The sequence below is a fragment of the Ranitomeya variabilis genome, chromosome 2, assembly GCF_051348905.1.
Source record: "Ranitomeya variabilis isolate aRanVar5 chromosome 2, aRanVar5.hap1, whole genome shotgun sequence".
Taxonomy (NCBI): Eukaryota; Metazoa; Chordata; class Amphibia; order Anura; family Dendrobatidae; genus Ranitomeya; species Ranitomeya variabilis.
This window is the reverse complement of record NC_135233.1, coordinates 1104343786-1104632143: the sequence shown is the minus strand read 5'-3', so window position 1 is coordinate 1104632143 and position 288358 is coordinate 1104343786. Positions and strand designations below refer to the sequence as shown.

Here is a 288358-nt window from a genome sequence, read left to right as displayed (position 1 = left end):
ACCTTTCAGGATGTCCCTTCTAATAATGTAAGGGTTATTTCTCAGGTTCCGCAACTCTTTGCTTACTTTCCTCCACAGGCAAGCATATTTTGACTGTAAGTCTCAGAAGAATGATGAGGAAGGGTACGAGTCCTTTCTCCTTTAGGAGAGGGATTTAGATAGACTACGACCTTGTGCACTTGGGCTGTTGCTTAGCTTTTATCTGAATCGCATTCGCACGTCTTCCCTGGCTGACTCCGTCCCTTCTCCTGCACTCCAATAACACCATACCTCTGGATCTTTAGACTATGCTCAGGCAGCGGGGCACTGCCTGAGTATTCACATATGCAGCAGCAGGGATGCTAAATCGGTGCAGTCACCTTTATTTTCTGCTGCCCTACTACATCCATCATGCCCATTACTCTGTTTTTTCACACTTTGCTTCATCAAGTTCTTCATCACTCCATTATTCAACACGGCTTCACCAATACAGCTTTACTCAACTCAGCAACATCCAAGTCTCCAATAGTCCACTTTCACTGTCCAGCTCTTATGCTACCAAGTCTCCGCTGCACTGGTTCCACCGCTCAGCTCTGCTATATTGAGGTCTCCTCTTTTCCAGTTCTGCTACTCAATGCAGCTGGATCTGTTCAACTTCACTAGACCGGTTCAGCTTCATCTCCGGTACCAATGCATTAATGACGTGGCCGATGTAACCATCAGCATTACCTTCCTTGGCTACTTTAAGATCTGCTCATTCAGACCGGAGGCATTGTGGATCCATCTCACCAGGTGAAACATAACATGGATATAGGATTCACAACCTCATCCGGTCCCAGAAGTAGAACTTGTATCTATCTATCCTTATTGCTTGTCCTATGGTTGTGCTATAATGGTCTAAGGTTCCTACCCTAAAGAAGCGTCCACATTCACTTACGGGAGGAGATGACAACATTGTAAACATAAGGTGCCGCTGAAGAAGGATTTGTCTTATTATACCAGCATGTCTATAAAGTCCAGAGGCCGTATATGTACAATGTCATACAGAATCGGACGGAGAAAAACATTATATAATGCTCCATCGGATGCCGTGTTATAGAGGAGCATTTATTCTACGGGGGAAGGCTGAATCTTAGTATATCACTTTCTTCACGAATTCTGGAAGTGAAATCCACCCCTGGCTACTATCACTTCTCCTATGACTACTCCTGCCACTCATCCTCGTGACGTGAGCGGTTTCTTGCCATACATTTCTACATCTTCCTGATTATTTTGGTTTTGAATTTGTGATGACTGTGAGGCTGAAGGTTTCATCACACGAGTCTCCATCGCGCCACCACTTCAGTTTCCATGGTGATCATGCAGGTCTCTGAAAAGAGAAAGCGTGCTCAGTATTAGGCCGATGGCGGAGATTATATGCGTGACAGAAGGTTTATATCACTTAGCTGCTTCCAGATTACTCAGTGTAACGGGGGAGGGGGTTTAATCCTGTCAGTGCCTCCTGGAGCAGTTAGACGGTGTCTACTGGCCACAGAGGACACCCGTCATCCATGTCCTGGGCACATGATGAATACTACACATGTACCACGTGGTGCTGCTCTCCTTGTGATATCACGCATCGCTGCATTGGACACTGTGTCACGCATTGATCTGATATATGGACCAGCAATACGTGTGAATATAAACAGCCTCCATGGTGATACTGAGGCACAGCGTCCAGTCTTCGTACCACTCTGTGCATACGGATGGGTAATCATGTCCTAACTGTTGGTGGACTACGCAGCCGGATGTTCTGTCAGTTTGCTGTCCATATATTTATGCAGACGAGCACACGGAGCCAAGATGGAGCCCGAACCACCAGCCGCAGGAATCAGAGCCTTTCTGTGCGATTGTGGTTAGGTATGGTTATACCGAGAGAGGTAACTGGTCTGCCTCCTCCCCACCCCACTTCAGTTGATTGACAGGTCTTTTCCTGCGTACACTTATTGGAGAAACTTGTCAATCAACTGGAGCGGCGCATGGAGCTGGACTGGTCAAGTCTTCCACTATAGTCCTCTGCCGGCTTATCAAATTATGGTGTGATTTGTACGGCCAGTGGGTCGGGGATCATCATGAATCTAGTGACAGGTTCCGTTTAACTCTGAACGTCGCCTAACATTGCACTCAAGGTATTCTAGAACAGAGATGTCAGGGACTTCTGTGACTATACCCTGAATGTGGGACAGGGATATGGAAAGCCTGGTATCTTGTTGTAGTCTCTGTTTTTTCCTCTTCTAGTCTGTGTCAGATATAAGTTTGTTCCTACAGCGTTAAAGAGGTTGTCCACTACTTTATCATTGATGTCCTATCCTTGGGATAGCTTATCAGTGTCTGATCGGTCAGGGTGTGTGGGCAGAGAATATGTGCGTGTGTCTGTCTGTGTGTCTGTACCCATGCAATGTGTGTACCCAGGCGTCGTTTATGGGACTACTACTCCCATCCGGCTACGTCTTTTGTCACATATAATGGAGACAGCATGAGCCGATGATGGGAGAATAGTCTCATCATCTGGCACCTGTGTTCAATTGTAAAAAAAAATCAAAACATTTAGATAATTACATATTCACATACAAAGTACATACTCACTGAACGCCTAATCCCTGGTGCCCGTGTCACCTGCAAACAATTAAAAATTATAAACCAACATATACTTACCTTTCCATCGTAGTCTATTTAATACCGAGTTTCCCACATTGATCTCAAGTGTAGAACAGTCACATCGGGAAATGTGACCGCTCTACCCGGCCTCCGGCAATACACTGGCAGGAGGTAATCGCTCCCGCAGTGTATCACTGAGCCGCCGTGAAAGTTCACTGGAGTTCATCAGCTGATCAGCTCCGGTGCTGTCCTTACAGCACCGCTGATTGGGAAAGATCTCACACATCGGTAGAAGTGACAGCACCGGAGCTGATAAAATCTGGTGAACTCTCTGATGGCAGCTCAGTGATACACTGCAGGAACGATTACCTCCTGTCAGTGTATTGGTGGAGGCCGGGTAGAGCGGTCACATCTCCCGATGTAACTGTTCTACACATGAGATCACCGTGGGACACTCGTTATTAAATGGACTATGTCAGACAGGATAGTATTATATGTTGGTTTATTATTTTCTGATTGTTTGCAAGAGACGAGGGCATTGGGGATTAGGCGTTCAGTAAGTATAGTAAATTTAGATTCAATAAAGGAGTTTGTGTGATTATTTCAAATAAAGGACTTTATTATGAGTGTGTTTAACGCAATATTACTATGGGGTTAGTAATCGATAGGTGTCTTTAAGATGCTTCTCCATTACTAACCTGTGGGCTTGATGTCACCTGTCAATACAAAGGTGACATCAACCCCACAAACATGAACCCCACTTGCCACCGCTACAGGGCAACTGGGAAGAGTAAGGCTAAGTGCCAGAATTGGCGCATCTATAAGACGCACCATTTCTGGGGCTGCTGAGAGCTGATGTTTTTAGCCTGGGAGGTGCCAATATCCATGGCCCCTTCCCAAGCTATTAATATCAGCCTGCAGCTGTCTGCCTTGTCTTTGCTGGTTGGATTTTATAGGGAGACCCCATGTCAATTTTTTTTCTGGGGTTTCCCTGTAAACTAGCCAGTAAAGGCTAAGCAAACAGCTGTGAGCTGATATTAATAGCCTGGGAACCTTTGGCTATTGGCTCCTTCCCAGAATATTAACATCTGTCCTCTGCTGTCAGCTTTCCCTCTGCTGGTTATGAAAATTAGGCGGGAGCCCAGGCAATTTAAAATTTTTTTTTTTAAAGAAAATAGATATTGCATTTCACGCAGATTTCTGACAGTTGCTGTTTTGTTACAGCATACAGTTATATGAAAAAGTTTGGGCACCCCTATTAATCTTAAGCTTAATGTTTTATAAAAATTGTTTTTTTTGCAACAGCTATTTCAGTTTCATATATCTAATAACTGTTGGACACAGTAATGTTTCTGCCTTGAAATGAGGTTTATTGTACTAACAGAAAATGTACAATCTGCATTCAAACAAAATTTGACAGGTGCATAAGTATGGGCACCCTTATCATTTTCTTGTTTTAAATACTCCTACCTACTTTTTACTGACTTACTAAAGCACTTTTTTTGGTTTTGTAACCTCATTGAGCTTTGAACTTCATAGCTAGGTGTATGCAATCATGAGAAAAACTACTTAAAGTGGCCACTTGCAAGTTGTTCTCCTGTTTGAATCTCCTCTGAAGAGTGGCATCATGGGCTCCTCAAAACAACTGTCAAATGATCTGAAAACAAAGATTATTCAACATAGTTGTTCAGGGGAAGGATACAAAAAGCTGTCTCAGAGATTTAACCTGTCAATTTCCACTGTGAGGAACATAGTAAGGAAATGGAAGAACACAGGTACAGTTCTTGTTAAGGCCAGAAGTGGCAGGCCAAGAAAAACATCAGAAAGGCAGAGAAGAAGAATGGTGAGATCAGTCAAGGACAATCCTCAGACCACCTCCAGAGAGCTGCAGCATCAACTTGCTGCAGATGGTGTCACTGTGCATCGGTCAACTATACAATGCACTTTGCACAAGGAGAAGCTGTATGGGAGAGTGATGCGAAAGAAGCCGTTTCTGCAAGCACGCCACAAACAGAGTCGGCTGAGGTATGCAAAAGCACATTTGGAGAAGCCAATTTCTTTTTGGAAGAAGGTCCTGTGGACTGATGAAACCAAGATTGAGTTGTTTGGTAATACAAAAATGTGTTATTCATGGCGGCAAAAAAACACAGTGCGTTGTATAGTTGACCGATGCACAGTGACACCATCTGCAGCAAGTTGATGCTGCAGCTCTCTGGAGATGGTCTGAGGATTGTCCTTGACTGATCTCACCATTCTTCTTCTCTGCCTTTCTGATGTTTTTCTTGGCCTGCCACTTCTGGCCTTAACAAGAACTGTGCCTGTGTTCTTCCATTTCCTTACTGTGTTCCTCACAGTGGAAATTGACATGTTAAATCTGTGAGAAAGCTTTTTTGTATCCTTCCCCTGAACAGCTATGTTGAATAATCTTTGTTTTCAGATCATTTGACAGTTGTTTTGAGGAGCCCATGATGCCACTCTTCAGAGGAGATTCAAACAGGAGAACAACTTGCAAGTGGCCACTTTAAGTAGCTTTTCTCATGATTGCATACACCTAGCTATGAAGTTCAAAGCTCAATGAGGTTACAAAACCAAAAAAAGGGCTTTAGTAAGTCAGTAAAAAGTAGGTAGGAGTATTTAAAACAAGAAAATGATAAGGGTGCCCATACTTATGCACCTGTCAAATTTTGTTTGAATGCAGATTGCACATTTTCTGTTAGTACAATAAACCTCATTTCAAGGCAGAAACATTACTGTGTCCAACAGTTATTAGATATATGAAACTGAAATACCTGTTGCAAAAAAAACAATTTTTATAAAACATTAAGCTTAAGATTAATAGGGGTGCCCAAACTTTTTCATATAACTGTATGTAGGTTAATTGTGTTAATGCTCCTACATAGGCTGCTGACTGTGTGTGTGTGTCTTTATTTAATATTAATGTGGGTATCTGGCTGAAGAGGTTGAGCAAGGAAATGACATCACAATTTTTTTCATTATTTAGCTCTATGGATTTACAAAAACACATGAAAAAAAAACTCATAAAAAACGTGCATACTTTCAGCTGTGTTTTTCCGCCAAGAGATGCAAAAATTTCTGCAAGCAAATACACAACGTGCGCACATAGCCTAAATGTGACTATGAGCAATGTTTCCATCCACAGATTGTGCAGATGATGGCAGCACTGTGGAAGTTTTGACGTTGTAAGGCAGGAGTGATGATGACTTTTGATGGGCAGGCACGGACGGGCCTTCCTGTTATGGAAGCGCTCTCTCTTGGGAGCTTTTTATTTATTCTATTTGGATGTATCCTATGACAATGGAGATTCTGCTCCACCTGCGGCATGTCACAAGGATCAGATTCTCCTGGTGGAAGATTCCGCTGTGTGTAACCTTAGAAGTTTCCACATGTAATCCAGCAGTCCCTACAGGGACAGGACAGCACTGCAGGCAATGTAGACACCTTCTACTGACTATTGCGAATGCAAACGGCGACATCTAGCGGCCACATCCCATGTCTTCACTCCAGGAGAACCATTAATGTTATTCCCGAATATCAGATTGTAGACTAGATAATATAGCATTTTAATGAACCATCAAAATCATTGGTAAGAAGGTTTACCAAGCAAGAAAAGATAAAGGCTTAGGGTATGTTCACACTGGGCATTTTTTCACCATCCCTTCAAGTCAATGGGTGAAAAATGCTGCAAAAACGCTGAAAGAAGTTTCATGCTCTATGTAAAAAAAAAAAAGAATGCTGATGAGGGTAGAGTTTATACCAGCTGAGGGCAAGGAGCCATACCTACTGGAGACACTATTACTAATGTAACTAGATGAGAGGACACTCAATTACTACGTCCCCACAGTCCTGAGACCACATTTAGGAGGGACAACTGGTCTAATTGTTCTGATTCAGATAATAATGTGTAATATTCAAAATGTTTGAGGGCACAATAACACTCATCTAATTCTATCCCAGTTGGTATAAATAGATATATTAAATTCCCCCAATCAGTGGCGTACACAGAGCATCAATAGTGGTCATCAGGCAGAGTTGTGGTCATCGCCATCGAGAGGATGTTTGGTTACGACGTCGGAGACCATAGTAAGTTCTAGTCTTCTGAGAAACATGGGACGTAGATAATGTTTAGTATTGTACGTCCTAATAAGGACAGTTGAGTAAGATCAGGGTCGGTTTTAGACAAAGTGGGGACCTGGGCAAAAGTTTATAGTGGGACCCCAAATGCTCATATATCACACATCACACAGAAACATTTCTGTTGTATTTGCAAGCGCTGAGTTCAGGCCGTAAAACGAGCGTGATGAACAATATTTAAGTTGTTCGACGCTTGTTTCCCGGCCTCCTTAGGGTAGTTGCACACATTCAGTAATTGGCAGCGCTTTGGACGAAGCACATGTCCACTACCGACTATTGAACGCAGGGGATTCCGCATGTGTTCATTGAACTGTGCGCAATCACCGCACCCAATACATTGTACGGGTGAATTTATCTTGCGGAGACAAAGATAAATTGACATGCTGCAGTCTGGAAAGACGCGCTGCATGTCTGTCTCCGCGGGTGAGCTGCAGGCATCTGTGCACATATAGTGGGCATGGGATTTCTTGAAATCCCATCCCCTGTGCTGTAACATCTGGACTCTGCCCAAGTACACAACATCCAACCCACATCGTTTACTGACCGTCTGCACCTACCCTTACTCCAACTGAGGAAGAATGATTGGTACAGATAGTCCTTGATACAATACAATGCAGGTCCTATGTAGTACATATAGTAAAATGCACTCTCCATGGTCCTTCGTAGAGCATAATGCAGCCCCCTCAGAGTATACTGCTGCCCCCTCAGAGTATACTGCAGCCACCTCAAACACACAGTATAGTGCAGCCCCCTTTACACACAGTGAAATGCACCCCCCCACACACAGTATAATGCAGGCCCCACCCCCACACAGTATAGTGCAGCCCCCACACATAGTATAATGCAGCCCCCAGAGTGTAAAGCAGCCCCCAAAAACACACAGTATAGTGCAGACCCTCCACACACACAGTATAGTGCAGTACCCCCACACAGTATAATGTAGCTCCCTAAGAGTATAATGCAGCCCCACTCACATACACAGTATAATGCAGCCCCCCAGAGTATAAAGTAGCCTCATCAGAGTATAATGCAGCTCCCACAAACACACAGTATAGTGCAGTCCCCCCACTCACACAGTATAGTGCAGCCCCCCACACACACAGTATAGCGCAGTCCCCACACACACAGTATAGTGCAGTCCCCCCACTCACACAGTATAGTGCAGTCCCCACACACACAGTATAGTGCAGTACCCCAACGTAAACTATCATGCAGCAGACACACTATAATGCAGACAGATACATACACACAATACTTATACAGTTATATGAAAAAGTTTGGGCACCCCTATTAATCTTAAGCTTAATGTTTTATAAAAATAGGTTTTTTTGCAACAGCTATTTCAGTTTCATATATCTAATAACTGTTGGACACAGTAATGTTTCTGCCTTGAAATGAGGTTTATTGTACTAAGAGAAAATGTGCAATCTACATTCAAACAAAATTTGACAGGTGCATAAGTATGGGCACCCTTATCATTTTCTTGTTTTAAATACTCCTACCTACTTTTTACTGACTTACTAAAGCACTTTTTTTGGTTTTGTAACCTCATTGAGCTTTGAACTTCATAGCCAGGTGTATGCAATCATGAGAAAAACTACTTAAAGTGGCCACTTGCAAGTTGTTCTCCTGTTTGAATCTCCTCTGAAGAGTGGCATCATGGGCTCCTCAAAACAACTGTCAAATGATCTGAAAACAAAGATTATTCAACATAGTTGTTCAGGGGAAGGATACAAAAAGCTGTCTCAGAGATTTAACCTGTCAATTTCCACTGTGAGGAACATAGTAAGGAAATGGAAGAACACAGGTACAGTTCTTGTTAAGGCCAAAAGTGGCAGGCCGAGAAAAACATCAGAAAGGCAGAGAAGAATGGTGAGATCAGTCAAGGACAATCCTCAGACCACCTCCAGAGAGCTGCAGCATCAACTTGCTTAGAGATCATAATATGCTCTTGGCCCATAAAAATATAACATGCTGTTCGATTTTTATATTTGCAAGAAGAGTAATTTCAGAACTTTTTCCACTTTTAATATCACCTAAAGCTTGTACTCTATACCATCAAAAGCCTATTGCTCTGTGGCATAATAGCCTTGAGCAGAGTGCCCGAATCCAGCCTCTTACCTACGAGGTATATTTTTAAGGGGAAAAAACATGAGAAGAGCAGTAAATAATGGACGTGGTCATGGTGCAACTGGTGGTGATGGTGTAGGTGCTGCAGGAAGAGGATGTGGTCGATCTTTGCCTAATATGTGTCCATCTGCAACACCTACCTCAGGTGCATGACAGGACGTTCGGCGTTATTTAATAGGCCCCAGTACCACAGAACGTATAGTGAGGCCAGAGTATGTGGAGGTCATGTTAGGCTACTTTCACACTAGCGTCGTGCACTGCACGTCGCTATGCGTCGTTTTGAAGAAAAAACGCATCCTGCAAAAGTGCTTGCAGGATGCGTTTTTTCTCCATAGACTTGCATTAGCGACGCACTGCGACGCATTGCCACACGTCGCAACCGTCATGCGACTGTTGCGTCGGTCCGTCGCCACCAAAAAACGTTGTATGTAACTTTTTTGGTGCATCGAGACCGTCTTTTCCGACCGCGCATGCACGGCCGGAACTCCGCCCCTGCCTCCCCGCACCTCACAATGGGGCAGTGGATGCGTTGAAAAACTGCATCCGCTGCCCCCGTTGTACGGCGCTTGCACAGTATGCATCGGTACGTCGCAACGTCGCATTGTGACGTGCGTCGTACGAAACTAGTGTGAAAGTAGCCTTAGATTGAATGGCTAACAGTGTGTTGTTATTATTATTATTATTATTATTTATTGTTATAGCGCCATTTATTCCATGGCGCTTTACATGTGAGGAGGGGTGTACATAATAAAAACAAGTACAATAATCTTAAACAATACAAGTCATAACTGGTACAGGAGGAGAGAGGACCCTGTCCGCGAAGGCTCACAATCTACAAGGGATGGTGAGGATACAGTAGGTGAGGATAGAGCTGGTCATGCAGCGGTTTGGTGTTCAGCTCCTTCTCATTTTCTTCCACCCATTCCCCTGCAGAAAGTGTTCAGTTGGCACCAGAGGATCTTAGTCATCGTTCTTCCACCTCACCTCCTTGCAAATCACCCAAGCAGTCTGACCCCAAGTCACGCAGCAGTCTCTTCTGCTCTGCTGTTTGATGAGGCCACTAGCCGGGGTTCCATGGCCCATCCTCCTGGCCCTGCCCCAGAAATGGAAGTGAGTGCACTGATGGCCAACCACTCATTCTGTCAGAGGATGAGTACGTAGAAGGGCCAGTGGACTTGTTCAATATACCACCGCAGCACATCTCTGGGGATGAGGAAACACAGGTGCCAACTGCTGTGACTTTCTGCAGTGTGCTGACCAATCAAGGCTGGCTGACTAGACAACTATACCAGCCGCATCCAGCCATGGTTAGACTCTGTCACGATAATGTAAAAATGTCATAATGTGAGATTAGTTCTAGAAGGTACATGGCACAGACACACACGCTGCAGCTTCGACCCCCCTTTCTACCCCTCTGCATTCGCTCATACAACAAACAAAGCCCTATGGTGGATATTCTGTGCAACTTGATACCAATGTGTATCCCATCTTCCCATCTAATACCAGCCAAAACTGGTGTGGAAGCCCTGAGTTTCTTTGTTCTATTAAAGTTATTTATAGCGGCACTGATTCAGGCTAGACAGATAAGAATAATATATTCCGGATGTCCATCAGTAGATCTATCACTCACTGAAAGCACAAGCAGCTAAACGTAACAAGTGCAAAGTGTGGATTTCGCAGTAAGCAGTTCAGGTAATTGCTCCGTATTTACACTTAACAGAACGCCCCTGATGTGGGGAACATCATGAGCATGGTGTCGTACTTATGCGAGGTTGACACAGCAAGTAATGCATACAAATATTTACCATAGCTGTAAGTTAAGAGGAGGTTTCAGCTTCTAAGTGATGTCACCACAGGGGGACTGCCTGGGTTTTGGGCTAATAATATCTTAGTGAGACAGCATTCCAGCAGCGTCTTGTGTCCGAGGTCCAGCTGCTCTCTACATATGTGCTATGCATCTAGATGTTTTTATTCTAAGCCACAGGCCAGCCAAGATGATACCATGACATAACGACCTGTAAGTGTTCTATTCAATTTTAATCCTTTCTTTTTGTTTGTAATTGCAATGTGCATATGAATTGTCTGCTCTATAATATCTTTTATACTTTGTAAACACTGCCTACCTTTTTATGGAGTAAAATATATAATTTACTAGCTTGTCCCTCCCTGCTCTATAAACAAATTGTCGCTTCCTCTGAAGTGAATTACGCTAATGATTTGGGTTGGCTCCGGACCTGTTAATCCTTAAGAAATCAGAGCTGATGGCAGCATACTTTCTTCTGTGCAATTGGGGAGGCTTTGTAGCGACGGCGGTGTTGATAATTATTGTTCCAACATGTGTGGGAGTTATATCGCCCTCGCTGCAGCGTGACCAATAGCCAGAACATAGCAGGCAGCCTTTCTGGTGACTAATTACCCTAGGTGCAGTACCTAATCTAACCTGAGGGTAAGCGGGCACCAGAGAGCTGCAAGTTCAAAACCGGAACTGGGATATAGATAAATCCCCTTCAGAAGGAACCAGGGGCAACCAAACAACCCCGGTTCGTGACAAATTGGTATGAGTAGTGGGGACGATAAAGATATCCTCCCCGGGATCCCTGACATATTGTTGGGACCCGTGACATATTGTTGGCAGCACGGTGTGAACCATGACATATTGGTGGCAGAGCGGTGGGATAATAGAGCATTGGTGATCTGTAGTGATGAGCCAATGTGCTCGCCACTACTTGTTACTCACCCGAGTATCAGTGCAGTCGGTGTACTCGCCCAGCACCAAGCATTTCCGGGATTATTCGGCGGTAACTGGTGTCTCCACCCAACATTTTTGGCGGACTTTAGAGACCCAATCACGCTGCAGGGATTGTCTGCCAGGCCATGAAACGCCGCAGCCATCTTTGTTGTGGTCATGCAGTGATTGGCTTGGCTGCAAAGCATCATCCCGAGTATAAGAGACCTGGCGCCGCCCTGCTCGCCACATTCAGCTCCGGATTCAGAGAGAGTAGGGAGAGCTGCTGCCGAGATAGGTTCAGAATCGTGGTTTTTATAGTTAGTGTAGGTCTGCAACTGTTAAATCCACAACTCCTGAGAAACCAACAGTCCTTTTTAGGGCTAATTCGTAAGTCCCGATATTGCAGCGCTAGGTAGGCAGGGCACAGCATAGTCACATCAGTGCAAGACCTGCAGGCACTGTATGTGCGTCCATTGCTCCCATTGCATCCCTCCCAAAGCTCCATAACTGTCTGCTGCTGCTGCAGCTTCTTTACTATATACAGTACAGACCAAAAGTTTGGACACACCTTCTCATTTAAAGATTTTTCTGTATTTTCATGACTATGAAGATTGTAAATTCACACTGAAGGCATCAAAACTATGAATTAACACATGTGGAATTATATACTTAACAAAAAAGTGTGAAACAACTGAAATTATGTCTTATATTCTAGGTTTTTCAAAGTAACCACCTTTTGCTTTTATGACTGCTTTGCACACTCTTGCCATTCTCTTGATGAGCTTCAAGAGGTAGTCACCGGAAATGGTCTTCCAACAATCTTGAAAGAGTTCCCAGAGATGCTTAGCACTTGTTGGCCCTTTTGCCTTCACTCTGCGGTCCAGCTCACCCCAAACCATCTCGATTGGGTTCATGTCTGGTGACTGTGGAGGCCAGGTCATCTGGCGTAGCACCCCACCACTCTCCTTCTTGGTCAAATAGCCCTTACACAGCCTGGAGGTGTGTTTGGGGTCATTTTCCTGTTGAAAAATAAATGGTCCAACTAAACGCAAACCGGATGGAATAGCATGCCGCTGCAAGATGCTGTGGTAGCCATGCTGGTTCAGTATGCCTTCAATTTTGAATAAATCCCCAACAGTGTCACCAGCAAAGCACCCCCACACCATCACACCTCCTCCTCCATGCTTCACGGTGGGAACCAGGCATGTAGAGTCCATCCATTCACCTTTTCTGCGTCGCAGAAAGACACGGTGGTTGGAACCAAAGTTCTCAAATTTGAACTCATCAGACCAAAGCACAGATTTCCACTGGTCTAATGTCCATTCCTTGTGTTCTTTAGCCCAAACAAGTCTCTTCTGCTTGTTGCCTGTCCTTAGCAGTGGTTTCCTAGCAGCTATTTTACCATGAAGGCCTGCTGCACAAAGTCTCCTCTTAACAGTTGTTGTAGAGATGTGTCGGCTGCTAGAACTCTGTGTGGCATTGACCTGGTCTCTAATCTGAGCTGCTGTTAACCTGCGATTTCTGAGGCTGGTGACTCAGATAAACTTATCCTCAGAAGCAGAGGTGACTCTTGGTCTTCCTTTCCTGGGGCGGTCCTCATGTGAGCCAGTTTCTTTGTAGCGCTTGATGGTTTTTGCCACTGCACTTGGGGACACTTTCAAAGTTTTCCCAATTTTTCGGGCTGACTGACTTTCATTTCTTAAAGTAATGATGGCCACTCGTTTTTCTTTACTTAGCTGTTTTTTTCTTGCCATAATACAAATTCTAACAGTGTATTCAGTAGGACTATCAGCTGTGTATCCACCAGACTTCTGCACAACACAACTGATGGTCCCAACCCCATTTATAAGGCAAGAAATCCCACTTATTAAACCTGACAGGGCACACCTGTGAAGTGAAAACCATTTCCGGTGACTACCTCCTGAAGCTCATCAAGAGAATGCCAAGAGTGCGCAAAGCAGTCTTCAAAGCAAAAGGTGGCTACTTTGAAGAACCTAGAATATAAGGCATATTTTCAGTTGTTTCACACTTTTTTGTTAAGTATATAATTCCACATGTGTTAATTCATAGTTTTGATGCCTTCAGTGTGAATGTACAATTTTCATAGTCATGAAAATACAGAAAAATCTTTAAATGAGAAGGTGTGTCTAAACTTTTTGTCTGTACTGTACATAGTTGCTTTTTTTTCCCAAAAATTCACCCTCCCCACCCCAAAGAAAAAATACAGTGTGTTATGTCAGACTGAGGCCTGTTTAAAAATCATAGTTTGTCAGGCAGGCATACGTAGCATTGTAGGACGGTTTTCCACTGTTTTTGCCGTCTGTTACGCTACTTATATACAGCACTATTTTGCATTCAGAAAATACAGGCCACATATTTGGCAGTGTGGCATTTCCGTGACAAGCCTCATATATCTGCGTGCTCCAAGTGTGGGCATTGTAGGCCGGTTTTCCACTTTTTTTTTCCTGTCTGTTACTCTACTTATATACAGCACTATTTTGCATTTAAAAAAAAACAGGTCACATTTTTGGCAGTGTGATATTTCCATGACAGGCCTCCTATATCTGCGTGCTCAAAGTTTTTGCATTTTAGGCCGTTTTGCCACTGTTTTTGCTGTCTGTTACTCTAATTATATACAGCACTATTTTGCATTTTAAAAAAAAAACAGGCGACATATTTGGCAGTGTGGTATTTCCGTGACAGGCCTCGTATATTATCTGCGTGCTCCCAAGTTTTTTGCATTGTAGGCCAGTTTCCCACTTTTTTTCCTGTCTGTTACTCTACTTTTATACAGCACTATTTTGCATTCAGAAAATACAGGCCACATATTTGGCAATGTGGTATTTCCGTTACAGGCCTCATATATCTGCGTTCTCCAAGTTTGGGCATTGTAGGCCAGTTTACCACTTTTTTTGCTGTCTGTTACTCTACTTATATACAGCACTATTTTGCATTCAGAAAATACAGGCCACATATTTGGCAGTGTGGTATTTCCGTGACAGGCCTCATATATCTGCGTGATCCAAGTTTTTGCATTTTAGTCCGTTTTGCCACAGTTTTTGCTGTCTGTTACTCTAATTATATACAGCACTATTTTGCATTCAGAAAATACAGGCCACATATTTGGCAGTGTGGTATTTCCGTGACAGGCCTCATATATCTGCGTGCTCCAAGTTTGGCCATTGTAGGCCGGTTTCTCACTTTTTTTCCTGTCTGTTACCCATATTATATACAGCACTATTTTGCATTTTAAAAAATATAGGCCACGTATTTGGCACTGTGGTATTTCTGTGACAGGTCTCATATATCTGCGTGCTCAAAGTTTGGGCATTGTAGGCCGTTTTGCCACTGTTTTTGCTGTATGTTACTCTACTTATATATAGCACTATTTTGCATAAATTAAATTCACAAAAAAGCCCAAAAAAAGAGAATACAGTCTGTTATGTCAGGCTGAGGCCTGCCTGGTGTCTGTGTTTGAAAAATCGTAGATTTGCAGGCATACTGATCAGATATTATTTTGCTCCTAATAAATATATTTGTGTTGAGCTTTTGAAATAGTGCAGTAGTCCATTTAAAATGGGCAAGGCAAGGGATGGGGAAGTGGACGTGATGCTGATGGTGGATCCAGAGGACGAGGCCGTGGCCAAGGTGAAAGTGGGCCACAACAGACCCACATCTTCTCGCTCGACCTTCCTGTCCCAGTTTCTAGGGGACTGCAGCACACCACTATTAAAGCCAGAGCAGTGTGAAATGGTTGTTGGTTGGATAGCGGATAATGCTTCCAGTCACTTAGCCACCACCACCACGTCTTCCACATGGTCAAGTGTGAGTAGCCGTGAGTGTGGCCCGGATATTCCTCACCCTGATCCTCCTTTCTCCCACCATGCCAAGTGCCCTGAGACAAATGATCCCACACTTGGACACTCTGAAGAGCTGTTCAGTTTTCCATTTAAAGATTCCGGACTCTCGGCGGTCAACTTGAAGTGGTGACAGCTGAGATCGCATGTAGAGTTGCCCAAAGCTTTGACCAGCCCCGGTCACATGAAGGCGATGGTGGGAAAGTGTCAGAAGAGGTGGACAATGATGAGACACAATTGCCTGAAAGTCAGGAACAGGATCAGTGTGCGGATGTGGAAGACGAGGTGGTGGATGACTATGTGACTGACCCAACCTGGCAGGAAGACATGCAGGGCGAGGGCAGCAGCACACATGGGGAAGGAGGCATATCACCCCAACAGGCAGGGAGAAGCAGTGTGGTGGCCACAGACAGAAGGCGTGCATCTGTTCCCCGTAATACCAACATGAGGGAAGTTGCCATTCCAACTGTTAGATCTTCCCGAGTCTGATTATTTTTTTAAAGACTCTGCTGATAACCCCAAACAGGCCATTTGCAGCAACTGCCATGCTCACATCAGCAGGGGTAGCAAAACAACCAGCCTGACCACCACCAGCATGATCAGGCACATGGCAGCAAAGCACCCGTCTTTGTGGGCCGAACCCCAGGCTCCAGGACCACCACTGTCTGCAGGTCACACCACTGCTTCTTCCACTGTTTTGCATAGAAGCAAATCCCCAGTACACCGTGCATGTGAAGATGCCTCTATTCCTGCACCTGTTGTTGCCCACACTCAAGCAGCACCATCATCAAGCCCGTCCACGTCCTTGTCCCAGCACAGCCTTCAGTTGTCTATACCCCAGTCTTTAGAACACAAGCGGAAATACCCAGCCAACGCCCCACAGTCCTAAATTCTAACATTTCTCTTCTGCTTGGGCTCAAAATGTTGCCTTTTAGGCTAGTTGAGACTGAAGCTTTCCGCAACCTGATGTTGGCGGCCGTACCAAGGTACTTGGTCTCCAGTCACCACTATTTCTCCCGGTGTGCCGTATCGGCAATACACCAGCATGTGTCCCACAACATTACCCGTGCCCTCAGCAATGCTGTTACAGGGAAAGTCCACCTAACCACGGACACGTGGACAAGTGCTTGTGGGCAGGGATGGCACATCTCACTGATGGCACACTGGGTTAACATAGTGGAAGCCGGGACCCAGTCAGACCTTGGGATGGAACACATCCTCCCCACGCCAAGGATTGCGGCCTTATGTCAATCAGGGTTGCCCCCACAGTCTACAGCTCCTGCACCTCCTCCTCCTCTTCATCCTCCATCTCTGAAATCAACACATCAGTCAGAAGCTGGAAGCACTGCAGCACTGCCTCAGGCTGTGCTGAAGCTAATCTGCATGGGTGACAAACCGCACAATGCAGAAGAGTTGTGGACAGCGCTGAAAGAGCAGTCAGATATTTGGATGATACTGCTGAACCTACAGCCAGGCATAGTTGTGTGTGACAATGGCCGTAACCTGGTGGCGGCTCTGAGGCAAGGTGAGCTCACACACGTGCCTTGCTTGGCCCATGTGCTTAACCTCGTGGTTCAATGTTTTCTGAAAAGCTACCCGGAGCTGCCGGATCTGCTAGAGAAAGTATGCCATCTGTCTGCCCATTTTAGAAAGTCAGCTACAGCTTCAGCCGCCCTTGCCGTACTTCAGCAGCGTTTGCAGCTTCCAGCTCACCGACTGGTGTGTGATGTCCCCACGCGCTGGAACTCTACGCTGCATATGTTGGAAAGGATTTGTGAGCAGAAGAGGGCAGTTGTTGACTACCAACGTCAACAATACTCAGTTCAGACTCCACACATAGGACCTCAGGAGTGGACATGGATGTCAGACATATGTACCATCCTCCAAAACTTTGAGGACTGGACCAAGATGGTGAGCGGCGATGACGCCATAATTAGCGTCACCATCCTCTGCTCAGCATTCTGAAAACCTCTCTGCTCACAATTAAAGAGGCATACTTTGTCTGCCCTGTTGAGGGCAGAGCAAATTACTGCAGTGCGCAGGCTCCGGGAAAGGTCAGAGAGGCTCGGCACCTGCGCACTGCAGTACTTTGCTCTGCCCCCAACAGGGCAGACAAAGTACGCCTGCACCGGAGCCACAGCGTGAAGACAAGAAGAGGATGTCATCGTAAGAAGATGGGAGGCCCTAGACCGGACCGCGACACCCATCGTACCGGGATCGCCCCTGGGTGAGTATAATCTAACCTCTTTTTCTCATCTTTCAGGATACATCGGGGGCTTATCAACAGCATTACAGAATTCTGTAGATAAGCCCCTGATGCTGGTGGGCTTAGCTCACTTTCGATTTTGGGGGTGACAGGTTCCCTTTAAAGTCGTATCTGAACCTTAGTGTTAAAAACATGGCCAAAATTGCCAAATTCTCCTGTAAAAAATTCTGCAAAGAGGGAACCATCATACCATTAAAAAATACAAGTGGATTTTCATGGGCCCATTCAGTATGTGGGTTTCAAGGCGTAATGGGGTGCATATGACTATGCAGCAGGGCTGGCCTTGCTGCCAATGTGTAAAAGGAGTACGGGAGTACAAAATGCATATTGTGAAGTGGATTTGCATGGGCCCATCCAGTATGTGGGTTCAAAGGCTTATTGGGATGCATATGAATTGGTAGCAGGGCTGGCCTTGCATTCAATGCAACATTTTTTCAGGAGGCCCTCCTGGACATCTAATGAAAGGGGTATTGTGGTGCGTCGTAATTCTTGGCAGCCCATCCACTCACAGCATAGGCTACAACAGTTTAGGAGACCCACTGTTTAATAATGGCCCTTTAAGAAGATTAATGCCACCTGAGGCACCAGTAAAAATAGGCTCTGTGACTTTAAGAGCCCCTCCTTCTTAAATGAAACAAGATGGGTCTGCGTATGTGTCACACACCACATGGCCAGCTAGGGGGGTTACATGTTACAATGACATTTCCCAGTGAATGCATTTGTAGTGGTTGAAAGCAATGTTAAAGTTGAAAAACGCTTCAAAAACGCTGCGTCTGAACTAAGCCTATGTGGGGGAGGAAATTTTCGGTCTGGGGTTAATTATTTGGCCTTACAGGCAAGTCATTAACCTGCAAATGATGTACCTTAACATATTTCCAAGCAAAATACGTTTTAGTTTTGTTTTAGTGTGTTTTTTTGTTGCATCGGGAAAAATGGCATGAATCTCGGAAAAAAATGTTCACAGCTGTGAACTAGGAGTCAGGAATGCTTCCAAGGGCGATCCCCATGATGTTCCTGTGTCATTTGAGCAGTGTTTCCATCATTTTCAGACGTTTTTAGACCTTAAAAGGACCCCCGGGGGGGGGGGGGGGATCGCGGTAAAAATACTCTGATCTCCCATAGACTTACATTGGGCTCGTTGTTCTAGCCGAGTACCCGAGTATTCCAATCTGCTGCACCCGAGCATTTAAGTGCTCGCTCATCACTAGTGATCTGGTTTGAGCAATCATTCCTTTCACTACAAACTTGCACAGTTCTGGAGAGGACTCTGCGCAAATAAGTTTGGAGAGCAAGTTCAGTGCTTACTAGTTCTGAGACGATACCGTGTGTACTTGTTATAACCCCTCGCCTTCTCTTTGTTTTTCTATCCTATCTTTTATTTGGCAATGATGGCCACAATAGGAGAAGGCTGGTATAAGCAGTATAACAAGGACATTCTTATTGCCCTCTGCGGGTTGATGCAGATTGATGCCACGGGCAAAAACAAAAGCCAACTGGTCGCGGCTCTTGTACAACGGGAAATCGCTCAGAGCCCAGAGGATGCAGAAGCCGGCGCAACCGAAAATAGGGCTGCAGCAGAGGTCCACACACTGAATGCCGGCCCTACTTGCAGCCAGGGCAAATTGGACCCCCACCTGCTTGCGGCCTTGGAACAACTCCCCGCCGACGACCGTGAGGGACGCCTGCAGCTGATCCAGCATTACCACGAGAAAGCGAGCGGAAAAGCGGGAGGCGAAGAGAGCCGAGCGGCAAGTGGATTGGGATCACCAGCTGGAGTCAGCCCGACTCCAGGTGCAGAGATCGAGCCCAACAGTGCTCACACCCCTAAATCCCGGCCAGAGCACTTTCCTGTGATGGAAAAGGACGGGGACTTGGACACTTTCCTGCAGGCTTATGAGAAAGCCTGCAGACAGTATGGACTGCCTGGGAACGAATGGGCCCGATACCTGACCCCAGGGCTAAGAGGCAAAGCTCTGGAGGCGTTTGCTGCTGTCCCTCAAGAACAAGATGGTGACTATGAGGCCATCAAGCAGGCCCTGATAACAAAGTACCAGCTTACACCGGAGGTTTACCGTAGAAAGTTCCGGAACCTCCAACGTTGCCCACACGACAGTTATAGTGATGTGGCGCATGGACTCGGGGACCAGGGGACTGTTAGTGACCACCTTTGCACAGCTGTGGGACCTGATGATCAAAGACTAGTTGTTACTTCTTTGCCCAGCTGAGGTGCAACAGTTCGTGATGGACAGAGAGCCCAAAGACGTGACTAAAGCAGTGCAGATTGCCGATGCCTATGAGGCAAACCGTAAATCGGAAGTGCGGAAGCCAGTCACCGCCATCTGGAGAGGGGGTAAGCCTGCAACCAGTGCCAGTACCCCTGCCAGCCAACACAACAGAGGCCCTGTCCTCGTGGCCAACAGCATTAGGCCTACCACCGACCCTCGCCAGTGTTTTTCCTGCAAACGGATTAGTCACATCAGCGCCCTGTGTCCAGAGAAGCAGAGGAACCCCCCAACCAAGGCCCCAGGGCCTAATGCAGCAGTTCTTTTGGTGGGTGGGGTGGTTGGGAGGGTGTGTGACAACGTGCAGCACGTCACCGTGGGGGCCATGTCGCTACAAGCCTCAAGGACACCGGGGCTGAACGAACCCTCATCCGACCCGAACTGGCGGCCCCTGAAGAGATCATTCTGGGGAAAACCCTGTCACCGGGATTGGGGTTATCAGCTGTCCCTTGCCAATGGCCTGGGTGTATGTAGATTGGGGTGCCGGGAGCGGGGTGAAGGAATTGGGGCTGTCCGATAACTTGCCCACTGATGTTTTATTGGGGACTGATTTGGGGAGAATGGTTGCATATTATGTCCCTGACTCCCCTCCCCTATGGAATGCTGATGATAGCGATGGGAAATTGCATGTGTTACCTGACACTGCTTTACCGATTAATGATGTACTTGATAATGATTTTTCAGAAAATGCCGAGAGTATTAGGCTATGTTCACACGCTGCGGATTCCATTGCAGAATTTTCCGCAGCGGATTTGATTAATCCGCAGTGAAAAACCGCTGCGGTTTTTACTGTGGATTTATCGCGGTTTCTTTTGCGGTTTCCTCTGCGGGTTTTCACCTGCAGATTTCTATTGGAGCAGATGCAAACCCGCAGCGGAATCCACACAAAGAATTGACATGCCGCGGAAAATAAATCGCTGCGTTTCCGCGCGTTTTTTTCCACAGCATGTGCACTGCGGATTTGGTTTCCCATAGGTTTAGATTGTACTGTAAACTCATGGGAAACCGCTGCGGAAACGCTGCGGATCCGCAGCAAAATCAGCAGTGTGTGAACATAGCCATACTGATGATGCGGATGATGAAAATATGCATGTTTTACCTGATAACCATTTGTTTTCCTAGGAATGATGCATTCACAGGTGCAGGAGTGCTCAGCCATGTCGCTCTGCAGGGTGGGATGGCTGAGGGACCCCTAACAGGAGCAAGCGATGGTGCTCAGGGAAATGGGGAGATGCATGGGAACCGTGAGGAAGGTGATGCCGTGCAACTTATCAGTGCCACAGAGGCAGGTAACTGCCCCCTAAGTAACACTGCTCCTGGAATGATGGGGGTGGATGGGGAAGTAGTACCCATAGCAGCGCCAGCTGATGGGTCTGTGGAAATCCTCGGGGAGAAAGCCTACGTAGCTGCTGTCACCCGCAGTCAGAGTGCCTGGAACGCAGATCTGCCTTCCGGACCCTCCTCAGTCACAGGCGTGACTGAACCAGAGATGGACCCAGAGCAAGTCCCAGAGGGTTCGCATGGGGAAGGGACCCTGACGTCACTTCTGGCTGCCCCTAGCCGGGAGTTACAGGCACTGCACTCAGATGCGAGCCTGGAGAATTTGAGACACCTTGCCGAGACTCCCACCTCCGTGACTGATAATGAGAGGGTGTTCTGGGAACAAGGGAGGTTGTATCGGGAGACAGTAACCAGAAAATCGCAAAAGGAGTGGTTGAGGGAAAGAGAGCTGATCGCACCGTACCAATTCAGGGGTGAGTTGTTGCCCATGAGATCCCGCTGGCTGGACACTTGGGGATCAGCAAAACTTAGGCCCGGCTGTCTCAACACTTCTATTGGCCCAAGATGGGGACAGATGTGACAAACTACTGCCACTCCTGTATAACCTGCCAAAGAGTGGGGAAGGCAGGGCCTGCTCTTAAGGCTCAACTGATCCCTTTGCCAGTGATAGAGGAGCCTTTCCAGGGGATCGTGTGTCATGATCTCCATGGCAAGAGAACATAGCATAAGCATATATAGGAACTAGCTCTTGGAAGATGGGAACTGAGCTGACCATGAACTAAACCTAACGCACAACTAGCAGTGGCCGGGTAGCATGCCTACGTTGATTCTAGATGCCCAGCACCAGCCGGAGGACTAAATAAAGCTAGCAGAGGAAAATATTAGTCCTAGCTCACCTCTAGAGAAATACCCCGAAAGGAGACAGAGGCCCCCCACATGTATTGGCGGTGAGTTGAGATGAAATAACAAACGTAGTATGAAAATAGGTTTAGCAAATTTGAGGTCCACTTACTACATAGCAGAAGACAGAAAGGACACTTTCATGGTCAGCTGAAAACCCTATCAAAAACACCATCCAGAAATTACTTTAAAACTCTGGCATTAACTCATAACACCAGAGTGGCAATTCCTGTTCACAAGAGCTTTCCAGACACAGTAACGAAACTACAGCTGTGAACTGGAACAAAATGCAAAAACAAACATGGACAAGAGTCCAACTTATCTAGTAGTTGTCTAGGAGCAGGAACAAGCACAGAGAGGCTTCTGATAACATTGTTGACCGGCAAGCAACTAACAGAGCAGCAAGGTTATATAGCGACTCCCACATCTTGATGGGAACAGGTGAACAGAGAAGATGAAGACACCAGTTCAATTCCACCAGTAGCCACCGGGGGAGCCCAGAATCCAAATTCACAACAGTACCCCCCCCTCAAGGAGGGGGCACCGAACCCTCACCAGAACCACCAGGGCGATCAGGATGGGCCCTATGAAAGGCACGAACCAGATCGGAGGCATGAACATCAGATGCATTCACCCAAGAATTATCCTCCTGGCCGTATCCCTTCCACTTGACCAGATACTGGAGTCTCCGTCTGGAAACACGAGAGTCCAAGATTTTCTCCACAACGTACTCCAACTCACCCTCAACCAACACCGGAGCAGGAGGCTCAACGGAAGGCACAACCGGTACCTCATACCTGCGCAATAATGACCGATGAAAAACGTTATGAATAGAAAAGGATGCAGGGAGGTCCAAACGGAAGGAAACAGGGTTAAGAATCTCCAATATCTTATACGGGCCGATAAACCGAGGCTTAAACTTAGGAGAAGAGACCCTCATAGGGACAAAACGAGAAGACAACCACACCAAATCCCCAACAGAAAGCCGAGGACCAACACGACGGTGGCGGTTGGCAAAAAGCTGAGTCTTCTCCTGGGACAACCTCAAATTGTCCACCACCTGCCCCCAGATCTGATGCAATCTCTCCACCACAGCATCCACTCCAGGACAATCCGAAGATTCCACCTGACCAGAGGAAAATCGAGGATGAAACCCCGAATTACAGAAAAACGGGGACACCAAAGTGGCAGAGCTGGCCCGATTATTGAGAGCGAACTCCGCCAATGGCAAAAAAGCAACCCAATCATCCTGGTCAGCAGACACAAAACACCTCAGATATGTCTCCAGGGTCTGATTAATCCGCTCGGTCTGGCCATTCGTCTGAGGATGGAAAGCGGACGAAAAAGATAAATCTATGCCCATCCTAGCACAGAATGCCCGCCAAAATCTAGACACGAATTGGGTCCCTCTGTCAGAAACGATATTCTCAGGAATACCATGCAAACGAACAACATTTTGAAAAAACAGAGGAACCAACTCGGAAGAAGAAGGTAACTTGGGCAGAGGAACCAAATGGACCATCTTAGAAAAACGGTCACACACCACCCAGATGACAGACATCTTCTGAGAAACAGGCAGATCTGAAATAAAATCCATCGAGATGTGCGTCCAAGGCCTCTTAGGAATAGGCAAGGGCAACAATAATCCACTAGCCCGAGAACAACAAGGCTTGGCCCGAGCACAAACGTCACAAGACTGCACAAAGCCTCGCACATCTCGTGACAGGGAAGGCCACCAGAAGGACCTTGCCACCAAATCCCTGGTACCAAAAATGCCAGGATGACCTGCCAACGCAGAAGAATGAACCTCAGAGATGACTCTACTGGTCCAATCATCAGGAACAAACAGTTTATCAGGTGGGCAACGATCAGGTCTCTCCGCCTGAAACTCCTGCAAGGCCCGCCGCAGGTCTGGAGAAACGGCTGACAATACCACTCCATCCTTAAGGATACCTGTGGGCTCAGAGTTACCAGGCGAGTCAGGCTCAAAACTCCTAGAAAGGGCATCCGCCTTAACATTCTTAGAACCCGGTAGGTATGACACCACAAAATTAAACCGAGAGAAAAATAATGACCAGCGCGCCTGTCTAGGATTCAGGCGCCTGGCGGTCTCAAGATAAATCAAATTTTTGTGGTCAGTCAATACCACCACCTGATGTCTGGCCCCCTCAAGCCAATGGCGCCACTCCTCAAAAGCCCACTTCATGGCCAAAAGCTCCCGATTCCCAACATCATAATTCCGCTCAGCGGGCGAAAATTTACGGGAAAAGAAGGCACAAGGCCTCATCACGGAGCAGTCAGAACTTTTCTGCGACAACACTGCCCCAGCTCCGATCTCAGAAGCGTCGACCTCAACCTGAAAAGGTAGAGCAACATCAGGCTGACGCAACACAGGGGCAGAGGAAAAACGGCGCTTAAGCTCCCGAAAGGCCTCCACAGCATCAGGGGACCAATCAGCAACATCAGCACCCTTCTTAGTCAAATCGGTCAATGGCTTAGCAATATCCGAAAAACCAGCAATAAATCGACGATAAAAGTTAGCAAAGCCCAAAAATTTCTGAAGACTCTTAAGAGAAGAGGGCTGCGTCCATTCACAAATAGCTTGAACCTTGACAGGATCCATTTCAATGGAAGAGGGGGAAAAAATATATCCCAAAAAGGAAATCCTCTGTACCCCAAAAACACACTTAGAACCCTTCACACACAAAGAATTAGACCGCAAAACCTGAAAAACCCTCCTGACTTGCTGGACATGAGAGTCCCAGTCATCCGAAAAAATCAGAATATCATCCAGATACACAATCATAAATTTATCCAAATAATCGCGAAAAATATCATGCATAAAGGACTGGAAAACTGACGGAGCACTAGAAAGACCAAAAGGCATCACTAAATACTCAAAGTGGCCCTCGGGCGTATTAAATGCGGTTTTCCACTCATCCCCCTGCCTGATTCGCACCAAATTATACGCCCCACGAAGGTCAATCTTAGAGAACCACTTGGCCCCCTTTATGCGAGCAAACAAATCAGTCAGCAACGGCAATGGGTATTGATATTTAACAGTGATTTTATTCAAAAGCCGATAATCAATACATGGTCTCAAAGAGCCGTCTTTTTTTGACACAAAGAAAAAACCGGCTCCTAAGGGAGATGACGATGGACGAATATGTCCCTTTTCCAAGGACTCCTTTATATATTCTCGCATAGCAGCATGTTCAGGCACAGACAGATTAAATAAACGACCCTTTGGGTATTTACTACCCGGGATTAAATCTATGGCACAATCGCACTCTCGGTGCGGAGGTAACGAACCAAGCTTGGATTCTTCAAAGACGTCACGATAGTCAGACAGGAACTCAGGAATTTCAGAGGGAATGGATGATGAAATGGAAACCACAGGTACATCCCCATGAGCCCCCTTACATCCCCAGCTCAACACAGACATAGCTCTCCAGTCGAGGACTGGGTTGTGAGATTGCAGCCAAGGCAATCCTAGCACCAAATCATCATGTAGATTATACAGCACCAGAAAGCGAATAATCTCCTGGTGATCCGGATTAATACGCATAGTTACTTGTGTCCAGTATTGTGGTTTATTATTAGCCAATGGGGTGGAGTCAATCCCCTTCAGAGGAATAGGAGTCTCCAAAGGCTCTAAATCATACCCACAGCGTTTGGCAAAGGACCAATCCATAAGACTCAAAGCGGCGCCAGAGTCGACATAGGCGTCCGTGGTAATAGATGACAAAGAGCAAATCAGGGTCACAGATAGAATAAATTTAGACGGTAAGGTGCAAATGGAAACAGATTTACCAAGCTTTTTAGTGCGCTTAGAGCATGCTGATATAACATGAGTAGAATCACCACAATAGAAACACAACCCATTTTTCCGTCTAAAATTCTGCCGCTCGCTTCGGGACAGAATTCTATCACACTGCATACTCTCTGGCGACTTCTCAGTGGACACCGCCAGATGGTGCACTGGTTTGCGCTCCCGCAAACGCCTATCGATCTGAATAGCCATTGTCATGGACTCATTCAGACCCGCAGGCACAGGGAACCCCACCATAACATCCTTAATGGCATCAGAGAGACCCTCTCTGAAAGTCGCCGCCAGGGCGCACTCATTCCACTGAGTAAGCACAGACCATTTACGGAATCTTTGGCAGTAAATTTCCGCTTCATCTTGCCCCTGAGATAGGGACATCAAAGTTTTTTCTGCCTGAAGCTCCAAATGAGGTTCGTCATAAAGCAACCCCAAGGCCAGAAAAAACGCATCCACATTGAGCAACGCAGGATCCCCTGGTGTCAATGAAAAAGCCCAGTCTTGAGGGTCGCCCCGGAGCAAGGAAATCACAATCCTGACCTGCTGTGCAGGGTCTCCGGCAGAGCGAGATTTCAGAGACAAAAATAATTTGCAATTATTTCGAAAATTCTGAAACCCGGATCTATTCCCCGAGAAAAATTCCGGCCAAGGAATTCTCGGCTCAGATACAGGTGCATGACAAACAAAATCTTGCAAATTTTGTACCTTCGTGGCGAGATTATTCAAACCTGCAGTTACACTCTGAAGATCCATTACAAACAGGTGGACACAGAGCCATTCAAGGGTTAAGAGGAGGTAAGAAGCAGCTAGACAGCAATTAAGGGCTAGGCAGCAAAACTCTGAGGGGAAAAAAAAAAAATTTCCCTTCAACACTTCTTTTTCTCCTGCTTCAGCCCAAACAATTAACACTTTGCGGGCCGGTCAAACTGTCATGATCTCCATGGCAAGAGAACATAGCATAAGCATATATAGGAACTAGCTCTTGGAAGATGGGAACTGAGCTGACCATGAACTAAACCTAACGCACAACTAGCAGTGGCCGGGTAGCATGCCTACGTTGATTCTAGATGCCCAGCACCAGCCGGAGGACTAAATAAAGCTAGCAGAGGAAAATATTAGTCCTAGCTCACCTCTAGAGAAATACCCCGAAAGGAGACAGAGGCCCCCCACATGTATTGGCGGTGAGTTGAGATGAAATAACAAACGTAGTATGAAAATAGGTTTAGCAAATTTGAGGTCCACTTACTACATAGCAGAAGACAGAAAGGACACTTTCATGGTCAGCTGAAAACCCTATCAAAAACACCATCCAGAAATTACTTTAAAACTCTGGCATTAACTCATAACACCAGAGTGGCAATTCCTGTTCACAAGAGCTTTCCAGACACAGTAACGAAACTACAGCTGTGAACTGGAACAAAATGCAAAAACAAACATGGACAAGAGTCCAACTTATCTAGTAGTTGTCTAGGAGCAGGAACAAGCACAGAGAGGCTTCTGATAACATTGTTGACCGGCAAGCAACTAACAGAGCAGCAAGGTTATATAGCGACTCCCACATCTTGATGGGAACAGGTGAACAGAGAAGATGAAGACACCAGTTCAATTCCACCAGTAGCCACCGGGGGAGCCCAGAATCCAAATTCACAACAATCGTGGTGGACATTGTGGGCCCGCTGGCCGTCCCCAGCAGCTCTGGAAAGCAATACATCCTCACTGTGGTAGACTATGCTACCCGGTACCCTGAGGCAGTGGCTCTGTCCTCAGCTAGGGCAGATAAGGTGGTGGATGCACTGTTGGCCATCTTTTCACGGGTTGGATTTCCCAGGGAGATGTTTACCGATCAAGGGACCCAATTCATGTCTCGCCTAATGGAGGCTCTCTGTAAGAAAATGCAGGTGAAGCGTCTGTTATTGAGTGCTTATCACCCACAGACCAATGGCTTCTGTGAGCGCTTCAATGGTACTCTCAAACAGATGCTACACATGCTGGTTGAGACCCAAGGACGCAACTGGGAGCGGTACCTCCCACACCTGCTATTCGCTTACAGAGAGGTTCCACAGGCCTTGACGGGGTTCTCCCTGTTCGAGCTCCTGTACAGCAGGTGAGTCCAGGGACCCCGTTGGTTGGTAAGGGAATCCTGGAAAGAGGAGCCGAACGCTTCTGAAGTGTCCATAGTGGAATATGTCATGCGCTTCCGTGACAAAATGCAGACGTTGACGCAGGTGGTGCATGACAACATGATACAGGCTGACCAGAAGCACTGGTATGACCAGAACGCCCGGGAGCGGACCTACCACGTGGGTCAAAAGGTGTGGGTGCTGGTCCCCGTACCAAAGTATAAGCTTCAGGGAGTCTGGGGAGGCCCGTACGTCATCCACCAACAGCTCAACCAAGTCACCTACGTGGTCACGCTTGACCACGCTCGGGGGTAGACGAAAGGCCTTTCACGTCAATATGATGAAGTCTCATCACGAACTTCAAGCCTACCTCTTACCGGTCTGCAGCCTGCCCGAAAATAGGGAGGAAAACCCCCTCCTGGACATGCTGGCCCAAGCCAAGGCTGGTGGGTCCATCGAGGATGTGGAGGTAAGCACTTTGCTAACCGAACCTCAGCGGTCGCAGTTGTGGACCATGCTGGAACCCTTCCGGGCCGTGTTCTCCAACGGACCTGGAAGGAATGAGTTAGCGGTCCATGAGGTGGACACCGGGAATCATGCCCCACTGCGGCCAAGACCCCGTCGGATCTCCAACGAGGTGCAGCAGGTTATGCACCAGGAGATCGATGAGATGTTAGAGCTGGGGGTGATTCAATGGTCAAAGAGCGCGTGGGCCTCACCTATAGTTCTGGAGCCAAAGAAGGACCACCCAGTTCTGCATGGAATACAGGGGGCTCAACACCATCACACCCTCTGACGTGCACCCAATACCACCCATCAAGAAGCTGCTTGAGCGGTTAGCTGGCGCAAAATATCTAACTATAATGGATTTAAGTCGAGGATATTGGCAGATTCCCCTGAGCCCCAAGGCACAGAAGTCCGCCTTTATCACACCCTTCAGACTGTACGAGTCCACGGTCAAGTCCTTCGGCATGAAGAATGCCCCTGCCACTTTCCAGTGGATGGTCAAACACCTGCTTCAGGGACTGGAGAAGTACGCGGTGGCATACTTGGATGACATTGCCATCTTCAGTTCATCCTGGGAATAACACCTGCAGCATCTTGAGGAGGTGCTCATGCGAACGCACCAAGCCGGTCTGACCATCAAGCTGGGAAGTTGCCAGATGGGCATGAGAGAGGTCCACTACCTGGGGTACCGGGTAGATGGGAATTCCATGAAGCCAGAGCATGTCAATGCAGATGAGTTGTCCTGCCAGGGTGATCCTGCTGAGGTGCGCATGGAGGAATACCGAGAGGTTCTGCCTCCATAGTGCAGTCCAAAAGGGGGAGGTGTCACGATAATGTAAAAATGTCATGTGAGATTAGTTCTAGAAGGTGCATGGCACAAACACACACGCTGCAGCTTCGACCCCCCCCCTTCTCCCCCTCAGCATTCGCTCATACAAAAAAACCCTATGGCAGATGCTCTGTGCAACTTGATACCAATGTGTGAGCAGTTTTATGGCCTAGCTGCAAACTACTCATTCCCTTCTCCCATCTAATACCAGCCAAAACTGGTGTGGAAGCCCTGAGTTTCTTTGTTCTGTTAAAGTTATATATAGTGGCACCGATTTGGGCTAGACAGAGAATTATATTTTCCGAATGTCTATCGGTAGATCTATCATCCACTGAAAGCGCGAGCAGCTAAACGCAACAAGTGCAAAGTGCGGATTTCGCAGTAAGTGGTTCAGGTAATTGCTTCGTATTTACACTTAAAAGAATGCCCCTGACGTGGGGAACATCATGAGCATGGTGTCATAGTTATGCAAGGTTCCCACAGCAAGTTATGCATAAAAATAGTTACCATAGCTGTAAGCAAAGAGGTTTCAGCTTCTAAGTGATGTCACCACAGTGGGACTGCCTGAGTTTCGGGCTAAGAATATCTTAGTGAGACAGCATTTTAGCAGCATCTTGTGTCCAGCTGCTCTCTACATATGTGCTATGCATCTAGATGTTTTTATCCTCCTAAGCCACAGGTCAGCCAAGATGATACCATGACATAATGACCTGTAAGTGTTCTATTCAACTTTAGTCCTTTTTTTATTTGTAATTGCAATGTACATATGAATTGTCTTCTTTATAATATCTTTTATACTTTGTAAACACTGCCTACCTTTTTATGGAGTAAAATATATAATTTACTAGCTTGTCTCTCCCGGCTCTATAAACAAACTGTCGCTTCCTCTGAAGTGAATTACGCTAATGATTTGGGTTGGCTCCGGACCTGTTAATCCTTAGGAAATCAGAGCTGATGGCATTATACTTTCTTCTGTGCGATTGGGCAGGCTTTGTAGTGATGGCGGCGTTGATAATTATTGTTCCTGCCTGTGTGGGAGTAGTTATATCACCCTCGCTGCAGCGTGCCCAATAGCCAGTACATAGCAGGCAGCCTTTCTGGCGACTAATTACCCTAGGTGCAGTACCTAATCTGACCTGAGGGTAAGGGGCGTGCCAGAGAGCTGCAAGTTCCAAACCGGAACTGGGTGTCAGGACTCTGAACATTTTTTACCTTTTGTGCATTACTGCCCTTTTCCAAGATGGCGTCTTTGGTCTCATGTGCACTGTGTCTTCCTGCTATAAAACTCCACCCCAGCCTTCAGTCTGTGCTAGAGTATTCTGCCTTGCATCCAGCTCCTGACCTCTGATTACTCCCTGGCTATATACCTGCTCCTGTGAACCTGTGTGGTCCTGCTACTCTGCTCTGAGTTCCTGCTGCATACACCAGTTTCCAGTAATCCTCCTTCATCTGCTGCTTGTGTTTACTTCCATCTGCATTTGCTGGACATGTAAGCTGTTTCTGCTCTGCAAAAACCTGAGACTATTAACAAGGCCTCCCTGGTTGAGCTAAGATATGATTTGAACTGCCTTATAAGCATATCTATCTGTGTTTGGACTAAGACAAGGATTTATTCGTGTCAAGTATCCTCAAGAATAACTGTGCTTCATAGACTTTCTGCTTGATTGCATTTTCCTCTGAAGTTTCCTATAGACTGCTAAGCTGCGTTTAATATTTACATCAAGTGTTGTGGACTTGAGTTTCTCTCTGCACCTGTTTGAATCACCGTGTGATAATATAGACTTTACCACTTATAAAACTGTGTCTTGTAGTTGTCTTGTTCCACGCAAAGAGTCTCCTGAGTTATCCTCTATAATTATTACAGGATACTCTAGCCATAAAAAAAAGGAGACTGCTGGAACAATGACTGCAGAAAGCAGATTAGAGCAGGTGTTTTCCATAATTAGATCACTGCAGAAAGATGTGGAAGGTCTGCAAAAGAAGTTTGGAAGCTTTGAACACAATCAACAAGTGTTTGGACAAACTTTGCAGGACTTAAGCAACCGCATGGCAGCCCAGGAAAACAAACTTGCTGGCATAGAGTCCCAGTATGGACGGGCTTTTCAGGACATAAGCACGCAAATAGCTGCACAAGTGACTTTACCCTCTGGGCAACCACCACCAGCTATCCCACCTAAGTTGCCCCCATTCAGATATAATGGTGAATGCGACAAATTTTGTGAATCAATGTATGCTATATTTTGATGTGCATGCTGACCGTTTTCCTACTGATAGATCCAAAGTATTGTGTGTAATAATGCTACTGACCTCACGAGCGCTCGCCTGGGCGAATCCGATGATTGAGTCTCGTGACCCACGGTTAAATAACTTGGATGATTTCTTGGCCGCTATGGCATTAATGTTTGATGACCCTAATCGCCATGCAACCGCTGAATCTGCTTTGTTGCCTTTACGCCAGGCTAAACGTTCTGTTATTGAGTATGCCACTGAATTCAGGAGATTAGCGGTAGATACCAATTGGGACAGTTATGCACAATTGCCTATTTTTAAAAGGGGTCTGTCTAGTATTATAAAAGATGAACTAGCTCGCTCTGAGACACCGCAAGAGCTAGAGACATTTATACAGCATTGTGTGCGCATAGACATTCGCCTTACTGAGCGTAGGCAGGAGAAATTTGCTGCATATAACCGTATTTCTAACTTTTCCCTTCCTTCCAAAGAGCCTGCAGGTAAAACATCTCAGGAGGTGGAGGAGGTGCCCATGCAAATTGATTCCGTTCAGAGGCGCGAGATCAATGAGCGCCGGGAGCATCGCCTTCGTGAAAGTCTATGTTTCTACTGTGGCCAGTCTGACCACTTCTTGATCAATTGTCCTAAGTGTCCTAAACGGCCTAACAAGGTGCTAGCAGCAGTAGGGGAGTATGACAACTGTGATGATGAATCTGACATCTCTGAATGTAGCCTGCCTTTAAACGCTGTATTCCATTCACTTTCTATGACTTCACCCCCCAAGGAGCTGAAGGAGAAGAACTCTCACTGTTCTCTCCCTATTAAGATTCTGTGTTCAGGACAGTGGATTTCCAGTGCAGCTATGATTGACTCAGGTGCAGGTGGCAATTTCATGGATATCGCATTTGCCAAGGAACATGGTATTGAAATTCAGCAAAGAGCCTCTCCAATTACCATGGAAACAGTGGATGGGTCACCTTTAATCTCTGGGCCTGTGGATCAGGAGACCGTACCCCTTGAAATTTTGTTGGAGCCTAATCATCAGGAGCAACTTTCTTTCTTGCTAATTTCATCTCCTCATTTTCCTGTGATTTTAGGCATTCCTTGGTTGCGTTCTCAGAACCCAATTATCAACTGAGAGACCAAGGAGATTATCTTTCCAACAAGGAGCAACTCAGCGTTAACAGAAGCTGTCCCTGAGTCCACGGCTACGGAACCACATGTACAGGTATTTTCTGTACCTCCAGCATATAAAGAGTTCTCTGACATCTGTGACAAGAATGCAGATCAGATTCCTCCACACAGGCATTATGACTGTCCCATTGAGCTGCTTCCTGGGGCAGCTATTCCTTTTGGTAACATATACCCTTTGGCGGCACCTGAGCTTCAAGCCTTAAAGGAGTATATTAATGAAAATCTGGCCAAAGGCTTCATACGTCCTTCTCCCTCACCAGCAGGGGCACCTATATTTTTTGTAAAAAAGAAGGATGGGACCCTGAGACCCTGTGTTGACTATCGGGAACGCAATAAGGTAACCGTACGAAACCGTTACCCTTTGCCTCTGATTTCCAAATTACTGGAAAGAGTCCGCCATGCTAAGGTGTTCTCTAAACTGGATCTTCCTGGGGCTTATAATTTGGTGCGTATTCGTCCAGGGGATGAGTGGAAGACAGCATTCCGATGCCGGTATGGACACTTTGAATATCTCGTGATGCCCTTCGGGCTTTGTAATGCCCCTGCAACGTTTCAACACCTTGCTAATTACATTTTCAGAGATTTGTTGGACCAGTTTGTGGTGATCTATTTGGACGATATTCTAATCTTTTCTGACTCTCTACAGGAACATGAAGAACATGTCAAAACTGTTTTAAGACGTCTGAAAGAGAACCATATGTATATCAAGCCGGAGAAATGCGAGTTCCATCGTTCTGAAATATAGTTCTTAGGTTATATCATCTCTCCCCAGGGACTGAACATGGAATCTGGTAAGATTCAGGCTATCCTTGACTGGCCGGTACCCAAGAACGTTAAGGTAGTCCAACGTTTTATTGGTTTTGCAAATTTCTACAGACGCTTCATTCGAACTTTTTCTGATATTGTCCGTCCCATTACTTCCTTGACAAAGAAGGAAAAGCCCTTTAAGTGGTCATCACAGGCTCAAGAAGCTTTTGATCGGCTTAAGATCTGTTTCACATCAGCACCGCTGTTGATACACCCAGATCAAACACTTTTATTCATTGTGGAGGTGGACACTTCTGATAATGCTTTGGGGGCTATTCTCTCTCAAAGAACTGGAGAGAAGGGTCTGCTACATCCTTGTGCTTTCTTTTCTCGTAGACTAACCTCAGCAGAGAAGAATTACGACGTGGGAGACAAGGAATTGCTAGCTATTATTGCGGCTTTCAAAGAATGGAGGCTGTTGTGAATTTGCTTTTTGCTCCCTCTAGTGGTTACTAGTTTTTTGACTCTGGTTTTTCTGTCATTCCTTTTATCCGCACCTGGGTCGTTAGTTAGGGGTGTTGCTATATAAGCTCCCTGGACCTTCAGTTCAATGCCTGGCAACGTAGTTATCAGAGCTAGTCTGCTGTGCTCTTGTCTACTGATCCTGGTTCCAGTTATATCAGCTAAGTCTGCCTTTTGCTTTTTGCTATTTGTTTTGGTTTTGTATTTTTGTCCAGCTTGTTCCTAATCTATATCCTGACCTTTGCTGGAAGCTCTAGGGGGCTGGTGTTCTCCCCCCGGACCGTTAGACGGTTCGGGGGTTCTTGAATTTCCAGTGTGGATTTTGATAGGGTTTTTGTTGACCATATAAGTTACCTTTCTTTATTCTGCTATCAGTAAGCGGGCCTCTCTGTGCTAAACCTGGTTCATTTCTGTGTTTGTCATTTCCTCTTACCTCACCGTCATTATTTGTGGGGGGCTTCTATCCAGCTTTGGGGTCCCCTTCTCTGGAGGCAAGAAAGGTCTTTGTTTTCCTCTACTAGGGGTAGCTAGATTCTCCGGCTGGCGCGTGTCATCTAGAATCAACGTAGGAATGATCCCCGGCTACTTCTAGTGTTGGCGTTAGGAGTAGATATATGGTCAACCCAGTTACCACTGCCCTATGAGCTGGATTTTTGTATTCTGCAGACTTCCACGTTCCTCTGAGACCCTCGCCATTGGGGTCATAACAGTTTGCCAGGCCAGTATTAAATGTTTAATGCATTGCAGAAGAGGGATTATTAGAAAGAAGATTCTGAGTTTTTTTTTTTCTCCTTCCCCTTTACCTCAGAGTGGCTATGCTTGCTGCAGACATGAATGTCCAGACCTTGATTACAAGTGTGGACCAGCTGGCTACTCGTGTGCAGGGCATACAAGACTATGTTATCAGAAATCCTAGGTCAGAACCTAAAATACCGATTCCTGAACTGTTTTCCGGAGACAGGTTTAAGTTTAGGAATTTCGTGAATAATTGTAAATTGTTTTTGTCCCTGAGACCCTGTTCATCAGGAGATTCTGCTCAGCAAGTAAAAATTGTTATTTCGTTCTTACGGGGCGACCCTCAGGATTGGGCTTTTTCGCTGGCGCCAGGAGATCCGGCATTGGCTGATCTTGATGCGTTTTTTCTGGCACTCGGTTTACTTTATGAGGAACCCAATCTTGAGATTCAGGCAGAAAAGGCCTTGCTGTCTATGTCTCAGGGGCAGGACGAGGCTGAAGTGTATTGCCAAAAATTTCGGAAATGGTCCGTACTGACACATTGGAACGAGTGTGCACTGGCCGCTAATTTTAGAAATGGCCTTTCTGAAGCCATTAAGAATGTTATGGTGGGTTTTCCCATTCCCACAGGTCTGAATGATACTATGGCACTGGCTATTCAAATTGACCGGCGGTTGCGGGAGCGCAAAACCGCAAATTCCCTCATGGTGTTGTCTGAACAGACACCTAATTCGGTGCAATGTGATAGAAAAACCGCAAATTCCCTCATGGTGTTGTCTGAACAGACACCTGATTTAATGCAATGTGATAGAATCCTGACTAGAAATGAGCGGAAAATTCATAGACGCCGGAATGGCTTGTGCTACTACTGTGGTGATTCTACACATGTTATCTCAGCATGCTCTAAACGTATAGCTAAGGTTGTTAGTCCTGTCACCGTTGGTAATTTGCAACCTAAATTTATTCTGTCTGTAACTTTGATTTGCTCACTGTCATCTTATCCTGTCATGGCGTTTGTAGATTCAGGTGCTGCCCTGAGTCTCATGGATCTTTCATTTGCTAAGCGCTGTGGATTTACTCTTGAACCATTAGAAAATCCTATTCCTCTTAGGGGTATTGATGCTACACCATTGGCAGCAAATAAACCGCAGTATTGGACACAGGTTACCATGTGCATGACTCCTGAACACCGCGAGGTGATACGTTTCCTGGTTTTACATAAAATGCATGATTTGGTTGTTTTAGGGCTGCCATGGTTACAGACCCATAATCCAGTCCTGGACTGGAAGGCTATGTCAGTCTCAAGTTGGGGCTGTCGTGGTATTCATGAGGATTCCCTGCCTGTGTCTATTGCTTCTTCTACGCCTTCGGAAGTTCCGGAGTATTTGTCTGATTATCAGGATGTCTTCAGTGAGTCTGAGTCCAGTGCACTGCCTCCTCATAGGGACTGTGACTGTGCTATAGATTTGATCCCAGGCAGTAAATTTCCTAAGGGAAGACTGTTTAATCTGTCGGTACCTGAACATACCGCTATGCGTTCATATATCAAGGAGTCTCTGGAAAAAGGACATATTCGTCCGTCTTCTTCCCCTCTTGGTGCGGGATTCTTTTTTGTGGCAAAAAAGGACGGATCTTTGAGACCTTGTATTGATTATCGGCTTTTAAATAAGATCACCGTCAAATTTCAGTATCCTTTACCGCTGTTGTCTGACTTGTTTGCCCGGATTAAGGGTGCCAAGTGGTTCACCAAGATAGACCTTCGTGGTGCGTACAACCTTGTGTGCATTAAGCAAGGTGATGAATGGAAAACCGCATTCAATACACCCGAAGGTCATTTTGAGTACTTGGTGATGCCTTTTGGGCTCTCCAATGCGCCTTCAGTTTTTCAGTCCTTTATGCATGACATTTTCCGGAAGTATCTGGATAAATTTTTGATTGTTTATCTGGATGATATTTTGGTTTTTTCTGATAATTGGGATTCGCATGTGGAGCAGGTCAGGTTGGTCTTTAAAATTTTGCGTGAAAATTCTTTGTTTGTCAAGGGCTCAAAGTGTCTCTTTGGTGTACAGAAGGTTCCCTTTTTGGGGTTCATTTTTTCCCCTTCTGCTGTGGAGATGGACCCAGTCAAGGTCCGAGCTATTCTTGATTGGACTCAGCCCTCGTCAGTTAAGAGTCTTCAGAAGTTCTTGGGCTTCGCTAACTTCTACCGTCGTTTTATCGCTAATTTTTCTAGCATTGTGAAACCTTTGACGGATATGACCAAGAAGGGCTCCGATGTAGCTAACTGGGCTCCTGCTGCCGTGGAGGCTTTCCAGGAGTTGAAACGCCGGTTTACTTCGGCGCCTGTTTTGTGCCAGCCTGACGTCTCACTTCCCTTTCAGGTTGAGGTGGATGCTTCGGAGATTGGGGCAGGGGCCGTTTTGTCGCAGAGAGGCCCTGGTTGCTCTGTTATGAAACCTTGTGCCTTTTTCTCTAGGAAGTTTTCGCCTGCCGAGCGAAATTATGATGTGGGCAATCGGGAGTTGTTGGCCATGAAATGGGCATTTGAGGAGTGGCGTCATTGGCTCGAGGGTGCTAAGCATCGTGTGGTGGTCTTGACTGATCACAAAAATCTGATGTATCTCGAGTCTGCTAAACGCCTTAATCCGAGACAGGCCCGCTGGTCATTGTTTTTCTCCCGCTTTGATTTTGTTGTCTCGTATTTACCAGGTTCAAAGAATGTGAAGGCCGATGCTCTTTCTAGGAGCTTTGTGCCTGATGCTCCTGGAGTCGCTGATCCTGTTGGTATTCTTAAAGATGGAGTTATCTTGTCAGCTATTTCTCCGGATCTGCGACGTGTGTTGCAGAGATTTCAGGCTGATAGGCCTGAGTCTTGTCCACCTGACAGACTGTTTGTCCCGGATAAGTGGACCAGCAGAGTCATTTCCGAGGTTCATTCCTCGGTGTTGGCAGGTCACCCGGGAATTTTTGGCACCAGAGATCTGGTGGCCAGGTCCTTTTGGTGGCCTTCCTTGTCAAGGGATGTGCGGTCATTTGTGCAGTCCTGTGGGACTTGTGCTTGAGCTAAGCCTTGCTGTTCTCGTGCCAGCGGTTTGCTCTTACCCTTGCCTGTCCCGAAGAGACCTTGGACACATATCTCCATGGATTTCATTTGTGATCTTCCGCTATCTCAGGGCATGTCCGTTATCTGGGTGATATGTGATCGCTTCTCCAAGATGGTCCATTTGGTTCCTTTGCCTAAGCTGCCTTCCTCTTCCGATCTGGTTCCTGTGTTTTTCCAGAACGTGGTTCGTTTGCACGGCATCCCTGAGAATATTGTGTCAGACAGAGGATCCCAGTTCGTTTCCAGGTTCTGGCGATCCTTTTGTAGTAGGATGGGCATTGATTTGTCGTTTTCGTCTGCTTTCCATCCTCAGACTAATGGACAGACGGAGCGAACCAATCAGACTTTGGAGGCTTATTTGAGGTGTTTTGTCTCTGCTGATCAGGACGATTGGGTGACATTCTTGCCGTTGGCTGAGTTTGCCCTTAATAATCGGGCTAGTTCCGCCACCTTGGTTTCGCCTTTTTTCTGCAACTCTGGTTTCCATCCTCGCTTTTCTTCGGGTCATGTGGAGCCTTCTGACTGTCCTGGGGTGGATTCTGTGGTGGATAAGTTGCAGCAGATCTGGAATCATGTGGTGGACAACTTGAAGTTGTCACAGGAGAAGGCTCAGCGCTTTGCCAACCGCCGCCGCGGTGTGGGTCCCCGACTACGCGTTGGGGATTTGGTGTGGCTTTCTTCCCGCTTTGTTCCTATGAAGGTCTCCTCTCCCAAATTTAAACCTCGTTTTATTGGGCCTTACAAGATATTGGAAATCCTTAATCCTGTATCTTTTCGTCTGGATCTTCCTGTGTCGTTTGCTATTCACAATGTATTTCATAGGTCCTTGTTGCGGCGGTACATTGTGCCTGTAGTTCCTTCTACTGAGCCTCCTGCTCCGGTGTTGGTTGAGGGCGAGTTGGAGTACGTGGTGGAGAAGATCTTGGATTCTCGCCTCTCCAGGCGGAGGCTTCAGTACCTGGTCAAGTGGAAGGGCTATGGTCAGGAGGATAATTCCTGGGTGGTCGCCTCTGATGTTCATGCGGCCGATTTAGTTCGTGCTTTTCATGCCGCTCATCCTGATCGCCCTGGTGGTCGTGGTGAGGGTTCGGTGACCCCTCACTAAGGGGGGGGTACTGTTGTGAATTTGCTTTTTGCTCCCTCTAGTGGTTACTAGTTTTTTGACTCTGGTTTTTCTGTCATTCCTTTTATCCGCACCTGGGTCGTTAGTTAGGGGTGTTGCTATATAAGCTCCCTGGACCTTCAGTTCAATGCCTGGCAACGTAGTTATCAGAGCTAGTCTGCTGTGCTCTTGTCTACTGATCCTGGTTCCAGTTATATCAGCTAAGTCTGCCTTTTGCCTTTTGCTATTTGTTTTGGTTTTGTATTTTTGTCCAGCTTGTTCCTAATCTATATCCTGACCTTTGCTGGAAGCTCTAGGGGGCTGGTGTTCTCCCCCCGGACCGTTAGACGGTTCGGGGGTTCTTGAATTTCCAGTGTGGATTTTGATAGGGTTTTTGTTGACCATATAAGTTACCTTTCTTTATTCTGCTATCAGTAAGCGGGCCTCTCTGTGCTAAACCTGGTTCATTTCTGTGTTTGTCATTTCCTCTTACCTCACCGTCATTATTTGTGGGGGGCTTCTATCCAGCTTTGGGGTCCCCTTCTCTGGAGGCAAGAAAGGTCTTTGTTTTCCTCTACTAGGGGTAGCTAGATTCTCCGGCTGGCGCGTGTCATCTAGAATCAACGTAGGAATGATCCCCGGCTACTTCTAGTGTTGGCGTTAGGAGTAGATATATGGTCAACCCAGTTACCACTGCCCTATGAGCTGGATTTTTGTATTCTGCAGACTTCCACGTTCCTCTGAGACCCTCGCCATTGGGGTCATAACAGGAGGCATCATCTGCAAGTAGCTGCACAACAGATCATAGTGCTAACTGACCATTGCAATTTAGAGTTCCTTAGATCCGCTAGATGTCTTTATCCTCGTCAGACTCGTTGGAACTTATTTTTAAATCAATTTAACTTTGTTATCTCGTACCGTCCAGGTTCTCGTAATGGGAAGGCCGATGCTTTATCCTGAATCCATGCTGCGGATTCTGTACCTGGAGCCCCATCCAAGACCATTCTATCTGATGCCAATTTCATCTGAGTTATCCACGATCAGGACTTGTGGAAGGAGTGCAGGGAGGCCTATGACGGTGATGAATCTCAGGCCAACCCACCTGTGGATATTAATCTTGTCTTTAAGGGTGGCATGTGGTTCAGAGATCGACGTATCTACGTCCCTGAGGTCATCCGTCTGCAGATCCTCAAGTTGGTACATGGCTCCAAGTTGGCTGGTCACAGGGGGGTACAGAAGCCACAAGAGTTCCTGAGCTGATTCTTCTGGTGGCCAGCTTGCCTGAAGTATACCAAGGACTATGTTCTCTCTTGCGAGGTATGTGCCCGTTACAAGACTCCTCATGTGGCACCTACAGGTCTTCTACAACCATTACCTGTTCCGTCCCGCCCTTGGGGGTCTATATCAATGGACTTTATTGTGGAGCTGCCTACATCGGGGGGCATGAATACAATCATGGTGGCAGTTGATCGCCTGACTAAAGCTGCTCATTTTGTTCCATGCACCGGCCTCCCCTCAGCTAAAGATACAGTGAACTTGGTTATACAGAATGTCTTTCGGTTGCATGGGGTTCCGGATGAGATCATCTCTGACCGTGGAGTACAGTTCACTTCAAGATTCTGGAAGGGGTTTTGCTCTGCACTCAATATTAATGTCTGTCTCTCTTCCGCTTACCATCCCCAGACAAATGGTCAGACTGAGCGTACCAACCAGACTCTGGAACAATATATAAGATGCTATGTCAGCCATCTCCAGGATGATTGGTTGGAGTTGCTGCCGTTAGCCGAATTTTCATATAATAATTCTCAGAGCGCCTCCTCTAAATTTACACCTTTCTTTGCCAATCTAGGTTATCATCCGTGTATTTTACCTAGGTCTCCAATTAATTCTCCGGTTCCGGCAGTGGAGGAAAGGCTGACTGCGATAAGACAAAATCTGGAGGTTCTGAAGGAATCCCTGACCACAGCTCAAGAACGTTATAAGAGATCGGCTGATAGATTCCGTAAACCTGCACCCATGTTCAAGGTAGGAGATTCCGTGTGGTTAGCAACTAAGAATCTGAAGTTAAACGTTCCTTCACAAAAACTTGGACAGAAATTCATTGGCCCTTTCAAGATCAATGGTATTGTGAGCTCTGTGGCCTGCCGGCTGAAGCTGCCTAGGACTATGAAGGTACACCCAGTTTTTCATGTATCTTTACTAAAGCCTGTATCTCCTAATACCTTCCAGGGACGTGTTGTGCCACCTCCGCAGCCTGTGGTGATTGATGGGCAAGAACAATTTGTGGTGGAGGAAATTATTGATTCCAGGAGTCGCAGGAATCGGCTCCAATATCTGATAAGATGGCAGAGATATTCCCCCTGAGGAAGACTCTTGGGAACCTGTGGAAAACATCAATGCCCAACAGAAGATTTCTCATTTTCATCAGAGATTCCATGAGAAACCAGGTCCAGGATCGTCCTGAGGCCGCTTCTAAGGAGGGAGTAATGTCAGGACTCTGAACATTTTTTACCTTTTGTGCATTACTGCCCATTTCCAAGATGGCGTCTTTGGTCTCATGTGCACTGTCTTCCTGCTATAAAACTCCACCCCAGCCTTCAGTCTGTGCTAGAGTATTCTGCCTTGCATCCAGCTCGTGACCTCTGATTACTCCCTGGCTATATACCTGCTCCTGTGAACCTGTGTGGTGATCCTGCTACTCTGCTCTGAGTTCCTGCTGCATACACCAGTTTCCAGTAATCCTCCTTCATCTGCTGCTCGTGTTTACTTCCATCTGCATTTGCTGGACATGTAAGCTGTTTCTGCTCTGCAAAAACCTGAGACTATTAACCAGGCCTCCCTGGTTGAGCTAAGATATGATTTGAACTGCCTTATAAGCTTATCTATCTGTGTTTGGACTAAGACAAGGATTTATTCATGTCAAGTATCCTCAAGAATAACTGTGCTTCATAGACTTTCTGCTTGATTGCATTTTCCTCTGAAGTTTCCTATAGACTGCTAAGCTGCATTTAATATTTACATCAAGTGTTGTGGAGTTGAGTTTCTCTCTGCACCTTTTTGAATCACCGTGTGATAATATACTTTACCACTTATAAAACTGTGTCCTGTAGTTGTCTTGTTCCACGCAAAGAGTCTCCTGAGTTATCCCCTATAATTATTACACTGGGATATAGATAAATCCCCTTCTGAAGAAACCAGAGGCAGTCAAACAACTCCGGTTCGTGACAAATTGGTGAAATTGGTGTGAGTAGTGGGGATGATAAAGACATCCTCCCCGAGATCCGTGACATATTGTTGGGATCCGTGACATATTGTTGGCAGCATGGTGTGAACCGTGACAGACTCTATTTGCCATTCTTTAATTTTGGAGCCTCCCCTTTTGGAGCCTTCCCCTTGGACCTCAGCCTCCTGGTTCAATTTTCATTAGTTCCCTTTAAAAATTAAATATATATATATATATATATATATATATATATATATATATATATATATATACTACCTAAAAAAAAGTGTTGGCTACTAGTGATGACCAAGTGTGCTTAGATAAGGTTTTATCCAAGCACGCTTGTGTGATAATCGAGTATCTTCAGCGTGCTCGAGGAAAAATGCTAGAGTCACTACTAGGGTTGAGCGACCTTTAGTTTTTTAGGGTCGAGTCGGGTTTTCTGAAACCCGACTGTCTTAAAAGTCGAGTCGACTGAAATCGGCCGACCACAGTGAATAGTCAGGTTTCGGCCGAAACCCCGTGAAGATAATTATTATTTATTTATTTTTTTTAATCTCTCTCTCTCTCTCCCCCTCCGTCCCAGAACAGAAAATTTCTACTACTACTGCGCACAAGCGATAACATGACGATAGGCGTTCACTCCCCTAACACCTATGTCATCACTCTGCCCACGCTCATTCATTGGCTGAAAAAATGGCGCTAATCGCGTCATACGAAACGCGACTTTGGCGCCAAGATCGCGTACCGCATGGCCGACCCCACACAGGGATCAGGTCGGGTTTCATGAGACGCCGACTTTGCCAAAAGTCGGCGACTTATGAAAATGAACGACCCGTTTCGCTCAACCCTAGTCACTACGGCTGCATGTCTCATGGCTGGTCAACAGCTGCAACGCATGCAGGGATTGACATTTTGTTAGGCAGTCCATGCATGTGTTGTAGATGTCGATCAGCCATGAGACATGCAGCCGTGGCGACCATAATTTTTTCTCGAGCATGCCGAAGATACTCACGCTGATGTCAGAAAGGTGAAGTGAGTTTATTGGCTGTGAACCCGCAGGACCTGTCTGACAGCACTGTGAGCAGGAAAATTGTCTTACGCTCGCTGCGCCCTCAGACAGGGAATAGAAGTTCACAGGGAGACACTGAGCACCTGGTGCTCATTGTCTGCTGGATGACAGGCTGTATGGTCACATCATGCAACCGTGCAGCCTGCCATCTAGATGTAGCAGAGCTAGACCCGTCTTGGGACAAATGGATTAGCAGCATCTCTGTGGAAAGGTGAGGAATATTGTTGTTTTTTATATTAAAACTCTTTGGCAGATGACAAGGGCGTCCAGGGTATGGGCGAGGTCGGAAGTATGGTTTAATTAAGATTTATTAACCCCTTCATGACCTTGGGATTTTTCATTTTTCTGTGTTCGTTTTTCACTCCCCTCATTCCCAGAGCCATAACTTTTTTATTTTTCTGTCAATTTGGCCATGTGAGGGCTTATTTTTTGCGGGACGAGTTGTACTTTTGAACGACATCATTGGTTTTAGCATGTCGTGTACTAGAAAATGGGAAAAAAATTCCAAGTGCAGTGAAATTGCAAAAAAAAGTGCAGTCCCACACTTGTTTTTTGTTTGGCTTTTTTGCTAGGTTCACTAAATGCTAAAACTGACCTGCCATTATGATTTTCCAGTTCACTACGAGTTCATAGACAGCTAACATGACTAGGTTATTTTTTACCTAAGTGGTGAAAAAAAATTCCAAACTTTGCTAAAAAAAATAAAAAATTGCGCCATTTTCCGATACTCGTAGCGTCTCCATTTTTCATGATCTGGGGTCGGTTGAGGGCTTATTTTTTGCGTGCCGAGCTGGTGTTTTTAATGATAGCATTTTGGTGCAGATACGTTCTTTTGATCGCCCATTATGGCATTTTAATACAATGTCGCGGCGACCAAAAAAATGTAATTCTGGCATTTTTAATTTTTTTCTCGATACGCTGTTTAGCGATCAGGTTAATGCTTTTTTTTGATAGATCGGGTGATTCTGAACGCGGCAATACCAAATATGTGTAGGTTTGATTTTTTTTTATTGATTTATTTTGATTGGGGGAAAGGGGGGTGATTTAAACTTTTTTACACTTTTAATTTTTTTTACTTTTGCCATGCTTCAATAGCCTCCATGGGAGGCTAGAAGCAGGCACAGCCCGATCGGCTCTGCTACATAGCAGCGATCTGCTGTTCGCTGCTATGTAGCAGAAAATCAGGTGTGCTGTGAGCGCCAACCACAGGGTGGCGCTCACAGCTGCCGGGGATCAGTAACCATAGAGGTCTCAAGGACCTCTATGGTTACAATACTGAAGCATCGCCGACCTCCGATCATGTGACGGGGTCGGCTAAGCCGTCATTTCCGGCCGGATGCGGTAGTTAAATGCCGCTGTCTGCGTTGGACAGCGGCATTTAACTAGTTAATAGGCGCGGGCAGATCAATTCTGCCCGCGCCTATTGGGGGCACATGTCAGCTGTTCAAAACAGCTGACATGTCCCGGCTTTGATGCGGGCTCACCGCCGGAGCCCGCATCAAAGAGGGGCTTCTGACCTCGGACGTACTATCCCGTCCGAGGTCAGAAAGGGGTTAAAGGAGTCTGTGTCATTCTTTCAATTAAAGGACTTTATTCTGTGTGTTTTCATACAATTTGACTATGGGGTTAGTAATGGGGGCGTCTTATTGATCCCTCTCCATTAGTAACCTTAGGGCTTGATGTCATCTGACAATACAAAGGTGATATCAACCCCCCTCAACTATCACCCCACTTGTCACCGCTAAAGGGCAAGAGGGAAGAGCGAGGCTAAGTGCCTCCTCCTGCCCGGAGTCTGCACACGGCTCGCAGATCCCCGGGCACTGTGCTCACACCCTCTTAAAGAGACAGCGAGCGCTGTCCTTAAGTATCCCCAGCTAATGGCTTATTAAAGGCACCTCCACCTGTTGGGAGGTGCCTGAGCAGCATTTATATTCTGCTTGTTGCATGCTTGCTAATTCTCAGGTCCCCTGTTCTAGTTGGTCTTCCAGTACCTGCCTATATACCAGCCATGCCTGCTGTGTCCAGTTGTATACCAGCCTGCACCTGCTGCGTTCACCTGTATATCAGCCATACCTGCCTGCACCTGTCAGTGCTTGCCTGTACTGTACCAGCTCAACATTCCCATTCTAGGCCATTCCAGCTCCATGTCCTTGAGGGTCAGATGCCGTGCGTCTGAGGTCTGTCCTGGTGTCCATCTGATGCCAAGTCTAACCCCACTATCAGGGGCGCTAGCGAAGAGCCAGGTGTTCATCTAGTTACATGCCACTCCAAGCTCTCCTCGGGCCACGGCACAGTGGTTCCACTTTAACCATTGCAACCACTAAGAAGTCTCCCTTACATCCAGCAGCTGAGCACCCGTCCTAGTACATCTCACAGCTGTGGGTTTGTCACAGTAAGACAAGGTTCACACAACAGTATAAAAGATCAGTCCCATTGTCATCCAGAAAAGTGGGACGATTTTTTTCTCATGTCATTCGTGTGCTGACATTTTTTTTTACTCGACAGCTATTATTGACAAGAGCACTTACAGTTTCCCATCTTATAGAATTGTAACGTATCTGTAAAAATTGGATTCCATATTGTGGCATCCGATTTCAAAGCAAATTCGTAACATGATACCATTTTTTTCACAAACTGCCAGTTAAAAGAAAAAAAAAACGCAGATCTGAGTGAGCAGCCCCATTGAATTTATACGGTGGAGTGAGCGAGTCCTGCTGACCAGTCCAGACAATCCTCTGTGAGCTACATACCCGGGGACGCCAGATACTGACACATTCTGAGAAACTAATTAGAGAGGACGATTGAGCTTCTGATGGTAGTGTGACACACTGTGACGAGTCATAATTGCATGTGAGGGGAGCTTTGGGACAAGTCCACCAGTGAGATATAGTCATATCGGGGTGCAACACAGGAACGAGATTTCTACAGTATACTAACGATTTGTTAATGGGAAGGAGTCCGACTGCAGCGCCCCGACTTACCCAAGGCCCATTGAGTAGAGGCACTGAGAGGAAAGGTCAGCGACGTGGTCACTGCTCTTGAACAGAGGCCTCCTCGTTCTAGTGATCAATGGAGATTTAGGAGGAGGTTCATTTGTGTAACTAATGGGGCAGAGCTTGTGGTCACAAATAAAAAGTATGGCAATATCAAAGAACAGCAGACAAGGAAAGTGTTTTCAAATGTTTTATTAATCTTTATTTTTCTGGGCACAAAAAAATAATAATGAGGTGAGGATACAGACTGGACCATCTGCGGCAGGCAGAGAGCCCTCATAGTTCATATACAGCCATGACACAAGCTTCAATTACATAGATACAACAGAATGTTGATAGAGGGCTCGTTTTTCTAAAACATACCCAATAATAAAAAACATCCCATCTGACTTCCTTCAGGTTCTCCTCTCTCCACCTGCGCTTCTCCTTCCATCAACCATTTGGAGTAATGTACATTATTACTGTCAATAAATAGTAAATCTCGAAAACAAAACAGTGGCGAACACCATTTCTATGACAAAGGTCTCCTCATCAGAGGACTAAAGCAGTGACACAAAGGATAGGACACAGGTTCCTCATCTACCGTTCATATGGGAAAAAGCTGAAAAACAACATCTTGGGTCAGGCCTTATATCTATGGCAAATTATCTAATAATACTAACATGGCCGTAATCAAGGACTCTTTGCAATGTCTTTTAGCAAGTTTACCAACAAAGATGGAAGGAGAACATCATCTCCACTACCTAAGATGTACTGATATAAATAAAAAAAATCATCCAATAGCCCTGGTTTGACCATATGTCTATTGAGTATTACTGAAGAAGAGTGCCAACATGGCAAAAACATGCTTTCCGCTCTACCATGTTTACTGACTAGTTTACCAGCAAATGGCGTGCCAACATAGATGTCAGGAGACCTACAGCACCACTAAGATTTGTAAAAAAAAAACAACTATCCCTGCTTGACATAAAACCAAGATGTTGACTTTTTGCTATGTTTATTGCCCAGTTGACCAGTAAAAGACAAGCCAGGAAACCATTTAAGATTTAGAAAACAAAAAGGTGCCATCTTGGATCTATGGAATGCAACCTTGGCTTAAAACAATGAGCAGGACGCCTTCCACCACAAATATAACTGGTTGAGAGGAATTCAGCTCCACTATCTGTAAAAACATGTAAAAGCTGACCAGAAGGACATCCATGAAAGCCACCTTAGATAGCAACTTTTACACCGTGGAGGTAGACCTGTGCCATACCCCTGCCAAATGCTTAGGCAAATGGAGCTGTAGCTTTTATCAACAGTAGACCAGAGATATAGATATATATATATATATATGGACTCTGACCGCCGGCACGTAAAAACGAACGTCAACATTCTAACTTCACGAACAACCTGCTCAGCAACACACAAGACAAGAATTATCGCCGGCCTCACTACTGCAACTCCGCTACTCTCATCTCTACCTACCTAGAACAGATGGTGGAGGAAGCACAAAGACACGCAGGACTCGAAAAGGGAGAATGTCGGGAGAGAAGGACTCTCACATTGGATGAAGGTAAATGAAGACGTGACTCCATAGCTTCCGGAGGGTAAGGAATGTGGGGGTATCAAAGAAAGCAAAGACAGAAGAGGCGTCTATGAAGGAAGATGGAACAGCTGTGGTTATGTAACAGTAAAAGTTATCCTCTACATAGTTTCATCTTCAGAATACATCATTGTCACAAAGAGTTAAAGCACCAACTAGTTCAATGTCTAGACTAAAACACGGAAAATCTCTTGCTTGCGTTTGTTTTTTCTGTATTTATTTCAAGTACAAAGTTAAAATGCCTTTTTTGTTTTCTTTTTGCTTCCGTAATAATAATATAGAAGAGTAAAATAACCGTGCCGTCCTATAGCACGAGAACCCTCCCGCCCCTCCCCCAATAATAAAAGAAAAAACAAGTAAAAGGTATAAAGGAAAAACAAAACAAAAAAACAGTCATTGACCAATAGATTTAATTTAACAATATATATTTCTCATAAAATGTTTAGCACCTTTTTTTTTTAAGTCACCATCCACCCTCTGCTTACTTAAGGAATCCAGGCATTTGATTTTTTTTTTTTTTTTAAGGTATTTATTTTCTAGTTTTTCCTTTTTTTTATCGTTTATATTTCGAGGGCTGTGCACAACAAAAAGAACAATGACTTATGGAAAATAAATAAGATTTTCTCATCACCTGTAGAGTCCATTTTTTGCCGACCTTAAGGCCATGGTTATCCTCAGATGTTATTTTGCAAATTGAGCAGGTAGCATTTGTGGAGTTGGGTTGGAGGTGTTGTACGGAGCTGTAATATGGCACCTAAAGTCTAATCTGACCCAAAAATAACCTAATATTTGATAGGATTCGCATTGTGGAGGTATAAGCATTGTTTCTAAGAGAGGATATTCCCGTAACAGAATATTGTTCCAAGGGTTCCTTAAAGTGAAACGTGCTTACTGCTCTCTTACACAACCATAGAAACTTTTTGCTAAGATATTTTTGTGTTACAGAAACTTTGCGCTACTGTTTTTGTCTTCTAAGCCCACTCAGAAATTCCAAAGAATTCAGAATAGAACTTTGAGTCCAGAGGAAGACAAAGTCTAACTCAGAGTTGGTACATCATATTTAGCTTGTCTACTTATTGGCGATGTCTGCGCTGTATGAATGGGACACATGGAATACATTTAGAGCCCTGGACAGACACGAGCAGTCAATTTTTAAACAACCAATCTCTGACTATTATGAATGTATTCACTTCCTACCAGATAACTAAACATAGAGATCGATATGCTGGCCTTGTTTCGAGATCGATGTTTCAGCCATAGACCTCTCTTCTACTTCATATAAAAGTAGAGGTGAACAACCACTGAAGCTAACATTTCAATGCTCTCACTGCATCCGTTGTTCTCCTTATTAACACAATGACAAGACCATGTGGAGTTGTTGGTCAAAGCCTAGAGGATCCAGCTGGACAAAGGGGAAGATTCTACAATTGGGGCAATGATCATTTCATATAGTAGTTGTAGATACTCATTACACCATTTTAACTGATCTGTCTTGTGTTTTTCTTAGTTGAGTGAGATGTTATGTAGAACAGATAAGAGACATCAATGGAAAGCTTAGACACAAGGGATCAAGAGGACACAAGAACATTGGACGTATCTACCAGCATCTTGAAGCCATAATTATCAAGTTGTGTGAAGATATTGTCCCTTGTACAAACGTTTATTTCCTGTTAATGTTCTATCAACATAAAGTGTAGAAAACAAGGTGTTTTATTTATGTGCTCTTCGGTGATGCAGTGAAGGGACTCCTCATGGCGGCAGTGTGACCTAATCTCTCGTCTGTCGGGTGTGGACATCTTCACATCTGTAAACTGCAGCTAGTTTTGGAATGTAAAGTATTAAAGGCCGGAACGTGAAAACATCTTCAGAAGAAAGACATATCAACCTGTTGTATAATTTCTCATAAAAAGTTTCATATCGGTGACCAACTTACACCCAGATTGTGTGTAGTAGTAGAAGTAGAGCAATTATCCATCAAAATTACTGTTTTGAGGCTGTTATGGATAATTCTTCTTATGGAAACTATTGGAGTCTTGTTATAATTGTAGAGCTGCTGGCTTAGTCTCCTGAAGAGGCCTTCTATGATTCAGGAGATCTTCTCAATTAAGAATCTAATATTGTAGTGTGGTCCACATGTGATGGGCAGGACTTGATGGACATATTCTGCTGCATTTTACGGAAGCTGCCTGTACGTGTTAATGTCGACAGAGGAAGGTGGAGGAACTATCACCAGAACCAAGTCTTAAACTTCTCATACACATACTAAAGATGAAAATGGACGATTTTAAGCAGAACAAACCTTTGTTAGGTGAAACACATAATTTTAGGCCATCAAAGACACATTATCCTGAAATGGCAAGTCAGTCGTGTTGTGAATTTTTTTTATCCAATAGTTTGAGGAAAGATCTTTTGCTGAATGTTCCCAGGAAGATTGTTAGTCCTTCACCCAGTGAAATTGAACCTGTAAAGCCACCTGTATAGTGGGTGGTGTTGAAGCAAATGGCCCTATAAATGATGATTAAGCAGGATTGACCTCTCATCAGAGAACGTAGGCCTGAGGTTGGCGATTCTTACATCGCCAGCCGATGCTCTATACATACGACAGGTTTAGTCCACCATTTTGACCTCAAAATAGACAAATATCCAGATCTCTCTAAAAGATTGCTGAATATCAGTCATCCCATTAACCCCGCAGACTTTGTAATGTGTTATTTCCCCAGCACCATGTAGGATCTCCATTATCTTGTGCTTTATCTTTTTATATGGCATTTTACTAAAACAGACTGGAATATGACCAAACCTGTTAAGAGCTTAGAGCCTTAGGATTCACCAAAACCCACCTTGAGCATTGGGTGATGGCAGAGTTAACCTATTCCATGTTTCCATGGTGTCACTCAATAATATAGGAAATAATAATACTTCTCTCAATGACTTCTACACTTGAATATGGCCGAATCTTGGGAACACAAGTTTTGTGTTGTTTTGTTACTACAGTATTCCTCAAAGTAGAACGCAGATTCAATTTTGCTTCGGAGGTGATAAGATAATGCCAATTCTCTGCCGCACCTCCAACTTTTTTTCGGTCAGTAGGTTCATGTCATTGACAGCGGCCTACATTCAGGATCCTATTATTAGTATTAAGTCAAAACTAGAGGAAACTTATGAGGTACTGGTGCTTCCCTCTAACTCCTTGTTTTTGGAACTTTCCAGTGCAATTTCAGAAATATTTTCTATGCGATTGCACCAATATGTTCAGCACAGTAGCACAGTATGAAGAAAAATCACTTTAATAAGAAAAATAGAAATAAAGTTGACAAATAATTTTCTTACCCACATAGAAGAACTGCACAATGTCAGCACTTTTGGCTAATGGCAAACAACAGACTGGAATATGATAGTGGATGCAAGATGTTATCATGTAGCCAAGTCATAAGACATAACATTTGTGCCAAGAACTCCACAGGGTTGATTGGTGGCAAGATGCTCAACTGTATGGTCGGCTAGGAGTCTACAGGTCCGAGATGCAGCAAACAGCCCCTGGCTGCTTGATCATTTAAAGCAAAATAACATCACGGTGATAAAATATAGACCAAGTGGAACATAAGATAATATGAAAACATGAAACATCACAACACAGCCCTGCCTTCATCAAGTACTTGGACACAAAATAAAAATAAAAATGTTCACATCATATACAAAGGAGAAGACTGAGGGTCAAAGTCGACCCTTCTTAACACAAAGAGACAAGATGAATGTAAGCAACGGCTATCAGAATGTTCCATCTGGTTACATGATATAAAATAGCAGAGGGGTGGTTGTGGACCCCACAACTGTACCACCAACCCCTGCAATCTAAAACCCTATTATCCCAGTATGACTGATATTCATACAACATAGTAACGATCATGTATCAACCTCTATGAGTTGAGGGGTATTAGAGCATGTATATCTTGAAGACCTTGTCTACAAACAGGAGTATAAAAAGTGGGTAGTTTTATTGTTTGATGTTGTGGGATGACTAAAAACATCTTCCTTCCGCTGGAGGTGCATGAGGCTGGTCTTGCCTGAGATGCTCCATTGGAAGCTCAGTATGATTTAGCACTCATTCGGGAGGAAGCTACCTCCCTGCAATACAGTAAATGTATGTAAAAACCTATACAGCAAGCACCAGTGTTGGTCCACGTTTGGGATTTTGCACAATCTCATTAAATGCAAACAGATTGGAACGTGCCTGAAGGAAGTAGCTGGTTTGGATAGAAAGGTAAAAACGACCCCGTTTCCAGATAGTAATGCTGTGATCTGCAGCCTTTGACACAACTTATGCTTCTGTTGCATAGCTCTGTTAGTATGAACAGGCCAGAGGATACAGACCTGCATTGTTGGCATATATGAAGCCATGGCGTTGGTTTGAACAGTTCACCAGAAATATCTGAAATCTCCTGACTTTGAGGAAAACATTAAAGCTGGTGCCGAGTTAATGAAAGCATATTGGCAATAAGGCACCGTTCACACCTGTCCGTACATGGGAGAAGATAACTAGTGCCAATTGCTGGGACCTGCCTATGGACTGGTTAATGCTGCTCTGCTTTTTTACACCATTAGGTAACTTTTCTAAAAAGTACCGCATCCGAACTGAAAAGATCGGAGCAAATGTTTAACAGCAACAGAAGATTTTATAGTCGCCCCGACCCCTCACTTTACTGTACAGAGAGGTCAAATGTGTCCAAAGTGGCTCACACCAACGAGTGATGTGTGTATATTAAATCCAACTATGAAATAAAACACAAGGCCGGCAAAACGCTTGGCTATAGGATGGTATAAGGCACTCCTTGCCAGTGTGAATGGAGTTGTGTAGAATATTAAAGGGAACCTGTCACCACGTTTTTGGAAGATGGGATAAAAATAGCGTTAAATAGGGGCAGAGGTGGGCGTTACATTAGTGTGTTTGTTATGCGTTTATTACCCACCTAAGTTGCCGAAATACCTTTGCAAAGTCTCCGTTTTCGCCTGTCAATCAGGCTGGTCTGGTCAAAAGGGCGTTGTCTTCCCCCAGATTTTGCGTAGTTTTCCGTTGGTGGCGTAGTGGTGTGTGCATGCCCAAGGTCCCGAATCCTCTGCCAGGGGATTTAAAAGAGCGCGCTGTTCGTTATTTCATTGGTGATCGGTGGGCGCGGCCATCTTCCTTTGGCCGCGCGTGCGCAGAAGCGGCGCTCTGCTGGCCGCGGCTTCAGGAAAATGGCCGCGGGATGTCGCGCGTGCGCAGATGGATATCGCGGCGGCCATTTTCCTGAAGCCGCGGCCAGCAGAGCGCCGCTTCTGCGCACGCGCGGCCAAAGGAAGATGGCCGCGCCCACCGATCACCAATGAAATAACGAACAGCGCGCTCTTTTAAATCCCCTGGCAGAGGATTCGGGACCTTGGGCATGCGCACACCACTACGCCACCAACGGAAAACTACGCAAAATCTGGGGGAAGACAACGCCCTTTTGACCAGACCAGCCTGATTGACAGGCGAAAACGGAGACTTTGCAAAGGTATTTCGGCAACTTAGGTGGGTAATAAACGCATAACAAACACACTAATGTAACGCCCACCTCTGCCCCTATTTAACGCTATTTTTATCCCATCTTCCAAAAACGTGGTGACAGGTTCCCTTTAAGATTATGATTAATTTTACCCCCATTTGGACGAGCGGTGCCAGGGAGTCGTGGGAAAACATTGTCCCGGTGATGTCGGTCAGATATTGGTATATTAGGCACATGTCTAGTATAGAAGCACCAGATCACATAGTCAGCACCGTGATTGTATACATGTCCAGGAAGCACCAAACATCCCCTGCGGTTCGAGGGTGACGAGGTCTCATAAGGCACCGTTGGAAGCCGATGTTTTTAATCATCCCGTTTATGGAAAGCACCAAGTATTGTATACAGTAGTAATAAGTTAGTACCATGAACTCTACATAATCTCTACAAGTGTGTGCACACAATAAAGGGATTAATAAGACAGATCGGCAGCTCACCACTCAGTGGCAGAGGACCTCCCTAGCACAGAAGCCCCGAGACAGGGCAACGGCAAACTAAGAAACAGATCGTCCGGCATCCAGATGGCGCTTCATGAAACAACTTTATTTAGACAATAGTAAGATCCATATGTAGCCAGTGTGTACGTACGGCCTAGCTGACAGGCTACAGGCCATTTGAGTCCCTAGTCATTGCGAAGGACTGCAGTCAGAATTATTTAGGCTAGACCGTACACATGGGGTCAATGTGGATTTTAATAAAATTGGATGTTTTTATGAAGAGCTCCCTGGATGCCGGACTGCCTGATTTTCACAATAAATGTTTTACAAAAGTACATGGATAAACATAGCTGAACAGTTACTGCCCCCGCTTTAAAGCTAAGAGGTAGTGCCCACGCTTAAAATCTAAGCGGTACTGCCGCTGCTTAAAATCTAAAAAGGAACTGCCCCTGCTTAAAAGCTAAGAGGTACTGCCCACGCTTAAAATCTAAGCGGTACTGCCCCTGCTTAAAATCTAAAAAGGAACTGCCCCTGCTTAAAAGCTAAGAGGTACTGCCCACGCTTAAAATCTAAGCGGTACTGCCCCAGCTTAAAATCTAAGCGGTACTGCCCCTGCTTAAAATCTAAAAGGAACTGCCCCAGCTTAATAGCTAAGAGGTACTGCCCTCGCTTAATTATCGGGAATTACTGCCTCTGACTAATCGGTGCTTACAGCCCCTGGTTAATCACTGAAAGTAGCAGTCTTCGATTAATCACCGACAGTCACCAACCCTGGTTAACTCACAAACGTGATTAAGGAGTTTTTGTCCTTGTCTAATCAATGCCAGTCACCTCTGTCCTCACCCCTGCTTAAGTACTGACAGCTGCTGCATTTTCCAAATTAATGAAAGGTACAGCCACTTGATTAAACAATAAAGGTGACTCTCTGAGCTAAATTTCAGAACATTACTGCCTATGGATCATTACTGACAATTACCTCCAGCGACCAGAAAGCGGCCATCCTTGGTTAATAACTGACAAGTGCAACTCCTGCATAATTATCCCTTGTTTAATTAATAGCAGTCACCTCTGTTACCACCCCTGCCCAAGTGCAGCCAGTTACTGCCTCTTAATCAAAAAAGGTATCACCCCTGCTTAATGATCATGTTCCTGCCTCAGCTTAATCAGTGACATTTACTGCCCCTGCACTCAACAGCAGTCTCCTCTAGTTACTGCCCCTGATAAACTGACAGCCACTGCCCCTGCTCAACCACCGCCAGCCACTGCCCCTGCTCAACCACCGCCAGCCACTGCTCCTACTCAACCACCGCCAGCCACTGGTCAACCACCGCCAGCCACTGCCCAACCACCGCCAGCCACTGCCCCTGCTCAACCACCGCCAGCCACTGCTCCTACTCAACCACTGCCAGCCACTGCTCAACCACCGCCAGCCACTGCCCCTGCTCACCCACCACCGGCCACTGCCCCTGCTCAACCGCCAGCCACTGCCCCTGCTCAACCACCGCCAGCCACTGCCCCTGCTCAACCACCGCCAGCCACTGACCCTGCTCAACCACCGACAACCATTGCCTCTGCTCAACCACCGACAGCCATTGCCTCTGCTCAACCACAGACAGTCACTGCCGCTGCTCAACTATCGACAGCCACAGACCCTGTTCAGCCATCGACAGCCACGGCCCCTGCTCAACCACCGACAGCCACGGCCCCTGCACAACCACTGACAGTCATTGATGCTGCTCAAACACCGACAGCCACTGCCCCTGCTCAGCCACTGCCCCTGCTCAACCACTGCCCCCTGCTCAACCACGCACCAGCCACTACCCCTGCTCAACCACCGACAGCCACTGCCCCTGCTCAACCACCGCCAGCCAGTGCCCCTGCTCAGCCACCGACAGCCACTGCCTCTGCTCAACCACAGCCAGCCACTGCCCCTGCTAAACCACCGACAGCCACTGCTCCTGCCTATCCGCCAGCCACTGCCCCTGCTCAACCAACAGCCACTGCCCCTACTCAACCACCGACAGCCACTGCCCCTGCTCAACCACTCCCCCCTGCTCCACCACCGCCAGCCACTGCTCCTGCCTAACCGCCAGCCACTGCCCCTGCTCAACCACTGCCCCTGCTCAACCACCGCCAGCCACTGCCCCTACTCAACCACCGACAGCCACTGCCCCTGCTCAGCCACCGACAGCCACTGCCCCTACTCAACTACCGACAGACACTGCCCCTGCTCAACCACCGACAGCCACTGCCCCTGCGTAAACACCAGCAGTTTCTTGATGATTAAGAGCAATTATCACAGTCACAAAAATACTTAAAGCTACAGTGTCTACCATCACCGACTGATCTCACCACCTCTTAATCACTGACAATGACACCATTAGTAGCAACACTTTGTGACCAACACGAATAAAGGTCACCAGATCCAATATGGACCACTGCAGCCAATCACAGGGAAAACTAAGGGCATACAGTAATGCCACTGTATAATATATAGAGCAGCATCAGGTACACAGGATAGAAGTCTTATATCTTTATATAGTCTACATATATGTATATATTTTGGGTCCTTTAATCTACAGGTGTCGAGCTGTGCCTATCTGGGCGTGGAGACAGTGAGGCCAGAAAGACAAGAAGGGAAAGATAGAAGCACCATTGTGAGAGTCTGCGGCCGTCTCCGGCCCGGCGGTGTGCAGGCGGCGGCGGGGCAGGCTCTCCGGCTGTGCACACACTTGTAGAGCGTCAGGTATTACACATACAGTATTAGAGCTGTAAACAGTGATCGAGGTCAGCGCTGTCTGTCTGAGCTGATGCGTTTTCCAGGCCTCTTGCTTGAGGCACCTGAAATACTGTAAAAAAAAATATATATATTTAAAATTGTTATTTTTTCAGCAACATTCTCGTGGTAACATGTAACATTGGGAATACTCATACATCTAGATATCCTCAATATTCCCAGTCATTACATTAAAAGGTGATCAGACCCAGACAATATGAGAGAGGTTTGGACAATGTGATGTACGCTGGGCACAGTCGGCCCAGAAGGCGATGACGGAACAGCACCGGTCAGCAGACGTGGGCGTCAGTGTGTGCTAAGAGGTGTGGAACGTACGTGGCAGACCACGTGTAGCCCCCTCCTTGTGCTGCTATGTCCGTGATTTCTCCGTCCACGACATGTAGATCATGGACCTTTTGCATTGTGTGTACGTATTGACTTATCCTTTTAATCTGCAGCCTAAAAAAATTAAAGTCCAGCACACTGGACCCAGTGGGGGGCGGCTGCCGATCACTTAAAAGACCCTTAAAACTAAAACCGGAAAAACCCGACTCTTAGCACCGGGATAAGAGGGGAGGGGGGAGAAACTATAATCTCTAAAATGGACTAAAAACCTGAAAGTGGCTGCACAAATTCAGGGACGACGTCTTTAAAGATCCGCAGCCGGCTACTGTACTAAAAACTGGAGAGGGATAAAAGGATCCCCCCTCCCCCTACAAAAACCTCAAAGGTAAAAACTTAAAAAAGTAAAATGAGACTTAAAGGAGAGTGTAACATGAAACAAAAAAGTTACATAGAAGTGTCTGCTCAGATCTCAGGCCGCCCGCTCGCTCCTCAGTGCTGCAGGCCCTCTCCCACAAGCTTTTGTTTCTTCTATCGAACATTTGTCTAAAATTATTCTTTCCTGGGTGGAGCTGAGAGAGGAGCCGAGAGACTTTTTTGGGGGGAGCTGGAAGGTTGGATATCGGCCTCAGGTCCTTTTTGCCTCAATTACTTAAACACAGGCAAAAAATTCCTTAAGAGGAGCAAAGAGGTGACGAATGACCGGAACACTCCAAGATCTTCCAAGAAGCCTTTGCCGGGCCAAACGGCTCATGTTGGAGACATCTGTATAGTGGACTGGGAAGCCGAAAACCCTGGAGCGAAAGACAACACAAATTGGGATTAAACACTCGGAAAAGTGTTCAGGAGCCCGAAAAACTACATTACACACAGAAAAATATACAAAGAACAATCCTGATTAAAATAAATGATGTAAAATACATAAAAATATAAACAATAAATGTAAATACTGATCAGGAGCTAAAAGAAATAAAGATGTGAAAAATAATGACATACAATAAACAAAATGATAAAAATAGCGATATAAAATAATCTAAAACTATACCGACAATAGGACCAAAGGAACTTGCACATCCCATTCCATCGGCACAACACCGGCCTGTAGCCACTGCACCGGGCAGGACTAGAGTCACACGTCACCGTGATATCGATGGCCAGGATGGCTAATCATAGTCATTGATGGAATGGGATGTGTCAATACAAAAAATAATCATGATATAATAAATAAAAATATACAGAATAATTGCGATATAAAGAAAATGATAAAAACTTATGAAATAAACAAAAATATATAAAAATAGAACGTGTAAAAAAATAATTATTTAACAATCTAAACATAATGTACAAAAGTTTTAGACAGGTGTGGAGAAAATACTGCAAAGTAAGAAGCTTCCAAAAATAGGAGTGTTGGAAAAAAATATCAATTTCCAAAATACAAAGTGAATGAACGAAAATAGAGGATTTTTGGCAGCCAATGTAAAATCATTGGAGGATTCAGGAAACCCGTGGGTATATGCTGCCACCTAGAGGCAGACATCTTAAGAAAATAAGAAAAACGTCGCCTCACGTAGACAGGCTACACCCGACACCAAGCTATTCAGTTAGTGCATAAAGCTGTAGGAGAAGCAAAACAAAGACCACCCAAACGAGGAAATGGAGGCTACAAGAAGTAAATGTTAGGCGAGTACCAAAAATCCTCTTTTCTAGGACAGTTCATCGGGGAACACTTGAAACCATGGGACGTCCAAAAGTGGTCCCTGGCCTGGGAAAACTAATATTGCAGAAATAGAAATAGCAAACCTTAAGATTACCACCTGAGAAACTAATACTTGCAGGATCCTTCTGGAAAGCTGTCTGCCGATGCAAAGGTAAGGCTACGTTCACATTTGCGTTGTGCGCCGCAGCGTCGGCGCCGCAGCGCACAACGCAAACAAAAACGCGGCAAAACGCACGCTAAAACGCTGCGTTTTGCGCCGCATGCGTCGTTTTTGCCCGCAAGTTGGACGCAAAAAAAATGCAACTTGAAGCGTTTCTTGCGTCCAACGCTTGCGGCCATGCGGCGCAAAACGCAGCACAACGCATGTCCATGCGCCCCCATGTTAAGTATAGGGGCGCATGACGCATGCGGCGCCGCTGCGGCGCCCGACGCTGCGGCGCTGACCGCAAATGTGAACGTAGCCTAAGACCTCGGCAAAGATAAGGACTGAAAACTACGGTAAGTAGCGGCCCTACAGAGTAGAAGATCAGATACCAGGATGCGTACAACTCAGGAAGCTTCCAGTGCTTGGGTGACGTGAGCAGTGCTTAGCTGGTGGTACCCTGGCTTACCCCAATCTTCAGCAATGGTAAATCTAAACCAGCGAGCAATGACAGCCTTAGAGGTAGTCCGACCTCTGCAAGGGCATACCAGGATAACTAGCAAGGCATCTGAACAGAGCCGTGAGAGACAAGTAGAGCTGCACAGTCTTGACCCCATCAGATTGTGTAAGAGTCTCTCGGGGAGAGGAAAACAGGGTTAGGGAGAAAAGAGGATGCTGGATGCGAGATAACTTTGTCCTAGATAAGGAGAGAAAAAGAGGCGAAAGACGCCCATCAAAGCCTCGCCTGATGGAAGAGCTCAAGAAGAGGAAAGAAATCATCTTGCAAGAAAGCCAGAACGGAGAGATGTCTCTGATCATCTCAAAAAGAGGGAACTAATGAGCATTTACTAATGCTAAAGTGTGATGTGTCAGGCCTTTGTGCCAGGATACCAGTCCGATCTAATCAGGAAGACTTAAAGCCTTCAGAACTGTGGTGTGAACAGTCGTGCCGGTAAATTAAACGACAGAGAATTTGGGTGGAAAAAAAAGACTCTGGGAAAGGTCTATCTGGATGCAATGGGTGCTACCATGGGGAATCTGCAGCGAAGAAGAGTTCAGGACCCAACCAGAAGAACACTGAGTTTACCAAGGACTCAGAGTTTTCAGTCTGAAATAAGGCAAGGAAGAACTTTGTCCTGATAGTAAAAGACCAAGATTTCCGCATTGACCGTCATCCTGAACCTGTCACCTGCCAAAGGAAACTCTAGTAGAGGAGCTTGGCATCCTAGGAGACCTTCGAGGGGCAAAAAAATCTCCAAACACCCTGATGGTCCAATCAACACAACCAAAGTGTCTTAAGCCTCAAATGAGACGGACATGGCCAGCACTCCCACAGGAGGTGAAAGCATAGAAACATTGCTAGTATACTCTAACCCCGCAATCCAGGACTGTAGGAAAAAAAGTTCTAGGATAAAGTGGAGACCGAGAACATGAGGGCTGAAGCACAGTACTGAATTAGCTGCATCAAGGGGAAGCTTCATCAGACACTCATGAGCGTAAAGTAGCGCCCTACCAAGGCAAAATGCATCCACCAGGGTATATGGAAATATGAGGAATTCGCCCAAAATTAAGCCCACTGGCAAAAAGATACGAGGTGGCCAAACCCCAAGGCTTCTGGGGCATCAATCCAAGGATATTTGATTTATGGTCTAAGGTACCATGAACCAAAAACTCCCATGGCTGAAGAAGCGTAAACCAGTGACTCGCCAGCATTCGTCACTGCAAAAAAAACAACAACTAGAGAGTCAGTCACCCCTGCCTCTAGAAGCAGAGGAAATGTCCCTGCTGAAGGCTGGAATCATGAACCCAAAGGGTGCTATCCTCCTCCAGCACAGAAAGTTGGAGCAAAGCTACCAGGACTGTGTGAAGTGATGCGCTAAGCTGAGAGATATCTTCCAGAGGAAAACATTAAGGCTGGACTTGGAGAAACGCACAAACCGAGAGGTCTCTGCTGATAGGTCTACTCATTTAAGAAAGTGATCAAGGACCTGTCTGGTTCACCGGTCAAACGCGCCCTACTGAGGGGTCTCAGCTGAACTGACTCATCTAAACAAATGCCAGGGAGTACTCAGGTCCGTGTATGCAAAATGACCTAGAAAGTGGAACCCAACAGAAGGTCTGACTCAATGGACAGTAGTCCGAGTGCAGACAGGATTTTCTGTGTGATCAGTCCAACAAAATGCCTCGCTTGTTGCATTGACTTGCTGAGAAACATAGTCGGAGTACTGTCTGCTTTACCTGTGCGATATGTAATACTCAGGATCTCCGCTGGCTTTACGGACTCACCTATGAAAAGACACTTGCTCTGGGAGGTGGTCAGACAAGCTACCTCTGGTTGAGGGAGACAAACAACCTACCTGGTCCTGGAGGGTGACTGCTCAGCTGAGGATGGCCAATGGAGGGGTAACAACATGAGGCGTGGCCACAAGGGGAGGCCAGATGGTGGGCTTGTGAGGTTGGATGGCTGTCTGATGAGGCGGCGTGTGGATGCCGAACCTTACAGTGAGGCTAATTTCACTAAGATGAGGGAAAAAATGGCAGCGCCCAGAAGAATAAAAAGGAGCGAAGCCTACACAACGGGCAGGAAGAAGCCAGCATAAACCAGATTTGCTGGTGGGAGGGGAAGTGGTGTGGCCTGATGGGAAACAACTAGGCGCAAATGAGGCAGGAGAGGAAAGGGGCAGGCAAATGGACCGGAACCACCGTTGGACTACTAAGGAGCGAGGACATCACCAGGAGTGGTCAAGGGAAGGATACAGCACAACGGACCAAAGCTAGAGACATAAAAGTGCTGAAGAGGGTGGATCCTGTGGTCTTGGAAGTCCCAGATCCATCTTCTGCTCCATGCAACGGGTTACGCTCTGGGGGTCGGCAGGTGTCACAAGGCAAAGGAGCGTCCACCCCAGGTACAGGATCATCGACTGTCACGGTACAATGGTCCGACCGCCCCGATGACAGCAGATACAGACTGACAGCTACTGGCTGGTTCCTCCATCGCTTAAGGGGGTGAAACAGAGTGACCCACGCTGCCCTGTTACCCAACCTAAAGGAGAAGGAGAGGGAGAGGAAGAAGTAGAGGGAGAAGGAGAGGGAGAAGGAAAGGGGTTCGTCTATCCAGCAAAGAATCAGAGACAAATCAGGCCTGAAACTCGGACCTGTGTCTGCCTCCTACGTGACACTAAGCTAAACTGAATAGCTGGGTGTCAGAACAGGTGTCACTTGTGGGGAAGGAGACATTTTTTTCTTAAGATGTCTTTTTAGTTACAGCCTCCAGATGGCAGCATATACCCATGATTTCTATATGCCCCAATGAAGCGTCCAAAAAAGAGAAATAAATCCCATCACTATCTAGTGACCGCCTGTCGCCTCTATCATCAGTATCTTTTGACCGCCAGTCGCCTCCATCATCAGTATCTGGTGACCGCCTGTCTTCTGTATCATCAGTATCTGGTGACCGCCCATCGCCTCCATCACTAGTATTTAGTGATCTCCCATCGCCTCCATCATCAGTATCTGGTGACCACCTGTCCCCTCCATCATCACTATCTGGTGATCACCTGTCCCCTCCATCATCAATATCTGGTGACCCCCCGTCGCCTCAATCATCAGTATCTGGTGGCCCCTCGTTACCTCCATCATCAGTATCTGGTGAACTCCCATCGCCTCCATCATCAGTATCTGGTGACCGCCTGTCCCCTCCATCATCACTATCTGGTGACCACCCGTCCCCTCCATCATCAGTATCTGGTGACCGCCCGTCACCTCCATCATCAGTATCTGCGGGTTACCAGATACCGATGATGAAGGTGATGGACAGTCACCAGATAGTGATGATGGAGGGGACAGGTGGTCACCAGATACTGATGATGGAGGCGACGGGCGGTCACCAGATACTGATGGGATTTTCGTTTCTCTTTGCATTTTAATGGATAAAAACAAACATCACTTCTGGGCAATAAAAATGAAAAAAGCATATACAGAATGGGAGGAATAGGGCTAAGCAACAGCACATGTGAAAAAGACTTTGGTATACTAATAGATCACAGACTACACATGAGTCAACAGTGTGATGCAGCAGCAAGAAAGGCAAATACAATTCTGGGACACACAGCTCTGACAAAAATTAAGAGCCCACTGTAAAATGTCCAGTTTGTCTGATGTTTCTCTTTCTAGGTATATTTTTGAGAAAAATGTAAATTGTTCTTTTATTCTAAACTACTGACAACATGTCTCCGAAGTTCTAAGCAATGAATTTTGTTTTTTTTTAATGAAAAGGGGAAATGGTCAAAATTAAAGAAAAAAAACAGTGCTTTCTGACCTCAAATAATGCAAAGAAAACAAGTTCATAATCATTTAGAAACAACAATACTAATGTTTTAACTCAGGAAGAGTTCAGGAATCAATATTTTGTGGAATAACCATGATTTTTAATCACAGCTTTCATACGTCTTGGCATGCTTTCCACCAGTCTCTAACACTGCACCTGGTACAATAATGTCAGCAGTTCTTCTGTATTTGATGGCTTGTGACTATTCATCATCCTCTTGATAACATTCCAGAGGTTTTCAATGAGGTTCAGGTCTGGAGATTGGGCTGCCCATGACAGTGTTTTGATGTGGTGGTTAATTTTTGCCACAGCTGTATTAACAGAAGCATACAGTCTAGATCACGTGATCACCTCTTTGGTCAGAACTCATCTGGAATACTGGGTCTAGTTTTGGGCACCACATTTTAATAAAGACATCAACAAACTGGAGCAAGTTCAGAGAAGAGCGACCAGAATGGTGACCGATCTGCAAACCATGTCCTATGAGGAACGGTTACAGGATTTTGGAATGTTTAGGTTGCAAAAAAGAAGACTGAGAGGAGACTTAATAGCTGTCTACAAATATCTCAAGGGTTGTCACATTGTAGAAGGATCATCTTTATTCTCATTTGCACAACGAAAGACTAGAAGCAATGGGATGAAACTGAAAGGGAGGAGACACAGATATTAGAAAAAACTTTTTGACAGTGAGGGTGATCAATGAGAGGAACAGGCGGCCACGAGAGGTGGTGAGTTCTCCTTCAATGGAAGGCTTCAAACAGAGGCTGGACAGACATCTGTCTGGGATCATTTAGTGAATCCTGCATTGAGCAGGGGGTTGGACCAGATGACTTGGAAGGTCCCTTCCAATTCTACCATTGTATGATTCTATTTTGGAAACATTTTTACTTTTCAGCCTAAAACTTTTGCACAGAACGGTACAAAGAAAAAATTCCTGAAATAAAGTATGAGGTTGTTAGAGTCGTCACCCACCGCTCCATCTCCGTGCACCACAGGATGTCCTCCTTCTCGTTCATGAACACCGGAAAGTGCTGGTCCTTCCCCTGCTTGATGGAGTTGGACCTAGTGGTGATGGTTCGGACTTTGCTAAACTGCAGGAAACAGGATGCAGAGGTGAGCGGGACAGCGGACCCCATATAGGAACCCAAGCCCGGCCCACCCCAGAGATTCCCGGAGACCCTGCACTCATGTTATTAAAACAGAACAGTCCGCTCCATGCCTAGGAGCCCCCCTTTAAGAGGCTTCACATCACTTACACCCTTTAACCCCTTCATTCCCCACACCTGTTCCTCACCAGGACAATTTTTAACATTCTGACCACTGTCCCTTTAGGAGGTCATAACTCTGGAGCTTCAGCAGATCCTGGTGATTCTGAGACTTTATTCCTGACATATTGCACTTCATGATGGTGGTAACATTTCATTGATACAACTTCTCTTTATTTGTAAAAATATCAGAAATTTGGTGAAAATTCAGCAATTTTAAAACTTTAGATTTTTATGTCCTTAAATCTATCTACAGATGTAGTGACAATTTGACTCCATGGGTGTTTTCTAGAAACAAGCAGCAACAAATGTTGCAGAGTTAAAATAGCAAATCTGCTGTTGTAGTGACCAGTACGCTGTAGTGACCAGTACGCTGTAGTGACCAGTACGCTGTAGTGACCAGTACGCTGTAGTGACCAGTACGCTGTAGTGACCAGTACCTTGTAGTGACCAGTACGCTGTAGTGACCAGTACGCTGTAGTAACCAGTACGTTGTAGTGACCAGTACGCTGTAGTAACCAGTACGCTGTAGTAACCAGTACGTTGTAGTGACCAGTACGCTGTAGTGACCAGTACGCTGTAGTGACCAGTACGTTGTAGTGACCAGTACGCTGTAGTGACCAGTACGCTGTAGTGACCAGTACATTGTAGTGACCAGTACGCTGTAGTGAGCAGTACGCTGTAGTGACCAGTACACTGTAGTGACCAGTACGTTGTAGTACCAGTACGTTGTAGTGCCCAGCTCATGCTTCTGAAGACACGCACTCGTAAATTAGGCGGGCTCTCTCTACTACAGAAATGCCAAACGTGGATGTTAAATGTGGCTTAGGCACACTGGGGCTCAGAAGGGAGGTGGCTTATTTGCACTAGAGAGAACAAAATTTGCTGGATTTCTTTTGGGGGGGGGGGGGGGGGGGTGAGGAGCCACAGCACTTTTTAGGAGCCTTTGTACTACCAGTAACGTAGAAGCCCCCTATATTTCTGCTAATAGATGATGGTCCTGAGTGGGGGCTTGCTTTTTTTGTGGATTAAGTTGAAGCTTTTATTGGAAACATTTTACATAACATTTTGGATCACATTTATCTGGCGTCCTACGCTGAGCGCATACATTGGGGTTTCCATCTAAATCTCTGAGTGACATGACAGATGAACCCCCCCCCCCCCCCCAAGGGATCCATTCACTATAATGAGGCAGCAGGGTTACTCTGGACTCTGTCTGGCCTCTATTCAGCGTTGTTCTTCTTTACAGAAGTGCACAAAGCTGTGGCTGATGGAACTTTTATGCATGCATAGAGAGACGGACACCACCGGATCACAGGTCTGATGGCATCCACAGTGTTGCCATCTGCCTCATTTTAGGGAAATTTTCCACAAGAGGTTCCGTCTGAATCACGTATTTCAGAGATTTACATGGAAACCAGGGCTGTGGAGTCGGTAAGCCACAGTTGCGACTCCGATTCCTGGATTTTATCAGGTTCCGGCTCCGGCTCCGACTCCTTCATAAATGGCCAATTCGTAACATTAAATTTACTGTTGTAAAATATTAACATCGTGCTTATTCAGTTTCTCACCATCATATAAGTAATCAGACCACTTAAACCATATTTATTAGAATACAATTAGAATATAGCAAATAACTTTTATAAACTTTTCTAAACTCTTGTAAGTAAATATGCAATAAACACTTATGCAGTTAATAAGAAGAAATCTATAAATTTGTCCTCAGAAAAAGTATTGCCTCTGTCAGATCCTCCTTCATGGATGCCCTCAAATCCGATCTAATTATTTTGAGAGCAGAGAACAACCTCTCTACACTAACTTGGGTTGGTGGCAAAGCAGTAACCACTCGGGCAACATCTCTGACAATGTCAGGATACAGAGGAATCGCTTGTTGCACTGTTATTTTTGATGAACAGTCAAATTTCTCAATTTCTTTTAGTGCACATGAAAAATTCTGCTGAAATGTACTGGCTGTGTTCTTTGATGGGGATGACTTTTCTTCTATGCGGGAACGCTTTGCACGGTCTTTGTGATCCAAGTATTTTTCGAAATTAAATTCTTCATCAGTTGATGAGGGTGAAGATGTGGCAGGAAGACCAAATTCTTCTTGTTCCTCCTGACTGTTCTGCAACCCTTTCATCCTTACTGCTATTTCAAACAGAGCTTCTTTTCCTTTAGTTAGCTGTTGATCATCTAGAAGAATCTGATGCATTGGGTCTACATAAACAGCTGCCAAAAGAATGTTATTTTGTAATAGTAGCTCCTCTCTCCGTTTCATTGATGTAGCAATGCCACTCGCAATTAACCCTCCTCTTTGGGATAGGCGAAACATCAGGTTCTTCCACTCCTTTAAGAAAATACCTGGAGTTAAGTCCTCTGCTTGTAATTTTTTAGTCACTGTAAATGGGTGCTCTAGCAATTTTTCCAGCTCAGTCACCGGATTCCACTGACTTTCATTTAGCGTCAGTTGAGGGTTAGCCATGTCTACAAGAAAGGTTTTCAGTTCAACCAAGCGCTGAATCATTAAGTAAGTACTGCCCCATCGTGTGGCTTGATCAATAATTGCCCCTTTTCCAGCACGTCTCTTCAAAATTGAGTCAACTTTAGGGGTTCTGGGAACGGTAGCCAATTTTCTCACCTTGCCAATCAGTGCAGCAGCATGTCCTTCTTGCAGACTGTCTCTTATAGCCAGCTGTAGCGTATGCACAACACAGCGCATGTGATGAATGAAAGAATGTATTGACACAGTTTCAACAAGAGCATCTAAACTATCATGCTGCTGTTCATCTGAAGCAACTTCAGTTTGCTCCTCCGTTACAATACTGTGTTCCTCTATTTCAAACATTTCTGTGTCTGTGGACCCAGAATGTTCTTCTAGCTGCTGGTCACCATCATTACTCTCATTCATTAGCTTAATAGTACTTATCATATTTGAAGCATTGTCAGTTACGACAGAAAGAACTTGCTCTTTTTTAAGTTCATCGTCTTGCAGAACCTTTTCCACCAAGACCTGGAGAAACTCACTGGTGTGATGAGCTTTGGTGTCTTTTACTGCCAATCTCTTGGTAACTATTTCATTTTTGTCACTTGATGGCAAAATAGTTCACTCTGTGACGTGTGCAGGCATCCATTTTAAGAAACAGAAAGCGTCCCTTGAGAGTTTTTTTAAGTTCTTCCTTTTGTTTAAAAGCTTCTTCGATTACTAATTTTCTAATACTCTCTCTCTCCAGAGAAACACCAAGCTTGCGGGCCATTTCCCCATTCAGACACATAAAAGCTGGTCGTGAAAATAATGAAATAGGCACACTATCCTTTACAACAAGCTCTATGATCTGTTTTTTAAATGTATCTATTGTCATTGTCACCGTAACTTTGTCACTGACAAAATATCTTGCAACTGATGGCTGCAAAGTTCTCTGCTCCTTTGTTTGGCTGGAAGAGCTGGGCACTGGTTAATTGGTTTGGATGCAGTCTTTCTCATCCACAGCTTTCAGTACTTCTGGATGAAAGCGCTGTAAATGTCTCTTTAGATTAGAAGCTCTGGTAGGAGCATTTTTATCTTTGCCTGAATATGCACTGATCTTGGCTTCACAGCATTTGTTTTCGTCTGGATCATTTGTCATACACTGACAGACATAATGTTTTCTATCTTGAGTGATGGTGAAATGTTCAAATACAGCTGATTTAATGTGACGCTTCTTTGACATTCTCAGGTTTTTAATTCTGCATTCACAATCCAAATGACAATTGTTTTTCCTAAAAACAATTGTACAAAATTACTGCCAGGTCATACAACTGATATAGTGGTCAGTAATACTGTTATTCCTCATGTACTCACAGTTAACTGATGCAAAGTTTGTTGAAAGGATAATACTTCTTACAGTCTTCCTCGTCTGAGTAGCAGCTGTGAGATGCTTGGAAGACGCACACCTAGTAAACATCTAGTCTAGAGGAGGAGCTTTACTACTAAGAATTTGCAACACATTTTCACTTTCAGTTTCATACATTGTAAGTAGGGGGGTTGGGGCACCATGAGGTTAACCAAGTATAAGATTGGATAAGGGCAGTGGAGAACAGTGACACACAAGAAGTAAGAAATGTCTCTATCTCCAGCAGAACTGCTTATCACTGTTGTTCATAGTTTGATAGAACATATATATTTGAGTAACATTTATAAAATTCATATGAAAGTTCAATTATGAAATATTAACACATTTTTTTTTAAAGCTGGAGTCGGTACATTTCTACCATTTCCGGCTCCAACCAAAACTAACTCCGACTCCAACTCCACGACTCCACAGCCCTGATGGAAACCCCGACGTAATCTTTGGGAGGCAGAATAACAAATCAACAGCAAGCCCTCACATGACTCTGTGGGCCAAAATATGGAAAAATTGTAGCTCTCAAAATGTGTTGTCTTTTAGTGTGTGACAGCAGACAAACATAAAAACCCAATATAAATCCGGTATCGCTGTAATTGCACCGACCCAAAGAATAACGTCGTCTAGTCACTTTTACCACTCGAGGAACGGCGTAAAAAATAAAACTAATTTTTCACATGTTTTTTTTGTGGGACGAGTTGACGTTTTTAATGGTATCATTTTCGGGCACATAACATTTTTTGATCGCTTTCTATTACTGATTTTTGGGAAACAGAATGAACAAAAACCAGAAATTCAGCAACTCGTTTTTTTATACCGTTCCGCGTGTGGTAATATTGATAAGGCAGTTTTATTCTTCGGGTCAGAGTATGATGACAGCGATACCTCATTTATATAGTTTTTTTTTATGTTTTGGCGCTTTTAAACAATAAAATCTCATTTCTAGAAAAAATTATTATTGCATCGCTTTATTCTGAGAGCTATAAATTTTTGTATTTTTCGCTGATGATGCTACATGGCGGCTTGTTTTTGCAGGACAAGATGACGTTTTCAGGGGTACCATGGTTATTCACGCTCGTCTTTTGATCGCATTTTGTTTGGTTGTATGATGATAAAGTATAAGTTGCCTTTTTTTTTTCTTAGTGTTCACTGAAGGGGTTAACTAGTGTGCCAGTTTTATAGGTCGGGTTGTTCCGGATGCGGCAATACCACATATCTGTACTTTTTAAGGGTACAATAAATTTTTTTGTTATTATTTTGTGGGAATTTCATAACTCTGATCAATGTTATCACCCTGCTATGCCGGAGACCGGCGCTCTGCACATGGTGTAACAAGCAGCGACAGCCGGGGGTCAGCTGTGGTGGATGCTGATCACCCGGTGGAGGTCGCCTGTGCACACCCCGCTATGAGTGGGCAATCGCCATGACGTATATCTACTGCAAATGCTGGGAAGGGGTTAATGGAGTTTCCCTTTGGGAAGCACTGAAGGATTGGGATAAACAGAAATGGGGGACATCACAGGTGGGGGACACCACAGGTGGGGGACACCACAGGTGGGGGACACCTCCTCCTCACCTTCGCTATCCTGCCGTGCTCCAGACAGTCCTGTAAGTCCAGGCGGTCATTGATTGTAGAGACCAGAGGCCTAAAAATGCAGGAAAACAGGCGGTCAGTACAGAAATGGCGCAGTGACATGGCCTCACACCGTGCGAGAGGAAGACGGCGACACATTGTAATAACCCAAACTGCCCACAAATGCAGTGGAAGCAGGGCCCCCCATACACACTGGCGGCAGGGGCTCCCATACACAATGCCGGCAAAACCCCCATAGACACTGGCACTGGCCCCCATACACACTGGCGGCAGGGCCCCCATACACAATGCCGGCAGGGCCCCCATAGACACTGGCAGCGGGGCCCCCCCATACACAATGCTGGCAGGGGCCCCCATACACAATGCCGGCAGGGCCGCCATACACAATGCAGGCAGGGCCCCCCATACACAATGCCGGCAGGGCCCCCATAGACACTGGCAGTAGGACCCCCATAGACACTGGCAGCAGGGCCCCCCATACACAATGCCGGCAGGGCCCCCATAAACAATGCCGGCAGGGCCCCCCATACACAATGCAGGCAGGGCCCCCCATACACAAGGCAGGCAGGGAACCCATACACAATGCAGGCAGGGCCCCCCATACACAAGGCAGGCAGGGCCCCCCCATACACAACGCAGGCAGGGCCCCCCATACACAACGCAGGCAGGGCCCCCCCATACACAATGCTGGCAGGGAACCCATACACAACGCAGGCAGGGAACCCATACACAACGCAGGCAGGGAACCCATACACAATGCAGGCAGGGCCCCCATACACAATGCCGGCAGAGCTGACGATGTGACAGGACCCCCACCATGACACCCACCTGTTCATGCCCGGCAGGTTGCCCCAGAAGTAGCGGGCCCTGTGCGCTGCAGACACCTCTCTGGCATCGATCATCACCGGGTTTGACTGAAAGGGAAAAAAGGAGAATGAGTAATCACAGACCCCGACACTGGAGCAAGACAGGACCGCCAAACACCAGCCCCCCACATCTTACCTCTAGAAAGCGGGATATGTCCCTTTTATCACTGATGCCCATGGCCACCACGTTCTCAAACAGCCAGAAGAACGGCCGATCATCTCCTTCCTTCGGCCGAGCTTCATGGAGCAGACGGTAAAACTCAAAGAAGAGGCGTCCTGTGCCCTCTGGGGTAAAGCAGGAGAGGTCGTCAGGGGCTGAGACCCCCCAATATACCCCATCATAGACAGGAGCATATGGGTCAGAGGCGGAGACCCCCATTATACACCATCATAGACAGGAACATACGGGTCAGAGGCGGAGACCCCCATTATACCCCATCATAGACAGGAACATACGGGTCAGAGGCGGAGACCCCCATTATACCGCATCAAAGACAGGAACATACGGGTCAGAGGCGGAGACCCCCATTATACCCCATCATAGACAGGAACATACGGGTCAGAGGCGAAGACCCCCATTATACTCATCATAGACAGGAACATACGGGTCAGAGGCAGAGACCCCCATTATACCCATCATAGACAGGAACATACGGGTCAGAGGCGGAGACCCCCATTATACCCATTATAGACAGGAACATAGGGGTCAGAGGCGGAGACCCCCATTATGATGGTGTGATATGCTATGTGGGTATCATTTTGTGTATATTTCTGTTTTGCTTGTTTTCATGGTGTTGAGTTATTTGCCATCTGATATTCTCCCCACATTCCTGTACTGTTATCTCTCATTCACAGGTCAGGAGGGGGAAGGTCTCAGGGGCTCATTGTCTCAACAAGCTAAAGGCCCCGTCTCACATAGCGAGATCGCTAGCGAGATCGCTGCTGAGTCACAAGTTTTGTGACGCAACAGCGACCTCAGTAGCGATCTCGCTATGTGTGACACGTACCAGCGATCAGGCCCCTGCTGTGAGATCGCTGGTCGTGTCGGAATGGCCTGGACCTTTTTTTGGTCGTTGAGGTCCCGCTGACAGCGCTGAGTCGGTGTGTGTGACACCGATCCAGCGATGTCTTCACTGGTAACCAGGGTAAACATCGGGTTACTAAGCGCAGGGCCGCGCTTAGTAACCCGATGTTTACCCTGGTTACCAGCGTAAATGTAAAAAATAACAAACAGTACATACTCGCCTTCTGATGTCCGTCAGGTCCCTTGCCGTCTGCTTCCTGCTCTGAGTGCCACCGTACAGTGAGAGCACAGCACAGCAGTGACGTCACCGCTGTGCTCTGCTCTCACTGTACGGCACTCAGAGCAGGAAGCAGACGGCAAGGGACCTGACGGACATCAGAAGGCGAGTATGTACTGTTTGTTATTTTTTACATTTACGCTGGTAACCAGGGTAAACATCGGGTTACTAAGCTCGGCCCTGCGCTTAGTAACCCGATGTTTACCCTGGTTACCCGGGTGCTGCAGGGGGACTTCGGCATCGTTGAAGACAGTTTCAACGATGCCGAAGTCGTTCCCCTGATCGTTGGTCGCTGGAGAGAGCTGTCTGTGTGACAGCTCCCCAGCGACCACACAGCGACTTACCAACGATCACGGCCAGGTCGTATCGCTGGTCGTGATCGTTGGTAAATCGCTATGTGAGACGGGGCTTTAAGTCAACATGTCATTAGCATATTAGCAAACAACATTATTCACACAGATCAGTCTTGTGTGGAACCTGGATGTGAAGAGCATATCAGAGAGAAAGAAGGGAATATGGACTGTTATCCTCTGTGCTGGATTGTTGGACATTTATTCTGTAACTGAACTGCATTTATGTTATGGAATATTTAATCCTTTGTGTGGTGGACCGTATATGGACCTTTCGTGTTTTGCCTAAATAAAGGTCTTGGAATTGTTGACTACTCTCTTGCTCTGTTGATTGTGTGGTACCGGAGAAGGAACCTGTGACAACTGGTGGCAGCAGCGGGATCAACAGAGCGTAACCTAATGGAGAACCACACACAGAGTGAGTACAGAAGTTGGACTGTATCCAGTTTACAGGAGAGAGCCAGAGACTTGGGCCTGAACTACCAGGGACTGACTAAAGAGACCTTACTTGACCTACTGGTGGGTGCTAGCCAGACCACCTACTCCCATATGTCTGAAAAACGAGCACTGGAGACGAGGACCCCAACCCCAGTGGGTGGTGTGGTACGAAGAGAGAGATGGCGGTTCTGGGCCCAGGCGTCTCTCAGGAGTACAAGGAGGAGGCTGCCCGCTGGGCACAGCGGAGACAAGAAGCAATGGAGCTTGAAATAGGGAGTAATGCAATGTGGAATGTAAACCCAACGATCCGGGAGCCTGTACGGATCACCCGGACAGAGTTTAAGCCATTTGATGAGGCTTCCGGAGATGTGGAGGGGTTCTTCAAGGACTTTGAGCAACAGTGTGCTGTGATGGAGGTGCCCCACTCTGGCTGGATGCGTTTGTTAGTGGGACTCCTGAACGGTAGCCTGGCGGAGGCTTACCGAACCATTGACTCACAGCGGAATCGGGATTATAGCATTGTAAAGCAGACTATCCTGGATTACCATGCTATCACCCCAGACTCATATAAAGCCAAATTCCGAGACCTCCCATGCACTACGGGGGGATCGTTTAGGATGTATGCACATAAGATCTCCCAGGCATGTCGGAGATGGCTGGAAGCAGAAAATGCCTTTACTCAGGAAGATGTTATGCAGGCGTTCCTTACAGAACAATTTCTTGCCAAATGCCCCGCAGAGGTACGGGAATGGGTCCGGGCGCGCACGCCGTGCACCGTGGATAGAGCTGCAGCCCTGGCCGATGATGCCCTTACTATCCGACCACAATGGAGGAGGCTTCTGGACAATGAACCACGGCCTTCTCCTGCGCCCCGTCCCCCTCCGATTATATCTGCCCCTCCACCCAGCCGCAGGCCGATGACAATCACAGCTCACAATCCTGGGCCCCAACAGTTCCGACCACGACCTGGGGGTATCACAGAGAGGAGATGTTACGGGTGTGGGCAACCTGGACATTTGCAGTCAGGCTGTCCCTCAAGGATTCGGAGGGAGCTCCACGTAGCCCCACCTCGTCCAGTGCATCTTGTGCACTCCATCCCACCTGAGGAAGAGCTACCATCACCCCCACCAGAGTGGACCACGGCACCATAGATACCCCTCCTAGAGTGTATGGACCCCGGCCTTTGTCCATCAGAAATACACAGCAACGGCATTGCCACCTGCAGGATGTCTTAATTGTTGGATACAAAGTGTCGGGATTTAGAGACACTGGGGCATTCCTGACTATTGCTGACCCCCGTGTGGTTCGACCCAAGGCAATTCACCAGGGCCCAGGAATTCCCATTGTCCTGGCGGGGGGTGTCCGCAAATATATACATAGAGCTTTGGTACGTTTGGATTTCGGTTTTGGAGAAAAACTGTGTTGGATTGGCGTTATGGGAGGACTTCCTGCAGATATCCTCCTTGGAAATGACATTGGGGAGTTGCAAAGTCATTTTGTGGGAGCAGAAGGTCCGTGGGCCTCACCTTTTTCTGAAAGAACAATTGAAGGGAGATAACGCAGATACCGTAACGCCCATCATTCCCTACGTTGTAGAGTTCAGAGACTGTCTCGCCCAGCTAGCTACCTTGGCTAATGAACATCAGCGAACGGCCCAGTCCAGTCAAAAAGCCTGGTATGACCATAAAGCCAGGACCCGGTAATTTATGGACAAGTGCTCATGATTATTGCAACCCCTGCCACTGTACAAGGAACTGTAAACAGTGGAGCAAAGTGGACTAAAGTGAGCAGGACAGAGGTCTGTGTAGACCTAATGGCGTGCTCACTTATTATGAGGGGGGACAGGTTGTGATGGTGTGATATGCTATGTGGGTATCATTTTGTGTATATTTCTGTTTTGCTTGTTTACATTTGTGTTGAGTTGTTATTTGCCATCTGATATTCTCCCCACATTCCTGTACTGTTATCTCTCCACAGGGTCAGTGAATAATGTTGTTTGCTAATATGCTAATGACATGTTGACCTAGCTTGTTGAAACAATGAGCCCCTGCTACCTTCCCCCTCCTGACCTGTGAATGAGGAGGGAGACTTAAAATATCAGGAAGGTGAGACACAGATCAGTCTTGTGTGGAACCTGGATGTGAAGAGCATATCAGAGAGAAAGAAGGGAATATGGACTTTTATCCTCTGTGCTGGATTGTTGGACGTTTATTCTGTAACTGAACTGCATTTGTGTTCTGGAATATTTAATCCTTTGTGTGATGGATCGTATATATGGACCTTTCATGTTTTGCCTAAATAAAGGTCTTGGAATTGTTTACTATTCTCTTGCGCTGTTGATTGTGTGATACCGGAGTAGGACCCCGTGACACCCATTATACCCCATAATAGACAGGAACATACTGTCAGAGGCGGAGACCCCCATTATACCCCATCATAGACAGGAACATACGGGTCAGAGGCGGAGACCCCCAATATATTCATCATAGACAGGAACATACGGGTCAGAGGCGGAGACCCCCATTATACCCCATCATAGACAGGAACATACGGGTCAGAGGCGGAGACCCCCATTATACCCATCATAGACAGGAACATACGGGTCAGAGGCGGAGACCCCCATTATACCCCATCATAGACAGCAACATACGGGTCAGAGGCGGAGACCCCCAATATACTCATCATAGACAGGAACATACGGGTCAGAGGCGGAGACCCCCATTATACCCATCATAGACAGGAACATACGGGTCAGAGGCGGAGACCCCCATTATACCCATCATAGACAGGAACATACGGGTCAGAGGCGGAGACCCCCATTATACCCATCATAGACAGGAACATACGGGTCAGAGGCGGAGACCCCCATTATACCCCATCATAGACAGGAACATACGGGTCAGAGGCGGAGACCCCCATTATACCCATCATAGACAGGAACATACAGGTCAGAGGCGGACCGTTGTATAAAGGCGTCATATCCGGACCTAGGGGGCAATGACTGGTCTGCACCGACACATTGTAACAAACCATCAGCACAGGAGATCTCCGCTACTGACTGATCCCTGCACTGACACACTGTAACAATCCATAAGTACAGGAGATCTCCCCTGCTGACTGATCCCTGCACTGACACACTGTAACAAACCATCAGGACAGGAGATCTCCATGGCTGCTGATAATTGTCTTCACGATACACTGTAACAAACCTACATCACACAGACATGAAGGAGATCAGAGATGTCCTGCGGTTTGAGAACTCGGCCACTAGGGGTCAGTGTGGTGCAGCGTCGTTATACCCGTATTACGGCACAGCCGGCTATGAGGGGCGCGAATACTTTATACCAGACCCCCGGCCTACGTCCACACACAGCCACATACCGAACAGACCTTTCCGTGCTGGGTTCACAATGGAAAGGTCGTTACACGGACTTCCCCCGATCACCAGGTCAAAGGGGCCCCATTCCTGAATCTGTGGAGCGATGGGAGAGGAGCATTAGTGGTGGGGCCCCAGGACTCAGTAGCAGCTTGGTGATGGTTTCCATGGGGCCCGTGTCTAGCGAGGACTCACATGTTTGCGGGTAATGTTCCTCACGTCACCGACGTACATGATCTTGCCCTGATGTCGAACCATTCCCACCGTGATGGAGTCTTCGCACACCTCGGAGGCAATGTACCGGTCTATCTGGATCCCAAGATCCTTTAGCACCAATAGACCTGGGGATGAGAGATCCGTTGTTAGGTGATCCGGTCATGGTGCTTGGACCTGTTAGATGGCATGAGAACTAGAAGATCACCTGTTGCAATGCCATCAAATAAGGAGAGTACTCGGACCGGCTTCCTCTTCTCGGCTGAGATAGGCGGATAAAGCTTTGGTGGCTCCTGGAAGACAGGAGGAAAGTGGTGAGAGTCATTCAGCGAGCTGCCCGCAGAACCGTTCCGGTGGGGTCTGCAGGGATCAGGGCTCCATACTCACAAATTCTTGGTCATGGTTGTTGGCGAAGAAGAGCTGTAAACGAGTCGGCCAGTCATCTCGTCTTCGAAGCAACCCGTAAATGCCCTTGTGTCCACACATGTAGCAGTTCCAGGGGTCTTCTTTTATAGCTGCCTGAGCTGCACCTGGTCCCACCAACAAGTCCACACACTCCACACAGAAGCACCTGGAGGAGAGGAAGACCAGGGCAAAATTAGACACCAAGCAAGTACCCTCCAGGAGCAGATGCTAGCCACATTCCCACCAGGACTAGACAGTAAACAAGTTCCCACCAGGACCAGAAGGTAAACAAGTTCCCACCAGGACCAGACGTTAGCCACATTCCCACCACAACCAAACGGTAAACAAGTTCCCATCAGGACCAGATGCTAGCCACATTCCCACAGCACCAGAAGCTAGCCACATACCAACCACAACCAAACAGTAAACAACTTCCCACCAGGACCAAACGCTAGCCACATTCCCATTAGGAACAGAAGGTAAACAAGTTTCCGCCAGGATCAGACACTAGCCACATTCCCACAGCACAAGACGGTAAGCAAGTTCCCACCAGGAAAAGACGCTAATCAAGTTCCCACCAGGACCAGATGCTAACCACATTCCCACTACGACCAGACGGTAAGCAAGTTCCTACCAGGGCATGATGCTAGCCACATTCCTACCAGGACCAGACGATAAACAAGTTCCCACCAGGACCAAATGCTAGCCACATTCCCACCACGACCAGACGGTAAACAAGCTCCCACCAGGACAAGACAGTAAACAATATCCCATCAGGACCAGACTGTAAACAAGGTTCCACAAGGACCAGATACAAGCTACATTCCCACCAGGACCAGACAGTAAACAAGTTCCCACCAGGATCAGACGCTAGCCACATTCCCACCAGGAAAAGACGGTAAGCAAGTTCCCACCAGAACCAGATGCTAACCACATTCCCACCACGACCAGATGGTAAACAAGCTCCCACCAGGACAAGACGGAAAACAAGATGCCATCAGGACCAGACAGTAAACAAGATCCCACCAGGACCAGACGGTAAACAAACTCCTACCAGGACAAGTCGGTAAACAAGTTCTCACCAGGACCAGACGGTAAACAAGCTCCCATCAGGACCAGACAGTAAACAATATCCCACCAGGACCAGACGGTAAACAAGCTCCCATCAGGACCAGACAGTAAACAATATCCCACCAGGACCAGACAGTAAACAAGGTTCCACAAGGACCAGATACAAGCCACATTCCCACCAGGACCAGACAGTAAACAAGTTCCCACCAGGAACTGATGCTTGCCACATTCCTAACAGGACCAGATGATAAACATGTTCCCACCAGGACCGAATGCTAGCCACATTCCCACAAAGATCAGACGGTAAACAAGCTCCCACCAGGACAAGACGGAAAACAAGTTCCCACCAGGACCACACGGTAAACAAGATACCACCAGGACCAGACAGTAAACAAGATCCCACCAGGACCAGACAGTAAACAAGTTCCCACAAGGACCAGATACAAGCCAAATTCCTACCAGGACCAGATGGTAAATAAGTTTCCACCAGGACCAGACACTAGCCACATACCCACCACAACCATACGGTAAACAAATTACCACCACGACCAGACAGTAAACAAGATCCCACCAGGACCAGTGCTAGCCACATTCCCACAGGACCAGACGGTAAACAAGTTCCCACCAGGACCAGATGCTAGCCACATTCCCACCAGGACCAGAAGCTATCCACATACCAACCACAACCAGATGGTAAACAAGTTCCCACCAGGACCAGACAGTAAACAAGTTCCCTCAAGGACCACATACTAGCCACATTCCTACCAGGACCAGACGATAAACAAGTTTCCACCAGGACCGGACGCTAGCCACATACCCACCAAAAAGACCAGACAGTAAACAAGATCCCACCAGGACCAGATGGTAAACAAGGTCCCACCAGGACCAGACAGTAAACAAGTTCCCACCAGGGCCAGACGGTAAACAAGTTCCCACCAGGACCAAACGGTAGACAAGTTCCCACAAGGACCAGATACAAGCCACATTCCTACCAGGACCAGACGGTAAACAAGTTTCCACCAGGACCAGACGCTAGCCACATACCCACCACAACTAGACGGTAAACAAATTACCACCACGACCAGACAGTAAACAAGATTACACCAGGACCAGACGGTAAACAAGTTCCCACCAGGACCAGACGGTAAACAAGTTCCCACCAGAACCAGACATTAAACAAGCTTCCACCAGGACCAGACGGTAAACAAGTTCCCACCAGGACCAGACACTAGCCACATACCCACCACAACCAGACGGTAAACAAACTACTACCACCACGACCAAACAGTATACAAGATCCCACCAGGGCCTGACGGTAAACAAGGTCCCACTAGGACCAGACGATAAACAAGTTCTCACCAGGACCAAACGGTAGACAAGTTCCCACAAGGACCAGAAACAAGCCACATTCCCACCACGACCAGACAGTAAGCAAGTTCCTACCAGGACCTGACACTAGCCACATTCCTACCAAGACCAGACAAACAAGTTCCCACCAGGACCAAATGCTAGCCACATTCCCACCATGACCAGACGATAAACAAGCTCCCATCAGGACAAGATGGCAAACAAGTTACCACCAGGACCAGACAGTAAACAAGATCCCACCAGTACCAGACGGTAAACAAGGTCCCACTAGGACCAGACGTTAAACAATTTCCCACCAGGACCAGACGGTAAACAAGTTCCCACCAGGACAAGACGGTAAACAAGTTCCCACCAGGACCAGATACAAGCCACATTCCCACCAGGACCAGACGGTAAACAAGTTTCCACCACAACCAGACAGTAAACAACATCCCACCAGGACCAGACGGTAAGAAAGTTTCCACCAGGACCAGACACTAGTCACATTCCCACCAGAACCAGATGGTAAGCAAGTTCCTACCAGTACTAGATGCTAGCCACATTCCCACCACAACCAAACGGTAAACAAGTTCTCACCAGGACCAAAGGCTAGCCACATTATCACCAGGACCAGATGGATGGTAAGCAAATTCCTACCAGGACCAGACACTAGCCACATTCTCACCAGGACCAGACGGTAAAAAAGTTCCTACCAGGACCAGATGGTAGCCACATTCCCACCACGACCAGACGGTAAGCAAGTTCCTACCAAGAACAGACACTAGTCACATTCTCACCAGGACCAGACGGTAAACAAGTTCTCACCAGGACCAGATGCTAGCCACAATACCACCAGGACCAGATGGTTCGCAAGTTCCTACGAGGACCAGACGGTAAACAAGGTCGCACCAGGACCAGACGCTAGCAACATTCCCACCACAACCAGATAGTAAGCAAGTTCCCACCAGGACCAGATGGTAAACAAGTTCCCATCAGGACAAGACGCTTGCTACTTTCCCGCCAGGACCAGATAGAAATCAAGTTCCCAGCAGGACAAGACGATAAACAAGTTTCCACCAGCACCTGACAGTAAACAAGTTCCCACCAGGACCAAACGGTAAACAAATGTCACAATACCCGGGTATTAATGCTGCAGGGGAAACTGGACCAGACACCGGGTAACTAACATGATCACCAACGGGACCTTACACATGAGACAGAGTGATCAGGTAAAGCAACGGGACTTTAGACCATGTGACAGAGTGGGAGGAAGTCAGGGGGCGGGGCTAGACGCTGGGGGAACAGAGCAGGGACAAGCATAAAAGAACAGTGAAACAAGCAGAGGTTGTAGCCAGGAGATTACAAGATACCAACAGGGAGTCAGGGAATAGTCAGAAGCCAAGCCAGTAATCCAGGAAAATGAATAGAGTAAAGCACAGCAAGCAAGACACTATGCAAGCCAGCACAAACTTCAGAGGTCAAGCATACAGACTGCAGAAAACCTATAGCTGACAAGGATACCAGGTTAGGAGCGAGTATAAATAGCCCTCCCATTTGAAAGAGAGGCTAACAACATTAACCCTGAGAGAACAGGACATTAACCTTGTCCTAACCATGAGACAAGTTCCCACAAGGACCAGATACAAGCCACATTTCCACCAGGACCAGACGCTAGCCACATTCCCACCACGACCAGATGCTAGCCACATTACCACCAGGACCAGATGGTAAGCAAGTTCCTACCAGGACCAGACGGTAAACAAGTTCAAACCAGGACCAGATGCTAGCCACATTCCCATCAGGACCAAACGGTAAACAAGCTTCCACCAGGACCAGGAGCTAGCAACATTCCCACCATGACCAGATAGTAAGCAAGTTCCCACCAGGACCAGACGCTTGCCACATTCCCACTAGGACCAGATAGTAAGCAAGTTCCCACCAGGACCAGACAGTAAACAACTTACCACCAGGACCAGCTGCTTGCCACATTCCCAGAAGGACCAGATAGTAAGCAAGTTCCCACCAGAACCAGACGGTAAACAAGTTTCCACCAGCACCTGACGCTAGCCACATTCCCACCAGGACCAGACGGTAAACAAGTTCCCACCAGGACCAGACACTTGCAACATTCCCATGATGACCAGATAGTAAGCAAGTTCCCATCAGCACCAGAAGGTCAACAAGTTTCCACGACCACCTGAAGCTAGCCACATTGCCAACAGGACCAGACAGTAAACAAGTTCCCAGAAGAACCAGACGCTAGCCACATTCCCACCATGACCAGACAGTAAACAAGTTCCTACCAGGGCCAGAAACTAGCCACATTCCCACCACGACAAGACGGTAAACAAGTTCCCAACAGGATCAGACGCTAGCCACATTCCCACCAGGACCAGACAGTAAACAAGTTCCCACCAGGACCAGACGCTAACCATGTTCCTACCACCACCAAACGCTAACCACATTTTCACCAGGACCAGACACTAACCACTTTTCCACGAGGACCAGAGACTAGCCACGTTCCCGCTAGGACTAGACACTAACCACGTTTCCACGGGGACCAAAGACTAACCACGTTCCCTCCAGGTCTAGACACGCAGATCAGTTTTGTAGGTCACCAGAGGTCATGTCCCATGAGGATGAGCTCCTGGGTGTGCTGCTCTCACCTGCAGCAGTTATTGTTGCCGCACATGAGCACCTCCCGTCCTCCACAGCAGATGGTGCAGTAGGACTGGTATCCGTCGTCGTCATACTGGTATGCGCACTCTAAAAAGCAGTTCTGAAAAGGCAGGAAAAGATCTCACAATTACACCAGCATAGCTCCTGCCACACACAGTGCCCTCTCCTCCCAAACTACTGACGGTTTCCTCCTCACACCAGAGACATTCCTGCTCCGCTCTTACTGACAGTTTTTTGTCCTTCCTTCTTACCTTGCAGTTTTGGCACATTCCCCCAATAAATAGTGGGTGCTCTAGACTAACGATCAAACTGCCGCAAGAGATGCAGATATCTGGAAACAAGCAGAAACAGCCCTCTGATCAGAGGCCGGGATCCTTCCATAACAGAGGCCAGGATCCCTACAAGACAGAGGCCGGGACATGGGGAGGCTGGGATCCCTACATAACAGAGGCTGGGACTTGTGGAGGCTGGGATCCTTATATAACTGAGGCCAGAACATGTGGAGGCTGGGATCCCTACATAACTGGGGTTGGGACAGGTGGAGGCTGGGATCCCTACATATCAGAGGCCGGGACCCTTCCATAAGAGGCCGGGATATGTGGAGGCCGAGATCCCTACATAAATGAGGCTGGGACATGTGGAGGATGAGATCCTTACATAACAGAGGCCGGGACATGTGGAGGATGAGATCCTTACATAACTGAGGCCGGACATGTGGAGGCCGAGATCCCTACATGACTGAGGCCGGACATGTGGAGGCCGAGATCCCTACATGACAGAGGCCGGGACATGTGGAGGCCGAGATCCCTACATGACAGAGGCCGGGACATGTGGAGGCCGAGATCCCTACATAACAGAGGCCAGGAGGTCTGACGAAGGCAGACGCTGAAACACGCGTTGGGGTAGGGCGCATCCAGAGGACGTCTTTCGCACAAGCAACAGGTAATTATCATGCGGCCTTATGTGTGACTTATTATGATAAGTCAGCAGCACATAACTGTATGTATTTAATTTTTGCCTGCTTATGAATTGGCTGCTCAGGCCTTTAGCATGTCTGCACCAGCACTTTATTTACCTATGTATCCTTACATTTACCGGTCACACCAGCTTTTCACCGATTCCTATTCCAGCTGTGGCATTTACATATGGAAATAATTAGTGGGCTATAAGAATTTGCCTTTAATTAAATACTTCAACCAGTCTATTTTCATGTGTTACCACGGTACATTGTAATCTTTGTCGTCGTCACCTGGTATAGCGCCCTTTTTGGTATTTTGTCCCCCCCACGTTGTTCTATATCCTCAATAAATACTACTATTTAGCAAAGTATTGGGCATCATTTCGGTTCTTTTGTTCTCGTTTTTTCAGAGGCCGGGAGGTGAAGAGTGATGACATGGTGGGTAAAATACGAGCTGATCACATGACCCCAGGAGATCTGTTACTGCACTTACCCTCGATGTGCCGACACTTCTGACGCACTTCATACACCAACCTTTCTGCAAAAGGCAAAGCACCGAAGAATCAGGAGTAAAAGAGATGAGATCTGATTTCCACAGACACTGACCCGGCGGGGGGTGGGGAGACACTGACCCGGAGGGGGGCGGGGAAACACCGAACCGGCGGGGGGCGGGGAGACACCGAAGCGGCGGGGGGCGGAGAGACACCGAAGCGGCGGGGGGCGGGGAGACACCGAAGCGGCAGGGGGCGGAGAGACACCGAAGCGGCAGGGGGCGGGGAGACACCGAAGCGGCAGGGGGCGGGGAGACACCGAAGCGGCAGGGGGCGGGGAGACACCGAAGCGGCAGGGGTCGGGGAGACACCGAAGCGGCAGGGGTCGGGGAGACACCGAACCGGCAGGGGTCGGGGAGACACCGAACCGGCAGGGGTCGGGGAGACACCGAACCGGCAGGGGTCGGGGAGACACCGAACCGGCCGGGGGCGGGGAGACACCGAACCGGCCGGGGGCGGGGAGACACCGAACCGGCCGGGGTCGGGGAGACACCGAACCGGCAGGGGTCGGGGAGACACCGAACCGGCAGGGGGCGGGGAGACACCGAACCGGCAGGGGGCGGGGAGACACCGAACCGGCAGGGGGCGGGGAGACACCGAACCGGCAGGGGGCGGGGAGACACCGAACCGGCAGGGGGCGGGGAGACACCGAACCGGCAGGGGGCGGGGAGACACCGAACCGGCAGGGGGCGGGGAGACACCGAACCGACAGGGGGCGGGGAGACACCGAACCGACAGGGGGCGGGGAGACACCGAACCGACAGGGGGCGGGGAGACACCGAACCGACAGGGGGCGGGGAGACACCGAACCGACAGGGGGCGGGGAGACACCGAACCGACAGGGGGCGGGGAGACACCGAACCGACAGGGGGCGGGGAGACACCGAACCGACAGGGGGCGGGGAGACACCGAACCGACAGGGGGCGGGGAGACACCGAACCGGCAGGGGGCGGGGAGACACCGAACCGGCAGGGGGCGGGGAGACACCGAACCGGCAGGGGGCGGGGAGACACTGAACTTGTGGGCGCTGCTCTTCTAGATCCACCTCTGCACGCGGCGCTGCCCCCGTCGTACCTCGAGTCCGCTCATCGATGATTTCTTTGACCTTGGGCTTCTCTGTGCTTTTTCGGGGTTTCTTCGCAGGAGGGGGAGGGGCATAAGCCGCGGCTTCGGGTTCCACCCAGATCTCAGTGTAGACCTCTTTGTAGGGGTTGCGTTCCTCTGCAGACAAAATGAAAGGGTAAACAGGATGAACAGTAGGGGGCGCATGCCCACCATCCCATGTCACCCGTCTTCCAGCAGACACCTGCCGTCTCTCACCCTCCGGGGGCTCCAGGCCCTTGGGCCCCGATGGCTGGAAGCCGCCCAGCGCCCACTCGATCATCTGCTTGTTCTGAATGTCTACAGACTTGGAGGTGTCGCTCTCGTCATTCTCGGGGCATGATGGGAAAGCCTTCCTGGCCCTTGTGCTGGCCACCTGCAGGGAAATGGGGCGAAGGTGAGACGCAGGAAGTGGTGGCAGGGAGCGCTAGAAGAGGGCCAGACGGGGTCACAGGCAGACGGGCGATTCCTGGGCGTGACCATGGAAAACAATATGGCTGACAGCCAAGAAAGTGTGAGGGGCACAGGCAGGGTCCTGTATTCAGCTGGAGGTGTGGGGGGCACAGGCGGGGTCCTATGTTCGGCTGGAGGTGTGGGGGGCACAGGCGGGGTCCTATATTCAGCTGGAGGTGTGGGGCACAGGCAGGGTCCTATATTCAGCTGGAGGTGTGGGGCACAGGCGGGGTTCTATGTTCGGCTGGAGATGTGGAGGACAAACGCGGGGTCCTATGTTCAGCTGGGGGTGAGGGGGGCACAGGCGGGGTCCTATGTTCAGCTGGAGGTGTGGGGGGCACAGGCGGGGTCCTGTATTCAGCAGGAGGTGTGGGGGCACAGGCGGGATCCTATGTTCGGCTGGAGGTGTGGGGGGCACAGGCGGGGTCCTATATTCAGCTGGAGGTGTGGGGGGCACAGGCAGGGTCCTATGTTCGGCTGGAGGTGTGGGGGGCACAGGCGGGGTCCTATGTTCGGCTGGAGGTGTGGGGGGCACAGGCGGGGTCCTATGTTCAGCTGGAGGTGAGGGGGGCACAGGCTGGGTCCTATCTTCAGCTGGAGGTGTGGGGGGCACAGGCGGGGTTCTATGTTCGGCTGGAGATGTGGAGGACAAAGGCGGAGTCCTATGTTCAGCTGGGGGTGAGGGGGGCACAGGCGGGGTCCTATGTTCGGCTGGAGGTGTGGGGGGCACAGGCGGGGTCCTATATTCAGCTGGAGGTGTGGGGCACAGGCAGGGTCCTATGTTCGGCTGGAGGTGTGGGGGGCACAGGCGGGGTCCTATGTTCGGCTGGAGGTGTGGGGGGCACAGGCGGGGTCCTATGTTCAGCTGGAGGTGAGGGGGGCACAGGCTGGGTCCTATGTTCAGCTGGAGGTGTGGGGGGCACAGGCGGGGTTCTATGTTCGGCTGGAGATGTGGAGGACAAAGGCGGGGTCCTATGTTCAGCTGGGGGTGAGGGGGGCACAGGCGGGGTCCTATGTTCGGCTGGAGGTGTGGGGGGCACAGGCGGGGTCCTATATTCAGCTGGAGGTGTGGGGCACAGGAAGGGTCCTATGTTCGGCTGGAGGTGTGGGGGGCACAGGCGGGGTCCTATGTTCGGCTGGAGGTGTGGGGGGCACAGGTGGGTCCTATGTTCAGCTGGAGGTGTGGGAGCACAGGCGAGGTCCTATGTTCGGCTGGAGGTGTGGGGGGCACAGGTGGGTCCTATGTTCAGCTGGAGGTGTGGGAGCACAGGCGGGGTCCTATGTTCGGCTGGAGGTGTGGGGGGCACAGGTGGGTCCTATGTTCAGCTGGAGGTGTGGGGGCACAGGTGAGGTCCTATGTTCGGCTGGAGGTGTGGGGGGCACATTCGGGGTCCTATGTTCGGCTGGAGGTGTGGGGGGCACAGGTGAGGTACTATGTTCAGCTGGAGATGTGGGGGGGCCACAGGCAGGGTCCTATTTTTGGCTGGGAGGTACTGCCGGTCCTGCTCACCTGTAGCACTTCGTAGATGGCCTTCCTGTACATGGGTTGCTTGCTATATGTTGCTTGGTGGAAGGTGTTGGCGAATGAGCTGAGGGCCATGAGCTTCTCCACGCAGACCTGTCGGAGATTATACCGTTATAAATCACTCTGGGTCACCTGCTCAGGGGTGTGGTCACCTGCTCAGGGGCGTGATCACCTCCTCAGGGGTGTGGTCACCTGCTCAGGGGCGTGGTCACCTGCTCAGGGGCGGTGTTACAACTTACCACAGAAAACTTGCCATCTCCAAACCACATGACCCAGCGAGTCCCCTCCGCCGCCCGGCTGCGTCCAGTCATCCACCATGACACAATGCGTCCCGGCCACCAGGAGAAGCCTCGGAGTTTCCCCCAGACCAGCTCCCCGATGCCGAAGCCTCGCCCGTCCTGCGAGATACAAGAGGGGCGCTAATCTCCTGTCACACCTACTACACGCCCTACTCCTCTCCTCATCCCCTGACCTCATACTCTACATCATCGTCCGCTGACTTGGAGGTGTTGTTATCCACGGCATCAGCCACCACGGGCTCAGGAGTGGTGGCCACAGTGGGGGAGGCCGGGTCTGTGGGCTGCTGGGAGGCCGGCGGGGAACTCTCCTCCTCCTTCTGGGGGTTACTGGACACCGTCTCCTCCATGGCGTTGATCACAGCGACCAGCTGCTGCTTCTTCTCAGCCTGCGGACAAATGGAAATGGGTTCAGTCAAGGACGACACTGGAGCGGAGGGCAACGGCGGACACCCACCACAGCAGACTGATCCCCCCGAGCGAGGAGCCCACCCATAAAAATCACCCCAGTAACATCAGCCGTGCAGACCCACCGATCCGCACTGAGAGGGGTAATGAGAATGAATTATTAACCAACCATTATAGCAAAGTGCGATGTATAATAACCAGCACACTATACAGAGCCTTGAAAAAGTCTTCATACCCCGTGAACATTTCCACATTTTTCACGTTACAGCCACAAATTTACATGTATTTTATTGGGATTTTGGGTGATACAACAAGTAATAAGGATTTGTGACGTGTAAAGGAAATGAGACGGGGTTTCTGGGAATTGTGAGGTGCATTAGTATTCAGCCCCCTGTAGTCTGATGCCCCCGAATAACATCCTGAGTGACCAACGCCTTCATAGATCCCATCATTAGTACATTGCGTCCTCCTGGGTGTGATTTCTTCTCGGTATAACTACAGATGTTCTGTGAAGGCCTCAGAGGTTTGTGTGAGAACATCAAGGATCTAACAACATCATGAAAACAAAGGAGCTCACCAGACAGGTTAGGGATAAAATTATGGAGAATAGGAAAGCAGGGATAAATGATAAAAAATAGCCCAAACTCTGAACATCTCACAAAGCATTAATCCATCATACAAGAATGGAAGGAAGGGGAGAATCTGACCACAGGACAACTATTAGTCGTATACTCCACATATCTGGCCTTTGTGAAAGTGTGGCAAGAAAGACATTTTTGAAAGTTATAAGAAATCCCATTTGTAGTTTGCAAAAATCCATGTATGGGACACAGCGAGCGTGTGGAAGAAGGTGCTCTGGTCAGAGGAGACGAAAGGAAACCGCTATGTATTAACACCATCCCCACCGTTACACATGGTGGCAGCATCCTGCTGTGGGGAGGCTTTTCTTCAGCAGGGGCAGGGAAACTGGTTAGAGGTGATGAGAAGATGGATGGAGGTAAATACAGAGCAATCCAGGAGGAAAACCTGCTGCAGGAGACTTAAAACTGGGGCATAGGTTCACCTTCCAGAAGGCGAACCCTAAATATCCTGGCCGAGCTACAATGGAGGGTTAGATCAGGCATATTCCTGTGTGTGAACGGCCCAGTCACCATGCAGACCCAAATTCCAGAGAATCTGTGACAAGACGCGGAAATTACTGAACACAGACGTCTCCATCCAATGTCACTGAGAGAGAGGGCAAAGAAGAAGGGGCAAAATGTCACCTACAGATGTTCAAAGCTGGAGAGACAGACCACAAGAGACTGCAGGGAAAGGGGGAGAGACAGACCCCAAAAGACTGCAGAGAAAGGAGGAGAGACAGACCCCAAAAGACTGCAGAGAAAGGTGGAGAGACAGACCCCAAAAGACTGCAGAGAAAGGTGGAGAGACAGACCCCAAAAGACTGCACAGAAAGGTGGAGAGACAGACCCCAAAAGACTGCAGAGAAAGGTGGAGAGACAGACCCCAAAAGACTGCAGGGAAAGGTGGAGAGACAGACCCCAAAGGACTGCAGAGAAAGGGGGAGAGACAGACCCCAAAAGACTGCAGAGAAAGGAGGAGAGACAGACCCCAAAAGACTGCAGGGAAAGGAGGAGACAGACCCCAAAAGACTGCAGGGAAAGGTGGAGAGACACCCCAAAAGACTGCAGGGAAAGCTGGAGAGACAGATCCCAAAAGACTGCAGAGAAAGGGGGAGAGACAGACCCCAAAAGACTGCAGAGAAAGGGGGAGAGACAGACCCCAAAAGACTGCAGAGAAAGGAGGAGAGACAGACCCCAAAAGACTGCAGAGAAAGGAGGAGACAGACCCCAAAAGACTGCAGAGAAAGGAGGAGACAGACCCCAAAAGACTGCAGAGAAAGGAGGAGACAGACCCCAAAAGACTGCAGGGAAAGGTGGAGAGACAGACCCCAAAAGACTGCAGGGAAAGGTGGAGAGACAGACCCCAAAAGACTGCAGAGAAAGGAGGAGAGACAGACCCCAAGAGAATGCAGGGAAAGGGGGAGAGACAGACCCCAAAAGACTGCACAGAAAGGTGGAGAGACAGACCCCAAAAGACTGCAGGGAAAGGTGGAGAGACAGGCCCCAAAAGACTGCAGAGAAAGGAGGAGAGACAGACCCCAAGAGACTGCAGGGAAAGGGGGAGAGACAGACCCCAAAAGACTGCAGAGAAAGGAGAGAGACAGACCCCAAAAGACTGCGGAGAAAGGAGGGAGAGACAGACCCCAAAAGACTGCAGAGAAAGGAGGACAGACCCCAAAAGACTGCAAAGAAAGGAGGAGAGACAGACCCCAAAAGACTGCAGAGAAAGGTGGAGAGACAGACCCCAAAAGACTGCAGAGAAAGGTGGATAGACAGACCCCAAACGACTGCAGGGAAAGGTGGAGAGACAAACCACAAAAGACTGCAGAGAAAGGGGGAAAGACAGACCCCAAAAGACTGCAGAGAAAGGAGGAGAGACAGACCCCAAAAGACTGCAGAGAAAGGTGGAAACAGACCCCAAAAGGCTGCAGGGAAAGGTGGAGAGACAGACCCCAAAAGACTGCAGAGAAAGGAGGGAGAGACAGACCCCAAAAGACTGCAGAGAAAGGAGGGAGAGACAGACCCCAAAAGACCGCAGGGAAAGGTGGAGAGACAGACCCCAAAAGACTGCAGAGAAAGAGACAGACCCCAAAAGACTGCAGAGAAAGGTGGAGACAGACCCCAAAAGACTGCAGGGAAAGCTGGAGAGACCGAGATAGACCTCAGGAACAACAGAGAGACCTCTTGTAGATTGTGTGGCCAGTATATGTGAGTGTACAGGAGAATTTGGTATGGAATAGACAATGTCAATGGTTGAGGGAGAGAACACAGAAGTGACAACCAACACTCCAGGTGTAACTCCTCACTGCCACAAACCACCAGGGGTGCCGACATTAACTTCTCATCTCCCCAAGTCACCATGGGTGTCAACATTAACTCCTCACCTCTCCAGACCACTATGGGTGCCGACAATAACTCCTCATCTCCCCAAGTCACCAGGGGTGCTGACATTAACTCCTCATCTCCCCAAGTCACCATGGGTGTCAACATTAACTCCTCACCTCTCCAGACCACTATGGGTGCCGACAATAACTCCTCATCTCCCCAAGTCACCAGGGGTGCCGACATTAACTCCTCATCTCCCCAAGTCATAAGGGGTGCTCACATTAACTCCTCATCTCCCCAAGTCATCAGGGGTGCCGACATTAACTCCTCACCTCTCCAGACCACTATGGGTGCCGACAATAACTCATCTCCCCAAGTCATCAGGGGTGCCGACATAAACTCCTCATCTCCCCAAGTCACCAGGGGTGCTGACATTAACTCCTCACCTCTCCAGACCACTATGAGTGCTCACATTAACTCCTCATCTCCCCAAGTCACCATGGGTGCAGACATTAACTCCCTTCTTCCCCAGACCACTAGGGGTGCCGACAATAACTCATCCCCCCCAAGTCATCAGGGAAGCCGACATTAACTCCTCATCTCCACAGGTCACCAGGGGTGACATTAACTCCTCATCTCCACAAGTCACCAGGGGTGCTGACATTAACTCCTCACTGCCACAAACCACCAGGGGTGCCGACATTAACTCCTCATCTCCCCAAGTCACCATGGGTGTCGACATAACTCCTCACCTCTCCAGACCACTAGGGGTGCTCACATTAACTCCTCATCTCCCCAAGTCACCATGGGTGCAGACATTAACTCCCTTCTTCCCCAGACCACTAAGGGTGCCGACATTAACTCCTCACCTCTCCAGACCACTATGGGTGCCGACAATAACTCATCTCCCCAAGTGATCAGGGGTGCCGACATAAACTCATCTCCCCAAGTCATCAGGGAAGCCGACATTAACTCCTCATCTCCCCAAGTCACCAGGGGTGACATTAACTCCTTTCTTCCCTACACCACCAGGGGTGCCGATATTAACTCTTCACTGCCCCAGGTCACCAAGGGTGCTGACAATCATTTCTTTTTGGCAGGGTGGCCTCGTGTAGCTGAATATTGCTGCAGACATCACACTGTTACTGCCCCTCACGTGACAGGTGGCACAGACCGCGGCCATCTGCCCGCTCCATCACTGGCAGATTACACATCACTCTGTCCTCACAGCTCCCCCCAGCGGTGCACACAGGGATGGCAGTACATAAGCACTGCGCGCTCCCCCTGGTGGCCGCAGGCGGGCGGTGCAGGGAGCAGACATGTGGCTGCTCGGCCATAACAACCTGTGACCAGTTACTACGGGGGATCCGGGTCCTTATATAAGGGGCCCCTGGGCACAAGGCAGCAGGGAGCCAGGGGCCACACAGCTGCTGCCCGCTCCCAGGTGTCACCTGAGCCCAGTGCAAGGCCGCCCCGCGCTGCAGCACATAGTGAGGGTCATACTGCACCTCTGCTGTGGCAGGCGCCATGCTCCTCCTGCCCATGGTCCTCGGTGCGGAGAGCTGTGCGCACAGAGCTGCGGCTGCTGCTAGAAAGGGCCCGAGCTCCAGAGCTGCACTCCTCCTCCAGAGCTGCGGGAAACTTCCAGCCAATCACAGGCCGGCCCCACACTGCCCCTCACACGAGGCCTGGGGGACCCCAACCCCTGAGAGGAGGAGGATGGGGGCTGTAGTCACCACAGGAGCGGGGGTTAGGAGGATGGGGGCTGTAATCACCACAGGACTGAGGAGGATGGGGCTGTAGTCACCACAGGGCTGAGGAGGATGGGGCTGTAGTCACCACAGGACTGAGGAGGATGGGGGCTGTAGTCACCACAGGGCTGAGGAGGATGGGGGCTGTAATCACCACAGGGCTGAGGAGGATGGGGGCTGTAATCACCACAGGACTGAGGAGGATGGGGGCTGTAGTCACCACAGGACTGAGGAGGATGGGGGCTGTAATCACCACAGGGCTGAGGAGGATGGGGGCTGTAATCACCACAGGACTGAGGAGGATGGGGCTGTAGTCACCACAGGGCTGAGGAGGATGGGGCTGTAGTCACCACAGGACTGAGGAGGATGGGGGCTGTAGTCACCACAGGGCTGAGGAGGATGGGGGCTGTAATCACCACAGGGCTGAGGAGGATGGGGGCTGTAATCACCACAGGACTGAGGAGGATGGGGGCTGTAGTCACCACAGGGCTGAGGAGGATGGGGCTGTAGTCACCACAGGACTGAGGAGGATGGGGGCTGTAGTCACCACAGGGCTGAGGAGGATGGGGGCTGTAATCACCACAGGGCTGAGGAGGATGGGGGCTGTAGTCACCACAGGAGGGGGGGTGAGGAGGATGGGGGCTGTAATCACCACAGGGCTGAGGAGGATGGGGGCTGTAGTCACCACAGGACTGAGGAGGATGGGGGCTGTAGTCACCACAGGGCTGAGGAGGATGGGGGCTGTAATCACCACAGGACTGAGGAGGATGGGGGCTGTAGTCACCACAGGGCTGAGGAGGATGGGGGCTGTAATCACCACAGGGCTGAGGAGGATGGGGGCTGTAGTCACCACAGGAGGGGGGGTGAGGAGGATGGGGGCTGTAATCACCACAGGGCTGAGGAGGATGGGGGCTGTAATCACCACAGGGCTGAGGAGGATGGGGCTGTAGTCACCACAGGACTGAGGAGGATGGGGGCTGTAATCACCACAGGACTGAGGAGGATGGGGGCTGTAGTCACCACAGGAGGGGGGGTGAGGAGGATGGGGGCTGTAATCACCACAGGGCTGAGGAGGATGGGGGCTGTAGTCACCACAGGACTGAGGAGGATGGGGGCTGTAGTCACCACAGGGCTGAGGAGGATGGGGCTGTAGTCACCACAGGACTGAGGAGGATGGGGGCTGTAGTCACCACAGGGCTGAGGAGGATGGGGGCTGTAATCACCACAGGGCTGAGGAGGATGGGGGCTGTAATCACCACAGGAGGGGGGGTGAGGAGGATGGGGGCTGTAATCACCACAGGGCTGAGGAGGATGGGGGCTGTAATCACCACAGGACTGAGGAGGATGGGGGCTGTAGTCACCACAGGACTGAGGAGGATGGGGGCTGTAGTCACCACAGGAGGGGGGGTGAGGAGGATGGGGGCTGTAATCACCACAGGGCTGAGGAGGATGGGGGCTGTAGTCACCACAGGAGCAGGGGTGAGGAGGATGGGGGCTGTAATCACCACAGGGCTGAGGAGGATGGGGGCTGTAATCACCACAGGGCTGAGGAGGATGGGGGCTGTAGTCACCACAGGACTGAGGAGGATGGGGGCTGTAGTCACCACAGGGCTGAGGAGGATGGGGGCTGTAATCACCACAGGGCTGAGGAGGATGGGGGCTGTAATCACCACAGGGCTGAGGAGGATGGGGGCTGTAGTCACCACAGGACTGAGGAGGATGGGGCTGTAGTCACCACAGGACTGAGGAGGATGGGGGCTGTAGTCACCACAGGACTGAGGAGGATGGGGGCTGTAGTCACCACAGGGCTGAGGAGGATGGGGGCTGTAATCACCACAGGGCTGAGGAGGATGGGGGCTGTAATCACCACAGGGCTGAGGAGGATGGGGCTGTAGTCACCACAGGACTGAGGAGGATGGGGGCTGTAGTCACCACAGGACTGAGGAGGATGGGGGCTGTAGTCACCACAGGGCTGAGGAGGATGGGGGCTGTAATCACCACAGGGCTGAGGAGGATGGGGGCTGTAATCACCACAGGGCTGAGGAGGATGGGGGCTGTAATCACCACAGGGCTGAGGAGGATGGGGGCTGTAATCACCACAGGGCTGAGGAGGATGGGGGCTGTAGTCACCACAGGAGCGGGGGTGAGGAGGATGGGGGCTGTAGTCACCACAGGAGCGGGGCTGAGGAGGATGGGGGCTGTAGTCACCACAGGAGCGGGGCTGAGGAGGATGGGGGCTGTAATCACCACAGGACTGAGGAGGATGGGGCTGTAGTCACCACAGGACTGAGGAGGATGGGGCTGTAGTCACCACAGGACTGAGGAGGATGGGGGCTGTAGTCACCACAGGACTGAGGAGGATGGGGGCTGTAATCACCACAGGAGGGGGGCCGATGAGGATGGGGGCTGTAGTCACCACAGGACTGAGGAGGATGGGGGCTGTAGTCACCACAGGAGCGGGGGTGAGGAGGATGGGGGCTGTAGTCACCACAGGGCTGGGAGGATGGGGGCTGTAGTCACCACAGGAGCGGGGCCGAGGAGGATGGGGGCTGTAGTCACCACAGGGCTGAGGAGGATGGGGGCTGTAGTCACCACAGGGCTGAGGAGGATGGGGGCTGTAGTCACCACAGGAGCGGGGCCGAGGAGGATGGGGGCTGTAATCACCACAGGGCTGAGGAGGATGGGGGCTGTAATCACCACAGGGCTGAGGAGGATGGGGGCTGTAGTCACCACAGGGCTGAGGAGGATGGGGGCTGTAATCACCACAGGAGCAGGGCTGAGGAGGATGGGGGCTGTAGTCACCACAGGGCTGAGGAGGATGGGGGCTGTAGTCACCACAGGGCTGAGGAGGATGGAGGCTGTAGTCACCACAGGAGCGGGGCCGAGGAGGATGGGGGCTGTAATCACCACAGGAGCGGGGCTGAGGAGGATGGGGGCTGTAGTCACCACAGGGCTGAGGAGGATGGGGGCTGTAGTCACCACAGGGCTGAGGAGGATGGGGGCTGTAGTCACCACAGGAGCGGGACTGAGGAGAATGGGGGCTGTAGTCACCACAGGAGCGGGGCCGAGGAGGATGGGGCTGTAGTCACCACAGGAGCGGGGCCGAGGAGGATGGGGGCTGTAGTCACCACAGGAGCGGGGCTGAGGAGGATGGGGGCTGTAATCACCATAGGGCTGAGGATGATGGGGGCTGTAGCCACCACAGGAACAGGACAGGAGGAGTGGTGCTGTGCAGTGTATATATACAGGAGGAGTGGTACTGTGCAGTGTATATATACAGGAGGAGTGGTACTGTGCAGTGTATATATACAGGAGGAGTGGTACTGTGCAGTGTATATACACTCACCGGCCACTTTATTAGGTACACCATGCTAGTAACGGGTTGGACCCCTTTTGCCTTCAGAACTGCCTCAATTCTTCGTGGCATAGATTCAACAAGGTGCTGGAAGCATTCCTCAGAGATTTTGGTCCATATTGACATGATGGCATCACACAGTTGCCGCAGATTTGTCGGCTGCACATCCCAAAGATGCTCCATACAAGGCAGGATGGATCCATGCTTTCATGTTGTTTACGCCAAATTCTGACCCTACCATCCGAATGTCGCAGCAGAAATCGAGACTCATCAGACCAAGCAACGTTTTTCCAATCTTCTACTGTCCAATTTCGATGAGCTTGTACAAATTGTAGCCTCAGTTTCCTGTTCTTAGATGAAAGGAGTGGTACCCGGTGTGGTCTTCTGCTGTTGTAGCCCATCTGCCTCAAAGTTCGACGCACTGTGCGTTCAGAGATGCTCTTAGGCCTACCTTGGTTGTAACGGGTGGCGATTTGAGTCACTGTTGCCTTTCTATCAGCTCGAACCAGTCTGCCCATTCTCCTCTGACCTCTGGCATCAACAAGGCATTTCCGCCCACAGAACTGCCGCTCACTGGATTTTTTTTCTTTTTCGGACCATTCTCTGTAAACCCTAGAGATGGTTGTGCGTGAAAATCCCAGTAGATCAGCAGTTTCTGAAATACTCAGACCAGCCCTTCTGGCACCAACAACCATGCCACGTTCAAAGGCACTCAAATCACCTTTCTTCCCCATACTGATGCTCGGTTTGAACTGCAGGAGATTGTCTTGACCATGTCTACATGCCTAAATGCACTGAGTTGCCGCCATGTGATTGGCTGATTAGAAATTAAGTGTTAACAAGAAGTTGGACAGGTGTACCTAATAAAGTGGCCAGTGAGTGTATACAGGAGGAGTGGTACTGTGCAGTGTATATATACAGAACAACACATTTACTGAAACAAACAGCTGACAACACAGCAAAGAATCTCGTTGCTGAACGTTATCAGTTAGGAGAAGATACGAAAAATGTTCAATGGAACAGATCTACTATGAAGCACTGTGAAGACGTCATCAAAAAATGGATTAAATATGGCACAAAAGTGATGTTATCTAGAACTGGATATCCTCCAAAAACTGACAGAAGACAAAAAGATTGATCCAGGAGGGGGCCAAGAGGCGGACAGTAACTTTAAAGGAGCTGCAGGAATTTCTGGCTGCTCCTGGTTGTGTTCTGCATGTGACAACATTATCCCATATTCTCCATATGTGGGGCAGGGCGGATGGAAGGTGGAAGCCTTTTCATGTTCTGCCGAAACCTCCATCCCATCTGCCACAAGTCTGGCTGCTCTCCAGGAACATTTCTATAACAGAAGGTTTCCTATACATCCACCTTTTCTGAGCTATAGGCTGGCGGCTCTCCGGGAACATTTCTATAACAGAAGGTTTCCTATACATCCACCTTTTCTGAGCTATAGGCTGGCTGCTCTCCGGGAACATTTCTATAACAGAAGGTTTCCTATACATCCACCTTTTCTGAGCTATAGGCTGGCGGCTCTCCGGGAACATTTCTATTACAGAAGGTTTCCTATACATCCACCATTTCTAAGCTATAGGCTGGTGGCTCTCTGTGGACATTTCTATAACAGACGGTTTCCTATACATCCACCTTTTCTGAGCTGTAGGCTGGCGGCTCTCTGGGGACATTTCTATAACAGAAGGTTTCCTATACATCCACCTTTTCTGAGCTATAGGCTGGTGGCTCTCCGGGAACATTTCTATAACAGAAGGTTTCCTATACATCCACCTTTTCTGAGCTATAGGCTGGCGGCTCTCCGGGAACATTTCTATAACAGAAGGTTTCCTATACATCCACCTTTTCTGAGCTATAGGCTGGCGGCTCTCCGGGAACATTTCTATAACAGAAGGTTTCCTATACATCCACCTTTTCTGAGCTATAGGCTGGCGGCTCTCCGGGAACATTTCTATAACAGAAGGTTTCCTATACATCCACCTTTTCTGAGCTATAGGCTGGCGGCTCTCCGGGAACATTTCTATAACAGAAGGTTTCCTATACATCCACCTTTTCTGAGCTATAGGCTGGAGGCTCTCCGGGAACATTTCTATAACAGAAGGTTTCCTATACATCCACCTTTTCTGAGCTATAGGCTGGCTGCTCTCCGGGAACGTTTCTATTACAGAAGGTTTCCTATACATCCACCTTTTCTGAGCTATAGGCTGGCGGCTCTCCGGGGACATTTCTATAACAGAAGGTTTCCTATACATCCACCATTTCTGAGCTATAGGCTGGCGGCTCTCCGGGAACATTTCTATTACAGAAGGTTTCCTACACATCCACCATTTGTGAGCTATAGGCTGGCGGCTCTCCAGGAACATTTCTGTAACAAGGTTTCCTATACATCCACCTTTTCTGAGCAATAGGCTGGCAGCTCTTCGGGAGCATTGCTATAAAAGAAGGTTTCCTATACATCCACCATTTCTGAGCTATAGGCTGGCGGCTCTCCGGGGACATTTCTATAACAGAAGGTTTCATACACATCCACCTTTTCTGGGCTATAGGCTGGTGGCTCTCCGGGAACATTTCTATAACAGAAGGTTTCCTATACATCCACCTTTTCTGAGCTATAGGCTGGCGGCTCTCCGGGAACATTTCTATAACAGAAGGTTTCCTATACATCCACCATTTCTGAGCTATAGGCTGGCGGCTCTCCGAGAACATTTCTATTACAGAAGGTTTCCTACACATCCACCATTTGTGAGCTATAGGCTGGTGGTTCTCCAGGAACATTTCTGTAACAAGGTTTCCTATACATCCACCTTTTCTGAGCAATAGGCTGGCAGCTCTTCGGGAGCATTTCTATAAAAGGTTTCCTATACATCCACCATTTCTGAGCTGTAGGCTGGCGGCTCTCCGGGGACATTTCTATAACAGAAGGTTTCATACACATCCACCTTTTCTGGGCTATAGGCTGGTGGCTCTCCGGGAAAATTTCTATAACAGAAGGTTTCCTATACATCCACCTTTTCTGAGCTATAGGCTGGCGGCTCTCCAGGAACATTTCTATAACAGAAGGTTTCCTATACATCCACCTTTTCTGAGCTATAGGCTGGCAGCTCTCCGGGGTTTCCTATACATCCATCTTTTTTGCCGCCCTCATGTAATACTAGATTACAGACATTGCCTTGCTATACGAGGGCGATTGTGATGGTGTGATATGTTATGTGGATATCATTTTGTGTATATTTATATTTTACTGATTTTAATAGTGTTCTCTTGTTGCCCTGTATCATTCCGTGTATTCCCCATATTGTCTAGAGTCTCAATTACCTTCCAAAAGGCTGATAATTGAATTGGGTCACTTACTGTCTGCAGCCTGACTGTATCTATGCCTTGATGAAATTTGTAGTGGTACAACACGGCACTCATACTATCATGCGAGTTACGTGCTCAAGTAAAGCATCCAGCCCAAAGCAATCCAGACAATAGAGAAATTTGGCACTCAAAAATATTTTAGCATGGATAGTTATTTATTCAATGTGCATCCATAGAGACAAAAGTTGAATGTCTTGATGACCCCCTGCTGTGCCTTAATCCCTGAGGCACCTTTGTCAGGTCTGGGAGGCCTGAAAACCACCCCAACCTGTCTGACTACCCCTGGACATAAGGAGGGGGCTGGGGAGGACAGGAGCTGGGAAGTCAGTTCCTGTGTGGTGAGGATGGTGTGAAGACAGCAAGTCAGAGAGAAAGGGAAGCGTATGGATTTTTTATCCTCTGCTGGATTATTGGACTCATCTCCTTGGACATTTTATCCTGTTACTGAACTGCATTCGTGTTCTGGACTATTGTATCCTCAGTGTGGTGGATTGTTTATGGACCTTTTAGTTTTGCCTATAATATAGGTCTTGGGATTGTTCACACTTCCCTTGCTCTGCTGATTGTGTGGTATCGAAGAAGGACCCCGTGACAACAATATATCTGGAGATGCTTGCATTCATTAGCAGCTGCAGTGACAGGGGGCACATGTGGATTATTTCTGTCTCCAACGCCCTTCTGTCTTGATTTTTGTACAACGTTATTGTCGGCATAGTTTCCGGACGACTCATTATATCCTTTCATTATAAGTCGGTCTTTGATGTGATTACTTTCTTTACAAAAGCTGGAATCATTGGAGCAAATCCGCCTGGTCCTTAAAAACTCCCCACAGGGAACACGTTTCATCATATGGGCCGGGTGGCAACTAAGTGCTTGTGAAATAACGGTGCCACTCACTGCTTGGTGGTATGTTGAGGTGGAAATAGTACCCAAGTCCAAATCTCCCTCCAAGTTCATTTCACTTGTAGAGAAGGATCTGGGGGTACTTGTAGATCACAGAGTGGATAATGTCAGTCTGCGGCTTCAAAAGATAGCAGGACATTGTCGTGTAATGAAATAGACATTTACCCAAGGCACAAGGATGTACAGCCTGCACAGTACAGCCTAGGTACAATGTGAACGTAAAAACAATATACAAAGAACAACCTGAACTGTACGACATAAGCATGATCTTATATCCAACAAAGATCAACCCAAGAACCTAATGGACACTAATGTCCAAATAAATAACAAAGTAATAAAACTTGCATGGTATAATCTAGTTATACCAAGAACAGTACAACATGTCCGATACACTCCAAGTACAATATGCACAGTAGAACCTGAACATTTCAACCTAAGTACAATAAGACATAAGTGAAACCTGCATGGTACAGGCTGCACACTACAACCTAAGTACAACCTGCACAGCACAACCTAAGTACACAGCATGCACACTACAACCTAAGTACAACCTGCACACTACAACCTAAGTACACAGCATGCACACTACAACCTAAGTACAACCTGCACAGCACAACCTAAGTACACAGCATGCACACTACAACCTAAGTACAACCTGCACACTACAACCTAAGTACACAGCATGCACACTACAACCTAAGTACAACCTGCACAGCACAACCTAAGTACACAGCATGCACACTACAACCTAAGTACAACCTGCACACTACAACCTGAACAATTCAACCTGAATACAAGACCTAAGTACAACCTGCTCACTACAACCCAAATACAACCTGCACAGCACAACCTAAGTACACAGCATGCACACTACAACCTAAGTACAACCTGCACACTACAACCTGAATACAAGACCTAAGTACAACCTGCTCACTACAACCCAAGTACAACCTGCACAGCACAACCTGAACAATTCAAACTAAATACAACAAGACCTAAGTAAAACCTGTGCACTACAACCTAAGTGCAACCTCCACACTACAAACCAAGTACAACCTGCACACTAAAAGGTAAGTACAGCCTGTATAGTACAACCTACACAGCACAACCTGCACACTACAACCTGAACAACTCAACCTAAATACAAGACGCAAGTACAACTTGCACAGCACAACCTAATTACAACCTGCACACTACAACCTGAACAATTCAACCTAAATGCAACAAGAACCAAGTACAACCTGCACACTACAAGCCAAGTACAACCTGCTCACTACAGCCTGCACACTACAAGCTAAGTGCAACCTGCACAGCACAACCCAAGTACAATCTTCACACCACAACCTATGTACAACCTGCACAATACAATCTACACAGTACAACCTACACAGTACAACTTAAATACAACATGCACAATACAATCTAAGTACAACCTACACAGTACAACCTACATACAAACTGCACACTACAACCTAAGAACAATCTGCACAGTACAACTGAAGTACAAACTGGATAGCAACATTTCAGTACAACCTGCACGGCACAATCAAAGCACAATCTTCAGGCCATGTGCACACGTTCAGGATTTTTAGCGTTTTTTTCGCGTTTTTTCGCTATAAAAACGTGATAAAAACGCGAAAAAAACGCTAACCTATGCCTCCTATTATTTACAAGGTATTCCGCATTTTTTGTGCAAATGTTGCGATTTTTTCCGCGAAAAAATCGCATAGCGGAAAAAAAAGCAACATGTTCAATAAAAATGCGGAATTGCGGGGATTCCGCACACCTAGGAGTCCATTGATCTGTATACTTTCCGCACGGGGCTGTGCACACCATGCGGGAAGTAAGCAGATTATGTGCGGTTGGTACCCAGGGTGGAGGAGAGGAGACTCTCCTCCACGCACTGGGCACCATATAAGTGGTCAAAAAATAAGAAATAAAATAAAAAATAGGCCTATACTCACCCTCGATGTCCCGCGCAGTGTTCCCGCCTCCACTGCACGCTGCCGTTCGGTTCCTGTAGCTGATGTGCGGCGAAGGACCTCGCCGATGACGTCACTGTCCTGTGATTGGTCGTGAGCGGTCGTGTGACCGCTCACGTGACCGTGACGTCACGGAAGGTCCTGCGCGCACACACCAGCTATAGGAAGACGAACGGATGCCGCTGATGAGATGTCTGGGTGAGTATAAGCATTTTTTTATTTTTTTTATTATTTTTAAACATTCTATCTTTTACTATAGATGCTGCATAAGCTGCATCTATAGTAAAAAGTTGGTCACACTTGTCAAACGCTATGTTTGACAAGTGTGACCAACTTGTCAGTCAGTTTTCCAAGCGATGGTACAGATCGCTTGGAAAACTTTAGCATTCTGCAAGCTAATTACGCTTGCAGAATGCTAAAAAAACGCGAAAAAAACGGAAAAAAAACGCAAAAAAAAAAATGCGGATTTCTTGCAGAAAATTTCCGGTTTTCTTCAGGAAATTTCTGCAAGAAATCCTGAACGTGTGCACATACCCTGAGGGTACAATCTAAGTACAAACTGCATAGTAAGTACTAACTGCACCCTAAGTACAACCTACAAAGTACAACCTGCATGGTCAAAAATAACTAAAACCTGCACAGTTCAACATAAGTACAACCTGCATAGCACAATCTAGGTATAACCAGCACAATATAACTCATAAATGTAACCTAAACGGTACAACCTAAGTACACCATGGACTGTACAAGCAAGTCCAACCTGCACAGAAAATGCACACACACTAAATGCAACATGTACAGCAGGACCAAAGCACAAAGTAAAATCTAAGTACACATGCACGGTACAACATAAGCACAACCTGCATCAGACAACATAAGCACAACTTGTACGGTGCAACATAAATACCACCTGCATGGTACAACATAAGCACAACCTGTACGTAACTGCAAATCTGCACATTACAATCCAAGTACAACATAACTACAATAAAGTGAACACTAAAAATACGGCATATCAATTCTCATTACTCCAGATAGATTAGATCAGTCACACAGCAAAATCTCGGTCAGTGTGTTGAGACCTGCATCTCTTAGGCCTCTTTCACACTTCAGTCTTTTGGCGTCAGTTTGAAACCGCCATTTTCGTCAAATAGCGGATCCGCCATTTTTTTTTCGGCGGATCCGCTATATTCCCATAGACATGCATTAGCGACGGATTGTGGCGGATGGTCGTCCGTTCCATCCGCCATGTGACGGATCTGTCGAGATTTGGCGGACGTCATCTAGACATTGACGGACATTATAAACGTTTTTTGTCTGCGCCGAAATGGCGGTTCACGACGGATCCGTCGCGTCCGCCATTCCATAGAATGGCCGCCTATGGGCGGCGGATCCGTCGCCCCAATCCGCTTTTTCAATTGCGCATGCTCCAAAAAGTAGATACTTTTCCCAGACAACCCCCAAGTAACGGATCCGTCAAAAAAACGGGTCCGTTAGAACCGTTTTCTCAACAATTGTGACAGATCCGTCACTATGTCGGAGCAGACTGACGCCAAACAACTGAAGTGTGAAAGTAGCCATAGCACAACAGTATCTCAATTTAAGGGAAGGTCTAAAACCTAAAGATGGTGCATGATATGGGTGTCCAGGAGACTCAGGACAACTTCCAAAACTCAGCTGGATCACATGGCAGCACTGCTGCCCCATCCATCATCAAACATAGCGGCACATAAACCTTTTCCGGGCCAATAGAAAAGATGACAATTCACAAGCCCATAGTAAGCACCCTGGGCCCCAACACACTGCACCATATCCCCTATTATCTCAGCTCCATCTGTTTCCTGACATCAGTCGCAAGTAAACGATAATTTCCAAAGCATCTGACCAACAAAGCAGCCCTATACCTGACTACCAAAGACCCCGACACACAAGCACGACAGGGCAACCACAGTCACGTCTAGAAATAATACATCACGTCATTGTGTATAGGAAGCAGTATTAATTATAGTAGTAATAACGTAGTCTTGTACACAGGGGCAGTATTATAGTAGTTATATTATTGTACATAGGGGCAGTATTGTAGTAGTTCTATTCTTGTACATAGGGGGCAGTATTATAGTAGTTATATTCTTGTACATAGGTGCAGTATTATAGTAGTTATATTCTTGTACATAGGGGCAGTATTATAGTAGTTATATTCCTGTACATAGGAGCAGTATTATAGTAGTTATATTCTTGTACATAGGGGCAGTATTATAGTAGTTATATTCTTGTACATATGAGCAGTATTATAGTAGTTATATTCTTGTACATAGGAGCAGTATTATAGTAGTTATAGTCTTGTACATAGGAGCAGTATTATAGTAGTTATATTCTTGTACATAGCAGCAGTATTATAGTAGTTATATTCTTGTACATAGGAGCAGTATTATAGTAGTTATATTCTTGTACATAGGGGCAGTATTATAGTAGTTATATTCTTGTACATAGGAGGCAGTATTATAGTAGTTATATTCTTGTACATAGGGGCAGTATTATAGTAGTTATATTCTTGTACATAGGAGCAGTATTATAGTAGTTATATTCTTGTACATAGGGGCAGTATTATAGTAGTTATATTCTTGTACATAGGTGCAGTATTATAGTATATTCTTGTACATAGGAGCAGTACTATAGTAGTTATATTCTTGTACAGAGGGACAGTATTATAGTAGTTATATTCTTGTACATAGGAGGCAGTATTATAGTAGTTATATTCTTGTACATAGGGACAGTATTATAGTAGTTATATTCTTGTACATAGCGACAGTATTGTAGTAGTTATATTATTGTACATAGGGGCAGTATTATAGTAGTTATATTCTTGTACATAGGGGGCAGTATTATAGTAGTTATATCCTTGTACATAGGGAACAGTATTATAGTAGTTACATTCTTGTACATAGGGGCAGTATTATAGTAGTTATATTCTTGTACATAGGGACAGTATTATAGTAGTTATATTCCTGTACATAGGAGGCAGTATTATAGTAGTTATATTCTTGTACACAGTGAGCAGTATTACAGTAGTTATATTCTTGTACATAGCAGTATTATAGTAGTTATATTCTTGTACATAGGAGCAGTATTATAGTAGTTATATCCTTGTTCATAGGGAACAGTATTATAGTAGTTATATTCTTGTACATAGGAGCAGTATTATAGTAGTTATATTCTTGTACATAGGGGCAGTATTATAGTAGTTATATTCTTGTACATAGGGGCAGTATTATAGTAGTTATATTCTTGTACATAGGAGCAGTATTATAGTAGTTATATTCTTGTACATAGGGGCAGTATTATAGTAGTTATATTCCTGTACATAGGAGCAGTATTATATTAGTTATATTCTTGTACATAGGAGCAGTATTATAGTAGTTATATTCTTGTACATAGGGGCAGTATTATAGTAGTTATATTCTTGTACATAGGGGCAGTATTATAGTAGTTATATTCTTGTACATAGGGGTCAGTATTACAGTAGTTATATTCTTGTACATAGGAGCAGTATTATAGTAGTTATATTCTTGTACATAGGGGCAGTATTATAGTAGTTATATTCTTGTAGATAGGGGCAGTATTATAGTAGTTATATTCTTGTACATAGGGGCAGTATTATAGTAGTTATATTCTTGTACATAGGGGCAGTTGTTGTGAATTCTGCTCTTGGGCTCCCTCCGGTGGTTATAAGTGGTAGCGCTGCTGTCTGTCTTTCACAGCAGTCATCAGGTGTGGCCACTTCGGACTGAGCTATTTAGTCTGGCTTCACCCTTTAGTCAGTGCCAGTTGTTCATTGTTTCTGGAGGATTCACATCCCTTCCTGGTCTCTCCTGCTTGCTGTTCTTTTCAACAAAGATAAGTTCTGCTTGTTTTTGCAGCCCACATTTTGTGGGCCTTATTGTTCTGTGCATTTCATGTTTTTTCTTGTCCAGCTTAATCTGTGTAAGGATTTATGCAGCCAAGCTGGAATCTCTGGAGAGGCAGATATACCCTCCATGTCTTTAGTTAGATGTGGAGTTTTTGTATTTTCTGTGGTGGATATTTTCTAGTATTTTAATACTGACCGCATAGTTCTCTGTCCTATCCTTCCTATTTAGCTAGATTGGCCTCCTTTGCTAAATCCTGTTTTCAGTCTGTGTATGTTTTTTCCTCTCCTCTCACAGTCAATATTTGTGGGGGGCTGTCTACCCTTTGGGGATTTTCTCTGAGGCAAGATAGTTTTCCCTATTCTATGTATAGGGTTAATTAGTCCTCCGGCTGTGTCGAGGTGTCTAGGATTGGTAGGTACATCCCACGGCTACTTCTAGTTGCGGTGTTAAGTTCAGGGTCTGCGGTCAGTACAGATACCACCTTCTCCTGAGTACGTCTCATGCTGCTCCTAGGCCACCAATTCATAACAGGCAGTATTATAGTATTTATATTCTTGTATAGGGGTCAGTATTACAGTAGTTATATTCTTGTACATAGGGGCAGTATTATAGTAGTTATATTCTTGTACATAGGAGCAGTATTATAGTAGTTATATTCATGTACATAGGGAGCAGTATTATAGTAGTTATATTCTTGTACATAGGAGCAGTATTCTAGTAGTTATATTCTTGTACATAGGAGCAGTATTCTAGTAGTTATATTCTTGTACATAGGGGCAGTATTATAGTAGTTATATTCTTGTACATGGGAGCAGTATTATAGTAGTTATATTCTTGTACATAGGAGCAGTATTATAGTAGTTATATTCTTGTACATAGGGGCAGTATTACAGTAGTTATATTCTTGTACATAGGGGCAGTATTATAGTAATTATATTCTTGTACATAGGGGCAGTATTATAGTAGTTATATTCTTGCATATTCATATATATATATATATATATATATATATATATATATATATATATATATATATATATATATATATATATACACACATACACCGGACGCCACTATGACATCACTGTACAGGTATACCGGACCCCTCTATGTCATCACTGTACAGGTTGTTGTGAATTCTGCTCTTGGGCTCCCTCCGGTGGTTGTTAGTGGTAGTGCAGTGGTCTCTGGATGGTAAGCAGGGCAGGTGTTTCTGCTTATTGCAGCTCTATTAGGTATTTAGGTGTGTGGGATCCATCAATCCCTGTTGTCCATTGTATCTTGGAGGGATTGCATCTCTGTCCACTTGCCCTGCAGTTATTTCAGCTAAGATAAGTGTCTAGTTTTTGTTCTCTGTAGCACGCATGCAATGTGCTTTTATGTGCAGTGCAATCTATTGTGTTTTTGTCCAGCTTAGACTTGTTTGGATTTTTCTGTCATGCTGGATTCTTTGGAGATGCAGATATACATCCTATGTCTTTAGTTAGATGTAGTGATAGTATATTCTGCTGTGGATTTTTCTAGAGTTTTAATACTGACCACTTAGTACTCTGTCCTATCCTTTTCTATTTAGCTAGAAGTGCCTCTTTTGCTAAACTCTGTCTTTTCTGCCTGTGTACGTATTTCCTCTTAATCTCACAGTCAATATTTGTGGGGGGCTGCCTATCCTTTTGGGGCTCTGCTCTGAGGCAAGATAGAATTCCCATTTCCATCTATAGGGGTATTTAGTCCTCCGGCTGTGTCGAGGTGTCTAGGCCATGTTAGGTACATCCCACGGCTACTTCTAGTTGCGGTGTCAGTATTAGGATTGCGGTCAGTACAGGTACCACTTACTCCAGAGATAGTCACATGCGGCTCCAGGGTCACCGGATCATAACAGTACAACTGGCCCACAATGAGTTAAATGCATCTCAGAAGAAGGGAAGAAAAGTGCTGAGCCATTTTTTTTTTCTGTAGTCTGTTTTGTCTTTCCTTCCCTCTTTTCCTCTGGGTGACTGAAGAGCTGTGTGCTAGCATGGATGTTCAGGGATTAGCTTCTCGTGTAGACCAACTGGCTGCTAGGGTACAGGGTATTTCCGATTATATTGTTCAGACTCCGGTTTTAGAGCATAGGATTCCTACTCCTGATTTATTTTTTGGGGACAGGTCTAAATTTTTGAGTTTTAAAAATAACTGTAAACTGTTTTTTGCTCTGAAACCTCGTTCTCCTGGTGATCCCATTCAGCAGGTTAAAATAGTAATCTCCCTGCTGCGTGGCGATCTCAGGATTGGGCATTTTCCCTGGAATCTGGGAATCCTGCCTTGCTTAATGTAGAAGCTTTTTTCCAGGCTCTAGGGTTATTGTATGATGAACCAAATTCTGTGGATCATGCTGAGAAGACCTTGTTGACCCTGTTTCAGGGTCAAGAAGCGGCAGAATTGTATTGTCAGAAATTTAGAAAATGGTCTGTGCTGACTAAGTGGAATGAGGATGCTTTGGCGGCAATTTTCAGAAAGGGTCTTTCTGAATCTGTTAAAGATGTTATGGTGGGGTTTCCCACGCCTATTGGTCTGAGCGATTCTATGTCCCTGGCCATTCAGATTGATCGGCGCCTGCGTGAGCGCAGAGCTGTGCGCGCTGTGGCGTTGTCCTCAGAGCAGATACCTGAGCCTATGCAGTGCGATAGGATTCTGTCTGGAGCGGAACAACGGAGATTCAGACGTCAGAATGGGTTGTGCTTTTACTGTGGTGATGCTTCTCATTTCATTTCGGTCTGCCCTAAGCGTACTAAGAGGATCGCTAGTTCAGTTACCATTGGTACCGTACAATCTAAATTTCTGTTATCTGTGACATTGATCTGCTCATTGTCGTCATTTTCTGTCATGGCGTTTGTAGATTCTGGCGCCGCTTTGAACTTAATGGACTTTGAATTTGCCAGACGTTGTGGTTTCCCCTTGCAGTCTTTGGAGAACCCTATTCCTTTAAGGGGCATTGATGCTACACCGTTGGCTAAAAATAAATCCCAGTTTTGGACACAGGTGACCATGTGCATGGCGCCAGCCCATCGGGAGGATTGTCGCTTTCTGGTGTTGCATAATTTGCATGATGCTATTCTGCTGGGTTTTCCATGGTTGCAGGTACATAATCCGGTGTTGGATTGGAAATCTATGTCTGTGACAAGTTGGGGTTGTCAGGGAGTTCATGGTGACGTTTCTTTGATGTCAATCTCCTCTTCCCCCTCTTCTGAAATTCCAGAGTTCTTGTCTGATTTTCAGGATGTGTTCGATGAGCCCAAGTCCAGTTCCCTTCCACCGCATAGGGACTGTGATTGTGCTATTGACTTGATTCCAGGTTGTAAGTTTCCTAAGGGCCGACTTTTCAACCTGTCTGTGCCTGAACATGCCGCCATGCGGAGTTATATTAAGGAGTCTTTGGAGAAAGGGCATATTCGGCCATCTTCTTCACCATTGGGGGCGGGATTTTTTTTTGTTGCCAAGAAGGATGGCTCGAGACCCTGTATTGATTATCACCTCTTGAATAAGATTACGGTCAAATTTCAATACCCTTTGCCTTTGCTTTCGGATTTGTTTGCTAGGATTAAGGGGGCTAGCTGGTTTACTAAGATTGACCTTCGAGGGGCATATAATCTTGTTCGTATTAAGCAGGGTGACGAATGGAAAACTGCGTTTAATACGCCCAAGGGCCATTTTGAATACCTTGTGATGCCTTTCGGGCTCTCTAATGCTCCATCTGTTTTTCAGTCCTTCATGCATGATATCTTCCGGAATTATCTTGATAAATTCATGATTGTATATTTGGATGACATTTTGATTTTTTCCGATGATTGGGAGTCTCATGTGAAACAGGTCAGGATGGTATTTCAGATCCTTCGTGATAATGCTTTATTTGTGAAGGGGTCTAAGTGTCTCTTTGGATTGCAGATGGTTTCTTTTTTGGGCTTTATTTTTTCTCCCTCATCTATAGAGATGGATCCGATTAAGGTTCAGGCCATTCATGATTGGATTCAGCCCACGTCCGTGAAGAGTCTTCAGAAATTTTTGGGCTTTGCTAATTTTTATCGCCGTTTCATTGCTAACTTCTCCAGTGTGGTTAAACCCCTGACCGATTTGACGAAAAAGGGCGCTGATGTGACAAATTGGTCATCTGCGGCTGTCTCTGCCTTTCAGGAGCTTAAACGCCGATTTACTTCTGCCCCGGTGTTGCGTCAACCAGATGTTTCTCTTCCTTTTCAGGTTGAGGTTGACGCTTCTGAGATTGGGGCAGGGGCCGTTTTGTCTCAGAGGAATTCTGATGGTTCCTTGATGAGGCCATGTGCCTTCTTTTCCCGAAAGTTTTCGCCTGCTGAACGTAATTATGATGTCGGCAATCGGGAATTGTTGGCTATGAAGTGGGCGTTCGAGGAATGGCGACATTGGCTTGAGGGAGCCAAGCACCGTATTGTGGTCTTGACCGATCATAAAAATCTGATTTACCTCGAGTCTGCCAAGCGGCTGAATCCTAGACAGGCTCGATGGTCTTTGTTTTTCTCCCGTTTTGATTTCGTGGTCTCGTATCTTCCGGGTACTAAGAATATTAAGGCTGATGCCCTCTCTAGGAGCTTTTTGCCTGATTCTCTGGAGGTCCTTGAACCGGTCGGTATTCTAAAGGAAGGGGTGGTCCTTTCTGCCATCTCCCCTGATTTGCGACGGGTTCTTCAGGAATTTCAGGCTGACAAACCTGACCGCTGTCCAGTGGGGAAACTGTTCGTTCCTGATAAATGGACTAGTAGAGTGATTTCGGAGGTTCATTGTTCTGTGTTGGCTGGTCATCCTGGTATTTTTGGTACCAGAGATTTGGTTGGTAGGTCTTTTTGGTGGCCTTCTTTGTCGCGGGATGTGCGTTCTTTTGTGCAGTCCTGTGGGACTAGTGCGCGGGCTAAGCCTTGTTGTTCCCGCGCTAGTGGGTTGCTTTTGCCTTTGCCGGTCCCTGAGAGGCCTTGGACGCATATTTCTATGGATTTTATTTCGGACCTTCCGGTTTCCCAGAGGATGTCGGTTATCTGGGTGGTTTGTGATCGGTTTTCTAAGATGGTTCATCTGGTGCCTTTGCCTAAGTTGCCTTCCTCTTCTGATTTGGTTCCATTGTTTTTTCAGCATGTGGTCCGTTTGCATGGTATTCCAGAGAATATTGTGTCCGACAGAGGTTCCCAGTTTGTTTCTAGGTTTTGGTGAGCCTTTTGTGCTAGGCTGGGCATTGATTTGTCTTTTTCTTCCGCATTTCATCCTCAGACAAATGGCCAAACCGAGCGAACTAATCAGACTTTGGAAACTTATTTGAGATGCTTCGTGTCTGCCGATCAGGATGATTGGGGTGGCCTTTTTGCCATTGGCCGAGTTTGCCCTTAATAATCGGGCTAGTTCGGCAACCTTGGTTTCACCCTTCTTTTGTAATTTTGGTTTTCATCCTCGTTTTTCTTCTGGGCAGGTTGAGCCTTCTGATTGTCCTGGTGTGGATTCTGTGGTTGACAGGTTGCAGCAAATTTGGGCTCATGTGGTGGACAATTTGGTGTTGTCTCAGGAGGAGGCGCAACGTTTTGCTAATCGTCGTCGGTGTGTTGGTTCCCGGCTGCGGGTTGGGGACTTGGTCTGGTTGTCTTCCCGTCATGTTCCTATGAAGGTTTCTTCCCCTAAGTTTAAGCCTCAGTTTATTGGTCCTTATAGGATTTGTAAGCGCTACATAGATAGGGGATCGGCCCGGTGGTGCAGCTATCCACATCGCTCAAAATACCGAGAAACATATGAAAGATAAGTAACCCTTTGGTATCTTGTTATACTCCTGATGAACCTCTTTAAAAAGAAGGAAGAGGGGAAACGCGTTGAGTTAAAAGGGATTCTTTTGAGTTAAAAGGGATTTTTCTGATTGAGCAAAAAGGGATTTACTTGATGTAAATATATCCAACTGTATCCATCAACTGGTTGGTTGATTTTGACACTGTAAAAAGCTCATCATGGTAATGTGTGGCTATATGAGGTATGATTGTGGAGCACAGTAGTTGTCTCCTTGTAATACTGTGACAGCATCTTGAGGGGTGTCCCCAATACATTAAATCAACCAAGAAGATATATGCAGATGTTTCTATGATGGATTTTTTATTGTAATTTTTAAAGTTTAGCACTGTAGCACTTTCTCCTACTTTAAGCTTATCTAGTCAGTAAAAGAACATTAGTTCAAGCTTATTTAGTTAGAAAAAGAACATTAGTTCTAGCTAGATAGTCGTATAGGTTCACCCAGACATTTTCATCGATTCAATCTATTTTGTGCACCCGTATGGATGACCTTTTCCATTCCCTTGTTCCGGATAGGGTTTTGCAGGGGTAGCAGGGTGAGCCGACGAGGAGCGGGGGCGCCATTGCGCAGGATAACAGGGTGCCAACCTCCGCAAATAGGTAGGGTGCATTCAGTGATTGTAGGGCTCGGCACTGCCCTGGCCTTTCCTGTGGTTTGATTGTGTTTTGGTGATGGTTTTTGCAAGTGCACATTTTTGGTCTTTTTAATAATTGATTTAATAAAGGTTAATTTTTAATCTTATACACATTTTTGGGGGATCCTTTCTGTGAGCCGACTTTCTGCAGGTTGGCAGCATCAGCTGGTTCGTTATCCTTGGTTGGTTTCCTATTTAGCTCACCTGGATACTCAGTTCCTTGCCTGCTCTCAATGTATTCAGTGCTCTTCAGATTCCTTGTGGCTACCTTGCTCCCAGTCTCTCCAAGACAAGCTAAGTTTTTGTTTGTTTATTTTTTGATTATCAGCATTCATCATGTTTCTTGTCCAGCTTGCTAAAATGTGATTTCCTCGCTTGCTGGTTGCTCTAGGGGACTGAGTTTCTCCCCCCACACCGTTAGTTGGTGCGGGGGTTCTTGAAATCTCAGTGTGGATATTTTGTAAGGGTTTTTTACTGACCGCACAGACCCCTTTTCTATTTTCTGCTATCTAGTAATAGTGGGCCTCATTTGCTGAATCTGCTTTCACCCCTGTGTATGTGCCTTCCTCTTACCTCACCGTTATTATTTGTTGGGGGCTTCTATCTTTGGGAATTATTTCTCTGGAGGCAAGAGAGGTCTTTCTTTCTCTCTAGGGGTAGTTAGTTCCTCAGGCTGGCTCGAGACGTCTAGGATTTTAGTCACGTTCACCGGCTACCTCTAGTGTGTTGGATAGGTTCAGATTTGCGGTCAGTCCAGTTTGCCACCTCCCTGGAGCTTGTCCTATGTTTTGTTACTTAGCTGGAGTATTTTGTGATCCTCAACCACTAAGGATCATAACAGACATCTCTGTACAGGTATACCGGACACCTCTATGACATCACTGTACAGTTATACCGGACGCCTCTATGACATCACTGTACAGGTATACCGGACACCTCTATGTCAGCACTGTACAGGTATACCGGACGCCTCTATGTAATCAATGTACAGGTATACCGTACACCTCTATGACATCACTGTACAGGTATACCGGACGCCTCTATATCACTGTACAGGTATACCGGACACATCTATGACATCACTGTACAGGTATACCGGACGCCTCTATGTCATCATCGTACAGGTATACCGGACACCTCTATGACATCACTGTATGGGTATACCGGACACCTCTATGTCATCAGTGTACAGGTATACCGGACACCGCTATGACATCACTGTACAGGTATACCGGACACCTGTATGTCATCATCGTACAGGTATACCGGACGCCTCTATGTCATCACTGTACAGGTATACCGGACACCGCTATATCATCACTGTACAGGTATACCAGACACCTCTATGACATCACTGTACAGATATACCGTACACCTCTATAACATCACTGTACAGGTATACCGGACACCTCTATGACAACACCGTACAGGTATACCGGACACTTCTATGACATCACTGTACAGGTATACCGGACACCTCTATGTCATCACTGTACAGGTATACCGGACACCGCTATATCATCACTGTACAGGTATACCGGACACCTCTATGTCATCACTGTACAGGTATACCGGACACCGCTATGTCATCACTGTACAAGTATACCGGACACCTCTATGACATCACTGTACAGGTATACCGGACACCTCTATGACATCACTGTACAGGTATACCGGACGCCTGTATGTCATCACTGTACAGGTATACCGGACACCGCTATGACATCACTGTACAGGTATACCGGACACCTCTATGACATCACTGTACAGGTATACCGGACGCCTGTATGTCATCACTGTACAGGTATACCGGACACCTCTATGACATCACTGTACAGGTATACCGGACACCTCTATGACATCACTGTACAGGTATACCGGACGCCTGTATGTCATCACTGTACAGGTATACCGGACACCGCTATGACATCACTGTACAGGTATACCGGACGCCTCTATATCATCACTGTACAGGTATACCGGACACCTCTATGTCATCACTGTACAGGTATACCGGACGCCTCTATGTCATCACCGTACAGGTATACCGGACGCCTCTATATCATCACTGTACAGGTATACCGGACACCTCTATGACAACACCGTACAGGTATACCGGACACTTCTATGACATCACTGTACAGGTATACCGGACACCTCTATGTCATCATCGTACAGGTATACCGGACACCTCTATGACATCACTGTACAGGTATACCGGACACCTCTATGACATCACTGTACAGGTATACCGGACACCTCTATGTCATCACTGTACAGGTATACCGGACACCGCTATATCATCACTGTACAGGTATACCGGACGCCTCTATGTCATCACTGTACAGGTATACCGGACACCGCTATGACATCACTGTACAAGTATACCGGACACCTCTATGACATCACTGTACAGGTATACCGGACACCTCTATGACATCACTGTACAGGTATACCGGACGCCTCAATGTCATCACTGTACAGGTATACCGGACACCTCTATGTCATCACTGTACAGGTATACCGGACGCCTCTATGACAAAACTGTACAGGTATACCGGACACCTCTATGACATCACTGTACAGGTATACCGGACACCTCTATGACATCACTGTACAGGTATACCGGACACCTCTATGTCATCACTGTACAGGTATACCGGACACCTCTATGTCATCATCGTACAGGTATACCGGACGCCTCTATGACATCACTGTACAGGTATACCGGACACCTCTATGACATCACTGTACAGGTATACCGGACACCTCTATGACATCACTGTACAGGTATACCGGACACCTCTATGTCATCACTGTACAGGTATACCGGACACCTCTATGTCATCACTGTACAGGTATACCGGACACCTCTATGACATCACTGTACAGGTATACCGGACACCTCTATGACATCACTGTACAGGTATACCGGACACCTCTATGTCATCACTGTACAGGTATACCGGACACCTCTATGACATCACTGTAGAGGTATACCGGACGCCTGTATGTCATCACTGTACAGGTATACCGGACACCGCTATGACATCACTGTACAGGTATACCGGACGCCTCTATATCATCACTGTACAGGTATACCGGACACCTCTATGACATCACTGTACAGGTATACCGGACACCTCTATATCATCACTGTACAGGTATACCGGATGCCTCAATGTCATCACTGTACAGGTATACCGGACGCCTCTATGTCATCACTGTACAGGTATACCGGACACCTCTATGACATCACTGTACAGGTATACCGGACACCTCTATGTCATCATCGTACAGGTATACCGGACACCTCTATGTCATCACCGTACAGGTATACCGGACGCCTCTATATCATCACTGTACAGGTATACCGGACACCGCTATGACATCACTGTACAGGTATACCGGACGCCTCTATATCATCACTGTACAGGTATACCGGACGCCTCTATATCATCACTGTACAGGTATACCGGACACCGCTATGACATCACTGTACAGGTATACCGGACACCTCTATGTCATCATCGTACAGGTATACCGGACACCTCTATGACATCACTGTACAGGTATACCGGACACCTCTATGACATCACTGTACAGGTATACCGGACACCGCTATGACATCACTTTACAGGTATACCGGACGCCTCTATATCATCACTGTACAGGTATACCGGACACCTCTATCATCACTGTACAGGTATACCGGACACGGCTATGACATCACTGTACAGGTATACCGGACACCTCTATGTCATCATCGTACAGGTATACCGGACACCTCTATGACATCACTGTACAGGTATACCGGACGCCTCTATGACATCACTGTACAGGTATACCGGACACCTCTATGTCATCACTGTACAGGTATACCGGACACCTCTATGTCATCACTGTACAGGTACACCGGACACCTCTATGTCATCACTGTACAGGTATACCGGACGCCTCTATGTCATCACTGTACAGGTATACCGGACACCTCTATATCATCACTGTACAGGTATACCGGACGCCTCTATATCATCACTGTACAGGTATACCGGACGCCTCTATATCATCACTGTACAGGTATACCGGACGCCTCTATATCATCACTGTACAGGTATACCGGACACCGATATGACATCACTGTACAGGTATACCGGACACCTCTATGTCATCACTGTACAGGTATACCGGACACCGATATGACATCACTGTACAGGTATACCGGACGCCTCTATCATCACTGTACAGGTATACCGGACACCTCTATCATCACTGTACAGGTATACCGGACACCGCTATGACATCACTGTACAGGTATACCGGACACCTCTATGTCATCATCGTACAGGTATACCGGACACCTCTATGACATCACTGTACAGGTATACCGGACACCTCTATGTCATCACTGTACAGGTATACCGGACGCCTCTATATCATCACTGTACAGGTATACCGGACACCGATATGACATCACTGTACAGGTATACCGGACACCGCTATGACATCACTGTACAGGTATACCGGACACCTCTATGTCATCATCGTACAGGTATACCGGACACCTCTATGACATCACTGTACAGGTATACCGGACACCTCTATGACATCACTGTACAGGTATACCGGACACCTCTATGTCATCATCGTACAGGTATACCGGACACCTCTATGACATCACTGTACAGGTATACCGGACACCTCTATGACATCACTGTACAGGTATACCGGACGCCTCTATATCATCACTGTACAGGTATACCGGACGCCTCGATATCATCACTGTACAGGTATACCGGACACCTCTATGACATCACCGTACAGGTATACCGGACACCGCTATGACATCACTGTACAGGTATACCGGACACCTCTATGTCATCACTGTAAAGGTATACCGGACACCTCTATGCCATCACTGTACAGGTATACCGGACACCTCTATGACATCACTGTACAGGTATACTGGACACCTCTATGTCATCATCGTACAGGTATACCGGACACCTCTATGACATCACCATACAGGTATACCGGACACCTCTATGTCATTACTGTACAGGTATACCGGACACCTCTATCATCACTGTACAGGTATACCGGACACCGCTATGACATCACTGTACAGGTATACCGGACACCTCTATGACATCACTGTACAGGTATACCGGACACCGCTATGACATCACTGTACAGGTATACCGGACACCTCTATATCATCACTGTACAGGTACACCGGACACCTCTATGTCATCACTGTACAGGTATACCGGACACCTCTATCATCACTGTACAGGTATACCGGACACCGCTATGACATCACTGTACAGGTATACCGGACACCTCTATGACATCACTGTACAGGTATACCGGACGCCTCTATGTCATCACTGTACAGGTATACCGGACACCTCTATATCATCACTGTACAGGTATACCGGACGCCTCTATATCATCACTGTACAGGTACACCGGACACCTCTATGTCATCACTGTACAGGTATACCGGACACCTCTATCATCACTGTACAGGTATACCGGACACCGCTATGACATCACTGTACAGGTATACCGGACACCTCTATGACATCACTGTACAGGTATACCGGACACCTCTATGTCATCACTGTACAGGTATACTGGACGCCTCTATATCATCACTGTACAGGTATACCGGACACCTCTATCATCACTGTACAGGTATACCGGACACCGCTATGACATCACTGTACAGGTATACCGGACACCTCTATGACATCACTGTACAGGTATACCGGACACCGCTATGACATCACTGTACAGGTATACCGGACACCTCTATATCATCACTGTACAGGTACACCGGACACCTCTATGTCATCACTGTACAGGTATACCGGACGCCTCTATGTCATCACTGTACAGGTATACTGGACGCCTCTATATCATCACTGTACAGGTACACCGGACACCTCTATGTCATCACTGTACAGGTATACCGGACGCCTCTATGTCATCACTGTACAGGTATACCGGACGCCTCTATATCATCACTGTACAGGTATACCGGACACCTCTATCATCACTGTACAGGTATACCGGACTCCGATATGACATCACTGTACAGGTATACCGGACACCGCTATGACATCACTGTACAAGTATACCGGACACCTCTATGTCATCACTGTACAGGTATACCGGACACCTCTATGTCATCACTGTACAGGTATACCGGACACCGCTATATCATCACTGTACAGGTATACCGGACACCGCTATATCATCACTGTACAGGTATACCGGACACCTCTATGACATCACTGTACAGGTATACCGGACACCTCTATGACATCACTGTACAGGTATACCGGACTCCGATATGACATCACTGTACAGGTATACCGGACACCTCTATGTCATCACTGTACAGGTATACCGGACACCTCTATGTCATCACTGTACAGGTATACCGGACACCTCTATGACATCACTGTACAGGTATACCGGACACCTCTATGACATCACTGTACAGGTATACCGGACGCCTCTATGTCATCACTGTACAGGTATACCGGACGCCTCTATGTCATCACTGTACAGGTATACCGGACACCTCTATGACATCACTGTACAGGTATACCGGACGCCTCTATATCATCACTGTACAGGTATACCGGACACCTCTATGTCATCACTGTACAGGTATACCGGACACCTCTATGTCATCACCGTACAGGTATACCGGACGCCTCTATATCATCACTGTACAGGTATACCGGACGCCTCTATGACATCACTGTACAGGTATACCGGACACCTCTATGTCATCACTGTACAGGTATACCGGACACCTCTATGACATCACTGTACAGGTATACCGGACACCTCTATGTCATCACTGTACAGTACAAGACTATATGTAACAGCTGCAGGTGTGAATGTTGCTAATACACACAGTCCTGTACTGTAACACACTCACATCTGGACTGTTAGTCACATTCACACCTGTAGCTCTTACACATAGTCCTGTACTGTAACACACTCACATCTGGACTGTTAGTCACATTCACACCTGTAGCTCTTACACACAGTCCTGCACTGTAACACACTCACATCTGGACTATTAGTCACATTCACACCTGTAGCTCTTACACACAGTCCTGTACTGTAACACTCACATCTGGAGTGTTAGTCACATTCACACCTGTAGCTCTTACACATAGTCCTGTACTGTAACACACTCACATCTGGACTGTTAGTCACATTCACAGCTGTAGCTCTTACACACAGTTCTGTACTGTAACACACTCACATCTGGACTGTTAGTCACATTCACACCTGTAGCTCTTACATAGTCCTGTACTGTAACACACTCACATCTGGACTGTTAGTCACATTCACACCTGTAGCTCTTACACAGTCCTGCACTGTAACACACTCACATCTGGACTATTAGTCACATTCACACCTGTAGCTCTTACACACAGTCCTGTACTGTAACACTCACATCTGGAGTGTTAGTCACATTCACACCTGTAGCTCTTACACATAGTCCTGTACTGTAACACACTCACATCTGGACTGTTAGTCACATTCACACCTGTAGCTCTTACACACAGTCCTGCACTGTAACACACTCACATCTGGACTATTAGTCACATTCACACCTGTAGCTCTTACACACAGTCCTGTACTGTAACACTCACATCTGGAGTGTTAGTCACATTCACACCTGTAGCTCTTACACATAGTCCTGTACTGTAACACACTCACATCTGGACTGTTAGTCACATTCACAGCTGTAGCTTACACACAGTTCTGTACTGTAACACACTCACATCTGGACTGTTAGTCACATTCACACCTGTAGCTCTTACACACAGTCCTGTACTGTAACACACTCACATCTGGACTATTTGTCACATTCACACCTGTAGCTCTTACACATAGTCCTGTACTGTAACACACTCACATCTGGACTGTTAGTCACATTCACACCTGTAGCTCTTACACAGTCCTGCACTGTAACACACTCACATCTGGACTATTAGTCACATTCACACCTGTAGCTCTTACACAGTCCTGTACTGTAACACACTCACATCTGGAGTGTTAGTCACATTCACACCTGTAGCTCTTACACACAATCCTGTACTGTAACACACTCACATCTGGACTGTTAGTCACATTCACACCTGTAGCTCTTACACACAGTCCTGTACTGTAACACACTCACATCTGGACTATTAGTCACATTCACACCTGTAGCTCTTACACACAGTCCTGTACTGTAACACACTCACATCTGGACTATTAGTCACATTCACACCTGTAGCTCTTACACACAGTCCTGTACTGTAACACACTCACATCTGGACTATTAGTCACATTCACACCTGTAGCTCTTACACACAGTCCTGCACTGTAACACACTCACATCTGGACTATTAGTCACATTCACACCTGTAGCTCTTACACACAGTCCTGTACTGTAACACTCACATCTGGAGTGTTAGTCACATTCACACCTGTAGCTCTTACACATAGTCCTGTACTGTAACACACTCACATCTGGACTGTTAGTCACATTCACAGCTGTAGCTCTTACACACAGTTCTGTACTGTAACACACTCACATCTGGGCTGTTAGTCACATTCACACCTGTAGCTCTTACACACAGTCCTGTACTGTAACACACTCACATCTGGACTATTAGTCACATTCACAGCTGTAGCTCTTACACACAGTTCTGTACTGTAACACACTCACATCTGGACTATTAGTCACATTCACACCTGTAGCTCTTACACACAGTTCTGTACTGTAACACACTCACATCTGGACTGTTAGTCACATTCACACCTGTAGCTCTTACATACAGTCCTGTACTGTAACACACTCACATCTGGACTATTAGTCACATTCACACCTGTAGCTCTTACATACAGTCCTGTACTGTAACACACTCACATCTGGACTGTTAGTCACATTCACACCTGTAGCTCTTACACACAGTTCTGTACTGTAACACACTCACATCTGGACTGTTAGTCACATTCACACCTGTAGCTCTTACACATAGTCCTGTACTGTAACACACTCACATCTGGACTATTGGTCACATTCACACCTGTAGCTCTTACACATAGTCCTGTACTGTAACACTCACATCTGGACTATTAGTCACATTCACACCTGTAGCTCTTACACACAGTTCTGTACTGTAACACACTCACATCTGGACTGTTAGTCACATTCACACCTGTAGCTCTTACACACAGTCCTGTACTGTAACACACTCACATCTGGACTGTTAGTCACATTCACACCTGTAGCTCTTACACATAGTCCTGTACTGTAACACTCACATCTGGACTATTAGTCACATTCACACCTGTAGCTCTTACACACAGTTCTGTACTGTAACACTCACATCTGGACTGTTAGTCACATTCACACTTGTAGCTCTTACACACAGTCCTGTACTGTAACACACTCACATCTGGACTGTTAGTCACATTCACACCTGTAGCTCTTACACATAGTCCTGTACTGTAACACACTCACATCTGGACTATTGGTCACATTCACACCTGTAGCTCTTACATACAGTCCTGTACTGTAACACACTCACATCTGGACTATTGGTCACATTCACACCTGTAGCTCTTACATACAGTCCTGTACTGTAACACACTCACATCTGGACTATTGGTCACATTCACACCTGTAGCTCTTACACACAGTCCTGTACTGTAACACACTCACGTCTGGACTATTAGTCACATTCACACCTGTAGCTCTTACACATAGTCCTGTACTGTAACACACTCACATCTGGACTGTTAGTCACATTCACACCTGTAGCTCTTACACACAGTCCTGTACTGTAACACACTCACATCTGGACTGTTAGTCACATTCACACCTGTAGCTCTTACACACAGTCCTGTACTGTAACACACTCACATCTGGACTGTTAGTCACATTCACACCTGTAGCTCTTACACATAGTCCTGTACTGTAACACACTCACATCTGGACTGTTAGTCACATTCACACCTGTAGCTCTTACACACAGTCCTGTACTGTAACACACTCACATCTGGACTGTTAGTCACATTCACACCTGTAGCTCTTACACATAGTCCTGTACTGTAACACACTCACATCTGGACTATTAGTCACATTCACACCTGTAGCTCTTACACACAGTTCTGTACTGTAACACACTCACATCTGAACTATTGGTCACATTCACACCTGTAGCTCTTACACACAGTCCTGTACTGTAACACACTCACATCTGGACTGTTAGTCACATTCACACCTGTAGCTCTTACACACAGTTCTGTACTGTAACACACTCACATCTGGACTATTAGTCACATTCACACCTGTAGCTCTTACACATAGTCCTGTACTGTAACACACTCACATCTGGACTGTTAGTCACATTCACACCTGTAGCTCTTACACAGTCCTGTACTGTAACACACTCACATCTGGACTATTAGTCACATTCACACCTGTAGCTCTTACACATAGTCCTGTACTGTAACACACTCACATCTGGACTGTTAGTCACATTCACACCTGTAGCTCTTACACACAGTCCTGTACTGTAACACACTCACATCTGGATTATTAGTCACATTCACACCTGTAGCCCTTACACACAGTCCTGTACTGTAACACACTCACATCTGGACTATTAGTCACATTCACACCTGTAGCTCTTACACATAGTCCTGTACTGTAACACACTCACATCTGGACTGTTAGTCACATTCACACCTGTAGCTCTTACACACAATCCTGTACTGTAACACACTCACATCTGGACTGTTAGTCACATTCACACCTGTAGCTCTTACACACAATCCTGTACTGTAACACACTCACATCTGGACTATTAGTCACATTCACACTTGTAGCTCTTACACACAGTCCTGTACTGTAACACACTCACGCCTGGACTGTTAGTCACATTCACACCTGTAGCTCTTACACACAGTCCTGTACTGTAACACACTCACATCTGGACTATTAGTCACATTCACACTTGTAGCTCTTACACATAGTCCTGTACTGTAACACACTCACATCTGGACTATTAGTCACATTCACACCTGTAGCTCTTACACACAGTCCTGTACTGTAACACACTCACATCTGGACTGTTAGTCACATTCACATCTGTAGCTCTTACACACAGTCCTGTACTGTAACACACTCACATCTGGACTATTAGTCACATTCACACCTGTAGCTCTTACACATAGTCCTGTACTGTAACACACTCACATCTGGACTAGTCGTCACATTCACACCTGTATCTCTTACACAGTCCTGTACTGTAACACACTCACATCTGGACTGTTAGTCACATTCACACCTGTAGCTCTTACACACAGTCCTGTACTGTAACACACTCACATCTGGACTATTAGTCACATTCACACCTGTAGCTCTTACACATAGTCCTGTACTGTAACACTCACATCTGGACTATTAGTCACATTCACACCTGTAGCTCTTACACACAGTCCTGTACTGTAACACACTCACATCTGGAGTATTAGTCACATTCACACCTGTAGCTCTTACACACAGTCCTGTACTGTAATACACTAACATCTGGAGTGTTAGTCACATTCACACCTGTAGCTCTTACACACAGTCCTGTACTGTAATACACTAACATCTGGACTATTAGTCACATTCACACCTGTAGCTCTTACACAGTCCTGTACTGTAACACACTCACATCTGGACTGTTAGTCACATTCACACCTGTATCTCTTACACAGTCCTGTACTGTAACACACTCACATCTGGACTATTAGTCACATTCACACCTGTAGCTCTTACACATAGTCCTGTACTGTAACACACTCACATCTGGACTATTAGTCACATTCACATCTGTAGCTCTTACACACAGTTCTGTACTGTAACACACTTACATCTGGACTGTTAGTCACATTCACACCTGTAGCTCTTAGACACAGTCCTGTACTGTAACACACTCACATCTGGACTGTTAGTCACATTCACACCTGTAGCTCTTAGACACAGTCCTGTACTGTAACACACTCACATCTGGACTATTAGTCACATTCACACCTGTAGCTCTTACACATAGTCCTGTACTGTAACACACTCACATCTGGACTGTTAGTCACATTCACACCTGTAGCTCTTAGACACAGTCCTGTACTGTAACACACTCACATCTGGACTATTAGTCACATTCACACCTGTAGCTCTTACACATAGTTCTGTACTGTAACACACTTACATCTGGACTATTAGTCACATTCACACCTGTAGCTCTTACACACAGTCCTGTACTGTAACACACTCACATCTGGACTGTTAGTCACATTCACACCTGTAGCTCTTACACAGTCCTGTACTGTAACACACTCACATCTGGACTATTAGTCACATTCACACCTGTAGCTCTTACACATAGTCCTGTACTGTAACACACTCACATCTGGACTATTAGTCACATTCACACCTGTAGCTCTTACATACAGTCCTGTACTGTAACACACTCACATCTGGACTGTTAGTCACATTCACACCTGTAGCTCTTACACACAGTCCTGTACTGTAAGACACTCACATCTGGACTATTCGTCACATTCACACCTGTAGCTCTTACACACAGTCCTGTACTGTAACACACTCACATCTGGACTGTTAGTCACATTCACACCTGTAGCTCTTACACATAGTCCTGTACTGTAACACACTCACATCTGGACTGTTAGTCACATTCACACCTGTAGCTCTTACACACAGTCCTGTACTGTAACACACTTACATCTGGACTGTTAGTCACATTCACACCTGTAGCTCTTACACACAGTCCTGTACTGTAACACACTCACATCTGGACTGTTAGTCACATTCACACCTGTAGCTCTTACACACAGTCCTGTACTGTAACACACTTACATCTGGACTGTTAGTCACATTCACACCTGTAGCTCTTACACACAGTCCTGTACTGTAACACACTCACATCTGGACTGTTAGTCACATTCACACCTGTAGCTCTTACACACAATCCTGTACTGTAACACACTCACATCTGGACTATTAGTCACATTCACACCTGTAGCTCTTACACATAGTCCTGTACTGTAACACACTCACATCTGGACTGTTAGTCACATTCACACTTGTAGCTCTTACACAGTCCTGTACTGTAACACACTCACATCTGGACTATTAGTCACATTCACACCTGTAGCTCTTACACATAGTCCTGTACTGTAACACACTCACATCTGGACTGTTAGTCACATTCACACTTGTAGCTCTTACACAGTCCTGTACTGTAACACACTCACATCTGGACTATTAGTCACATTCACACCTGTAGCTCTTACACATAGTCCTGTACTGTAACACACTCACATCTGGACTGTTAGTCACATTCACACTTGTAGCTCTTACACAGTCCTGTACTGTAACACACTCACATTTGGACTGTTAGTCACATTCACACCTGTAGCTCTTACACATAGTCCTGTACTGTAACACACTCACATCTGGACTGTTAGTCACATTCACACCTGTAGCTCTTACACAGTCCTGTACTGTAACACACTCACATCTGGACTAGTCGTCACATTCACACCTGTAGCTCTTACATACAGTCCTGTACTGTAACACACTCACATCTGGACTGTTAGTCACATTCACACCTGTAGCTCTTACATACAGTCCTGTACTGTAACACACTCACATCTGGACTAGTCGTCACATTCACACCTTTAGCTCTTACATACAGTCCTGTACTGTAACACACTCACATCTGGACTATTAGTCACATTCACACCTGTAGCTCTTACACATAGTCCTGTACTGTAACACACTCACATCTGGACTATTAGTCACATTCACACCTGTAGCTCTTACATACAGTCCTGTACTGTAACACACTCACATCTGGACTGTTAGTCACATTCACACCTGTAGCTCTTACACATAGTCCTGTACTGTAACACACTCACATCTGGACTGTTAGTCACATTCACACCTGTAGCTCTTACACACAGTCCTGTACTGTAACACACTCACATCTGGACTGTTAGTCACATTCACACCTGTAGCTCTTACACAGTCCTGTACTGTAACACACTCACATCTGGACTGTTAGTCACATTCACACCTGTAGCTCTTACACACAGTCCTGTACTGTAACACACTCACATCTGGACTATTGGTCACATTCACACCTGTAGCTCTTACACACAGTCCTGTACTGTAACACACTCACATCTGGACTATTGGTCACATTCACACCTGTAGCTCTTACACACAGTCCTGTACTGTAACACACTCACATCTGGACTATTGGTCACATTCACACCTGTAGCTCTTACACACAGTCCTGTACTGTAACACACTCACATCTGGACTATTAGTCACATTCACACCTGTAGCTCTTACACACAGTCCTGTACTGTAACACACTCACATCTGGACTATTAGTCACATTCACACCTGTAGCTCTTACACATAGTCCTGTACTGTAACACACTCACATCTGGAGTATTAGTCACATTCACACCTGTAGCTCTTACACACAGTCCTGTACTGTAACACACTTACATCTGGACTGTTAGTCACATTCACACCTGTAGCTCTTACACACAGTCCTGTACTGTAACACACTCACATCTGGACTGTTAGTCACATTCACACCTGTAGCTCTTACATACAGTCCTGTACTGTAACACACTCACATCTGGACTATTAGTCACATTCACACCTGTAGCTCTTACACATAGTCCTGTACTGTAACACACTCACATCTGGACTATTAGTCACATTCACACCTGTAGCTCTTACACACAGTCCTGTACTGTAACACACTCACATCTGGACTATTAGTCACATTCACACCTGTAGCTCTTACACATAGTCCTGTACTGTAACACACTCACATCTGGACTATTAGTCACATTCACACCTGTAGCTCTTACACACAGTTCTGTACTGTAACACACTCACATCTGAACTATTGGTCACATTCACACCTGTAGCTCTTACACACAGTCCTGTACTGTAACACACTCACATCTGGACTGTTAGTCACATTCACACCTGTAGCTCTTACACACAGTTCTGTACTGTAACACACTCACATCTGGACTATTAGTCACATTCACACCTGTAGCTCTTACACATAGTCCTGTACTGTAACACACTCACATCTGGACTGTTAGTCACATTCACACCTGTAGCTCTTACACAGTCCTGTACTGTAACACACTCACATCTGGACTATTAGTCACATTCACACCTGTAGCTCTTACACATAGTCCTGTACTGTAACACACTCACATCTGGACTGTTAGTCACATTCACACCTGTAGCTCTTACACACAGTCCTGTACTGTAACACACTCACATCTGGATTATTAGTCACATTCACACCTGTAGCCCTTACACACAGTCCTGTACTGTAACACACTCACATCTGGACTATTAGTCACATTCACACCTGTAGCTCTTACACATAGTCCTGTACTGTAACACACTCACATCTGGACTGTTAGTCACATTCACACCTGTAGCTCTTACACACAATCCTGTACTGTAACACACTCACATCTGGACTGTTAGTCACATTCACACCTGTAGCTCTTACACACAATCCTGTACTGTAACACACTCACATCTGGACTATTAGTCACATTCACACTTGTAGCTCTTACACACAGTCCTGTACTGTAACACACTCACGCCTGGACTGTTAGTCACATTCACACCTGTAGCTCTTACACACAGTCCTGTACTGTAACACACTCACATCTGGACTATTAGTCACATTCACACTTGTAGCTCTTACACATAGTCCTGTACTGTAACACACTCACATCTGGACTATTAGTCACATTCACACCTGTAGCTCTTACACACAGTCCTGTACTGTAACACACTCACATCTGGACTGTTAGTCACATTCACATCTGTAGCTCTTACACACAGTCCTGTACTGTAACACACTCACATCTGGACTATTAGTCACATTCACACCTGTAGCTCTTACACATAGTCCTGTACTGTAACACACTCACATCTGGACTAGTCGTCACATTCACACCTGTATCTCTTACACAGTCCTGTACTGTAACACACTCACATCTGGACTGTTAGTCACATTCACACCTGTAGCTCTTACACACAGTCCTGTACTGTAACACACTCACATCTGGACTATTAGTCACATTCACACCTGTAGCTCTTACACACAGTCCTGTACTGTAACACACTCACATCTGGAGTATTAGTCACATTCACACCTGTAGCTCTTACACACAGTCCTGTACTGTAATACACTAACATCTGGAGTGTTAGTCACATTCACACCTGTAGCTCTTACACACAGTCCTGTACTGTAATACACTAACATCTGGACTATTAGTCACATTCACACCTGTAGCTCTTACACAGTCCTGTACTGTAACACACTCACATCTGGACTGTTAGTCACATTCACACCTGTATCTCTTACACAGTCCTGTACTGTAACACACTCACATCTGGACTATTAGTCACATTCACACCTGTAGCTCTTACACATAGTCCTGTACTGTAACACACTCACATCTGGACTATTAGTCACATTCACATCTGTAGCTCTTACACACAGTTCTGTACTGTAACACACTTACATCTGGACTGTTAGTCACATTCACACCTGTAGCTCTTAGACACAGTCCTGTACTGTAACACACTCACATCTGGACTGTTAGTCACATTCACACCTGTAGCTCTTACACACAGTCCTGTACTGTAACACACTTACATCTGGACTGTTAGTCACATTCACACCTGTAGCTCTTACACACAGTCCTGTACTGTAACACACTCACATCTGGACTGTTAGTCACATTCACACCTGTAGCTCTTACACACAATCCTGTACTGTAACACACTCACATCTGGACTATTAGTCACATTCACACCTGTAGCTCTTACACATAGTCCTGTACTGTAACACACTCACATCTGGACTGTTAGTCACATTCACACTTGTAGCTCTTACACAGTCCTGTACTGTAACACACTCACATCTGGACTATTAGTCACATTCACACCTGTAGCTCTTACACATAGTCCTGTACTGTAACACACTCACATCTGGACTGTTAGTCACATTCACACTTGTAGCTCTTACACAGTCCTGTACTGTAACACACTCACATCTGGACTATTAGTCACATTCACACCTGTAGCTCTTACACATAGTCCTGTACTGTAACACACTCACATCTGGACTGTTAGTCACATTCACACTTGTAGCTCTTACACAGTCCTGTACTGTAACACACTCACATTTGGACTGTTAGTCACATTCACACCTGTAGCTCTTACACATAGTCCTGTACTGTAACACACTCACATCTGGACTGTTAGTCACATTCACACCTGTAGCTCTTACACAGTCCTGTACTGTAACACACTCACATCTGGACTAGTCGTCACATTCACACCTGTAGCTCTTACATACAGTCCTGTACTGTAACACACTCACATCTGGACTGTTAGTCACATTCACACCTGTAGCTCTTACATACAGTCCTGTACTGTAACACACTCACATCTGGACTAGTCGTCACATTCACACCTTTAGCTCTTACATACAGTCCTGTACTGTAACACACTCACATCTGGACTATTAGTCACATTCACACCTGTAGCTCTTACACATAGTCCTGTACTGTAACACACTCACATCTGGACTATTAGTCACATTCACACCTGTAGCTCTTACATACAGTCCTGTACTGTAACACACTCACATCTGGACTGTTAGTCACATTCACACCTGTAGCTCTTACACATAGTCCTGTACTGTAACACACTCACATCTGGACTGTTAGTCACATTCACACCTGTAGCTCTTACACACAGTCCTGTACTGTAACACACTCACATCTGGACTGTTAGTCACATTCACACCTGTAGCTCTTACACATAGTCCTGTACTGTAACACACTCACATCTGGACTGTTAGTCACATTCACACCTGTAGCTCTTACACACAGTCCTGTACTGTAACACACTCACATCTGGACTATTGGTCACATTCACACCTGTAGCTCTTACACACAGTCCTGTACTGTAACACACTCACATCTGGACTATTGGTCACATTCACACCTGTAGCTCTTACACACAGTCCTGTACTGTAACACACTCACATCTGGACTATTGGTCACATTCACACCTGTAGCTCTTACACACAGTCCTGTACTGTAACACACTCACATCTGGACTATTAGTCACATTCACACTTGTAGCTCTTACACACAGTCCTGTACTGTAACACACTCACATCTGGACTATTAGTCACATTCACACCTGTAGCTCTTACACATAGTCCTGTACTGTAACACACTCACATCTGGAGTATTAGTCACATTCACACCTGTAGCTCTTACACACAGTCCTGTACTGTAACACACTTACATCTGGACTGTTAGTCACATTCACACCTGTAGCTCTTACACACAGTCCTGTACTGTAACACACTCACATCTGGACTGTTAGTCACATTCACACCTGTAGCTCTTACACAGTCCTGTACTGTAACACACTCACATCTGGACTATTAGTCACATTCACACCTGTAGCTCTTACACACAGTCCTGTACTGTAACACACTCACATCTGGACTATTAGTCACATTCACACCTGTAGCTCTTACACACAGTCCTGTACTGTAACACACTCACATCTGGACTATTAGTCACATTCACACCTGTAGCTCTTACACATAGTCCTGTACTGTAACACACTCACATCTGGACTATTAGTCACATTCACACCTGTAGCTCTTACACAGTCCTGTACTGTAACACACTCACATCTGGACTGTTAGTCACATTCACACTTGTAGCTCTTACACATAGTCCTGTACTGTAACACACTCACATCTGGACTATTAGTCACATTCACACCTGTAGCTCTTACACACAGTCCTGTACTGTAACACACTCACATCTGGACTATTAGTCACATTCACACCTGTAGCTCTTACACATAGTCCTGTACTGTAACACACTCACATCTGGACTATTAGTCACATTCACACCTGTAGCTCTTACACATAGTCCTGTACTGTAACACACTCACATCTGGACTGTTAGTCACATTCACACCTGTAGCCCTTACACATAGTCCTGTACTGTAACACACTCACATCTGGACTATTAGTCACATTCACACCTGTAGCTCTTACACATAGTCCTGTACTGTAACACACTCACATCTGGACTAGTCGTCACATTCACACCTGTAGCTCTTACACACAGTCCTGTACTGTAACACACTCACATCTGGACTGTTAGTCACATTCACACCTGTAGCTCTTACACACAGTCCTGTACTGTAACACACTCACATCTGGACTATTAGTCACATTCACACCTGTAGCTCTTACACATAGTCCTGTACTGTAACACACTCACATCTGGACTATTGGTCACATTCACACCTGTAGCTCTTACACGCAGTCCTGTACTGTAACACACTCACATCTGGACTATTAGTCACATTCACACCTGTAGCTCTTACACATAGTCCTGTACTGTAACACACTCACATCTGGACTATTGGTCACATTCACACCTGTAGCTCTTACACGCAGTCCTGTACTGTAACACACTCACATCTGGACTATTGGTCACATTCACACCTGTAGCTCTTACACACAGTCCTGTACTGTAACACACTCACATCTGGACTATTGGTCACATTCACACCTGTAGCTCTTACACACAGTCCTGTACTGTAACACACTCACATCTGGACTATTAGTCACATTCACACCTGTAGCTCTTACACATAGTCCTGTACTGTAACACACTCACATCTGGACTATTGGTCACATTCACACCTGTAGCTCTTACACGCAGTCCTGTACTGTAACACACTCACATCTGGACTATTAGTCACATTCACACCTGTAGCTCTTACACATAGTCCTGTACTGTAACACACTCACATCTGGACTATTGGTCATATTCACACCTGTAGCTCTTACACATAGTCCTGTACTGTAACACACTCACATCTGGACTGTTAGTCACATTCACACCTGTAGCTCTTACACATAGTCCTGTACTGTAACACACTCACATCTGGACTATTAGTCACATTCACACCTGTAGCTCTTACACATAGTCCTGTACTGTAACACACTCACATCTGGACTATTGGTCACATTCACACCTGTAGCTCTTACACGCAGTCCTGTACTGTAACACACTCACATCTGGACTATTAGTCACATTCACACCTGTAGCTCTTACACATAGTCCTGTACTGTAACACACTCACATCTGGACTATTGGTCACATTCACACCTGTAGCTCTTACACGCAGTCCTGTACTGTAACACACTCACATCTGGACTAGTCGTCACATTCACACCTGTAGCTCTTACATACAGTCCTGTACTGTAACACACTCACATCTGGACTATTAGTCACATTCACACCTGTAGCTCTTACACATAGTCCTGTACTGTAACACACTCACATCTGGACTGTTAGTCACATTCACACTTGTAGCTCTTACACAGTCCTGTACTGTAACACACTCACATCTGGACTATTGGTCACATTCACACCTGTAGCTCTTACACACAGTCCTGTACTGTAACACACTCACATCTGGACTATTGGTCATATTCACACCTGTAGATCTTCCATACAGTGCCAGACTAACACACTCATGTCTGCCTGTTCCAGGCCCATTAATATGTAGTTCTTATATACAGTCACAAACTGTAACTTACATTTGGACTGTTAGTCATACAACTTGATGGTCAGTCATAATCTGGCCAATATAGCCTTACATATTGTCCTAGACTATAACTCACATCTGCAGCTGTTATATACTGTCTTAGATATTAAAACAATCACATCTGGATCGTCACACCTGTAGATCCTATATACAGTTCCATTTTGGTGTCCATTTTAGTGGAGTCGGTATAAAATGGACCGACTGACTCCTATCATATATAATATATTGGGTACAGTAGTACAATGCAGGATGTGAAGTAAATCTTTTCAGAAGAATTTGGGAAAATTATGAAATGTCCTATAAATGTCTGTTCTGTTCCTTATCTAAGGATTGTTGCTCTTAGTGGAGATTAATCTGCGGTGCACTTTATTTCCATGTTACGTAGTGGCCAGTGCTGTGGAGTCGGGAGTCGTGGATTCAGGGAAATCGAGGAGCGGGAGTCGGAGGTTTGGCTTACCGACTCCACAGCCCTGGAAACACATTCACATCTGGACTATTACAGGCACAATCACACCTTTATCTCCTACATACAGTCCTAGACTGTAACACAACGAGATAGTTATAGTCATACAACGTGATGGTCATAGTCATTATCTTGCTAATATAGCCTTACATATTGTGCTAGACTGTAACACATCCGCAGCTGTTATATACTGTTCTAGATACTAAAACACTCACATGTGGACTGTTAGTCACAATCACACCTGTAGCTTACATACAGTCCTAGACTGTAACACACTCACACCTGGATTGTTACAGTCACAATCACACCTGTAGCTCTTACATACAGTCCTACACTGTAACACACTCACACCTGGATTGTTACAGTCATATTCACACCTGTAGCTCTTACATACAGTCCTAGACTGTAACACACTCACACCTGGATTGTTACAGTCACAATCACACCTGTAGCTCTTACATACAGTCCTAGACTGTAACACACTCACATCTGGATTGTTACAGTCATATTCACACCTGTAGCTCTTACATGCAGTCTCTGAATGTAACACACTCACATCTGGATTGTTACAGTCATATTCACACCTGTAGCTCTTACATGCAGTCTCTGAATGTAACACACTCACACCTGGATTGTTACAGTCATATTCACACCTGTAGCTCTTACATGCAGTCTCTGAATGTAACACACTCACATCTGGATTGTTACAGTCATATTCACACCTGTAGCTCTTACATGCAGTCTCTGAATGTAACACACTCACACCTGGATTGTTACAGTCACAATCACACCTGTAGCTCTTACATACAGTCCTAGACTGTAACACACTCACACCTGGATTGTTACAGTCACAATCACACCTGTAACTCTTACATACAGTCCTAGACTGTAACACACTCACACCTGGACTGTTACAGTCACAATCACACCTGTAGCTTACATACAGTCCTACACTGTAACACACTCACACCTGGATTGTTACAGTCACAATCACACCTGTAGCTCTTACATACAGTCCTAGACTGTAACACATCTGGATTGTTACAGTCACAATCACACCTGTAGCTTACATACAGTCCTACACTGTAACACACTCACACCTGGATTGTTACAGTCACATTCACAGCTGTAGCTCTTACATACAGTCCTAGACTGTAACACACTCACACCTGGATTGTTACAGTCATATTCACACCTGTAGCTCTTACACACAGTCCTAGACTGTAACACACTCACATCTGGATTGTTACAGTCACATTCACAGCTGCAGCTTACATACAGTTCTCCCCTTGAGAAAGGAAGGCTATAGAGCGGCGAAACGTGCGTCGGGGTGCCTCAGTCTGGGTAAGATGACCCTTTTATTCAACTTAACCTAGGTTGATTTTTGTGACCATATGTATTAAGGGGGCAGTATGGGAGAGGAATCCCCAGAGAAGATTCTACAACAGCCACTGGGCTATAGTAATTAATATCTAATGTCCTCCCTCTATTAACCTTTGGGAGCAGGTGGATGGACATTGTAGGTGATGGGGTCCTTAATATATCATGTTGATTGAAGCCCTTTAGTATTACATTTAGTACTGCGTGCAGCCAGTGTTGGTGTCCTTTTTAATCACACCTTTTAAATCTTATTTGTTAATGTATGTTTGATGGTCTTTTTCAATAAAGGTTGTTATAGAAATTTTGCAAAAAACTCCAATGTTTCTCCTTTTTGAATAAAATTATCATGGAGTGGTATGTAAGGAGCTAGGCATTAATTGCTTGGCATACTGAACAATATGAGTCTGGGTAGTTTTGCATTAGTCCCAGAATGTAACACAATCACATCTGGATTATTTCAGTCACATTCACTCCTATAGCTCTTACATACAGTCCTAGACATTAACACACTCACATGTGGACTGTTACAGTCACACCTGTACCTTACATACAGTCCTACACTGTAACACACATCTGGATTGTTACAGTCACACCTATAGCTCTTACATACAGTCCTACACTGTAACACACATCTGGATTGTTACAGTCACACCTATAGCTCTTACATACAGTCCTACACTGTAACACATTCACATCTGGATTATTTTAGTCACATTCACACCTATAGCTCTTACATACAGTCCCAGACTGTAACACACACACACATTTGGATTGTTACAGCCACATTCACACATGTAGCTTACATACAGTCCTACACTGTAGCACTCACATCTGGATTGTTAGTCACATTCACACCTGTAGCTCTTACATACAGTCCCAGAATGTAACACTCACATCTGGATTATTTCAGTCACATTCACACCTGTAGCTCTTACATACATTCCCAGAATGTAACACACTCACATGTGGACTGTTACAATCACAGTCACACCTGTAGCTCTTACATACAGTCCTAGACAGTAACACACTCACACCTGGATTATTTCAGTCACATTCACACCTATAGCTCTTACATACAGTCATAGACTAACACACTCACATCTGGATTATTTCAGTCACATTCACACCTGTAGCTCTTACATACATTCCCAGAATGTAACACACTCACATGTGGACTGTTACAATCACAGTCACACCTGTAGCTCTTACATACAGTCCTAGACAGTAACACCCTCACATCTGGATTGTTAGTCACATTCACACCTGTAACTCTTACATACAGTCCCATAATGTAACACACTCACATCTGGACTGTTACAGTCACATTCACACCCGTAGCTCTTTTATATACAGTCAGTGACACAGTCACAGCCACAAGTTGATGGTTACAGCCATAATGCAGCTGGTATGGTCTTAGTTATGGGGGTAATATGAGGAGCCACATCTGGACTGCTAGAGTAACATCCACACGTGAGTCCATCCGGCTGAATTTTGGGAGAAATTTCCCCTATCACAGCTAGAGTCAGTGTTATGGTGTAGATATCGGTACAGTCCGTCGTTTCCCCTTCAACATGAAGCCCACAAGTCTGCTCCAACAAACCAGAAGAAGAACACCCGGCAACTCCTGGATTCCGGCCCAATATTTGCTGCTGTTTACAAACAGACCACAATCGTAAAATGTGACGCCTCGGAGGGGTATCCCTGCGGCGTATATATGTGCAGCTATATACAGCGGGATCCCGACACCCTGCTGACAACACAGGGGCCCCAGCCACAACACACTGCCATACATAAACCAGAGAAGCCGGTAGAACGCCTGCCAGCGCCGCGGGGCCGGTGAAGCACCACCGTCACACGGAATCCCCTTTCCTGGCACAGACCCGAGAGACGGCGCTCATCCTGGAGGAGGATGCGAGCTCCATCCTTCTGCCTCAATCCCAGGACTCGCAATGTGTGTCCTCATTCCCTCCAGTCTCCCTGTCTCTTCACTTCCCCTAGACATCCCAGCCAGAACCTCAGGAAAAAGGTGAAGGGACATACCCATGAGCCCCGCTGCTGCACGGCAATGGATGCAGTCAGGTGTTCTGTCCTCACGCCCCCCCAGCGGACCCCACTCCACCCCCACCCTCTTCCTGATATTGCAGTTTGAGTGGAGGGAGGGGGCTGGATGGTTGGGGGCCAAAGGGGGAAAGAACGGAGAATTCTCTTTGTCTAAAACAGAACCTCACGTGTTCACGGCGGCGTTTTGTGGTTGGCTGAGGAGGAGGGGGGGAGCAGGGGAGAGCGAGCGAGGGAGGGGGGAGCAGGGGAGAGCGAGGGAGGGGGGAGCAGAGGAGAGCGAGCAAGGGAGGGGGGAGCAGAGGAGAGCGAGCGAGGGAGGGGGGAGCAGAGGAGAGCGAGCGAGGGAGGGGGGAGCAGAGGAGAGCGAGCGAGGGAGGGGGGAGCAGGGGAGAGCGAGCGAGGGAGGGGGCAGCGCAGGCTGGAAGCAGCACCGTCTGCAGAGCTAATGTGCCAGGGACACACAGCAGAGCCACCCCCTCACCTATACAGGGGCCCCCAACTTTACAGAGGACAGGGGGCCCCTCACCTATACAGGGGCCACCAACTGTACAGGGGCTCCCCTCATCTATATGGACCCCCCAACTGTACAGGGCCCCCCTCACCTATACAGGGGCCCCCAACTGTACAGAGGACAGGGGGCCCCTCACCTATACAGGGGCCACCAACTGTACAGAGGCTCCCCTCACCTATATGGGGCCCCCAACTGTACAGGGCCCCCCTCTCCTATACAGGGGCCCCCAACTGTCCAGTGCTCACCTCACCTATATGGGGCCCCCAACTGTCCAGGGCCCCCTCACCTATATGGGGCCCCCCAACTGTACAGGGCCCCCCTCACCTATATGGGGCCCCCCAACTGTACAGGGCCCCCCCTCACCTATATGGTGCCCCCAACTGTACAGGGCCCCCCTCACCTATATGGGGCCCCCAACTGTACAGGGCCCCCCTCACCTATATGGGGCCCCCAACTGTACAGGGCCCCCCTCACCTATACAGGGGCCCCCAACTTTACAGAGGACAGGGGGCCCCCTCGCCTATACAGGGGCCACCAACTGTACAGGGGCTCCCCTCATCTATATGGACCCCCCAACTGTACAGGGCCCCCCTCACCTATACAGGGGCCCCCAACTGTACAGAGGCTCCCCTCACCTATATGGACCCCCCAACTGCACAGAGGCTCCCCTCACCTATATGGGGCCCCCAACTGTACAGGGCCCCCCTCTCCTATATGGGGCTCCCAACTGTACAGGGGCCCCCTCACCTATACAGGGGCCCCCAACTGTCCAGGGCCCCCTCACCTATATGGAGCCTCCAACTGTACAGGGGCTCCCCTCACCTATATGGGGCCCACAACTGTACAGGGCCCCCCTCACCTATATGGGGCCCCCAACTGTACAGAGGACAGGGGGCCCCCTCGCCTATACAGGGGCCACCAACTGTACAGGGGCTCCCCTCATCTATATGGACCCCCCAACTGTACAGGGCCCCCCTCACCTATACAGGGGCCCCCAACTGTACAGAGGCTCCCCTCACCTATATGGACCCCCCAACTGTACAGGGCCCCCCTCACCTATATGGGGCCCCCAACTGTACAGGGCCCCCCTCTCCTATATGGGGCTCCCAACTGTACAGGGGCCCCCTCACCTATACAGGGGCCCCCAACTGTCCAGGGCCCCCTCACCTATATGGAGCCTCCAACTGTACAGGGGCTCCCCTCACCTATATGGGGCCCACAACTGTACAGGGCCCCCCTCACCTATATGGGGCCCCCAACTGTACAGGGGCTTCCCTCACCTATATGGGGCCCCCAACTGTACAGCAGCTCCCCTCACCTATATTGGGCCCCCAACTGTACAGGGGCTCCCCTCACCTATATGGGGCCCCCAACTGTACAGGGCCCCCCTCACCTATAAAGGAGCCCCAACTGTAAAGGGGCTCCCCTCACATATATGGGGCCCCCCAACTGTACAGGGCCCCCAACTGTACAGGGGCTCCCCTCACCTATATGTGGCCCCCAACTGTATCAGGGCTCACCTCACCTGTAAGGGGCCCCCAACTCTACAGGGGCTCCCCTCACCTATACAGGGCCCCATAATTATACAAGACTCCACACCCTCGGTCACTACTGAGCATGTGCATAAAGTGCAGCACAGATTCATCTAATCTAAAAGCCGAGATCCTGAGATCAGGAACAGAACAGACATTTATAGGACATCCTGCACCGAACCACTGCCCCCAATGTGTTATAGATGACAGGAGTCCAACCATTTTATACCGACTCCGACTCTACAGCCCTGGCCTTCCCTCACCTACAGAGGGGCTCCACTTAATCAGCATTTCCCTCACCTACACAGGGGCCCATAATTACACAGGTAACCCTCAATTATACAGAGGCGCCACTAAATCTTTACAGGGCCCCACAATTATGAAGGTGCGCTCTATTACACCAAGACTCCCCTCATCTACACAGGAGCCTCCAATTATACACGGTTCCTCTCACCTAAACAACAGGGACCCCAATAATACAGGGGCTCCCTTTACCTACACAATGGTCCGTTAATTATGCTGAAGTCTCCCAATTATACAGAGACATTCCACATACAGGACACTCCCAAATTATACAGACACTCCTCGCCTGCACATGGGACCCCCATTATACAGAGGCACTCCTCACCAACACATGGGACCCCCATTATACAGACACTCCTCACCTACACATGGACCCCCCATTATACAGAGACACTCCTCGCCTACACATGGACCCCTCATTATACAGAGACGCTCCTCACCTACACATGGGACCCCCCATTATACAGACACTCCTCACCTACACATGAGACCCCCCATTATAGAGGCACTCCTCACCTACATATGGGCAACCCCACTATAGAGGCACTCCTCACCTACATATGGGATCCCTCATTATACAGAGGCACTCCTCACCTACATATGGGATCCCTAATTATACAGAGGCACTCCTCACCTACATATGGGCAACCCCACTATAGAGGCACTCCTCACCTACATATGGGATCCCTCATTATACAGAGGCACTCCTCACCTACATATGGGACCCCTGTGAAGAAACCAGATTATATCTTAATTACCCAGACAACTATGTTTTGCAAACCAAGAAGAATTAACTTTTTATCTGTATATTGGCTTGTGGATTTAAGTGTTTATGTCTGGTGGGTCAAGAAGACAGACTTGCAAACTGATATACTATTTAACATACTGTGTAAGTCTGTAATAGTGACTTGTACATAGTGTGTGTTTATCAAGCAGATAGGGAGAGGCTGTGAGGGTGGACTGAAGGACACTGGGTAATTCTAAAAAGAGCTTACATTCCTCGGGTATAAAAAGACTCAGAAATCTCATCACTAGAACTGACGCAACACAGAGCTACCAGCCGGACATTCTGAAAACCACCCAACGGACGAGAGACAGGACTGCAGCCAATTTATCATGGCCCCAGGGACACGGATCTATGATTCTATAGGAAATAACCTAAAGATTTTCAGCTTCGGTTGGAAGGATACAGATCTGATCCAGTGACCATCTCTGAACCATGGATATGTTTGGAGAAAGCCAGGTTTTGGGACCCACTGGTGGCCTGGTTCCATAGAGATGGTCAAATAAGTCAGGTGGTGACTCTCGTGTTAACTGGCTTTGGACCTTGTATGGACTCTATGGACTGTTCTCTGTCAACTCCTTATGCTTGTCGTTAACTCTTCTCTATGTGTTTATCACAGGTGGAATAGCGACCCTGGGAGCTCTGACGTTGTGTCCACTGTCTTTGGACCTGGTATGAACTCTATGGACTGCTCTAGGATATCTCCCTATGCTTGCTGTTACCTCCTCTCTGCGTGCATCTACTATTATCCCGGTGAGTCAGCGGAAGGGTGAGACCCTGTAATGTGCACCATTTGGGGGTAATTCCTTGGATTGTTCTGTTTGCTACTGGGTGTTGTGGTTCAATAAATTATTGCCACAGTTTTACCCTCACCCTGTGTTGTCTGTGTAGTGTATTACCCACGGGGAGATAGAGCGGGCGTTCAGTGGTATGAGCCCTGGTCCTTGCAGTCTTGCTAAAGGTAGCCGGGCCAGCGGACGAGAGCACCCACTGACCACGTTTCTCCACACCACCCACTATACAGAGGCACTCCTCACCTACACGTGGGACCCCCCATTATACAGAGGCACTCCTCACCTACACATGGCACCCCTCATTATACAGAGGCACTCCTCACCTACAAATGGGACCCCCATTATACAGAGGCACTCCTCACCTACACATGGGACCCCTCATTATACAGAGGCACTCCTCACCTACACATGGGACCCCTCATTATACAGAGGCACTCCTCACCTACACATGGACCCCCCACTATACAGAGGCACTCCTCACCTACACATGGGATCCCCCAATATACAGAGGCACTCCTCACCTACAAATGGGACCCCCATTATACAGAGGCACTCCTCACCTACACATGGCACCCCTCATTATACAGAGGCACTCCTCACCTACAAATGGGACCCCCATTATACAGAGGCACTCCTCACCTACACACGGGACCCCTCATTATACAGAGGCACTCCTCACCTACACATGGGACCCCTCATTATACAGAGGCACTCCTCACCTACACATGGGACCCCTCATTATACAGAGGCACTCCTCACCTACACATGGACCCCCCACTATACAGAGGCACTCCTCACCTACACATGGGATCCCCCAATATACAGAGGCACTCCTCACCTACATATGGGATCCCCCACTATACAGAGGCACTCCTCACCTACACATGGACCCTCCATTATGCAGAGGCACTCCTCACCTACACATGGGACCCCTCATTATACAGAGGCACTCCTCACCTACATATGGGATCCCCCACTATACAGAGGCACTCCTCACCTACACATGGGACCCCTCATTATACAGAGGCACTCCTCACCTACACATGGACCCCCCACTATACAGAGGCACTCCTCACCTACACATGGGATCCCCCAATATACAGAGGCACTCCTCACCTACATATGGGATCCCCCACTATACAGAGGCACTCCTCACCTACACATGGACCCTCCATTATGCAGAGGCACTCCTCACCTACACATGGGACCCCTCATTATACAGAGGCACTCCTCACCTACACATGGACCCTCCATTATGCAGAGGCACTCCTCACCTACACATGGGACCCCTCATTATACAGAGGCACTCCTCACCTACACATGGACCCTCATTATACAGAAGCACTCCTCGCCTACACATGGGCCCCCCATTATACAGAGGCACTCCTCGCCAACATATCGGATCCCCCACTATACAGAGCTGCGCTCCTCACTAATTTCCCCTATAAGGTGCAGAACTCACCCCATTAGTCTGGGACACCCCAGATTTTGCTTATTTGAGGACCCTTGCAATCACCTGTACTGTAGCGCCCCAATAATTGTGCCGTGGCACAGACCCCTCTATCTCCCCCGTGAATATTTATCGGTACTGAGCATGTGCGACCATCACTAAGAGAAAAGCGCAGTGATCAACACAGCTCTATTCATACCGGAGACCCCATTTGTCCATAATCGCTGTCACCTTTCCTGTCCTGCAGGGGGCGCAGTGACCTCACATCTGTATGTTCTGTCTATTGCATTATGTGCAAGAAATGGAACTACAAATCCTAGCATGCCAATCCGCACACTAACAGCTCTAATAACCATGCACACACAGAGTAAGCGCAGCGGCCATTGTGGCCCCTCCATGAGGACGCAGCGCCTCCCCACCTGGGTGATGTGTCACGTTTGCAGTCAGTGCAGGGTTAATACATGTACTGGGGAGAGATGAGGAGGATGAGGTCCAGACTCTTCCCATCCACCAATCACAGACTGTTACCAGGCAGAACATGCAATAATCCAGCACAACTGCAGAAGGAGGACACTACGAGCAGTGAAAAGAGCGACAACAGCCCGCATCAGCAGAGGGACAACAGCGTGCATCAGCAGAGCGACATCAGCGAGCATCAGCAGAGCGACATCAGCGCGCATCAGAAGAGCGACATCAGCGCACATCAGCAGAGCGACATCAGCGAGCATCAGCAGAGCGACATCAGCAGAGCGACATCAGCGCGCATCAGAAGAGCGACATCAGCAGAGCGACATCAGCGCACATCAGAAGAGCGACATCAGCAGAGCGACATCAGCGCACATCAGCAGAGCGACATCAGCGCGCATCAGAAGAGTGTCATCAGCAGAGCGACATCAGCGCACATCAGCAGAGCGACATCAGCGCACATCAGCAGAGCGACATCAGCGAGCATCAGCAGAGCGACATCAGCGCGCATCAGAAGAGCGTCATCAGCAGAGCGACATCAGCACGCATCAGAAGAGCGACATCAGCAGAGCGACATCAGCGCACATCAGAAGAGCGACATCAGCAGAGCGACATCAGCGCGCATCAGAAGAGCGACATCAGCAGAGCGACATCAGCGCACATCAGAAGAGCGACATCAGCACGCATCAGAAGAGCGTCATCAGCAGAGCGACATCAGCGCGCATCAGAAGAGCGTCATCAGCAGAGCGACATCAGCGCGCATCAGAAGAGCGACATCAGCAGAGCGACATCAGCGCACATCAGAAGAGCGACAGCAGCGCGCATCAGCAGAGCGACATCAGCGAGCATCAGCAGAGCGACATCAGCAGAGCGACATCAGCGCGCATCAGCAGAGCGACATCAGCGCGCATCAGAAGAGCGACATCAGCAGAGCGACATCAGCAGAGCGACATCAGCGCGCATCAGCAGAGCGACATCAGCGCGCATCAGAAGAGTGTCATCAGCAGAGCGACATCAGCGCACATCAGCAGAGCGACATCAGCGAGCATCAGCAGAGCGACATCAGCGAGCATCAGCAGAGCGACATCAGCGCGCATCAGAAGAGCGTCATCAGCAGAGCGACATCAGCGCACATCAGAAGAGTGTCATCAGCAGCGCGACATCAGCGCACATCAGAAGTGCGGCATCAGCAGAGCGACATCAGCGCGCATCAGAAGAGCGTCATCAGCAGAGCGACATCAGCGCACATCAGAAGAGCGACATCAGCGCGCATCAGCAGAGCGACATCAGCGCGCATCAGAAGAGTGTCATCAGCAGAGCGACATCAGCGCACATCAGCAGAGCGACATCAGCGCACATCAGCAGAGCGACATCAGCGAGCATCAGCAGAGCGACATCAGCGCGCATCAGAAGAGCGTCATCAGCAGAGCGACATCAGCACGCATCAGAAGAGCGACATCAGCAGAGCGACATCAGCGCACATCAGAAGAGCGACATCAGCAGAGCGACATCAGCGCGCATCAGAAGAGCGACATCAGCAGAGCGACATCAGCGCACATCAGAAGAGCGACATCAGCACGCATCAGAAGAGCGTCATCAGCAGAGCGACATCAGCGCGCATCAGAAGAGCGTCATCAGCAGAGCGACATCAGCGCGCATCAGAAGAGCGACATCAGCAGAGCGACATCAGCGCACATCAGAAGAGCGACATCAGCGCGCATCAGCAGAGCGACATCAGCGAGCATCAGCAGAGCGACATCAGCAGAGCGACATCAGCGCGCATCAGCAGAGCGACATCAGCGCGCATCAGCAGAGCGACATCAGCGCGCATCAGAAGAGTGTCATCAGCAGAGCGACATCAGCGCACATCAGCAGAGCGACATCAGCGAGCATCAGCAGAGCGACATCAGCGAGCATCAGCAGAGCGACATCAGCGCGCATCAGAAGAGCGTCATCAGCAGAGCGACATCAGCACGCATCAGAAGAGCGTCATCAGCAGAGCGACATCAGCGCACATCAGAAGAGTGTCATCAGCAGCGCGACATCAGCGCACATCAGAAGTGCGGCATCAGCAGAGCGACATCAGCGCGCATCAGAAGAGCGTCATCAGCAGAGCGACATCAGCGCACATCAGAAGTGCGGCATCAGCGCGCATCAGCAAAGTGACAACAGCGCACATCAGCAGAGCGACAACAGCGCGCATCAGAAGAGCGACATCAGCAGAGCGACATCAGCGCGATTCAGCAGAGCGACAACAGCGCGCATCAGAAGAGCGTCATCAGCAGAGCGACATCAGCGCACATCAGAAGTGCGGCATCAGCGCGCATCAGCAAAGTGACAACAGCGCACATCAGCAGAGCGACAACAGCGCGCATCAGAAGAGCGACATCAGCAGAGCGACATCAGCGCGATTCAGCAGAGCGACAACAGCGCGCATCAGAAGAGCGTCATCAGCAGAGCGACATCAGCGCGAATCAGAAGTGCGACATTAGCGCGCATCAGCAAAGTGACAACAGCGCACATCAGAAGAGCGACATCACCAGAGCGACAACAGCGCGCATTAGAAGAGCGACATCAGAAGAGCGATATTAGCAGAGCGACTGTAACGATTTCCACCATGACGGTCACCAAAATGTCACAGATCGGGGTGACCTTTTGCCAGCACCCGGCTATCACATGTGCAGGGGGGCTTATCTTAGTTATCCCTCCACTGCTACAATGTGACGAAAACACAAATAAAGACTATTGACCTATCAATTTACCGCAGGGGCTTATTTTAGTTATCCCACTGCTGCTACAATATCACGAACTGCAGGGATTTATGTATATCCCGCTTTTCCAATTCCGCTTTGGAACTTGCAGCTCTCCGGCGCCCCCCTTACCCTCAGGTCAGTCAGGGAACTGCACCTGGGATAATTATTCGCCGGACGGGCCGCTTCACTGTGGACTGGCTAGCAGGCGTGCTGCAGCGAGGGAATTATAAATACTCAGGCCGCAGCCAGACAATAGCTTATAAAACCCTGTTCGGTCACTGCCAGCTCACCTGCCTAGCCCCCAGAACACACTTCGCTGCCACCAGCTCAGATTTCTCACAGGGAGGGGTTCGAGCCAACCCAAATTAGTAGCGTAATTAACTTCAGAAGACATAGGGTACGTTTTAGAGCAGGAGAACAAAGCTAGTATTTTATATATTTTACTCCATAAAAAATTAGGCAGTGTTTATAAAAGGCATATACAGATGTTACAATATGAGACAAAGGATGTACAAAGCAATTATAAAATAAACGTGGATTAAAGAACGATAAACTCACATTTGCTTAGATCATTTCAGGCAAAACCATGCTGGTAGGCAGAGCCCCAAATGACCCAATGCATCAGGGAGGCTGTCTGTATTAAAGTCCCAGGCAAGAATGAAGGCCGAGTCGAGTGCAGCAACTTATAACTGCAGGCTTGTGACATCACTAAAGGGGTTTGAGTTACCATTGCCCTTCCCTCTCCTCAGATGTACAGTTTGTACCAACAATACTTGTAATTCTCATATCTTAGCTTGAGAACATGTCAGTATCACAGCACACCCATCATTCGTCTTATTTTAAAATTGGCTTTCTAATGATACCAAATTCGTCCTAGTTGTTCCACACGGTTCCGGAGAAATCCGCACTTTGTACTCGTTGTGTTTAGCTGCTCGCGCTTACAGTGTTTGACACATCTACCGATGGAAGTTAGCAATATATACTCATTATTTTTCTAGCCCAAATCGGTCGCCCAATATCTTATTATACAACCCCTGGCAAAAATTATGGAATCACTGGCCTTGGACGATGTTCATTCAGTAGTTTAATTTTGTTGAAAAAAAAGCAGATCACAGACATGGCACAAAACTAAAGTAATTTCAAATGGCAACTTTCTGGCTTTAAGAAACACTAAAAGAAATCAAGAACAAAAAATGTGGTAGTCAGTAATGGTTACTTTTTTTAACCAAGCATAGGGGAAAAAATATGGAATCACTCAATTCTGAGGAAAATATTATGGAATCACCCTGTAAATTGTCATAACCAAAACTAACACCTGCATCAAATTAGATCTGCTCGTTAGTCTGCATCTAAAAAGGAGCGATCACACCTTGGAGAGCTGTTGCACCAAGTGGACTGACATGAATCATGGTTCCAACAAAGTCAAATGTCAAATGAAACAAAGGAGAGGATTATCAAACTATTAAAAGAGGGTAAATCATCATGCAATGTTGCAAAAGATGTTGGTTGTTCAGTCAGCTGTGTCTAAAATCTGGACCAAATACAAACAACATGGGAAGGTTGTTAAAGGTAAACATACTGGTAGACGAAGAAAGACATCAAAGTGTTAAGACCGGAAACTTAAATCAATATGTTTCCAAAACAGGAAATGCACAACAAAACTAATGAAGAATGAATGGGTGGAAATTAGAGTCAACGTCTGTGACCGAACTGTAAGAAACCGCCAAAAGGAAATAGGATTTACATACAGAAAAGCTAAATGAAAGCCATCATTAACACCTAAACAGAAAAAAACAAGGTTACAATGGGCTAAGGAAAATAAATTGTGGACTGTGGAAGACTGGATGAAAGTCATATTCAGTGATGAATCGCGAATCTGCATTGGGCAAGGTGATCATGCTGGAACTTTTGTTTGGTGCCGCTCCAATGAGATTTATAAAGATGACTGTCTGAAGAGAACATGCAAATTTCCACAGTCATTGATGATATGGGGCTGCATGTCAGGTAAAGGCACTGGGGAGATGGCTGTTATTACATCTTCAATAAATGCACAAGTTTATGTTGATATTTTGGACACTTTTCTTATCCCATCAATTGAAAGGATGCTTGGGGATGATGAAATCATTTTTCAATATGATAATGCATCCTGCCATAGAGCAAAAACTGTGAGAACATTCCTTGAAAATAGACACATAAGGTCAATGTCATGGCCTGCAAATAGTCCGGATCTCAATCCAATTGAAAATCTTTGGTGGAAGTTGAAGAAAATGGTCCATGACAAGGCTCCAACCTGCAAAGCTGATCTGGCAACAGCAATCAGATAAATATGGAGACTAGACCAGTTTCAGCTGGTACTGGAGGGAGATTTGGCTGGTGTTGGAGGTGTTCCCGGGTATATGGTTGGTGTTGGGGGGTTCCAGGTATACGGTGGGTCTTGTGTGGTTTTCCCGGTATATAACTGCTGTTGTGGCTGTTCCCGGTATATGACTGATGTTGGGGGTGCTCCCGGTATAGGCAGGTGTTAGGGGTGTTCCCGTTATATGGCTGGTGTTGGGGGTGTTCTCTGTATACAGCGGATGTTGAGGGTGTTCCTGGTATACGGCTGGTGTTGAGGGTTTCCCGGTATATGGCTGCTGTTGGGGATGTTCCTGGTATATAGCAGGTGTTGGGGGTGTTCCCGGTATACGGCTGGTGTTAGGGGTGTTCCCAGTATATGGCTGGTGTTGGGGATATTACTGGTATATGGGGGATGTTCCCCGTAGACGGCTGGTGTTGGGGGTGTTCCCGGTATACGGCTGGTGTTGGGGGTGTTCCTGGTATACGGCGGGTGTTGGGGGTGTTCCTGGTATACGGCGGGTGTTGGGGGTGTTCCCGCTATACGGCGAGTGTTGTGGGTGTTCTCGGTATACGGCTGTTGTTGGGTGTGTTTCCGGTATACAGCAGGTGTAGGAGGTGTTCCTCGTATACGGTAGGTGTTGGAGGTGTTCCCGGTATATGGCTGGTGCTGGGGGTTGTCACGATAATGAAAAATACCATGATCTGATGGATTGTTGCACATGTCACCATGGTCCTAGACACACACTGCAGCTTCAACCCTCCTTCCCTTCCACCCCCATTGCATTCGCTGATATAGACACAAAGCCCTATGGCAGAAACACTGTGTAACTTGAAACTCCAGTGTTGGACTCTGACCCCCCTCTCCTTCGCAAAGGCAGGAAGATATGCAAATTCTTTTGTCTGAAACCCATGTGCTTGCTGTATGTGGGGGAGATATTAAAGAAGCCATAATGCAACGCCAGTGTATGATAGAAATATGATAGTTACATATTTGGAACGTGCTTTGACAGAGCTTCGCTACAGCACCTTTCGCTAAATTCTAGCACCAAAAGAACCCCAGAAATTGATTTCTCCTGAAGAGAGAGGAATAGCTAGTCCAAGTTTGGAATGATTAGAAAGCTAATTTCAGTATAAGATGAGTGATGTGCGTGCCGTTATTCTGCTAAGTTCTCAAGCTCAGTTAGGAGTATTATAAGTTTTCTTATCAAAATGTGCACCCTGGCAGCTAGGGGAGTATGCAGGCAAACCAGCCCCTTTAGTGATGTAACAAGCTCAGAAGTATAAGTTACTGCACTCAGCCTAGCATTCATTCTTGCCTGGGACTCTGCTGCAACAAAAACCCTCAATGCATTGTGACGTCTGGATCCTCCCACCAGCATGGTTAGCCTGGAATGATCTAAGGCTACGTTCACATTTGCGGCCAGCGCCGCAGCGTCGGGCGCCGCAGCGGCGCCGCATGCGTCATGCGCCCCTATATTTAACATGGGGGCGCATGGACATGCGGCGCACTTGCGTTTTGCGCCGCATGCGTCGCTGCGGCGCCCGCGTCGGGGCGCAGAGGACGCAGCAAGTTGCATTTTTGCTGCGTCCAAATTCAATGAAAAAAACGACGCATGCGGCGCAAAACGCAGCGTTGTGCATGCGTTTTGCTGCGTTTTTGTTTGCGTTGTGCGCTGCGGCGCCGACGCTGCGGCGCACAACGCAAATGTGAACGTAGCCTAAGCAACATGTGAGTGTTCATTTCTGTTTTAATCACCCCCAACATCAGCCGTATACCAGGAACACCACCAACACCAGCCGAATACCGAGAACACCCCAAACACCAGCCATATACCAGGACCACTCCCCAAAACCCGCTGTATACTGGGATCACCCCCAATACCAGCCATATACTGGGAACACCCCCAACACCTTCCGAATACCGGGAACACCCCCAACACCTGCCATATACCGGGATCACGGGGTTCCCGCCTGAGTCGGAGTAGTTATATCGCCCTTGCTGCAGTGTGCCCATTAGCCAGTACAAAATAAGGCAGCCTTTCTGGCGACTAATTATCATAGGTGCAGTACCCTGTCTGACCTGAGGGTAAGGGGGCGCCAAAGAGCTGCAAGTTCCAAACCTGAACTGGCAAGTGGGATATAGATAAATCCCCTTCAGAAAGGAACAAGGGGCAACCAAACAACCCCGGTTCGTGAATTGGTGTGAGTAGTGGGGACGATAAAGGTATCCTCCCCGGGATCCCTGACATATACGCTGGGATCTGTGCCATAGTGTTGGCAGCACGGTGTTAACTGTGACAGAGGTGTTCCCGGTATATGGCAGGTGTTGGGGGTGTTCCCGGTATATGGCTGGTATTGGCGGTGATCCCGGTATACAGCGCGTGTTGTGGGTGTTCCTGGTATATGGCTGGTGTTTGGGGTGTTCCCGGTATTCAGCAAGTGTTGGGGTGTTCCCGGTGTATGGCTGGTGTTGGGGGTGTTCCTGGTATATGGCTGATGTTGGGGGTGATTAAAACAGAAATGAACATTGACATGTTGCTTAGATCATTCCAGGCTAACCATGCTGGTGGGAGGAGCCAGACGTCACAATGCATTGAGAGTCTTTGTTTCTGTCACGATATTGTATGAAACATAATATAAGTTTTAGTCTCTCATTGCCAGCACCTATAGGGTGGGCGTTGACCCCCCTTCACTTCAGGATTTAGCTTTTCTTTTCAATAAGTGTAGAAGAGCTTTTATTGCTCTGGCTGTAAATTCCTGACTTTGAGCAACTCACTCTTCATGCCCCTCCCAAAATAATTTTTACGATCGCTTGTGTTGGCTCAAACTTTCCTCCAGCTAGAACTGGTATAGAAGTTTCCTAAAATCCATGAGGGTCTTTGTTCTAATATGATAAGATATTGGGCCAACGGTTTAAGCTAGGAAAATAAAACGTCCAGTTTGTGAATCTCCATCGGCGGATCTATCGGCCACGGTAATCGCGGGCTTCTAGTTCCAACAGGGACAGAGTATGGATTTCTCTGGAACTGGAATAGCACAAATTTGGTCTCATTAGAACGCCAATGTTAATACAAGATGAATGCTGGGTGTGTTATGATTCTGACATGTTCTGTAGCGGAGATACAGGCATTAGACAAACTTGTGTTAAATTTACTAAGACTAAAGAGATAGGAGGGTCTGAGGAAGCCAGCCCTGTTCGTGATGTCACAAGGCTGTGGTTATTTAAGTGACTCCACTTTATCCAGCCTCCAGAGTCTCCAGAGTCTGCCAGAGTCTGTCTGAGTTTTGCCTGAGGAGCTGAACTATGCACTGGGACATATGGGAGCTACCAGCATGGTTTTGCCTGAATAACTGAGAACATGTGAGTTTTACCTTTTCTCATTTAATCCCTTTATTTTATAATTACCTTGTACATATTTTCAATTGTCTCATATTGTAACATCTTATATGCCTTTTTATAAACACTGCCTTCTTTCGGAGTAAAACATATAAATTACTAGTTTTCGCTCTTCATGCCCTAAAACGTACCCTAAATCTTCTGAAGGGAATTACGCTACTGCTTTGGGTTAGCTTCGGACCCGTTTAATCGAAGCTGGTGGCAGAATACCGTGTGCTGTGCCTTTGGGAGTCGTTGTAGCTACTGCGGCGTTGATAATTATTGTTCCTGCCTGAGTGGCAGTAGTTATATCGCCTCGCTGCAGAGTGCCCAATAGCCAGTACATAGCAGGCAGCCTTTCTGGCGACTAATTACCCTAGGTGCAGTACCTAGTCTGACCTGGGAGTAAGGGGGGCTCCAGAGAGCTGCAAGTTTCAAGTGGAACTGTAAGCGGGATATACATAAATCCCTGCAGTTTGTGGTATATTGAAGAGCAGTGGGATAACTAAAATAAGCCCCTGCTGTAAACTAAGAGGTCAATAGCCTTGTGTGTTTTTTTTCATCACATTGTAGCAGTGGAGGGATAACTAAGATAAGCCCCCCTGCACATGTGATAGCCGTCTGTTGGCCTAAAGTCACCCCGATCCGTGACGTAGGGGTGACGGTCACGGTGTGAATCGTGACAGTTTCTTTGTTGCAGCAGAGTCCCAGGCAAGAATGAAGGCTGGGCTGAGTGCAGAAACTTACACTTCTGAGCTTGTGACATCACTAAAGAGGCTGGTTTGCCTGCATCCTCCCCTAGCTGCCAAGGTGCACATTTTGGTAAGAAAACTTATAATACTCCTAACTGAGCTTGAGAACTAGGCAGAATAACGGCACACACATCACTCATCTTATACTGAAATTAGCTTTCTAATGATTCCAAACTCGGACTAGCTATTCCACTCTTCAGGAGAAATCCATTCCTGGGGTTCTTTGGGTGCTAGAATTTGGCGAAAGGCGCTGTAGCGAAGCTCTGTCAAAGAACTTTCCAAATATGTAACTATCATATTTCTATCATACACTGGAATCGCATTATGGCTTCTTTAATATCTCCCCCACATACAGCAAGCACATGAGTTTCAGACAAAAGAATTTGCACACCTTCCTGCCTTTGCGATGGAGAGGGGGGCCAGAGCCCCACGCTGGAGTTTCAAGTTACACAGTGCTTCTGCCATAGGGCTTTGTGTCTATACCGGAGAATGCAATGGGGGTGGAAGGGAAGGGGGGGGTTGAAGCTGCAGTGTGTGTCTAGGACGATCGTCACATGTGCAAAAGTCCGTCAGATCATGGTATTTTTCATTATTGTGGCAACCCCCAACACCAGCCATATACCGAGAACACCCCCAACACCTTCCGTATATGAGGAACACCTCCAACACCTGCCGTATACAGGAAACACACCCAACACCAGCCGCATACCGAGAACACCCACAACACTCGCCATATACTGGGAACACCCCCAACACCCGCCGTATACCAGGAACACCCCAACACTCACCGTATACCAGGAACACCAGAACACCAGCCATATACCGGGATAACCCCCAACACCAGCCGTATACCGAAAACACCCCCAACACCAGCCGTATACCGGGAACACCCCCAACACCAGCTGTCTACGGGGAACATCCCCAATACTTGCCAAATACCGGGAACACCCCCAAAAACTGCCAAATAACGGGAACACCCCCAAAACCAGCCCTATACCAGTCACACCCCCAACACCCGCTGTACACCGGGAACACCCCCAACACCCGCTGTATACCGGGAACACCCGCCGTATACGAGGAACACCCCCCATATACCAGGAATATCCCCAACACCTGCCGTATACCGGGAACACCCCCAACACCCGCTATATACCAGGAACATCCCCAACACCAGCCATATACCGGGAAACCCTCAACACCAGCTATAAACCAGGAACACCCTCAACATCTGCTGTATACAGAGAACACCCCCAATACCAGCCATATAAGGGAACATCCCCAACACCAGCCATATAATGGGAACACCCCCAACACCAGTTATATACCGGGAACACCCACAACACCTACAGTATACTGTGAACACCTCCAACACCTGCCGTATACCGGGAACACCCCCAACACCAGCCGTATACCGGGAACACCCCTAACACCAGCCGTATACAGGGAACACCCCAAACACCAGCCATATACTGAGAACACCCCCAACATCAGCCATATACTGGGAACACCCCCAATACCTGCCTATACCGGGCACACCCCCAACACCAGCTATATACCGGGAACACCAACAACATCTGCCGTATACTGGGAACACCTCCAACACCCGCCGTATACCGGGAACACCCCCAACACCAGCCGTATACCGGGAACACCCCCAACACCAGCCGTATAATGGGAACACCCCCAACACCAGCCGTATACCAGGAACACCCCAACACCCGCAGTATACTGGGAACACCCGCCGTATACTGGCAACACCCCCAATACCTGCCTATACCGGGCACACCCCCAACACCAGTTATATACTGGGAACACCCACAACACCTGCTGTATACCGGGAATACCCCCAACACCAGCCGAATACTGGGAACACCCCCACAAGACCTGCCGTATACCGGAAACACCCCCAACACCAGCCGTATACCAGGAACACCTCCAACACCCACCGTATACTGGGAACACCCCCAACACCAGCCGTATACCAGGAACACCTCCTACACGAGCCGTATACCGGGATCACCCCCAACACCAGCAATATACTGGGAACACCCCCAACACCCGCCGTATACTGGGAACACCCCCAACACCAGCCATATACCGGGAACCCCCTCAACACCAGCCCTATACCGGGAACCCCCAACATCCATAGTATACCGGGAACACCCCACAAGACCCGCCGTATATCGGTAATACCCCAGATGCTGTTTGGAGGTCACACGGTCATCTAGACCCGGGTTCAGCTCTCGTCTTGGTCGCTCACTCCTTTACATTTCTGGTTATTCCTTTTTCAAACAGATCAACTTTAAGAACTGAGTGTTCACTAAACTCCCCCCAGAGAGCGATCCCCAGTCCGTGCACATCTGATCAGGGTCTCCTGGAGTCGCAGGCAGGCGAGGGTTAAGTGGCATGAATCCCCTCGCTCACCCCTGATTTATACGCGCGGGGCCCCCAGTGCAGGAAACGACCACAGCAAAATGTTCTATAAAAAGACACCTTGATTTCGGCAGTGTCGCTGCGCAGCGCTGGTTGCCACAGAGACGCCAGTGATGTGTCTGCAGCACAATGAATGTGCACTGGAGACTCCCAACTGGGCAAAGAGCGAGAGAGCGCCGCGATGTGCAGAGAGACTGCGGCCACCTGCAGAAGAGACCGCTGTGATGTGCAGAGACCGCTGCCACCTGCAGAAGAGACCGCCGAGATGTGCAGAGGGACCGCCGCCACCTGCAGAAGAGACCGCCACGATGTGCAGAGACCGCCACTACCTGCAGAAGAGACCGCCGCGATGTGCAGAGAGACCGCCGCCACCTGCAGAAGAGACCGCCGAGATGTGCAGAGACCGCTGCCACCTGCAGAAGAGACCGCCGAGATGTGCAGAGGGACCGCCGCCACCTGCAGAAGAGACCGCCGAGATGTGCAGAGACCGCTGCCACCTGCAGAAGAGACCGCCGAGATGTGCAGACAGACCGCTGCCACCTGCAGAAGAGACCGCTGCGATGTGCAGAGGGACCGCCGCCACCTGCAGAAGAGACCGCCGAGATGTGCAGAGGGACCGCCGCCACCTGCAGAAGAGACTGCCGAGATGTGCAGACAGACCGCCGCCACCTGCAGAAGAGACCGCCGAGATGTGCAGAGACCGCTGCCACCTGCAGAAGAGACCGCCGAGATGTGCAGAGGGACCGCCGCCACCTGCAGAAGAGACCGCCACGATGTGCAGAGACCGCCACTACCTGCAGAAGAGACCGCCGCGATGTGCAGAGAGACCGCCGCCACCTGCAGAAGAGACCGCCGAGATGTGCAGAGACCGCTGCCACCTGCAGAAGAGACCGCCGAGATGTGCAGAGGGACCGCCACCACCTGCAGAAGAGACCGCCGAGATGTGCATAGACCGCTGCCACCTGCAGAAGAGACCGCCGAGATGTGCAGAGGGACCGCCGCCACCTGCAGAAGAGACCGCCGAGATGTGCAGAGACCGCTGCCACCTGCAGAAGAGACCGCCGAGATGTGCAGAGAGACCGCTGCCACCTGCAGAAGAGACCGCTGCGATGTGCAGAGGGACCGCCGCCACCTGCAGAAGAGACCGCCGAGATGTGCAGAGGGACCGCCGCCACCTGAAGAAGAGACTGCAGAAATGTGCAGACAGACCGCCGCCACCTGCAGAAGAGACCGCCGAGATGTGCAGAGAGACCGCCGCCCCCTGGAAAAGAGACCGCCGAGATGTGCAGAGAGACCGCCGCCACCTGCAGAAGAGACCGCCGAGATGTGCAGAGACCGCTGCCACCTGAAGATACTGCCGAGATGTGCAGAGAGACCGCCGCCACCTGCAGAAGAGACCGCCGAGATGTGCAGAGACCGCTGCCACCTGCAGGAGAGACCGCTGTGATATGCAGAGAAACCGCCGCCACCTGAAGAGACTGCCGAGATGTGCAGACAGACCGCCGCCACCTGCAGAAGAGACCGCCGAGATGTGCAGAGACCGCCGCCACCTGCAGAAGAGACTGCAGAAATGTGCAGACAGACCGCCGCCACCTGCAGAAGAGACCGCCGAGATGTGCAGAGAGACCGCCGCCACCTGCAGAAGAGACCGCCGAGATGTGCAGACAGACCGCCGCCACCTGCAGAAGAGACCGCCGCCATGTGCAGAGACCGCCGCTACCTGCAGAGACTGCCGAGATGTGCAGAGACCGCCGCCACCTGCAGAAGAGACCGCCGCGATGTGCAGAGACGGCTGCCACCTGCAGAAGAGACCGCCGAGATGTGCAGAGACCGCTGCCACCTGCAGAAGAGACCACCACCACCTGCAGAAGATACTGCTGCGATGTGAAGAGACCACTGCCACCTGCAGAAGAGACCGAAGCGATGTGCAGACACCGCCACCACCTGCAGAAGAGACCGCCGAGATATGCAGAAGAGACCACTGCCACCTGCAGAAGAGACTGCTGCGATGTGCAGAGAGACCACCGACACCTGCAGAAGAGACCGCCGCCATCTGCAGACAGAAAGACGCGGCGATCTGCAGAGAGACCGCTGCGATGTGCAGAAGAGACTGCCACCATCATCTGCAGAGAGAGCGCCGCCATCTGCAGAAGAGACCACCACCTGCAGTAGAGGCAGCACACAGCAGAAGAGATCATAATCTGCAGAAGACACCGTGATCTGTACAAGAGATCGGGACCTGAAGATGAGACCGCGCGGATTTTAGAAGAGATCAAACAGATATCTACAAAGATAGCACTCAGCAGAAAAGACTGTGCCGACCGCTACAAAGGCATCAAAAAGCAAAAAAGACTGCAATGACCTCTACAGAGACAGCACAGACTGCTACAGAGACCACAATGACTGCAAGATAGTGCTGAAAGGCCGGGCTTAGCGCCACTGTGGTGGAGTGACGCGGATGTGCCGGCCGGTATTAGCCCGACGACATTACACAAGTCCGAGTGACCCGACAGCTTATATACAGTCATGCACCAGTAGTCACAGAATAGGGCCCCCTGCTACCACACCAGTGCCTTCTGGGAGAGAAGCACCTCCTCCGGGAGGAGCCGCCTGGGTGGGGACCGCCCTCACTACATAGTTACAACGTTATTAAGGTTGAAGGAAGACTGTAAGTCCATCTAGTTCAACCCATAGCCTAACCTAACATGCCCTAACACTATGAGCGCTGCTGTGAATCTGTGCCTCCGCGGGGGAGAGGCTACCCTCACTATGAGCGCTGCTGTGAATCTGTGCCTCCGCGGGGGAGAGGCCACCCTCACTATGAGCGCTGCTGTGAATCTGTGCCTCCGCGGGGGAGGGGCCGCCATCACTATGAGCGCTGCTGTGAATCTGTATCTCTGTGGGGGAGGGGCCACCATCACTATGAGCGCTGCTGTGAATCTGTGCCTCCGCGGGGGAGAGGCCACCCTCACTATGAGCGCTGCTGTGAATCTGTGCCTCCGCGGGGGAGAGGCCACCCTCACTATGAGCGCTGCTGTGAATCTGTGTCTCCGCGGGGGAGAGACGACCCTCACTATGAGCGCTGCTGTGAATCTGTGCCTCCGCGGGGGAGAGGCCACCCTCACTATGAGCGCTGCTGTGAATCTGTGCCTCCGCGGGGGAGAGGCCACCCTCACTATGAGCGCTGTGAATCTGTGCCTCCGCGGGGGAGGGGCCACCATCACTATGAGCGCTGCTGTGAATCCGTGCCTCCGCGGGGGAGAGGCCACCCTTACTATGAGCGCTGCTGTGAATCTGTGCCTCCGAGGGGGAGAGGCCACCCTCACTATGAGCGCTGTGAATCTGTGCCTCTGCGGGGGAGAGGCCACCCTCACTATGAGCGCTGTGAATCTGTGTCTCCGCGGGGGAGAGGCCACCCTCACTATGAGCGCTGCTGTGAATCTGTGCCTCCGAGGGGGAGAGGCCACCCTCACTATGAGCGCTGTGAATCTGTGCCTCTGCGGGGGAGAGGCCACCCTCACTATGAGCGCTGTGAATCTGTGCCTCCGCGGGGGAGAGGCCACCCTCACTATGAGCGCTGTGAATCTGTGCCTCCGCGGGGGAGAGGCCACCCTCACTATGAGCGCTGCTGTGAATCTGTGCCTCTGAGGGGAAAAGGCCACCCTCACTATGAGCGCTGCTGTGAATCTGTGCCTCCGCGGGGGAGAGGCCACCCTCACTATGAGCGCTGCTGTGAATCTGTGCCTCCGCGGGGGAGGGTCCGCCATCACTATGAGCACTGCTGTGAATCTGTGCCTCCGGGGCGGTGTCCCTACCTCTTTCTTCCAGCGGGCCAGCCACTCATCTCTCTTCCTCTTGCTGATGTAATAAGGGTCCCCAGCCTGGAACGGCAGCCGCGGCATCGGCCTCTGTCGCAGACTCGACTCCCGGCCTACCTTTCCACGGAGCCGGCGGCGGTAACCCTGCCCAAGAGAAAACAGCACCTGAGTTACAGGGTCCACGAAAGTCCACCCCGCCTCCCTGCACAACAGCGCCCCCCCGCTGTCACTTCTACACTGAGGAGGATACATGGTAGCAACACTGTTACTACTGTCTCCATGGCAACTACTGCCAGCCCCCTTATGTCATCATGTGGGCAGTCACGTGACCATTATGCTCCACCTACTAGGACTATACAGCAGGTAATGGCGCCCCTCACCTCTGACGTGAGGGAGTCGGGGTCCTCGTCTTCTTTCTCGTCTTTATCTGAAAGGACAAGAACAAAAGGAAAATCAAAAGATGGCACACTGTGACGACACCCTCAGCTCTGCACAGCAGCAATGTCTAATACAGCTCCACCATGCTTTACACAGCAGCTCTGCTCCAGTAGGTCACAGTTATGGAAGTAAGACACTCCCCCTACGATCGGCTGCTCTGTCCCCCATGCTTTACACCAGGGCTGCACAACACACGGGCTGGATGCGGAGTATATCGTGCTGCCCGCGAGAGGCCGCTCCATCCTCCATATTCCAGTTTGAAAAAAGAAAATACATTGGAAAATTGTGGGGTGGGGGCAGGGGCAGAGCAGCATGGGGGGCAGGGGCAGAGCAGCGCGGGGGCAGGGGCAGAGCAGCGCGGGGGCAGAGCAGCGCGGGGGCAGGGGCAGAGCAGCATGGGGGGCAGGGGCAGAGCAGCGCGGGGGCAGGGGCAGAGCAGCATGAGGGGCAGAGCAGCGCGGGGGCAGGGGCAGAGCAGCGCGGGGGCAGGGGCAGAGCAGCGCGGGGGCAGGGGCAGAGAAGCATGGGTGGCAGGGGCAGAGCAGCGCGGGGGCAGGGGCAGAGCAGCATGGGGGGCAGGGGCAGAGCAGCGCAGGGGCAGAGCAGCGCGGGGGCAGGGGCAGAGCAGCGCGAGGGCAGGGGCAGAGCATCGCAGGGAAGGGGCAGAGCATCGCGGGGAAGGGGCAGAGCATCGCGGGGAAGGGGCAGAGCATCGCGGGGGAAGGGGCAGAGCATCGCGGGGGAAGGGGCAGAGCATCGCGGGGGAAGGGGCAGAGCAGCGCGGGGGAAGGGGGGCAGAGCAGCATGGGGGCAGGGGCAGAGCAGCGTGGGGGCAGAGGCAGAGCAGCGCGGGGGAAGGGGCAGAGCAGCGCAGGGGAAGGGGCAGAGCAGCGCAGAGGCAGAGCAGCTCGGGGGAAGGGGCAGAGCAGCATGGGGCAGGGGCAGAGCAGCGCGGGGGCAGGGGCAGAGCAGCGCGGGGGAAGGGGCAGAGCAGCGCGGGGAAGGGGCAGAGCATCGCGAGGGCAGGGGCAGAGCATCACGGGGAAGGGGCAGAGCAGCATGGGGGCAGGGGCAGAGCAGCACGGGGGAAGGGGTAGAGCAGCATGGGGGCAGGGGCAGAGCAGCGCGGGGGCAGGGGCAGAGCAGCGCGGGGGCAGGGGCAGAGCAGCATGGGGGCAGGGGCAGAGCAGCGCGAGGGCAGGGGCAGAGCATCACGGGGAAGGGGCAGAGCAGCATGGGGGCAGGGGCAGAGCAGCGCGGGGGAAGGGGCAGAGCAGCGCGGGGGAAGGGGCAGAGCAGCGCGGGGGCAGGGGCAGGGGCAGAGCAGCGCGGGGGCAGGGGCAGAGCAGCGCGAGGGCAGGGGCAGAGCAGCGCGGGGAAGGGGCAGAGCAGCGCGGGGAAGGGGCAGAGCATCGCGAGGGCAGGGGCAGAGCATCACGGGGAAGGGGCAGAGCAGCATGGGGGCAGGGGCAGAGCAGCACGGGGGAAGGGGTAGAGCAGCATGGGGGCAGGGGCAGAGCAGCGCGGGGGCAGGGGCAGAGCAGCGTGGGGGCAGGGGCAGAGTAGCGCGAGGGCAGGCGAGGGCAGGGGCAGAGCATCACGGGGAAGGGGCAGAGCAGCATGGGGGCAGGGGCAGAGCAGCGCGGGGGAAGGGGCAGAGCAGCGCGGGGGCAGGGGCAGAGCAGCGCGGGGGCAGGGGCAGAGCAGCGCGAGGGCAGGGGCAGAGCATCACGGGGAAGGGGCAGAGCAGCATGGGGGCAGGGGCAGAGCAGCGCGAGGGCAGGGGCAGAGCAGCATAGGGGCAGGGGCAGAGCATCGCGGGGAAGGGGCAGAGCAGCATGGGGGCAGGGGCAGAGCATCGCGGGGAAGGGGCAGAGCAGAATGGGGGCAGAGCATCGCGGGGGAATGGGCAGAGCAGCGCGGGGGAAGGGGCAGAGCAGCATGAGGGCAGGGGCAGAGCAGCGCGGGGGCAGAGGCAGAGCAGCGCGGGGGAAGGGGCAGAGCAGCGCGGGGGCAGAGGCAGAGCAGTGCAGGGGAAGGGGCAGAGCAGCGCGGGGGAAGGGGCAGAGCAGCGCAGGGGCAGAGCAGCTCGGGGGAAGGGGCAGAGGAGCGCGGGGGAAGGGGCAGAGCAGCGCAGGGGCAGAGCAGCTCGGGGGAAGGGGCAGAGGAGCGCGGGGCAGGGGCAGAGCAGCATGGGGCAGGGGCAGAGCAGCGCGGGACAATGGGGGGCATTATGGGCAACATTATGGGACATTATGGGACAACAGGGGACATTATGGGCAACATTATGGGACAATAGGGGACATTATGGGACAATGGGGGACATTATGGGACAATAGGGGACATTATGGGACAATAGGGGACATTATGGGACAACAGGTGACATTATGGGCAACATTATGGGACAATAGGGGACATTATGGGACAATGGGGGACATTATGGGCAACATTATGGGACAATGGGGGACATTATGGGACAACAGGGGACATTATGGGCAACATTATGGGACATTATGGGACAATGGGGGACATTATGGGGGACATTATGGGACAACACGGGACATTATGGGACAATGGGGGACATTATGGGCAACATTATGGGACAATAAGGGACATTATGGGACAATGGGGACATCATGGGACAATTTGGAGAATTGTGAATGAGGTCTTCGCATAGTGTACGGTGGGGGACCTTATGGAGAGGGGTAGTATGGGGGGATACTATGGAGAAGGGCAGTGTGAGGGGGATATTTTGTGCAGGAAGCACAATGAGAGGAAAATATTTATTCATTGGCGCAGCATGGGAGACATTTATATTTATGGGGCTGTGTAGTGATACTCTTATTTCTAAGGCCACCATGTTAGAATGTGCTGGTGAAGAGGGGAGTCTGCAGAGACGAGCTCTGGGTGTAAAATTCTATGATAGTGTCTGTACTACACAGAGACAAAAGAGATGGAAACGACTTGAATCAGAGAAGATGTAACTCATAAGATACCATGATGCAAGCATTTATTTGTGATAGTAACTGCGTCTCTTCAGTACTGTGGATGCATTCATGTACTGACAGTGGTTATGGTGCTGCATTCATGTACTGACAGTGATTATGGTGCTGCATTCATGTACTGACAGTGGTTATGGCTTTGCATTTATGTACTGACTGATTATGGTGCTGCATTCATGTACTGACAGTGGTTCTGGTGTTGCATTTTTGTACCGACGGTTCTGGTGCTACATTCATGTACTGACCGTGGTTCTGGCGCTACATTCACATACTGACAGTGGTTCTGGGGCTGCATTAATGTACTGACAGTGGTTGTGGCGCTGCACTCATGTACTGACAGTGGTTGTGGCACTGCACTCATGTACTGACAGTGGTTCTGGCGCTGCACTCATGTACTGACTGGTTCTGGAGCCCCATACATATGCTGACTGTGGTTCTGATCTTGTACACGTAGCTAACCCATAATGTGTTTCATGGCAATGATGAAATTTAAAAATCCTCAAAACTTAGAGATTTAAGATTATAAGGAGTATTTGGCGAGTTTCTGATGCAAAAACTCAGTTTGTTATTGTGTATTCATACTGATTTTTTTGGCAGTAGAAACTCTCCAAATCCTCCTCAATTACTGAAAACTTGGTTCTGGTGATGTATTAATGTACTGATGGTGGTTTTAGTTATGTATTCATGTAAGTACCACTTTATATTTATTTCGACCCTCGGGATTTACTCAATATGGCAATATGGCCAAAATGTTGTTCATCCCTGCTTTACAATGACAGATAATTTCTCTTAAAGCCAGGACAAATGCTTGTCAGACTACTGAGGGGAGGAGCCTCAGTAAGAGGGAGTGGCTTTGTCACCTCCTCTTGCGTCACTGAAAGGAGCAGAAAGGGGGGTCAGGTACAATTGTGTCCAGGCAAACAGTTCTCATTGGTCACAGACCTCCAGGATTGTCATGTACAGGGGGAGGGGATGGACGGGGGCACTTACCTCTTTCAGAGCTCTCGTCTTGGCTCCTCCTCCCTCGCTTCCTATTGGCTGCGCACTCCTCCATGTCCTGAGGGTCGTTGTCATCGCTCAGCGAGCAGCGGCCATTCTCCAGCATGGACTCCACGTACATCTCGTCCTCATCCTCGTCCTCCTCTTCTTGGTGGACCTTCCTGTCCTTAAGGCTGGGCGCAGGGCCAGCTCTCTCCGATGTGGGCGTCTCTGGCGACTCCACTTCTCCGTTGGGCACAGGATCAGGGTGGCTGGCTTTTGGGGACGTGTGGCACTTAGGGACTGAGGCAATGTCTTTGGATGCACTGACTGTTTCCACCTATAAAGAGAAAGCGAGAGGATGAAGGAGGCGAAGACGGAGGCAGAATCACACATGTCCCCGGACACCATGGGAGCCATCCAAAATACAGGCTAACACCACTAGAGGGCAGTCACATGAGATACGATTATCTCGTCCTCCAGTCACCTCCAGAGCTGCAGTCACTATCCTGCTTTACATCGTGCCTTATCCTCCACTCACCTCCAGAGCTGCAGTCACTATTCTGCTGTTACATCAGGTGTAATCCTCCTATCACCTCCAGAGCTGCACTCACTATTCTGCTGTTACTTCATGTCTTATCCTCCAGTCACCTCCAGAGCTGCAATTACCATCCTGCTTTCCATTGTCTCATATCTAACAGTCACTTCCAGAGCTGCAGTCACTATTCTGCTGTTACATCGGGTCTTATGCTCCAGTCACTTCCAGTGCTGCAGTCACTATTCTGCAGTGACATCATGTCCTATGCTCCAGTCACCTCCAGAGCTGCAGTCACTATTCTGCTGTTACATCATGTCTTATCCTCCAGTTACCTCCAGAGCTGCACTCACTATTCTGCTGTTACATCATGTCTTATCCTCCAGAGCTGCACTCACTATTCTGCTGTTATATCATATATTATCCTCCAGTTACCTCCAGAGCTGCACTCACTATTCTGCTGTTACATCGGGTCTTATCCTCCAGTCACCTCCAGAGCTGCAGTCACTATTCTTTCGGTTTCCATCTGGTCTCATCTGTCAGGTAGCGGCTTCATATCTCACTGCTGTCCTCTGCTGGTTCAGTGTCTGCTGTATACACTGTGGGGGTTGTAGTTTTGATGACGGGCAGTATAATCTGTCACCAAAGTGCAGAGATGTGATGTGATCTTTGTTCTGCTTCAGGAAAAACTACAAGTAGGTAAACAGCAGAATTATGACTGCAGCTCTTGATGTGATTGGAGGATTACGCGTAAGCAACAAATTACATGCGTTAACTTGCAAAACCAAAATATTTTACTCTACCAATACAGATCTGAGTTATACAGAGTTATCCGAGTGCAGAACCTCACCCTCACCAACGCGGCACCAACACTGAGACAATGCGGACACAACACTGACAACGCGGAAACAACACCGAGACAACACCGAGACAACAATGGGACAATGTGGAGACAATACTGAGACAACGCGGAGACAATACTGAGACAACGCGGAGACAATACTGAGACAACAATGGGACAATGTGGAGACAATACCGAGACAACGAGGAGACAATACAGAGACAACGCAGAGACAATACTGAGACAACGAGGAGACAATACAGAGACAACGCGGAGACAATACTGAGACAACGAGGAGACAATACTGAGACAACGCAGAGACAATACTGAGACAACGCGGAGACAATACTGAGACAACAATGGGACAATGTGGAGACAATACCGAGACAACGAGGAGACAATACAGAGACAACGCAGAGACAATACTGAGACAACGAGGAGACAATACAGAGACAACGCGGAGACAATACTGAGACAACGAGGAGACAATACTGAGACAACGCGGAGACAATACTGAGACAACGCGGAGACAATACTGAGACAACAATGGGACAATGTGGAGACAATACCGAGACAACGAGGAGACAATACAGAGACAACGCAGAGACAATACAGAGACAACGCGGAGACAATACAGAGACAACGAGGAGACAATACTGAGACAACGCAGAGACAATACTGAGACAACGAGGAGACAATACTGAGACAACGAGGAGACAATACAGAGACAACGAGGAGACAATACAGAGACAACGCGGAGACAATACTGAGACAACGAGGAGACAATACAGAGACAACGCGGAGACAATACTGAGACAACGAGGAGACAATACTGAGACAACGCAGAGACAATACTGAGACAACGAGGAGACAATACTGAGACAACGAGGAGACAATACAGAGACAACGAGGAGACAATACAGAGACAACGCGGAGACAATACTGAGACAATGAGGAGACAATACTGAGACAACGCAGAGACAATACTGAGACGAGGAGACAATACAGAGACAACGAGGAGACAATACTGAGACAACGAGGAGACAATACAGAGACAACGCGGAGACAATACTGAGACAACGAGGAGACAATACTGAGGCAACGCAGAGACAATACTGAGACAACGCAGAGACAATACAGAGACAACGCGGAGACAATACTGAGACAACGCGGAGACAATACTGAGACAACGAGGAGACAATACTGAGACAACGCAGAGACAATACTGAGACAACGAGGAGACAATACAGAGACAACGAGGAGACAATACAGAGACAACGCGGAGACAATACTGAGACAACAATGGGACAATGTGAAGACAATACTGAGACAACGAGGAGAAAATACAGAGACAACGAGGAGACAATACAGAGACAACGAGGAGACAATACAGAGACAACGAGGAGACAATACAGAGACAACGCAGAAACAATACTGAGACAACAATGGGACAACGTGAAGACAATACAGAGACAACGCGGAGACAATACTGAGACAACGAGGAGACAATACAGAGACAACGCAGAGACAATACTGAGACAACGAGGAGAAAATACAGAGACAACGAGGAGAAAATACAGAGACAACGTGGAGACAATACTGAGACAACGCGGAGACAATACAGAGACAACGAGGAGACAATACAGAGACAACGCGGAGACAATACTGAGACAACGAGGAGACAATACTGAGACAACGCGGAGACAATACTGAGACAACGAGGAGACAATACTGAGACAACGCGGAGACAATACAGAGACAACGCGGAGACAATACTGAGACAACGAGGAGACAATACAGAGACAATGCGGAGACAATACAGAGACAACACGGAGACAATACTGAGACAAAGAGGAGACAATACTGAGACAACGCGGAGACAATACTGAGACAACGCGGAGACAATACTGAGAGAACACGGAGACAATACTGAGACAACGAGGAGACAATACTGAGACAACGCGGAGACAATACTGAGAGAACATGGAGACAATACTGAGACAACGAGGAGACAATACTGAGACAACGAGGAGACAATACTGAGAAAACCCTTTTTTATATTTTTCCACTTAATCTTTGGAGATTTCTAATACCCTTACTAGGAGCCCACATATCTCCATTATATATTGTTGTGGTTTCTTTTTATCCTTGGGTCCACAATCTGTAATATTGATTATATTTGCAATTTTCATTTTTTTACATTTTAAGCTTGTATAATTTGTCCCGATACATGCACACAATATATTTTAGTACAACTTTTGCCATTATTTTCTAAATAAAGACAAATATTTTAATTATATTATTTTGTCTGGACTTTCATGGTTTTTCCATAGTTTTAGTGGTTCGTTTCATCCCTCACTTTGAGTGGTCACCACTTCTTTTGATAAAACACCGGGGGACATTTTATTTTATATTATATAGAATTTAATTTCTTATTATATCTTGCTAATTGCTATATGAACATTGATCCCTGATGTTTTATTATGCTGTTCTATGATCTGTATCTGGTGGCTGCCCATCGCCTCCACCATCAGTATTTGGTGACTGCCCATCACCTCCATTATCAGTATCTGGTGACCGCCCATCACCTCCATTATCAGTATCTGGTGGCTGCCCATCGCCTCCACCATCAGTATCTGGAGGCTGCCCCTCGCCTCCATTATCAGTATCTGGTGGCTGCCCATCACCTCCATTATCAGTATCTGGTGACCGCCCATCACCTCCATTATCAATATCTAGTGGCTGCCCATCGCCTCCACCATCAGTATCTGGTGACTGCCAGTCGCCTTCTTGATCTGTATGTGGTGGCTGCCCATCGCCTCCATCATCAGTATCTGGTGGCTGCTCGTCACCTCCATCATCAGTATCTGGTGGCTGCTCGTCACCTCCATCATCAGTATCTGGTGGCTGCTCGTCGCCTCCATCATCAGTATCTGGTGGCTGCTCGTCGCCTCCATCATCAGTGTCTGGTGGCTGCTCGTCACCTCCATCATCAGTATCTGGTGGCTGCTCGTCGCCTTCTTGATCTGTATGTGGTGGCTGCCCGTCGCCTCCACAATCAGTATCTGGTGACTGCTCGTCACCTTCTTGATCTGTATGTTGTGGCTGCTCATTGCCTCCATCACTTCTCGTCACTTGTACACAGGTTAATCAGGATCTTGGCAGAAGGTTGTTCCAAACATCTTGGAGACCTGACCCCAGATCTTCTGTGTATGAATCTTGTGCGGATCCTTCTGTTTCTTCATGTGATCCGAGACAGACGGGATGATGTGAGTTCGGGGATCTGCGGGGCCGGACCATCACCCCCCAGGACTCCTCATTATTAAGGATATTGGTTGGATGTTGAGGGTTTTTATCCAGCTGCCAAGTAAATTTGGAGCCATCAGATGCCTCCCTGATGGTATTATATGATGGGTCAGTGTCTGCTGGGATTTCTCAACATTGAGGACACTATTAAAGGGATTGTCCATTACTAGGATAACCCCTCCTCAATCACCATAGTTCCCCAGTGTAAGATAATAACAGCTATAGTCACCGCCGGTGTGTCGCCATTCCAGCGAAGTCGTGCCTCATGTCCCAGGGCTAACGTCACATTGTTATGTGAGCCCTGCAGCTATTTAGCGGCTGCTTCCTTCAGACAAATTTCACACCCAGAACAGCTGAGAGCAGGTGAGAGCATGTCGTCCCCGCTGCTGCCTGCCCTTCTCCACATGTCAGATATGTCCGACAGAAAGGGCTTCATGGCTTGCGTGACATCGCTGGAGAGGCGACCATATAAAAACTTTGGCACTTTTACAGCAATTTCTCCATGAATACAACTTTTGGCCAGGCTTCTCCGAGAAGCAGATGGAAGTAGCTGGGTCCACTGGTTGCTGCCACTTCTGAGCTGATGGCACTGCCGAACAGCTTCCAATTCCAAATCTGAGCTGATGGCACTGCTGAACAGCTTCCAATTCCAAATCTGAGCTGATGGCACTGCCAAACAGCTTCCAATTCCGAATCTGAGCTGATGGCACTGCCGAACAGCTTCCAATTCCGAATCTGAGCTGATGGCACTGCTGAACAGCTTCCAATTCCGAATCTGAGCTGATGGCACTGCTGCACAGCTTCCAATTCCGCATCTGAGCTGATGGCACTGCCGAACAGCTTCCAATTCCGAATCTGAGCTGATGGCACTGCTGAACAGCTTCCAATTCCAAATCTGAGCTGATGGCACTGCTGCACAGCTTCCAATTCTGAATCTGAGCTGATGGCACTGCTGAACAGCTTCCAATTCTGAATCTGAGCTGATGGCACTGCCGAACAGCTTCCAATTCTGAATCTGAGCTGATGGCACTGCTGAACAGCTTCCAATTCCAAATCTGAGCTGATGGCACTGCTGAACAGCTTCCAATTCTGAATCTGAGCTGATGGCACTGTTGCACAGCTTCCAATTCTGAATCTGAGCTGATGGCACTGCTGAATAGGTTCCAATTCCGAATCTGAGCTGATGGCACTGCTGAATAGCTTCCAATTCTGAATCTGAGCTGATGGCACTGCTGAACAGCTTCCAATTCCGAATCTGAGCTGATGGCACTGCTGAACAGCTTCCAATTCCAAATCTGAGCTGATGGCACTGCTGCACAGCTTCCAATTCTGATTCTGAGCTGATGGCACTGCTGCACAGCTTCCAATTCTGATTCTGAGCTGATGGCACTGCTGAACAGCTTCCAATTCCAAATCTGAGCTGATGGCACTGCTGAACAGCTTCCAATTCCAAATCTGAGCTGATGGCACTGCTGCACAGCTTCCAATTCTGATTCTGAGCTGATGGCACTGCTGAACAGCTTCCAATTCCGAATCTGAGCTGATGGCACTGCTGAACAGCTTCCAATTCTGAATCTGAGCTGATGGCACTGCTGAACAGCTTCCAATTCCGAAGTTAAGTAACTCATTGTGTCTCATCTCCTGCACTAACTTTGCACCAATCTGCTGCGTCCCCCCCGCTCTTCGGTATTACCCATATCTTGGTGTTTATTCAAAAGAGTTTAAATATCACAGTGAAACCCCTCTGCTGTGAAATCTTTGCCTGGGAGAGACATTGCTGATGCTGTATAACTACCTTGTGTCTGGTTGTTGTGCTCAGTGTTGCCAAGGGGAAATCAACTGTGAAATGAACCTGTCTTCCACAACCTCACCATTGTTGCAGAGATTGTCTGTTCCTCACCCAGTTTTAAACCTTCTACTCAATTTTTTTTCTATTGCAGTTAATAACTGTGTTTCAAATGAACTATAAAAATGACAAGTATTATCATCAGTTTGGTAGAATTGGTTTCTTATACACCGGATTATAGTCCTACACCAACCTTCACTGTATGACAGTAACAAGTAGGCATAGAAGAAGCGATGAAGGCGACGGGCGGTCACCAAGTATTAATTGGATTTACATTTCTCTTTTGTTCATTGACAAAGCAATAAATGATAAAAAAAATTTTTAAACATTTTCAGCATTTCTTCTGCACCTGCCTAAAACTATTGCACAGCATGTGTGTAATTACATATATACTGTATGTATACATACACACACACACAATATACATTGCAGACAGATCAGCGCCGGCGGCTGCTGCTGAGCGAGATTAATAGATGGAGGCGAATCCTTAGAAATGACACCTGTAATAATAATCCGCATGAATGATTTATAGGGTGCGCTATAGGGGATTAGTCTGTAATGACAAGCTAGCCTCGTAAAATCTGATGTCACCTTACAGCGGAGCAATTCTGCTGGAATTTGACGCCTCCTCTTGTATATGTAGACCTCCTAAAATTAACTCCATCCTCACAGGGGCAAAGTGAGACCCAATCCATCGTAGATATGAACTGATACTATGGGCTACACACACAGTCCATATGTGATTTAGACAAACTGGGCCCGCATCCTCCACCAAATGTAAAACTTAAGAGAAACGCATGAGGTGATTTCCAGCTGATCACACGTCCTCATAGCCATGACGGCTTCTGGGCTCCAGTCCGGAAAGAAGGAATGGAACAATTTGGAACTTTCAATTCTGCGACGTACAAAGTCACCTCAGAGATGTCTTATTTACCCTCATCTCAGTTACAAACGTGATCAATGTCTGCAGATGTTAGGCTCCTCTATGTAAGGATCCGGAGCTGTCATCAGTCATCCCCCACTCCCCTCGCTGTAGGCTAGGCTTTGATGTGAAATCTGGAAGGTGGGATTATTAAATACGGCCTGTCATCCCTACAATCAGCGCAGGAGAAGCCTAGGGGGGTAAAGTCAGGACAAGTATTACCAAATCTGCACTGGAGACATAGGAGTGAATCCCGCAGATTGGGTGGAGAGGACACACAGGAGGGGACACACAGGAGCCCAGCAATATCCTGCCATTCATATCAGAACAGTCTGGTGAGGACAAGAACGGACTGAGAACCTAGAACATGGCTGCTGGCCGAGACTCCGAACGGGACTCAATTTTGACCCAACCACTTCATACGATTGTTTCAATGGGTTAAAGACATTAATCTCTTTGGGCCTAAGCTCAAATAGAGAACACCACAATAGGGAGGAATGCCATAGATTGGGGATCACTAACGACGAGAAGGAAAATGAGAGGGACAGAGGGAAGGGACATATACAGATCTTAAAAAGAAGAGTAAAAGAATGCCCCCACAAAATGATCCGATGAGGGTGGACATAGTTATCAACCTAGTGGAGGATGATCTGAAGAAAACTCCACACGATAATCACCCACAAGGATCCAATCTGATGAGGAACAGCGTGCTTTAGATAAATTGGAAAAAAATAAACAATTTTAAGACCTTCAGATAAATCAGGAAATCTTGTTCTTTCGGACCAATCCAGGTTTCTGTCCATGTGTTTTTCTATACTTACAGATGAGGATACATACGAGGCAATCACATGATATTACACGGATGACTACACCAGAGAAAACCATCTCACATGAAGCAAAAACAAATCTACTTATATCGACTAGTGAGTAAAGCTATCTTCTCCCCATCTTCCCTACGCTACCAACATTTTACTCTCTCTACCCAAGATAAACAAGGGCCTAGATCCAATGAAAGGCCACCCCATTGTGTTAGGCACTGGGTCACTAAGACAAAACAGTGGGATCTATATTGACCCCATACCACGGCCTTTTGTTACATCCCTACCATCATACCTAAGAGATGCTTAAAAAAACTAGAGGGTGTAACTGTGGTGAGAACATCATATTGGCCTCCATTGATGTTGAGGCCCTATGCCGTAGCATACCGCATGGTCCAGGTACAGGGGCAGTGAAGCATTTCTTAAAAACAAGGGCAGTGGAATGTTGGAGACATGATGCTTTAATTGAGGAACCTCTGCACTTTGATCTTCATCATAATTACTTCATATTTGATGGGAAGTACTTCCACCAGATCAGGGGCACTGGTGGGAGTTAACAACCGTCTTCAGGGAGGAAGATGCTTCACCGGCGCTTAGGCCAGATACATTGATGACCTCTTCATCTTGTGGTATGGCTTAGAGGCTGAATGTTTTGCGATCGTTAGTAATCTCAATGAAAATTAACATGGTCCTGGGTTCACTTCTGAACACAACATCAACAGTATTACGATCTTGGATTTAAACATCAGGTAAGATACGATTGGTTATCTTAACACTAACACCTACCATAAGCTCAAATCCATGAACAACCTGCTGAAATGGGATAGCCACCATCCCCTACCCCTGAAACCTGGGGAATACCAAAAGTGACAGTTTCATCGTATAAGGAGAAACTGTTCCAATATGGAGGACTTTAAGGCAAAAGCCTAGGACAAAAGGATGAGGATCTAGGAGAAGTGATACCCATCCCAGGTTCTTAGAGCATCCAATTCACATTCCTTAGGACAGGATAGACAAAGGTTATTGCAGGACACGAGATTTAGAAAGGGTGAAGGCTACAGGAGGATTATTGGTACATGTGACAATCGGGCTGATAGTATCTACACTACCCTTAAGGTACCGTCTCACAGTAGCACTTTGGTCGCTACGACGGCACGATCCGTGACGTTTCAGCGATATACTTACGATCTCGCTGTGTCTGACACGCTACTGCGATCAGGGACCCCGCTGAGAATCGTACGTCGTAGCAGATCGCTTGAAACTTTCTTTCGTCGTCAAGTGTCCCGCTGTGGCGGCATGATCGCATCGTGTAACAAAGGTGTGCACGATATTGTGACATGCCCGTATGACTTCTACATTGCAAATACGTCATGAAATTATCGCTCCAGCGCCGTGCATTGCGAAGTGTGACCGCAGTCTACGACGCTGGAGCGATAATGGAGCGACGCTGGAGCGTCACAGATCGTGCCGTCGTAGCGACCAAAGTGCCACTGTGAGACGTTACCCTTAGAGACACTGGGGAATCTTGTTGGCTGATCTTTATCTACAAGGGGTCATAGTGAAGTCTCCCAGTATTACTTTACAGAACAGAAAAGGGAAATCTACTCAAGACAAGTTGGTATGCAGCCTATGTGGAACAACACCTGCTAAGGGTGCCTGGTTGGATAGGAGGACTTGTGGTTTTTACAGATGTGGAGATTGTTGTATTTGGAAATGGACCATTCCTTGCAAGTCCTTCACCAGCTCCTCATCTGGAAAAACCGTTTACATCAGACACATCTACAATTGCAAAACGTCAGGAGTGATGTACAAGGCAACTTGTACCTGCCCAACAGACTACATAGGCAAATCCACCAAAGAGTTTAGACGTAAGGTAGAAGAACATCTGGGTGATATACGGCAACGAAGAGACATCTCTATTGCACGACATATAAATCTGATACATGGCGGAAGGATTAATGAGATCTCTTTTTGCGTTATAATGGAAATAAAATCTAAGATGGGGAAGTGTGACCTAAATAGACATACTATAGAGGGAATGTGAGTGGACCTTCAGGATGGACTCAGTGGCCCCAAAGGGCCTGAATGAAAATTGTGTCATTTTTATGCTTCTTGTAGGGAGTACTTGTTCGTGTCTTTCATGGTATATTTAGATCTGTCATGCATGAGGTCCCCTGTCACGCTGCTGTTATGCAGGGAGATGTAAGCTCCACTAGATGGCAATAGAGTGATGAGAGGACTGCACACTGTCAGAGCGGACGTGCAGCGCAGCCGCGAGGCTACCACCAGGTGGCAGCAGGACAGTCAAACAAGCCGGGCCGGAGTCAGAGATAAGCCAAAAAGGTCAATACCGGTCAGGAGCAGAAATACCAAAGACAAGAGACAAAAGCAGGTCAGGGTCCAAGCCGAATCAAGTACCAAGGAGTCCACACACGAAGGGGAAACACAGTGTCGGGACGGATAGAGGCGAGTAAAGAGATGCGGGCAAAGTCAGCAAAAGTAGCAGGACAAATCAGGGTTTAAGCAGGGTCAGCTACTCACGCCGTAGGCAGAAACTATAACTGACACCGCCTGCAGGATCCAGAGATAAATAGCAAACCTGATCCCAGAATGAAGCAGAGCAAAGTTAACCCCTGACATGACCAGACCGGGAAAGGGGTAGACAGGACTCAAAACCAGGTCTGAATCATGACAGTCCCCATGTTTATGGATCTCTTATAACATCTATACATCACTTCATTTTTCTTTTTCATCCACATTTCTCATTTACTAACCCGACCTAAGTATTCTCCATTTACAGAATTATCCCTTCACCCATCAGGGGAGAAACGGCAGAAAAAGTTCCTCACAACTGTATATCAAAATGTCCCCCCATTATACTGAGTGATGAGGATAACAGAGGAGTACTAAGGGACAATGGACACACTTCAGGGTGGAAACTAGGGAGGAGAGACAAATGGAGGATTGCACAGAGTGCTCCATTTCAATTTAGTCGGCGCACATCGTTAAGAGAAACGCTGAAAAAGAGATTCCTAGTATTAAGACATGCGTAATATGGATGGGTTCCAGCTTGGGACGCAAATAGACGGACGCTGGGCGCTCACGCAATAGACGGACGCTGGGTGCTCACGCAATGGACGGACGCTGGGCACTCACGCAATAGACGGACGCTGGGCACTCACGCAATAGACGGACGCTGGGCACTCACACAATAGACGGACACTGGGCGCTCACGCTATAGACGGACACTGGTTGCTCACACAATGGACGGACGCTGGGCGCTCACGCAATAGACGGACGCTGGGTGCTCACACAATGGACGGACGCTGGGCGTTCACGCTATAGACGGACACTGGGTGCTCACACAATAGACGGACACTGGGTGCTCACACAATAGACGGACACTGGGCGCTCACGCAATGGACGGACGCTGGGCGCTCACGCAATAGACGGACGCTGGGCGCTCACGCAATGGACGGACGCTGGGCGCTCACGCAATGGACGGACGCTGGGCGTTCACGCTATAGACGGACACTGGGTGCTCACACAATAGACGGACACTGGGTGCTCACACAATGGACGGACGCTGGGCGTTCACGCTATAGACGGACACTGGGTGCTCACACAATAGACGGACACTGGGTGCTCACACAATAGACGGACACTGGGCGCTCACGCAATGGACGGACGCTGGGCGCTCACGCAATAGACGGACGCTGGGTGCTCACGCAATGGACGGACGCTGGGCACTCACGCAATAGACGGACGCTGGGCACTCACGCAATAGACGGACGCTGGGCACTCACACAATAGACGGACACTGGGCGCTCACGCTATAGACGGACACTGGTTGCTCACACAATGGACGGACGCTGGGCGCTCACGCAATAGACGGACGCTGGGTGCTCACACAATGGACGGACGCTGGGCGTTCACGCTATAGACGGACACTGGGTGCTCACACAATAGACGGACACTGGGTGCTCACACAATAGACGGACACTGGGCGCTCACGCAATGGACGGACGCTGGGCGCTCACGCAATAGACGGACGCTGGGCGCTCACGCAATGGACGGACGCTGGGCGCTCACGCAATGGACGGACGCTGGGCGTTCACGCTATAGACGGACACTGGGTGCTCACACAATAGACGGACACTGGGTGCTCACACAATGGACGGACGCTGGGCGTTCACGCTATAGACGGACACTGGGTGCTCACACAATAGACGGACACTGGGTGCTCACACAATAGACGGACACTGGGCGCTCACGCAATGGACGGACGCTGGGCGCTCACGCAATGGACGGACGCTGGGCGCTCACGCAATGGACGGACGCTGGGCGCTCACACAATAGACGGACGCTGGGTGCTCACACAATAGACGGACGCTGGGTGCTCACACAATAGACGGACACTGGGCGCTCACGCAATGGACGGACGCTGGGCGCTCACGCAATGGACGGACGCTGGGCGCTCACACAATAGACGGACACTGGGCGCTCACACAATAGACGGACGCTGGGTGCTCACACAATAGACGGACACTGGGTGCTCATGCTATAGACGGACACTGGGTGCTCACACAATAGACGGACGCTGGGCGCTCACACAATAGACGGACACTGGGCGCTCACGCAATGGACGGACGCTGGGTGCTCACACAATAGACGGACACTGGGTGCTCATGCTATAGACGGACACTGGGTGCTCACACAATAGACGGACGCTGGGCGCTCACACAATAGACGGACACTGGGCGCTCACACAATAGACGGACGCTGGGTGCTCACACAATAGACGGACACTGGGTGCTCATGCTATAGACGGACACTGGGTGCTCACACAATAGACGGACGCTGGGCGCTCACACAATAGACGGACACTGGGCGCTCACGCAATGGACGGACGCTGGGTGCTCACACAATAGACAGACGCTGGGCGCTCACACAATAGACGGACGCTGGGCGCTCACGCAACAGATGGACGCTGGGCGCTCAAGCAATGGACGGATGGTGGGTGCTCATGCAACAGACGGACGCTGGGTGCTCAAGCAATGGACGGACCCTGGGCGCTCACGCTATAGACTGATGCTGGGCGCTCACGCAATGGACGGACTCTGGGCGCTCACGCTATAGACTGATGCTGGGTGCTCACATAATAGACAGATGCTGGGCACTCACGCAATAGACGGATGCTGGGTGCTCACGCAATAGACGGACGCTGGGCGCTCACGCAATGGACGGACGCTGGGCGCTCACGCAATGGACGGACGCTGGGCGCTCACGCAATGGACGGACACTGGGCGCTCACGCAATGGACGGACGCTGGGCGCTCACGCAATGGACGGACGCTGGGCACTCACGCAATGGACGGATGCTGGGTGCTAACGCAATGGACTGACGCTGAGCGCTCACGCAAGGGTCACTACTGAATGCTGAGGCTCATGCAATAGAAGATTACGTCCTGATACCAGCGTCAGGACGTACTCTGTAGGCAAAGATGGCGCACAATTTCCACGGGCCCCGAAGGATGGTATAAATATCCAAATGGCCCTTGGCTGAAAAAGGTTCCTCACCCCTAGATCATTCGCCCTAATGCTAGAGCTCTAAGGTTATTGTAGGTTCATTCACATAGTTATTCCCAGAAGGACTAGTAATCCCTACATATAGAGTACTGACATTACTGTCTGGGGTCCTCACACATACAGTGGCATGTAAAAGTCTGGGCACCCCTGCTGAAAATTACTGGTATTGTGAACTGTTAAGCAAGGAGAAAGATCTCTAAAAGGTCTAAAAAGTCACAGATGACATTTATTTTCTTTGTATTTTAGGCAAAAATATCTATTCTCATTTTTTACATTTTAAAAAGGAAAATGGGCCAATGCAAAAGATTGGGCACCCTGCATGGTTAGTACCTAGTAGCGCCCCCTTTTTGAAGGTAGTACAGACTTGTAAATGCTTTTTTCAGCCTGACAACAATCTTTCAGTTCTTGTGTGAGGGATTTTCCTCCATTCTACCTTGCAGAATTCCTCCAGTTCTGTGAGATTCCTGGGGCGTCTTCCATCCTCTGCTATTTTGAGGTCTAGACACAGATTTTCAATGATGCTCTGATCAGGGGACTGTGGGGGTCATTGTAAAACCTTCATCTTGCTCCTTTTGAGGTCGTCTATTGTGCATTGTGACGTGTGTTTAGGACCATTCTCCATTTGTAGCAGCCACCCTCTTCCTCTTTTCACCTTCAGCTTTGTTACAGATGGCATTTTGTTTGCATCAAGAATTTGTGAAATTTCATTGAATCCATTCTTCCCTCTACCCATGAAATGTTCCCCGTGCCATTAGCTGCAACACAATCCCAAATTCATGACTGATTCACACCCATGCTTAATGGTTGGCGACATGTTCTTTTCCTGAAATTCTGTGACCTTTTTTTCTCCACATTTGATAATTTTGATCACATAGGTCTATTTTACCCTCATCAGTCCACAGGACTTGTTTCCAAAATATATCAGGTTTATTTAGATGGTCTTTTGCATACTTCTGAAATTGAATTTTAGGTGAGGACGCAGGAGAGGTTTTCTTCTGGTGAAGACCATATTTATGCAGGTGTCTCTGAAACGCAGAACAATGAACCACACAGTCAGTTTCTGCCAAAATTTTCTGAAGGTCTTTTGCAGTCAACCAGGATTTCGTATTTGCCTCTCCAGCAATCTTATGAGCAGCTCTCATTGAAATTTAGCTTGGTCTTCCAGACCTTATCTTGACCTGTACAATTCCTGTTAACCGCCATATCTTAATTACATATCATACTGAGGAAAGGGAAACTTGAAAACGGAGATGTCTGTGATCAGTAATTTTCACGTCTTCTCACAAATTCTCGGGAATTTTGGTCTGGACGGTGACTGGGCTGTTCACACACAGAAATATGCCTGATCTGAACCCTCCATTGTAACTCTGGCAGGATGTTTGTGTCATGTCAGGCGCTGTTCAGACCAGGTCATCCGACAGACAGCGGTAATTCCGCTTTTGACCACTAATTACTCATTGGCGTCGGCTAGATTTTATCTAGCTGTTCCGGGGTTAATTTACCTGATCCTCGGATTGGAAGCTGGGCCATTCCCATTGCCTTTAAATAGTTCTCCTGATCATTGGGCGTCGCCGATTATAGCTTCTGTCTTGTGCGTTGTTATCTCGGTCTGGAGTGGAGAGCTGGTGGTTGGAGATTCGTTGCTGGTGGTGTATATTCCTTCGTCTTATTTACTCCTTCCTATATTTGTGTTTATTTTGCCCTGCACATTTATAGTGTATTCCTGAGTGTCTGCGGCGTGGTGTGTATTTTCCTTTATCCTTGTCTGTGCTAACTGTGGGTATTTAAGTATTACCTCTTCACTGGGTGGTGGGTGGAGGTTTCAGCCTAGGGCTGAGCTCAGGAGTTAGGGTGAGGTTCGAGGCCTGAACATGCACACCATCAGTGTAAACTTCAGGTAGAGGGTCAGTCAGGATTTCCCTAGTCTGAGGGAAATTGCAGGAGCCCGGGTTATTAGCTCTCGCTCACCAAGTCTCTCCCTGACAATTTGGGGTCGTTGTCCTGCTGGAAGGTGAACCTACACCCCAGTCTCAAGTCTTCAGCAGCCTCTAACAGATTTTCCTCCAGGATTCTCCTGTATTTACTTCAATCCATCTTCCCATCACCTATGCCCAGCTTAGCTGCCCAAGAAAAGCCTCCCCACAGCAGGATGCTGCCACCACGTGTGACGGTGGGGATGGTGTTTTCAGTGTAATGTGCGGTACCAGTTTTATGGCACATATAGCGCTTAGCATTTAGCCCAAAACATTCTCCATTGGTCTCACATGCCAGAGCCCCTTTCTTCTACAGTTGTATGAAAAAGTGGATTTATTTTTCCCTTAATAATAAAGAACCTTCATTTCTAAACTGCATTTTGTGATTACTTGTGTCATCTTTGTCTAAAATTTACATTTCTTTGGTGATCTGAAACATTACTTGTGACAAATATGTAAAAGTATAGGAAATCAGGAAGGGGGCAAACTCTTTTTCACACAACTTTACACGCTCGCTGTGTTCCCTACAATGATTTTTACACACTGCAAAAGGGATTTCTTAGGAATTTCAAAAGTGTCTCCTTCCTGCCACGCTTCCATAAAGGCCAGATTTGTGGAGGATATGACTAATAGTTGTCCTGTGGACAGATTCTCCCTCCTGAGCTGCGGAGCCCTGCAGATCCTCAGTGACCATGGGGCTCTTGGCTGCCTCTCTGATCAGTGCTCTCCTTGCTTGGGTTGTTACGTTAGGAGGTCGTCAATGTCTCAGTAGGTCTACAGTTATGACATACTCTTCCCATTTTTGGATGATGGATTGATGCTCTGTGAGATGTTCAGAGCTTGGACTATTTTTTATGACCTAACCCTGCTTTCCTATTCTCCACAATTTTATCCCTAACCTGTCTGGTGAGCTCCTTGGTTTTCATGAAGCTGTTTGATCCTCAATGTTCTCACACAAACCTCTGAGGCCTTCACAGAACAGCTGTAGTTATACTGAGAAAAAAAAAAATCACACCCAGGGGGAAGCAGTGTACTAATTGTGTGACTTTGGGGGGCAACTGGTCACTCAGGACTTTATATAGCAGTATCAGAAAGAAAACAACATATCACTCCCTTTATAAATCACAAACAGTTGTTACTTTCTGTTGTATCACAGAATATTCCAATAAAATACATTTAAATTTGTGGATGTTTTAACGGGAAAAATGTGGAAAAGTTCACAGGCTATGTATACTTTTTCAAGGCACGGTATATACTGTATACACACACAAGTTATATATACTATATAAATGCTCACTATACACTGTATACACACACTATAGATAAAGAGGAGAACAACTCTTACCAGGCTTCTTAATGGCATCTTCCTTGGAGCAGGCATGAAAGGAGCACGTGGTTCAGCGTCCTCTGCTCAACTCATCCACCGCTCACTTTCTATAGGTCTTCGTCACCGTACACAACTTTTACTACTTCACTCAATCTCCACCCTCTAACTTTCCCTTACTCTAAAGACGTCAACTTTCCTTTCAAGTGTATAAACTACAACTTCCGCTACTACAAACCAAAACCTGCGTCTGTAAACTATGAACGAGACAAAAATCACAACTGTAAAAGGGTGTTATATTCAGAATAACTACTATAATACTGCCCCTATGTACAAGAATATAACTAAAACAATACTGCCCCTATGTACAAGAATATAACTACTATAATACTGCCCCTATGTACAAGAATATAACTACTATAATACTGCTCCTATGTACAAGAATATAACTACTATAATACTGCCCCTATGTACAAGAATATAACTACTATAATACTGCTCCTATGTACAAGAATATAACTACTATAATACTGCTCCTATGTACAAGAATATAACTACTATAATACTGCCCCCTATGTACAATATAGCTACTATAATACTGCTCCTATGTACAAGACTACTGCTCCCTATGTACAAGAATATAACTACTATAACACTGCTCCTATGTACAAGAATATAACTACTATAATACTGCCCCTATGTACAAGAATATAACTACTATAACACTGCTCCTATGTACAAGAATATAACTACTATAATACTGCTTCTATGTACAAGAATATAACTACTATAATACTGCCCCTATGTACAAGAATATAACTACTACAATACTGTCCCTATGTACAAGAATATAACTACTATAATACTGCTCCTATGTACAAGAATATAACTACTATAATACTGCCCCTATATACAAGAATATAACTACTATAATACTCCCCCTATGTACAAGAATATAACTACTATAATACTGCTCCTATATACAAGAATCTAACTACTATAATACTGCTCCTATGTACAAGAATATAACTACTATAATACTGCTCCTATGTACAAGAATATAACTACTATAATACTGCTCCTATGTACAAGAATATAACTACTATAATACTGCCCCTATGTACAAGAATATAACTACTATAATACTGCCCCTATGTACAAGAATATAACTACTATAATACTGTCCCTATGTACAAGAATATAACTACAATACTGCCCCCTATGTACGATATTATAACTACTATAATACTGCCCCTATGTACAAGAATATAACTATTATAATACTGCCCCTATGTACAAGAATATAACTACTATAATACTGTCCCTATGTACAAGAATATAACTACAATACTGCCCCCTATGTACGATATTATAACTACTATAATACTGCCCCTATGTACAAGAATATAACTATTATAATACTGCCCCTATGTACAAGAATATAACTACTATAATACTGCTCCTATGTACAAGAATATAACTACTATAATACTGCTACTATGTACAAGAATATAACTACTATAATACTGCTCCTATGTACAAGAATATAACTACTATAATACTGCTCCTATGTACAAGAATATAACTACTATAATACTGCCCCTATATACAAGAATATAACTACTATAATACTGCTCCTATGTACAAGAATATAACTACTATAATACTGCCCCCTATGTACAAGAATATAGCTACTATAATACTGCCCCTATGTACAAGAATATAACTACTATAATACTGCCCCCTATGTACAAGAATATAACTACTATAATACTGCTCCTATGTACAAGAGTATAACTACTATAATACTGCCCCCTATGTACAAGAATATAACTACTATAATAATGCCCCTGTGTACAAGAATATTACTACTATAATACTGCCCCTATGTACAAGAATATAACTACTATAATACTGCTCCTATGTACAAGAATATAACTACTATAATACTGCTCCTATGTACAAGAATATAACTACTATAATACTGCTCCTATGTACAAGAATATAACTACTATAAAACTGCCCCTATATACAAGAATATAACTACTATAATACTGCTCCTATGTACAAGAATATAACTACTATAATACTGCTCCTATGTACAAGACTATAACTACTATAATACTGCCCCCTATGTACAAGAATATAGCTACTATAATACTGCCCCTATGTACAAGAATATAACTACTATAATACTGCCCCCTATGTACAAGAATATAACTACTATAATACTGCTCCTATGTACAAGAATATAACTACTATAATACTGCCCCCTATGTACAAGAATATAACTACTATAATACTGCCCCTGTGTACAAGAATATAACTACTATAATACTGTCCTATGTACAAGAATATAACTACTATAATACTGCCCCTATGTACAAGAATATTACTACTATAATACTGCCCCTATGTACAAGAATATAACTACTATAATACTGCCCCCTATGTACAAGAATATAACTACTATAATACTGCTCCTATGTACAAGAATATAACTACTATAATACTGCTCCTATGTACAAGAATATAACTACTATAATACTGCTCCTATGTACAAGAATATAACTACTATAATACTGCCCCTATGTACAAGAATATAACTACTATAATACTGCCCCTATGTACAAGAATATAACTACTATAATACTGTCCCTATGTACAAGAATATAACTACAATACTGCCCCCTATGTACGATATTATAACTACTATAATACTGCCCCTATGTACAAGAATATAACTATTATAATACTGCCCCTATGTACAAGAATATAACTACTATAATACTGTCCCTATGTACAAGAATATAACTACAATACTGCCCCCTATGTACGATATTATAACTACTATAATACTGCCCCTATGTACAAGAATATAACTATTATAATACTGCCCCTATGTACAAGAATATAACTACTATAATACTGCTCCTATGTACAAGAATATAACTACTATAATACTGCTACTATGTACAAGAATATAACTACTATAATACTGCTCCTATGTACAAGAATATAACTACTATAATACTGCTCCTATGTACAAGAATATAACTACTATAATACTGCCCCTATATACAAGAATATAACTACTATAATACTGCTCCTATGTACAAGAATATAACTACTATAATACTGCCCCCTATGTACAAGAATATAGCTACTATAATACTGCCCCTATGTACAAGAATATAACTACTATAATACTGCCCCCTATGTACAAGAATATAACTACTATAATACTGCTCCTATGTACAAGAGTATAACTACTATAATACTGCCCCCTATGTACAAGAATATAACTACTATAATAATGCCCCTGTGTACAAGAATATTACTACTATAATACTGCCCCTATGTACAAGAATATAACTACTATAATACTGCTCCTATGTACAAGAATATAACTACTATAATACTGCTCCTATGTACAAGAATATAACTACTATAATACTGCTACTATGTACAAGAATATAACTACTATAATACTGCTCCTATGTACAAGAATATAACTACTATAATACTGCTCCTATGTACAAGAATATAACTACTATAAAACTGCCCCTATATACAAGAATATAACTACTATAATACTGCTCCTATGTACAAGAATATAACTACTATAATACTGCTCCTATGTACAAGACTATAACTACTATAATACTGCCCCCTATGTACAAGAATATAGCTACTATAATACTGCCCCTATGTACAAGAATATAACTACTATAATACTGCCCCCTATGTACAAGAATATAACTACTATAATACTGCTCCTATGTACAAGAATATAACTACTATAATACTGCCCCCTATGTACAAGAATATAACTACTATAATACTGCCCCTGTGTACAAGAATATAACTACTATAATACTGTCCTATGTACAAGAATATAACTACTATAATACTGCCCCTATGTACAAGAATATTACTACTATAATACTGCCCCTATGTACAAGAATATAACTACTATAATACTGCCCCCTATGTACAAGAATATAACTACTATAATACTGCTCCTATGTACAAGAATATAACTACTATAATACTGCCCCCTATGTACAAGAATATAACTACTATAATAATGCCCCTGTGTACAAGAATATAACTACTATAATACTGCCCCTATGTACAAGAATATTACTACTGTAATACTGCCCCTATGTACAAGAATATTACTACTATAATACTGCTCCTATGTACAAGAATATAACTACTATAATACTGCCCCTATGTACAAGAATATAACTACTATAATACTGCTCCTATGTACAAGAATATAACTACTATAATACTGCCCCTATGTACAAGAATATAACTACTATAATACTGCTCCTATGTACAAGAATATAACTACTATAATACTGCCTCCTATGTACAAGAATATAACTACTATAATACTGCCCCTATGTACAAGAATATAACTACTATAATACTGCCCCTATGTACAAGAATATAACTACTATAATACTGCCCCCTATGTACAAGAATATAACTACTATAATACTGCTCCTATGTACAAGAATATAACTACTATAATACTGCCCCTATGTACAAGAATATAACTACTATAATACTGCTCCTATGTACAAGAATATAACTACTATAATACTGCTCCTATGTACAAGAATATAACTACTATAATACTGCCCCTATGTACAAGAATATAACTACTATAATACTGCTCCTATGTACAAGAATATAACTACTATAATACTGCTCCTATGTACAAGAATATAACTACTATAATACTGCCCCTATGTACAAGAATATAACTACTATAATACTGCTCCTATGTACAAGAATATAACTACTATAATACTGCCTTCTCTGTGGGAATAGGGAGCACAGTGATATAATTTTCACAGTAGTGTAGACATGTATTGGTGTAGTATATATTATGGTTTGTCTGTAGTGCTGACGCCATGCCTTGTACATAGGGCCAACGCTCTCTTGTGGCGGTATACACACTATGTGACCACACAGTGCAGACATGGAGGCCGCGCAGCGAAATGTGTGGATTAGAGATAAGCAGTCCACGTAGCTGTGGTCGGGGCACTGATAGTGGGCAGCAGTCTGCATCCTGCTCTGGGGGTAAAGGAAACAGCACATGTATATCATCACCCGGAGCCAACAGGGCTCTGCAGACAGTATCACACAGGAGAGGATTAGATACACGGCTCAGCAGTCAGTATCACACAGGATAGCATTAGATACACGGCTCAGCAGTCAGTATCACACAGGAGAGGATTAGATACTCGGCTCAGCAGACAGTATCACACAGGAGAGGATTAGATACACAACTCAGCAGACAGTATCACACAGAATAGGTTTAGATACACAGCTCAGCAGTCAGTATCACACAGGATAGGATTAGATACACGGCTCAGCAGTTAGTATCACAGGATAGGATTAGATACACGGCTCAGCAGTCAGTATCACACAGGAGAGGATTAGATACACAGCTCAGCAGTCAGTATCACACAGGATAGGATTAGATACACGGCTCAGCAGTCAGTATCACACAGGAGAGGATTAGATACTCGGCTCAGCAGACAGTATCACACAGGAGAGGATTAGATACACAACTCAGCAGACAGTATCACACAGAATAGGTTTAGATACACAGCTCAGCAGTCAGTATCACACAGGAGAGGATTAGATACACGGCTCAGCAGTCAGTATTACACAGGAGAGGATTAGATACACGGCTCAGCAGTCAGTATCACACAGGATAGGATTAGATACACGGCTCAGCAGACAGTATCACACAGAATAGGATTAGATACACGGCTCAGCAGTCAGTATCACACAGGAGAGGATTAGATACACAGCTCAGCAGTCAGTATCACACAGGATAGGATTAGATATACAGCTCAGCAGACAGTATCACACAGGATAGGATTATATACACAGCTCAGCAGTCAGTATCACACAGGATAGGATTAGATACACGGCTCAGCAGACAGTATCACACAGGATAGGATTAGATACACAGCTCAGCAGACAGTATCACACAGGAGAAGATTAGATACACGGCTCAGCGGTCCTCATGTGAGCCAGTTTCTTTGTAGCGCTTGATGTTTTTTGCCACTGCCCTTGGGGACACTTACAAAGTTTTCCCAACTTTTCTGACTGACTGACGTTCATTTCTTAAAGTAATGACGGTCACTCGTTTTTCTTTACTTAGCTGCTTTTTTCTTGCCATAATACAAATTCTAACAGTCTATTCAGTAGGACTATCAGCTGTGTATCCACCAGACTTCTGCTCAACACAACTGATGGTCCTAACCCCATTTATAAGGCAAGAAATCCCACTTATTAAACCTGACAGGGCACACCTGTGAAGTGAAAACCATTCTCGGTGACTACCTCTTGAAGCTCATCAAGAGAATGCCAAGAGTGTACAAAGCAGTGATCAAAGCAAAAGGTGGGGTGAGGCAGTGACCCCTGTTCCAGCTAGGGGGCGCTGTATGTGCTCTCCAGAATGTGCATGGAAGCGTGTGAGGCCATGAGGGCGTACTGCAGACACAGGTGTGGCTGTAATTAGAATGGTGAAGCAGTGACTGATTAAAAGCCCTGTAGTAGTGGGAGAGATGTGTCAGTGTTGGTTTGGAGGAACTGACACCCTGCTGTCTTGTGTTTACCCGGGTGCAATCCGGAGGATAAAGAGTGCAGTGCACTGAGTGAGTACAGAGACTTGGTACCGGTGTGCGGTAACCCAGGGAAACTGGACAGATGGAAGTTCGGCCTGTGTATTGACTGCATCATATAGCCATGCATTATTAATGGACTGTATGAAGAAGCCGTATACTATATTGACTGTGTGAAGTAACACAATAAAAGAATGTTTTGTTTGAACTTGTTTGGGTCACTGCCGTTTCACTGTGTATGGTCCTACCGCTGCATTACATATGGTGGAAACAATGCGGGCCATGTGAACTGAGGCATACCCAAAGCGTGCTGCATGTCAGTGATTAAGCCTGCAAAGCTACAGTTTAAGCCAGCTGATATAATGGAGGAGCTTTTGAAGCAGTTTGCCCGCTCACAGCAGCAAGAAGAGCTGCAGTTGCAGCGACAACAGTTGGAGCTACAAAAGCAGCAACAGCAGCAGACTACTGAATTGTTGATGCAGCAGATCGCGGCCATGCGAGAGGCAGGTCCACCAGGGACAGCATTCCGGTCTGAGGCTCGGTACAAGGTCCGGTCAGCACTGAGGAAGATGGAGCCTGAGGACGACATGGAGGCTTTTCTTACCATCTTCGAACGTACTGAGGAGCGAGAGAGCTTGCCGGCGACTCAGTGGGCTGAGGTGGTGTCCAATTTCCTGAAGGGAAATGACCAGAAAGCCTTCATAGACCTCAGTCGGGACGATGCCCTGGACTATGGGAAGCTGAAAGGTGAGATCCTTGCTAGACTGGGGGTTAATACATATGTGCGGGCCCAACGGGTGTTCCAGTGGTCCTTTTACGAGACTCGCCCTGCCCGATCTCAGGCGCATGACTTGCTGCAACTGGTTAAAAAATGTCTTCAGCCTGAGACATTAACCCCGTTCCAGATGGTAGAGAGGGTGGTGGTTGACCGCCTGGTAAGGGCTCTGCCAGCAGCCATACAGCGTTGGGTGGGACAAAGGGACCCAGGCACTCTGGATGAAGTGGTGGGACTGGTAGAGCGATATACAGCCACTCAGGACTTTATACGGGACACTGCTCCATTTCGGCTGTCACGTAAGGTTTCCCCAGCCCAGGAGCCAGGAAAAACTAAAACAGCTACTGGGCACAGTCATGCCGCAGCGATCAGGTGTTGGCGCTGCCAAGGACCTGGCCATGTGGCTGCTAACTGCCCGTTGGTGTCTGAACCCATGGACTGCAGGTATGGTAGCCGCATTTCTATGTATGCTCAGCCAGTTGGTACCACCACTACATGCACCACCGACAGCGAACCCCAGCTGTGCCAGGTACTTGTGAAAGGGTACTAAACAGAGGTCCTCCTGGACTCGGGGAGCATAGTGACCTTGGTTCATGGGTCCCTTGTTGCCGGTGACAACCCCAAAGGACCGAAAGTGGAGGTGATGGGTATCCACGGGGAAATCCGGGAGTACCCGATCGTGGAGGTTAATTTTTCCACACCATGTGGGGACATTAAACATGTAGTGGGAGTGGTGAAGGCGCTTCCATATGGGGCTGTGTTGGAGAGAGATTTGCCCCTGTTTTGGTCCCTGTGGGAGACCAGGGTCAACCCTCTCAAGGAAAGTGTTGTACCTGGTGCAGAACCCAAAGATATTGAGATACCTGCCATAGGAGTCGCCAACCTAGGGACATAGTGTAATCCCGATAAGCTCCCCCTAGAGGTAATGGCAGTAGAAACTAAAGATGTTGTTTCGGGCGTAGAACCCGAAGATCCCAAGATGTCAGCCACAGGGGTCGCCAATTTAGGGTTAGAGTGTAATCCCGATAGGCTCCCTCTAGAGATTGTGGCAGTAGAGGTCGTGGGGACCCCATTGAACCCCAAGCTGGAGGTGTTCTCTGGTAAGGACGGGAGAACCCAGATCCAGGGTCCCACACAGAGACCCAGATATAAAAGACACAGGTGTGAGAAGAGCCGGGAGTGTATGGTCGCAGAGGCGACTGGGGACGTGCGCACGAGGAACCCTCTGGCACTGGTCAAGGATGGGGCAGGAGGTCAGGGTAAATTAGATAGAGCGCTCGCTAGACAGCAGTGTCGGGAGGCTCAGGTTCGGGTGTGGCGTAGTACAGATATATGCTCGGAAGTCACTGACGCACGGGTAAGAGTACAAAGGAAACGGTACCAGGGGCCCAAAAGCAGATACTTAGATGACAGGATGACCTGTGGGGTTAGCGTGCAAAAAAAAAAAAAAAATCGAGACCACCCAAAACTGGCCGAAATCTACGGTTAAACAGAAAAGAAAGCTTGGCTTCTGTAATGGAGAACGGGGTAAGTGGTCCCGTAATGAAGTGTCGAGAAGAAACGCAAAGGGGAGGGATGCATGCGCCGATCGATGGTTCCAGTCCCTACTTTGGTTTCTTAGTGTAGTGTCGAGCGGGGATGTCACAGGGGCATATCGATGCCCTGTCTCACGCCCTTACGGGGTAACAAATGTTCAACCCCACAGGTATGAACAGCGGGGGAGGATATGTGAGGCAGGGACCCCTGTTAAAGCTAGGGGGCGCTGTATGTGCTCCCCAGAATGTGCATGGAAGCGTGTGAGGCCATGAGGGCGTACCGCAGACACAGGTGTAGCTGTAATTAGAATAGTGAAGCAGTGACGGATTAAAAGCCCTGTAGTAGAGGGGGAGGTGTGTCAGTGTTGGTTTGGAGGTAGACAGAGCAGTTGTCTGCAGAGCTCTTTCTGGCAAAAGGAACTGACACCCTGCGTCCCGGGCTGTCTTGTGTTTACCTTGCTGCAATCCAGAGGATAAAGAATGCAGTGCACTGAGTGAGTACAGAGACTTGATACCAGCGGGTGGTCACCCAGGGAAACTGGACAGATGGAAGTTCGGCCTGTTTATTGACTGCATCATATAGCGATATATTACTAATGGACTGTATGAAGAAGCCGTATAATGTATAGACTGAGTGAAGTAACACAATAAAGGAACATTTTGTTTGAACTTGTTTGGGTCACTGCCGTTTCACTGTGTATGGTCCTACCGCTGCATCACACTGGCTACTGTGAAGAACCTAGAATATAAGACATATTTTCAGTTGTTTCACACTTTTTTGTTAAGTATATAATTCCACATGTGTTAATCCATAGTTTTGATGCCTTCAGTGTGAATGTACAATTTTCATAGTCATGAAAATACAGAAAAGTCTTTAAATGAGAAGGTGTGTCCAAACTCTTGGTCTGTACTGTATAAGGTGCAGCATCTTAGTGATGGTGGGGATTGTAGTATATACGGTGCAGCATCTTAGTGATGGTGGGGGTTGTAGTATATAAGGTGCAGAGTCTTAGTGATGGTGGGGGTTGTAGTATATACGGTGCAGAGTCTTAGTGATGGTGGGGGTTGTAGTATATACGGTGCAGAGTCTTAGTGATGGTGGAGGCTGTAGTATATACGGTGTAGAGTCTTAGTGATGGTGGGGGTTGTAGTATATACGGTGCAGAGTCTTAGTGATGGTGGGGGTTGTAGTATATACGGTGCAGCATCTTAGTGATGGTGGGGGTTGTAGTATATAAGGTGCAGCATCTTAGTGATGGTGGGGGTTGTAGTATATACAGTGTAGAGTCTTAGTGATGGTGGGGTTGTAGTATATACGGTGCAGCATCTTAGTGATGGTGGGGGTTGTAGTATATACAGTGTAGAGTCTTAGTGATGGTGGGGTTGTAGTATATACGGTGCAGCATCTTAGTGATGGTGGGGGTTGTAGTATATAAGGTGCAGAGTCTTAGTGATGGTGGGGGTTGTAGTATATATGGTGCAGCATCTTAGTGATGGTGGGATTGTAGTATATACGGTGCAGAGTCTTAGTGATGGTGGGGGTTGTAGTATATACGGTGCAGAGTCTTAGTGATGGTGGGGGTTGTAGTATATACGGTGCAGAGTCTTAGTGATGGTGGGGGTTGTAGTATATAAGGTGCAGCATCTTAGTGATGGTGGGGGTTGTAGTATATACAGTGTAGAGTCTTAGTGATGGTGGGGTTGTAGTATATACGGTGCAGCATCTTAGTGATGGTGGGGGTTGTAGTATATACAGTGTAGAGTCTTAGTGATGGTGGGGTTGTAGTATATACGGTGCAGCATCTTAGTGATGGTGGGGGTTGTAGTATATAAGGTGCAGAGTCTTAGTGATGGTGGGGGTTGTAGTATATACGGTGCAGAGTCTTAGTGATGGTGGGGGTTGTAGTATATACAGTGCAGAGTCTTAGTGATGGTGGGGGTTGTAGTATATAAGGTGCAGAGTCTTAGTGATGGTGGGGGTTGTAGTATATACGGTGCAGAGTCTTAGTGATGGTGGGGGTTGTAGTATATACGGTGCAGAGTCTTAGTGATGGTGGGGGTTGTAGTATATACGGTGCAGAGTCTTAGTGATGGTGGGGTTGTAGTATATACGGTGCAGCGTCTTAGTGATGGTGGGGGTTGTAGTATATAAGGTGCAGAGTCTTAGTGATGGTGGGGGTTGTAGTATATACGGTGCAGAGTCTTAGTGATGGTGGGGGTTGTAGTATATAAGGTGCAGGGTCTTAGTGATGGTGGAGGTTGTAGTATATACGGTGCAGAGTCTTAGTGATGGTGGGGGTTGTAGTATATACGGTGCAGCGTCTTAGTGATGGTGGGGGTTGTAGTATATACGGTGCAGGGTCTTAGTGATGGTGGGGGTTGTAGTATATACGGTGCAGAGTCTTAGTGATGGTGGGGGTTGTAGTATATACGGTGCAGGGTCTTAGTGATGGTGGGGGTTGTAGTATATACGGTGCAGAGTCTTAGTGATGGTGGGGGTTGTAGTATATAAGGTGCAGGGTCTTAGTGATGGTGGAGGTTGTAGTATATACGGTGCAGAGTCTTAGTGATGGTGGGGGTTGTAGTATATACGGTGCAGAGTCTTAGTGATGGTGGGGGTTGTAGTATATACGGTGCAGAGTCTTAGTGATGGTGGGGGTTGTAGTATATACGGTGCAGAGTCTTAGTGATGGTGGGGGTTGTAGTATATAAGGTGCAGGGTCTTAGTGATGGTGGAGGTTGTAGTATATACGGTGCAGAGTCTTAGTGATGGTGGGGGTTGTAGTATATACGGTGCAGAGTCTTAGTGATGGTGGGGGTTGTAGTATATACGGTGCAGAGTCTTAGTGATGGTGGGGGTTGTAGTATATACGGTGCAGAGTCTTAGTGATGGTGGGGGTTGTAGTATATAAGGTGCAGGGTCTTAGTGATGGTGGAGGTTGTAGTATATACGGTGCAGAGTCTTAGTGATGGTGGGGGTTGTAGTATATACGGTGCAGAGTCTTAGTGATGGTGGGGGTTGTAGTATATAAGGTGCAGGGTCTTAGTGATGGTGGAGGTTGTAGTATATACGGTGCAGAGTCTTAGTGATGGTGGGGGTTGTAGTATATACGGTGCAGAGTCTTAGTGATGGTGGGGGTTGTAGTATATACGGTGCAGAGTCTTAGTGATGGTGGGGGTTGTAGTATATACGGTGCAGCGTTTTAGTGATGGTGGGGGTTGTAGTATATAAAGTGCAGGGTCTTAGTGATGGTGGAGGTTGTAGTATATACGGTGCAGAGTCTTAGTGATGGTGGGGGTTGTAGTATATAAGGTGCAGAGTCTTAGTGATGGTGGGGGTTGTAGTATATACGGTGCAGAGTCTTAGTGATGGTGGGGGTTGTAGTATATAAGGTGCAGGGTCTTAGTGATGGTGGAGGTTGTAGTATATACGGTGCAGAGTCTTAGTGATGGTGGGGGTTGTAGTATATACGGTGCAGAGTCTTAGTGATGGTGGGGGTTGTAGTATATACGGTGCAGAGTCTTAGTGATGGTGGGGGTTGTAGTATATACGGTGCAGCGTCTTAGTGATGGTGGGGGTTGTAGTATATAAAGTGCAGGGTCTTAGTGATGGTGGAGGTTGTAGTATATACGGTGCAGAGTCTTAGTGATGGTGGGGGTTGTAGTATATACGGTGCAGAGTCTTAGTGATGGTGGGGGTTGTAGTATATACGGTGCAGGGTCTTAGTGATGGTGGGGGTTGTAGTATATACGGTGCAGAGTCTTAGTGATGGTGGGGGTTGTAGTATATACGGTGCAGAGTTTTAGTGATGGTGGGGGTTGTAGTATATACGGTGCAGAGTCTTAGTGATGGTGGGGGTTGTAGTATATACGGTGCAGAGTCTTAGTGATGGTGGGGGTTGTAGTACATAAGGTGCAGGGTCTTAGTGATGGTGGGGGTTGTAGTATATACGGTGCAGAGTCTTAGTGATGGTGGGGGTTGTAGTATATACGGTGCAGCGTCTTAGTGATGGTGGGGGTTGTAGTATATACGGTGCAGAGTCTTAGTGATGGTGGGGGTTGTAGTACATAAGGTGCAGGGTCTTAGTGATGGTGGGGGTTGTAGTATATACGGTGCAGAGTCTTAGTGATGGTGGGGGTTGTAGTATATACGGTGCAGCGTCTTAGTGATGGTGGGGGTTGTAGTATATATGGTGCAGAGTTTTAGTGATGGTGGGGGTTGTAGTATATACGGTGCAGGGTCTTAGTGATGGTGGGGGTTGTAGTATATACGGTGCAGAGTCTTAGTGATGGTGGGGGTTGTAGTATATACGGTGCAGAGTTTTAGTGATGGTGGGGGTTGTAGTATATACGGTGCAGAGTCTTAGTGATGGTGGGGGTTGTAGTATATACGGTGCAGAGTTTTAGTGATGGTGGGGGTTGTAGCATATACGGTGCAGAGTCTTAGTGATGGTGGGGGTTGTAGTATATACTGTGCAGAGTCTTAGTGATGGTGGGGGTTGTAGTATATACGGTGCAGTGTCTTAGTGATGCTGGGGGTTGTAGTACATACGGTGCGACGTCGTAGTGATGCTGGGGGTTGTAGTACTTGTACACCTTTGTATTAGTGGCGGTGGAGTACAGACAGGATGGAGGCCGCGGAGACGAGGAATCAGTACCAGAGACATTTCCGATCTGATATTTTTAGCCGCGTCCACACGTGACAGAGTTGTTGATCCGCCGCACAGTGACAGCGCACACCGCCTGTCACCGCCATCACCGGATTCCCGGCTTCACTTCTGTCTTTGTGGTGTAAGGTTTATAATTAGAGGCGAGGCAGCGAGGTCGGGGCGGAGGCCACGGATCTGCACCGCGAGGATTTCTGAGCACTGTACCGTATTTTTCTGCTGCACAAACCAAACTGTTCACAGGAAAAAAGCTGCAGGAAATTCACGTTTACCCAGATCTTTACACGTTTTTTCCATTCATGTTAATGGGTGGAAGACGCTGATGGAGATAACGCTGCAGATTGTATAAAATGCTGACGGATCAAATCCACAAGGAAACAACAATCATCGCGTCCCGGAGCGATCACCAATCGCCAACACTTTGCTGCTGCTATCATCACTTTCCTATTATCCACACAACTAAAACGTACAACAAAAAAAGCATCAAATGCAGCATGTGAACAAGCCCTAATACTAACAGATACAGCTATAAACTGCAAGTAACAGAAGAAATGAGTCAGGTGTGTGCACAGCAGTCGGATAATACCAGGTAGCACTGCACCCGCACAGGTAATACCAGGTAACACAGCACAGGGCACAGGTAATACCAGGTAAAACTGCACCCGCACAGGTAATACCAGGTAACACAGCACAGGTAATACCAGGTAACATGGCACAGGTAATACCAGGTAACACAGCACAGGTAATACCAGGTAACACAGCACAGGTAATACCAGGTAAAACTGCACCCGCACAGGTAATACCAGGTAACACAGCACAGGGCACAGGTAATACCAGGTAACACAGCACAGGACACAGGTAATACCAGGAAACACAGCAAAGGTAATACCAGGTAACACAGCACAGGGCACAGGTAATACCAGGTAACACAGCACAGGGCACAGGTAATACCAGGTAACACAGCAAAGGTAATACCAGGTAACACAGCACAGGGCACAGGTAATACCAGGTAACACAGCACAGGTAATACCAGGTAACACAGCACAGGTAATACCAGGTAACATAGCACAGGTAATACCAGGTAACACAGCACAGGGCACAGGTAATACCAGGTAACACAGCACAGGTAATACCAGGTAACACAGCACAGGTAATACCAGGTAACATAGCACAGGTAATACCAGGTAACACCAGGTAACACAGCACAGGTAATACCAGGTAAAACTGCACCCGCACAGGTAATACCAGGAAAGACAGAACAGGGCACAGGTAATACCAGGTAACATAGCACAGGGCACAGGTAATACCAGGTAACATAGTACCCGGCACAGGTAATACCAGGTAAGGGCACAGGTAATACAAGGTAACACAGCAAAGGACACAGGTAATACCAGGTAACACCACACAGGGCATAGGCAACAGCACAGGTAATACCAGGTAACAGGTAATACCAGGTAACATGGCACAGGACACAGGTAATACCAGGAAACATAGCACAGGTAATAGCAGGTAACATGGCACAGGTAATACCAGGTAACATAGCACAGGGCACAAGTAATACCAGGTAACATGGCACAGGTAATACCAGGTAACACTGCACCCAGCACAGGTAAAACAAGGTAACACAGCACAGGTCAAAGGTAATACCAGGTAACATAGCACAGGGCACAGGTAATCCCAGGTAACAACAGCACAGGGCACAGGTAATACCAGGTAACACAGCACAGGGCCCAGGTAATACCAGGTAACACCAGGTAACAGGGCACAGGTAATACCCGGCAACACAGCACAGGGCACAGATAATACCAGGTAACATAGAACCCGGCACAGGTAATACCAGGTAACATGGCACGGGGCACAGGTAATACCAGGAAACACAGAACAGGGCACGGGTAATACCAGGTAACACAGCACAGGGCACAGGTAATACCAGGTAACACCAGATAACAGGGCACAGGTAATACCAGGCAACACAGCACAGGGCACAGGTAATAACAGGTAACATAGAACCCGGCACAGGTAATACCAGGTAACACTGCACCCGCACAGGTAATACAGCACAGGGCACAGGTAATACAAAGTAAAATGGCACAGGGCACAGGTAATACCAGGTAACATAGCACAGGTAATACCAGGTAACATGGCACAGGTAATACCAGGTAACACTGCACCCGGCACAGGTAATACAAGGTAACAGCACAGGACATAGGTAATACCAGGTAACAGGGTACGGGTAATACCAGGTAAAACAGCACAGGACACAGGTAGTACCAGGTAACATAGCACAGGTAATACAAGGAAACATGGCAGGGGGCACAGGTAATACAAGGTAACATGGCACAGGTAATACCAGGTAACATGGCACAGGGCACAGGTAATACCAGGTAACACAGCACAGGGCACAGGTAATACCAGGTAACACTGCACCCGCACAGATAATACCAGGTAAAATGGCACAGGGCACAGGTAATACCAGGAAACACAGAAAAGGGCACAGGTAATACCAGGTAACACTGCACCTGGCACAGGTAATACCAGGTAACACAGCACAGGACACAAGTAGTACCAGGTAACATAGCACAGGGCACAGGTAATACCAGATAAAAATGCACCCAGCACAGGTAATACAAGGTAACACAGCACAGGACACAGGTAATACCAGGTAACATGGCTGGGGGCACAGGTAATACCAGGTAACATAGCACAGGTAATATCAGGTAACATGGCACAGGTAATACCAGGTAACATAGCACAGGGCACAGGTAATACCAGGTAACATGGCACAGGTAATACCAGGTAATAGCAAAGGGCACAGGTAATACCAGGTAACACTGCACCTGGCACAGGTAATACAAGGTAACACAGCACAGGACACAGGTAATACCAGGTAACATAGCACAGGGCACAGGTAATACCAGGTAATAGCAAAGGGTACAGGTAATACCAGGTAACACTGCACCCGGCACAGGTAATACCAGGTAACACAGCACAGGACACAGATAATACCAGGTAACTGGGCACAGGTAATACAAGGTAACACAGCACAGGACACAGGTAATACCAGGTAACATAGCACAGGGCACAGGTAATACCAGGTAATAGCAAAGGGTACAGGTAATACCAGGTAACACTGCACCCGGCACAGGTAATACCAGGTAACACAGCACAGGACACAGATAATACCAGGTAACTGGGTACAGGTAATATCAGGTAAAACAGCACAGGACACAGGTAGTACCAGGTAACATACCACAGGCAATACCAGGTAACATGGCAGGGGGCACAGGTAATACCAGGTAACATAACACAGGTAATACCAGGTAACATGGCACAGGTAACACCAGGTAACACAGCACAGGGCACAGGTAATAGCACAGGTAATACCAGGTAACACTGCACCTGCACAGGTAATACCAGGTAACACAGCACAGGCCACAGGTAATACCAGGTAACAGCACAGGGCACACGTAATACCAGGTAACACAGCACAGGGGACAGGTAATACCAGGTAACAGGGCACAGGTAATACAAGATAACAGTACAGGGCACAGGTAATACCAGTTAACACCACACAGGGCACAGGTAATACCAGGCAACAGCACAGGGCACAGGTAATACCAGGTAACAGGGCACAGGTAATACCAGGTAACACCACACAGGGCACAGGTAATACCAGGCAACAGCACAGGGGACAGGTAATACCAGGTAACAGGGCACAGGTAATACAAGGTAACAGTACAGGGCTCAGGTAATACCAGGTAACACCACACAGGGCACAGGTAATACCTGGCAACAGCACAGGGCACAGGTAATACCAGGTAACATGGCACAGGACACAGGTAATACCAGGTAACATGGCACAGGGCACAGGTAATACCAGGTAACACAGCAACCGCACAGGTAATACTAGGTAAAATGGCACAGGACACAGGTAATACCAGGAAACACAGAACAGGGCACAGGTAATACCAGGTAACATGGCACAGGGCACACGTAATACTAGGAAACAGCACAGAGAATACCAGGTAACACAGCACAGGGCACAGGTAACATAGCACAGGGCACAGGTAATACCAGGTAAAATAGCAAAGGGCACAGGTAATACCAGGTAACACTGCACCTGGCACAGGTAATACCAGGTAACACAGCACAGGACACAGATAATACCAGGTAACAGGGTACAGTAATACCAGGTAAAACAGCACAGGTAGTACCAGGTAACATAGCACAGGTAATACCAGGTAACATGGCAGGGAGCACAGGTAATACCAGGTAACACAGCACAGGGCACAGGTAATACCAGGAAACACAGAACAGGGCACAGGTAATACCAGGTAACATAGCACAGGGCACAGGTAATACCAGGTAAAAACGCAACCGGCACAGGTAATACAAAGTAACACAGCACAGGACACAGGTAATACCAGGTAACATGGCACGGGTCACAGGTAATACCAGGCAACATAGCACAGGTAATAGCAGGTAACATGGCACAGGTAATACCAGGTAACACTGCACCCAGCACAGGAAATACAAGGTAACACAGCACAGGACAAAGGTAATACCAGGTAACATAGCACAGGGCACAGGTAATACCAGGTAACACAGCACAGGGCACAGGTAATACCAGGTAATAGCAAAGGGCACAGGTAACACCAGGTAACATTGCACCCGGCACAGGTAATACCAGGTAACACTGCACCTGGCACAGGTAATACCAGGTAACACAGCACAGGACACAGATAATACCAGGTAACAGGGTACAGGTAATACCAGGTAAAACAGCACAGGACACAGGTAGTACCAGGTAACACAGCACAGGTAATAACAGGTAACATGGCAGGGGGCACAGGTAATACCAGGTAACATGGCACAGGTAATACCAGGTAACATGGCACAGGGCACAGGTAATACCAGATACCGCAGCACAGGGCACAGGTAATACCAGGTAACATGGCACGGGGCACAGGTAATACCAGGTAACATGGCACTGGTAATACCAGGTTACAGCACAGGGCACAGGTAATACCAGGTAACAGCACAGGGCACAAGTAATACCAGGTAACAGCACAGGGGACAGGTATTAACAGGTAACAGGGCACAGGTAATACAAGGTAACATAGTACAGGGCACAGGTTATACCAGGTAACATGGCACAGGTAATACCAGGTAACATGGCACAGGACACAGGTAACACCAGGTAACATGGCACAGGGCACAGGTTATACCAGGTAACAGCACAGGGCACAGGTAATACCAGGTAACACACCACAGGGCACAGGTAATACCAGGTAACAGCACAGGGCACAGGTAATACCAGGTAACATAGTATACGGCACAGGTAATACCAGGTAACAAAGCACAGGGCACAGGTAATACCAGGCAACACAGCACAGGTAATACCAGGTAACATGGCAGGGGGCACGGGTAATACCAGGTAACATGGCACAGATAATACCAGGTAACACAGCACAGGGCACAGGTAATACCAAGTAACACAGTACAGGACACAGGTAATACCAAGTAACAGTACAGGACACAGGTAATACCAGGTAACACTGCACAGGGCACATGTAATACCAGGTAACACAGCACAGGACACAGGTAATACCAGGTAACACAGCACAGGGCACAGGTAATACCAGGTAACAGCACAGGGCACAGGTAATACCAGGTAACACAGTACAGGGCACAGGTAATACAAGGTAACACAGCACAGGGCACAGGTAATACCAGGCAACAGCACAGGGCACAGGTAATACCAGGTAACACAGCACAGGACACAGGTAATACCAGGTAACACAGCACAGGGCACAGGTAATACCAGGTAACACAGCACAGGTAATACCAGGTAACATAGCACAGGGCACAGGTAATACCAGGTAACACAGCACAGGGCACAGGTAATACCAGGTAACAGCACAGGGCACAGGTAATACCAGGTAACACAGTACAGGGCACAGGTAATACAAGGTAACACAGCACAGGGCACAGGTAATACCAGGCAACAGCACAGGGCACAGGTAATACCAGTTAACATAGTACACGGCACAGGTAATACCAGGTAACAGCACAGGGCACAGGTAATACCAGGTAACACAGCACAGGGCACAGGTAATACCAGGCAACAGCACAGGGCACAGGTAATACCAGGTAACATAGTACACGGCACAGGTAATACCAGGTAACACAGCACAGGGCACAGGTAATACCAGGTAACACAGCACAGGGCACAGGTAATACCAGGCAACAGCACAGGGCACAGGTAATACCAGGTAACACAGCACAGGACACAGGTAATACCAGGTAACACAGCACAGGGCACAGGTAATACCAGGTAACATGGCACAGGGCACAGGTAATACCAGGTAACAGCACAGGGCACAGGTAATACCAGGTAACACAGTACAGGGCACAGGTAATACAAGGTAACACAGCACAGGGCACAGAAAATACCAGGTAACACAGCACAGGGCACAGGTAATACCAGGTAACATGGCACAGGTAATACCAGGTAACATAGCACAGGGCACAGGTAATACCAGGTAACATGGCACAGGTAATACCAGGTAACATAGCACAGGGCACAGGTAATACCAGGTAATGGCACAAGGCAGAGGTAATACCAGGTAATGGCACAGGTAGCACAAAATTCATCCACTACAAGTTCATGCTCAAAGCCTATAACTCTGCCCTTCATCTGGCCAAACAATCGTACTTCACCACCCTCATCACCTCACTATCCAACAACCCAAAACAACTTTTTGAAACCTTAAACTCCCTCCTGAAACCTAAAGTACAGGCCCCCATCACTAACCTCAGCGGTGAGGATCTGGCCACTTTTTTCTTAGAAAAAAATCAACCACATCCATCAGGATATCTCAGCGCATTCTCCTCAGTGCCTGAATCCCCTTCCCTGCCGCACCTCAAGCTCACTAGACATCTTTGAGCCTGTCTCAGAAGAAGAAGTCTCCAAGCTCCTCGCTTCTGCTCGGCCTACAACCTGCAACAGTGACCCCATTCCTTCACCTCTCCTGCAGTCTCTCTCACCAGTGGTCACCACTCACCTGACTAAAATATTTAACCTCTCTCTTTCTTCAGGTATCTTTCCCTCCTCATTTAAACATGCCATCATAACCCCTTTACTTAAAAAGCCATCCCTGGACCAGAACTGCACTGCTAACTACAGACCTGTCTCTAACCTTTCCTTCATCTCTAAACTCCTGGAACGCTTGGTCCACTCCCGTCTAATCCGCTATCTCTCGGATAACTCTCTTCTCGACCCCTTACAATCTGGCTTCCGCTCTTTACACTCCACTGAAACTGCCCTCACTAAAGTCTCTAATGACCTAATAAAAGCTAAATCCAAAGGTCATTGCTCTCTGCTGATTCTCCTGGATCTCTCTGCCGCATTTGACACTGTGGATCACCAGCTCCTCCTCACTATGCTCCGCTCCATAGGCCTCAAGGACACAGCCCTCTCCTGGTTCTCCTCCTACCTCTCTGACCGCTCCTTCACTGTATTTTTTGCCGGCTCCTCTTCCTCTCCTCGTCCCCTTACTATCGGGGTTCCGCAAGGCTCAGTCCTAGGCCCCCTCCTCTTCTCTCTATACATGGCCCCTATTGGACAAACAATCAGCAGATTTGGGTTCCAGTATCATCTCTGCTGATGACACCCAATTATACACTTCTTCCCCTGTCATCACCCCTACCCTAATACAAAATACCAAGGATTGTCTGTCTGCTGCCTCTAACATCATGTCCTCCCTCTACCTGAAACTAAATCTCTCCAAAACGGAACTTCTTGTGTTTCTCCCTTCCACTAACCTCACTCTACCCAACATCGAAATTACCCTGGAGGGTTCAACCATAACTCCCAAACAGCATGCCCACTGTCTTGGGGTCATATTCGACACCGAACTTTCCTTTACTCCCTATATCCGATCACTCACTCGCTCTTGTCACCTGCATCTTAAAAACATCTCCAGAATCCGACCTTTTCTCACCATTGAAACTGCTAAGACTCTTACTGTCGCTCTCATTCATTCTCGTCTGGACTACTGCAACTCTCTTCAGATCGGTCTCCCTCTTACCAAACTTTCTCCTCTCCAATCCATCTTGAATGTTGCAGCCAGAGTCATATTTCTGTCCAGTCACTTCACCGATGCCTCCATCTTGTGCCAGTCATTACACTGGCTACCCATTCGCTACAGGGTCCAGTATAAACTCATCTCTCTCACCCACAAAGCCCTCCACAGTTCTGCACCGCCTTATATCTCCTCTCTCATCTCCGTCTATCGTCCTACACGTGCCCTCTGTTCTACAAATGACCTAAGACTAACATCCCCCGTAATCCGAACCTCACACCTCCGTCTACAAGACTTCTCTCGTGCTGCGCCAGCTCTCTGGAATGCACTTCCCCAGACGATCAGACTGATACCTAGCCCCGACCTACTCAAGCGCGCTCTAAAAACCCATCTCCTCAAACAAGCCCACCACAACAACTACTCAGTAAACTAACTCTGCCCTGTTCCCTCCCTCCAAATATTATTCTGAATCTGCCCCCTACTATTCATCTGTCTCCACACCCTCCATGCACATGATAACTGCACTTGATACTTGACTATTGCACTTAAACACACGGGCTGATGACCGGATCATGCAGCTATATATGAATATCCCTATGTATTATAATTGCCAGACCTGAAATAACGAGCACTTTGCACCTATTGTGTCCCCCCCTCTTCCTTGTAGATTGTAAGCTTGCGAGCAGGGACCTCACTCCTAATGTCACTGTTTAAATTGTCTTAACTCGTACCGAATTTATTGTTTGTACATGTCCCCGCTAATTGTAAAGCGCTGCGGAATATGTTGGTGCTATATAAATAAAGATTATTATTATTATTATTATTATTATTATTAAGGAGCACAGGTAGCACCAGGTCACAACTCACATGAGTACAGGGCTGGACAGACATGTGTCTGAGATGGTTTAGTGACTCCTGCATTGATCAGGGGGTTGGACACGAGGACCCTGGAGGTCCCTTCCAACTCTGACATTCTTGGATTCTATGATTCTTAAGTACAGATGTCCACACAACACAGTGCGGCTGCTCAGGTTACGCCACCTCTCACAGGTGACACCTAAAAGAGCAGCTGATACCAGGTCACAAACCCCAAAACAAAAGAACTCAGCACAGGAGTGCACAGGAGTGCAGGGAGCAGGTGTAAAGATGGCGCACAGAACAGCACAGGAGGGCAGGTAGTACATGGCACAGGAGGGCAGGTGATGGACAGCATGGCAGGTGATGGACAGCTTGGCACAGGAGGGCAGGTGATGGACAGCTTGGCACAGGAGGGCAGGTGATGGACAGCATGGCACAGGAGGGCAGGTGATGGACAGCATGGCACAGGAGGGCAGGTGATGGACAGCATGGCACAGGAGGGCAGGTGATGGACAGCTTGGCACAGGAGGGCAGGTGATGGACAGCATGGCACAGGAGGGCAGGTGATGGACAGCATGGCAAAAGAGGGCAGGTGATGGACAGCATGGCACAGGAGGGCAGGTGATGGACAGCATGGCACAGGAGGGCAGGTGATGGACAGCATGGCACAGGAGGGCAGGTGATGGACAGCTTGGCACAGGAGGGCAGGTGATGGACAGCATGGCACAGGAGGGCAGGTGATGGACAGCATGGCACAGGAGGGCAAGTGATGGACAGCATGGCACAGGAGGGCAGGTGATGGACAGCTTGGCACAGGAGGGCAGGTGATGGACAGCATGGCACAGGAGGGCAGGTGATGGACAGCATGGCACAGGAGGGCAGGTGATGGACAGCATGGCACAGGAGGGCAGGTGATGGACAGCATGGCACAGGAGGGCAGGTGATGGACAGCATGGCACAGGAGGGCAGGTGATGGACAGCATGGCACAGGAGGGCAGGTGATGGACAGCATGGCACAGGAGGGCAAGTGATGGACAGCATGGCACAGGAGGACAGGTGATGGACAGCATGGCACAGGAGGGCAGGTGATAGACAGAATGGCTCAGGAGAGCAGGTGATGGACAGTATGGCAAAAGAGGGCAGGTGATGGACAGCATGGCACAGGAGGGCAGGTGATGGACAGCATGGCACAGGAGAGCAGGTGATGGACAGCATGGCACAGGAGGGCAGGTGATGTACAGCATGGCACAGGAGGGCAGGTGATGGACAGCATGGCACAGGAGGGCAGGTGGTACATGGCTCTGGAGGGCAGATCACGCATGGCACAGGAGGGCAGGTGATGGACAGCATGGCACAGGTGTGCAGATCACACATGACACAGGAGGGCAGGTGATGGACAGCATGGCACAGGAGGGCAGGTGATGGACAGTATGGCACAGGAGGGCAGGTGATGGACAGCATGGCACAGGTGTGCAGATCACACATGACACAGGAGGGCAGGCGACGCACGGCAGTGGAGTTAAGGTAACACCTGGTAGTAGCACAGGTAACTGTGTGCAGGTAATACCGCATAGCACAGAGCCGGTGCGCAGGCAACAAAGGTAACACCAGGTAAGCAGCCAGGAGTGGATGGAATAGCGGATGCACTGCATAAATCATGAGCACAGCGCTGCTGGAAAGTTCATAACCTTCTTCTTGGAACAGAAACTATGTCAGTGCAGCCGAGGCGCGGACATGACTCCGCTACGATTAATAATGCATCCAGCGTCATCTCCTGCACAGAAGGACGGCACTATAATACAGCAACATGGTGCACACAGGACATGGCCAGACACAGGTGGTGACAAATACATACAGATGTAACGACTGTGCTGAAAAAAACTGCAGCTCAACGGTCAGGTCTGACTCTGAACATACCGACACTGAAAAACCATAAAAAGACTAAAAATAAACAAAGTTTATAGTTCTTATACCCTGTACAGGTAATGAGGGAACTCGGACTTCTTACTTACCGCTTCCTGTTTACGCCTTCTGCCTGGACGCCCGATCTTCTTCATGGACCCCCCAAGATCTTGCCTGTCCTCTTTGCTCTTCTGTTCCTTGACATCATCTTCTGCCTAGAGGAAAAAATAAAAGCATCAACTAAAATCCAGAGGAGGACACTCACTGGGGAGCAGTATTATAGTAGTTATATTCTTGTACATAGGGAGCAGTATTATAGTAGTTATATTCTTGTACATAGGAGCAGTATTATAGTAGTTATATTCTTGTACATAGGAGCAGTATTATAGTAGTTATATTCTTGTACATAGGGGCAGTATTATAGTAGTTATATTCTTGTACATAGGGGCAGTATTATAGTAGTTATATTCTTGTACATAGGGGCAGTATTATAGTAGTTATATTCTTGTACATAGGGGGCTGTATTATAGTAGTTATATTCTTGTACATAGGGGCAGTATTATAGTAGTGATATTCTTGTATATAGGGAGCAGTATTATAGTAGTTATATTCTTGTACATAGGTGCAGTATTATAGTAGTTATATTCTTGTACATAGGGGGCTGTATTATAGTAGTTATATTCTTGTACATAGGAGCAGTATTATAGTAGTTATATTCTTGTACATAGGAGCAGTATTATAGTAGTTATATTCTTGTATATAGGAGCAGTATTATAGTAGTGATATTCTTGTATATAGGGAGCAGTATTATAGTAGTTATATTCTTGTACATAGGTGCAGTATTATAGTAGTTATATTCTTGTACATTGAGACAGTATTATAGTAGTTATATTCTTGTACATAGGAGCAGTATTATAGTAGTTATATTCTTGTATATAGGAGCAGTATTATAGTAGTGATATTCTTGTATATAGGGAGCAGTATTATAGTAGTTATATTCTTGTACATAGGTGCAGTATTATAGTAGTTATATTCTTGTACATTGAGGCAGTATTATAGTAGTTATATTCTTGTACGTAGGAGCAGTATTATAGTAGTTATGTTCTTGTACATAGGGGCAGCATTATAGTAGTTATATTCTTGTACATAGGAGCAGTATTATAGTAGTTATATTCTTGTACATAGGAGCAGTATTATAGTAGTTATATTCTTGTACATAGGAGCAGTATTATAGTAGTTATATTCTTGTACATAGGAGCAGTATTATAGTAGTTATATTCTTGTACATAGGAGCAGTATTATAGTAGATATATTCTTGTACATAGGAGGCAGTATTATAGTAGTTATATTCTTATATATAGGAGGCAGTATTATAGTAGTTATATTCTTGTACATAGGAGCAGTATTATAGTAGTTATATTCTTGTACATAGGGGCAGTATTATAGTAGTTATATTCTTGTACATAGGGGGCAGTATTATAGTAGTTATATTCTTGTACATAGGGAGCAGTATTATAGTAGTTATATTCTTGTACATAGGAGCAGTATTATAGTAGTTATATTCTTATACATAGGGACAGTATTATAGTAGTTATATTCTTGTACATAGGGGCAGTATTATAGTAGTTATATTCTTGTACATAGGAGCAGTATTATAGTAGTTATATTCTTGTACATAGGGGCAGTATTATAGTAGTTATATTCTTGTACATAGGGGGCAGTATTATAGTAGTTATATTCTTGTACATAGGAGCAGTATTATAGTAGTTATATTCTTGTATATAGGAGCAGTATTATAGTAGTTATATTCTTGTACATAGGGGGCAGTATTATAGTAGTTATATTCTTGTACATAGGAGCAGTATTATAGTAGTTATATTCTTGTACATGGGGCAGTATTATAGTAGTTATATTCTTGTACATAGGAGCAGTATTATAGTAGTTATATTCTTGTACATAGGGGCAGTATTATAGTAGTTATATTCTTGTACATAGGAGCAGTATTATAGTAGTTATATTCTTGTACATCGGGGCAGTATTATAGTAGTTATATTCTTGTACATAGGGGGCAGTATTATAGTAGTTATATTCTTGTACATAGGAGCAGTATTATAGTAGTTATATTCTTGTACATAGGAGCAGTATTATAGTAGTTATATTCTTGTACATAGGGGGCAGTATTATAGTAGTTATATTCTTGCACATAGGAGCAGTATTATAGTAGGTATATTCTTGTACATAGGGGCAGTAATATAGTAGTTATATTCTTGTACATAGGGGCAGTATTATAGTAGTTATATTCTTGTACATAGGGGCAGTATTATAGTAGTTATATTCTTGTATATAGGAGCAGTATTATAGTAGTTATATTCTTGTATATAGGAGCAGTATTAAAGTAGTTATATTCTTGTATATAGGAGCAGTATTATAGTAGTTATATTCTTGTACATAGGAGCAGTATTATAGTAGTTATATTCTTCTACATAGGAGGCAGTATTATCGTAGTTATATTCTTGTACATGGGGGCAGTATTATAGTAGTTATATTCTTGTACATGGGGGCAGTATTATAGTAGTTATATTCTTGTACATAGGAGCAGTATTATAGTAATTATATTCTTGTATATAGGAGGCAGTATATAGTAGTTATATTCTTGTACATAGGGGCAGTATTATAGTAGTTATTTTCTTGTACATAGGAGCAGTATTATAGTAGTTATATTCTTGTATATAGGAGCAGTATTATAGTAGTTATATTCTTGTATATAGGAGCAGTATTATAGTAGCTATATTCTTGTACATAGGAGCAGTATTATAGTAGTTATATTCATGTACATAGGGGGCAGTATTATAGTAGTTATATTCTTGTACATAGGAGCAGTATTATAGTAGTTATATTCTTGTATATAGGAGCAGTATTATAGTAGTTATATTCTTGTATATAGGAGCAGTATTATAGTAGTTATATTCTTGTATATAGGAGCAGTATTATAGTAGTTATACTCTTGTACATAGGAGCAGTATTATAGTAGTTATATTCTTGTACATAGGGGCAGTATTATAGTAGTTATATTCTTGTACATAGGAGGCAGTATTATAGTAGTTATATTCTTGTACATAGGAGCAGTATTATAGTAGTTATATTCTTGTACATAGAAGCAGTATTATAGCAGTTATATTCTTGTACATAGGGACAGTATTATAGTAGTTATATTCTTGTACATAGGAGCAGTATTATAGTAGTTATATTCTTGTACATAGGGAGCAGTATTATAGTAGTTATATTCTTGTACATAGAGGCAGAATTATAGTAGTTATATTCTTGTACATAGGGGCAGTATTATAGTAGTTATATTCTTGTACATAGGGGCAGTATTATAGTAGTTATATTCTTGTACATAGGAGCAGTATTATAGTAGTTATATTCTTGTACATAGGAGCAGTATTATAGTAGTTATATTCTTGTACATAGGAGCAGTATTATAGTAGTTATATTCTTGTACATAGGAGCAGTATTATAGTAGTTATATTCTTGTACATTGGAGTAGTATTATAGTAGTTATATTCTTGCACATAGGGGACAGTATTATAGTAGTTATATTCTTGTACATAGGAGCAGTATTATAGTAGTTATATTCTTGTACATAGGGGCAGTATTATAGTAGTTATATTCTTGTACATAGGAGCAGTATTATAGTAGTTATATTCTTGTACATAGGAGCAGTATTATAGTAGTTATATTCTTGTACATTGGAGTAGTATTATAGTAGTTATATTCTTGCACATAGGGGACAGTATTATAGTAGTTATATTCTTGTACATAGGAGCAGTATTATAGTAGTTATATTCTTGTACATTGGAGTAGTATTATAGTAGTTATATTCTTGTACATAGGGGCAGTATTATAGTAGTTATATTCTTGTACATAGGGGCAGTATTATAGTAGTTATATTCTTGTACATAGGAGCAGTATTATAGTAGTTATATTCTTGTACATAGGAGCAGTGTTATAGTAGTTATATTCTTGTACATAGGAGCAGTATTATAGTAGTTATATTCTTGTACATTGGAGTAGTATTATAGTAGTTATATTCTTGCACATAGGGGACAGTATTATAGTAGTTATATTCTTGTACATAGGAGCAGTATTATAGTAGTTATATTCTTGTACATAGGAGCAGTATTATAGTAGTTATATTCTTGTACATAGGAGCAGTATTATAGTAGTTATATTCTTGTACATAGGAGCAGTATTATAGTAGTTATATTCTTGTACATAGGAGCAGTATTATAGTAGTTATATTCTTGTACATAGGAGCAGTATTATAGTAGTTATATTCTTGTACATAGGAGCAGTATTATAGTAGTTATATTCTTGTACATTGGAGTAGTATTATAGTAGTTATATTCTTGCACATAGGGGACAGTATTATAGTAGTTATATTCTTGTACATAGGAGCAGTATTATAGTAGTTATATTCTTGTACATTGGAGTAGTATTATAGTAGTTATATTCTTGTACATAGGGGCAGTATTATAGTAGTTATATTCTTGTACATAGGGGCAGTATTATAGTAGTTATATTCTTGTACATAGGAGCAGTATTATAGTAGTTATATTCTTGTACATAGGAGCAGTGTTATAGTAGTTATATTCTTGTACATAGGAGCAGTATTATAGTAGTTATATTCTTGTACATAGGAGGCAGTATTATAGTAGTTATATTCTTGTACATAGGAGCAGTATTATAGTAGTTATATTCTTGTACATAGGAGGCAGTATTATAGTAGTTATATTCTTGTACATAGGAGCAGTATTATAGTAGTTATATTCTTGTACATAGGAGCAGTATTATAGTAGTTATATTCTTGTACATAGGAGCAGTATTATAGTAGTTATATTCTTGTACATAGGAGCAGTATTATAGTAGTTATATTGCTGTACATAGGGGCAGTATTATAGTAGTTACAGTTATATGAAAAAGTTTGGGCACCCCTATTAATCTTAAGCTTAATGTTTTATAAAAATTGTTTTTTTTGCAGCAGCTATTTCAGTTTCATATATCTAATAACTGTTGGACACAGTAATGTTTCTGCCTTGAAATGAGGCTTATTGTACTAACAGAAAATGTGCAATCTGCATTCAAACAAAATTTGACAGGTGCATAAGTATGGGCACCTCACCAGAAAAGTGACATTAATATTTAGTAGATCCTCCTTTTGCAAAAATAACAGCCTCTAGTTGCTTCCTGTAGCTTTTAATGAGTTCCTGGATCCTGGATGAAGGTATTTTTGACCATTCCTCTTTACAAAACAATTCCAGTTCAGTTAAGTTTGATGGTCGCCGAGCATGGACAGCCCTCTTCAAATGATCCCACAGATGTTCAATGATATTCAGGTCTGGGGACTGGGATGGCCATTCCAGAACAGTGTAATTGTTCCTCTGCATGAATGCCTGAGTAGATTTGGTGCGGTGTTTTGGATCATTGTCTTGCTGAAAGATCCATCCCCTGCGTAACTTCAACTTTGTCACTGATTCATGAACATTATTGTCAAGAATCTGCTGATACTGAGAGGAATCCATGCGTCCCTCAACTTTAACAAGATTCCCGGTGCTGGCATTGGCCACACAGCCCCAAAGCATGATGGAACCTCCACCAAATGTTACTGTGGGTAGCAAGTGTTTTTCTTGGAATGCTGTGTTTTTTTGCCGCCATGCATAACACCTTTTTGTATGACCAAACAACTCAATCTTGGTTTCATCAGTCCACAGGACCTTCTTCCAAAAAGAAATTGGCTTCTCCAAATGTGCTTTTGCATACCTCAGCCGACTCTGTTTGTGGCGTGCTTGCAGAAACGGCTTCTTTCGCATCACTCTCCCATACAGCTTCTCCTTGTGCAAAGTGCGTTGTATAGTTGACCGATGCACAGTGACACCATCTGCAGCAAGTTGATGCTGCAGATCTCTGGAGGTGGTCTGAGGATTGTCCTTGACTGATCTCACCATTCTTCTTCTCTGCCTTTCTGATGTTTTTCTTGGCCTGCCACTTCTGGCCTTAACAAGAACTGTACCTGTGTTCTTCCATTTCCTTACTATGTTCCTCACAGTGGAAATTGACAGGTTAAATCTCTGAGACAGCTTTTTGTATCCTTCCCCTGAACAACTATGTTGAATAATCTTTGTTTTCAGATCATTTGACAGTTGGTTTGAGGAGCCCATGATGCCACTCTTCAGAGGAGATTCAAACAGGAGAACAACTTGCAAGTGGCCACTTTAAGTAGCTTTTCTCATGATTGCATACACCCGGCTATGAAGTTCAAAGCTCAATGAGGTTACAAAACCAAAAAAAGTGCTTTAGTAAGTCAGTAAAAAGTAGGTAGGAGTATTTAAAACAAGAAAATGATAAGGGTGCCCATACTTATGCACCTGTCAGATTTTGTATATCAGATTGCACATTTTCTGTTAGTACAATAAACCTCATTTCAAGGCAGAAACATTACTGTGTCCAACAGTTATTAGATATATGAAACTGAAATAGCTGTTGCAAAAAAAAACAATTTTTATAAAACATTAAGCTTAAGATTAATAGGGGTGCCCAAACTTTTTCATATCACTGTATATTCCTGTACATAGGAGCAGTATTATAGTAGTTATATTTTTGCACGTAGGGGCTTCCAGTCACATTTCTATCAGGCCTGAAGTCACATTCAGAGCTGCTTTCACAATTCTCGACTCTGCCCTCAGTTTTGCAGGGACGGTGGACTGTGCAGCTCCCGCTTTTCCTCTGTAGCACTCAGCGGCTCCTCTCCTGTCCCAATACTTCGTGCTCAGATTCCTGGCTCTCCTCTCTTCCTCTCTCACACACCATCTGCTCTCCGACCACCGTATCTTCTCACCTACTTCTTAGAATTGATCTGCACTGTCGTCAATCTTTGTATAAATCAGCAGTACAAGAAGTCTGCATTGTGTCTTATCGGACACGTTGGCCTCTTCCCCACTTATAAGACACTTCTTCCTACTGATTTCTCTAACCACTCTGTTATGGCTGGCACCGGGCACGGAGATGGAGAACACCATCTAACCAGGGCAATATGATGATGCCGGCCCCCAAAGGTCCCGTAATAGTCAGGGCGCTGATGGTGTCCATCGTGCGCACCAATCCACACTTCCCTCTGATCCCACTTACCACCTTTAAATCCTCCCCGCACACCTCTACGCTCCCCCATTACTCGCTGCTCCTCTTCGGTTTCGTTCTGTACTTAGCGGGATGTGAGCAGATTGTGATGCTCTCTACACTTCACCAGTGACCTGGCCAAACCAGCGCCCTACATGCCCACACCATAACCGAGACTCTGCCGTAGTGCAGGTCATCAGCCCATACTTTTCTTCATACATCTCCCCTGCCATCACAAGGGTGCATGAGAAACGAATCAGAAAGCAAAAACCCAGTGAGCGGACAAATGAACCATCTTGTCCGATGTGACGAAGAAGGAAACTATTGGTGAGCACTACAACAGGAAAAAGGCTCGGGGGCGCGGATGATGACATCTGAACCATCCACCCCATGGAACCGGTTACACACAGTCTGGGGGAGCTTGGTGTATGAAAGTTGGCCAAGCACGCTGACTTTGGCAGCACCTGAAGACCATCTGGAGGAATCTGGAGCACGTTCAGCGCGTGCACCACCACTCCACTCATTGGCTATTAGTTGGAGAGAGAGGCTCTCGTAAACAACATGGCTATTGGTGTGCGTCTCTGGAGTCAAAGTCCTAGCAGTCGGACCACCACATGGAACCAGTCACAAACAGTCTGGGAGAGCCGGGTGTATGAAAGCTGGCCAAGCTGACTTTGGGGAGACCTGCCAACCATCTGGAGGCCTCTGGAGCAATGGTTCAACGCATGCACCACCACTCCACTCATTGGTTATTGGATGGAGAGAGAAGCTCTTGTAAACTTGGCTATTGGTGGGCATCTTATCACTGATCCTATGGTGGGCCATCTCCCTTAATGCAATATTTTGTAAAACGCCCTTGAATTAAAGCTGCAGTCACATCTCCGTTACTTTGAGTTATACAGTAAGATGTCCATCCTGCAGCCTCTCTTGCTCAGTCTTCTTCCCCATGTGGGAGGCAAGCAGGGTGTTTCGCACTCGTACACAATCACTTCCAGCTATCGTCCATGTCTGGCCTCCACCCTCACACATTTCCCATTTCCACGGAGGCCTCTCTGTTCTCTCACACTCCACTTCTACTTTTGGCTCTTCACCAGATAAATCTCTGCGGCACTGTGGAGTCAAATCAGGTAACAAAAGCCCCTGAGAGGCCAAAGGAAACCAGCGTGCAGCTCGTATAACAACCAACTCCAAGAGCAGCGCTCATGTATCAGGAAGAAAAGCGCCAGCTGCAATCCGTACCGTGTACAGAAAAGCATGCAGAGACTGACAGAAGAGTGCAGAGAATGCAGAGGACAGAAGCGGCAACTCCAGAGAAAAGCAGATTTACCACCTAATAGTGCACGTGTGCATGGAGACTTCTGAGCCGCTGGAATAAGGTGGAACCAATCACTGTCTTTGTTATTATTCTAACGTTTCACGATCCAGAACTATAGTAGAGAACAGAAGGAACAGAGACAGAACCTTAGAGAAACCGGGAGAGAACAGAAGGAAGGTAGACAGAACCCTAGAGAAACCTGGAGAGAACAGAAGGAACAGAGACAGAACCATAGAGAAACCAGGAGAGAACAGAAGGTAGACAGAACCATAGAGAAACCTGGAGAGAACAGAAGGAACAGAGACAGAACCATAGAGAAACCAGGAGAGAACAGAAGGTAGACAACCATTGAGAAACCTGGAGAGAACAGAAGGAACAGAGACAGAACCATAGAGAAACCAGGAGAGAACAGAAGGTAGACAGAACCATAGAGAAACCTGGAGAGAACAGAAGGAACAGAGACAGAACCATAGAGAAACCAGGAGAGAACAGAAGGTAGACAACCATTGAGAAACCTGGAGAGAACAGAAGGAACAGAAATAGAACCATAGAGAAACAAGGTCAGAACAGAAGGAAGAGAGAGAGAAACCAGGAGAGAACAGAAGGAAGATAGACGAAGATAGACAAGAACCATAGAGAAACCTGGAGGGAACAGAAGGAACAGAAATAGAACCATAGAGAAACAAGGTCAGAACAGAAGGAAGAGAGAGAGAAACCAGGAGAGAACAGAAGGAAGATAGACAAGAACCATAGAGAAACCTGGAGAGAACAGAAGGAACAGAGACAGAACCCATAGAGAAACCAGAATAAAAAAGAAAGGAACAGAGACAGGACCATAGAGAAACCAGGAGAAAATGGAAAGAATAGAGACAGAACCATAGAGAAACTAGGAGAGAACAGATGGAATAGAGACAGCACCATAGAGAAACCAGGAGAGAACAGAAGGAAGAGAGACAGAACCATAGAGAAACCAGGAGAGAACGGAAGGAAGGGAGACAGGTCCATAGAGAAACCAGGAGAGAACAGAAGGAATGGAGACAGGACCATAGAGAAAACCAGGAGAGAACAGAAGGAACAGAGACAGAACCATAGAGAAACCAGAAGAGAACAGAAGGAACAGAGACAGAACCAGAGAGAAACCAGGAGAGAACGGAAGGAAGGGAGACAGGTCCATAGAGAAACCAGGAGAGAACAGAAGGAATGGAGACAGGACCATAGAGAAACCAGGAGAGAACAGAAGGAAGAGAGACAGAACCATAGAGAAACCAGGAGAGAACGGAAGGAAGGGAGACAGGTCCATAGAGAAACCAGGAGAGAACAGAAGGAATGGAGACAGGACCATAGAGAAAACCAGGAGAGAACAGAAGGAACAGAGACAGAACCATAGAGAAACCAGAAGAGAACAGAAGGAACAGAGACAGAACCAGAGAGAAACCAGGAGAGAACGGAAGGAAGGGAGACAGGTCCATAGAGAAACCAGGAGAGAACAGAAGGAATGGAGACAGGACCATAGAGAAAACCAGGAGAGAACAGAAGGAACAGAGACAGAACCATAGAGAAACCAGGAGAGAACAGAAGGAACAGAGACAGAACCAGAGAGAAACCAGGAGAGAACAGAAGGAATTGAGACAGTACCATAGAGAAACCAGGAGAGGACAGAAGACACAGTGACAGAACCCATAGAGAAACCGAGAGAGAACAGAAGGAACAGAGACAGGACCACTGAGAAACTGGGAGAGAACAGAAGGAACAGAGACAGAAACCAGGAGAGGACAGAAGACACAGTGACAGAACCCATAGAGAAACCGGGAGAGAACAGAAGGAACAGAGACAGAACCATAGAGAAACCAGAATTAAAAAAGGAAAGGAACAGAGACAGAACCATAGAGAACCCAGGAGAGAACAGAAGGAATGGAGACAGGACCATAGAGAAACCAAGAGAGAACAGAAGGAATGGAGACAGGACCATAGAGAAAACCAGGAGAGAACAGAAGGAACAGAGAAAGTACATAGAGAAACCAGGAGAGGACAGAAGAAACAGAGACAGAACCATAGTGAAACCGGGAGAGAACAGAAGGAACAGAGACAAAACCCATAGAGAAACCGGGAGAGAACAGAAGGAACAGAGACAGAACCATAGAGAAACCAGCAGAAGGAAGAGAGACAGAACCATAGAGAAACCAGGAGAGATCAGAAGAATTGGAGACAGGACCATAGAGAAACCAGGAGAAAACAGAAAGAATGGAGACAGGACCACAGAATATCCAGGAGAGAACAGAAGGAATGGAGACAGGACCATAGAGAAAACAGGAGAGAACAGAAGGAAGAGAGACAGAACCATAGAGAAACCGGGAGAGAAAAGAAGGAACAGAGACAGAACCATAGAGAAACCTGGAGAGAACAGAAGGAACAGAGACAGAACCCATAGAGAAACCAGGAGAGAACAGAAGCAACAGAGACAGAACCATAGAGAAACCAGGAGAGGAAAGAAGGAACAGAGACAGAACCATAGAGAAACCAGCAGAAGGAAGAGAGACAGAACCATAGAGAAACCAGGAGAGAACAGAAGAATTGGAGACAGGACCATAGAGAAACCAGGAGAGAACAGAAGGAATGGAGACAGGACCACAGAGCAACCAGGAGAGAACAGAAGGAATGGAGACAGGACCATAGAGAAAACCAGGAGAGAACAGAAGGAACAGAGACAGAACATAGAGAAACCAGGAGGGGACAGAAGGACCAGAGACAGGACCATAGAGCGTAGACAGATGCGAGTACACAGAGAATGGTGTAGTCTAAGGACAGTAATAAGAGGAGCTCCCACTAGATTACTTTTCCCCCAGTTAGAAGACCCCTTACACTGAGGAGTGATTCTTGCTGCGAGTGTGTAAGACGGGCCGGCGGTATAAAATAACTGTGGACCAAGGTGACCCGCTCAGTGCACAAGCCACCTTTATTCTCCAGCTTATAGCAGCATTGGCTGGTGACGAGTAGATATCTGGATAATGGAAAACACATGTGATGGTTAAAGGAACGGGTGTACGGGACTGGTGAGCCCCGCGGTGAGTCTGGCAGCGGTGTCACACATCTGGCTGTCTCCTCCACCCGCCGCCGCCTCTTACACTTGTATTTACATTTTTTCCTTTACTGTAACTGCTCGAGGGCCAGGAGAAAGCCTGATGGCACAAACTAGGACGCCATTAATAGGAGGGAACAAGTGAGCGGTGTCTGTGCCACCCTGACATTGAGCACACGAGCATGGCTTCCATATGATTTGTAAATTAGGGCTATGGAAGAAGAGCTAATACTCTACTGCACACCTTTGCTGTAGACCCCCCACTGTGAAGTGGTCAGCACGAATAGTAAACAGCAGCGTCATACGGTGACACTTCTCTGTCCCTCTGTAAATAGGTCCATCCACGTCAAAGAACCGCACAGAGCGATGGCTTAGACGGGACGGTGCCGGATACCAGACATGAATATTGGGCTTTTAGTGAGCGGTATAGACTCTATAGTTATGGAAGACAGATTTTCGGCATAGTGGCGCAGTGCTGATCACGACACATTCGCTTGCGTTGCTGTGTGGGTTGTCCATTAGCCAAGAATTAATATCGGCCTTGTGAATAAGGTTGTATATGCCATGTCTCATATGTACAGAAAGCTAAACTAGTGATAGCAAACATCTCCCATCTGCAACCTCCAGGAGGCAGATGACCTCAAGATGGGGGATCTCACAGTTTTCGGTACCAGAGCCACATCTCAACTATCAGCCCCATCTGAGGTCACCAGGGGGGTAATTGGGAGCAACTGGTACCTGGTAAAAGCAGGTTCTGACCTAGACCCCATGTCCAGTGCTGGAGATATGGCGTGCTGTAGGGACTGAGCGATTCTCTAAACATAGTGCTGACCTTCCCAAGATCTGCGCCATTCCTATGACAACAGGTCTAGTAACTTTCTTTTGTTTATCCCTTTTATTTTTATGAGACTGTATATACAGTATTGTATAATCCCCTTTGTAACATCTCTTGTACATTTTTACAAGCACCGTCTAATTGTTGGATTAAATGTATAAAATGTAATAGCTTTGTTCTTCTTGCTTTATAAACCGCTCCCCTGAAGGTTCATGAAGCTCAACGTTACCAGTATCAAGCGCTCAGTCGTGCCCAGCTCTAGAGAGGTGGTCCAACGCTAGAGAGTCGGCCCGCCACACACTCAGCTCTAGAGAGGTGGCCCAATGCTAGAGAGTCGGCCCGCTACACGCTCAGCTCTAGAGAGGAGGCCCAATGCTAGAGAGGCGGTCAAGCACAGAGAAATGGCCCAGCGCGTGCCCAGGTCTAGAGAAGTGGCCCAGCGCGTGCCCAGGTCTAGAAAGGTTGCTCAGCACGTGCCCAGCTCTAGAGAGGTGGCCCAGCGCGTGCCCAGGTCTAGAAAGGTGGCCCAGCGCATGCCCAGCTCTAGAGAGGTGGCCCGGCGCGTGCCCAGCTCTAGAAAGGTTGCCCGGCGCGTGCCCAGCTCTAGAGAGGTGGCCCAACACATGCCCAGCTCTAGAGAGATGGTCCAACGCTAGAGAGGTGGCCCAGGACATGCCCAGCTCTAAAGAGGATGGGCCAACGCTAGAGAGGTGGCCCAACACGTGGCCAGCTCTGGAGAGGTGGTCCAACGCTAGAGAGGTGGCCAAGCACGTGCCCAGTGCTAGAGAGGTGGCCCAATGCAAGAGAGGTGGCCAAGCACGTGCCCAGTGCTAGAGAGGTGGCCAAGCACACGCCCAGCTCTAGAGAGGTGGTCCAACGCTAGAGAGGTGGCCAAGCACGTGCCCAGTGCTAGAGAGGTGGCCCAATGCAAGAGAGGTGGCCAAGCACGTGCCCAGTGCTAGAGAGGTGGCCAAGCACACGCCCAGCTTTAGAGAAGTGGCCCAACGCCAGAGAGGTAGTTTTCCTATATGCTAATTATACTGGGTACCATTACTTATTCCCATTATCTGGTAAGCAGTATTTCATTTAATTTCATTTAATTCATTTTTCCCAGTTTCCTTTTTTATTTTTTATTTTATTTAAAAAATCCCCCCCCCCTTTTTTTCTACAAGAATTTCCTTTTTAAATAACAATTTTTTTCCATTTTAAAGGGTTTTTTTTTTACTTTTCACTTTTTCGAAAAAAAATGTTTTTCCTTTTTTTACCTTGTCAAATTGTACTATACACTAAGACCAAGACATCTGTGATCGAGATATATATACTGTATATATACACACACACACACATATCAATTTAATTCAAACTGTTTTTCATACCCTACTCTAATACAGTATATACAGCAGTGGAAATTAAGTTATTGTATAGCATTGTAAGTTGTCCAGTGTCATTCATTACAATATTTAGCCCATTATTTAATTTCTGTATTAATTGCCATCAGATTATCAGTGATATGTTATAACTGATTGTATATTTCTTTTGTTTTGTTTCATTTCCTGTATCCCAGTATGAAGGTCTTATTTTGGACCGAAACGTTACATATTTTCAGGACAATTTTATTTTCAATAAATACCCTTTTTTGATGCATTAAAGGAGTGCCAGATTTTTCTTCGAATTCAGCTCTAGAGAGGTGGCCCGGCACGTGCCCAGCTCTAGAGAGGTGGCACGGCGCATGCCCAGCTCTAGAGAGGTGGCCCGGCGCGTGCCCAGCTCTAGAGAAGTGGCCTGATGCGTGCCCAGCTCTAGTGGTGGCATGACCTGTGTCCAGCTCTAGAGACGCAACCCGACGCGTTCCCAGCTTTAGTGAGGTGGCCTAGCACGTGTCTACATCTAGTGATATCACAACAATGTTGGTGATGTAACTACATGCAACGCCTGGTGTCAGATTAGGTTCTCTGCTTGGAGACGCCATTATAATTTCCTGTCATTTGTCCTAGATGAATAAGTACAGAGATTTTTCCCATTAACATGACAGACAACCAAGGAACCCCATTATCCTTATTAGGGTCCGTCAAAGAACTGATCCGTTTCTTGAAGGAATTCTATAAAAATAATAATACTAGCTAACTGCTAATGTGAAGCCGGCTTAAATAGGACTGCAGGTAATCTGAACGAACTAAACTAATATTTATTAAACAATACAGCCCAAAAAATAATTAATCTATTCAGCACCAATGCATCATCCAGATTTCACCACAGACACAGTATGATGGTTTAGTGAATCCTGCATTGAGCATTGGGTTGGACACGAAAACCCCGGAGGTCCCTTCCAACTCTGACATTCTAGGATTCTATGACTTTCCTGTATACTTTACTAACACAAACATGGAGAAAATAATAGTTTGTAACCATCACCAGACATCATCAAGACCTCCTAACCATTACCAGACATCACTGAGACATCCTAACCAACACCAGACAACACCATGACCCATAACCATCACCCAACATCATCATGACCCCATAACTATTACCAGTCATTACTGTAACCTCATAAACATGACCAGTCATCAGCGTGACCTCATAACCATCAGTCGATATCACCATGACCCCATAACCATCAGCCGACATCACCATGCCCCCATAACAATCACTCAACATCACCGAGATCTCTTAATCATCATGCAACATCAATGAGACTTCCTAACCATCACCTGACATCACCAAGACCCCATAACCATAACTCAACGTCACACTGACCTCATAACCATCAAGCAACATGAGTGACCTCATAACCGTCACTCTACATCACCATGAGATTCCATAACCGTCACCCACCATGATCCCATAACCAGTCATAAATACCGTGACTTCAAACATCACCCAACCTCACAGACTCCATACCCATCACCCAACTCACCATGACCTCATAACTATCACCCAACATCACCATGATCTCATAACCGTCAAGCTTCACCAAGACCCCATAACCATCAACCGACATCACATGACCCTATATTCGTCACTCTACATCATCATGAGATCACCATGAGATCCCATAACCGTCACCCAACATAACCATTATAACATAACCAGTCATTACTGTGACCTCATAAACATCACCCAACTTCACCATGATCTCATAACCGTCAGACATCGAGACCCCATATCATCAGCCAATATCACAGTGACCCCATAACCATCACTCATCACTGAGACCTCCTAACCATCAACCGACATCACTGAGACCTCATAACCATCACCTGACATCACCAAGATCTCATAACCATCACCCGACATTACAGAGATCTCATAACCATCACCCGACATCACTGAGATCTCCTAACCATCAACCGACATAACTGAGATCTCCTAACCATCAACCGACATCACGGAGACCTCCTAACCATCACCCGAAATTACCGAGATCTCACAACCATCACCCGACATCATCGAGACCCCATAAGCATCACCCGACATCACCTTGACCTCATAACCATCACCCAACATCACCATGACCACACAACTTTCACCCAAAATCACTATGAAATCATAACCATCACTGTGACCACACAAACATGACAAAACATCAGTGACCCAATAACCATCACGAAACATCACCGTGGTAGCATTCCTAGACATACTGTGAGCTGAGTCACTAGAATTAGGGACCATCTATATCCGTGTTCCCAAGTCCGGTCCTCAAGAGCCACCAACAGGTCATGTTTTCAGGATTTCCTTAGTATTGCACAGGTGATGCAATTATCACCTGTGCACGTGATGCAATTATCACCTGTGCAATACTACGGAAATACTGAAAACATGACCAGTTAGTGGCTCTTGAGGACCGGACTTGGGGAACACTGATCTATATGAAGTTACCTATTCGTTTTTGGATCAAAAAACATTCCCTAAGTAGCTCATTAATTTTACGTGCTGGCAACAGCGGGGTTCATGTACTCACTAGTTTCAGCTGACAGTCTATTCATGTGTTTGTAGATTGGCCACAGCATATTGGTGGACCTCCATATTATAATGCAAGAGGTGTGCGCCCCTTCTGATCTCCTACCATCACCAAACAGGACCGTGATCTTATATCCTTTACTAGATGTGATCATGACTTCAAAGGGTTGCGATTATCTCTGGCCCTTCAGTGATATAGTCATGTCATGTCTGCCGTGTTAGTTATGGGGTCACAGTGTTGTCTGGCGATGGTTATGGGGTCACAGTGTTGTCTGGTGATGGTTATGGGGTCACAGTGATGTCTGCTGATGGTTATGGGGTCACAGTGTTGTCTAGTGTTGGCTATGGGGTCACAGTGTTGTCTGCTGATGATTATGAGGTTATGTTGACAACTGCTGATGGTTATGGGGCCACAGTGTTGTCTGCTGAGAATTATGGAGCCACAGCGTTGTCTGCTGATGGTTATGGGGCCACAGCGTTGTCTGCTGATGGTTATGGGGCCACAGCGTTCTCTGCTGATGGTTATGAGGTTGTTGACATCTGCTGATGGTTATGGGGCCACAGTGTTGTCTGCTGATGATTATGAGGTTATGTTGACAACTGCTGATGGTTATGGGGCCACAGTGTTGTCTGCTGAGAATTATGGAGCCACAGCGTTGTCTGCTGATGGTTATGGGGCCACAGCGTTGTCTGCTGATGGTTATGGGGCCACAGCGTTCTCTGCTGATGGTTATGAGGTTGTTGACATCTGCTGATGGTTATGGGGCCACAGTGTTGTCTGCTGATGGTTATGGGGTCATAGTGTTAGTTATGGGGTCACAGTATTGTCTGCTGATGATTATGAGGTTATGTTAACATCTGCTAATGGTTATGGGGCCACAGTGTTGTCTGCTGATGATTATGAGGTTATGTTGACATCTGCTGATAGTTATGGGGTCACAGTGTTGTCTGCTGATGATTATGAGGTTATGTTGACAACTGCTGATGGTTATGGGGCCACAGTGTTGTCTGCTGATGGTTAAGGGGCCACAGTGTTGTCTGCTGATGGTTATGGGGCCACAGTGTTGTCTGCTGATGGTTATGAGGTTATGTTGACAACTGCTGATGGTTATGGGGCCACAGTGTTGTCTGCTGAGAGTTATGGAGCCACAGCGTTGTCTGCTGATGGTTATGGAGCAACAGTGTTGTCTGCTGATGGTTATGGGGCCACAGTGTTGTCTGCTGATGGTAATGGGGCCACATTGTTGTCTGCTGATGGTAATGGGGCCACGGTTTTGTCTGCTGATGGTTATGGGGCCACAGTGTTGTCTGCTGATGGATATGGGGCCACAGTGTTGTCTGCTGATGGTTATGGAGCAACAGTGTTGTCTGCTGATGGTTATGGGGCCACAGTGTTGTCTGCTGATGGTAATGGGGCCACATTGTTGTCTGCTGATGGTAATGGGGCCACGGTTTTGTCTGCTGATGGTTATGGGGCCACAGTGTTGTCTGCTGATGGATATGGGGCCACAGTGTTGTCTGCTTATGGTTATGGGGCCACAGTGTTGTCTGCTGATGGTTATGGGACCACAGTGTTGTCTACTGATGATTATGAGGTTATGTTGACATCTGCTGATGGTTATCGGGCCACAGTTTTGTCTGCTGATGATTATGAGGTTATGTTGACAACTGCTGATGGTTATGGGGCCACAGTGTTGTCTGCTGATGATTATGAGGTTATGTTGACAACTGCTGATGGTTATGGGGCCACAGCGTTGTCTGCTGAGTTATGGAGCCACAGCGTTGTCTGCTGATGGTCATGGGGCCACAGTGTTGTCTGCTGATGGTTAAGGGGCCACAGTGTTGTCTGCTGATGGTTAAGGGGCCACAGTGTTGTCTGCTGATGGTTATGGGGCCACAGTGTTGTCTGCTGATGATTATGAGGTTATGTTGACAACTGCTGATGGTTATGGGGCCACAGTGTGTTCTGCTGAGAGTTATGGAGCCACAGCGTTGTCTGCTGATGGTTATGGGGCCACAGCGTTGTCTGCTGATGGTTATGGGGCCACAGCGTTCTCTGCTGATGGTTATGAGGTTGTTGACATCTGCTGATGGTTATGGGGCCACGGTGTTGTCTGCTGATGGTTATGGGGCCACAGTGTTGTCTGCTGATGGTTATGGGGTCATATTGTTGGTTATGGGGTCACAGTATTGTCTGCTGATGATTATGAGGTTATGTTAACATCTGCTAATGGTTATGGGGCCACAGTGTTGTCTGCTGATGATTATGAGGTTATGTTGACATCTGCTGAGAGTTATGGGGTCACAGTGTTGTCTGCTGATGATTATGAGGTTATGTGGACAACTGCTGATGGTTATGGGGCTACAGTGTTGTCTGCTGAGAGTTATGGAGCTACAGCGTTGTCTGCTGATGGTTATGAAGCAACAGTGTTGTCTGCTGATGGTTATGGAGCCACAGCGTTGTCTGCTGATGGTTATGGAGCCACAGCGTTGTCTGCTGATGGTTATGGAGCCACAGCGTTGTCTGCTGATGGTTATGGGGCCACAGTGTTGTCTGCTGATGGTTAAGGGGCCACAGTGTTGTCTGCTGATGGTTAAGGGGCCACAGTGTTGTCTGCTGATGATTATGAGGTTATGTTGACAACTGCTGATGGTTATGGGGCCACAGCGTTGTCTGCTGATTGTTATGGGGCCACAGCGTTGTCTGCTGATGGTTATGAGGCCACAGTGTTGTCTGCTGATGATTATGGGGCCACAGTGTTGTCTGCTGATGGTTATGGGGCCACAGTGTTGTCTGCTGATGGTTATGGGGCCACAGTGTTGTCTGCTGATGATTATGAGGTTATGTTGACAACTGCTGATGGTTATGGGGCCACAGCGTTGTCTGCTGATTGTTATGGGGCCACAGCATTGTCTGCTGATGGTTATGAGGCCACAGTGTTGTCTGCTGATGGTTATGAGGCCACAGTGTTGTTTGCTGATGGTTATGGGGCCATGGTGTTGTCTGCTGATGGTTATGGGACCACAGTGTTGTCTGCTGATGGTTATGAGGTTATGTTGACAGCTGCTGATGGTTATGAGGCCAGTTTTGTCTGCTGATGGTTATGGGGTCATAGTGTTAGTTATGGGGTCACAGTGGTGCCAGGTGATGATTATGAGGTTATGTTGACATCTGCTAATGGTTATGGCGCCACAGTGTTGTCTGCTGATGGTTATGGGGCCACAGTGTTGTCTGCTGATGGTTATGGGGCCACAACATTGTCTGCTGATGTTATGGGGCCACAGTGTTGTCTACTGATGGTTATGAGGCCACAGTGTTGTCTGGTGATGTTATAGAGCCACAGTGTTGGCTGCTGATGGTTATGAGGCCACAGTGTTGTCTGGTGATGTTATAGAGCCACAGTGTTGTCTGCTGATGCTTATGAGGCCACAGTGTTGTCTAGTGATGTTATAGAGCCACAGTGTTCTCTGCTGATGGTTATGAGGCCACAATGTTGTCTACTGATGGTCATGAGGCCACAGTGTTGTCTGCTGATGGTTATGGGGCCACAGTGTTGTCTGGTGATGTTTATGGGGCCACAGTGTTGTCTGCTGATGGTTATGAGGTTATGTTGACATCTGGTGATGGTTATGTGGTCACAGTAATGTTTGGTGATGGATATTTAGTCACAGTGATGCCTTTAGATGGTTATGGGGTCACATTGATGTCTGGTGATCGTTATGAGGCCACAGTGAAGACTAAATGTTTGATCAGTTGTCTGTTCGGCCTCTGTGTTCCTCTGTTTCTCTGTTCCTGCACCAATTGGTCTTCCGTTACTTTGAAAAGTCAGGTAAGTCATTGATTCTTTTTCAAGAGAACCAGCCAGGTAATTTTGCCATACTAAACTTCCACTAATGCTGCAGAGGTCAGGTATTCAGAGGCTTAGTGCTTTCTGCGACTGCGCAGAGTTGTGTGAGTGATGGGGACGGAGCGAGACTCCTGGCCGGTGGGGGAAGCTAGACTACTGGCCGGTGGGGGAAGCTAGACTACTGGCCGGTGGGGGAAGCTAGACTACTGGCCGGTGGGGGAAGCTAGACTACTGGCCGGTGGGGGAAGCGAGACTAATGGCCGGTGGGGGAAGCGAGACTAATGGCCGGTGGGGGAAGCGAGACTAATGGCCGGTGGGGGAAGCGAGACTACTGGCCAGTGGGGGAAGCGAGACTACTGGCTGGTGAGGGAAGTGAGACTACTGGCCGGTGGGGGAAGCGAGACTACTGGCCAGTGGCTAAAGCGAGGCTACCGGCCAGTAGCGAAAACGAGACTACCGGCCGGTGGCGGAATCAAGACTACTGGCCGGTGCGGGAAGTGAGAGTACTTGTCGGTGAGGGAAGCGAGTGTTACGTGTTACGGAACCACTCAGCACCCAGAATATGTTGTGCAGTTATATGTATGGATAATAGGTTCCATGTGAGATGCATCAGCCCACAGGCTGCGCCCCTGGGCAGAGGGGACAAGATATCCCTGTTCTGTCCTCCCCCACCTTTGTAATTCCCACAGTAAAAATCGGCAGGCTCCGGCCCCCTGCGGCTATTGTAATGTATGTATTGTAATGTATGTATTGTAATGTACGCCCGGTGCCTCGGGGTGATCCTCGACTCTGCCCTCTCTTTCAAGCCACATATCCAAGCCCTTGCCTCCTCCTGCCGCCTCAAACTCAAAAACATTTCCCGGATCCGCGCATTCCTTGACCGTGACACCACAAAAACACTAGTGCATGCCCTTATCATCTCCCGCCTCGACTACTGCAACCTCCTACTCTCTGGACTCCCCTCTAGCACTCTGGCACCACTCCAATCCATCCTACACTCTGCTGCTCGACTAATCTACCTGTCTCCCCGCTATTCCCCAGCTTCTCCCCTATGCCAAGCCCTTCACTGGCTTCCTATTGCCCAGAGACTCCAGTTCAAAACCCTCACAATGACCTACAAAGCCATCCACAACCTATCTCCTCCATACATCTGTGACATGATCTCCCGGTACCTACCAACACGCAACCTCCGATCCTCTCAAGACCTCCTTCTCTACTCCCCTCTCATCTCTTCTTCCCACAACCGCATCCAAGACTTCTCCCGTGCTTCCCCCATACTCTGGAACTCTCTACCCCAGCACATCAGACTCTCGCCTACCATAGAAACTTTCAAAAAGAACCTGAAGACTCACCTCTTCCGACAAGCCTACAGCCTGCAGTGATCCTGAACCTACTGAACCGCCGCACAACCAGCTCTGCCCTCTCCTAGTGTATCATCACCCATCCCCTGCAGATTGTGAGCCCTCGCGGGCAGGGTCCTCCCTCCTTATGTACCCGTGTGCCTTGTTTTTTTTTTTGCTCATGTCTAATGTATTTGTCTATATTTGCCCCGTATTTCACATGTAAAGCGCCATGGAATAAATGGCGCTATAAAAATGAATAATAATAATAATAATAATGTCTGGCCTGCTGCTTTTCTATTGGCCTGCCCTCTGTATCTGTGTAATATATTTTGTGTCCTGTGAATAAAGTGTGTGAGACTGGAAATACGTGGAGAAGCAGTCAGCTTTTATATGCTCTCATGTAATTAAGGAATTCCAGCCAGCGTCCTTCATTCAGACTCCAGCCAAAGCAAAGTGGATCTCCTGAAACACGGGGTGGTACTGAAAGAGGTACCCCAGCTTGGTAGACCCCGTTACAGCGAGACTACTGGCCGGCGGGGGAAGCGAGACTACTGGCCGGTGGGGGAAGCGAGACTACTGGCCGGTGGGGGAAGCAAGACTAATGTTCAGTGGGGGAAGCGAGACTACTGTCCTGGGCGGTGGAGAGCGGGACTAAAGCGAGATCTAGCACCACCCACATGACTGACAGCCAGGAACTTACAAAGAAGATAACTAAAAAGAGTGTTTTTTACTCCTATACTGGGGTGTTCAGCTTCACCGCCATGTTAGTGGTGCACTTTGCACGACCTGTATGCCACTGGATGCAAAGTAGTATCCAGGTAGGCACATAGGTGGGTTATAGATCTACATTGTCATTTTCTGTGCATTGTGCGGCCCCTCGTCCTCACCCGTCATGTACAGGCCTCATTATCTGCAGCTGCTTTATGTTACAGGGAAAATCCAAAGTTCGTTTTTTTTGAAGCCCCGAGGGAATAAAGGAGATAACGATTCCAGCCAAGAGTCAGACAGAAAGGTGTCTGCACCGCGGATGGGAGGCAGACTCCAGAGTGATGCAGTACCAGAGGTGGAGGATGGGCGTATGTATTTATATATAGCCATGGTCGCAAGTGTTGGCACCCTTGAAATTGTTCCAGTAAATGAAGTATTTCATCCAGAACATTATCACAGTTCCCCATGTTTTGTTATACACGGGTTTATTTCCTTTGTGTGTTTTTGAACAACACAAAAAACTGTGAAAAAAAAGGCAAATTGGACATAATTTCACACAAAACCCCCAAAATGGGACGGTCAAAAGTGTCCACCCTCAACTTTTAATATTTGGTTGCCCCCTTTAGAATAAATAACTGCAATCCATCGCTTCCTATAACCATCCACAAGCTTCTTCCTCCTCTCAGCCGGGATCTTGGACGTCTCTTCTTACAATCTGCTCCCGGTCTCATATTTCAACTTCTCCCAACAGCGATTGTAAGATCTCTCCACAGGTGATCAATGGGATTTAGATCCGCACTCATTGCTGCCACTTCAGAACTCTTCAGCGCTTTGTTTTCATCCATTTCTTGAAGGATGTTTGGGGTCATTGTCCTGCTGGAAGACCCATGATCTAGGACACAAACCCAGCATTCTCACACTGGGTACTACATTGCCACCCAAAATCATTTGGTAGTCTTCAGATTTCATAATGCCTTGCACACAGTCAAGGCCCCCAGTGCCAGAGGCAGCAACACAACCTCGAAACATCTTTGAACCTCCACCATATCAGACTGTAGGTACTGTGTTCTTTTCTTTGTAGACCTCAGTCCATTTTCGGGAAACCGTAGAATGATGTGCTTCACCAAAAAGCTCTATCTTGGTCTCATCTGTCCACAAGACACTTTCCAAGAAGGATTTTTGTTATGTACATTTTGGCAAACTGCAGTCTAGCTTTTTATGCATGTGTCAGCAGTGGGGTTCTACTAGGTCTCCTGCCATATGGTTTCATTTTATTCACACGTTGACAGATAGTTCACACTGACACTGATGCCCCCTGAGCCTGCAGGACAGTTTGAATTTCTTTGGACCTTGATTGGGGCTTATCCACCATCTGGACCATCCTGCATTACAACCTTTCATCAATGCTTCTTTGTCGTCCATGTCCAGGGAGATTAGCTACAGCGCCATGGGTTTTAAACTTCTTGATTATGTTGTGTACCGTGACCAAAGGAACATCAAGGTCTCTAGAGATGAACTTGTAACCTTGAGATTGTTGATATTTTTTTCCATTTGTAGTTCTCAAGTCTTCAGACAGTTCTCTTCTCCTCTTTCTGTTTTCCATGTTTAGTGTGGCACACACGGGCACACAATACAAAGATTGTCAACTTCTCCCCTTTTTATCTGGTTTCAGGTGTGATGTTCACATTGCCCACACCTGTTACTTGCCACAGGCTAGCGTGAACGAGCATCATATGCTTGAAACACTTGTTTACTCACAACTTTCGAATGGTGCCAAAAAATTTGTCCTGCGCATTTTGGGGGTTTTGTGGGAAATTTTGCTCAATTTGCCTTTTTTTCTGATTTTTTGTGTTGCCACAATACACACAAAGGAAATAAACATGTGTATAACAAAACATGTGGAATTGTGATAATTTACTTCATTTTCTAGAACATCATAATCGCGCTGCGTTGTTCAGATCTATGGCTGAACACCTTAATGTGACAGGGATGAATGACAGCTTTGTGATTCCTGTTATGATCTGGTAACCCTGGAGCCGCATGAGAGACTTTCTCAGGAGAGGTGGTACCTATACTGACCGCAAACCCTAAACTAACACCGCAACTAGAAGTAGCCGTGGGATGTACCTAACACGTCCTAGACACCTCGACACAGCCGGAGGACTAAATACCCCTATAGATGGAATTGGGAATTCTATCTTGCCTCAGAGCAGAACCCCAAAGGATAGGCAGTCCCCCACAAATATTGACTGTGAGTATAAGAGGAAAGACACACGCAGGCAGAAAAACAGGATTTAGCAAAAGAGGCACTTCTAGCTAAATAGGAAAGGATAGGACAGAATTCTAAGCGGTCAGTATTAAAATCCTAAAAATATCCACAGCAGATAATACAAATACTCCACATCTAACTAAAGACATAGAAAGTATATCTGCATCTCCTGAGAATCCAGCATGACTGAAAAATCCAAACAAAGTCTAAGCTGGACAAAAACACAATAAATTGCACTGAATTGCAAAGCACACTGCATGTGTGCACAGAGACAAAAAACCAAACACTTATCTTAGCTGAATTTGGCAGCAAGGCATGAGGAGCCAGAGAGAGATGCAATCCCTCCAAGTACAATGGACAACTGGCACAGACTCATGGATCCTGCACACCTAAATACCTAATAGAGCTGCAATCAGTAGAAACACCTGCCCGGATTACAACCCCAAGACAACTGCACTACCACCAACAACCACCGGAGGGAGCCCAAGAGCAGAATTCACAACAAATTCCACCGCTGGGACCCCTATCATCCCATGATGAAGGAAGCGAAGGGCTCACACGTGCAGCTTCACTATAGTCCCTGTCGTCATCAACAATTAAAGAAAAACTGTACGTAAGATCAACCACCCAAACCGCACACATAGGGGCATACAGAACTTTGAGGTTTAAATCCATCTACACCTTTATCGTTTCTCGATGTTGCTGCATTTCTGAGTAATTAGTGGTTTCATTCCTATGAACCGTTAAGTGCTCTAGAAGTGAGAGAGCACTTCCCGAGTTTCTGCCTCCACAGCTTCTTTCTCACACCTAGCACCAGCCTCTTCAGATTGATTGATGGCTAGCTTTCTTTGTTTATGTTAGGCAAGAAAATCAAACACTGAGGGAGAAACAAACTCAGAAGATGAAGGCTCGGGAAGTGCTCTGTCGCTCCCAGAGCACTTAACGCCTCATTTGCACATTAAAGATAAAGCCAATTTCTCAGTAATGCAGCAACAGATCAAAGTGTAAATCCATTGACACCTTTATATCTTCTAAGATCTGCAGGCCCCTATGTGCGGTTTAGGTGGTTGAGCCGATTGACAGTTTCACATTCAGGCCACTTTTCAGAATAAGCTCCTGTGTGTACATGAAGAATAACACTATTTCTGGCCATTTTGTGACTTGTATTCTGCATTTTCACTGGTTTTCCACTTTGAAGGCTCTCTCCAATTTCCAGTTAGCTCTGAGCTAGTGGGAGGAGACGAGCTGCTACAATGTCTTCTGTGAAAACAGCACACACAGACATGAAGGATTCCTGCTTTCCTGTCTCTATAGCACAAATGTTCAAAAGTAGAAGCATGAAGAACGTTATACAGCAGTACTGAGCAATGTAGTTGTGAATCCATCTCCGCGATTAGATAAAAGCTCACTAGAAAGTATCAGTATGGATAATATTATTCAGCGGTACTGAGCAGTGTAGTTGTGAATCCAGCTCTGTGATGAGATAAAAGCTTACTAGAAAGCATCAGTATGGAGAATATTATTCAGTGGTACTGAGCAGTGTAGTTGTGTATCCAGAACTGTGGTGAGAATACTTAAAAGAAAGAATCAGCATGGAGAACACTGTACAGTAGTACTAAAAAGCATAGCTGTGTGTCTCGCTGTGGGGTGAGATAACATTTAAAAGAAAGAAGCAGCATGGTGGACATTATACAGGAGTACGAAGTGTCGTTGTGAAGTTGGCATTGGAGTGAGATAAAACACTTAGTAGAAACCAGAATCATGGAGGACATTATACAGCAGTACGTAGTTGAGTAGCTGTGAACCCAGTTCTGGGTGAGATAAAAGAATTACTATAAAGTAGCAGCACAGACAACTTTGTACAGCAGCGCTGAGCAGCATATCTGTGAATCCAGCACTGAGCAGACTTAAAAAAACTAGAAGCTCCAGCAGCATGGAAGACATTATAAAGCAGTAGTAAGCTGTAAATTCTTGAAACGTGCTCCGTGGCGAGATAAAAACTTACTAGAAAGTATTAAAATGGAGAAAATGTATACAGCACTGAGCAGGGCAGTTGCTATTCCAGCTCTGGAATGAGATAAACACTTACTAAAAAACATCAGCAAAGATAATATTATGCAACAGTTGTTATTCCTCCTTTGGGGGTGAAATAAAACACGAGTAAGTGTCAGCACCGAGAACTTTATACAGTAGTACTAAGTCCAGCACTAGAGTGAGATAAAACACTCACTAGAAAGCACTGTCTGTGTGTCTCTGCATCTCTCACTCAGCTTCTCCCTTCACCTCCTCTTCCCCACTTCTCCTTCCGTTGACTTAAATAAGCAGCTGTGATCTGATCAGTGACCGGGCCATCTGTAATTTCAAGGATTTTTGCATTTTTTCCCGGCTTGACCAACGAATTCAGGAGATGGAGGCAGAAAAAAAATGGCTCATAAACGGAGATAGAGGCAAATTGGATAAGGATGTCGCCCAAGCCCTTGAGCTCTAGGGATATGCCATGCTTGATGTGATTAGAAAGGCAGCAGTGTTACAGGAGAATTACGCAGAGTGTGGCGGCTTTGGCAGGATGGTGGATGAATTTTCCGTGCAGCAGGTGTCACCTTCATTCCATAACTCGTTGTCAAAGCAGATACAAAAGCCAATACTCAAAAGGCAACAGACCACCCCCCTACCAGGAGGAGACCGACCGCCCGCTACCAGGAGGTGACCGACCGCCCCCTACCAGGAGGTGACCGACCGCCCCCTACCAGGAGATGACCGACCGCCCCCTACCAGGAGGTGACCGACCGCCCCCTACCAGGAGGTGACCGACCGCCCCCTACCAGGAGGTGACCGACCGCCCCCTACCAGGAGGTGACCGACCGCCCGCTACCAGGAGGTGACCGACCGCCCCCTACCGGGAGGTGACCGACCGCCCCCTACCAGGAGGAGACCGACCGCCCCCTACCAGGAGACCGACCGCCCCCTGCCAGGAGAAGACCGACCGCCCCCCTACCAGGAGGAGACCGACCGCCCCCCTGCCAGGAGGAGACCGACCGCCCCCTACCAGGAGGAGACCGACCGCCCCCTACCAGGAGGAGACCGACCGCCCCCTACCAGGAGGAGACCGACCGCCCCCTACCAGGAGACCGACCGCCCCCTACCAGGAGGAGACCGACCGCCCCCTACCAGGAGGAGACCGACTGCTCCCACCAAGAGGTGACCGATCGCCCCCTACCAGGAGGAGACCGACCGCCCCCTACCAGGAGGAGACCGACCGCCCCCTACCAGGAGGAGACGGACCGCCCCCTACCAGGAGGAGACCGACCGCCCCCTACCAGGAGGAGACGGACCGCCCCCTACCAGGAGGAGACCGACCGCCCCCTACCAGGAGGAGACCGGCCGCCCCCTACCAGGAGGAGACCGACTGCTCCCACCAAGAGGTGACCGATCGCCCCCTACCAGGAGGAGACCGACCGCCCCCTACCAGGAGGAGACCGACCGCCCCCTACCAGGAGGAGACGGACCGCCCCCTACCAGGAGGAGACCGACCGCCCCCTACCAGGAGGAGACGGACCGCCCCCTACCAGGAGGAGACCGACCGCCCCCTACCAGGAGGAGACCGGCCGCCCCCTACCAGGAGGAGACCGACCGCCCCCTACCAGGAGACCGACCGCCCCCTACCAGGAGGAGACCGACCGCCCCCTACCAGGAGACCGACCGCCCCCTACCAGGAGGAGACCGACCGCCCCCTACCAGGAGGAGACCGACTGCTCCCACCAAGAGGTGACCGATCGCCCCCTACCAGGAGGAGACCGACCGCCCCCTACCAGGAGGAGACCGACCGCCCCCTACCAGGAGGAGACGGACCGCCCCCTACCAGGAGGAGACCGACCGCCCCCTACCAGGAGGAGACGGACCGCCCCCTACCAGGAGGAGACCGACCGCCCCCTACCAGGAGGAGACCGGCCGCCCCCTACCAGGAGGAGACCGACCGCCCCCTACCAGGAGGAGACCGACCGCCCCCTACCAGGAGGAGACCGACCGCCCCCTACCAGGAGACCGACCGCCCCCTACCAGGAGGAGACCGACCGCCCCCTACCAGGAGGAGACCGACCGCCCCCTACCAGGAGGAGACCGACCGCCCCCTACCAGGAGGAGACCGACCGCCCCCTACCAGGAGGAGACCGACCGCCCCCTACCAGGAGGAGACCGACTGCTCCCACCAAGAGGTGACCGATCGCCCCCTACCAGGAGGAGACGGACCGCCCCCTACCAGGAGGAGACGGACCGCCCCCTACCAGGAGGAGACGGACCGCCCCCTACCAGGAGGAGCAGAACATGAAATCTGCATAATACATGATGCTGGAGGTAAGACGTCACTCACCTTGTGCGACTGGACAGTGTCGGTGTCTGGCTCGGAGTTGCTGGTGTTGAGAATAGTACCATTGGACAGCATTATTGGGAATCGTTTCCTGTAAATCGGGGAGGATGACACGGAGGAGTCCACAGGACGACACGGTAAAAATCCACAAGTAAAAAACAAAGTAAAGGATTCAATTCATCAAAAAAGTAAAATAAAAGCACCAAGTGGAGATTTGTCAGTGAGATACGTCCGCGTGCCTGCGAGTTACATCCGGCGGTCTGTGCCTTACGTCCCTGCAGATCTTCCTCCTTTGTCCTACAAGGAAGCAGAATAAACAAAGTATCAGAAAGTCGCCATCACCTGAACCAACACCAGATCATTCACCTCCTATAATAACAGTGTATGGATCAGGTTACAACGTCAATGAATATCAGCTCCGGGGAAAACCACCAAAGTGTTTGGACGAACGCCACAAAGTCACCGCAGTCGCTGCACAAAGAGGAGAGATCATTCAGATATGCTGTGTCCTCACATAACACCATGAACCCTGGATAGTCTCCGAGCCATACTCCGCAGGAGCACTGTCGGCTGGTGACCGCTATACACCACAGTAACATCACCGCCCGGTGACCAGTAGACACCACAGGAGTACAAACGTCCGGTGACCGGTATACACCGTAGAAGTACTGTCTGGTAACGGTATACATCACAGGAGTACTGTCCAGTAACTGGTATACACCACAAGAGTACTGTCTGGTAACCGGTACACACCACAGGAGTACTGCCGCCTGGTAACCGGTACACACCACAGGAGTACTGCCGCCTGGTAGCCGGTACACACCACAGGAGTACTACCGCCCAGTAAATGGTATACACCGCAGGAACTCCACCGCCCGGTAACCGGTATACACCACAGGAGTACTGCCGCCTGGTAACCGGTACACACCACAGGAGTATTGCTGCCTGGTAACCGGTATACACCGCAAGAGCATTGCCGCCTGGTGACCGGTATACACCACAAGAGTACTGTCCGGTAACCGGTACACACCACAGGAGTACTGCTGTCCGGTAACCGGTACACACAGGAGTACTGCTGCCCGGTAAATGGTATACACCGCAGAAACACCACCGCCCGGTAACCGGTATACACCACAGGAGTACTGCCACCCGGTAACCGGTACACACCACAGGAGTACTGCTGCCCGGTAACTGGTACACACCACAGGAGTACTACCGCCCGGTAACCGGTACACACAGGAGTACTGCTGCCCGGTAACTGGTACACACCACAGGAGTACTACCACCCGGTAACCGCTATACACCACACGAGCAGCACCGCCCAGTAACTGGTACACACCACACAAGCAATGCAAGTTACAGTTGTGAACTACATAAAGAGACCTTTGCTTCTGGTCTGTGTGACTCTACAGATCAGCTTAGGGGACTATGGCACAGGACTGCTTCATTCACCATCACTGAATACCCAAAGACATCTTAAAGAATCCAGATTGGGACAATCAGGTCACCTGGCCACATACCTCACTGCTCTCGGTTAGTTTCCTAAGCTTGTCGTTACCTCCTTGTTGTGTGGGGGCCCGCCAAAATTGGGGAGCCACTGGTGGGGGTAAGCAGCACAGAAAGTACCTCTTATCCCAGCGAGACAGCAGTAGGGTGAGACTCTGTAATTTGCACCATCTTGGGTATTTGCTGGGACTGTTCTGTATGCTATTGTGTGTTGGTGGTTCAGTAAATTATTGCCACACTATTTTACCCTTACCCTGTGTTGTCTAAGTAGTGTTCTGCCCACGGGGAGAGAGCACAGGCATTCAGTGGTATGAGACCTGGTCCATGCAGTCTTTCTAAAGACAGCCAGGCCAGCGGATGAGAGCCCCCACTGACCGCCGTGTCTTCACACTTTGTGGCAGCAAGTGGGATACTACTCAGCCCGGTGGAACTGGGGAGCTGCAGGGGACTGCTGTTTGTAGACACTGTCCAGGGCTCCACAACCAGGGAGGCATACAGACAGACCCTTAGACCATTGATGAGATATACAGAGTAGGATTAGGACACCACCATGTCCAACTCCATGAACTCGGCCATGGCAAGAGGACAAGATTGGATGTATAGCCGCAACAAGAAACAACAACTACAGGAGCTGTGCCAGCTTCGACGGATTGAATACAGGACCACCGACACTCGGTCGGATGTGATCAAGGAATTGGTTCGCTGGGATGCCAGGAATGTTGTGGAGGATGATGAAAACTCTGCTGAGATGGACCCAGAAGAATTGCCAGAGCAAGGACCCAGTGCCGGTCTGGAATCAACCCAGTCACCCGCAGCCCGAATCTAGGAGTTGTTGGTTGCATTGGGACCTGGAGCCTCAAGTGTGTGTAATGGAATCAGTTTTGGGAGTTCCAGTTCCCCTACAGCCAGCACTGGACCCTACCCCCATGAAAATCCCCCATCAAGGAACCCAGCTCCACTACAGAGATGTGCCAGTATTTAATGAGTCCAACACCGAAGTCAATGAACATCTGCAAGATTTTGAGACTCTAATGCTGATGCACCAGGTGCCCAGAGCTGATTGGGCTAAATACCTGTGGACTAGTTTGACTGGTTGGGCACAGGATGCTGCCCGGTCACCTGGGCCTCAATACCGCCTTACCGCCTGGACTATGGAACTATTAAAGAAACCTTGCTGGCACTTTTTACCATCACCCCCGAGAGATATCGCACCAAGTTCCGGACATTGTATAGCCATGGGGTCTCCTATGTCGAATTTGGCAGTCAACGCCGGTGACACTGCAACCACTAGCTCGACGGTAGGGCTGCCCACTCTGCTGCTGCCCTTCGGGGAGTGAACATGCTTGAGCAACTTATGTAGAAAATGGCCCCAGAAATTCGAGAATGGGTAGCCGACCGGAAGCCTGACACTCCAGAGCAAGCAGCCTGATTGGCAGATGAGTTTACAGCCAACCGACCCCGCTGAAGACCAGATATCCCCACCGATCCAAGAAGACCCTTCAACCAAAGACTTGACCGACCACCAGTTACTCAAGCTGGATTTTCCCGCTACCCAGCAGAAAACACACAAGGAAAAAAGGGATACCAACAGTACCAGTGATTTGCCCAACCCACGGCCCTGTGATAAACGCACCTTGGACACGTTGCCAAAGATTGTTCCCAGGGCTGGGGCCCCATGCCTGGAGCACGTCTGCCAGCTCAGCCAGTCAACATCTGGCATAACGAGCCAACAGGGTCTGAGGGATGCTATTCTCAGGATACACCAGCAGCAGTGATATAGCTTGTCCATACTCTACGGCGGGTTGGCCACCCCACACGAGCCAACCTCCTAAGCCACATCCAGCCGGTCAAGGTGGGTGATATCCAGGCCCAGTGACTTCGAGACACTGGGTATTCCATCACCCTGGTCAGCCCAGATATTGTCCCACCTTAACACTATTTACCAGGCCACCAAGTGACCATCTTCCTGGCTGGAGGTCAGTGCTCAGACATCCCTCTAGCCCGTGTGCAACTGGACTGGGGTACTGACCAGGGAGAGGCCGAAGCGGGACTCATGGGCGGCCTCCCCACACCTGTTATTTTTTGGAAATTACCTAGAACAAGGACTGTCCAGCCAATTTGTCACTGTCATCACCTGCAACCAAACCAAGCAACACCCTGATGTGGATCCTTCTGCCACCCATCCTGAGGATATCCGACACTCCAAGCCTCCATCAACCTCTTCTGAGCCGACGGCGGTGAGTACACCTGACCAGACGTTTGCCATTGACTGGGGGGAGACAGATCTCAAGGAGTTTAGGGTAGCTCAACTCATGGACCCCACCCTAGAGTTTGCCCACAGTACGGCCGCTCGATCTGGGGAAAGAAATCAGGGGGAGGTATATAGATGGGAGAATGGTCTGCTATATTGGGAAAAGCCCGCATCCTGCCCAGAGAAACCTTGGACTCGTGTCCATCAGCTTGTGGTGCCCCTGCAATATCAACCCCAACTCCTATGCTTGGCACGAGGTCCCTACAGCCGGGCACATGGAGGTCAGAAAGACCCGGGCTCTACTGCTGCCTAGTTCCTTTTGGCCAAAGAGGTGCGGAAATACCGAGCCTCTTGTCCAGTTTGTCAACGCATGGGGGAGCACACTGTTGTGCCCTGCTCCAATCCAAGCTTTGAAAAGTGAACCATTTCAGAGGGTTGCCATCAATTTAGTGGGCCCTTTAGCTATCCCCAGCCGCAGCGGAAAGAGGTTCATCCTCAACTTTGTTACCAGCTATCCGGAGGCCGTTGCCCTGTCATCCATAGATGCAGAGCACGTGGTTCAATTGATATTTTTAGTCGAGTACGGTTTCCACAGAGGTATTGACCGACCATGGGACTCAGTTCCAAAGCGAGCAGATTCAGACCCTCTGGGAGAAACATGGTTCCCGCCCCATGCGTACCACCCAATACCACACTGAAACTAACGGGTTGTGTGAACATTTCAATGCAACGCTCAATAAGCAGATTAGTCGGCATGTGGAGTCTGAGGGGGGGAGACTGGGAGAAAAACCTGCAGCAGCTCCTGTTCTCCTACCGGGAGGTGCCGCAGGATTCTTGAATTGCTGTACGGTTGAAAAGTACGAGGGCTGTTGGAGCTAGTAAGAGAGAGATGGGAGGGCACTTTTCCCACAGAAGAGGTTCCCATTCTAGAGTATGTCCAATATTTTAAGGAGAAGATGAGGTACCTCATGGCCTTAGCCCAGGGGAATTTAGAAGTAGCTCAGGAAAAGCAACAACGGTGTTACAATCGTATTGCCAGATTGTGAGAATTTACCTGTTGACAGAAGGCTCTAGTGGGGAGTCTGACTACAAAATGGCTTTGGATCGAGCAGATGTTCGTGAACGGACATATCATGTTAACAGGCTGAAAGCTAATGAGGAAAGGGAGGTTACCAACCTAGCAGTTTGTTGTCCCCCTTTAGATGACCCAGATCAGGACCAGATCCCGGACGGATAGGTGGAATCCAATTGGGGTAATGGATGTCCCACTGGGGGAGCGGCTTGGTCCATCACTGAAGCAGCAATTAACAAAACTACTTGGAACATATGGCTCCCTGTTCACGAGTCGGCCTGGTCAAACCCCATTGGTGCAGCTGGTCCAACACAGGGGTAGCCACTCCACTCAGACAACCTTCCTCCTGGGTGACACCTCCAGTGTTGGCAGTGATGAAGGACGAAGTGGATGACATGTCGAATATGGGGGTCATAGTTCCTTCCCATAGCCCATGGGCAACCAGTGCAGTGTTGGTGCCCAAGACAGACAAGAGTACTTGCTTCTGTGTGGACTATAGGCAACTCAATGAGGTTCCCATTACAGACGTGTACCCCATGCCTCGGGTGGATGAACTACTAGACAGATTAGGCGGATCTCGGTTCATATCAACCATCGATTTGAGCAAGGGATACTGGCAGATCCCACTCACAAAAGAAGCTCAAGAGAAATCTGCATTCCTCATGCTTTTTGGCCTGTATGAATTTACCAGCATGCCATTTGGGATGAAGAACGCCCCGGCTACCTTCCAAAGTGTGGTGGACCAGTTATTAGAGAGATGTCAGGGGTTTGCCCAGGCCTACCTGGATGACATCGCTATCTTCAACTATTCCTGTGAAGAGCATCTTCATCATTTGTTCCAGGTGCTGCAGAGGGTAGAAAAAGCCCAGCTAACCATCTGACCAGACAAGTGCCAAATGGGGATGACCGAGGTACTATACCTTGGACATCAGGTAGGAAGAAGTGGGTGCATTCGTCCCGAACTTGCAAAAGTAGAAGCCATAACCCAGTAGCCTCGCCCAGCCAACTAAAAACAGGTACGCGCTTTCCTAGGGACTGCAAACTATATCGCAAGTTAATCCCCAATTACAGTACAGTAGCAAAGCCCCTCACTGACCTTACCACCAAACAATATGCCCACAATCTCATCTGACCCCCAGAGTGCGGGTCCGAATTCCTTCAGTTGAAAACCCAGCCAGCCCAAAGCCCAGTCCTGACTGCTCCTGACTTCCGCCGTCGGTTCATTGTCCAAACAGACGCATAGGACACCAGATTGGGAGTTGTTCTCAGCCAAGTGGGGGACGACGGTCTGGACCACACGGTAGCTTACGTTTCCTGAAGCTGTTGGACCGGGAGAGGGCATATGCCACAACAGAAAAAGAATGCTTGGCCGTAGTCTGGGCCCTAAAGAAATTGCAACCTTACCTCTACGGCAAGGAATTCACGGTCATAAAGGATTATGGTTGGTTAAGTTGGCTAAATAGGACTGCTGGGGGCAACGGACGTTTACTCAGATGGAGCCTGGCCTTACAGTCCTATATTTTTTTTTATCTCCCAGAAAAAGGGCAAAGATCATGAATATGCTAATGAACTGTCCCGACAAGTAGAGAAGGATGACGGGAAGTCTATCACATCTGGAAGCCCCGTCAACAGTGATCCACTACAGGATCCAGCAGTCTTCAGGGCTAATGAAGAATGGGGAAGAATGTGACGAAACAGCATTTCTATTCAATTATGCCAGACATAAATTGTGTAGGTCCAGAATCAAACTATTGTCTAAAGTATTCACTCTTTTTGTAGGAGGAATATTTACTTCTAATATTATCTCCTACAGTTTATTTTCTGTTATCTTTGCAAAAAAATGCATGGCCACTGAAAACAATGATGTGTGCTGATATGTTGATTACATACATTGTCCAAGCCAGACAGTTTGTTGACATTCCTAAACAGAGGAGGAAAAACTATGCAAATAGATTACATAAACAAGGCAGTTTAGCCTCATTCACATCTCTCTCTGACCTCTAGATGCTGCTCCAAGGTCAGTTGTGAACTATATGAAGATACTTTTTCTTCTGGTCTGTGTGACTATACAGGACATGAGCTTAGGGAACTACAGCCCTGGCTGGAAGAACACAGGACTGCTACATTGACCATCACTGAATCCTCAGAGACGTCTTAAAGAAACCAGATTGGGACAATCGGGTCACCTGGCCACATACCTCACTGCTCTCGGTTAGCTTCCTAAGCTTGTCGTTATCTCCGAGCTGGGGGGACCCGCCAAAAGCGGGGAGCCACTGATGGGGTATTAGGCACTGGAAGTAGCTCTAATCCCAGCGAACCAGCGGAAGGGTGAGCCTCGGTAATTTGCACCATCTTGGGTATTTGCTGGGAGTGTTCTGTATGCTATTGTTTGTTGGTGGTTCAATAAATTATTGTCACACTGTTTTACCCTCACCCTGTGTTGTCTGAGTAGTGTCTTGCCCACAGGGACAGAGAGAGGGCATTCAGTGTATGAGCCCTGGTCCATGCGGTCTTTCTAAAGACAGCCGGGCCACCGGACGAGAGCCCCTACTGACCCCTGTGTCTCCACAGGAGTACTGCCCAGTATACACCACAGGAGTACTACCTGGTAACCGGTATACACCACAGGACTACTGCCCGGTATACACCACAGGACTACTGCCTGATAACCGGTATAGCCCAGTAGCCGGGGAACAGAAGATAGTAATACAGAGAAGCATACGGGGAACAGGAGATAGTAATACAGAGGAGTATATGCGGAACAGGAGATAGTAATACAGAGGAGTACATGGGGAACAGGGGATAGTAACACAGATGAGTATACGGGGAACAGGAGTAAGTAATACAGAGCAACATACGGGGAACATTAGATAGTAATACAGAGGAGTACACAGGGGAACAGGAGATAGTAATACAGAGGAGTATATGGGGAAAAGGAGATAGTAATACAGAGGAGTATACAGGGGAACAGGAGATAGTAATACAGAGGAGTATACGAGGGAACAGGAGATAGTAATACAGAGGAGTATACGAGGGAACAGGAGATAGTAATACAGAGGAGTATAGGGGGAACAGGAGATAGTAATACAGAGGAGTATAGGGGGCACAGGAGATAGTAATACAGAGGAGTATGCAGAGGAACAGGAGATAGTAATACAGAGGAGTATACGGGGAACAGGAGATAGTAATACAGAGGAGTATACAGGGCACAGGAGATAGTAATAAAGAGGAGTATACGGGGCACAGGAGATAGTAATACAGAGGAGTATACGAGGGAACAGGAGATAGTAATACAGAGGAGTATACGAGGGAACAGGAGATAGTAATACAGAGGAGTATACGGGGGAACAGGAGATAGTAATACAGAGGAGTATACGGGGGAACAGGAGATAGTAATACAGAGGAGTATACGGGGCACAGGAGATAGTAATACAGAGGAGTATACGGGGGAACAGGAGATAGTAATACAGAGGAGTATACGGGGCACAGGAGATAGTAATACAGAGGAGTATACGAGGGAACAGGAGATAGTAATACAGAGGAGTATACGAGGGAACAGGAGATAGTAATACAGAGGAGTATGCGGAGGAACAGGAGATAGTAATACAGAGGAGTATGCAGAGGAACAGGAGATAGTAATACAGAGGAGTATGCAGAGGAACAGGAGATTGTAACAGAGGAGTATACGGGGGAGCAGGAGACGGCAGTATACAGGGGTGCAGTATATACTCAGCTCAGAGATCCTGTCCACACCTCGTCCTCTGTCTGCTCCCTGGTTGTTCTCGGCTCCCTGAGTCTCCCTTATATAAGCCCCCATATCCAGGAGGGACGGTGGGCGCCATCCTACTCTCCCTCACGATGCCGGCCTGCAGACACTGTTGGGCAGCGGGGACATACTGAGGCATCGCCAGCTCATCGCCTCCTCCTACCTCCATGCTGCAAATGTATTTACTCCATGTAATGAAGCAAACGATGTGTCCCAGAGCGACCACCAACACCGAGCACCCTCCCCAGGGGCCACACTGACCCGGCATCCCCACCCCAGGGGCCACACCGACCCAGCATTCCCACCCCAGGGGCCACACCGACCCGGCATCCCCACCCCAGGGGCCACACTGACCCGGCATCCCCACCCCAGGGGCCACACTGACCCGGCATCCCCACCCCAGGGGCCACACCGACCCGGCATCCCCACCCTGCAGGGGCCACACTGACCCGGCATCCCCACCCCAGGGGCCACACTGACCCAGCATTCCCACCCTGCAGGGGCCACACTGACCCGGCATCCCCACCCCAGGGGCCACACTGACCCGGCATCCCCACCCCAGGGGCCACACCGACCCGGCATCCCCACCCCAGGGGCCACACCGACCCGGCATCCCCACCCTGCAGGGGCCACGTGTATCCGTTGCCAGACAAACGTCATAATCTGGCTACTGCCAGTCCACCTGCAGTCCTATGTAACACCACAGATAGCACAGTGATATCTCTGAGTACAGATAATGTAGTAGATGTCACCTGCAGTCCCATGTAACACCACAGATAACACACTGATAACTCTCTCAGTACAGATAATGCAGTAGATGTTACCTGCAGTCCTATGTAAGTGCAGTCATTGTGCTACATAATGAAATGCTGGCAGACTGCAGTCACCACTGGGGGGGTTCTGTAGCTTCTGTGCAGGGACCTCACAGCCCCCTCTAGTGGGGGGATCACATGCCTGCAGGGGTCCCTGTCACTGTCCTGGGCACAGAAGCTGATGTCAGGGAGGCTCCGGCTCTGCCATTAACCCCTCACCCTCCAGCTATGAGCACCCGGCTGTGCAACCTGTCTGCTGAGCTGGGTATCTAATCTTTTCACTTGTGATGCAACTTGCTGGTGTATCTCATCTCAGCTTGTGCTGCACCACCTAGTGTACCTCAGTCTGCCATGTGCGATGCCATCTGGTGCATCTCAGCCTGTTTTATGTGATACCACCTTGCGTATCTCAGCCTGCGATACCGCTCATTACTGTACCCACAGGTGAGGCAGCTTCCTCAGGAATGTGTGGCCTCGGAAACCTCATTCGCCTTAGGTTGGGCCCCGGCGTCCCCTCCTGAGGTGAGGAATGCAGGTGTGAGACGCAGCCACAAAGGGTTAATAGCTGCATGCAGGCCCAGGAGCCGACACACTGCGACGAACCCTGCACCGAGATAACGGAGCAATGTCGCCACAGCGCCATAGCATATAATGCAGCAGGTGTCAGGGACGCAGGCCGGATTGCCAGGATGCATGATGGGCGGTAGAAACGTGACAAGTGTCGGGGGACGCAGGACAAGTGGCGGGGACGCAGGACGGGTAGCGGGGACGCAGGACAGGGTGCAGGGACGCAGGACAAGTGGCGGGGGACGCAGGACAAGTGGCGGGGACGCAGGACAAGTGGAGGGGACGCAGGACAAGAGACGGGGACGCAGGACAAGAGACGGGGACGCAGGACAAGTGACGGGGACGCAGGACAAGTGGCGGGGACGCAGGACAAGAGACGGGGACGCAGGACAAGTGACGGGGACGCAGGACAAGTGGCGGGGACGCAGGACAAGTGGCGGGGACGCAGGACAAGTGGAGGGGACGCAGGACAAGTGGCGGGGATGCAGGACAAGAGGCGGGGACGCAGGACAAGTGGCGGGGACGCAGGACAAATGGCGGGGACGCAGGACAAGAGGCGGGGACGCAGGACAAGAGGCGGGGACGCAGGACAAGAGGCGGGGACGCAGGACAAGTGGCGGGGACGCAGGACAAGAGGCGGGGACGCAGGACAAGAGGCGGGGACGCAGGACAAGAGGCGGGGACGCAGGACAAGTGGCGGGGACGCAGGACAAGAGGCTGGGACGCAGGACAAGAGGCGGGGAAGCAGGACAAGAGGCGGGGACGCAGGACAAGAGGCGGGGACGCAGGACAAGAGGCGGGGACGCAGGACAAGTGGCGGGGACGCAGGACAAGTGGCGGGGACGCAGGACAAGTGGCGGGGACGCAGGACAAGTGGCGGGGACGCAGGACAAGAGGCGGGGACGCAGGACAAGAGGCGGGGACGCAGGACAAGTGGCGGGGACGCAGGACAAGAGGCAGGGACGCAGGACAACAGGCGGGGAAGCAGGACAAGAGGCGGGGACGCAGGACAAGAGGCGGGGACGCAGGACAAGTGGCGGGGACGCAGGACAAGTGGCGGGGACGCAGGACGGGGCGCAGGGACGGACAGACGCAGGTCGGCGCCACCCAGGCTCTGACAGAAACATGCAGAATGTCACGTACTGTACCTTTAAGGGGAGACTGGGCTGGAGGAGATTCATGTCCTGCAAGATGAAGCCAGCTACGGAAATTCCGGCACCAACGAGGCACACAAGGGGTTAAACTACAAGTCCGTCCACCTGTCCCGACCCCTCACAGCGTGACTCCAACTACACGTAATGGGGCGGACCCCCCATACCCTGGTGTGTGATTAATGTCCCCCGCCTGCTGAAACAGAGGGACCCCAACATTCACTATACACCCCAAATACAGGGCCGAAAACACCTCAGAATCATGGCGGCGGATAAATGTGTCATGTGACCGCTGTTGCATCACTTTGGAGACAGGTCTGCAGATAAACATGTCACATGACCCTTTTCACCTCTTCTGATTGGTTTGGTGGGTTTGGGGGTTGTTACTTTCGCCTAGGCAACGAGGTCACGACCTACCTTGCCTCAGATGATTGGATGGGAGGACATTCCCTGAGTAGCACTGGTCACATGTCCTCAGTCACCTCTGCTGATTGGATGAGAGTCGAGGTGTGACCTTTGTACATATGAGGCAGTGCTGCAGGTGTCATGTGACCCGTTCCTCCACTTCCAATTGGCTGGGAGATCTCTACCTGTTGCCTAGGAGTCAGGCTTTGTTGGTCATTAGGTCGTGTGACTCATAACCTCTGCTGATTGGCTGGCCAGGACTCTTCCCATTGGCTAGGAGGGTCATGTGACTCTTCCTTTCACTTCTAATTGGCTGACAGGTCTCTTCATGTCTCTTAAAGGTAATGTGAAGTCACAAAAATGGCATTTTATTTGACTCAAGTCCATGAAGCTGCTGTAAAGTGAATCCCTGCGCAGCAGAGGCAAGATGTCCGCCCCTAACCACATACCGAAAATAGCATAAAAAATAAAAACGAATGCCACTGTGTGGGTGTAATTAGGGGCCCTCACACATTGTGCACAAGGCGGCCATGATGGACACAATGATGAGAGGAGTGATCCGCACCTGCACATGTCGCCACACACTCATTACAGTCATGGTGCACGGCGACTGATCCTTCCACATAACCCCTGATGTGCCGGCGTCTGCGTGCTGCACTCCCCTAGAGTCCATGTCAGGAACTTACAGTCCTCAGCTAACCCCACATTATACTCCTTATACCACAGTATTTATTAATAAAGCTCATCAGCAAGTGGCAGAGCGAGGGCACCAGTGCCAGCTCCACAGAGGACGGAGGGAGAGGCAGCTCCACAACACAGAGGACGGAGGGAGCGCCAGCTCCACAGAGGACGGAGGGAGCGCCAGCTCCACAGAGGACGGAGGGAGCGCCAGCTCCTCAACACAGAGGACGGAGGGAGCGCCAGCTCCACAGAGGACGGAGGGAGCGCCAGCTCCACAGAGGACGAAGGGAGCGCCAGCTCCACAGAGGACGGAGGGAGCGCCAGCTCCACAACACAGAGGACGGAGGGAGCGCCAGCTCCACAACACAGAGGATGGAGGGAGCGCCAGCTCCACAGAGGACGGAGGGAGAGGCAGCTCCACAGAGGACGGAGGGAGCGCCAGCTCCACAGAGGACGGAGGGAGCGCCAGCTCCACAGAGGACGGAGGGAGCGCCAGCTCCACAGAGGACGGAGGGAGCACCAGCTCCACAGAGGACGGAGGGAGAGGCAGCTCCACAACACAGAGGACGGAGGGAGCGCCAGCTCCACAGAGGACGGAGGGAGAGGCAGCTCCACAACACAGAGGACGGAGGGAGCGCCAGCTCCACAGAGGACGGAGGGAGCGCCAGCTCCACAACACAGAGGACGGAGGGAGCGCCAGCTCCACAGAGGACGGAGGGAGCGCCAGCTCCACAGAGGACGGAGGGAGCGCCAGCTCCACAGAGGACGGAGGGAGCGCCAGCTCCACAGAGGACGGAGGGAGCGCCAGCTCCACAACACAGAGGACGGAGGGAGCGCCAGCTCCACAGAGGACGGAGGGAGAGGCAGCTCCACAGAGGACGGAGGGAGCGCCAGCTCCACAACACAGAGGACGGAGGGAGAGGCAGCTCCACAGAGGACGGAGGGAGCGCCAGCTCCACAACACAGAGGACGGAGGGAGCGCCAGCTCCACAGAGGACGGAGGGAGCGCCAGCTCCACAGAGGACGGAGGGAGCGCCAGCTCCACAGAGGACGGAGGGAGCGCCAGCTCCACAGAGGACGGAGGGAGCGCCAGCTCCACAGAGGACGGAGGGAGCGCCAGCTCCACAGAGGACGGAGGGAGCGCCAGCTCCACAGAGGACGGAGGGAGCGCCAGCTCCACAGAGGACGGAGGGAGCGCCAGCTCCACAGAGGACGGAGGGAGCGCCAGCTCCACAGAGGACGGAGGGAGCGCCAGCTCCACAGAGGACGGAGGGAGCGCCAGCTCCACAGAGGACGGAGGGAGAGGCAGCTCCACAGAGGACGGAGGGAGCGCCAGCTCCACAGAGGACGGAGGGAGCGCCAGCTCCACAGAGGACGGAGGGAGAGGCAGCTCCACAGAGGACGGAGGGAGCGCCAGCTCCACAGAGGACGGAGGGAGCGCCAGCTCCACAGAGGACGGAGGGAGCGCCAGCTCCACAGAGGACGGAGGGAGCGCCAGCTCCACAGAGGACGGAGGGAGAGGCAGCTCCACAGAGGATGGAGGGAGAGGCAGCTCCACAGAGGACGGAGGGAGAGGCAGCTCCACAGAGGACGGAGGGAGCGCCAGCTCCACAGAGGACGGAGGGAGCGCCAGCTCCACAGAGGACGGAGGGAGAGGCAGCTCCACAACACAGAGAACGGAGGGAGCGCCAGCTCCACAGAGGACGGAGGGAGCGCCAGCTCCACAGAGGACGGAGGGAGCGCCAGCTCCACAGAGGACGGAGGGAGAGGCAGCTCCACAACACAGAGGACGGAGGGAGCGCCAGCTCCACAGAGGACGGAGGGAGAGGCAGCTCCACAGAGGACGGAGGGAGCGCCAGCTCCACAGAGGACGGAGGGAGAGGCAGCTCCACAGAGGACGGAGGGAGAGGCAGCTCCACAACACAGAGGACGGAGGAAGCACCAGCTCCACAGAGGACGGAGGGAGCGGCAGCTCCACAGAGGACGGAGGGAGCGGCAGCTCCACAGAGGACGGAGGGAGCGCCAGCTCCACAGAGGACGGAGGGAGCGGCAGCTCCACAGAGGACGGAGGGAGCGGCAGCTCCACAGAGGACGGAGGGAGCGGCAGCTCCACAGAGGACGGAGGGAGCGCCAGCTCCACAGAGGACGGAGGGAGCGCCAGCTCCACAGAGGACGGAGGGAGCGCCAGCTCCACAGAGGACGGAGGGAGCGCCAGCTCCACAGAGGATGGAGGAAGCGCCAGCTCCACAGAGGACGGAGGGAGCACCAGCTCCACAGAGGACGGAGGGAGCGCCAGCTCCACAACACAGAGGACGGAGGGAGCGCCAGCTCCACAGAGGACGGAGGGAGCGCCAGCTCCACAGAGGACGAAGAGAGCGCCAGCTCCACAGAGGACGGAGGGAGAGGCAGCTCCACAGAGGACGGAGGGAGAGGCAGCTCCACAGAGGACGGAGGGAGCGCCAGCTCCACAGAGGACGGAGGGAGCGCCAGCTCCACAGAGGACGGAGGGAACGCCAGCTCCACAGAGGACGGAGGGAACGCCAGCTCCACAGAGGACGGAGAGAACGCCAGCTCCACAGAGAACGGAGGGAGCGCCAGCTCCACAGAGGACGGAGGGAGCGCCAGCTCCACAGAGGACGGAGGGAGCGCCAGCTCCACAGAGGACGGAGGGAGCGCCAACTCCACAGAGGACGAAGGGAGCCCCAGCTCCACAGAGGACGGAGGGAGCGCCAGCTCCACAGAGGACGGAGGGAGTGCCAGCTCCACAGAGGAAAAAGGGAGCGCCAGCTCCACAGAGGACGGAGGGAGCGCCAGCTCCACAGAGGACGGAGGGAGCGCCAGCTCCACAGAGGACGGAGGGAGCGCCAGCTCCACAGAGGACGGAGGGAGCGCCAGCTCCACAGAGGACGGAGGGAGCGCCAGCTCCACAGAGGACGGAGGGAGCTCCAGCTCCAGAGGACGAAGGGAGCGCCAGCTCCACAGAGGACGGAGGGAGCGCCAGCTCCACAGAGGACGGAGGGAGAGGCAGCTCCACAGAGGACGGAGGGAGAGGCAGCTCCACAGAGGACGGAGGGAGCGCCAGCTCCACAACACAGAGGACGGAGGGAGCGCCAGCTCCACAGAGGACGGAGGGAGCGCCAGCTCCACAGAGGACGGAGGGAGCGCCAGCTCCAGAGGACGAAGGGAGCGCCAGCTCCACAGAAGACGGAGGGAGCGCCAGCTCCACAGAGGACGGAGGGAGAGGCAGCTCCACAGAGGACGGAGGGAGCGCCAGCTCCACAGAGGACGGAGGGAGCGCCAGCTCCACAACACAGAGGACGGAGGGAGCGCCAGCTCCACAGAGGACGAAGGGAGCGCCAGCTCCACAGAGGACGGAGGGAGCGCCAGCTCCACAGAGGACGGAGGGAGCGCCAGCTCCACAGAGGACGGAGGGAGCGCCAGCTCCACAGAGGACGGAGGGAGCGCCAGCTCCACAGAGGACGGAGGGAGCGCCAGCTCCACAGAGGACGGAGGGAGCGCCAGCTCCACAGAGGACGGAGGGAGCGCCAGCTCCACAGAGGACGGAGGGAGCGCCAGCTCCACAGAGGACGGAGGGAGCGCCAGCTCCACAGAGGACGGAGGGAGCGCCAGCTCCACAGAGGACGGAGGGAGCGCCAGCTCCACAGAGGACGGAGGGAGCGCCAGCTCCACAGAGGACGGAGGGAGCGCCAGCTCCACAGAGGACGGAGGGAGCGCCAGCTCCACAGAGGACGGAGGGAGCGCCAGCTCCACAGAGGACGGAGGGAGCGCCAGCTCCACAGAGGACGGAGGGAGCGCCAGCTCCACAACACAGAGGACGGAGGGAGCGGTGGCTCCACAACACAGAGGACAGGGCCACTATCCACTTCCAGGGTGAATAAATCCCAGGACAAGCATCCTACATGTTGTGCACCGTCCATCCTGTCACCGGGCAGTTATACACCACGAACCATAGATGTGGATAGAAACCTCCTTTTCACTTATTACACTAGGACCCCGCCAGCTGCCAAGAGTCCTGATACAAAACTGCACCATTGTGCCACTGGCCACTGGGAAGTTCTGCATCCTGTCCAATAATCCAGAAATGCAGAATGTCTGTTATCTAGAATCTCACAAGCAGTCCCCTCCTCTTAAAGGGATAGTAACATTGTTTGTTTTGATCAAGTCTCCTCCTGACCTGAACTCAATAGCCATGATAGACGAGGTTGCAAAATTCAGGTCAGGTCACCTGCGGGCCGTCAGTGCATTGCGGTCCATACTCGGACCACGACATTGGATGTGGACCCTCACATAATCCAGAATATCTGGCTGTCGCTCAGGGTCCACCTGCGCAGTACTGTCACGTGCCTTAGTGCCGCCATCGTAGCCAACTACAGCCGCTCTGTCTGTGCCAGTGTGGAGCAGCACTCCGCAACCTGAGACCCACCAGCTGTTGTGGGAGTATAACTCTCACCCTCAAGCTGACAAGACATGCTGGGGGTCGTAGTTGTACACAGATCCTGCAGTTTGGATCCACACACATATACAGTGCAGGCCTCCTGTATCAGGCAGATGACCACACCGAGGAGGAAGGGTCCGGCCAGGCCCCGCTCATACACTACAGTGTTTAGGCCTGAACACAGGCCTCAGACCACGCATTAACCCACTCTGAGTTGCCATGCAAGGGTTAAACCTCGCTTTTCCCACAGCTGGAATACAAAGCCGTTTCTGATTATGGCGGTGAACTGAGGGGTAAATGAGGACGAAGAGAAGACGGATGAGATTATCTGCAGATTACATCCCTGTCCCCCATATAGAGGCAGCAGCGCACACCCTGCCCCCTCATCCACCACCACCAATGTGCTTCCTTCTCGTGCTATACCCCTTGGGCAAGGTAAATAGCAGACATCAGCAGCTCCCCCGGCACCACGAGACGATTCACATTAATGTCAAACATGTACGAAACACGTATCTGCAGCCACCAACGTGTCCACAAAATGTATGAGCCCTGACAGACACATGCGAGAGACGTGTATGAGCCCCCAACAGAAGTGGGCAACAGACGTGTATGAGCCCTGACAAACGTACGCGAGAGACGTGTATGAGCCCTGACAGACGCGCGAGAGACGTGTATGAGCCCCCAACAGAAGTGGGCAACAGACGTGTATGAGCCCTGACAGACGTACGCGAGAGACGTGTATGAGCCCTGACAGACGCGCGAGAGACGTGTATGAGCCCCCAACAGAAGTGGGCAACAGACGTGTATGAGCCCTGACAAACGTACGCGAGAGACGTGTATGAGCCCTGACAGACGCGCGAGAGACGTGTATGAGCCCTGACAGAAGTGGGCAACAGACGTGTATGAGCCCTGACAGACGCGCGAGAGACGTGTATGAGCCCTGACAGACGCGCGAGAGACGTGTATGTGCCCCCAACAGAAGTGGGCAACAGACGTGTATGAGCCCCGACAGAGGTACGTGAAAAACGTGTATGGGCCCGGACAGACGTGCGCGATAGATGTGTATGAGCCCTCGATAGAAGGGAGCAACAGACATGTATGAGCCCTGACAGACGCGCGAGAGACGTGTATGAGCCCTGACAGAAGTGGGCAACAGACGTGTATGAACCCCGACAGACGTACGCAAGAAACGTGTATGAACCCCGACAGACATGCGCGAGAGACGTGTATGAGCCCTGACAGAAGTGGGCAACAGACGTGTATGTGCGTTGACGGACGTACGCAAGAAACGTGTATGAGCCCCGACAAATGTACGCAAGAAACGTGTTTGAGCCCAGACAGATGTGCACAAGAGACGTGTATGTGCCCTGACAGACGTGCGCGAGAGACGTGCATGAGCCCCAAGAGACGTGCGCGAGAGACATGTATGAGCCCTGACAGAGGTACACAAGAGACATGTATGAGACCTGACAGACGTGCGCAAAAGATGTGTATGAGCCCCCGATAGAAGGGAGCAACAGATGTGTATGAGGCCAGACAGACGTGCGCAAGAAACGTGTATGAGCCCTGACAGACGTGCGTGAGAGACGTGTATGAGCCCTGACAGAAGTGGGCAACAGACGTGTATGAACCCTGACAGACGTACGCAAGAAACGTGTATGAGCCCTGACAGATGTGCACAAGAGACGTGTATGTGCCCTGACAGACGTGCGCGAAAGATGTGTATGAGCCCTGACAGAGATACACAAGAGACATGTATGAGACCTGACAGACGTGCGCGAAAGATGTGTATGAGCCCCCGATAGAAGGGAGCAACAGACGTGTATGAGCCCTGACAGACGTGCACAAGAAACATGTATGAGCCCTGACAGACGTGCGCGAAAGATGTGTATGAGCCCCCGATAGAAGGGAGCATCAGACGTGTATGAGCCCTGACAGACGTGTGCAAGAAACGTGTATGAGCTCCAACAGACGTGCGCGAGAGACTTTTATGAGCCCTGACAGACGTGCGCGAAAGATGTGTATGAGCCCCGATAGAAGGGAGCAACAGACGTGTATGAGCCCTGACAGACGTGCGCGTGAGACGTGTATAAGCCCTGACAGATGTGCGTGAGACATGCGCGAGAGACGTATATGAGCCCTGACAGATGTGCGTGAGACATGCGCGAGAGACGTGTATGAGCCCTGACAGACGTACACATGAGAGGCCTATGAGACCTGACAGACGTGCGCGAGAGACTTGTATGAGCCCTGACAGACGTGCGCGAAAGATGTGTATGAGCCCTCGATAGAAGGGAGCAACAGACGTGTATGAGCCCTGACAGACATGCGTGAGAGACGTGTATGAGCCCCGACAGATGTGCGTGAGAGACGTGCGCAATAGACGTTTATGATCCCCGACAGATGTACATGAGAGACATGTATAAGCTCTGACAAACATGTGTGAGTAACGTGTATGAGCCCTGACAGAAGTGGGCAACAGACAAGTATGAGCCCCTGACAGACGTGCAAAAGAGTCGTGTATGAGCCCCCGATACATGTGGGCAACAGCCATGTACGAGCCCCCGATACATGTGGGGAACAGACGTGTACGAGCCTCCTACACATGTGGGCAACAGACGTGTACCAGCTCTCGATAGACGTGGGCAAGAAACGTGTATGAACCCCCGATAGATGTGGGCAACAGACGTGTACGAGCCCCCGATAGATGTGGGCAACAGACGTGTACGAGTGCGTGATACATGTGGGCAACAGCCATGTACGAGCCCCCGATACATGTGGGCAACAGCCATGTACGAGCCCCCGATACATGTGGGCAACAGCCATGTACGAGCCCCCGATACATGTGGGCAACAGCCATGTACGAGCCCCCGATACATGTGGGCAACAGCCATGTACGAGCCCCCGATACATGTGGGCAACAGATGTGTATGAGCTCTGACAGATGTGCATGTACCTCCGACAGACATGTGCAAGAGGTGTGCATGTGTCTTCGACAGAGGTGGGCAACAGAGGTGTATGAATATTATCAGACGTGTAGATGTGTCAGCAGACATGTATGAGACGTGTAGGTGCGTCAGGGGACATGTATGAGACGTGTAGGTGCGTCAGCGGACATGTATGAGACGTGTAGGTGCGTCAGCGGACATGTATGAGACACGTAGGTGCATCAGCGGACATGTATGAGACGCGTAGGTGTGCCAGCAGACATGTATGAGACGTGTATGTGTGTCAGTGGACATGTATGAGACGCGTAGGTGCGCCAGCAGACATGTATGAGACACGTAGGTGCATCAGCGGACATGTATGAGACGCGTAGGTGCGCCAGCAGACATGTATGAGACGTGTATGTGTGTCAGTGGACATGTATGAGACGCGTAGGTGCGCCAGCAGACATGTATGAGACGTGTGTCAGTGGACATGTATGAGACGTGTAGGTGCGTCAGCGGACATGTATGTGACGCGTAGGTGCATCAGCGGACATGTATGAGACGCGTAGGTGCGTCAGCAGACATGTATGAGACGTGTAGGTGCGTCAGCGGACATGTATGAGACGTGTAGGTGTGTCAGCAGACACGTATGTGTATTACTAGACATGAATCACCAGATATACACTACCGTTCAAAAGTTTAGGGTAACTTAGAAATTTCCTTATTTTTGAAAGAAAAGCACAGTTTTTTCCAATGAAGCGAACATTAAATGATTCAGAAATACACTCTATACATTAATATTGTAAATGATTCTAGCTGCAAACGTCTGGTTTGTAATGCAATATCTTCATAGATGTATAGAGGCCCATTTCCAACAACCATCACTCCAGTGTTCTTATGGTACTTTGTGTTTGCTAACTGTGTAAGAAGGCTAATGGATGGTTAGAATACCCTTGAAAACCCTTGTGCAAGTATGTTAGCACAGCTGAAAACAGTTTGGCTGATTAGAGAACCTATAAACCTGACCTTCCTTTGAGCTAGTTGAGAATATGGGGCATTACATTTGTTGGTTCCATTAGACTCTCAAAATGGCCAGAAAAAAAGAACTTTCATGTGAAACTCGACAGTCTATACTTGTTCTTAGAAACGAAGGCTATTCCATGTGAGAAATCGCCAAGAAACTGAAGATTTCCTACAATGGCGTGTACTACTCCCTTCAGAAGAGAGCACAAGCAGGCTCTAACCTGAGTAGAAAGAGAAGTGGGGGCCCCGCTGCACAACTGAGCAACAAGACAAGTACAAGAGTCTGTAGTGTGAGAAATCGACGCCTCACAGGTCCTCAACTGGCAGCTTCATTAAATAGTACACTCAAAACGCCAGTGTCAACGTCTACAGTGAAGAGGCGACTCTGGGATGCAGGCCTTCAGGGCAAAGAAAAAGTCATATCTGAGACTGGCTAATAAAAGGAGAAGATTAATATTAATATTGGCAAAAGAACATGGACATTGGACAGAGGAAGATTGGAAATAAGTGTTTTGGACAGACGAGTCCAAGATTGAGGTGTTTGGATCACACAGAAGAACATTTGTGAGATCCAGAACAACTGAAAAGATGCTGGAAGAAAGTGTGACGCCATCTGTCAAGCATGGTGGAGGTAATGTGATGGTCTGGGGTTGCTTTGATGCTGGTAAACTGGGAGATTTGTACAAGGTAAGAGGGATATTGAATAAGGAAGGCTATCACTCCATTTTGCAGCGCCTTGCCATACCCTGTGGACAGCGCTTGACTGGAGCCAATTCCATCCTACAACAGGACAATGACCCAAAGCACACCGCCAAATTATGCAATAACTATTTAGGGCAGAAGCCGGCAGCTGGTATCTATCTGTAATGGAGCGGCCAGGGCAGTCACCAGATCTCTACCCCATTGAGCTGTTGTGGGAGCAGCTTGACCGTATGGTGCAAAAAGTGCCCATCAAGCCAAACAAACTTGTGGAGGGGCTTCTGGAAGCATGGGGGGAAACTTCTCCAGATTACCTCAGCAAATTAACTGCTAGAATGCCAAAGGTCTGCAATGCTGGAATTGCTGCAAAGGAGCATTCTGTGACGAAAGCAAAGTTGGAAGTAGAAAATTAATATTTCAAATAAAAATCTTTTTTTGAACCTTGTTAATGTCTGGACTAGATTTTACATTCATTTGGCCACTCATCTGATTAATAAAAGTATGGGTTATTATGGAAAACACAAAATTGTCTGGGTGACCCTAAACTTTGGAACGGTAGTGTATGTGTGTATTACTAGATGTGTATAATCAGACATGAACGATTAGGTCCATAAATATTTGGATGGTGATGAATCTTCGGGATTTCAGCTCTGCAGGTCGCTATTTTGCTACTTTGGATGTAAAATAAAACAACAGAAACAGCGGAAGTGGAGCCTTACATGTTCAATTAAAGGGGATGAACAAATACAGGTCCTTCTCGAAAAATTAGCATATAGTGTTAAATTTCATTATTTACCATAATGTAATGATTACAATTAAACTTTCATATATTATAGATTCATTATCCACCAACTGAAATTTGTCAGGTCTTTTATTGTTTTAATACTGATGATTTTGGCATACAGCTCCTGATAACCCAAAAAACCTGTCTCAATAAATTAGCATATCAAGAAAAGGTTCTCTAAACGACCTATTACCCTAATCTTCTGAATCAACTAATTAACTCTAAACACATGCAAAAGATACCTGAGGCTTTTAAAAACTCCCTGCCTGGTTCATTACTCAAAACCCCCATCATGGGTAAGACTAGCGACCTGACAGATGTCAAGAAGGCCATCATTGACACCCTCAAGCAAGAGGGTAAGACCCAGAAAGAAATTTCTCAACAAATAGGCTGTTCCCAGAGTGCTGTATCAAGGCACCTCAATGGTAAGTCTGTTGGAAGGAAACAATGTGGCAGAAAACGCTGTACAACGAGAAGAGGTGACCGGACCCTGAGGAAGATTGTGGAGAAGGACCGATTCCAGACCTTGGGGAACCTGAGGAAGCAGTGGACTGAGTCTGGTGTGGAAACATCCAGAGCCACCGTGCACAGGCGTGTGCAGGAAATGGGCTACAGGTGCCGCATTCCCCAGGTAAACAGCGGCAGAAGCGCCTGACCTGGGCTACAGAGAAGCAGCACTGGCAAATTTTGCATGTCATTCGGAAATCAAGGTGCCAGAGTCTGGAGGAAGACTAGGGAGAAGGAAATGCCAAAATGCCTGAAGTCCAGTGTCAAGTACCCACAGTCAGTGATGGTGTGGGGTGCCATGTCAGCTGCTGGTGTTGGTCCACTGTGTTTCATCAAGGGCAGGGTCAATGCAGCTAGCTATCAGGAGATTTTGGAGCACTTCATGCTTCCATCGGCTGAAATGCTTTATGGAGATGAAGATTTCATTTTTCAGCACGACCTGGCACCTGCTCACAGTGCCAAAACCACTGGTAAATGGTTTACTGACCATGGTATTACTGTGCTCAATTGGCCTGCCAACTCTCCTGACCTGAACCCCATAGAGAATCTGTGGGATATTGTGAAGAGAAAGTTGAGAGACGCAAGACCCAACACTCTGGATGAGCTTAAGGCCGCTATTGAAGCATCCTGGGCCTCCATAACATCTCAGCAGTGTCACAGGCTGATTGCCTCCATGCCACGCCGCATTGAAGCAGTCATTTCTGCCAAAGGATTCCCGACCAAGTATTGAGTGCATAACTGAACATTATTATTTGATGGTTTTTTTGTTTGTTATTAAAAAACACTTTTATTTGATTGGCCGGGTGAAATATGCTAATTTATTGAGACAGGTTTTTTGGGTTATCAGGAGTTGTATGCCAAACATTAAAGTATTAAAACAATAAAAGACCTGACAAATTTCAGTTGGTGGATAATGAATCTATAATATATGAAAGTTTAATTGTAATCATTACATTATGGTAAATAATGAAATTTAACACTATATGCTAATTTTTTGAGAAGGACCTGTATATCCTGAGAAACATTTAGGAATTGCAGCCATTTTCCTGCAAATCCTCCTCATTTCATTGGCTCAAAAGTAATTGGACAAATTTACTTCACCATAAATAAAATATATGGTACATGTTTTACCCTTTGAAGAGAATCCATTGCAACAATGACGGCATGAAGTCTGGAGGCCATGGCTACCTCCATCGCTGGTGTCCTCCTGTGTGAGGCTTTACAGTAATCATGGCCTGAATTCTGGAGGTCATGGCTGTCACCATCGCTGGTGTCCTCCTGTGTGAGGCTTTACAGTAATCACGGCCTGAATTCTGGAGGTCATGGACGTCACCATCGCTGGTTTCTTCCTGTGTAAGGCTTTACAGTAATCACGGCCTGAATTCTGGAGGTCATGGACGTCACCATCGCTGGTTTCCTCCTGTCTGAGGCTTTACAGTAATCAATGCCTGAATTCTGGAGGTCATGGCCGTCTCCATCGCTGGTGTCCTCCTGTGTGAGGCTTTACAGTAATCGCGGCCTGAATTCTGGAGGTCATGGACGTCACCATCGCTGGTTTCCTCCTGTCTGAGGCTTTACAGTAATCAATGCCTGAATTCTGGAGGTCATGGCTGTCACCATCGCTGGTGTCCTCCTGTGTGAGGCTTTACAGTAATCACGGCCTGAATTCTGGAGGTCATGGCTGTCACCATCGCTGGTTTCTTCCTGTGTAAGGCTTTACAGTAATCACGGCCTGAATTCTGGAGGTCATGGACGTCACCATCGCTGGTTTCCTCCTGTCTGAGGCTTTACAGTAATCAATGCCTGAATTCTGGAGGTCATGGCCGTCTCCATCGCTGGTCTCCTTCTGTGTGAGGCTTTACAGTAATCACGGCCTGAATGCTGGAGTTCATGGCCATCACCATTCCTGGTTTCCTCCTGTGTGAGATTTTACAGTAATCACGTCCTGAAGTCTGGAAGTCACGTCCGTCACCATCGCATGTTTCCTCTAGTGCAAGGCTTCGCCGTTTTTATTGCAGTGACTTCAGTTCTCAGTTGTTTTTGGCTCTTTCTGCCATCAATTTTGTCTTCAGCCGGTGACATGCAGTTTACTGGGCTGAGATCTGTTGATGAATCGGCCATTGCAGAATATTTCACTTCTTTGCTTTCGCAGGATGTTTTGGGTCATTGTCCATCTGTACTGTGAAGAGTTGTCCATCAAACTTGCTGCATTTGGTTGGATCCAAGCGGAATGTCTTGCCCTGTACACACAGGATTCATCTGGCTGCTTCTGCCTTCAGTCACATCATCAATAACCACTAGTGACCAGGTGCCATTGGAAGCCATGCATCACAACCCTGCCGCCATGTGTTACACAGAATGTGCCGAGAATAAGAAGCCACTCCAAGCCTTCTCCAGACTTTCCGCTTCCCATCATTCTGGTACAGGCTGATCTGTTTTTGCTTTTCCAGAACTGGGCGGCTTCTCAAGATGTTTTTTGGCAAAGTCCAATCTGGCCTTTCTGTTTTCAAGCTAATTAATAGTCTGCACCTCGTAGTGACCCCTCTGGATTTCCTCTCACCAAGCGTTCTCTTCATGGTGGACTTACCGTAGATACTGAACCACCAACACTTCCTGGAAAATGGTCATTATTTGCGTGGATGACGTGAAGGAGTTTTGTCAATGGGACGGATTCTGAGGTCATCCACCAATGTTGCCTTCTGTGGACGTCCAGGCTTAAGTTCTCAGCTCACCAGTGCGCTCTATTATTTTTTGCAGAATCCATAAAACTATTTATTTGGTTTCTCCTAACATTTGTGATCTCTCTCTCTCCCTCATGGATTTCTTCTTTCTTTCAGCCTAATGATGGTCTGTTTCTTTCTTTGAGAGCTTCCTTGACTGCATGTTCTGGGTTCACAGCAACAGCTTCCGAATACAAATGTCACACCTGGAATCAGCTCCAGACCTTTTACCTGCTTATTTGATGATGGATTAATGAGGCATAAGCCTATGCAGCCATAAAAAAAGCTTCTTGGATAATTGTCCAAATACCTTTGGTCCCTTGAAAAAGAGGCAGTGACATACTACAGATCTGTAATTCCTAAACCCTGCCTCCAGTTGAGATGTGCCCAGATTGATTAAAGAACTAGAACTGGAATATGTTTTGGTAAACGGCTAAAATGCTGAAACCTGTGTCACCGTCCAAATGTTTCTGGACCTAACGGTATATGTACTACTAGATGTGTATCATCAGACGTGTGTGTATTACTAGATGTGTATCACCAGACGTGTGTGTGTATTACTAGGTGTGTATCACCAGACGTGTGTATTACTAGGTGTGTATCACCAGACGTGTGTGTGTGTATTACTAGATGTGTATCACCAGACGTGTGTGTGTGTACTACTAGATGTGTATCACCAGACGTGTGTATTACTAGGTGTGTATCACCAGACGTGTGTGTGTATTACTAGGTGTGTATCACCAGACGTGTGTGTGTGTATTACTAGATGTGTATCACCAGACGTGTGTGTATTACTAGGTGTGTATCACCAGACGTGTATTACTAGGTGTGTATCACCAGACGTGTGTGTGTATTACTAGGTGTGTATCACCAGACGTGTGTGTGTGTATTACTAGATGTGTATCACCAGACGTGTGTGTGTATTACTAGATATGTATCACCAGACGTGTGTGTGTATTACTAGGTGTGTATCACCAGACGTGTGTATTACTAGGTGTGTATCACTAGACGTGTGTGTGTGTATTACTAGATGTGTATCACCAGACGTGTGTGTATTACTAGGTGTGTATCACCAGACGTGTGTGTGTATTACTAGGTGTGTATCACCAGACGTGTGTGTGTATTACTAGGTGTGTATCACCAGACGTGTGTATTACTAGGTGTGTATCACCAGACGTGTGTGTGTGTATTACTAGATGTGTATCATCAGACGTGTGTGTATTACTAGATGTGTATCACCAGACGTGTGTGTATTACTAGGTGTGTATCACCAGACGTGTGTGTGTATTACTAGATGTGTATCACCAGACGTGTCTGTGTATTACTAGATGTGTATCACCAGACGTGTGTGTATTACTAGGTGTGTATCACCAGACGTGTGTGTATTACTAGGTGTGTATCACCAGACGTGTGTGTGTGTATTACTAGATGTGTATCATCAGACGTGTGTGTATTACTAGATGTGTATCACCAGACGTGTGTATTACTAGGTGTGTATCACCAGACGTGTGTGTGTATTACTAGGTGTGTATCACCAGACGTGTGTATTACTAGGTGTGTATCACCAGACGTGTGTGTGTGTGTGTATTACTAGATATGTATCACCAGACGTGTGTGTATTACTAGATGTGTATCACCAGACGTGTGTGTGTATTACTATATATGTATCACCAGACGTGTGTATTACTAGGTGTGTATCACCAGACGTGTGTGTATTACTAGATGTGTATCACCAGACGTGTGTGTGTGTATTACAAGGTGTGTATCACCAGACGTGTGTGTATTACTAGATATGTATCACCAGACGTGTGTGTGTGTATTACTAGATGTGTATCACCAGACGTGTGTGTGTATTACTAGATGTGTATCACCAGACGTGTGTGTATTACTAGATGTGTATCACCAGACGTGTGTGTGTATTACTAGATGTGTATCACCAGACGTGTGTATTACTAGATATGTATCACCAGACGTGTGTGTATTACTAGATGTGTATCACCAGACGTGTGTGTATTACTAGATGTGTATCACCAGACGTGTGTGTGTATTACTAGATGTGTATCACCAGACGTGTGTATTACTAGATATGTATCACCAGACGTGTGTGTATTACTAGATGTGTATCACCAGACGTGTGTGTATTACTAGATATGTATTACCAGACGTGTGTGTGTATTACTAGATATGTATCACCAGACGTGTGTGTATTACTAGATATGTATCACCAGACGTGTGTGTATTACTAGATGTGTATCACCAGACGTGTGTGTGTATTACTAGATGTGTATCACCAGACGTGTCTGTGTATTACTAGATGTGTATCACCAGACGTGTGTGTGTATTACTAGATGTGTATCACCAGACGTGTGTGTGTATTACTAGATGTGTATCACCAGACGTGTGTGTGTATTACTAGATGTGTATCACCAGACGTGTGTGTGTGTATTACTAGATGTGTATCACCAGACGTGTGTGTGTGTATTACTAGATGTGTATCACCAGACGTGTGTGTGTATTACTAGATGTGTATCACCAGACGTGTGTGTATTACTAGATGTGTATCACCAGACGTGTGTGTGTATTACTAGATGTGTATCACCAGACGTGTGTGTGTATTACTAGATATGTATCACCAGACGTGTGTGTATTACTAGATATGTATCACCAGACGTGTGTGTGTGTATTACTAGATATGTATCACCAGACGTGTGTGTGTATTACTAGATGTGTATCACCAGACGTGTGTGTGTATTACTAGATATGTATCACCAGACGTGTGTGTGTATTACTAGATGTGTATCACCAGACATGTGTGTATTACTAGATGTGTATCACCAGACGTGTGTGTGTGTATTACTAGATGTGTATCACCAGACGTGTGTGTATTACTAGATGTGTATCACCAGACGTGTGTGTATTACTAGATGTGTATCACCAGACGTGTGTGTATTACTAGATGTGCATCATCAGACGTGTGTGTATTACTAGATATGTATCACCAGACGTGTGTGTATTACTAGATGTGTATCACCAGACCTGTGTGTGTGTGTATTACTAGATGTGTATCACCAGACGTGTGTGTATTACTAGATATGTATCACCAGACGTGTGTGTATTACTAGATATGTATCACCAGACGTGTGTGTGTGTTGCTACTCCAGACACTGGGGTGGGCGAAACTACGCATGTATGAGGCTGAACATGAATCCCCCTGCCTGAAGCAGGTGATGGGAGGGCAGGCGGGCCGGGTGATAGGAGGGCAGGCGGGCCGGGTGATGGGAGGGCAGGCGGGCCGGGTGATGGGAGGGCAGGCGGGCCGGGTGATGGGAGGACAGGCGGGCCGGGTGATGGGAGGACAGGCGGGCCGGGTGATGGGAGGGCAGGCGGGCCGGGTGATGGGAGGACAGGCCGGCCGGGTGATGGGAGGACAGGCCGGCCGGGTGATGGGAGGGCAGGCGGGCCGGGTGATGGGAGGGCAGGCGGGCCGGGTGATGGGAGGACAGGCCGGCCGGGTGATGGGAGGACAGGCCGGCCGGGTGATGGGAGGGCAGGCGGGCCGGGTGATGGGAGGGCAGGCGGGCCGGGTGATGGGAGGACAGGCCGGCCGGGTGATGGGAGGACAGGCCGGCCGGGTGATGGGAGGACAGGCCGGCCGGGTGATGGGAGGACAGGCCGGCCGGGTGATGGGAGGACAGGCCGGCCGGGTGATGGGAGGACAGGCCGGCCGGGTGATGGGAGGACAGGCCGGCCGGGTGATGGGAGGACAGGCCGGCCGGGTGATGGGAGGACAGGCCGGCCGGGTGATGGGAGGACAGGCAGCCGGGTGATGAGAGGACAGGCCGGCCGGGTGATGGGAGGACAGGCAGGCCGGGTGATGAGAGGACAGGCCGGCCGGGTGATGGGAGGACAGGCCGGCCGGGTGATGGGAGGACAGGCAGGCCGGGTGATGAGAGGACAGGCCGGCCGGGTGATGGGAGGACAGGCCGGCCGGGTGATGGGAGGACAGGCCGGCCGGGTGATGGGAGGACAGGCAGGCCGGGTGATGAGAGGACAGGCCGGCCGGGTGATGGGAGGACAGGCCGGCCGGGTGATGAGAGGACAGGCCGGCCTGGTGATGGGAGGACATGCCGGCCGGGTGATGGGAGGACAGGCAGGCCGGGTGATGGGAGGACATGCCGGCCGGGTGATGGGAGGACGGGCAGGCCGGGTGATGAGAGGACAGGCCGGCCGGGTGATGGGAGGACAGGCAGGCCGGGTGATGGGAGGACATGCCGGCCGGGTGATGGGAGGACAGGCCGGCCGGGTGATGAGAGGACAGGCCGGCCGGGTGATGGGAGGACATGCCGGCCGGGTGATGGGAGGACATGCCGGCCGGGTGATGGGAGGACATGCCGGCCGGGTGATGGGAGGACAGGCAGGCCGGGTGATGAGAGGACAGGCCGGCCGGGTGATGGGAGGACAGGCCGGCCGGGTGATGGGAGGACAGGCAGGCCGGGTGATGAGAGGACAGGCCGGCCGGGTGATGGGAGGACAGGCCGGCCGGGTGATGGGAGGACAGGCCGGCCGGGTGATGGGAGGACAGGCAGGCCGGGTGATGAGAGGACAGGCCGGCCGGGTGATGGGAGGACAGGCCGGCCGGGTGATGAGAGGACAGGCCGGCCTGGTGATGGGAGGACATGCCGGCCGGGTGATGGGAGGACAGGCAGGCCGGGTGATGGGAGGACATGCCGGCCGGGTGATGGGAGGACGGGCAGGCCGGGTGATGAGAGGACAGGCCGGCCGGGTGATGGGAGGACAGGCAGGCCGGGTGATGGGAGGACATGCCGGCCGGGTGATGGGAGGACAGGCCGGCCGGGTGATGAGAGGACAGGCCGGCCGGGTGATGGGAGGACATGCCGGCCGGGTGATGGGAGGACATGCCGGCCGGGTGATGGGAGGACATGCCGGCCGGGTGATGGGAGGACATGCCGGCCGGCTGCTCACCCCGTGTGACCTCCCGCAGGCTACAGGTGTGACCGGCGCCCCCTACGGCCGGCAGCACGGGGCGCAGTGCAGGGTGGCAGTGCCAGTGTGCACCTACATCCTGTGTCTGCCGCCAGGCCTGGGCTCAAGGGCAGCGCTGGCAGAGGACGGGCGGCTGCAGACACCGGGCCGGGCGGGCATGGCTGGCACCGTGCAGGGGACGGGCGCACGGCGGCGGAGATGCCCCGGTGTAATGTCGGGGTACAGCGCGGGACTCACCAGGACAGGTCGGTGTCCGCGGATGGGGGGTCCTGTCCTCCTTCTCCTGCCTGTGTCCCCCTCACTCCTCGTCTGCGTCCCCCCCGGGCTCTGCTGCCGCCGCCGCCGCCTCCTCCCCGATCAGTGCGGCAGCCGGGAGCACGCCGCCGGGTCCTAGAGCCCGCCGCCCGGCCTGCGCTGTACACGGTGCTGCCCTCACATACAGTCATCATCACACTAATAACTGCCGGCAGCTCCAGAAGGATTATCACCGCTGCCAACAATCGTCACCACAATCATACTACGGACTGACGATTGATGGACGAGATAACCAGGACTACTGCTGCCAGGCCGGTTAGTGGGCGAACGTGTAGTACATGCACAACCGTCTCCACCGTCCACCAGAAACCGTCCAGGAAAATCCAACACTAGACGCGCTGCCACTAGACGCGCTGTCACTAGACGCGCTGCCACTAGACGCGCTGTCACTAGACGCGCTGCCACTAGACGCGCTGTCACTAGACGCGCTGTCACTAGACGCGCTGTCACTAGACGCGCTGCCACTAGACGCGCTGTCACTAGACGCGCTGCCACTAGACGCGCTGTCACTAGACGCGCTGTCACTAGACGCGCTGTCACTAGACGCGCTGCCACTAGACGCGCTGTCACTAGACGCGCTGCCACTAGACGCGCTGTCACTAGACGCGCTGCCACTAGACGCGCGGTCACTAGACGCGCTGCCACTAGACGCGCTGCCACTAGACGCGCTGCCACTAGACGCGCGGTCACTAGACGCGCTGTCACTAGACGCGCTGTCACTAGACGCGCTGCCACTAGACGCGCTGCCACTAGACGCGCTGCCACTAGACGCGCGGTCACTAGACGCGCTGCCACTAGACGCGCTGCCACTAGACGCGCTGCCACTAGACGCGCTGCCACTAGACGCGCTGTCACTAGACGCGCTGCCACTAGACGCGCTGCCACTAGACGCGCGGTCACTAGACGTGCTGTCACTAGACGCGCGGTCACTAGACGTGCTGTCACTAGACGCGCGGTCACTAGACGTGCGGTCACTAGATGCGCGGTCACTAGACATGCTGTCATAGGGCCGGCGCCGTCCTTAGAGCACGCTGTACCTCTAGCACTGATCACGGGGTCGGTCTAGGTCAGAACCTGCTTATACCAGGTATCAGCCGCTCCCACCTACCTCCCCTGGTGACCTCAGATGGGGTCGGCAAATGACGTGGGCTCAGGTACCAAAATTGATGAGATCCCCGATCTTAAGGATATCTGCCTCCCTGAAGGTCCCAGGCGGGAGATATGAAGTTCTTATTTCCTATCACTATTTTAGCTTTCATGTCTGGTAGCGTGGCCCCGCAGTCTGCACATTGGCCATGGGACTCCGTGGCCTTGAAGTCAGGAAGAGCCTAATTACAAAGAGACAGAAAAGTGTCACCTCACAACCCTGTTTTATATTCGTACTGAGCACAAATGTTACCCACCTGTCCCTGGTGTGGTCTCTGGCGCCCGCGCCCCAGTCCGCTAAACTCTCTTGTGCAAGAGCCCGGCGTGCTCCCTTGTGTTCATCTGCCAAGACCTATATAAGGGCTACCAGGAGACACACCGGAGTCTGGACATTAAAACAAATTTAGATTGTCTGTGCACTGATCCCAGGCCCGCAGTTACTTGTTCCCGATCCTCCAGGACCTCTGCTATGTATTCCCGATCCTCCAGGACCTCTGCTACCTGTTCCCGATCCTCCAGGACCTCTGCTACTCGTTCCCGGTCTTCCAGGAACTCTGCTACGTGTTCCCAGGCCTGCAGGACCTCTGCTACCTGTTCCCAGTCCTGCAGGACCTCTGCTACATGGTCCCGGTCTTCCAGGACCTCTGCTATGTGTTCCCTGTCTTCCAGGACCTCTGCTACATGTTCCTGGTCTTCCAGGACCTCTGCTACGTGTTCCCGGTCCTCCAGGACCTCTGCTACATGTCTCCCGCATGCCTCACCTGCCTGCTGCACCGACGCCCGTGTTCCCTCCAGAACTTTGGGCTTCGAGAATGCACCTCACCCAGGGAGCATAACAAGATCACAGGAGGTGGCTGCTTCACATCCCTCTGCTTCCCATTGACCTGATGCAACATTCAGGGACGCCATACGCTGATACTCAACATGAGGGTGAAATGTCTGCTCTCAAGAGATGGTCTAAGAGACTGATGCACTGACCATCTAAGGCCATCTCCCCGGCAGGACTGCCCATCAGCGTTGCTATGTTCACTAACTTTCTTGTGCCGAGTGGTAAAATCACATTGTTGTATAGCCACGCTCCACCATAGTTGTTTAACATTGACACCAGCCACCCGGTACAGCCAGCTGAGAGGGTTGTGGTCGATCACTATGGTGAAGTTGCGTTTGTATAGATAAGGCTGCAGCTTCCAAAGGGCCCACACTATGGTGAGACAATCCTTCTCCACAGTGGTGTATGCCCCCACTTCCTAGACCAAGAGCTTGCAGCTGAGGAACATCACTGGATGCTCTTCCCCCCCGTTTACCTGACTTAACAGGACAACCAGCCCAAATTCCCCCGGTGTTGGTCTGAACAGCAAATCGCCAGGTGAAGTCCAGGGCTTGGAGAATTGGGGCTTTCAGCGCTGTCAAGGAACACTCATAGTCAATCATCAAAAGAGGTCCTTCATAGGTTTTGCAAGTGCACTATAGTTGGAGACAATCTTCTATAGTACCCTGCCGTACCCAAAAAGGACATCACCTGCTCCTTGATCTTTAGGTCAAAATACAATAGCAACTTTCTTCCAGGGCCCTGGCTTCAGGGTTCCTCCACCCACTTAGTGACAGAGGCATTGCTCCTCCGTAGTAACGATCTGGAACTTTCCCTGTGTAAAAGTCAAACCAGAGCCCTGGACTCGCCTGAGCACCTGCGACAGGCGCTCCAGGTGGGACTGAAGATGGCAATGTCTTCCAAATAAGTGAGCAAAAACCCATCTAGTCCCTGGAGCAGTTGGTTGACCAATCTCTGGCAGTGATATTAGGTATGCATCGGGGCTGTGATGGCATTTAGCCTCCTGTAGTCTACAGGACCGGGCCATCCGGTGCTTTTTCGGGACCAGGACTACAGGCGAGGCTCACACACTTTTGGGTTACCCCCAGGCATATAATTTAGTCTGTCTCCCTATTGATGTCCTTTTGTACCTCTAAATAGACACGGTATGCAGGTTGGCGGACTGGGGGGGTGACTCCCTGTGTGTACCTGGTGCATGGCTAGCTGCCCCTTCCTTGGTACACTAGTGAAGGTGGTCAGGTAAGGCTGGAATACCTCCCACAGCTGGGTCCTCTGGTCCGTGGATAGCTGTGGGTTGTATTCCGTGTCCTCAATAGACCCTTCATCCCGAGCTGCGGCCAGCAAATCCACCAGAATTTGATTCTCACCTTTGTCAAGGAGGCCACACACAGTAAGGGCAAAGGCTTCCCTGTCATGATGAGCTTCCATCATGTTGATATGGAAGACCTTCTGCCTCTTCCTGGCATGGTTAATGGTGACCACATAATTTACATCATTGAGGCTCTGACACACAAAGTAAGGGCCTTCTCAGGCAGCCTGAAGCATGTTCTGGGTCATTAGGACAAGGACCCACACCTCCTGACAAACTTTGTACACCCCCTTTTGAGCATTCAGGTTGTATCACAACTTCTGGCTGGTCTGGGCCTGCACCATATTCTCACACACCAGCTGCGTCACTGACTGCTTTTTGCCATGGAGCTGTATAACATCCTCAATGACTGACACTTCAGGGGTGACCAGCTCTTCACAGGATTCACTTACCAGACCAAAGAGTCCCATACAGGAGCTTGTAGGGGGAGAATACTGTTGAGGCCTGTGGTACCTGCTACAAATGGATCTGGATAACTTGGAAACTTGGGCTGAGAGGTGGCAGATGCAGTTTAACAATGATAAATGTAAGGTTATACACATGGGAAGAAGGAATCAATGTCACCATTACACACTGAACGGGAAACCACTGGGTAAATTTGACATGGAGAAGGACTTGGGATCCTAGTTAATGATAAACTTACCTGGAGCAGCCAGTGCCAGGCAGCGGCTGCCAAGGCAAGCAGAATCATGGGGTGCGGTGCATTAAAAGAGGTCTGGATACACATGATGAGAGCATTATACTGCCTCTGTACAAATCCCTGGTTAGACCCCACATGGAGTACTGTGTACTGTTTTGGGCACCGATGCTCAGGAAGGATATAATGGAACTATAGCGAGTACAAAGGAGGGCAACAAAATGAATAAATGGGATGGGGGAATTACAATACCCAGAGAGATTAGCAAAATTAGGATTATTAATCTAGAAAAAGACGACTGAGGGGCGATCTAATAACCATGTATAAGTATATAACGGGACCATACAAGTATCTCTCCGAGGATCTGTTTATACCAAGGAAGGTGACGGTCACAAGGGGCATTCTCTGCGTCTGGAGGAGAGAAGGTTTTTCCACCAACATAGAAGAGGATTCTTTACTGTTAGGGCAGTGAGAATCTGGAATTCCTTGCCTGAGGAGATGCTGATGGCGAACTCAGTCGAGGGGTTCAAGAGAGGCCTGGATGTCTTCCAATATTGTATCTTACAGCTATTAGGTTCTTTAGAAGGACGTAGATCTGGGGATTTATTCTGATGGAATACAGGCTGAACTGGATGGACAAATGGCTTTTTTCGGCCTTGCTACCTACGTTACTATGTTACTTCTCTGTAAGCAAACAGCAGGTGTGGGAAGTATTATTATCGCTGGTCAGATAGCCGTGGTTCCCACGCTGTCAGATGACAGCGCGAGCCCACAGCTGTGAATGTTAGTAAAAAGTTTACTGTCAATCACAGAGGTGTTGGTTGATGTGAGTACCTCTCCCATCAGCCTATGCCTGCTGTTGCTGATACAGCCAGAGCAAGCGCCGCTTATGGGAGTATTCATCAGCCAGCGTCTGCGCGATGAATAAAAGTAAAAATGACTCCTACCTTGAACATGGGTGCAGGTTTACGGAATCTATCAGCCGATCTCTTATAACGTTCTTGAGCCGTGGTCAGGGATTCCTTCAGAACCTCTAGATTTTGCCTCATCGCAGTCAGCCTTTCCTCCACTGCCGGATCCGAAGAATTAATTGGAGACCTAGGTAAGATACACGGATGATAACCCAGATTGGCAAAGAAAGGAGTGAACTTAGTGGAGGCGCTCTGAGAATTGTTGTATGAAAATTCGGCTAACGGCAACAACTCCAACCAATCATCCTGGAGATGGCTGACATAGCATCTTAGATATTGTTCCAGCGTCTGGTTGGTACGCTCAGTCTGACCATTTGTCTGGGGATGGTAAGCGGAAGAGAGACAGACATTAATATTGAGTGCAGAGCAAAACCCCTTCCAGAATCTTGAAGTGAACTGTACTCCACGGTCAGAGATGATCTCATCCGGCACCCCATGCAGCCGGAAGACATTCTGAATAACCAAGTTCACTGTATCCTTAGCTGAGGGGAGGCCGGTGCATGGAACAAAATGAGCAGCTTTAGTCAGGCGATCAACTACCACCATGATTGTATTCATGCCCCCTGATGTAGGCAGCTCCACAATAAAGTCCATTGATATAGACCCCCAAGGTCGGAACGGAACAGGTAATGGTTGCAGGAGACCCGTAGGTGCCACACGAGGAGTCTTGTAATGAGCACATACCTCGCAAGAGAGAACATAGTCCTTGGTATCCTTCAGGCAAGTTGGCCACCAGAAAAATCGGCTTAGGAACTCTTGTGTCTTCTGTACCCCCCTGTGACCAGCCAACTTGGAGTCATGTACCAACTTGAGGATCTGCAGACGGACGACCTCAGGGACGTAAATACGTCGATCTCTGAACCACATGCCACCCTTAAAGACAAGATTAATATCCACAGGTGGGTTGGCCAGAAATACATCACCGTCATAGGCCTCCCTGCACTCCTTCCACAAGTCCTGATCGTGGATAACTCCGATGAAATTGGCATCAGATAGAATGGTCTTGGACGGGGCTCCAGGTACGGAATCCGCAGCATGGATTCAGGATAAAGCATCAGCCTTCCCATTACGAGAACCTGGACGGTACGAGATAACAAAATTAAATGGATTTAAAAATAAATTCCAACGAGCCTGAGAGGAGAAAGACATCTAGCGGATCTGAGGAACTCTAAATTGCGATGGTCAGTAAGCACTACGATCTGTTGTGCAGCTCCTTGCAGATGATGCCTCCATTCCTTGAAAGCCGCAATAATGGCCAGCAATTTCTTGTCTCCCACATCTTAATTCTTCTCTGCTGAGGTTAGTCTACGGGAAAAGAAAGCCCAAGGATGTAGCAGACCTTTCTCTCCAGTTCTTTGGGAGAGAATAGCCCCCAAGGCATTATCAGAAGCGTCCACCTCCACAATGAAAGAAAGTGTTGGATCTGGGTGTATCAACAGCGGTGCTGATGTGAAACAGATCTTAAGCCGATCAAAAGCTTCTTGAGCCTGTGATGACTACTTAAAGGGCTTTTCCTTCTTTGTCAAGGAAGTAATGGGATGGACAATATCAGAATAATTTCGAATAAAACGTCTGTAGAAATTTGCAAAACCAATAAAACGTTGCACCTCCTTAACGTTCTTGGGTACCGGCCAGTCAAGGATAGCCTGAATCTTACCAGATTCCATGTTCAGCCGCAGGGGAGAGATGATATAACCTAAGAACTGTATCTCAGAACGATGGAACTCGCATTTCTCCGGCTTGATATACAGATGGTTCTATTTCAGACATCTTAAAACAGCTTTGACATGTTCTTCATGTTCATGTAGAGAGTCAGAAAAGATTAGAATATCGTCCAAATAGATCACCACAAACTGGTCCAACAAATCTCTGAAAATGTCATTAGCAAGGTGTTGAAACGTTGCGGGGGCATTACAAAGCCCGAAGGGCATCACGAGATATTCAAAGTGTCCATACCGGCATCGGAATGCTGTCTTCCACTCATCCCCTGGACGAATACGCACCAAATTATAAGCCCCACGAAGATCCAGTTTAGAGAACACCTTAGCATGGCGGACTCTTTCCAGTAATTCGGGAATCAAAGGCAAAGAGTAACGATTCCGTACAGTTACTTTATTGAGCTCTCGATAGTCCACACAGGGTCTCAGGGACCCATCCTTCTTCTTTACAAAAAATATAGGTGCCCCTGCTGGTGAGGAAGAAGGACGTATGAAGCTTTTGGCCAGATTTTCATCAATATACTCCTTTAAGGCTTGAAGCTCAGGTGCCGCCAAAGGATATACGTTACCAAAAGGAATAGCTGCCCCAGGAAGCAGCTCAATGGGACAGTCATAATGCCTGTGTGGAGGAAGCTGATCTGCATTCTTCTTGTCACAGATGTCAGAGAACTCTTTATATGCTGGAGGTAAAGAAAATACCTGTACATGTGGTTCCGTAGCCGTGGACTCAGGGACAGCTTCTGTTATCGCTGAGTTGCTCCTTGTTGGAAAGATAATCTCCTTGGTCTCCCAGTTGATAGTTGGATTCTGAGAACGCAGCCAAGGGATGCCTAAAATTACAGGAAAACGAGGAGAAGAAATTAGCAAGAAAGAGAGTTGCTCTTGATGATTAGGCTCCAACAAAATCTCAAGGGGTACGGTCTCCTGATCCACAGGCCCAGAGATTAAAGGTGACCCATCCACTGTTTCCATGGTAATTGGAGAGGCTCTTTGCTGAATTTCAATACCATGTTCCTTGGCAAATGCGATATCCATAAAATTGCCACCTGCACCAGAGTCAATCATAGCTGCACTGGAAATCCACTGTCCAGAACACAGGATCTTAATAGGGAGAGAACAGTGAGAGTTCTTTTCATTTAGCTCCTTGGCTCGTGAAGTCATAGAAAGTGAATGGAATACAGCGTTTAAAGGCAGGCTACATTCAGAGATGTCAGATTCATCATCATAGTTGTCATACTCCCCTACTGCTGCTAGCACCTTGTTAGGCCGCTTGGGACAGTTAATTAGAAAGTGGTTAGACTGGCCGCAGTAGAAACATAGACTTTCTCGAAGGCGATGCTCCCGGCGCTCATTACTCTCGCGCCTCTGAACAGAATCAATTTGCATGGGCACCTCCTCCACCTCCCGAGAGGTTTTACCTTCAGGCTCTTTGGAAGGAAGGGAAAAGTTAGAAATACGGTTATATGCAGCAAACTTCTCCTGCCTACGCTCAGTAAGGCGAATGTCTATGCGCACACAATGCTGTATAAATGTCTCTAGCTCTTGTGGTGACTCAGAGCGAGCTAGTTCATCTTTTACAATACTAGACAGACCCCTTTTAAAAATAGGCAATTGTGCATAACTGTCCCAATTGGTATCTACCGCTAATCTCCTGAATTCAGTAGCATACTCAATAACAGAACGTTTAGCCTGGTGTAAAGACAACAAAGCAGATTCAGCGGTTGCACGGCGATTATGGTCATCAAACATTAATGCCATAGCGGCCAAAAAATCGTCCAAGTTATTTAACCGTGGGTCACGAGACTTAATCATCGGATTCGCCCAGGCGAGCGCTCGTGAGGTCAGTAGCAATATTACACACAATACTTTGCATCTATCAGTAGGAAAACGGTCAGCATGCACATCAAAATATAGCATACATTGATTCACAAAGCCACGAAATTTGTCCCGATCACCATTAAATCTGAATGGGGGCAACTTAGGTGGGCTAGCTGGTGGCGGCTGCCCAGAGGGTAAAGTCGCTTGTGCAGCTATTTGTGTGCTTATGTCCTGAAAAGCCCGTCCATACTGGGACTCTATGCCAGCAAGTTTGTTTTCCTGGGCTGTTATGTGATTGCTTAAGTCCTGCAAAGTCTGTCCAAACACTTGTTGATTGTGTTCAAAGCTTCCAAACTTCATTTGCAGACCTTCCACATCTTTCTGCAGTGATCTAATTATGGAAAACACCTGCTCTAGTCTGCTCTCTGTAGTAATTGTTCCAGCAGTCTCCTTTTTTTTTTCTTAGGCTAGAGTATCCTGCAATAATTATAGGGAATAACTCAAGAGACTCTTTGCGTGGAACAAGACAACTACAGGACACAGTTTTATAAGTGGTAAAGTCTATATTATCACACGGTGATTCAAACAGGTGCAGAGAGAAACTCAAGTCCACAACACTTGGTGCAAATAATAAACGCAGCTTAGCAGTCTATAGGAAACTTCAGAGGAAAATGCAATCAAGCAGAAAGTCTATGAAGCACAGTTATTCTTGAGGATACTTGACAGGAATAAGTCCTTGGTAGTCCAGACACAGATAGATATGCTTATTAGGCAGTTCAAATAATATCTTAGAACAACCAGGGAGGCCTGGTTAATAGTCTCAGGTTTAAGGAGAGCAGCAAACAGCTTACATGTCCAGCAAATGCAGATGGAAGTAAACACGAGCAGCAGATGAAGGAGGATTACTGGAAACCGATGTATGCAGCAGAAACTCAGAGCTGAGTAGCAGAATCTCCACACAGGTTCACAGGAGCAGGTGTATAGCCAGGGAGTAATCAGAGGTCAGGAGCTGGATGCAAGGCAGAATACTCTAGCACAGACTAAAGGCTGGGGTGGAGTTTTATAGCAGGAAGACACAGTGCACATGAGACCAAAGACGCCATCTTGGAAAAGGGCAGTAATGCACAAAAGGTAATAAAAATGTTCAGAGTCCTGACACTTCTTGATATCTGCCTACTAAAATGAACATGCACATTCTACTGAGGTGAGCATACATGAGTCTGATGATGTAAGGAGGAGTAATTGCTGACTCAAAGGAGTTAGACCCTTTTTGGTTGAATTTTAGAAATGCCCTAAACAGCTATGTTAGGACACCAGCAACTTTACTAACTACCCCCCTACTTATGTTTACACTGTATACGAGGAGAAAGTCACATGGGTAAATCACTAGAAATAATATGGTGGGCGCTCAAATGTTAAAAAATTGTCCACTACTTGGATAACCTCTTCTCATACCCCACACTTTGCACCCATAAAATAAAAAAAAGCCTATACTCATCTCCTGTGCCGACAATGTTCCAACAGTGTCGGCACTCTCGGTCCCGGGGCTCTCGTGCGGTTGTTGTGACACATGACTCCAGCACCCAATCAGCACTGGCGTCACTGTCTCCGCCTTCGTATGACTTGAAAATGAAGAGGAAGTCAGGGCTGCGGCTGCTCGCTCACAAGTAGTGGACCACCCCTTTAAGGATAATTAATTATCCATGCTATGTGGTAGAAACCAGAATATACCGGTATATCCCATAAATATCATGGAAGTGAAATATTTGCAGGGTAAACACACGTGATTTATTGATATTGGTGCAGGCAGCAAAAATATCTGTACATGGAAACAGGCCAATGTTTAGGTCAGGATGACCTTTATCAGGGCCTACAAAGACCTACAAATAACAATATATCAAAAGTAAATATACTTGTATACAATACCTAAAAAAATATATATAAAATGCTGCTACAAAAAAATTAAACTATAAAAGGGAAAGTAAATAAGGGAAGAAATCTAGAATCTAAGATCGTGATAGAAGAAGCCAGACAAAATGCCTGAAAACAGGAGAATTCATTTAGAGTATAATAAATCTCATTAAGAAAATAAGGAAAAGGGGGAAATGATGGGGTGTGACAAAAGCCCAAAAATTTATAACTGATGACTGCCTCCATCGTGAGCGCTTAGGACTTGATCACTGCTGTTGGCCATTGCTTTAGATTTCAATTTTAATACATAACCTAGAACAGTCCTCGAAATAAGGTCACATACTATTACAGGTCTCGTAAAAACACATTCACACCCAACCTGGCCCTTAAATAAAATAAGACCCAAACCCTAGGCAAGACACATAATTTAATTCACACCCCAGTACAAATCCCCAAATAATTCAGACCCCTTAAGAATTTAGACCTCAGACCAGACCCCAAATGCCATATTTTCTTTCCACTGATTATAGCCCAAAATGAATTCAGACTCCTAAATGAATTAATTTCCAACACTCAGACCCTCAAAATAATTTAGGCCCTACGCCAGACTCCAAATTAATTCAGAGCCAAGGCTACACCTCAAAATTAACCCAGATGCCAAGAAATTTCAGGCCCTTGAGAAGTTTATTCTATATTTTAGATCAGACCTTAAAATCAAAAAATTCTTCAGGCTGAGTCAACAACATGAAACCCCAGACCAGATGGCGATATGAATTCAATAAAACCTAATTCTGACTTAATTCTGATTCCTGATGCCAGGAAAGTGAATGAGAAACCCCAAGTGTCATGCACACCTTGCTTATTTGTGACGTGTAGATTTGGTGCAGAAAATAATCTGCTGCATGTCAGTTATCTGCGTTTTTGCCCTTTGTTTTTCACCATTGACTTCATACAAATCAGACAAAAACGCATCAAAAACACATTAAAAAGTGTGTTTTTGCAGCTGCATTTTTCCTGCCAAGAGATGCAGAAATTTCTGCATCCATTTACTCAATGTGTGCACATAGCCTTACAAATGTGGTCTTCTCTCCACTCTCTACTCCTGAAGCCATGCTGTTTGGCCATGAACTTGATGAACTGCAGGGGTCCAGCATGATGACCACTTTCGCTCTTGAACATGATGTTTATTCTTCTTCCATGCCCCAATCAGACTCCGCCAACTGCTCAACTGCTGCTGATGGCTGGATCATTCTTTTCACATGTGGACACAGACATGAATGCATAACCTCAAGGTTGACAAATATCTGCCATCACGCACCCTGGAAGAGTCTCCTTGTTGGACACCAGCTCTGACATGAGAGGCTCTCACTAGCTACTAGCACTAGCTGCCTGCTGTGCACTAAACCATCCATGGTCTTTCAGGTTGGACTTTTTTTGTTTCTTTGACCCACCTGAATTCCCAGGAACATGGCTGGAACATTTTCTGTGGAGGGTTAGTTAAACTTGCAAGTCCTGGAGGGACTAAAGATATGTAACACAACTTGGCCATCTTTTACCCCTCTTGTAGGCTGTATAGACTCCTGGGAGAGTCACTGTATTCCAGTTAGGTTCGACAGACAAAAGCCTCCTCACCGGTTTACTCTTGTTGCTAAAACTCACTGAAACACCTTTGAGTGCCCCTCACTTGGGTGTGTAGTGCTCACTTCACTGCAGAATAATGAGTGGTGTCTACATGTCAGACAGTGTTCTTCAACTGTCTTCATTCTCTCAAGGTCCCCTAATCCTGAGACCTTGTTATCCTGACCTTCAACAATGAACCTTAATCTGAAATTGATATTAGAAATTGGTTCTTCTCAGTCCACATTTAAGGTAACGTTTCACAATGCTGTGGCACCAAGTCTTCACTTATTGGAGACCACAGAGAGCTGGTGCGATTCCTACAGCACTGCTCGAATGGTTAGCCACTGTTGACCACGGCATTCTGGTTCTTCATTTCCTGCCAACCATCCCATGTGTAAGTGGAAATCACACTTGCGATGATGACAGAAGATTTTGCTTCTGCAAAGAAGTCATTTTGGTTATGCGCTTGATGGTTGGACTTCATAAAGTCGTTACAGCCCACTTGGTGATTAGGATACTTGTTGATTAATAATACTATTAACCACCGCGCTAAACCGAAACTGGAATATTAATGTACTTACTTTTGATATGGCTATTACTATGTTGTCTGGGGTCCCTTGTGAGTGAAGGGTTACACCTGGTTACAGTGGTTTGCTGAAAGGTAAAGTGTGCAGCAGAGTGATATATTATTTGATTTGGACCTTACAAAAAAAAAAAAAAGGTGTTGGTTACAGACACTTACTCTTTTTATGAGGCTGTATAGGTTGCACCTGTGGTGTTTCAATGTGGGGTTAATAGTTTCTCTTTCCACAGTGTAGTGAACCGATACTGGAAGGCAAAGTGTGTAAAACCTCGGTATATTGTTTATATTGTACACACAAAGTATCAAGGGTATTAGCTGGGTGCACTTACTCCTTATATAAGGTTGTACAATTTACACTTGGGATGTTCTGATGTGAGGTTTTGGTATTTGTCTTTCCACAGTGTGCTAAACTGATGCTGGTGAGTAAACAAAGTAGAGAATAAAGTGATTTGCAAGCAATACACTAGAATAGTAGGAAGTTACTGGCCACAATAATTGCAGTGGTATAAATAGGAATTAGTTGGCACTCACCACATGTTTGCTTATGAAGGTACCCGCGGTGAGGTAGGCAAGGTAGTCCACTGGATAGGGTGCCGATAAAGTAACCTGCTGAGCTGGGAGGGTTAGAGTCCGGTGTGCGTGCCAGAGGCCGCGGTTCCTGGACGAGAACGTACCGGCGAGTGGTGAGGAGGTACCAGCGCCTCGCGTGCCCCGGCCGGAAGCAACGCTGAGGATGCGGTGCCGAGATGGGGCAGAGCTAGTGTGACGTCACAGAAAGCAGGGACGGGTGCGCGAGAGAGACAAGCTGCCAACTAGTTTCGATAGGTAACTCCCCTCTTCGTCAGGGCTATGTCTCTGCCTGTGGACACCCACAGGCAGAGACATAGCCCTGACGAAGAGGGGAGTTACCTCTCGAAACTAGTTGGCAGCTTGTCTCTCTCGCGCACCCGTCCCTGCTTTCTGTGACGTCACACTAGCTCTGCCCCATCTCGGCACCGCATCCTCAGCGTTGCTTCCGGCCGGGGCACGCGAGGCGCTGGTACCTCCTCACCACTCGCCGGTACGTTCTCGTCCAGGAACCGCGGCCTCTGGCACGCACACCGGACTCTAACCCTCCCAGCTCAGCAGGTTACTTTATCGGCACCCTATCCAGTGGACTACCTTGCCTACCTCACCGCGGGTACCTTCATAAGCAAACATGTGGTGAGTGCCAACTAATTCCTATTTATACCACTGCAATTATTGTGGCCAGTAACTTCCTACTATTCTAGTGTATTGCTTGCAAATCACTTTATTCTCTACTTTGTTTACTCACCAGCATCAGTTTAGCACACTGTGGAAAGACAAATACCAAAACCTCACATCAGAACATCCCAAGTGTAAATTGTACAACCTTATATAAGGAGTAAGTGCACCCAGCTAATACCCTTGATACTTTGTGTGTACAATATAAACAATATACCGAGGTTTTACACACTTTGCCTTCCAGTATCGGTTCACTACACTGTGGAAAGAGAAACTATTAACCCCACATTGAAACACCACAGGTGCAACCTATACAGCCTCATAAAAAGAGTAAGTGTCTGTAACCAACACCTTTTTTTTTTTTTTTGTAAGGTCCAAATCAAATAATATATCACTCTTCTGCACACTTTACCTTTCAGCAAACCACTGTAACCAGGTGTAACCCTTCACTCACAAGGGACCCCAGACAACATAGTAATAGCCATATCAAAAGTAAGTACATTAATATTCCAGTTCCGGTTTAGCTCGGTGGTTAATAGTATTATTAATCAACTGGTTTAATTTTTAACAGAGTTTTGCACAGAACCTGTTTTAACCACCTGCAGCTTCCGTGGCTTCCTACCTCATCCTTCCAGGTGAATAAGCGCCAGTGTATATACGTTTTTATTCTTGATTAGGATACTTGTTGGGAGGCTGCGTTTATGGAGGAACTTTTACTGTAGAGCAGAAGAATCTCAAGAATGGTTGCTTAGTGGGGTCCAAAGGGCTGTGAGTTGTACCACGATTTACCCCAGAGGGTCTCGATCTGCCCCAGGTGATTGCTGGGTATTAACTAAACCTACCATGCCCCTGAGGGGCTTCAGGAGGCTAGCCACTGCCTCAGCCTACCCTACCTAATATTCTTTTTTCAGCGTTGCATCAGCTACTTACCTAGAGTTGCTTGGTGACTCCACTGCTGCTGGCAGCATGTGTTATAATACTTTTTATGAAGTTCTCCGCAATAATCCACAGTTACATATGTACAGATATGAGTGATGTCCATCACTTGTGAAGACACCTTATTGTCCACATGCACCAGCTGGTCACCCCTGTTTGGGTTAAAGTAATTTTGATATGGGTACCACCTAAGTAATAGCCGCTCACTGTTAATATGGAGCAGCAGTAATGCAATACAACATTGAAAGAGTAGGACCAGACAATGAAGCCGCAGAACGGATGGAGCACTACCCATCCTTGGTGGCCAAATGACCATAACAATGTGAAACAAAATTGTATGGTAAGTAGCCATCAGAAGTAAAGTTTTATCTGAATGCAGCCGGCTGCCCCGTACGGCCCTATTCTATCTGGAACTGGACACAGGTGACTGCGTTCCGGCTCATGAACAAACTGTCTCTGCTGTGCTCACAAGGTACCTGAGGACTCGCACTGTACTCATGCTCATACTGTATCTTCCAATCACTAGACACCTGGTGAGGGAAAATTGGCATTGAAATAATGGAGCCTAATACGAAGGACTACTGACTGCTTCACCAAAACACCGTCCTTCAGGATAGGTTTGTAGACACTAGATTAATGGAGCTTTAACAGGTGGATGTAAGAGACTGGGACTCTAAACCACTGGATGCCACTGACTGTGTCTCCAACCATAGAATCTCAATGACTGAGTTAGCAAACCACTGCACACGAGAACGAGGGGCAGCAAGCCACCGGAAGCCAGCAACTTGGGCAGCAAAATACTGATCTCTATGAACTGTGTAACAACTCTGCTGGCATCACGGCATGGCCTCTAATCTCTCACACTATCTTACCCACTGCTCCAGGCCATGATGTGGTTTCTGTTTCTTGCCAGCACCATATTCTGTGTCTCTGCTCTCTGCATGCTTCCTGGCTGTATGCATAGGGGGGCGGCGCCTGAACTCTCTGGTTCTTATAGGAATCAGGTGCATCTGTCTAATCTGTTCCTGACCAATTGCCAGGAGGCCTCCAGTATTTAGTGCAGCTCCACCCAGTGGACTGGGCCTGTTCAATGTGTTAGCTCAGTTTGTGTTTAGCTTCTGAGTTGCCAGGCCTTGCTCTCTGTTACTCCCTCTCTAGAGGCTCTTCTCCTTGCCTTGCCTTGCCTTGATCTTGTTTGTCTGCCCTCCAGGAGGCTGTATATCCTGGTCCCTGTGTCTTTGTTCTTGTACCTTGTCTTGTTCCATTACCTTGTCTGAACTTTGTCCTATCTCTGTCTCCTTGTCTGTGGTTTCTTTACCTGCAGTTCCTCTCTGCTCTGCTCTTGTCTCTGCACTCTGTGCCTTTGCTTTGCACTTGGCTCTGCACTCTGTGCCTTCACTCTGCTCTTGGCTCTGCACTCCGTGCCTTCACTCTGCTCTTGGCTCTGCACTCCGTGCCTTCACTCTGCTCTTGGCTCTGCACTCCGTGCCTTCACTCTGCTCTTGGCTCTGCACTCCGTGCCTTCACTCTGCTCTTGGCTCTGCACTCCGTGCCTTCACTCTGCTCTTGGCTCTGCACTCTGTGCCTTCACTCTGCTCTTGGCTCTGCACTCTGTGCCTTCACTCTGCTCTTGGCTCTGCACTCCGTGCCTTCACTCTGCTCTTGGCTCTGCACTCCGTGCCTTGACTCTGCTCTTGGCTCTGCACTCTGTGCCTTCACTCTGCTCTTGGCTCTGCACTCTGTGCCTTCACTCTGCTCTTGGCTCTGCACTCCGTGCCTTCACTCTGCTCTTGTCTCTGCACTTTGTGGTTCTACCCTTGTCTCTCTTGCAGCTTTACCTCTGCTCCGCACTCCTGCAGTTCTGCTCCGTTCTACTCTGCTCCGCTGCTGTTGCTGCAGTAATATCTTGCTTCAGCTCCTCTCCGCATTCCTTGCGGTTCCACTCGGCTTAGCTTCTGTTGCTGCGCTATCTCTTGCTGCTCTACCGCTCCTATCCGCAGCCTTGCGGTTCTCTTCCTGTGTGAACAGGTTCCAACCTGTTCCTTCATACTCTTTTCCTTCCGGCTTATTTCCGTACCTGCATCTCCTGTGTGAACAGGTCCCAACCTGTTCCTTCATACTTCATTCCTTCCTGCTTGTTTCCTTACCTTCACCTCCCGTGTGAACAGGTTCCAACCTGTTCCTTTATACATCATATCTGTACCTGCACCTCCTGTGTGAACAGGTCCCTACCTGTTCCTTCATGCACACCAACCTGCTCTGTGTCTCTGCCGTGCCTGCGAGCCCTGTGTCTCTGCCGTGCCTGCGAGCCCTGTGTCTCTGCCGTGCCTGCGAGCCCTGTGTCTCTGCCGTGCCTGCGAGCCCTGTGTCTCTGCTGTTCCTGCCAGTCCTGTGTATCTGCCAGCTCTGTGTATCAGCCGTACCAGCCTACTTGTCTGAGTTTCATCCGTGCTCATCTGCTAGTCCTGCCTGGTGCCCGCACCAATCCTGGTGTTCCTGTTTCCCAAGTGGGGATCAGCAGCCACAGCCAGACACCACCCTGGAGTAGCACCTGGCAGCTGCCTGCCGCACAAGCCTGACCTCACCGTCAGAGGCTCCAGTGAAGACCAAGGCAGCTGTCATAGTCACACCCCTTCCAGGGTAGTCTGGTTCATGGCACAGTGGGGCCACAAACCCCCCGAGCTCACGCCCACCAGTCAGGGCTTGAGCATGACAAACTGCACCCCAGGATCTAAGGCAGCAAAACACTACACATCAGGAACTGAGGCAGCAAAACACAGCACACCAGGAATTGAGGCAGCAAACCACTATACACCAGGAACTGAGGCAGCAAAACACTGCACACCAGGAACTGAGGCAGCAAAACACTGCACACCAGGAATTGAGGCAGCAAAACACTGCACACCAGGAATTGAGGCAGCAAAACACAGCACACCAGGAACCGAAACCGCAAGCCACTGCACACCAGGAATTGAGACAGCAAACCACTGCACACCAGGAACTGAGGCAGCAAAACACTGCACACCAGGAATTGAGGCAGCAAAACAGCACACCAGGAACCGAAACCGCAATCCACTGCACACCAGGAATTGAGACAGCAAACCACTGCACACCAGGAACTGAGGCAGCAAAACTCTGCACACCAGAAATTGAGGCAGCAAAACACTGCACACAGGAATTGAGGCAGCAATCCACTATACACCAGAAACTGAGGCAGCAAAACACTGCACACCAGGAATTGAGGTAGCAAACCACTACACACCAGGAACTGAGGCAGCAAAACACTGCACACCAGGAACTGAGGCAGCAAAATACTGTACACCAGGAACTGAGGCAGCAAAACACTGCACACTAGGAATTGAGGCAGCAAAACACTGCACACCAGGAATTGAGGCAGCAAACCACTGCACACCAGGAATTGAGGCAGCAAACCACTGCACACCAGGAACTGAGGCAGCAAAACACTGCACACGAGGAACTGAGGCAGCAAACCACTGCACACCAGGAACTGAGGCAGCAAACCACTGCACACCAGGAACTGAGGCAGCAAAACACTGCACACCAGGAACTGAGGCAGCAAACCACTGCACACCAGGAACTGAGGCAGCAAAACACTGCACACCAGGAACTGAGACAGCAAACCACTGCACACCAGGAGCCGAGGCAGCAAAACACTGCACTCCAGGAACTGAGGCAGCAAAACACTGCACACCAGGAAAGGAGGCAGCAAACCACTGCACACCAGGAACTGAGGCAGCAAAATACTGTACACCAGGAACTGAGGCAGCAAAACACTGCACACTAGGAATTGAGGCAGCAAAACACTGCACACCAGGAATTGAGGCAGCAAACCACTGCACACCAGGAACTGAGGCAGCAAAACACTGCACACCAGGAACTGAGGCAGCAAACCACTGCACACCAGGAACTGAGGCAGCAAAACACAGCACACCAGGTACTGAGATAATAAACATCTACACACTAGGGACTGAAGCAGCAAACCACCGAACATTAAGGACAGAGACAGCAATTTACTATATACTAAAAACTAAGACAGGAACAACAGCACACAAGGGACCGAGGCAGAAAACCACTGGACACAATGGACTTAGGTAATAAATCACTGGACACGAGGCTGAGACAGAACAACACTGAACCCAAGGAAACAACACAGCAAATGACTGGACAACTGAGTAAGGCAGCAAATAACTGTAAACCAGGGAGGGAGGCAGAAAGATACTGGATAACAGAGTGTAGTATCAAGCAACTGGATGACAGAGATTGAGGGCGCAAGCTATTTGATGCCAGAGAGTGCAGTAGCAAGCTGCTGGATGCCAGAGAGTGAGGTAGCAAGCTACTGGATACCAGAGAGTGCGGTAGCAAACTGCTGGATGCTAGAGAGTGAGGTAGCAAGCTAATGGATACCAGAGAGTGTGGTAGCAAACTGCTGGATGCTAGAGAGTGAGGTAGCAAGCTGCTGGATGCCAGAGAGTGAGGTAGCAAGCTGCTGGACGCCGGAGAGTGAGGTAGCAAGCTACTGGGTGCCAGAGAGTGAGGTAGCAAGCTACTGGGTGCCAGAGAGTGAGGTAGCAAGCTATTGGATGACAAAGAGTGAGGTAGCAGGCTACTAGAAGTCAGAGAGTGAGGTAGCAAGCTGCTGGATGCCAGAGAGTGAGGTAGCAAGCTGCTGGACGCCGGAGAGTGAGGTAGCAAGCTACTGGGTGCCAGAGAGTGAGGTAGCAAGCTATTGGATGACAAAGAGTGAGGTAGCAGGCTACTGGAAGTCAGAGAGTGAGGTAGCAAGCTGCTGGATGCCGGAGAGTGTGGTAGCAAACTGCTGGATGCTAGAGAGTGAGGTAGCAAGCTGCTGGATGCCAGGGAGTGGGATAGTAAATCACTAGACACCGGAGAGTAAGGTAGAAAGTTACTGGACACCAGAGAGTGAGGTACTGTGAGAGAGGGCCAGGGCCGTAGTCATGGCCAAGGATGCCGGGCGTCTGTGCCCTGGCCTCCCATCACATGAAAACAATGTCCATCACTTTGCATACCTGAAGCTCCACTTTATGCATCGTCAGGGTCCCCTCTGCTTTGCTGTAGGTTCCCTTTAGACGGTGTTGCAGAGATTGAGACACAGTCCTTTCAACTATCAAATAAACAACTTTACTATTTTCTTTATGCAGCACATCCATATTCTTCACAGCATTTACAACAGGTTTCACACTACACATTTCTTTCTCTTTCCCTGCACTTTCCTTTCTGTCACGCAGCACGTACCCAGGTCGGACCGTACCGCACGGTTCCTCAGCATCCTCTCAATTCAGCTCTGCTACGGTTAGACCTTCCTTAGTCTGTTTCGCACCAGACAAGAGAATATCAGCCTCCGAAGTCAGTTGCCACTTGGCGAGCGACCTGCCCATCTGTACTGTACTTTGTGGTGACACAGCGTGCTCCTGGTCCAAGCTCACTACATCTGAGATTCCCTCAGCCGTTTCGCGCCGGTTCTGAGGGCATCTGCCCATGCTATAAGCTGCCACATAATGGAGCTAACTGCGTTCCCGTCCTGTTACTGTTTATGTCTTTAATCTCCTTTCCGGCTGCTGTACTGGCCTACTGCTGATCAGGCCTGATGCTGTGGATGGCTGGGTTTCTCCCTTAACTAATGTTGCGTGGCCACTGCTATCATCCTGGGCACTTAAGCCTGTGCAGGCAGCTTGGGCACCCTGGATCGACTGACTGGATTAGGAAATCCTCTCTTAACTGCAGCTGACCCCTCCTATGATTAACTGTGTACATTATTGTGCCCATCTAGTGTCCCGTTTGTGACAAGGTATGCGGCAGAGCAGGAAGAGACACCGGGCCGATAAACAATCCAATGAGATTTATTGAGACAGGGAGCATAGAACATAAACTATCAATAGCGTCTCTTAGAGTCCACAGTGAGTCCACACAAAGAGGGGAACAGTTCCGTGGGCGCCACCCGGTAATCCGACGCCAGGGAAAAGACAAATAATCCTGGGATGAGTTCAATGGATCCAACAGATGAGGGACATAACACCATTCTACGTGGCAGCTTTTAACCCTCCACACACGGCCACCAGGATCTCGCCTCAGCATAAGATTCTAGCCCCTGGCCCATCAACACCCAACTGCCTGGGCCAAACCATGTGTCTATTGTTATGTGTCCTGGGATCCACCCATCGATGGGGGAGGCTCACACCACCTTTTACCATGTGGCTACATTGAGAAGTTTCCAGAAACTACTGGCTCCAATCTATCTTACAACTGTTTGTATTGGATGAGTCCCATGCTGAGAAGAACCAAGACAGAATCTCTCACTAGATGCAGTACAAGTGAGGTGGACCTAGGCCTGATTACAGTCCAAGAACACAGGCCTGGTGCAGGGACTTGTTGTTACACCAACTAGGGTACTGCACTTTCCCTATATTAATAACATTGTACACACAAAAATAACAGACATACGGTATCCTTACAGCAATTACAATCAAGTAATTTACATTATATCACAACAATAAAGTGATGTCATAATAGCAGCAAATATAAAACATCAACATGTTTCTATGGAACAGAGTCGGTTCTTAAAGAGGTGGGGCGAACACCAGTCCTTAAACCAACCCCCTTACAGTACCAAGCTACTGGATGCCAGAAAGTGAGGTAGCAAGTTACTGAGCACTAGTGAGTGAGGTAGCAAACTACTGGATGCCAGAGAGTAAGGTAACAAGCTATTGAATGACCGAGAGTGAGGTAGCAAGCTACTTGGCACTAGTGAGTGAGGTAGCAGCTACTGAATGCCAGAGAGTAAGGTAGCAAGCTACTGGGTGCCGGAGAGTGAGGTAGCAAGCTACTGGGAGCCGGGGAGTGAGGCAGCAAGCTACTGGTTGACCGAGAGTGAGGTAGCAAGCTACTGGACGCCAGAGAGTAAGGTAGAAAGCTACTGGACGCCAGAGAGTAAGGTAGAAAGCTACTGGGTGCCGGAGAGTCAGGTACCAAGCTACTGGACGCCAGAGAGTGAGATATCAAGCTACTGGATGCCAGAGAGTGAGATATCAAGCTACAGGGTGCTAGAGAGTGAGATAGCAAGCTACTGGGAGCCGGGGAGTGAGGCAGCAAGCTACTGGACGCCAGAGAGTAAGGTAGAAAGCTACTGGGTGCCGGAGAGTCAGGCACCAAGCTACTGGACGCCAGAGAGTAAGGTAGAAAGCTACTGGATGCCAGAGAGTGAGGTAGCAAGCTACTGGACGCCAGAGAGTAAGGTAGAAAGCTACTGGGTGCCAGAGAGTCAGGTACCAAGCTGCTGGATACCAGAGAGTGAGGTAGCAAGCTGCTGGATGACAGAGAGTAAGGTAGCAAGCTGCTGGTCACTAATGAGTGACGTAGAAAGCTACTGGATGCCAGAGAGTAAGGTAGCAAGCTACTGGGCACTAATGAGTGAGCTAGCAAGCTACTGGACGCCAGAGAGTGAGATAGCAAGCTACTGTATGACCGAGAGTGAGGTAGCAAGCTACTGGATGCCAGAGAGTGAGGTAGAAAGCTACTGGATGCCAGAGAGTGAGGTAGCAAGCTACTGGACACCAGAGATTGAGGTAGCAAGCTACTGGATGCCAGAGTTAGGTAGCAAGCTACTGGGTGCTAGAGAGTGAGGTAGCAAGCTACTGGATGACCGAGAGTGCAATAGCAAGATATTGAATGCCAGAAAGTGAGATAGCAGGCTACTTGGCACTAGTGAGTGAGGTAGAAAGCTACTGGATGCCAGTGAGTAAGGTAGCAAGCTACTGGGTGCTAGAGAGCGAGGTAGCAAGCTACTGGATGACTGAGAGTGAGGTAGCAAGCTACTGGATGCCAGAAAGTGAGGCAGCAGGCTACTTGGCACTAGTGAGTGAGTTTTCAACCTACTAGATAAAAGACAGTGAAGTAGCAAGACACTGGTGTCACGACTCAGCTGTCGTCTGACCCATGCTCTTTCCCTGTCCCTACCACTAGGGGGCGCCTGGATACTTCTGAAGGTGAAGATGCTGGGGCCACCACCCTTGACTTGTCTCCTGAATTAAACCTCCATTTGTTCCCTTCCCCCATCCAGGGAAGAGAGGCACTACTGTGCACCGCAGTACACCAACCTGAAAATCAAGGCTTCACAAACAAGGGTAACTGAAAATAGCAAGCATACAAATATTCACCCACATATAACAGAGGAATGCACTGGAGAGTGAAAGAAAGGGGAATAACCAAAGTAAGAGGAGGGAAGGGAAATGCCACACTTACAAACCATGCAACAGTCACAGTTAACTCATCCAAAACTCCTCACATGAACACATCTCCTCCTAAGCCATGCAGCCAATGCTAGCTGTGACATGGAATCAGGACCCAGATTAAAAAGGGAATGGGAGAGGGTAACCAAGCTCAGTTTTCAACATGGACAATTAATCCCTGTTCTGCCAAAAGAAATAAACACCATTATAACAAAGGAGAAGTGCTTCTTCTCAGCGCAGGAGTAGGAGCAATCAGACGCTGTGGTCTTCTGGCTCCTCTCTGTTGCGGTAACCCCATGACAACTGGACAGGAGGGAGTGAGGTAGCAAGCTACTGGACGCTAGTGAGTGAGGTAGCAGCTACTGAACGCCAGTTAGTGAGTTAGCAGATACTGGACGTCAGCAGCTGGGGCAGAAAACTACCACACATCAGGTTCTGCAGTAATAAAACACCACACGCCAGTGGCTGAGGCAGCAAACCAACCTGCCTGAAAAAGACTTCATGTGCAAGCAGCCTTAGGCTATGTTCACACGTTGCAGTTTTGCGGCTTACAAAAAGCAGGCTTTACTTAGTTTTTTCTGTGCTTTTTATTGCTGCGTTTTTGTCAGATAAAAAAAATCTGATTCAACTTCATCAGGTTTTGGTACCAAAAACTCTGCAAAACCTGATACCTGCATTTTTTTCTGTACTACTCATTGCTTTCAATGGGTGAAAACCGCTGAAAGAAGTGACACGCTACATGTCGCAAAAACACTGCTGTTTGACAAAACAGGAAATAACTAAGCTGTGTAGATCAGATCTCTGCAATCTCAGACTTTCCTTTTACTGTGAAACGCAGCTGTAAATTTGCATTAAAAAGTGCTGCAAAATCGCAACATGTGAACATAGCCTTAGACTGCCATGAGCGATCCCGAGAATCTTTCTCCGTACAATGCCGCTCCGCTATATGGAGACAAGCGTCTGATTATGAGGTTTCACCGAGGCAGCGAGACACGTTTCTCCAGAACTGGGTGATAATGTGCCAAACCAAAACACGCTAATGACTGAAATCAGCGCCGACGTCCCACACTTGTCCTTTTGAACTTTTGCTGTGAATTAATGATGGAGAGAAGGGGGAACACTGAACCTCGGCTATGAGAAAGTCTTCAGCAAAACCTCCGACAACCGTCTAGGAAACCTCCTAGAAAACGGATATCATTATAGCTCCTACAGGGTTGTTATCCAGATGTGTCACTTACATTGTGATCACGCAAAACCTCACAGCTTATATTACAGCACCAACTCATCATCTATGACTATTTCACGTGTTTATTTCTGTTAATGTTGATGATTATGGCTTACAGCCAATGAAAACCCAAAATTCATTATCTCAGTAAATTAGAATATTTAACATTACACACCTGCAAAGGCTGCTAACTGTTTATAAAGGTCCCTTAGTCTGTTTCAGTAGCTCCACAATCATGGGGAAGACTGCTGACCTGACAGATGTCCAGAAGGCATCATTGACACACTCCACAAGGAGGGGGAGCCACAAAAGGTCATTGCTAAAGAAGCCGACTGTTCACAGAGTGCTGTATCCAAGCATATTAATGGAAA

At 47.9% G+C, this 288358-nt stretch overlaps 1 protein-coding gene across 4 annotated transcripts; it reads right to left on the bottom strand.

Annotated features, from left to right (window-relative positions):
• Positions 1 to 57641: 57641 nt before the first annotated feature.
• Positions 57642 to 263771, bottom strand: DNMT3A (DNA methyltransferase 3 alpha). Of its 4 annotated transcripts, none has more exons than XM_077291889.1 (23): positions 263638 to 263771; positions 233070 to 233363; positions 204287 to 204391; positions 162553 to 162880; positions 158503 to 158549; positions 158120 to 158266; positions 87169 to 87381; positions 86936 to 87094; positions 86682 to 86789; positions 84938 to 85094; positions 84692 to 84838; positions 83560 to 83604; positions 82360 to 82439; positions 82096 to 82208; positions 76994 to 77177; positions 76815 to 76899; positions 76589 to 76734; positions 76399 to 76489; positions 71065 to 71213; positions 70891 to 70976; positions 70045 to 70114; positions 64295 to 64413; positions 57642 to 57930 (listed from the first exon to the last, which is right to left on the bottom strand). In XM_077291889.1, the coding sequence occupies exons 2-23, from the start codon at positions 233139 to 233141 to the stop codon at positions 57789 to 57791; spliced, it is 2793 nt and encodes a 930-aa protein (XP_077148004.1). In that variant the 5' UTR covers positions 233142 to 233363; positions 263638 to 263771; the 3' UTR covers positions 57642 to 57788. The 4 variants fall into 4 exon arrangements, with proteins under 4 accessions (XP_077148004.1, XP_077148005.1, XP_077148008.1 ...); XM_077291890.1 differs by having other exon boundaries at positions 76408 to 76489; XM_077291893.1 differs by lacking the exons at positions 158120 to 158266; positions 158503 to 158549; positions 162553 to 162880; ... (1 more) ...; positions 233070 to 233363; positions 263638 to 263771 and adding an exon at positions 136794 to 136873.
• Positions 263772 to 288358: the final 24587 nt, after the last annotated feature.

Excerpts from the sequence above, each read along its gene's own strand:
- DNMT3A (XM_077291889.1), bottom strand. The coding sequence starts at position 233,141 with ATGCTGTCCAATGGTACTATTCTCAACACCAGCAACTCCGAGCCAGAC. Across the intron at positions 70,115-70,890 it reads AACCTGCCGGGCATGAACAG|GCCTCTGGTCTCTACAATCA; the intron begins GTGGGTGTCATG and ends CTGCATTTTTAG. Across the intron at positions 64,414-70,044 it reads AGCACGGCAGGATAGCGAAG|TTTAGCAAAGTCCGAACCAT; the intron begins GTGAGGAGGAGG and ends TGTTTCCTGCAG.